Source organism: Megascapheus bottae, chromosome 16 (assembly GCF_031878675.1).
Source record: "Megascapheus bottae isolate mThoBot1 chromosome 16, mThoBot2.hap1, whole genome shotgun sequence".
NCBI classification, from domain to species: domain Eukaryota; kingdom Metazoa; phylum Chordata; class Mammalia; order Rodentia; family Geomyidae; genus Megascapheus; species Megascapheus bottae.
In genome coordinates, this window is record NC_143524.1 from 32780016 (window position 1) to 32990233 (window position 210218).

Genomic DNA, 210218 nt, shown 5'->3' on the forward strand with positions numbered 1-210218 from the left:
TTTTTTTAAAGGCAGGTGCAGTGGCTCACGCCTGTAATCCTAGCTACTCAATCTGAGGATCACAGTTCAAAGCAAGCCTGGGCACTAAAGACTGTAAGACTCTTACCTTCAATTAACCACTAGAAAATGGGAAGAGGGGCTGTGGATCCAGGGGTAGACAAGGTAGCCTTGAGCTGAAGAGCTCAGGGACAGCACCCAGGCCCAGAGTTCAAGCCCCATGACCTACAAAATAAGCTGAAATAAACCTATCTGGGTAGTTATAATTCCTACTCTATGATTCTTTTATTCAATAGGTCTATATCCATGAATCAGTTATGTTTTACACGTTGCCCAAAGTTTCTTACACCAGACAGTGAGTCACTACTGAGAAATGAAGTCCGTGTATTCTCGTTATGTTTTTGTGGTGAGATGTGCTCAGATTAATGTTTTAGAGAGATGAGGAAAAGTGAAGGCGTCTACATTAGTATTTGAGTAGACTGACTATCTGAAATGAAGGGGTCTGGTGCCACACATAGAGCCATGTTTGAAATGCCTATGCCACATCTAAGCTTAAAATGTAAATTCGATATCTTTGCTAGGGAAAACATTATGTTTTAAATTCTTAAAGTTTGGGACAGTTACTCATCACGCAGACATAGGTGGAAGCAGGTGGACATTTTAATATCTAACTTGTCAACAGTTTACCCACTTCAGAGCTGCTTTCTTCCCAGGGCCAAGCTTCCTTCTTATAGTTGTAGATAGCTACAGTGTCCCTTTAACAGTCTCCAGTTTGTCATCAAGGGTTCTAATCTGAGCCAAGCCTCTTGCTAACTCCCCCCCACACCCACACCCCTTCTCTGAATCTAATGCCAACTGCCATAGCCGAAATTACAGGCCACGCCCCCCTTATTTTACCCAGGTTGCAAGATGCCTTTTCTCACTTATGCTCTCGGTCTCCGCACTCTCCAATCTGCTTTCCCGCTCTCCAGCTCTCCCTTGGCGTGCAGCACGGGGGGGGGGGGGGGGGGAGGGTAAGGAGGGGACTGGGGGCTGCGGTCTACCCTGGGGACGAAGCCCCGTAGGCCCGGTTTCAAATCCGCAGTGACCTCACACCTGAGTTTAGATTAAGGATTTAGAACTACGTGGCAAAGCTGGCTGGTTGTCTGCCACTGCCATTACTTAGTACAGCACCCGTCCATACCATAGCACCGGCGGATTAAAGGCAAAGGGCGCACCGATCCCTACAACTTTCAGTACTTCCCACTCTTGGGTCCGCGATTCGACCCTGGACCAATTACGCTCAGGAAGAACTTCGTTCCAAAAGTGCCCGCACGCGAGGAACTCTTGTCTGCAAGTTGAAGACGGAGTCAACTCGCTACTTGTTTGTGGGGAGATCTTGGCCAGACGGAGACCGTATAGGAATAACGGCGGGCTCTTAGGCCGCTTCGAAATGCATCTTGGGATCTGTAGTTAAACGAACGTCGGTAGCTGCGCTGGCGTAGCTCCGCCCCCTGCGTGAGCGGAAGAGCGCACGTATGAGGTCACTTCCTGCCTGCGGGGTAGTTTCCTGCGGCGTTCTCATCCTCGCTCTCTTTGCTGCCAGACCGCCGCCATCATGGGTCGCATGCACGCTCCCGGGTGAGCTCGTGGCTCCGATCCGGACTGTTTGCTTGGGCTACCTGACGGGGGAGGGAGAGAGGGTGGCCCGCGTGTGGTGGGGGTCGTGTTGTGGGCTGGGTCGTGGGCCGCTGTTAGAGCTGTGCGCCTCTTTTCCCTAGGAAGGGCCTGTCCCAGTCGGCTCTGCCGTACCGCCGCAGCGTCCCCACCGTAAGTAGCGCGCTCGGTCGGGAGAGAAGGTGGTGAGATCCGGTCTCGGGGGGAGCCGCGCCTAGCGCGGGAACCTGTGTGTGCACATGGGGAGCGCGGCTTTGGTCGGGAAGGGAACCGCACCATCCCGGCTTCCCCGTCCTCAGGCCGATTTCTGTTCCATCAACAGTGGCTGAAGTTGACGTCTGAAGACGTGAAGGAACAGATTTACAAACTCGCCAAGAAAGGCCTGACTCCCTCACAGATCGGTGAGCACTCACCTCCACTGTCGATTTTCCGCCTCCCTTCATGTGACTTGTTGGGAAAGGCTGCAGGGCAAATTGCCAGTTCGGTGTCTTTTTAGAGTTATATACCTAATTAAATCTGGCTTCTTTGAGAACTGGGACCTAACTTTTAATTGCTGAAGTTTCGAGTTAATTATGGCAGCAGTATTTACAGAGGCTTGTCCATTTTACTCTGGAAACAGGTTAAAACCCCACACCCACATCACAACTGTTAAATGGAAGCAGTTAGGATTGGCTATTGCACACATTTTCTCGGATGGGGATGAATTAGTAGCTTATGACTTTGTTCAGGTAGGGAAATGATGCCCAGCATTAAGCTGAATATCCTTCTAATCTCTGGAGAATTAACTAGTCAAAGGAGAAATGGTAGCTGATTCTAGTTATAAAATAGATAATAGGACCTTCTGATAGCTGTAGTTAGTTACATTTTAGCAAACTCACTGTTGATAGCCTTGGGACATTTGCAGTTAGCACTAGAAGTGTTTCTTTTCCTAGCATTCTCATTGAAATATCCATTTTTGTGAGTATATAGAAATAGACCTATTTTGCAGAAGCTTTAGTGAGGAATAACTTACCTCCAGTTTTTGTGTTTGGTTTTTAAAGTTAATAGTATATTATTTCCTTTCCAGGTGTGATCCTGAGGGACTCGCACGGCGTTGCACAAGTACGTTTTGTGACAGGCAATAAAATTTTGAGAATCCTCAAGTCCAAAGGACTTGCTCCTGATCTTCCTGAGGATCTCTACCATTTAATTAAGAAAGCAGTTGCTGTCAGAAAGCATCTTGAGAGGAATAGAAAGGTAAGAGGGTAAATAAAAAGCCTTGATACTGAGAGTTTCTCATACCTACTTATTTCAGCACATAATGACATCTCTAATATGAAGTATCTGAAATACTGTTTAACAGGACAGTTGCTCTGGTTGGTTTTTGAGAGTTTTCCCTATGTACTCTTCTGCTGGACTGGTACTTGAAATTCTACCTCAGCTTCTCCCTAGTGTTTTGGATTTCAAGCTAATACCATAACAGCTTTTGCAACTGCTTTTGTTCACTGTAATTCTGGAAGCCTTAAATGGCTTGGGGGATTTTTCTGTAGCAAGGTAAACCCTAGCCTGTGATTCTATTAAGAATACAATAAGGGTAACAGGCAAAGTTCACAGTAACTTTTCAACATAATGTTTATTTTGGAGTTGTTTTTGTTGTTTGATTTTTAGGATAAAGATGCGAAATTCCGTCTGATTCTGATAGAGAGCCGAATTCACCGATTGGCTCGCTATTATAAGACCAAGCGGGTCCTCCCCCCTAATTGGAAATAGTAAGTATTTTAACAGTCAGCAGTACATGCAACAAAAAGCCCGGTGGTAAATATTTTAGCAGTTTAAGCCATGTAGTTAGTATTTTAACTCAGCTCTGCCATTGTAGTTGTGGGAACAATCATAGATATGATCTAAGTGCTTTTTTGTTGTTGTTCAACATTTCTGCTTTATTGTCTGGGTATAGAGAGGGGTTACAGTTCCATTCACCAGATAGTAGGTGCATTATTTCTGACACATTGATACCCCTTCTTAAGTTTTTGTCCCCGTTTCCCTCCTCCACCCAAATTTTAAGTTTTTACACTAAATTTCTCACTATGATGATTGGTATCCAAACATTCGCAGTTTCCACCAGAAGGGTCTTTACTTCCTCATGTTGGCCAGTTCTTCCTTGGATGTCTGAGTGAGAATTGTCATTCTTGAGCACAGTGAGCTGATTACTGGAACTCCATTTTATGCTTTTACTCTTTAGGAATGGTTCCTTTGGAAAGAAAATAGATTGCCAAAAATGGATAACAAGGACCAGTATTGATTCACATTTCTCTTTTTTTTCCTTTTCAGTGAATCATCCACAGCCTCTGCCCTAGTGGCATAAATTGTCTGTACTCAAGCAATAAAATAAAATCTTTGTTTCGATAAAGGCTTTTTCTGTGATTCTTTATTCCAAACTGAGGTATATTAGTGACAAACATTGATCCTTTTCTAACTTGTCTTCATTTAAAACAGTGTGTAGCTGGTGGTTATCAAGCCTTGTTTCTTTTTTTTTTTTTTTTTTTTTTTTTTTGGGCCCCCTTCTCTTTCTGGCCCCGCTCGCTCCGGTCAGGCTCGCTCCCGCACGCTCCTGGCCCCGCTCGCTCCGGCCACCACTCGGTTGGGCTCCGCTTGCTTGCTTTCGCTCTCTGTCGCTTGTTGCAGTCTCGTCTCTGCCACTTCCGGCTTGGTTGTGTATGTGGGATACCGAGGAATTGAACCCGGGTCTTTGTGCATGCTAGGCAAGCACTTTAACTGCTAGGCCAAACTCCCGGGCCCTCAAGCCTTGTTTCTAAAGACTTCGCATGTGTTCTTTTTTTTTTATGGTTTCAACTAAAAGAGTTAATGACTATTGTCACAGAAAATTATAAGTACCTTTATTATTTAGTGCTGAAGTGGATCTGTGGTGGGTGCATTAGAACGTAATATCAACATGAGGAAGGTCTGGTATAGACAAACCCTGGGGGCCGGGAGTTTGGCCTAGTAGTAGAGTGCTTGCCTAGCATGTGTGAAGGCCTGGATTTGATTCCTCAGTACCACATACATAGAAAAAAGCCAGAAGTGGTGCTGTGGCTCAAGTGGTAGAGCTCTAGCCTTGAGAAAGTCAAAGGACAGTGCTCAAGCCCAGGTCTGACAAAAAGAAAAAGAAAGCTGGGTAATCTTGGAGAAGCTTAAAGAGATTTGTTGCATTTGGGCGCAGGTCTTCCATCCTTGAAAATTGACTGGGTTCAGATAGAATGTAGTGGGGCACTGGTGGCTCACATTGTTATCCTAGCTACTCAGGAAGCTGATAACTAAGGATCACAGTTCAAAGCCAGCCCAGGCTGTTACCTTCAATTAACCACTAGAAAACTGGAAGTGGGTCTGTGGCTCCAGGAGTAGGGTGGGTCTGGGTGCTGTCCCTCAGTTTTTGCTCAAGGCAAGTGCCTTGAGCCACATACAACTCTACTTCTGGCATGTTAGTTGATTAGACAGAAGTCTCATGGAATTTTCTTTATTGTGATTAATAGAAGGGTTACATTATTATATTCACCAGGTAGAAGCTGCATTACTTCACATACATTCTCGTGTCTTAGTCCCCATTTCCCTCCCCCTCTCATGGAATTTTCTGCCCTTGCTGGCTTCAGTCCCCATATCAACTTCCCAAGCAGCTAGGATTACAGTATGAGCCATTGGTGCTCAGCTTCATAACTTATTTTCTTATATTCCATGAAATCACCTTAATTATATGAATGTAATGCTTAGATCAGTATTCTATTTTGATATTTCTATAGCTTAGCATACATTGATGTAATCGTTTATATACATTAAATATGTCAAATATTTTCCAAACTTCTCCACCTTTCAAACTAGTTCTAGTTTAGACAGATTCCTTTTTCCCCTTCAATATAGGGGATTGAGCCAGGGGCCTTAGCCATGCTTCAAGTGCAATACCACTCAGCGATAGGGTCTTGGTAATTGCTCAGGCTGGCCTCAACGCAATCCTGACTCTTAGATTATAGGTGTGTAACCTCTACACTTAGCATCTAGACACATTATTTTGCCTCAAGCTTGATTTCTTCCTCTTTCTCAGTTTACTACTGCCTTTTGGTGAAACAGCATGGATCTTGTTTTGTGTTGCTAAGCAAAGACTATTGCTAATCTATATCCTGCCATTCTTCAGACTTGCCTCCTATATAGATAGACCTTCCCTATGCCCCAGGCTTAGGTGTACTCTGCCTATTCTGCTTTAATGGTTTGATAAATATCTATGTCCCAAACTCAACTCTTGATTTTTTTTGTAGCAGCATCAGCCTGAGTTTTGTTTGTTTTTGTGGGTTATGGGGCTTGAACTCGGCCTGGGGACTGTCCCTGAGCTCTTCAGCTCAAGGCTACCACCCTATCCTTGAGCAAAGCCTCACTTCCCATTTTCTTGGGGTTAAATGGAAAGAATCTCAGGTCCTTTTGTGCCGGGGCTGGCATTGAACCTTGATCCTCAGATCTCAGCCTCCTGAATAGCTGGGATTATAGCTGTTAAGACACCACACCCAGCTTCAATCTGTTTTGCTTGCCTTATTTTTTCCCAACACTGCATCACTAGGTGATCACCAAACCTTGGTGCTACCTTCACAACATGCCCAAATTCTACCATCTTTACTACAACCTAGTCAAAGTTCCCCTCTGTCACTACCAGTATAAAAGCCTCAGTTTTCTCTTTCCACACCTGCCTTCATGAACCTCTTGCTTTTTGATAACCCAGTACTCAGAAACTAAACTCGGATCTAAAACATCATATGCTCAAAGCTCTCCAGTGGCTTGCTAGCTCTGACAATTTGAAATCTTTGAGATCTAGGTACAGTTTAGGGAAGCAAGTCTTAGCCTTTGATCTAGAGCTGATATCTTGGTCAGACTTGAGGCACTCTACTGATCTTGAGAACATGAAGTGTGTTATGTTGAAAGTTGGTGTATATGTGAAAGATGCTGTGGTCCTTGGTCTTTTGCTGGTGTCCTGCTGACCAAATCTCACAGGTTAAGGATCTAGAGGCTTAGTGATGTGGTCCATAATCCTCAGCTTCCCAGGAAGCATAGTTGAAGACCAAGCATGTTGCAGTGTGATCTAGAGGTACAAGTGGCAAGTATCCAGTACAAAAGGCTCCTGTGACCTGGCCAACTCCTACTGCTCTGCTTTTGTCTACACTCTTCTAGTAACATTAACCTTGCTACACTGATGTTCTTCCAGGCCCTGCTCTTGACTCTTCCCTCCACTGCATAGCTTGCTCCTCAGTGAAGTCTTTCTAATGTATCCTCACTAGAAATGTTCTCTATACTCATCCTAGGGCAGAAGAACGTTTAACCTGCAGGCCTTATGGCTTCTTTAAGCCCATACAGGTCATCTTTGTTTCCTGAATGTTTTAGTATAGAAATCTGTATTTCCAACCAAGCAGAGGTTGTAATTCCTGGCTACTTAGGTGACTTGAGATCTAAGCCCAGAAGTTCAAAACCAGCCCAGGCAAGTTCATGAAAATAAACTCCAGTGAACAAGAAGAAAGCTGAAAGTGGAAGTGAAAAAGCACTAAGCTTTGACTTCAAGCTCCAGTACTACCCATCCCCCATCCAGATAGGTTCTATTAATGTAATATCTAATCATTTGAAATACATTAGTAATGATATGAAGCTTTTCCTGCCTTCACAGTGTTTCCTTAGAGTTTATCCTCAAATGTAATCTTGTAAGGACCTGGTCAATTCAGTCAGTGATCCTGACTATTCATGGTAACTGTATTTTGAATTTTATCTAGATGCAGTTCCTCATCTCAACTACTAGGTGGCGTATATTACTGTTGGTGATGATGCTGTTGGCGGATATTAACCATGTACCTGTCCACAGCTGTTTGTAATTTGAAAAGTATGCTCTTATTTGATTCTTTTTTTCTTTTTTTTGCCAATCCTGGGCTTGAGCTCAGGGCCTGAGCACTATCCTTGGACTTTCTCAAGGCTAGAGCTCTACCACTTGAGCCTCAGCACCACTTCTGGCTTTTTTCTATGTATGTGGTACCAAGGAATTGAACCTGGGTCTTCATGCATGCTAGGCAAGCACTTTAACCACTAGGCCAAACTCCTGGCCCCCTCTTATTTGATTCTTATAACCTAAAAAGCTGACTCAGTATTTTGGAAAGAGGCTGGACCTAAATTCATTAATTGTAAAGACTGCCCATTTTAAAGATTAAATACATTTAAGATGTATTTAAATTCATAAAAGTTAAACAACAGAATGTGGCAGCTAAGCTTACCAGGTTATTACATTTTCTTACTTTTTTGTTTTTTGGGGGTGGAAGGGCTGTTGGGGATTGAACAATCAAGGTTACCTTTCCAGTGCCAATCCAGCATCCTACCTCACCCACAGGCACACTGCTCTTCACACCGTTGCCTGTTGCTTCAAACCCAAGGAAGTTGTCCTTCCTTCTGCCTGCCTGCTGAGGAGCACCAGCAGGGACAGGCCCTAAACTCAGGTAGCTGTGGGGCAGGAACACTCTTGTGGCCATCCCTTCCTGTTCCTGTTTCCTCTGCCTTGGCCTAGGGCTGCATAAAACTACCTTTGGTTCCCAGTACAGAGACCATGCTCCTGTCTCTTCATACACCCATCCACAAATAACTGCAAGATCAAGTATCAGGTGCTGTTGTAGGCTTACATAGTACTTGTCCCCATGGAGCCAAGAGAGTTTTGGAGGACTAGTCAAATAATCCTTAGGTTAATATAAAGACTTGAGTCTGGTGCTTTATGAGCCTATGATAGTTGGTGGAATTTCATCAAAGAGAACAGAGAAGCTCTTTGGCTGGGTCAGAGGTTAAGAGCAAATATCTCCAGGAAGACAGCAGTGAAATCTTGAGTTATCAAGGAGAAAATTACGAGTTGGAAAAGACAGTTTGCTTTAGGAGCACAGATCCCCAGGGCCAGACATGCCAAGGCCAGGGGGCAGAGGAAGGCCCTGGAGAATAGGTGTCCAGGCTCTTGAGCCCACAGTGAACCCCACCAGAGGGCAGTAGGAGCCAGGCACAAGACTCCTCTCCTCCAGACTGGCCTGCATAAAACCGAATGGGAGTACTAGGATGTAAGTTCTGTCAGGCAGAAACTAGGACTGCTTTGCGTGTGTCCACACATGAGAACGAGTATCTGCACACAGCATATCTTAAGACAGTATTTACTAACTGACCATATGAGTGGAAATACTGCTGATGAAGGAAGAAGTGAGAAAGGGAAAGACATGGAAGGGGTGTGAGTCAACTGGCAAAGAACATACCAAAAAAGGAAAAGCAAATATTTTTTATTGTACTGGGAGTTTTACTCAGGGCTTTATCACTTTAGCCACAACTCCAGATCTTTCTTTTGTTGGTTGTTTTTAGGGTAGGTCCCAAAAATTTTCCTGCCTTTGAACTGTGATCCTTCTACTCTTAGCATCTTGAGTAGCTAGAATTACAGGCATGAGTCACTAGCACCTATAAATTTTACATATTGAGCATTCAACACTTGTCAACCACTATGCAATAATAAGATCTTTAAATTATTTTCCTTTCATTGTGTGTGTGTGTGTGTGTGTGTGTGTGTGTGTGCGCGCGCGCACGCAACAATACTGAGGCTTGAACTCAGGGTCTTGCACTCTTTGTTTACCTTCTTTGTTCAAGGCTGGTGCTCCATCACTTGAGTCATACCTCCTTTTCCCATTATTTCTTTTCTTTTTCTTTCTTTTTTTTGTCAGTTGTGGGGCTTGAACTCGGTCCCTGAGCTCTTCAGCTCAATGCTACTGCCTACCCCTTGAGCCTTGAGCCACAGCGTCACTTCTGATTTTCTAGTCTTTAGCACCCGGTCTGGTTTTGAACTGCCATACTCAGATCTCAGCCTCCTGAATAACTAGGATTACAGATGTGAGCTGCCATGCCCCGCTCCCTGTTATATCTTAAAGATAGTTTTGATTTTAAAAACAACATGTGGGGGGGAGGGATGAAGTGGCTCACGCCTCTAATCCTAGCTACTCAGGAGGCTGAGATCTGAGGATCACAGCTCAAAGCCAGCCTGGGCACAAAAGGACCTGAGACTCTCATCTCCAATTAACCTCCAGAAAACAGGAAGTGGGGCTTGGCTCAAGGGTAGGGTGGTAGCCTTGAGCTAAACAAGGACAGTGCCCAGGCAGAGTTCATGCCCCATGACCCACCAAAAAAAATTTTTAAATACTTATCACCCACTACCTGATAAATGTAACTGTAACCCTCCTATACATTGTCCTGACAATAAAATATAATTTTAAAAATACATATCATCATATCAGTCTTATACCTTCAGTCTTCTTCTCAGTGGCTTGCAATGTTTTTCTCCTTTTCTTTTTTCTTTTCTTTTTTGCCAGTCCTGGAGCTTGAACTCAGGGCCTGGGCATCGTCCCTGAGCTTCTTTTGTTCAAGGCTAACAAAGCTAGCTACTCTACCACTTGAACCACAGCACCACTTTCAGCTTTTTCTGTCTATGCGGTACTGAGGAATGAAACCCAGGGCTTCATGGATGTTAGGCAAACACAAACACTCTACTACTAAGCCACATCCCCCCTCCTTTTTTTTTTTTAATGTTTGAACCTCATGCTTCTTCCAGGAGGCCCTTCCTTATTTTATTTATATAATACTTAAGGAATTGAACTCAGTGCATGCTAGGAAAGCACTCTACCACTAAGCCACATATCTGTTAGAAACATTACATGCACACACCTTGGTGACAGGCACCTGTCCCCTGTTGCTTCTCTCTGGATCTCCAAACTCTAGATATATTTTTTTTCTCTTCTAGAGTGGTCTGTGATCCCTTCCAGTAGAATCACCTAGTGGCATATAATTTATTATATTATAAAAAGTCAGACTCTTTGGTCTACATAGACAGGAGAAGGAATCTTCATTTTAACGGTGTGTCAGGAACCTGGATACTGGTGGCTCATGCCTGTAATCCTAGTTACTCAGAAGGCTGAGATCTGAGGATTATGGTTCAAAGCCAGCCTGGACACAGAAGTTCTTGAGTCTCATATCTCCAATTAACCAACAGAAAATGGAAAGTGATGCTGTGGCTCAAGTGGTAGAGTGATAGCCTTGAGCTGAAGAGCTCAGGGACATGCCCAAGCCTAGAGTTCAAGTCCCATGACTGACAAAAAAAACAAGATTTTTTTTTGTTTTTGTTTTTTACTGAGTTATAATTTACATATAACGAAATGCATGCTAAGCCGGGCAGGGTAGCTCATACCTGTAATCCTAGCTACTTGGGAGGCTAAGGTCTGAACATCGAGGTTCAAAGCCAGCCCAGGCACTCTAAAAAGGTAAGTGGGGCTGTGGCTCAAGAGGTAGGGTGGTAGCTTGAGCTGAAGAGCTCAAGGACAGTACCCAAGCCCAGAGTTCAAGCCCCATGATCCACAAAAAAAAAAAATGCATACTAAGTGTTCAGAGTCAGAAGTTTTTTTAAAAAATGTTTATTATAATTAATAAAAGGGTTACATGATATTTGCCAGATAGATGGTACATTAATTCACATACATTGATACCCTTTCACATGTCTTGGTACCCATTACCTTCCCCCTCCACCCCCCCAGAGTCAGAAGTTTTAACATTTGTACACATTGTGTCATCATCATACAAAACAAAGTAGCATTGTTTTGTGATGCTATAGCAAAATAGCTGAAATTAGATTGATTTGGTTCATGATTGTTGTTGCTAGAAATCAAAACAGCAATGGCACCTGGCATGGGCAGGTGCCATTGTCTATCTTATAAACTGGTGGATGGCACCATAGAGCAGTAAATCTTATGAGGAAGAGATTACAATGTAAGAGAAAGCAAGAAATCAAGGTCAGACTCACTGTTTTTTTCGTTTTTTTGTCATGGGACTTGAACTCAAGGCCTGAGTACTGTCCCTGACCTTTTCTGCTCAAGGCTAGTTAGTGTTCTAGTACTTTGAGCTTCAGCTCCACTTCTGGTTTTTTTGTTTTTTTGTTTTTTTTGCTTGTTTGTTTGTTTTGTTTTTTGGTAGTTATTTGGAGATGAGTTTCATGAACTTTTCTACCCAGATTGGCTTTGAGCCATGAACCTTAGATCTCAACTTCCTGAGTAGCTAGGATTATAGGCACAAGCTGCCCATGCCCAACTCAAGCTCACTTTGGTATGAAAACTCATTCTAAGACAGCTCAATCCTGTAATCATATCTATTCACGAGGCCCAAATCTAAGAATCCCAGCTTGAAGCCAGGCTGACAAACTCCTAAATCCCAATTAACCATCAAAAATCTAGACCTGGAGGTATGGTTCAAGCATAGAGCCAACTGGCTTTTGGTTAATTGGAGATAAGCATCCATGGACTTTTCTGCCCAGGCTGGCTTTGAACTTGAACCATGATCCTCAGATTTCAGCAAAGATTATAGGTGTGAGCCACCCAGCAACTGGCTGGGTGTAATTTTAGAAAGCATCAGTAGTATACAAGTGAACAAAAGATATCAGAAACTGTTACAGACTGAAGACCAAATAATTATGACAACTTAATGCATCTTCTGGCACTTGAATGGAATCATTTTTGCTGCAAACACATGGGATAAGCAGGAAAATTTGAATAGGTTTTGGAAATTAGGCAATGTTAAAATGGTGATAGTTATTTCTGATTTTGACTTGTCCTGGTTGTATTATGAGTATATATGAGAATTGTTTGTAGGATCCTTTTTTTTTCTTTAACTGCCAGTCCTGGGGCTGAACTCAGAAACTGGGCACTGTCCCTGAGCTTCTTTTGCTCAAGGCTAGAGTTCTACCACTTGAGCCACAGCATCACTTCTGACTTTTTCTGTTTATATGGTACTGAGGAATCAAACCCAGGGCTTCATGCATGCTAGGCAAGCACTCTACCCCTAAGCCACAGTTCTAGCCCAGGTTATACTTTCTGTGGGTGCCTTCCTAGGAGTTGAACTCAACTCCTGGATGTTATCTCTGTGCCCTACTATTTCTGTCAGATCTATTTCTGGCTTTTTGGTAATTTATGGGAGACAGAATCTCACAGACGTTCTTCCCAGGCTGACTTTGAACCTTAATCTTCAGATTTCAGCCTCCTAACTAGTGCCTGGCTTAGGAAATCCATCTTAAAGTGTTGTAGGATTAGCGTAATCCAATGGGTAATTATGTGTCAAACAGCCTTAAAATTGTTCATTACACCACTTGAAACTCTTCCAGATTGTACAATTTAAGAGACATTTAAATAAAGACAAAGTGTCATACAGATGTCTTCTTCATTGAACTGAAAGAGAAAAGTGCAGGCCCTGGGGCTCAGGAAATATAAAGAGAACATGTAATTTAATTAGTTTTGCTATATTGTCCAAGCAGTCTTTGAATTCCAGTAGGCTTAAAAATTCTCTTGTCTCAGCCTCTTGAGTAGCTAGGATTATGCATTCTGCCTCACCTGGTTCCTCATTTTAATTTGAAGACAGAAGGCTCACAGGAAATTGATTTCCATTTTTCTGGGGAAATCCTCTGTAGGTTGAGAGCTGCAGTGTCACTTACCTGGGTTTCTGCAAGATGTAGTTTTGCCAAAGCCGGGCATAGTAGCTCACGCTTGCAATCCTAGCTATTCAGGAAGCTGAGAACTGAGGATCAAGGTTCAAAGCCAGCCCAGGCACAAAAGAACCTATGACTCTTCTTCCCAATTAATCTTCAGAAAATGGAAAGTGGGACTTGGCTTAAGGGTAGGGCAATAGCCTTGAGCTGAAGAGCTCAGGGACAGTGCCCAGGCCAAGTTCAAGCCCCATGACCGCGCCCCCCCCCCAAAAAAAGATGTAGCTTTGCCTTATTGTTATGGCTAATTGAACCCAGTTGTCGTGCATGCTAGGCAAGCACTCTACCACTAGGCCAAACTCCAAACCCCGAGTCCTGTTTTTTGAAGTCTCTTATAAATAGATTGAATAAATGAACTGACCAATGGGATAAATACTTATAAACAAATAAAACAAAATCTTACAGTTGTTGTCTCTGCTACTGAGTTGAATATAATATTAAAATCTAAACACAAGCCAGACAATAGTGGCTCACATCTGTAGTCCTAGTTACTCAGGAGGCTGAAATCTAAGGATCACAGTTCAAAGACAGCCAGAAAAGTCCAGAAGATTCTTAGTCCTAATAAACTCAAAAAGTTAGAAATGAAGCCGTAGCTCAAGTGGTAGAACAAAATTAATAAATAAACAAACAATCTCAAGGACAGTGCACAGACCCTGAGTTCAAACCCCAGGACTGGCACATGCATTCTAAATATAATTGGGCTTAAAGAAATACACTGGTAAAAAGTATCAACTAAGAGTGACACTATCAACAACTGAATTGTGCTTTAAAGTTATGTTACAAAGTAAAAACTTATACACATAGATTTCTTTCCTAATTATAATGAAGAAAAAAATCTCAGGATACATACTCATGCTCATGTATGTGTATACACACATATATATTTCTGTTACCCATAAATCCATACCTCCTTCTCTTGATAGCTAGACATTCCCTACTCCCTCTTATAAACAAGACTTTTCTCCTCCTTCCATATTAAATCTATGTATCAAAATATACTGAGGGGCTGGGAACGTGGCTTAGTATTAAAGTGCTTGCCTAGCATGCAGTACCATACAAACAGAAAAAAATCAGAAGTGGTGTGGTTAAAGTGGTAAAGTACTAGTCTGGAGCAAAAGAAGCTCAGGGACAGTGCCCAGTCCCCCAGTTCAAGCCCCAGGTTTGGAAAAAAATTATACATATTCCTTATCCATCCACCTGTGTGGGTGCACTGCATTTCATAAGTGAAAAAAAATGAAGCTGTCCTGGGATGAAATATTCAAGAGCAGTGATGTAAGCTGGTCCATTCACCCAAGAGACTATGAGAAGACAGTCCTTTAGGTCTGCAACTGGGTTGCCTAAGCTCTGCTGATACGTAAATTTCTGAAGTAAATTGCTGATACGTAAATTGCCTTTAAGGAGGCTGAATCATTTTATAATTCCACCAACAATGAACTAGAATGCCTTTCTCTACAATGTGTATTTCCCAGCTTGATCTCTAAAAAAATAGCTAAAGAGGCATGAGTGTGGGGAGCTCACACCTGTAACCCTTGCTACTCAGGAGGCTAAGATCTGAGGATCTTAGTTCAAAGCCAGCCCAAGGAGGAAAATCTGTGAGACTCCAATAAACCACCAGAAAATTGGAAGTGGTGCTGTGGTAGAAGTGCTCAGGAACAGTGCCCAAGCCCCAAGTTCAAGCTCCATAACTACCACCACCACCAACACCACCACCACCAACAAATAAATCTAAAATTCGACCTTAATTTTAACATATTTTTCCTTTTCTGAGATGGTCAACTATCTTTCATTTGCTTAAAAGCTATTAGTATAACTTTTCCATGATCTGTGTGTTCAAATCCACCCATTTAATGCACTGTTTTAAATCAATGTTTAAGTGCAAAATTACCACTCTCCTTTTTTCATGTGTTCATACCTCCTCAGAGACAGAGACGCCCTTAGACAGACGCTCCTCCTCTTCATCAGTTGACATTTTAGCTTTAGGAAGATGAATTAATACACATCAAAGAAGACATTAAACCAACAAATGTCAGTTCAATGCAAACAAGTAATGGAATAATGAAGGGCATAGAAGGATCTCCTTTGTATAGAGGGGTCAGAAGAAGGCTCTTCCAGGGAGGTGCTGGGATGCCAACCAAGTCCTGAATATGAAAGCCACCAGCCACATTAAGAACCTTTCCGACCCCAGACTGGATGATGGCTCTTCCAAAAGAAGAGCTAATATCTTTGTCTTGGGTATTTCTTCTCTTGTCACCTGTCAGGAATGGCAGGTGGAAGCCTGTGATTTCAGCACCCACCTTTGCAGGCATAGGGGTGTGTGTGGGTGTGGGGGTGGTGGGGGGGTGGCTGCACCCTCTCCTCTGCTTCCGACCCTTGCAGGGAATTCAGGAACATGAAATTATGTATTCCAGGCACCCACAGAGCACCTACTATGGATCGAGTTCCAGCAGAGAGCAATTTGCACCATTGCTTCTCCCTTTCCTCTATACCACGTGCCTTGCAGATCTGGTTAGGAACTTTATGGCAGTAACCTGTTCCGCGTTACTTGGTTGAGAAAGTTCCCGGTGAGGCAAGTGTACCGATGGGACTTTACTGTGAGACCCGAGCGGGTCAGGTCCGGGGGACTCCTCCAGCATCCCCGCCCCGCGCGGGTCCCGGGGCTTTGGGGGCAAAGGGGCGCGCTAGGGCCGGCGGGCTGGGGGCGGGGAAGGCGCGGGGACAAAGGCCGCGCGGGCCTCGCGCTCAGGTCGGCCCGAGCGGCGACGCACTCACTCCGGAGCCTGGAGCGGGACCGGCCCCCGCCGCGCGGCCATGGAGCTTCCCGGTGCGCCGCGGGGCCCCACGCCCGCCGGGCCGCCGCCCGCGCCGCCCCCTCCCGCTCCTCCCCCTCCCCTCTCCCCACCCCTGCTCCCCCGCCCCGCCGCGGCCACGGAGGCTCCGCGCTCGGCGAACATGGCGGCGGCGGTCGGGCGGGACACTCTACCTGAGCACTGGTCCTACGGCGTGTGCCGGGACGGCCGCGTCTTCTTCATCAAGTGCGGCGCGGGACTGTGGGAACTTGGGCGGGTGGGGGCGCGGGGCTCGGCGGGCGGGAGGCGGGCGTCTCCTGGCCCCGGCTGGCGGCGCTAACAGGTGCACCTCTCTCCCCTCTCCCCCGCGCCCTGCAGTGACCAGCTCCGCCGCACCACCTGGCTGCACCCGCGCACGGGCGAGCCCGTCAACTCCGGCCACATGATCCGCTCAGGTGGGCGCCTGGCTGGCGCGCGGGGTGGGCCTTGGGGGGGGCGCGCCGCGGCGGTCCCAGGGTGACCCGACTTCTCTGGCCTTTCCACAGACCTGCCCCGCGGCTGGGAGGAGGGCTTCACGGAGGAGGGCGCCAGCTACTTCATCGAGTGAGTGAGTCGGGCGCCCAGCCGCATCCACACCGCACCTGTGCGGGGTCCGCGCGGGCTCCCCCCCCCCAATCCCTCCTTTCCTCCCTCCTCGGCGCGCGCGGGTCCCGGCGGAGTTGGCGCGCGCTGCGCCGCGGCGACCCTGTTTTGTGTGTCTTAACTAACGTGGCGGGCTTGGCGACCGAGGCGGACCGGGGCTAGCATCTCTTATCGGGGAACTTGGGGGACCCGGGCTGCAAACTCTGCCAGCGGGGTTGGGGAGTTGCTGGGCGGGCGGGCGCGCGGGCCACGCCTCCCCGCCAGGGGCCTGGCTGTGTGTGCGCGGGAGGGGCGGGGGCGGCAGGGGGGCGCGGGGAGGAGGCCCCGCTTTCCCGCCGTGCGCTCTCCCCCGGACGTCTTGGGATGGTCTCGGGTGGTGGAAACTGAACGCGGGCCCTCCTCCACCCTCGGTGCCAGGCTGCGGGGGAGCGGTGGGGGTGGGGCGGGACCCGGCCAGCCAATAATATTGCTCCAACACTGGGCTCGTGACCTGGTGGGTGCTGAACTCGGGCAATCCCTTGTGTCTTCGGCCTCAGTTAGTCAAGAGGTAGCTTTTCTGCACTCTGGAGCCGTCGCCCCATCCGTTTCTTTCTGTGTCTGTAGGATCTGCTGGAGTTGGATGGAGAGGAAGGCTCACTTCTTAACGAAGTGGAGCACATACTGTGTGTGGCAGAGTTTCTCACCTTGCCCGCTCTCTGAGAGTTCTAGGAAGTCAGAACAACAACAACAAAAAGTACTTACTGCCTTTGAGCCTTTGTCCCTGGCATACAGTAGGCACTTGGTAAATAAATGTTCATGGAATGAATGAACTAGTCAAAGGTCTAGCTGATGAGTTGACAGACTGAGTGTACTTTAGGGGCGTGAGAGTTAGGATTCCTTTGCTAGTCGTGTAGCAGCCTAGGTGGAGGAAATCCCCCGTTTGAGCTCTCACAGAATTGTCCGCCCCTGGGCCAGGAGTTTGGCCTAGTGGTAGAGTGCTTGCCTAGAATTGTCCGCCCCTAATTAGGCTGGCGCTCTTTTACTTGAGCCACAGCATCTCTTCTGGCTTTTTGTTGGTTAATTGGAGATGAGTTTCTTGGACCTTACTGCCCAAGCTGGCTTTGAACTGTGAGCCTCAGATCTCAGTGTCTTGAGTAGCTAGGATTACAGGTGTGAGCCACCGCACTGAGCTTCTAGAAGGTTTTGTTTCAAAGCTATCCTAAGCAGAAAAGTCCATGACACTGTCTCCAAAATAACCAATGAAGGGGCGGGAAGATTGACCTAGTGGTAAGAGTGCTTGCCTTAGCATTCATGAAGACCTGGGTTTTATTCCTCCGTACCACATCCATAGAAAAAAAAGCCAAAAGGGGTGCTGTGGCTCAAGTGGTTGGGTACTAACCTTGAGAAAAACCAAGGAGAGTATTCAAGCTCTGAGCTCAAGCCCAGGACTGGCAATATATATATATATATATATATATGTATATATATATATGCACACACACACATATATATATAATAAAATTAACCAGTGACATTTGAGATGTGAGAATATGGAATATATATGACTAAAGTTCAGGAGTGGGGAGGGGAGAGGACACTGAAGAGATCCATCTTTATAATAGATGTTGTTCAAGGCCATGAATTAGATGAAATCACGGAGGATAAGAGTGGAGACAGGAGCTGGGAGTTTAGCCTAGTGGTAGAGTACTTGCCTAACGTGCACGAAGACCTGGGTTTGATTCCTTGGTACCACATACATAGAAAAAGCTAGAAGTGGTGCTGTGGCTTAAGGGATAGAGCTCTAGCCTTGAAAAAGTCCAAGGACAGTGCTCAGGCTCTGAGTTCAAGTCCCAGGACTGGAAAAAAAACAAAAAACAACGAAAAAAATCCTTTATATTTAAAATATTTTTAAGTCTAAAATCTCAAGTTAACCAATCTAGGAAAATGCTAGGGATGATTATAATTTACCATTTCATTGAATGTTGGAGGGGGGGACCGGAGAAAAGGACTAAGCCATGAGACAACACAGTGTTTAGAGTATAGAGCAGAAGTCAGACCAGCCAATGAGACTGAAAAGACCTGAGCAGGAAGGAGAAAACCGAGGCTATTTTATGTATTTATTTTTAGTTTAGTTTAGTTTTTGCCAGTCATGGAGCTTAAACTCAGGGCCTAGGCACTGTCCTTGGACACTTTTTGCTCAAGGCTAGCATTCTGTCACTTGAGGTACAGCACCACTTCCAGCTTTTCCTGTGTATACAGCAATGAGGAATCAAACCCAAGGCTTTATGCATGCTAGGTGAGCACTCTTATCACTAAGCTACACTTCCAGCCTACCAATGAGATTTATAGTCACCTAAGTGAAGCTGATCTGGTGAACACTTTGAATTGGTACAAATGGGTACATTTTCCACATTGTTGTTGCAAAGTAGACTTCTTGGTTCTTGGCTGATAACTGGAGTAGGTGTGGATTTCAGGGAGTGTTTTTGTTTTTTGAGGGGTGGGAGATTGTAGAGCATCTTTCATTGGTTCTGTAGAAATAGTGCAAGAAAGGGGTGAAATAGTTATCATTGCAGTATTTCTGAGGAGGTAAATGAAGGGAGGTCCAGGGCTAATATAACGTGGTCTCACCCAGGAGCCTCCATCTGAGAGGAGTGAGTACTTTGGAATACTAGGCACTTGAGTTGGGGTACCTGAGGCATCTGTATGTGTCTAGAAGATTGTCACAGCCTCCTGCTGTCACTTTTCTGTAACTCCATTTGTTACCCTGCAGCAAGCCTTGGATTTCCACTCCTCAAGGCCTTGACTTAGTCCTCCAGCATCTTCAAGGTCCATCAAACAGTGACAGTGACAGTGAGCCCTATCCTCAAAGGCAGACCATCTTCAGTGGCTGGAATCCCATGGTGGCTGTATTTCTTATCTCCTTCTATGACAATTTCTTGAGCAATTTAGGATTTTTTGAGTGGTTAATCTCCTGTTCCCTCATATAAAAAATGTTTTATTTCAGTCTACTTTCTTAGCTATGCCATGAGCATTTCTGAGTATTTGACATGGGGAAGAGGGGACAGACAGGTCAGTACTTGAAGGAACTCCTGAGTTAGACTGTCCCAAGGTCCCAAGACTCCACAAAATCAGTCCCCCTGCCCTCCTGTGTTTTGCAGAAGGATAGTAAAGAGTGATTCATTAGAAGTACAAGGTAGAAGTACATCTTGAGGCTTGAGGTGAGTTGTTAAATAAGTCAGCTGCCTAACACAGACCATATATCTCAGTGAGTTAGTTGGATAATGGAGGCAGTTGGCTAAGGACTGACTATGTAGAAGTTGTTGTGGCTTGGGGTTTATCCAGTAAGGGTGAGCCTATGGAAAGACGTGAAACCAGGGTCTTCCCCTGTAGCTGTTGCCATGTGGTTAGAACTAGACTCTCTGCTTTGCTTTTGTTGGAAACAGGTTTATTGGGAGGGCAAGCGCCTTTGGTCTTTCATGTTGATTAGTGGTGGTATGTGTATCTGGTTAGAAAGAAGTAGGAGATGTTAATTATTACTTAGTAGTAAATATACTTTTGTAGACACAGTCTTTTCAGACATGAGACTCATAAGGGACACATTGTGAAGAGCCTTGGGAATCAGAGTAGTCTATGGGGTTGTTCTTCAGGGTTTCTGTAGGATCTTGTGAATTAGTTTTCCCTACAGCAGGCTTTGACCAGGTCATGGGTTGAGAAGAAGGTGAATGGCTTGGCTGGTGGCAGAAGTTTGCTCCTTGAAGTCAGGCACCTAGTGTTCTCCTTCTCTCTCCCCCCGCCCCTCTCTTTTTCTAGTTTTTTTTTTTTTTTTTTTTTTTTAACCAGTCCTGGGGACTGAACTCAGGGCCTGAGCACTGTCTTTGGGCTTTCCTCGAGGCTACAGTTCTACCACATGAGCCACAGCACCACTTCTGACTTTTCTATGTATGTGGTCCCAAGGAATCCAAACCAAGTCTTTGTGCATGCTAGGCAAGCACTCTACCACTAGGCCAAATTCCCGGTCCCTACTTGTAAGATTATTGACTCCAAGTCCAAGACTGGGCACTGTGGAGGCCCTTAATTTTTATTGAAGATACATTGAGTTTACTAAATAGTCCTACTCTCGGCAAACTCCTTGCTGGGAAGAAGCTCATTGTGTGGAAAAGATGGGCGAGGTGGAAAAAAGCAAGCATCCCTACTGGGAATGGGTTGGTCAGGCTGCTCTCAACTCTAGGCTTCTTGGATGGAGGTACTCATTGCCAAGAGCAGCACTCAGAGCAATGGAGGTGTATACAGCCTCTTTTGCCTACCTTATTTCATGACCCCGGCTCTGATTCTTTTTTGTTTTTGTTCTCTTTTCATGTCTGTACTAGGTCTTGAACACAAGACCTCTCGCACTTAGCTTTTTTGTTCAAAGCTGGCACTTGACCCACATTTCCACTTCTGGCTTTTTTTTTTTTTTGCTGGCTAGCCAGAGATAAGAATCTCAGTAATTTTCCTGAGTAGCTAGAATTACAGATATGAGTCTCCAGCACCTGGTTCCCATTTCTCCAGTGCTCTGATCTGGGGATTGGGAGGTTTGTTGGCTATTGGAGTAGGCCTGCTTTTTCCCTGGCTGTGGAGCCTGTCATGCTCCAAGGTCCTGGCAGGGACAGCGACTGCACAAAGGACTCCATCCTATCTTAGGGACATCTTGTGCAGGGGCCATTCTCCTAGGCCAATTCCTAGGCCAGGGCTGTAGGTCTTGGGAAAAACACATCTGAGGCTTAGGGGCAAGACTGACTTTCCCTTTTCCTGTGACTTTTCCTTCCCTGAGCCTTGTAGCTCAAGTAAGTCTTAGGGGGCAGGAGCAATTATGCAATTTGCAGATGCCCATTGCAAAATGAAAATGTAAGGTCTTTGATTCAAAGAAGGGAAAATGTACCATTAGAAGTATCATACCATGAAACTTTCCTTCTACAGTCTTTCCCTTGACTTGTCATGGTTTAAAAACATGTTATTCTGCTGGGGGTGGGGGTGGGGTGGGAGTGAGGGCTCTGGCCTCTAATCCTAGCTACTCAGGAAGCTAAGATCAAAGCTAGCCAGGACAGGAAAACTGAACTTGAGTTGTGGCTCAGGTGGTAGAGGTCTATCCTTGAGCAAAAAGAAGCTTAGAGATAGTGCCTGGGACCTGAGTTCAAGCTCCAGGATACACCCTCACCCCCCCATACACATACATTATTCTGAGAAAAAATGAGTTTTAAGTTAATAGTGTGTATTTTATAGGCCATCCCTATAATTACATGGACTATAAAGCATTAAGTGCAGCTATCAGTACTCTTACCTCTGATATGAATCCCTACTACCCTGTCCCATTGTGCAACACAGCACCAATGCCTTGGGCAGTTAAGACCCTGTTCCCCAGAGGCAGGAACTGGGGACCAGGTGTGCACCCAGGCTTCAAATCTCCTTTAGCATTACAGATAATTCCAAGTCTGGAATTAAAGGAGAGGGGAGGAGCCGGGGAGTGAAGTGTGAAGCAGGTGTGACTTGGCAGGTGGGGGTGGGGAACAGTCCTAGCTAGCTGTTGACACCAAGCCCAGAAGCCCCTTTAGGAAAGCCAGACAATATTCCATCATTCAGCAGCTCTGGAGACTATTTCAAAACAAATTGAAAATCTTGCTACAAATTATGGGGAAGTAACAGCTGACATGTATTTAGAATGTAAATCATGAAACCTCTTATTGTTGAAGGTTAAGAAAAGGTTCTCCCACTTTGGCATAATCCCATACTTTGCCTTTCACTTCCTGGTGGTTTTATAAAAAATGAAACCTGGCTCATGTATTTAAGTGTTAGGTTCTGTAATGAACTTACAGTAAATATTCTGTAGGAAGCTGAAGGAAGGATCTCAGCCTCCTGAGTAGCTAGGATTACAGGCCACTGTGCCCAGCTAAGGTCTCGGAGACTCTTCATCTCCAATTAAGTACCAAAGAAAAGTTGGAAGTAAAACTGTGGCTCAAGTGGTAGAATATTAGCCTTGAACAAAATGGCTCAGGGACAGTGGTGAGGCCCTGATTTCAAGTTCCAATAGCAGTGTGCACACACACACTCACTCAATCTTAGGCCTTGATGGCGCCCTTTCCAGTCTCTTCTCATATTTAGGGGAGTGAGTCTGGTGCTTCCTAAATTGAAAATTTTGGAAAAGTAGATGGTTGGAGAAAGCACATCAGGCCATGGAATAGCCTGACATTAGACTGTCTCCTGTCTCTTCAGAAGACACCATGGGTTTGACTCTTCCTTCCTGCTTAGGGTTAAGACTGCAGTGTTTTAGCAAACCAGCATGGTGTCTTAAATAAATATTGGCAGAGGGGAAAACCCGGAAGAATATGGTTTTATTTGCCTGTTTGTAAATGGCTGTCAAAACATTTGCCTTTTGATTTGCTGAAGTGAGAAGCATTTTCAGTTAACATTTTGTTTACAGAGTGTTCTATGAAGATTATCTGGTTCAAACTCCACTATTATTGCATTTTTTAATGCAGAAATTTGAAACATACACCCAAGGGAATGTCAATTGCTTTCCTAAGTCTTAGGTGACAGGGACTTGTGAAGAAATCATTCATTGGCTTTTTTTGTTGTTGTTGTTGTTGGTCTTGGGGCTTGAACTAAGCTTCTTTTGCTCAAGGCTAGCATAGCACTCTACCACTTGAGCCACAGTGCTACTTCCAACTTTTTCTGTTTATGTGGTTCTGAGTAATTGAATGCAGAGCTTCATGCATGCTAGGCAAGCACTCTTCCACTATGCCACATTTCCAGCTCCTGCCTATTTCCTTCCTTCCTTCCTTCCTTCCTTCCTTCCTTCCTTCCTTCCTTCCTTTCTTTCTTTCTTTGTTTTGTAGCCTTTATTATTTTGTAGCCTTTATTATTGCATATCATTAAAATTACCTTATTTTAATTTATTTTTACCTTTCTCATCCATTTCCTTTTTTTATTTCAGTGTATAGAGGGGTTACATTTACATTGTCCAGATAGAGGGTACATTGCTTCTCACATATTGATATCACTTCTTATGTTTTTGTCCCCATTTCCCTCCTCACCCCTCTCCTCATTTTTCCCCTCCTATTTCAAATGAACAGGTAAACATCTATATAATATACCAGGTGATCTTCCTTTCTTTTTTGGGGGTCATGGGGCTTGAACTTGGCCTGGGCACTGTCCCTGAGCTCTTCAGCTCAAGGCTACCACCCTACCCTTGAGCTGAGCCCCACCTCCTGTTTTCTAGAGGTTAATTGGAGATAAGAGTCTCAGGTCCTTTTGTGCCTGGGCTGGCTTTGAACCTTGATCCTCAGATCTCAGCCTTCTCAGTAGCTAGGATTACAGGTGTGAGCTACTGAGTGTGTCTGGCTCCTGCCTATTTTTTGAGCATTTAGAGACTGTACAGATGTCACTTCTTAATCTGGGCAGCTATCTGGTCATCGGATATGGCCCTTGTAGAATAGATGGATTGTCAGGTGTTTCGCAGGTCACATGAGCATCAATGTGGTGTTTTACAAATACATATCTTGTAGACGGAGATATTTTAATGTTCTTATTGTACAGATTGAGCACTGGAGCCTGGGAAGTGGGGAGAAGGGCTGCTAGAGCATCAGTGGGGGAACTGGGATTTGAATCATTTATGCAGTTGCTACCATGGATTGTGTACCTTTTGGCTCCCATCATCACCCCCCCTGTGCTTACTTCTCTGTATAGATTTTACTCACCCCAGACCGGTTCTCTAGACCTTCCCTGATGACCCCAAGGTAAAATCACCTTTGGTCTCTGTTGCAGAAAGACCCCACAAGGTAGAAAAGTGAGAGGTGGTATAGCTGGCTCTGTGGCAGGGTGGTGGTAAGATTTCTCGTCCTCTGGGAGAATGGACCTTATCATTTGGAGTGCCACCCCCTCTTTTCTCCCCTCATCAGGAGTCATCTGACCCCAGCTTAGGGACTGATGAGCCTCTTAAGCCTGCTTAGAGCCAGTCCATCTTATGTTCTGCCAGGAGAGCATTTCTATGTCACAGCTCATATTGTCAAAAACTCTTTTCAAAAAGCTACAAAACAACAACAAAAAGATTCCTCACCTTAGATGCCTCTTGTGGCTGTGACTGCCCAGAGAGAAAATGAACAAGCTGGGAGCTTACGGCTCCTGCCTGTAATCCTACTTACCCAGAAGACTCAAGTTTGGAAAATCACAGTTTTGAAGCTAGCCCCAAGCAGAAAAGCCCAAGATACGGTGTCTCCAATGAATCAGCAAATTGAGAGACTAGAGGCAGGATCAAGTAGTAGAGGATAGGGGCTATGAACAAGAAAGCCATGCAAAGGCATGAGACCCCTTTACTGGCAGACAAAAGAAATGAAAAGGAGCCAGATGTGGTGGCTCATGCCTGTACTCCTAGCTACTCAGGAGGCTGAGATCTGAGGACCCAGGTTCAAAGCCAGCCTGGGCACTAAAAACCGTGAGACTCTTGTCTCCAGTTAATCACTAGAAAATGGGAAGTGGCACTGTGGCTCCAGGGGTAGGGTGGTAGTCTTGAGCTGAAGACCTCAGGGACAATGCCCATCACACACACACACACACACACACACACACACACACAAAAAAAAAAAAAAAAAAAAAAAAAAAAAACAAGAGAAAGAAAGAAAGAAAAAGAAAAGGTATTCTCCGTCTTCTCCCCTCTACCCCCCCCCCAAAGAAAGAAAACCAGGGACTTGTGCTTATCTGGCTGTGCTACTGTCACATTGCTGTCAGGCCCATGGGGAGGTGGTCAATCTGACCTTGAGGGTGGAACCACTGAATGGAGATTGTGCCTTCCTGAGGCATAGTGACAGTTCCACATCTCAGAAGCCATAGCTACTTAGATACTCTCCAGGACAGAGGAGGGCCTGGTGGTGGGTAATTCTGAATGGTGATACAGATGGCCAGAGGAGGCAAGCAGTGGAGAAGTGGGGCTGTTGGTTCTGTGTGGACGAGTAAATTTTCTGAACGGACAGTGGTAGAGAAAAGTCATGAGATGTCTGCCATTGTTGTTTTCTCTGAGCTGGTCTAGAGAGATAGGGGACTCACCAGTTCCCTTGGATCACTGTCAACACAGGGTCAGCCCTCAGCCGGATAAGCTGACCTAGTCCTTGACCTGACCCTCCAGGAATTGACTAGCATATGAGGAGAAAAGGGTTAGAGTTGAGAGCAAATGTGAACTGAGGTGGGAGAATGAATGACACAAAGTCAGCAAGAACCAAAAGAGAAGATATGACAACCTATCCTGGCCAATGAGAGCATTTGGAAAGAGATTTTTTTTAGCACATTTTTGAACTGGGGATTTAAAAAATAATAGATAGACGAATGCTGTGCAGCGAAATATCTATAATCACTGTGCCCACTAATGCATTTCTAAATGGAATTGGTGGGACCTGAAATTACATCCGTTTACTGAGGCTTTGAATAATGACTTTTTTTTTTTAAAGCTTTGGCGAGTAGGTGGGAGCTAGAGAGAACTCAGTTGGCCTCTACCTGCTTTTTCCAGCCCTCTTCACCTGAGAACATGTACCCATGTTTCTGGATTTGGCACCAGATGGTTTCTGAAATTTAGAAGATATTCATTCTTTGGAGAAGAGAAAACTAGTTGGTGTCCTGTGAATAGATATTTAAATTAGAATCAATGAACACAGTTTTTATTCTAAAAACAGCATGAGTCTGAGGAGCCCAGTGACAGAACATGTGGTGCTTATGTTACAGGATGATCTGACGGCTTTTCAAGGCTGTGCCTGGCCAGGGGAGATCTTGACTTGTGCTGATTACTTCCTTGAGTCTGTGGGAAGATTTGAGAGTTTGTCCTTTCTGTTTTAAGACCTGTATTGGACTTTGCTTCTTTGTGGAGTGCTGAGCTGTGGGATGGGGCAATAGAACTGCCACACTGAGAAGCTGTTTGTCTTTTTGAGTCCTTACATATTTATTTTACAAATATTTTACCTAATTCTCACTCTGGTTTGTATACTAGTCTAAAGAGATATGGGCTCCATTAATTCTGACAAGGTAGGTATGTTGATGGATTTTATTTTGCAGAAGAGGAAAGGGAGGCAGGTAAACTGAGGGAGGTAAAGTGATCTAAGCAGAGCCATGGTTTCTCAACAATCCTCAGTCAGGATCATCACAATCTCCATGTCCCTTGCTTGGCTTGTTACCACCGTGCTCCCTGAGGATCTTTGCTACCGAGGTTGGCTCGATTTGTGTCAATGAAGCTTGGGCATCACAGAGGTGTTGCTTATGGTAAGTGAGGGATGGGTGAGGAGGAAAGGCTGGGAGAGAAGAGCACCAGGGCACTGCTACCTGGGCTTTTCAGTGAAACATGACTCAGGGGAATAGGTTCAATGGAAGCACACTGCTTGAGCTTTCTGTTGAGTCAGCTGCTGGACAGAGGAATTACCACTTTCTCTCCTGGCGTGCATGCTTAGAGCCCTCTGGACCTTGCCATGGGCCCTCAAGGGAGCTCAGTATAGTCTGTGCTGTATTCAGAGTTAGAGACTGGCCAAGGCCAGCCTGAGGTCTCAGCCAACTGGTCTTGCCTGTCTAGTGCTGGGAGAATCGAGGAAACTTCACAGCTGGTAAGGGTCACCTCTCCTGGAGCTGTTTTCCTCAGATCTTCTGCCAAGTGTTTCCAAGAGATGCATGGGGTCTGGGAGAGGAGACAGGCCTTTTGCTTGGGACTTATCCCTTTGTGTTTGTATTTAGAAATGGGACTTCTCTTTCTCCAGACCTACCCAGAGTGGAAAGAATAGTTTGAAACTAAACTCTTCTGCCAAGTGTAGTGGCTCACACCCGTAATCCTAGCTACTCAGCCTCCTGGCTGAGATTTGTGTGTGTGTATGTCGGGGGGTCATGTGGCTTGAACTTGGCCTGGGTGCTGTCCTGGAGCTCTTCAGCTCAAGACTACCACCCTACTGCTGGGCCTGAGCACTGTCCCTGAGGTCTTCAGCTCAAGGCTACCATCCTACCCTTGAGCCAAGCCCCACTTCCTGTTTTCTAGAGGTTAATTGGAGATAAAAGTCTCAGGTCCTTTTGTGCCTGGTCTGGCTTTGAACCTTGATCCTCAGAGCTCAGTCTCCTGAGTAGCTAGGATTATAGGCGTGAGCCACCTGTGACCAGTAGGAGGCTGAGATCTGAGGATCACGGTTCAAAGCCAAGCCAGGTACTAAAGAAAGTGTGAGACGTTTATCTTCAATTAACTACCAGCAAACTGGAAATAGTGCTGTGGCTGAAGGGGTAGTGCGGTAGCCTTGAGCTGAAGAGCTCCAGGACAGCACCTAGGCCAACTTCAAGCCACATGACCCCCCCCACACACACACACACACAGAGGCCTAGAGTTTAAACCCCACGACTGACAAAAAAAAAAAAAGAGAAATTACCTGGTTCCTCCCTGTCCCCGCCATCACATCTTAGGGAATTGGCTAAGCAAACTGACAGGATGGTTGTGGGATCATGAGTGGTCATTCAGGCTTCATGACTGTGAATCTTGGATGACTTATCTATTAACTTTTATAAAATGGGGCAAATGCTGGTGTCTGATTCATAGTATTTTTGTAGCAATTAAACAACATGCAGCTGGGTGTGGCTATGCATACCTATAATCTCAGTATTCAGGAGGAATAGACAGGAGGATTGAAAGTTTGATTCTAGCTTAGGTTACATAGTGAGCCTTGTTGTAGGAAACAGTCAAACAAAAAGGAAAATGACATGTAAAGTATTCTTAGAACAAAATATCATCCAACAAATTTTAGCATTTATTTCTCTGAGCATTAGATGAGGCAATTTGTCTTTTTTTGTAATGAACATACTTGAGTTCTTGGTTTTGATCAAGCAGAGACTTCTCATAGATGGGGGAACCTATATTCTAGCTAACTAGCTCAGGGTCTTTATTACAGGCATTTCCTCATATAGACCTTTGGATATACTGGTAGTCTTAAACAAGGGATTAAAATTATCCAGCTTGGGCTAGGCACAGTGGCTCACGACTATAATCCTAGTTACTCACGAGGCTGAGATCTGAGGATTACAGTTCAAAGCTAGCCCCGGTACTAAAGTCCAGGAGACTCTTATCTCCAGTTAATCACCAGAAAACCAGCAGTAGTGCTATAGCTCAAGGGTAGAGCAGTAGCCTTGAGCTGAAGAGCTTGGGAACAATGCCCAGGCCCAGAGTTCAAGCCCCACAGCCAACAAAAAAGAAAAGGGAGAGAGAGAGAAAGAAATTATTCAGCTTCCCACCCCCACCCTGCCCCCTATCATATCTGAGTGAATTGGTTAAGCTAAGCAAGGTGTCCTCACAGTTCAGATGAGGGGGTGGTATGTGATGATGATGTACCAGGATAAGCAGTGAAGATGCTCTGTGGAGAGAGGCACCCAGGAAGAAACAGTTTACAGGCTGTTCAAGTCAGGGAAAGCTTGGGGTCTTAGGAGCTGGATGGGCTAGAGGAGAGAAGTAGGGGTCACTGTAGGGGGGCCAGCCTTTATCATTTAGGGTCTCTTCATTTGAGACCCTAAGCATGTGACATGTGCTAGGCACTGGCCTGGGCTTTACACAATGAGTAAAGCAGAGTAAGTTAATGCTGGAGAGAAGAATGGATTAGATAGAGGTTAAGAGCAAGAGTTCAAATTGCCTTGTTTTGGATTGCAGCTCTATTACCTGCTGGCTGTGGAATTACCCTAAGCAAGCTGTCTCAGTCTCCATCTCCTTTTCTGTGAAATGGGGCTAATAGTAATTGTGATGGGGATTAAATGAGTTAATGTAAAGTATTTAGAATAGTTTTGAATGTAGAAAGTATGTTATGAATTGGCTCCTTAATAGCCAAATGTGAGCTCCATTACAGGCCTGCAGCACCTACTGCCTCCCGGGTAGTATCCGATAGACGCAGAGCAGCACTGATGTCCTCAGTGAATGTGGAGACTGTGCTCTGGAGGGGGCACACACATGCCAATAGCCGGAAGACAATGTGTAAATGGTTTGATAAGGAAAGCCTGGGATCTTAGGGCATAGTAAAGAGCTGGCTAGGGAAGGCTTGAGCTGGAGAGCCAGAACTGTATCTTGAAAAGCAAGCAAGAACTTGTTGAAGGTCTCGGGGGACGCCTCCCACAGAGCTCAGTGAGATCATGACATTTGGGGATCCCAGCCTTCCCATTTGGGGAAGACTTCAGAACGGTCCACACAGGAGAGCCAGAGCTTCATCTGACAGGGCTGTGGCCAGATGTGCCATGGCTGTAAGGGAGATAGATGAGGAGATGAAGATGTTTGAGATGGTGGCCAACTAGGGCTAGAGGAAGTAGGTTGGAACATGTGAAAGATCCCACCTGGCAGGGGCAGTTAGCCTCCAAGTGAGGAGACAGGTAATACACACCTCAGCCTGGCAGCAGTCCTGCCTTAAAATAGAAGGGACAGAGATAGAGTGGGTGGTGTGAGTGTCAGAGGGGTGGCCCAGTTAAAACCTGACCCCTAAGCCATGTGACCGCTGTCCTCACTTTCATCCAATGGCCAGGGCCTTCTAGGGGCTGCTTCTGAGGGCTGTGCCATATCACTTCCCTCATTCTTTCTCACAGTGCTCAGCCTTGTGCGGCAGGAGTTCTATAACCCGTCCATCCGGTCTGCTTTCCAAACCTGAGCCCTTGGTGCTTCTAGGGGAAGAGTGTGGGGACCAGAAGTGAGGGAAAAATACTGGACGCAAGCTAATGAAACATATTTTCATCCACTCCAATTGAAGAAGACTTTGAGGAAAACTCTTTATACTTAGGCTTTTATTCCTCACCATTTACCAGGTTTCCCCAAAGACATACTTCATTTTCTGACAGACTTAATTATAATTCTAACATCCTAATTCTATTCCCTATCCTTCCTTTCTTTGAATCTACCCAGAGCCACTAGAAAAGTAGCCCTATATTTCACTGCTCTATCCTGATTTCCCTGAGGCCTTTAGGACTTATTTCTCTGCATGATCATTTGTATGCAGGGTCTGCACAGAAATTTTAAACTCAAACTAAGGTTGTGGGTGTGATAGAAGCTGTGAAAATGACATTTAGAAGCATGCAAAATGGAATTATACCACACTGTTGGACCCGCTGCTGTTTTTTTTTTTTTGATTTATAAATGGATGTTAAGAAACATCAAAGACCCCAAGACAAGAAAGGAAACAGTGTCCTGGGCTGTTTTCTGTTTCTGTGCTCACTAACCATCATTTAAGTAGCACTGACTGTATGCTCCCTGGCTCTTAGCAAAGCCCGAGGAGGTGGGTGCTGCTAGCAAGGAGAGCCACAGTTACTGGCCACTTCTGGTGGACCCAGTGCTCAGTCTCTGCTTACAGTTGCCAAGACCTTTGGCTGAGGGAGGAGGAAGGAGATCATAACCCCACATCTTCCTCTCCCTCCTGCTGGGCAGATGAGACGGTGGGTACAATGGGCAGATAAGGTGCTGATGTGGAAGAAGATTCATTCAGATCATATCATATGTTATTTAAAGCCTAAAGGAAAAGTCACAGCCACTGGACACTTTATTGTGTGTAAGATTTTTACACAAGGGCCGGGAGTTTGGCCTAGTGGTTAAAGTGCTTGCCTAGCATGCATGAAGACCCGGGTTCGATTCCTCGGTACCACATACATAGAAAAAAGCCAGAAGTGGTGCTGAGGCTCAAGTGGTAGAGCGCTAGCCTTGAGAAAGTCCAAGGACAGTGCTCAGGCCCTGAGCTCAAGCCCAGGACTGGCAAAAAAAAAAAAAAAGATTTTTACACAATATTTACTTCAACCCTCATGATAGCTCTAAAATGTACCTGTTAGTCTCTCTCCTTTTAGAGATGAGGACACACAGGCACAGAGAGATCTGAGGTCACATGACTTGGAATGGTTGGTATATTCTAATTCCAAGTCTGTTGGCCAGCTTCTACATAGCATAGTACATACATTAATTTGTTTGAATCTTGTAAGAGTGCCACTGGTAATGTTATGGTTCTTATTTATGCTGAGTCTAGATCCAGAGTCTGTAACCAGGAAGTAATAGAGCAGGGACCCAGATCACCTAGCTGTCTCACTGGATTGTCTCATAAAGAAGTTCCTCTTTTATCTTGAAAAGGCAGGAGCAGTTTGCCTTGAGCCATGTTCTGAACCTTTGCAAGGTGTGTGTGTGTGTGAGAGGGGGGGGGGGAGAGGGGGAGAGGGGGAGGGAAAGGGAAGGAGGGAGAATGGTAGGGAAGTCTGGCTTAGAAGCCCCTTCCTGCTTATAGCCTTACAGTGATGTAGCCCATAGCCTGCACATCAGGAAAATGTTTTGGAGGTAAAGTTCATTTTGTCCTTTGGTCTTTCCAGTACAAGAATCTGGTGTTTGGAAGTTTCTGGCATTAGACATATCCCCTGGGAACTTTATCTTTTTAACACAGGATCTCACTAAGTAGCCCATGCTGGTCTTGAAGTCATGATCCTTCTGCTTATGCCTCCTGAATACTGGGATTACAACATTCAGGAAGCTTTGGTGTGTGTGTGGGGGGGGGGAAGGGAGTCGGGTGTGGGGCTTGAACTCTGGGCCTGGGCGCTATCTCTGAGCTCTTCAGCTCAAGGCTATGACCCTACCTTTGGAGCTATAACGCCACCTCCCATTTTCTGGTAGTTAATTGGAGATAAGAGTCTCTTGGGACTTTTTTGCCTAGAGTGGCTTTGAATGGAGATCTTCAGATCTCAGTCTCCTGAGTAGCTAGGTTTACGGTCGTGAGCCACTACTCCTGGATCTCAGGAAGCTTTTTAAAATTCCACTGGGGCTCTACTTTGAAATGTATCTAGAACCAGTTTCTTATGATCTGCACCGATACAGTCTTTGTCTAGGCCCTTATCCATTGCCTAGGACTATTATCCTCCTAAGGATAATAGTTTTCCCCTTCCTCTTAATGGAGTAGCGGGAGAGATTGTTCCATGTTGGGAGTTGGATCACATTTCTAAGCTCAAGCCATTTAAGGCTTTCTTCTTCAGTGTACAGTGGCCTTTGACCTCACTCCCACCTGATTATCTCTCCTATCTCCTTTCTTTCCAATGTTATTTCTGATACTTGCAAAGAACGATTAGCCTTAGGGCCTTTGCACTGGCTGTTTCCTTTCAGATAGTCTCCTAGCTGCTGCTCCTTCACCTCAGATCTCTGTTCTGTGGCATTTTTGATTCTAGCTGTGAGCACATTCTATTACCTTAGCTCTATTTTCTTTTCCTTTAGAATCTCAATTTGATTTGGATATATTTTATCTCTCCCCTAAATATAATCTCTGTGAACATAAGGAACTATGTGCCTTTGTTTTTGTGTGTGCTGGTACTGGGGCTTGAAATCAGGGCTGAAGCACTGTCTTTTAGCTTTTTTAAGACTGCTGCTTTATGGGCCAGGAGTTTGGCCTAGTGGTAGAGTGCTTGCCTAGGTTGCATGAAGACCCACATACATAGGAAAAAAAGCTGGAACTGGTGCTGAGGTTCAAGTGGGAGCTCTAGTCTTGAGAAAGTCCAAGGACAGTGCTCAGGCCCTGAGCTCAAGCCCAAGACTGCCCCCCCACCCCCAAAAAAAGACTACTGCTTTATCACTTAAACTATACCTCTAGTTCCAGTTTTTTTGTTGATTCATTGGAGATAAGATTATCAAACAATTTCCTATTGGGCTGGTTTTAACCATGATCCTCAGATCTCTGCTTTCTGAGTAGTAGGTTTGCAGGCATGAGCCTAGCTATGTACCCCAACCCCAACAACTTGTTTTTAGTTCTAAGGCTGCTATATCTAAAACAAGTATTGGACCAAATAAATGCTGAGAAAATAATGGCATCCATTTATTAAACAGATAGCTGCCTCTTGGTGGGGCTCTGCCCAAGAAGTTATACTGCCCTGTGTTAGAGGGAGTCTAAATTGGGGGTACCAGAAGCAGAGGGACTAGAAGTGAGTACTCTGGCTCAGGGGTCCCCACACACCTCTCCAATCTGGGGGCATGTGGCCCCCAGATTTTTTGTTACTTTTTTTTGTTACTTTTTTTTTGTTACTTTTTTTTCTCCTCAGTAAGGCTTCAACTCAGAGCCTGGACACTTTCTTCCTTTCTCTCCCTCCCTCCCTCCCTCCCTCCCTCTCTCTCTCTCTCTCTCTCTCTCTCTCTCTCTCTCTCTCTCTCTCTCTCTCTCTCTCTCTCTCTCTCTCTCTTCTGCCAGTTGTGGGAGTTGAACTCTGGTCCTTTCTTTTTGCCAGTTGTGGGACTTGAACTCTGAGCCTGGGTGTTGTCCCTGAGCTCTTCAGCTCAAGGCTGCCGCCCTACCCCTTGAGCCACAGTGCCACTTCCTGTTTTCTGGTGGTTAATTGGAGAGAAGAGTCTCACAGACTTTGAGCCTGGGCTGGCTTTGAACTTTAAACCTCAGATTTCGGCCTCCTGAGTAGCTAGGATTACAGGTGTGATTCACCGCACCCAGTTACTTCCAGTTTTCTGGTGGTTAATTGGGGGTGAGAGTCTCATGGATTTTCTTCCTTTTTTTTTTTTTTGCCAGTCCTAGGGCTTGAGCACTGTCCTTGGGCTTTCTCACCATTTCTGGCCTTTTCTGTGTCTGTGATACTGAGGAATTGAACCCAGGTCTTTGTGCATGTTAAACAAGCACTCTACCACTAGACCAAACTCCTGGCTCCGAAGTCTCATGGATTTTCTTGCCAGTGCTGGCTTTTAACTTCTTCTTTTGTTTGTTTTTTGCTAATCCTGGGCTTGGAACTCAGGGATTGGGCACTCTCCTTGGGCTTTCTCATGGCTTGCTCTCTACCACTTGAGCCACAGCACCACTTCCAACTTAATTTCTTTTTTTTTTTTTTTTTTTGGCCCCTTTCTCTTTCTGGCCCCGCTCGCTCCGGCCCTGCTCGCTCCGGCCCGGCTAGGCCCCCTTTCTAGCTCAGGCCCCGCTCGCTCCGGCCCCGCTCGCTCCGGCCCCGCTCGCTCCGGCCCCGCTCGCTCCGGCCCCGCTCGCTCCGGCCCCGCTCGCTCCGGCCCCGCTCGCTCCGGCCCCGCTCGCTCCGGCCCCGCTCGCTCCGGCCCGGCTAGGCCCCCTTTCTAGCTCAGGCCCCGCTCGCTCCGGCCCCGCTCGCTCCGGCCCGGCTAGGCCCCCTTTCTAGCTCCGGCCCCGCTCGCTCCGGCCCCGCTCGCTCCGGCCCAGCTTGCTTCCGCCCGGCTCGCTCCAGCTTGCTCTTGGCCCCGCTCGCTCCGGCCCGGCCAGCTCTCGCTTGCTCCTGGCTCTGCTCGCTCTGGCCCCTTCTCGCTCTGGCCCCGCTCGCTCCGGCCCTGCTCCTGGCTTGCTCTGGCCCCGCTCGCTCCGGCCCGCTCGCTCTGGCCCAGCTTGCTTCCGCCCGGCTCGCTCCAGCTTGCTCTTGGCCCCACTCGCTCCGGCCCGGCCCTGCTCCTGGCCCCGCTCGCTCCGGCCCGGCCAGCTCTCGCTCGCTCCTGGCTCTGCTCGCTCTGGCCCCTTCTCGCTCTGGCCCCGCTCGCTCCGGCCTCGCTGGCTCTGGCTCGGCTCGCTCCCGCACGCTCCGATCCTGCAAGCGCTCTATAACTAGGCCAAACTCCTGGCCCTTGGCTTTGAACTTCTATCTTCAGATATCAGCCCCTTGAGTGGTTGGGATTACAGGCATGAGCCACCAGAACTTGAATGAGGTCTTTGTTGCTCTTAGTGGTACCTTCCAGTCACGTCTTTTGAGAAATTACCTGAAGCATATATTTTTATATTTTTTTCTCACAAATGTCCACAAGGAAATAAAATGGATTGGCTTACCAGAGAATCATCAGGAGTATTCAATGAGTTCTAGGCGTATTCAGTGAGTTCTCGAGTTGTACATTAACTTGCTATGGCAGAAGGGGTACCACCATACTCTCACATGTGTCTTTATGAACAGGAGCTGGGCTTGTGATTCAGGGTTCTGAGATGTAATAAGAAAAGGAAGGGAGAAAATCTGCAGAGTGTACATGTGTATAGTATCTATATAGTACTTACATAGCCATAGTATTTACTTAGTTTTTTCATGTAACCATATTATAATTTAAGATAGATAATTGTGCATCCATTTGGTAGGTGGGGCTGTTCAGTCTCAGAATTGATGGAAATCGAGGTTCTCACAGACTGCAGTGCCACAGGAATAATGGCGAGATGCCCTAAGGAAGAATTCACAAGTGATGAATTAATAGTCTTTTGGTCATGGGAATAGTATGATTTCCACCAGTGGTATAGATGGGTGAGATATGTGTGCTTTGTGAAGTGTGGCTTAGGTGCATTTGGGTACCAACAGGTATGTCTTCTTTTTTCCTATTAGTACTTATTTGGGATCAGGGAAAAGGTTTTTGTTTTTTTTGGCGGTGGTGGTGGTTTTTTTTTTTTTTTTTTGCCACTCCTGGGCTTGAGCTCAAGGCCTGAGCACTATCCTTGGACTTTCTCAAGGCTAGCACTCTACCACTTGAGCCTCAGCACCACTTCTGGCTTTTTTTCTATGTATGAGGTACCGAGAAATCAAACTTGAGTCTTCATGCATGCTAGGCAAGCACTCTACCACTAGACCAAACTCCCTGCTCCAAGGAAAGGTTGTTTTTAATGAAGCACTCGGAAGGGAACTCTGGAGAAACTGTCATCACCTTTCCCCCAAATAACCTGTGGCCATCTTGGCGTCACCAGTGACCAGCTCAGTCAACACTCTTGTGAGGACATGAAGATTAGCTTGGACCTAGGAGCAGCTGAGAGCAAGGCTCACCAGTGTGGGAGGATTTGTATTGGGGGAGACAGAGAGTGCAATCTCTGGGGTGGGGGGAACAATGCCAGGGTACTGCATTATGCTCTATTACAGTCTTGTGAAATGTTTTCTACTGACCAGTCCTGCTGATGGGATTGGAACTGCTGAGAGGGCAAAGAGGAGCTTGTCTTCTTGAAGTCATTTAATTAAATTGTTCTTATACTCATTCATCCATCATCATTTAATTGCTTCTCCTCTGTGCCAGGTGGTACTATAACCAATTCTGAGGCTACAAAAAACAAGGAAATATTCAAGAAATGCACAGTTCAGGGCAGAAGACACACAAGAAATGATTTAATATGGTGAGAACTGTAGGACAAGAAAACTGGGCTGATATATCTCAGGTCACAAAGCTTTGGATTTGCAGCCCTGAGTTCAAATCTCAAAGCTAACTATGTACCCACATTTGCTTTGGGTAAGTTCTTGCTCTAGGCAGGATAATTATATACTTTATCTCATTTATTCCTCAGACTAGTCTGGTGATGTTAAAAGAAAAAACTCATTTTATAGCTCAGGAAGTTGAAACTTAGAGAAGTAGAATAATGTGTCCATGGTTTCAGTACATAAGGGCAAAATTAGCATTTCTACCCACTGCATAGTTTCTGTACTTCATGCTCCAACAGGCTGAAGCAGGTGAGTTTGGTCCATGCACCTGTACTTCCAGAGTCCTGTGGGATGAGACTCTGGGACACAGTTTATTGACATGGGCTCAGTAGAAGCCAACAGGATGATGTCACCAGATAAAATTTTGTCTTAGGTTTCACTTATGGAAATCAAGTTCTCATAGCAGAGTAGATAGTGATGTTTCTTGCTTCTGGGAGGTCACAGATGGGCTACTGGGATCACTGTGGATTACACTTTTGAAAAGGATATGGCCATTTTCACCTCTCCAAGGTGATTGTGCTAGGTAGTAAACACCTATCTCCTGAGGAACTGCTAAATGAACTATAGTATATTCTATACAGGAAAGAGGAGATTCAGAAGGACCAAGCCTATTTACAAAGATTTGAAAAGATTTCATACAGAAGAGTTCAGTCTATGGGGCCGGGAGTTTGGCCTAGTGGTTAAAGTGCTTGCCTAGCATGCATGAAGACCCGGGTTCGATTCCTCGGTACCACATACATAGAAAAAAGCCAGAAATGGTGCTGAGGCTCAAGTGGTAGAGCTCTAGCCTTGAGAAAGTCCAAGGACAGTGCTCAGGCCCTGAGCTCAAGCCCAAGACTGGCGAAAAAAAAAAAAAAAAAGAGTTCAGTCTCCCTGAAAGCTATGAAGAGAAAGGTTTTGGCTCCAGGTTTACAACAAGAACCTTCTAAAATAGTTTAGTTTATAGTGAGTTACTGTCACAAGAGGTAATCAGGCATGATATGAAGGTAGTGAAGAGTATGGAGGGGGAAGTGGTGCTGTGGCTCAAGGGGTAGGGTGGTAGCCTTAAGCTGAAGATCTCAGGGACAGTGCCCAGGTCCAGAGTTCAAGTCCCAAGACTGAAAAAATGATATGGAGGGAATGCCCTTTGCCCAGAGATCCCAGCTGTGGCTGTCTCTCTGTTATGATGCCCACAGGCTCCTTAAAAAAGGAATTAGATCATTTCTCCAAGTACAGATTTCTGGAATTCTATTTCCATGTGCTCTCAATTACACGAGGGAGAATGTAGGAGTAGAATCAGAAGACCTGGCTTTGTGTGTGTGGCATGTGTGTGCTAGTACTCGGGGCCTGGGCATTGTCCCTAAGCTTTTGTGATCAAGGCTAGCACTCTACCACTTTAGCCACAGCTTCATTTCTGTCTTTTTGGCGATTAATTGGGGATAAGAGTCTTATGGACTTTTGTGTCTGAGCTAGCTTAAACCTTGATCCTCGGGTGTCAGCCTCCATAGTAGTTAGGTTTAAGGCATGAGCCACCAGTGCCCAGTCTGAAGATCTGGTTTTGAGTTCTGCTTTTGCTCTTATAGCAGTATGACCTGGGGCAAGGTTTCCCCCCTCAATAAAATCCAAAGAGTAGCATATCAACCCCTTTGCAGAGGGAAAAAATAAAGTGGAAAGGCCTTTATTAAGAAGAGAAGGAATAACATTGGTTATTAACAGAAACAGTTCTGACCGGTAGGTAGGATTTCATTCTGGAATACCAGCATCTTTTACATGCTAGGTGTTTAGAGGATGAGTTGTAGGTTTTTGTTTGTATGTTCCTGTGTGTTTGTATAGGTTACAGGGTTTGAATTCAGTGTCTTGCACTCTCACTTAGATTGATGGCTCACAACTCTACCACTTACACCATGACTTCAGCCTGGCATTTTTCTAGTTAATTGGAGACATAGTCTTGTAGACTTTTATGTCTAGGCTGCCTTTGAACCTTGATTCTCCGTCTCTTAGCTTCCTGAGTAGCTAGGATTATTGGCATGAACCACTAGCATTGGGTTGAACTGTGTTGTGGCCTAGGCTTGGGCAGAGCTCTCTGGAGAGAAGTGACATTTGAGTTGGGCTTTAAAACTTGTCATAGAGGCGAGGCGGGTGGCACTTGCCTGTAATCCTAGCTACTCAGGAGGCTGAGATCTGAGGATCACTGTTCAAAGCCAGCCTAGGCACTAAAGAATGTGAAACTCTTATCTCCAATTAATCACTATAAAATGGGAAGTGGTGCTGTAGCTCAAGGGGTAGAGCAGTAACCTTGAGCTGAAGAGCTCTGGGACAGCATCTAGGCCCAGAGTTCAAGCCCTGTGACCCGTCAAAAACAAAACAAACAAAAACCTTGTCATACAGGAAAAGGGACAAAGGGTAGAGCAGAAGCAGAAGTCTGTAGAGGAAAGAGTGAGTGTGGGGTAAAAATAATAGGGAGGGAAAGAGTAATAAGATTGGAGTAGAATATGAGAAGGTGGGAGTGATGTCCTCCCAGGGAGAATTCCTTGGCCTTCATACTTGTATCTCTGGTGATTGAAAGAGATTGGTTTTACTATATGTAATGCTGGTGAAAGATGAGGGTCTGCTCCCCCCCCCAAAAAAAAAATAAAGGCAGGGCAACAAGTTCTAGGAGTTTGCTTCAAATTCCCTCCATTTCCTGGATAAAAGAAGCCCAGACATGGGAAAGCTGCTAGAATTAATGCCTGATACTTCATGCCTCAGTTACAACTGCTTTCACTGAGCCCACCTGTTGGTGAGCTGTGCCTAGACCTGACTGGCCCAGAAGTCACTTTTCTTAGTCTTCTTCCAGCCAGGCTGTTCTGTCATGAGGAGAAGGTGGATGGAAGCAAAGGTATTTGCCAAAAGGTCTGGTTGGGCAGGTCTCCCTTTACTAGGCCAGAGGTCAAGAGTGGAAGTCAGGATCAGCACAGTTTACTACAGGCCAATGGTGAGGTAGGTGGAATCAGACCTTCACCGGCCACCAGCAGGAGGGGTTTTGGTTGGGGAGACCACTACTAGGTTTGTCAAAGCTATGGCCCCTGAGAACAGCTGAGTTGTACAGATTAGGGCCCACACATTCTTTCTCAGGAGATTAGAGCAATGAGAGATTAGAGGACACACGGGAGGCTGTTGGAGGCCTGTAAATTCCCTATTTGGGGCAATTAATTTGATGGATTGTAAAACAGCTCCCCACTTCTCTTCTTCCCTGGGTTGGGCAATAGGACTTACTGAGAATGTACCCTAGAATGCCCTTCTCAAGTCCTGCATTACCTGTTTGGGTCTTTGTTAAGGGCTGCTGCCTTAGGCAGTGGCTCCATGACTCTGTCCCTTACCCCTCTAGATACAAGGAAGATCACATAGTAGGTGTTTTCTGAAACTTTGAGGAGCCAGCAGGTAGGCAACTGCCTGGGGTCTTACCAGGAAGCTATTGCCTGAGGCTAGGGTGGGGCTGTCACTCTAGTTTATACTCCCCAGTGAGGTCTCCTGCCTAAGGTTACTCAGGTCAGTGGTGACAGCTGGGACTCTAGCCAGGTTTCTCCACTTCTAGGCCAGACACATCCTCCCTGCTTCTGGTGAGCTCTAAGTGAAAGTAAACTAGTGACTTTTTTCTAATTGTCTTTCTTGACTTCTTCCTTGCCTTAGTCACCGGACTACTTTGGTCATTGTGCACAGAGCCTGTGGGTTGGAGATACTACTAACCTGTCTGAACACATCTTCCTGCCTCAGTTTACATCAATCTCTATCTCTCCCACCCAGTGAATTCTCCCCATTTGTTTTTTTGTTTGTTTATTTTTTTGCCTAGAACTTGTTATGAACCATACTGGCCTTGAACTCAATCCTTTTATTCTTTTTTTTTACTAGATTGTGGAGCCTGGGTGCTGTCCCTGAGCTCTTCAGCTCAAAGCTACTGCTGTACCCAGTGAGCCACAGCACCACTTCCATTTTTCTGGTGATTAATTGGAGATACGAGTCTTTAGGGCCCGGGCTGGCTTTGGACAGTGATCCTCAGATCTCAGGCTCCTGAGTAGGTAGGAGCCACCACACTCGGCTGAACTCAATCCTTTTGACTCAGGCACCCAGGTTTTTTGGTTTTTTATTCATATACCTCTCCTCAGCATATCTGGCAAAGGAAGCCTTTATAGTTAACTGTTAATTGAACAGATATGTAAGGGTTGCCGGAAAGGAAACATGACACATGGTTCAGGCAGAAAAGAGTTTATGGGGAGGAAAGCAAACTGCCAGACCATATGAGTTAGAGGCACATGGTGGAGAGAGAGGGGAGGAAAAAGAGAAAGAGAGTAGACTAGTGTTGAACCGGATTGGATTATATAGGGAAAGGTAGGAGGCGAGGCCACAGCAGATGTGGAAGTTCCCCTGCCTGGGGAACCCCTCGCTTTGGAGGGAGGTGTGACCACAATGATTAAGGAAATGACCTCAGGGGGTAAGGAAGTGACCCCCAGAGCCTGGGATCCTTTGCTGACTCTCAGTCAGGTGATCGACAGGTGACTGGTTTCAGGCCAGTGAAGAGGAAGCCAGGAAGGGCTATTCTCCCTGGCAGACCAAACATTATGGAGCAGGTTTCTGCCTTCCTCTTCCCTCTAGCCTCCGTGTAGGTAGGGAGTGGGTAGGGACTGACCATCTAGCCGCTTATGTGTACCATTATCCACTCCCCATCCCCACAGCTTTCTACTCTAGGTACAGTTGTCATTTGCTATTCATAAAACTGTCAATGTCATTGCCTCATAGTATACTTTTCTTTTGTTGGTTGTAGGGCTTGAACTCTGGGCCTGGGTACTGTCCCTGATTTCTTCAGCTCAAGACTAACACTCTATCACTTTGAGCCACAGTGCCACTTCTGGTTTTCAGTGGTTAATTGGAGATAAGAGTCTCCTGGATTTTCGTGCCTGGGCTGGCTTTGAATGATAGTCCTCAGATCTCAGTCTCCTGAGTAGCTAGGGTTACAGGTGCAAGCTACCAGCACCTGACTATTATACTGTCTTAGATTTGTGCCTTATCTCTCTCCTGGATTTGAACTTGTTCAAGACAGAATGCATTTCTGTCCCTCCACACAGTAGAATGAAGATCATACCTGAGGCCGTGTAGGAAGAAATCCAAGTATAAGAACAGACCCAGTGCCTATGCAGACTGCTCTTAGGCTCCTGCTGCATGCCATCCCAGGCCAGGGACTGGGCCTGCTTAGATGGATGAGGCTGAGACATCTGCTTTGAAGAGCCCAGAGAAAGAACATTCAGACAGGATGAGGATGTACCCAGCGGTCAGCTGCCCAGACACTTGAGTTGTATGATAGCGCCCAGATCTTTCCTTTTGTTCAAAGACAATGTCTCCATAGAATTCAAGAGGAGGTGTTAGATAGGCTTGGATTTGAATCGCCTTCTCTCTTCCTTGCCAGCGTGTCAGCTTACTTCTCTGAGCTTTGGTTTTCATCTGTGATCAGGAGCTAGAAAGAACAACTGCCTCATAGGGTCATTAACCAGCAGTCTAATAGAACTGGCTTCCTTCTCAGCATTGTTGGGGATTGTTGAAGTGAAAAGGCTTTGGCTCCCATGGAGCTTCTATTTTAGTGAGAAAATTTGCAAAGAAAATAGTTAAGCCAGGCACTGATGGCTCAGGCCTATAATCCTAGCTAGCTACTCAGGAGGCTGAGATCGGAGGATCACAGTTCAAAGCCAGCCTGGGCAGAAAAGTCCAAGAGACTCTTTTTTTTTTTTTTTTTTGGCCAGTTGTGGGGCTTGAACTCAGGGCCTGAGCACTGTCCTTGGACATTTCTCAAGGCTAGAGCTCTACCACTTGAGCCACAGCACCACTTCCAGCTTTTTTTCTATGTATGTGGTACCAAGGAATCGAACCTGGGTCTTCGTGCATGCTAGCACTCTACCACTAGGCCAAACTCCCGGCCCCCAAGAGACTCTTAAACTAGTGAACTGCTTAGAAAAAGCCAGAAGTGGTGCTGTGGCTCAAGTGATAAAAGTGCTAACTTTGAGCACAAAGAAGCTCAGAGATAGCACCTAGGCTCTGAGTTCAAGCCTCAGTACTAGCAAACAAAACAAAAGAAGAAAGAAAATATTTGAAATATATAGCAGAGGCCGGGCGCAGTGGCTCATACCTAGCTACTCAGGAGACTGAGATCCAAGGATCACGGTTCAAAGCCAGTCCCGGCACTAAAGTCTGTGAGACTCTTATCTCCAGTTAACTACTAGAAAACCAGAAGTGGGGCTGTGGTTCAGGGGTAGGGTGGTAGCCTTGATGTGAAGAGAATGGGGAATGGGGTGCTCAAAGAAGACTTCTGTGAGGAAGTTAACATTTGAATAGAGATCTGATCAAACCACACTGAGGGAATAGAAAAGTCAGATGCCCTGAGGCTGTAGTATGCTTTGTTTGTGGAAGAAACAGCAAGAAGGTTAGGGTGGCTGGAGTTCAGGAGTGGGGATTGGAAAAGTGGGGATTTGGAGGTGGTGTTGCATGCCTTTGACCCTTGCTGTGATCAGATGGGAAGCTATCTGAGGGCTCTGAACATGAGAGTAGCATTTGACTTAGATGAGTATTGCTGTTGTACATGGATAGAATAGATGGATCAAAGATGATGTAGGCAACTTGGTCAGTACAGTGCCTGGTGAGAAATAAGCCCATAATAAACAAGTTTTGTTCTTCATGATAATATTATTGAAGATTGACCTGGATTGGATGCCTGCTGTTCTTGTTCTGGGCTCTCATCCCATTTCCTCTCTGTCTTTCCAGGAGCTTTGGCATCTGGATTTTTTTTTTTCTGAGGAGAGCACTAGGGCTTGGAATTGGGAATGAAGAGGGAGGAGGTGGCTGAATATTTATTTGGTTGTTCCTTTCTCCATGCCTTCTTTTTTCCTTTTAATTCTTTTCCTCATTTTCCTTCCCTTCCTTTCCCTCCCCTCATTCCCTTCTTCTTTTTAATTAGCATATATTAGTTGTACAAGGAAGGTTTTCATCCTGATTTTCCATCCATCCATCCATCCATCCATCCATCCATACATACATACATACATACAACATGGCATTCAGTGTATACCCAACAAACATCCTCTCCATCTCTCTACCTCATCTCCCCCTCCTTAAAACAATTTCAACAGGTTTCATTGTTCTGTTTTCATATGTGCATATAATATTCATCCTCATGCACCTTCTCAGTTGGTTCTCTTTGCTCCTACTGCTGCTACTTATAGCCTATATAAGCCTCCCATACAGCCTGTTTTACATTTCATCTGATTCAAGAAAGACTATTCCTTTCTTAATCTTTTTGTAGTCCTGATGTTACAAGAATAGAGACAGATGAGTCAAAACCTCCACAAACCTAGGACTTCAGAAGCTACTTATTTATCCCATAGTTTGCTCAGATAATGTCAATTACCCATGACATTTTTCTCTTCTGTATCTCTGCTTCTACCTTTGCTTGGTTGCCTAGGGTTCCCAGGAGGGGAACCCCTAACTGGACCCCCTAGAGCCACTTTCCTTCTTTTAGGACTTTAAGTGAGCATTAAACCCTGCTGTAGTCTCTTACAATCTCAAGCCTTTACAGAAATGCCCTGAATCAGCTGGGTGGGATGGCTCATGCTTGTAATCCTAGCTACTCAGGAGGCTGAGATCTGAGGATCATTGTTCAAAGCCAGCCCGGGCACTAAAGTCCATAAGAACTAACCACCAGAAAGTGGGAAATGGTGCTGTGGCTCAAGGGGTAGGGCATAGCCTTGAGTTGAAGAGGTCAGGGACAACACTTAGGCACAGAGTTCAAGTCCCACAACTGACCAAAAAAAAAAAAAAAGAGGAAATAAAAAGAAATGCTCTGAGTCCCTTATGGGCTCCTGGTGCCACTTACCTGCTCATGAGCTACATATATACCTTTGGCAGAGAGCTGACAAACCACCTCTGTTTGATTGCTTTGGATGATAGGAAATGCTCACTACTAAACAAATCAGTCTCTCCTATCATTGCCTCATTCTTATTGGTAGGAAGTTCCATTTTAGGTTGAGGTGAACTTTTTGCTCTCACTACCTCCATTTCTTTTAGTGCTGAACAGAGAGAGTCATGTATAACTTTTCCATCCTCTAAGCCATATCTTTTAGGGAATAGTTTCCTAAGAACCTCTGTTAAGTTCTTACTCTTTCTTGGGGTGATCCCCTGGATAGGAGGTACAGGAAAAATTTTGTAGAGTACATGATGCATCAGTGGGATAAGGTTAGGCAGTGTCCTTAAATCCTGCAATTCTAGGCAGTTGACTGTGATTGGAACAGTCAGGGGTAGCAAGGTACACAATGAGGTGGGTGAGGCTGAGTGGTTACAGGGGTAGACAAGAGACAGAACAAATATTTTATTTGCCTATATTAGCTGTATGAAAGGGGTAGTATTGTGGATCTAAGGTTGGAGGGAGGGATGCATAGAAGAATGAATTTTAGAAGCTGCTATCAGGAGGTTTGTTTTGGTTCAGTCCTGGGGCTTAAACATCAGGGCCTGGATGCTGTCCCTGAGCTATTTTGCTCCAGACTAGCATTCTATCACTTGAGCCTCAGCTCTACTTTAGCTTTTGGCTGGTTAATTGGAGATAAGAGTCTTAGCAACTTTCTATTCTAGCTGGCTTTGAATGGTGATCCTCGGATCTCAGTCTCCTGAGTAGCTAGGATTATAGGAGAAAGCCACGAGTGCTCAGCTGAGTTTAATATTCAGATAGAAGTAATGAATGGGTTTCCAAGCACACTAACTCTCCTTCTTGGGGTTACTGATTAAACCTGTTCTTAGGACCTCTGTAGAGCTGGGACAAGTCAGCATGTTGAATGTGAGCATTCTGGACATTCTGTTTCTGAGCTCAGCATGGGTGATCAGGACCTTAGGTCCTGTTTCTGGAGCACCCTTTCCCCTTCCCCTGACCCTAGGTTGAGTGGGAGCCATAGTGCTGTGGCTGGATCTTACTGACTGCCCTCAGTTTGCTTCTGTCCCATAGTTGGCTAGATGCACAGGCCTGTCTCTGCCTTGCAGGGGTTTCAGTTGTTTCAAGTCTGCATGTAGGAGCCTGGACTGGAGCCCTTGGCCAAACATTGCAAATTCTTTGGGCATCAAAATTTTCTAAAGGGGCTTGGTACCCTTCCAAGACTTAACAGTTTCTGTTTATGCCCCCGTGCAGATATCTATTTGTATCTGATTTTTATGTATTTCCCAGAGTATTTTCCCAGCACTATGAGGGAGGCCTGTCTCTCCTGGTGTGCCCAGATCATTGGGACTCTTCTGTAAGATGGGCCTCACACTGCTGGCATATGGAGTGTCCTCCCACTGCCGTCTGTCCTTCCCTAGTGTCGTGTGTACTGGAGGGCTGAGGGTGGAGTGGGACTTTTTGTTTTGCCATTAAATAAGGGCAACGTGAGTAAACAGAGCGGCATTTCTGGTGCCATTGCTGAGGGCCAGGACCCCACATTCCGGCTCCATGACGACAGCTCTTTCCTTGCCGCTTGCTGGGTTATGGGCAGCAGCGGTTTACAGGAGACAATGGTGGCTCTGTTGAAATGCTGCGGCTGGGTTCTGGCAGAATGCATTTTAATCAAACATTTTCTACCCTGGATTTGTGGGGATCTGGTAGCCCATTCCTTATTTGTTCATCTTCTCTATGCAGCTCCAGAATCAAGTTACTGCAATTCTCTCTCTCTCCTGTTTACTATTAGCAACCTCTTGGGGAAAAAATGGTGCTTCCAGGATGGGGTGGTTTGCATTTGGATGACTGGTGATGGTGAGGGTTAAAGGAGGCAGGTGAGGTTCACTTAGTCTGGTCTGGTGAAGAGCAGCAGGTCTTCCAAGAAGGCCTACTCCCCTGTAGACCCTGTCATGTGGTTATGAGTATCAGCTCAGACAGACAGGCTAGTCAGAAAGACTAGTTGAAATCTTTGTGGCAAAACTTCCAAGTTGAATCCCATGCCTTAGTTTCCCTGCCAAGAATATTTTCTAGCTTAGAGGCTCATTACCAAGATTAAATGAGTTTCACATGAAGTGTTAAAATAATACCTGATGGGGACCAGGAGTTTGGCCTAGTGGTAAAGTGCTTGCCTAGCATGCAGAAAGACCGGGTTCGATTCCTTGGTGCCACGTATATGGAAAAAGCTGGAAGTGGTGCTAAGGCTCAAGTGGTAGAGCTCTAGCCTTAATAAAATCCAAGGACAGTGCTCAGGTCCTGAGCTCAAGCCCAGGACTGGCAAAATAATAATAATAATAATAATAATAATAATAATAATAATAATGCCTGATGTGTAGTAAACCCAGCAAATGTATTTATCATTACGTTGTATCCTTTAAATATTATGTTCTGATCTTAATCATATTCAGAATTGCAAGGCCTTATCTGAGCATTCAAGGCTGCAAGAAGAGCAGTGCTACTTTTATTTTATTATTTTATTTTTTAAGGTAGGATCTTGCTATGTAGCCCAGGTTAGCCTCCAACTCAGTGGGTAACACTGAGTGGCCTCTAATGCATGATCTTCTTACTTCATTCTTTCAGTTCTCCACAGCCTTCCAAATGCAAATTTAATTTAGTCCTTTCCTGGCTTAAAGGCTCAATGAGTCCCTATTGCCTGCTTGGCACAAGGAAAAAATAATTTATATTTCTTGGAAGCTAATTCTGTGCTAAGTATTTGGTTTACCTCTGCTAGTTAGATTAAGTCCAGAAACAAGACTCAGGTCTGAGACTCTTCATTTATTAGCTATTTATTCTCTTCCATTAACTGCCCCCTCCTTACTGCCCCCCCTTCAAATGTGTGTCTCAAAAAATAGCTTCTTCCATTCCTTTATGCATGCTGTGAATCTGTCAGGATTGTCTTGTACATAGTGACTGTGGGTTCTGGGAAACAGACTGGTTAAAGGCATGTTTGAAAATTTGATTTCCCTAACTACCACCTCCAGTGGACTCCGACTTTAAGAGCCTACTTTGTTAAATTTTGTTAGTGTCCTGCTCTACTCTATACTGTGCAATCCTACTTATGTCCTGATAATGGAAATCCTCTTAATATAGCCAAAGATGACACCCTTTGTGGCAGTATTTACTTAGGATATGGGATAGGTATGGGATAGTAACAAGTGGGTATAGGTATAACAAGAAGGTATAAATACCTATATGTACACAAGTAGGTTTGATACAAGTAGGCATGGAATAAGTGAAAAACTGCCAAAGAATGTTCTTGTTATACCCCAAATTTATTGACAACTTACTGGCCATCGGTTATGTATTGGCTAACTAAATGATGGAAACATGAAAGCTTTAAATGATGCTGCAGGCATGTTTTCTGAACAAATGGAAGAGTGGGGAGTGATAGGCAACATTTTACCCACTGTCTCTTCACTCTTATTCTGTAATTCTAAAATGCATCTGCTTGGGCTTTCTCTGGCCTGCAGCAGTTGTCTTTGTGTGTGACTTTCTTCTGCCTTTTGTTAATTGATACCTGTTTTGTGTCTGGCCTCTTATGTATAAGGAAAGTGCCCTAGTCCTGTTTCCCTTGTTTTACTCAAGCTCTGGAGTAGGTGGTTGCTAATTATGCAGAATTTAATTGGGGGAAAGAACAAAAGGCCTCTTATCAGCATTAGGTGATATTAAGCCTTAGGCTGATCTTCCCTCCTTCTTACAAACAGAAACAGTGTGTCTGGCCCATAAAGAGGCTTTTAAACTACTGCAGTGTTAACAAAGACCTCTTCTAGAGACCTCCTAGCTAGGGAAGCAGGAGTAAATTCAGGCTTTGTTTCCTTTGCTTTAGGGAGCCAACTGGAGGCTGGGGATGAGGTATGCCTGCCCAGCCGGTTTTCCATTTTTGTATACGTTGCTAAACATTGGGGTGGCAAAGGGAGAAAGAAGTGTTTTACCTCAGTTTCCTGAATGCTGGGCACTTTATCTTGATTCATCTCCACAGGTAGGAAGGTAGAGAAAATACTTTGTTTTATTTTATGGATAAGAACATAATAAAGGCTCAGATGGAGCTAAATAACTTGTTTAACCTAGCAAAGAATCAGTAGGGACGTGGTTTGCCTGTGGGCTAGTTGCCCTCAACTCACCCTATAATAGGAACTGAGCCATGGTGAAGATTGAGTGGGCACAGTTGTCCAGAGGGCTTGGTTTCAATGTGGTGTGGTGTGGTGGGCCGAGATAGGATTTAAACAGATCATTCCGTTTCCTTTCTGTTCTGTTCCATCCTTTCCCCTCACCCCTCCATTTTTTCTCTCCTTCTTGACAATTCTAGAGCTTGAACTCTGGGCCTGAACACTGTCCCTGAGGGTTTTGTTTTGTTTTTGTTTTCCCCCTGAAGGATAGCACCTTACCTGTTGAGCCACTGCTCCACTTCTGGCTTTTTGGTAATTGGTTGGAGATAAGAGCCTCACAGACTTTCCTGTGGACTGGCTTCAAACTACAATCCTCAGATCTCAGCATCCTGAGTAGCTAGGATTACAAGCATGAACCATCAACATGAACAGGGTTCTTTCATATATATTTATAGTATGAGGCTGAATGCTGAGGATATAAGAGAAGAGGTCAGGATGTTCTTGTCTTTTGCTATATATGTATTTGGTTGAAGTCATTTGCTCTTACTTGGAGAGATACACAGCCAGGGAAAGGACAAATAGGGACACTGAAAACCAAGGTGGAGAAGGTCAGAGCAGCTAGTACCCAAGGTAGACTGAGGAGGCTTCACGGAGATGGGAGGGTTGTGAGCAGTGTTGTGAAGGTGGAGAGTGTCGGCTCTTGGAAATGAGAAGTGAGAGGCTGTAGGTAGGCCTTACACAGTAAGTAGATTAAGGAGTTGACTTGATTCCTGGGTGATGAGAGCTGTTGCTTTTGAATAGAGCTGGCTTGGTGATAGGACCTTCCTAGTATGTTTACAAACTCTCAAGGTGAGAGGTGGGAAGGATAAGGACAGCCAAGCCCGGAAGGTTTCTTGGAGTGGCTAAACGGGAAAAGGAATCTTTACTTCAAGGCAATTGAGTGCTGGGCACCCCACTGAGGTAGTCTTGGGGGATGTCAGAGCTTGACTTGAATGATGTGGTCTTCTTGACAGTAGAAAGGAATAAACAGTTGTGTATAATGGTATACTGCTATGTGTTCTGCATAGTTGTTCTCTGTGTGTATGCATGTATGCATGTACTTGCATTCATCCAATGATTATTGTCTATCTTGACACTTGAGCTATATGTATGGTGGTAAAGAAGACAGAAAGGATTTCCATCCTGAGGATTAAAGACATCTATCCTGTGTGGTGACTCAGGTTGCTCACGCCTGTAATCCTAGCTACTCAGGAGGCTGAAATCTAAGGATCCCTGTTTAAAGCCAGCCTGGGCACTTAAGTCTGTGAGATTCTTATCACCAATTAATCACCAGAAGTGGCGATGTGGCTCAAGGGGTAGGGCAGTAGCCAGGGCTAAAGTTAAAGTCCCACAACCTACCAAAAAAAAAAAAAAAAAAGACATCTTATCTGATCTGCTCCAAGAATATTTTCTTTGGGACTGGGAGTTTGGCCTAGTGGTAGAGTGCTTGCCTAGCATGCACAAAGACCCGGGTTCGATTCCTCGGCACCACATACGTAGGAAAAAAAAGCCAGAAGTGGTTCTGAAGCCCAATTGGTAGAGCTCTTGCCTTGAGAAAGTCCAAGGACAGTGCTCAGGCCCTGAGCTCAAGCTCAGTAATGGCAAAAAAAAAAAATATTTTCTTCTTGATGAGATCCTATCAAAGAAATTTTTGGACTGACAAGCTTGCCTACAAAGGAGAGGGTTTTACATAGTTAGTCCAACCTCCTTAACTGCAAGGTGATTGAAGCAGGCCTCATAACAGCTGGAAATTCCTTTAAGATGTAAAACATATTCTGGAAGTTTGCTTCCCAGCACTCCTGCCCCACACCACTTTGACTTTGCTCTGTGGCCAAGCTAACCTTGCCTGACTGGTTGTTACCCTTGGGTAAGAGAGTGGTAGAAGAGAAAAGGAGGAAGGTGGATGATTAGAAATGGAACATGGAAGATATTTTAAACTAAGTAAGCCAGAGGAACATCCAGAAATTAGGGAGGGTTAAAGCAGCTTTGGCTGGCCTCAGATTTTCACCTGTCTTCCAAGTTTAGTAGCTTACTCTTCAAAATTATTTCTGAAGCTTCAGGTGGTGGATGCCAACCTAAGAAATTCTAGAGGTTTCCTTCTGAGTCTTGGCACTCAGGCCACATATCTCCTGGTATGGTTGTAGCCTCAAGTCCTCTGGTGAGTACTTAGGCCTAACAAGGACTGGGCCTTTAGTGCCTGGAGAGAGGCTGGCAGTGTGCAGAGCCCTTTCCTGGTTCGGATCAGCTGGCCCATGGACAGCTTTGGTGAACCTTGAATGAAATAACTGGTAACCCATTTACAATGCTTCACTAGCTGGGAGGGTAGGATTTGGGCTGGAATCTTTAAAGGTGGAAAAGTTGGGACTCCTAGTATTTTTGTTTCCTTTGAGATGGGGTCTCATTTTGCAGCCCAGCCTGGCCTTGAACTTACTAAGTAGTTTACTTTCTTCTTATATAATTTACTTTCTTTCTACATAAAGGTTATATGAGAAGGCTCATGGATTTGCTGGATTCCATTTCAATGATTCCAGTGCAGTAAACTTTTATATTATCACAAAATATGTAGTACTGGTGAAGAAGGTTTCTGGCTTTTTTGGGAATTTATAAAAAAATCCTGCTGTGAGTTCCAGCAATATGCCTGTTCTTTAGAATGTTTTGAAATAAAAACAAGGAAGAATGATTTTAAAATATACCTACCTTTGCTTTTTTTCAGTCTGATGATGTTTCAGATTTAGCCCTGACATCTTTCTTAGGTTCTCAGGAAACTTATTTTTTTTTGGTCATGGGGCTTGAACTCTGGACCTGGGCACTGTCCCTGAGCACTTTAGCTCAAGGCTACTGCTCTACCATGTTAGCCTAAGTGCTTCTTCCACTTTTTTGGTGGTTAATTGGAGATAAAAGTCTCAGGAACTTTCTGCCAAGGCTGGCTTTGAACCACAATCCTCAGATCTCAGCCTCTTGAGTAGCTAGGATTACAGGTATGAGCCACCAAGCCTGGCTTATTAGGAAACTTTTGTGTGTGTGTGTGTGGGGCGGGGGGGTCATGGAGCTTGAACTCTTGGCCTGGGTGCCATCCCTGAGCTCTTCAGCTCAAGGCTGCTGTCCTACCCCTTGAGCCACAACCTTACTTCCCATTTTCTTGTGGTTAATTGGAGATAAGTCTTTCATTTTTTAGTGCCCGCCTCAGTGGCTCAAACCTGTAATCCTAGCTACTCAGTAAGCTGAGATCTGAGGATCGAGGTTCAAAGCCAGCCTGGGCATATGAGACTTTTATCTCCAGTTAATCACTAGAAAAATGGGAAGTGGGGCTTTGACTCAGGGGTAGGGCGGTAGCCTTGATATGAAGAGCTCAGGGACAGTGCCCAGACCCAGAGTTCAAGCCCCATAACCCACAAATAAATAAATAAATAAATAAATAAATAAATAAATAAATAAGGACATGGAAATATTCCCTCCATCTTAATAGATAAAAGAAAATTATATTTTTGGAGACTCAGTGAATGTTTACATCCATGCCTTAATGAAGTGATGCTATTACCTCAATTTATAGGGAGGAAACTGGCATGTCTAAAGATCACACAGAATTTTAGATCTTGTTTTCATACTCACAACTCACTTGTTTCTAATAAAAATAAAAACAGGGCCGGGAGTTTGGCCTACTGGTAGAGTGCTTACCTAACATGCACAAAGACCTGGGTTCGATTCCTTGGTACCACAGACATAGAAAAAAGCTGGAAGTGGTACTAAAGTCAAGTAGTAGAGCTCTAGCCTTGAGAAAGTCCAAGGACAGTGCTTAGGCCCTGAGCTTAAGCCCGATACTGGCAAAAATAAATAAATAAAAAACAAAAAACATTAGGTCAGGAATTTGGCCTAGTGTTAGTTGTAGATAAGAACCAATTTCTATGTTCCAGCCAGAAAAGGCAGATGAGTTGGGGAGACCTATTTGACACCTGCCTATTTTCTTTATCAGTTGTGGTGCTTGAACTCAGGGCCTGGGGGCTGTCTCTGAGATCTTCTGCTTAAGGTTTCACTTTGAGCAACAGAGCCACTTTCAGTTTTGTGATGGTTAATTGGAGATAAGAATCTCAGGACTCTACTGCTCAGGTTTGCTTTGAACCACAATTCTTAGATCTCAGTGCCTGAATAGCTATGATTTCTAAGCATGAGCCACCAGTGCCTGGCTAAATACCTGCTTTTTGGCTTCTTTCTTTCTTTCTTTCTTTCTTTCTTTCTTTCTTTCTTTCTTTCTTTCTTTCTTTCTTTCTCTCTTTCTCTCTTTCTCTCTTTCTCTCTTTCTCTCTTTCTTTCTTTTTTTTTCTTTCCTTCTTTCTCTCTCTCTCTCTCTCTCTCTCTCTCTCTCTCTCTCTCTCTCTCTCTCTCTCTGTCTCTCTCTCTCTCTGTCTGTCTCTCTCTGTCTGTCTCTCTCTGTCTGTCTCTCTCTGTCTGTCTCTCTCTGTCTGTCTCTCTCTCTCTGTCTGTCTCTCTCTCTCTCTCTCTCTCTCTCTCTCTCTCTCTCTCTCTCTCTCTCTCTCTCTTTCTTTCTTTGCCAGTCCTGGGCCTTGAACTCAGGGCCTGCTGTCCTTGGGCTTTCTCAAAGCTAGAGCTTTACCACTTAAGCCACAGCACCATTTCTGGCTTTTTTTCTATGTATATGGTACTGAGGAATCGAACCCCAGTCTTCGTGCATGCTAGGCAAGCAGTCTACCACTAGGCCAAACTCCCACTCCCTTTGACATAATTCTTTTTTTTTTTTTTGCCAGTCCTGGGCTTGAGCTCAGGGCCTGAGCACTGTCCTTGGACTTTCTCAAGGCTAGAACTCTACCACTTGAGCCTCAGCACCACTTCTGGCTTTTTTCTATGTATGTGGTACCGAGGAATCGAACCCGGATCTTCATGCATGCTAGGCAAGCACTTTAACCAGTAGGCCAAACTCCCGGCCTTGACATAATTCTTTATGGTCAACAAAGCACTTTAAGGTGTATATTACTTTTTGTTGATTTTAAGAGAATACATAATTATGGCATAATAGAAAACAGATTAAAGCCCAATAAAAATATATATATTTCTTAATTCTATAGTAATAATCACTATTATCATTTTTTGTTTTTATTCCCTGTCTTCTCTCATTATACACACAAAAAAAGCGTTACAAATTTGGGATCATGTTCATAAAGCTTTTTTTTTTTTTTAAATTCTTGCTTCTTCAGTTCACTGTAGATATTTCCTCCTCCTCCCCCTCCTCCTCCTCCTCCTCCTCCTCCTCCTCCTCCTCCTCCTCCTTCTTTTTTGTGGGTCATGGGCCTGGGCGCTATCCCTGAGCTCTTCAGCTCAAGGCTACCACCCTACCCTGGAGCCAAGCCACTCTTCCCATTTTTCTAGAGGTTAATTAGAGATAAGAGTTTCAGGTCCTTTTGTGCCTGGGCTGGCTTTGAACCTTGATCCTCAGATCTCAGCCTCCTGAGTAGCTAGGATTACAGGTGTGAGCCACCATGCCTTGCTCCACTGTAGATATTTTCTAATACTATTAATTGTTCTCCTACAACATGATATCCATTGCCTGTAGAGTGACCAGTTTTGTTTTTTTTTTTAATAACCATTGTCATCAGGTATTGGAATTAGGTTATTTCCATTTTTTTGATATTATGAATGATACTGTCTTTGTGAATATTTCTAACAGTTTTCTTAGAATACTCAGTGATGTTCCTAGGATATAAACATCAGTTTTATATTTCCATTTCTGTTTTCTCCTTTGGTCCTTAAAGTAGCATCATAGAACTGGTAAGAGAAATTATACCTGATGACCAGGTTTAGAAGCTGAAGCATATACAAATTGCCATTTATGAAAAGAAACTACTTTGGAATGGGAAAGAGAATTGCTTTAATTCGTTGAGTGTGAGGGAACAGCATATCACCCGAGTTCAGATGTAGGTGTCTCATTGCCATTATTTAAAATTGCAAGATATTTCCCATTTGTAGCTTTTCTTATGTTTTGGATCTGCCCCCTAGCACCACACAAGACAAGTTTTCTTCCTTTCAGTATTTACAGAGGCTCCCCTGATACTGCACGTTCCCTTTTCTGAGTTAAATCCTGAAACACAGCTTCTAGTTTAGTGCTGTTTTCAGCACCATTTGGTATATTTAATTTGACCAGTAGTCCTCTTAAGTGTGTATGTTAGGCAGCAATTCATGTTGGAAACTTGAGTCAAACTGGCTTCAACAGAGAAGGAGATACATTGACCTCTTTAACTGGGAACCACAAGGTGAGTTCAGACCTGCCCTTGGCACTATTGGTCCCTAGTGCTCAAAAACACTTAGAAGGTGCTTTTCTCTCTTCCTCTCTCAACTTCCAGTTCTGCTAACCTCATGTCACTTTTTCAGCATCTGTCCATCATTTCTTAGATTTTGTATGGCCTTTTTTGGCTCATGGATCTCATGGGTTTGGGGCATGGTAGCCGATAGGAGGGGAGAGTGGATCCCTCCCCAAAGTGATTCTTATTATATTGTCAGAATTGAATACAGAGTATCAGGTTGTTACTGACCATCACCTCTCTTTTACATTATAATTATAATTATTATTGAGGTAAGGTTTGTTTATGTTGCTCAGGCTAGCCTTAAACTTCTGGGCTTCAGTGTTCTTGGGAATTGCAGATGTGTGCTACCATTCCTGATATTAAACTTGCTTGAATACAATCTAAACCAAAACAAGTCCCTATTAATATATGACTATATCTAATGCTTCATTCATCCTGTCTCTTCCCCCCTTGTTTTGCTTTTTGCAAGGATATTGTAGACTTGACTTCTGTCTCTGTTAGATCTCATGTAGCTATCCTGGGTAAAGAGAATCAGACTGCTGAGATGATTTTATTTCTAATACTGTCATTTGCTTTCTGCTACCCTTACCTAACTCAATGCATTTTGCAGTCCTATGATTGGTAACTGACATTGAGAGGATGGAGATGGGAGGTCAGGGAATGAGATAACTATAATGCAGTTAGCGGTATCAAAAGAGCCAATGTCTTCCCTCACCTCCTGCTGTCCAGACCCCAGACCCCTACAGTTTTCTTTCCAATGCCTCTAAGTTCAACTTCACAGGCAATGTACCTTTCTCTTCCTTTCCTTTCTCTCTACATAGCCTAGGTTGGCCTCAAGGGTTGTGATTACAGGTATATGCCATGATACCTGTCTGGTAGTCTATTTTTCTGCTAAGGCTCCAGATCCTTCCAAAAACTTTCTGGCCTATGGGGATGCATGAGGGATGTTAGAAAAAGCAGTAGCTGATCTATTTCCATGGGCTGTCAGACACTGTGTGTTCTTGGCTACAGATGTCAAGCAGGGAACTGGAAGTTTCTATGAGCCATGAGGTTGGATGTCTATCCTGCCAATGTTTGCATGTATGCACTCACGGTGCAGAAGGGATATGAGTGTGCCTAGTAGCTTTTGGCCTTCGTTACTCTATTAAAGACTCCAAATTCTTGTTATTCAGTTGCAAAAACAGTTTTATTCCTTTGTAAGCAAGAAACACAAAGCAGCCATTCAGAGCTGATGGGAAGGCATTTGTGGCAGTATGTTACATGAGTCCAATGCAGCACAAGGCAAACCATTCCAGATGGCCTGGCTGCAACAGTTGAACTGAAGCACGTGGAGGACTCCTGCAGGGCAGCAGGCGGTGAGAAGAGCCTCGCTTTGGAAGGCTGTGAATCTGAGGATGATGTTTAAGAGGTCTGATCTAGACACTGACTTGGACCTAGGAATGGGGTTGGAGAGCAAGCAGCCTTGTCTGTGCAGCCCAGTGGGCCTGACAGAACTTCGTATGTAGCGTGTGTGTGTGTGTGTGTGTGTGAAAATTTGAGTTGAGGAGCAGTTTCTAAGCTTCTTTTGTTCAAGGCTCACACTCTACCACTTGAGCCACAGCACTGCTTCCAGATTTTTCTTGTATATGGTCTTGAGGAATTGAACTCAGGGCTTAATGCATGCTAGGCAAGCAATCTACCATTAAGCTACAATGTCCAGGAATTTTGAAGGAGGTGACACATGTGCATTTCTTAGATTGACCCCAGGAATCGGAGGCCTATGCCATTCAGCAGAGTTGTTTTCTCCCTTCACCTTTCTTTCCTGGCCTGGCAGAGAGAGATTCGGGTTGACTAGCAGTGTCTAGGTCTTAATTATCAAGCTCATTTAGTTATTTTTAATCACCCAGATTTGTGCTTTGCTCTGTTATAGGAAAACAAAAGCTAGTCTGGGAAAAACCTAGAGTCACCTAGGGATGGGAGGATAGTTGAGATTTGCCCCAGTGGAATACTTCCTGTGCTGTTCTTGTGGGTTGCTAGAGAAATTATATTTTAATGAGAAATGTTCTTTTCTAAACTTTAACCAGCAAACCCACAAAAGTATTTGCCAGTTAATAATGTACCTAGTGAATTGCTGAGCTGAAATTTAATGGCCAATTTAAAAACAAGGTGGGGAATTTATAAAATAGGACATCCAGAGCACATGTGTCTTAGAATAATTTCCATATTTCTGATGGAATCTGGGAGTTTGTGCTGATAGGGAAATTTCAGCCACCCTATCTCATTGGTCTGCATTCTGGGAGGCCCTGATGCTCAGTTCTTTGTCCTTCAAAAGTAATCTAATGTATAACCAATATGTAGATGAGCTGTGAAGCCATTTTACAAGGTTATAAGGGGGAAATGGGACAGCTCTTCCCTCTCAGGGACAGCCCAATGGAAGGAGCCCACAGTAGGCAGGAACTGGGGATTTTATGGTGCAGGTGAATGCTCCAGTACTGAGTGCTTAGTGAAGGGGTGGGGCTGGCCTAAGGAATAAAGCAGGGAGTGGAGTTTCTGCTCTGATATCTGAGATGTCAAAGTCCTTCTGCAGGGTTTGCTTTGGAAAAGAGAAAAGGTTAAAAAAAAAAAAAAGCTGAATGGAAATGTTAAGGGAACTGAATCTAAGGCTCCTCTTGGATCCTGAATGTTTGTTACTTCAGGAGACTGGTACCATTTGTGAAAGGCCCTGGATCCCAGTCAAGTCCTTTCTAGCTTAAGGTCTTAGTCTCCCTTCACCCCTGACTAACAGCGCCAGATATCCATAGGCCTTGCCCACTTTTACCAGGACTTAGTGGGCTTGCAGGCCCCAATATGGCACAGGAAATGAGTTTCACCAGGCTGGCTGGTCTCTGCCTGACTCTTGTTTTTCTTTCAAGGTACCTGACACTTGTGATTGCTTAGTGGATGTTTGCAGAGTACATGGGATGGTGACTTCAAACTGTGTAATTTGAACACACACAGACACACTTACACTTTTATTCCTGCCTCTATCTCTCACTCCATCTAGAGTTTTTCTTATTTTTATGGTACTGGTTTTCCGATAAGAACTTCAGTTTTTTAAAAAAAAGATAAATTGAGCCAGGTTTGGTAGCTCACATCTGTAATCCTAGCTACTCAGGAGGCTGAGATCTCAGGATCACGGTTTAAAGGCATCCCGGGTACTAAAATCTGTGAGATTCTTATCTCCAGTTAACCATTAGAAAATGGGAAAGTAGTGCTGTGGCTCAAGGGGTAAGGAGGTTGCCTTGAGCTGAAGAACTCAGGGACTGCGCCCAGACCCAGAGTTCAAGCCTTATGACTAGCCAAAACAAAATAAATAAATAAACTGAGCCTCGCATTGGTGACTCACACCTGCAATCCTAGCTACTCAGGAAGCTGAGATCTGAGGGTTGATTTTTTTTTTTTTTTTTTTTTTTTTGGTGAGTTATAGGGTTTGAACTCTGGGCCTGGGGTACTGTCCCTGAGCTCAAGGCTACCACCCTACTCCTGAGCCACAGTCCCACTTCCCATTTTTCTAGTGATTAATTGGAGATAAGAGTCTCATGTTCTTCAGTGCCTGAACTGTATTTGAACCTTGATCCTCAGATCTCAGCCTCCTGAGTAGGTAGGATTACAGGCGTGAGCAACCTTGTCCTGCTTGAGCCACCATTTTCTTTTCTTTTCTTTTTTTTTTTTTTGGCCAGTCCTGGGCTTGAGCTCAGGCCTGAGCACTGTCCTTGGACTTTCTCAAGGCTAGACCTCTACCACTTGAGCCTCAGCACCACTTCTGGCTTTTTTTCTGTATATGTGGTATCGAGGAATCGAACCCAGGTCTTAGTACATGCTAGGTAAACATTCTACCACTAGGCCAAACTCCTGGCCCTGAGCCACCATTTTCTAAGCTACCCTTTTTCTGGGCTTTGATCAGAATGGGGTGAATTCCTCAGGTAGCTCCCTGCCTGTACCTCACATCTCTCCTCCAGGAGTGAGAACCCTAAAGATGAGCTGGAAAGTGAGCATTTTCACATGCTGAAAGATTAGTGTGGTAGGTTTTGTGAATTTATATCCCACTGTTGGAAGTATTAAGTGCAGTTGCTATGTTAAACAGTTTGGTGGTTCCTAAAAAACCTCAACAGAAAATTATCATATGATTCTGCTATCTATTCAATTTCTAGGTATAAGGGTTGAGAACAATGCCCAAATAGATTGCTATACACTGGTGTTGATTGCAGCATATTCACAATATCCAAAAGATGAAAAGAACCATTTGCCAACAGACAAAATGTGATATCTACATAAATTTGTGATGCTAAATGAAATAAGCCATTTACAAAGAGACACATATTGTATGATTCCACTTACATAAGTTAGTCATAGAGACAGAAAGTAGATTAGAAGTTTCTACAGGCTGAGGGGAGGTAGGAATGGGAGTTATTGCTAATAGTTTCAATATTTCTCTTTGGGCTAATGAAAATGTTTTAGACAGATAATAAAATGAGAGGAAAAAGACGGTATTGGGGTTGGGAAGGAACGGTCAGAAGAAGCTGGGGTAGAGCAACAGGTAGTTAATTCTTTTGCCTGAATGAGGTATTACTGATCTGATGTCAGGTTGTCCCTGTCCTTGTGAGCATCTTTCTGCCAGGCACCAAGGCTGCTAGAATGGGACATCTGTGGCCACACCCTGCTCATTCTGACTGACTGCACAAACAACTCTTTTGGCCCCCAGGGAAACTGGTCATCAAGATTTAGGCCACAAAGTAGGGCCATTTGTTCCCCTTCTTGTCCCCTTGCCCCAGTCAGCTGATGGCAGCCCTGGTGCTATGGCCCAGCCTCTGTGATTGTGGACACACTTCTTTGGTGCTCCATTGTCAGGGCTCTAATATTCCACCTCAGGTAGTAGTATATCTCTAGTCATGAAGTAGGGCAGACAGGTTTCTTTGGAGTTAAATTTAGGGCTCAAAATCCAGGTGTGGCCAAGAAAAGCTTTATTTAACTTCTACCCCACCATCCAAAAAAAAATAGTCCTAAATTGAGCAAGGTATAAGGAATCACAGATTCCTTACCAAATCAGAACACATATCTCTAAAAATAAAAGATGCTGAAATCTGGAAAATACCAAGTATGACTGTCAATCAGGTGCTTGCTTTCATAGTTTTCTGTTTTTGACCCCCCTGTCCCAGTCAGAGGTGCACAAGATGAGCCAGATGGGAGAGCCCCCTCCAGGGGGACTGCGTGTGGACAAGGCCTTGTCTTCTCATTACATGTAGGCCCTGGACATTGATGAGGAAGCCATCTGTGCTACAAACAGGAGAAGCCTGGCTGTGAAAGAGGCCTAAGTGGCTGTCCCCAGGCGTCACAGTGGCTTCTCTTGTTCCTTGTTATCCTCTTTTGTAGAGTCAGGATTCATTCATTTTGCTTGTCTTATGGAGGGAGAGCCAGTGTGCAACTGTTTTTCCTTAACATGGGAAGATCTGGGTTGCCTGCTCAGTTCCTAAGGCACTTGTGGCCAGGCCTCATTATCTTGGGTAGTATGATTTTTGTTTTTCATGTTATTCCTGTGTGTTGGGTAGTTAGAAGGCCAGAGAGATTCTCAGAAAGAAGTTCTGCCTGGTACTGGTGATCCTAGCTACTCAGGAGGCTAAGATCTGAGGATTGAAGCTGGAAGCAGCTTGGACAGACAAATCTGAGACTCCTAACTCCGATTAACCACCAAAGAGCCGGGAACAGAGCGGGGCCTGAAATGATATAGTACCAGCCTTGAGTAAGAAAGATCAGAGATCATTAGACACATACATTATCAAAAAGTAAATCTGTCAATATTGCAGTATGCAAAGTATTCTTTCTCTGGCACTTAGCAATACAGATAAAAGTGTATTTGGTTTAATGTAATTTTATTATTCTTGGATATTTTACTTGTTTTATATAGAAAAAACAAACAATACTGTTTAAAAACAAAACAACAACAAAAAAGAAAGATCAGAGAGTGTGAAACCCTGAATTTAAGTTGTAGTACTACACACACACACACACACACACACACACACACACACACACACACACACACACACACACACGAAACACAGGTTCTGAGGAGGCTACACAAGGTCCATATCAAGATGTCTGGACTCAGGGTAGTGTGGCCTAGTGGTAGAGTGTTTGCCTCGCATGCACGAAGCTGTGGGTTCAATTCCTTGGTACCACCTACTCAAAAAAAAAAAAAAAAGCCATTGCATGTAGTTCAAGTAGCAGCGGGCTTGAGCAAAAAGTGTCAAAGGACAGCATCCAGGCCCTGAGTTCAAGCCTCAGGACTGGCAAAAAAAAAAAAAGAAAAAAGAAAAAAAAATGTCGGAACTCACGGAACTCATAGGCGGACTTTAAGTTTTTTGTTTTAGGGAGTGAATTATATGTAAAAGATAATGATAATCACAGCTGAAAGGTAATCAGGACTTTACTGCACACTGGATAAGTAAGTCTTCAAGGTTGTCACAATAACCCTGTCAGGGAAGTCCTGATAGTAGGAAAACTTAGGCTAAGTATCTTACCTGGACACTTTTCCTCGGGTTACACAGCCAGCATGAGATAAAGATGAGATTTATACCTGCCATTTGTTTCCAAGGTCTGTACATTGAGTTATGTCATATCCATTGGTTGTGCCAAAGGTGTGGTGCAGTGTTCTCACCTAAGGGAGAGGGAGGCAGTGCCAGGGACTAAGGTCTTCTGATCCTCCTACTGCTTTTGGTTTGGGAAGAAGGCTAGGAAAAAAGTTGTCCTACTTCCTTCCCACCCCCACTATTGCCCTTTTGGAGTGGAGGTGATGTCGGCCTGATTTTATCCTGGCTTTTGCCTGATGCATTTTGGTCAGGCCATCCAAGGATGTATTGATCAGGTACCCGCTGTGTGCCAGCCCCTTCTGTGAGTGTTTCCCCATTATCTCTCAGAGCAGCAACAAGAAGGGATTATCATTCTCACAGTAAAGGAGAGAAAACTGAGGCTCAGAGAAATTGAATGACTAGGCCAGGTTAAGTAGCTAATCCATCCCAATTTGATGTCAGGACATCTGACTGAAAAACCCACGGCCTTCCTACCCTCTTCCAGGTGACTGAGGCAGATGGGTAGGGTACAACCTTCTGTTCTCTGCTGTGCCAGGACCCTGCCTTTCTATATGATGCCTGGAAGGGTCTGAGGACCAAGGCTGAAACAGGGAAGATGCTGCACCAGGGAGAAAAACAGCTTGCCAGTCCCTGACAGGTGTGGACAGGGATGGGTGCAGAGGTTCAGGGCCTCTTTTCTGGGCCACTTCTCAGGTTGCCTGCAGCCTGTAACTGTAAACTGCTGGGCTTTGGGCTGCCAGTTTGAAAGCTGAGGGGGAGGCTCAGTGCTTTGGAGGACAAGGGCAGGTGTGAGAAGCGGGCGTACTTACCTCTCTGAGACTTTCCCCAGAGCCTGGAGTCAGGGTGGCCTCAGGAAACTGAGGTGCTTTCTGCAAGTGCTGTCCTTTCTTCCAGAGCTGTGTCATCCTAAGTGAGTGGCAGAGGAATGAGCTGGGGATGGGAATGGTTTGGGGACCTCACTGAGAAAACTGTTGAATGACCTGATTTTTCTTAAACTTAGGGCTTTGTATTCAGAGTTAAAAAAAAATAAAAGAGCTGTAGCTAGTAAGAGGGGAAATGTTTTAGAGAATTATGTTCTTTAACCAGAGACCCAGAAGGCAGCAGGGGCAGTGACTTTGTGTATGTGTATGGGGGGGGGGGGGCGGAGATCCGCTGGCTGATTCTGTTCCTTTATCTTCAGGGATAAAGGACAGACCAGGGGGAGAGGGGCTGAGGTAAAAAGTAGCTAGTAGTTGGAGAATAGGTCTGTGTTCAAGGAGTTGAAAGGTAGCTCTGGTTTAAGAGCTGTTGACAGCCCCCCAGCTCACATTTGCATAGGCCTTAGTTCTCTTACCTGGATGTTGGGAGTTCTTGCCAGGAGGCACTGGGTGACCTCAGCCTTGGGTGTGGCTATTACATAATTGTTGTTGTTGTTATTTATCAATCACCTGTCTTGTCTGGAGCTGGAGTTATCACCTTGGGCCATGGATCCTCATTCTCCTCTGCACCCTGCCCTTGCCTGTGTTTTTTTTTTTTTTTTTTAAGTTGGTTGTGGTGCTTGGACTCTGGGCCTGGGTGTTGTCCCTGAGCTCTTCAGCTCAAGGCTACTGCCCTATCCTTTGAGCCTCAGCTGACACTTCTGGGTTTCTGGTGGTTAATTGGAGATCAGAGTCTTACATTTCTTCTTTAGTGCCCCGGCTGGCTTTGAACCTTAGCCTCAGTCGTCAGATCTCAGCCTCCTAAGTAGCTTGGATTACAGGTGTGAGCCACTGCGCCCAGCTTGGGCTGTCTTTGTTGAATCTTTCTATTCTTCCAGAGCAGTAAAAGTTTTGCATAGATGGGTTAAACTTCTTTAGATTGAATTGACAGGGCTTTCCAGATTTGCTTCCTGTCTTCTACCCAAGTGAAATAGTGCCAGAGGGAGGCTGGCTGTTAGGCACTGTGTAGACAGATTGGGGATTGGGACCACAGCCAGAAGAAGGCTTCAGGCCTCCCACAGAATCCAAGGATGGCAGCATTTCCCTTTTTCCATGTCAGATCTGGAATAGGTGTAATTAAAACAGAGCCACCTCTAACTTACTTTGGTATTATAAACCTGGATTGTTAGTGGCCAGCTGCTTCCTTAGCTCAGTTAGATGGGAGGGGGTCACAGAAATAGTAGTTGGAGGAATGTTGAACTGGGGTCCAGGCTTTGCTGGACATCTTTGTTTTTCGGGGGAGGGGGGTCATGGGACTTGAACTCAGCCTAGGTGCTATTCCTGAGCTCTTCAGCTCAAGGCTACCACCCCATCCCTGGGCCTAGGCATTGTCCATGAGCTCTTCAGCTCAAGGCTACCACCTTACCCTTGAGCCAAGCCCTACTTCTCATTTTAGTGGTTAATTGGAGATAAGAGTCTCAGGTCCTTTTGTGCCTGGGCTGGCTTTGAACCTTGATCCTTAGATCTCAGCCTCCTGAATAGCTAGGATTACAGGCATGAGCCACTGTGCTCAGCTGTCAAGACATCTTTTACCTTTTGGGAGTCTGGGATGCCACATTGTCAATGGGAGTTAACTTACCCTTGGTGACTACTGCCCTCTGCAGGATAGCATGTACTTGGTCATCATTGATGACTTTTCTCTCAGCCTAGCACCTTGCCTGGCACACTGAACATGCAACATGTGTGTACATGCCTCGCTGCTCTGTGATGGTAATTGAATAGGCCTGTTTACCTGGTTCCTAAGAACAAGAAAACCTTATTTCTATAAACTTGATTGCTGGGTGTAGACACTGACACACACACACCCATACTCACACACGAAATGGTGGTTTCTAGCTACTCCCTTTGTCTACGTGGCTGATTCTTTTTTTTTTTTTTTTTTTTTTTTTGCCAGTCCTGGCCTTGAACTCGGGGCCTGAGCACTGTCCTTGGTCTTTCTCAAGGTTAGAGCTCTACCACTTAAGCCTCAGCACCACTTCCGGCTTTTTTCTATGTATGTGGTACAGGGGAATCTAACCTGGGTATTTGTGCACACTAGACAAGCACTCTACCACTAGGCCAAACTCCTGGCCCCATAGGTGGCTGATTCTTTAACCATCTCTAGTCATTTTTGTTCTATTGTATGATCTCGAATTTAGCTCCTGCTCCCACCCCTTCTGTCCTTCCCTAGAGCTTCCTGGGGATATTCATTAATGTCCTTCTAGTATGGATTGAAAGCAAGTTTGGCACAGTCTGGATTACCCCTCCCTCAAACTTATAGTCTATCTCAATTATAAGGTTATTGTTTTTTGTTGTTGTTGTTTTGGCCAGTCCTGGGTCCTGGGGCTTAAACTCAGGGCCTAAGCATTGTCCTTGGGCTTTTTCCTCAAGGAAAGTGCTATACCACTTGAACCACAGCACCACTTTTGGCTTTTCTATGTATTGATACTGAGGAATTGAACCTGGGTCAGGTGAGCACTCTACCACTAGGCCAAACTCTCAGCCACAGTCTTTTTTCTTTCTTTTTTAAGGTATTGATTCTGAGCTTAAGCCTATATATTATTGCCTCTGTTACATGGAAAAGAATGGACTAACTTGACTAATTTAAACACTAATTGTAGCTCTTCTGGGTGTCAGGCTCAATTCCAGATGCTGAGGAATAGTGAATGAATAAATCTTGGTCTGAAATGGCCCTGGCCCAGTGGGGACAAGAAAATACCTGAATAGCTGTAAGGCAACAAGTATCCCCATGAACATTTGTGAAGAGAGTGGGATTAGGAGAATATGAAAGGGTATGGAAACAGGACAAGTCAATAGGAAGCAATATCTGAACTGCATCTTGAAGTATAGTTGCTATCTGGATGGATAGCAGAAGAGTATTCCAAAGAAAAGCCATTCATTCATTCATTCATTCATTTATTCATTCGGTGAGTCTCTCCTATTAGCCTGCTATAGTATGTTCCCCATTGGCCATTAGGAGTTTAGATTTTCTTTTTGTACAGTGCCTAGTGTGGGGACTTGTATTATAACACTAATGGAAAATATTTGAATAAATGAAAATATACATGCGTGTGATAATTAAGGGAAGCAGACACAGAAATGATGTCAAATGAAAAAGCTGCATATAGAAAATAAAGTATGAAACAATATATAACTTCTCAGTTACTTATTTTGATCTTTCTTTTGTGGGGTGGGAAGGGGTAGTCAGTCATGGGGCTTGAACTCTGGGCCTGATGCTGTCCCTGAGAACTTCAGTTCAAGGCTACCTCCCTATCCCTTGAGCCACAGTGACACTTCTGGTTTTCTGGTGGTTAACTGGCGATGGGAATCTCATGGACTTTCCTGCCTGCACTGCTTTGAACTGTGATCCTCAGATCACAGCCTCCTGAGTAGATAGGATTACAGGCACGAACTACTGGCACCTAGCCCTTATTTTGATCTTTTCCAAGTTTGCAGAGGAGTTCTGTGACCTTTCATATGATTTCAGCCTTCTATATTATTCTTTATTTTTTGCCTTAATTCTTTGCTGTGTAAAAGAACAGTCATGGCAGTATTTTCATTTAATGATTATTTTATTATTGTTTAATAAACAGTATAAGGTCAGAAACCTTACACACCCCACCGAACTTGCCATGTTCCTTCTATATCTGGGTTTCTTGTCCAGTGGAGCCCAGAACTTCTCATCTGACCCCTAGCTGGTGGGTCTGATGGGCCAGATTGTGAACATTGTAGAAGTTTTTGTTTGGTTAGTTATCTTACTAATCATGATGAAAGCCAAATCATTACCCTGTAACCTGATGCAATCTGCCTCAGTCCTGTCTCACCAGTTTCTTATGGAGTGGGGGAAGGGTAAGAAAGGACCTTCTAAATCTGCTCTGTATTTTCCTGCAAAGGACAGAATTAATATATTTGACTAGGTAAAGTAAAACAAACAAACAAACAAAAAATAAAAAAAAAACCCTGAAAACTAGGAAAACAAAGTCCTCTTCAACTAACTAGGTAAATTTACATTTACAGATAGCTTAAGTTGTGCTCTTAAACGCAGTACTACTAATCTAAACATGAAAATGTAATCAGGGACTGGCTGGTTTGTAAACTTGGTCAGTGTGAGTTCTTCTGTCTTTTACCGTGCAAAAAGTATTGTAGAGCATAAATCCAGACACTGGTGGTTCATGCTTGTAATCCTATCTAGAAGGTAGCCAGGACAAAAAAGTTCATGAGACTCTTAATGTCTTGCAAGTCTCCAAACTACTGTGCTCATGTGTACTCACACATATACACATGCATATAGGGAATGAAATGAAAGGTTACACATCAAACATGTGATCTTGGCTCTTAGGTTTATTACTGTTCTGAGAAACTCTGATTCTTAGTGATTGAGTCTTGCCTTATTTAGTCTTTGAAATGAGATAGGGTACATAATTGTTCTTATTGGTTCTTTGTTTTGGACAAAACTCCAGGCACTGTCCAGATTTTTTTAAAACTTTTATCTTTTGATAATAGCTATCCTAATAAGTAAAAAATGATAACTGTAGATGTGTTTTTAACTCATTAACTGAAAAACAAACAAAAAGAACAGGAGCTGGGGCTGGGAATTTGGCCTAGTGGTGGAGTGCTTGCCTAGCATGCATGAAGACCCAGGTTCGATTCCTCATTACCACATACATAGAAAAAATGTCAGAAGTGGTGCTGTGGCTCAAGTGGTAGAGCTCTAGCCTTGAGAAAACCCAAGGACAAAGCTCAGGCTCTGAGCCCAAGTCCAGGACTGGCAAAACAAACAAACAAACAAACAAACAACAACAACAAAAAACAGGAGCCAAGACATTGGCCGCCAAAGATGCTTAAAAATGCTCCAAGTTCCCAGGACAGTTGAGCCCAAGACCTTTCTTCTTTCCCTCCTGCCAGGGAATGTGATAGCTGTGTCTTGCAATGAGCAGCCCAGGTGACCTGATTGAGAGTTCGGGGGCCTGTGACCTCTTTAGCTGGGATTTTTTCCTTTTCTTTCTTTTTTCTTTATGTTTCTTCAGCTTTGATCAGTGGAGAGGAAAAGGCCCAGAGCCCTGCAGTTACTGAGGGAGTGTTTTCCCTGGGTCTTTCTGTGTGGTGGTTATGTGTTGCCACAGCTGTGTCTAACAGAAGGCTGATTACAACTCACTGCAAGTTGGGGCCTGTCAGTGATGAGTACTCTTATGGTGTTTTCTACAGAAATTTCACTTCAGACCCTGGAGCCTTCAAATATCCTGATTTGTCATTCTAATTAGGCAATGAAGGAGGGCTTTGTGGGCAGGTTTGCTGTGTTCTCTGCATCCTGATTCTGTAAACCACTTGGGAGACACTTAAAGTGAAATTCTTTTAACATATCATAAAAGGCAGCACAAATAATCCAAAATCCCTATGCTTCTCAAACCCTAAACATAGTTCATGTCCACTTTCAAAGTCATTTTATCATCCTGCCATATACAGGAAGTAAGGAATGGTATTGTACTTCAGAGGATGATTTGGAGGGGGTTGGGACACTCTGGCAGGTGGGGGTGGGATTTATTTTTCTGGCTGATGATCAGTGGCTGATTGTTTGGGAAAAGGCTCTGGGAAGACATGGAGAAGCCTCAACCTCAGGCTAGCTGAACACAGGCAGGCCTGGGAACCTCCTTTATGGCCAGTTTTGCCCACCTTTTGGTCTCCAGCAAGAAAAAGTAGAGGCCAGACATCCTGATGGGAAAGTAGGCGTGGCATCGCAGATGGGCCCTGCTGCCCCCATGAAGACAAGTTGAAAAAGTGAGAGATTTGCCTCAGTGGAGTCCCTGCCTTCTCTCCTGAGAGGGCAAAACTAGAGTGAAGGATCTTGGCTTTCTAAGGAGCAGGCTAGGATTACAATATTAGGAATGTATTCTTTTAGCTGATGCTCTTGGCTTGATCTCTATCTAAATGAGAAGGCAAAGTAGCAATGACCTTTGAGATCAGATAGAAAGTACCAGATTCTATATGATGTTTATTCTTAATCAGGTCTCCTTTTGAAAAAAAAAAAAAAAAGGTTTTTTTTTTTTGGTGGGTTATGTAGCTTGAACTCGGCCTGGGCCTGGGCACCATCCCTGAGCTCTTCAGCTCAAGGCCGCTGCCCTACTCTTGAGCCAAGCTGTACCAGTGCTTTTCAGCTCAAGGCTACCACCCTACCCTTGAGCCAAGCTCCACTTCCTGTTTTCTAGAGGTTAATTGGAGATAAGAGTCTTAGGTCTTTTTGTGCCTGGCTGGCTTTGAACCTTGATCATCAGATCTCAGCCTTCTGAGTAGCTAAGATTGAGCCACCAAGCCTGGCTGCTTTGAAACTTCTTTTTAATACAGTCCTGGCTACATTCCAGAGCTGTGTCTTCTCTGTAGCTCTGTTGTTCCAACATAATGATTGGAATATGTTCCCAGGTCTCCTTGTAGTCTTTCATGCCCAGAGGGTGCCATATGCTCCTAGATCAGAGTTTTCATCTTGTTCGAGTGGAAACTTTATGGAGCTTCCATTTACCCAGCTTATAGAGTCCTATGATATAGGTCTCCCTCTCACGTGTTCATGTACTGTTCAGGGTACATTGTTCTCCAAAATAGAAACAAGATCAGAATCACCTGGGAAATATCTTGAAAACCCATCCATTCATACATCCTAAAGTACTGAAAGGTATTTTGTGTCTCCTGGGTATAGAGACACAAATGGTAGAAGGCGATGTGCTATCTATCCTAAAACAACGCATAAGGTATGGGGAAAGGCAGATAACAATTGTTCACCTGGCAGTGGATAGCAGAAAGGGGCACTCGTGTAAATACTGAGCAGGATCTGTTAGGATTGTCCACAGTTATATGTAGGGACAGGATCCAGCAAATGATGGGCTGAAGCCAAGCAATTTTTAGTACTAGGCAAAATAATGGTAAAGCATTTGTGTAATATAAATCTAGTTCAAATTAAACTTGATTAAAATAATTAACTCTTATGGGCCTTACAGTCCTTATCTGTAAGTTGGACGGGGTGAAACAAAAGCATTAGTCTCACAGAATGAAGGATATAATGTAATTGTCAGGTTCCATTCCTCCGTATCATGTACATAGAAAAAGCCAGAAGTGGTGCTATGGCTCAAGCGGTAGCCTCGAGAAAGCCCAGTGCTCAGGCCCGGAGTACAAGCCCTGGGGCTGGGAAAAAGAAAAATAAAAAAAAGCTTTTGATTTCAAGTAGTGTATGCACTTACCTGTGACAGGTAGATGGCGTGACAGTGCCAAGCAATTATATCTGGCACTTGGAAGCTTCACATCTTTGCTGTCTAAAAAGGTAGCCATTAGATGTGGCCATCTTCACACCTGCAGTTCAGTTAGTGTAGATTAAGATGTTCTATGAATGTGAAATACACCACAGGTTTTAGACAGTAAAAGTGTAAATTGTCTTAGTAGTCTCAATGATTTTATAGCTATTTCGTGTTAAAAATGGTAATATTTTGAATATGTTGAATCATGTAAAATATATTAACATTAATTTTATTTTAGTTTTAATACTATGTCTACTAGAAGATTGCATTTGTATTTGTAACATTATATCTTACCAGATGCTGCTGAATTATATATATATATATATATATATATATATATATATATATAGAGAGAGAGAGAGAGAGAGAGAGAGAGAGAGAGAGAGAGCGAGAGAGAGAGAGAGAGAGAGAGAGAGAGAGTGTGTGTGTGTGTGTGTGTGTGTGTATACCATCACTGAGTCTTGAACTCAAGCCCTTATATTCTTTTTTGGCTTTTTTGCTCAAGGCTGAGCCATACAACCACTACTGGTTTTTTTTGTTGTTGTTTTTTGTTTTGTTTTGTTTGTTTGTTATTTTTTGCTGGTTAATTGGAGATAAGAGTCCCATAGACTTTTCTGTTTGGGCTGTCTTCAAACTATGGTCCTCAGATCTCACTCAGCCTCCTAAATGGCTAGGATTATAGGTGTGAGCCACTGACACCTAGCTGAGTTAGATTTTTTTTTCTTTTAGTCAGTCTTGGTGCCTGAACTCTGGGCCTGGGGGCCTGGGCATTGTCCCTGAGCTCTTCAGCTCAAGGCTACCGCCCTACCCCTGGAGCCTCAGCCCAACGTACAGTTTTCTAGTGGTTAATTGGAGAGTTTCACATTCTTTAGTGCCTCGAGTGGCTTTGAACTGCAATCCCCAGATCTCAGCCTCCCGAGTACTTAGGCCCTCTTACAGGAGTGAGCCACCGCACCTGGCTTTGAGTTAGATTTATAAGCCAGCAGTAGAGATCATTTCAAAAAGCTTATAACATTTGTTGTATTTGCAAATTAAAAAAATGAATTTGGACTGGACATCAAGAGCAGTTTAAGTTGTTCAACTTGACCTTGAACGTGAGTAGTGTTATTATCACTTGTGCTTTTTTCTTAAGTGGAATTTTACAAAATCAGATCTAAAGGGCATTTAGTGGTATATCTACTGTTTTAAAAAGACAGTCTTCTAGCATCTCCAGGGATGAGAAGAAAATTGCCTAAGTGGAGAAATTGCTGGGCTTAAATTGGAGCTTAATGCAGAGTTGCAGTGTTTGGAAGGCTCCTGTCTACAGGGCACACTGCAACTCTCTTTAAACATGGGCTTGGGCTCTGACTGCTGTAAGCACTGGAGAAGCACCTTTCTCCCTCTTTTCCCTTTCCCGTCCCCTCGTGATCTTCTTTTTGTCTTCTCTTGCTGCTGTTTTGAGTCTCAGCCTGCTCCTCACCCTGCAAGATTCAGAAGGGCAGATCCAGCTCCTAAGCAATGGTTTAGGAATAGATGTGGTCACAGAGTTTCTCTTCAATGGCAGCATGCATAGAATTCATGGGCAGTTCCTCAGCTCTAAAGTGGTGATGCTGAAAGCCCCCATGTCTGTTTCTTTTTTTTGGTGGGTCATGTGCTGAAGGCTACCACCCTACCACTGGGTCTGGGCCCTGTCCCTGAGCTCTTCAGCTCAAGACTACCACTCTACCCTTGAGCCAAGCCCCACTTCCCATTTTCTAGAGGTTAACTGGAGATAAGAGCCTCAGGTCCTTTTTTTGCCGTGGCTGGTTCTGAACCTTGATCCTTAGGTATCAGCCTCCTGAGTAGCTTGGATTGCCGTACTGGCTTCCACGTGTCTTTTTCTAAGAAGGATTGTGAAGAGCAAAGGAGAAATAAAAAGTGGAATGACCAGGGTGTAGAAACAGTTGACAATGGAAGACTAGCTATAAGGATCAGGTCTCCTGTGTTTAACTGTTTTAGTGTCTTTAAATGAGTAGGCTTCAAGTCTTTCTCCTAATACCATGTTCTAGTGAATAGATTGGTTCTACATGACCAGTGAAATAGGAAATGTGAATACTGGCCCCGTCCACCTCTAATTGGAATGTGTCACCTTAGGAGCACTCCAATCCTCATTTTCTTATTATCTATAGAATGGAGAGCATAGGGCCTGTTAGAGGACTAAATGAGCTACTATGTAGTAGATCCTCAGAACCTTCAGTTAAAACTGGAGTGTTTGAGCATTACTTTAGGGTCCTTTGCTCAAAGTATAGTACTTTTTATTTTTATTTTTTGCCAGTTCTGGTTTTGATCTCAGGGCCTGGGTACTGTCCTTGAGCTTTCTCAATGCTAACACTCTACCACTTGAGCTATAGCACCACTTCTGGTATTTCCTGTGTATGTAGTACTGAGGAATTGAACTCAGGGCTTTATGCATGCTAGGCAAGCACTCTATCGCTAAGCCATATTCCCAGCCAGATATGGGCTTTTGACATGGGTCACTTAAAGGTTCTATTGCTAAACAAAACAAAACAAAACAAATACAGACCCTTGAGTTTCATTTTTAGCTCACTTCCCTCTTCACTACATGACCTTGGGCAAATCATATAAATCTCTGAGCCTTCATTTTCTCATGTACAAGAAGATAATAGTATCTTGCTCAAGGAGAGTGTGGGAGTTCCACATTATATTAAAGGAGATGCTGCTGCAGTATTCTTGGCTACAGTTCCACATACTGTCAATGATAGCTACTGTTGTCATCACTTCTAGTTCTAGAGTCTGAGTCAAAAGTTCTCTAGGCTAACAGAGGGAAAATTGAATCAAATTCTCCTGTGATGCCTTTCACCATGGCCTTTTTTGTTTCTGAGTGTCTTGGAGACAATTTCCTGTTTAGGGTACCAATTTTCAGTAGGGTTGCCTACGAATGAAGTAGGTTACCTTAAATAATGAACAACCTGCCTCATCAGTGACCACAGAGGAGCAGTTAGCAGGGACGCTATAAACTGAGATAAGCCTTGGTCTTGTGGTTTTTATGACTGGTTCCAGCTCTGTGATTATGGAGTCTCAGTTTGACCATTAACATTTGGTCTAGCTGGACAAAGAAACCCTCTGGGAGTCCTTGTTTCTGAAGAGCAATTGGAGACCTCAGGGATGGCTTGCCTAGGCAGCTTACTTGGATGTGCCTAGAATACTTTTCTTCTCCTGAGTTATCCTCTACTGAGTACAGTTCTTCCTTGGAGACAGATATTTAGGAATGAGCTGGAGAGAACCATGCCATTGCTTCATCAAATTGCTTCTCCGAACAGCAGAGGGCACCCAGCTCTTGGTGTCACGCTTAGGCCTAAGCTTCCTTTTCGTACTATCACGTCTCTAGTTTTTTTTTACCATCCTGGACTTGCTTATGGGGAGTAAAAATGCAAAACAAAACTATGTTTTACTGATTGCCATTTAAAGTGATAATTACATTTATTTAATTTTAACTACTTACTGGCTATATCAGGCTGTTTATTTGCTTTTTAAAATTATTATTATTATCATAATTATTATTATTATGCTAGTCCTAAGGCTTGAACTCAGGGCAAGGCTAGTGCTGTACTACTTGAGCCATAGCACCACTTCTGGCATTTTCTGTGTATGTGGTACTGAAGAATTGAACCCAGGGCTTCATGTATGCTAGGCAAGCACTCTACCACTAGGCCATGCTCCTAGCTCTTGAAAAAAATATGCTCAGAAAATAATATATTTATATTATATATTATTTATATATTATACAATATATAATACATATGATTTATATATAATATATTATATATGATATAATATATTTTTTTCCTGAGCATTTACTGGTATAAAGAATCTCCTAGTCATAGGAAAGAAGAGAAATGACATGCTTCTCCTTTCCTGTCCCAAGGTAGAATTCTTCATTCCCTATAACTGCCTTCTGTGTGCCAGGCACTGGAGGCAGAAGATACTAGAAATAATCAACTTGGAAATCACAGCCGTGTGTGTGTGTGTGTGTGTGTGTGTGTGTGTGTGCATATGTGTGTGTGGGTGGTCAGCTCAGTTCCATTGAGTGAGACATTTTTCATTAGCATGTATTAGTTGTATAAAGGAGTTTTGTCAATTATTTCCACACTTGAATATAATGTACTTTGAGGGGCTGGGAATGTGGCTTAGGGGTAGAATGCTTGTCTAGAATGCATGAAGCCTTGAGTTCGATTCCTCAGCACCACATAAACAGAAAAAGCCAGAAGTGGGGCTATGGTTCAAGTGGTAGAATGCTACCTTGAGCAAAAGTAGCTCAGGGCCAGTGCCCAGGCCGTGAGTTCAAGCCCCAGGATTAGCAAAATAATAATAGTAATAATAATAATAAATGTACTTTGATCATATTCACACTTCTATTTGAACAGTTTAAAGTTTTATTTGTTTATGAAGAGATTGACAGAACTACACAAACTCTTTCATGGAGATCCTACCCTTCTCCTTTGTGTCCCAGTGGCTTTAGCATCAGCTTGGCAAACCCAGGACTATTTTGTGGTCTCTGGGGTTTGTAACTCATTTGCTGTGGTGATGTCTGGGTCTCAGCAGATCTGGTGTCAGTGAAATGCAGCTGGTCTTTGCCACTTCACCCAGTTATTACCTTTGTTTGGACAGCTACTTTCCTTTTCTTCATCCAGGTAGCATTAACCTTTCTTGGTCTTTGCTGCAAACTAGGGATCCTCTGGCTTGTAAGGGAAGGAAAAGCTGGTGGGTTAAGGGGGACATGGGAATAGGTGGGAGCAAGTTAGTTGGTAGGGAGAATAAGAGAAAAAGGAAAACAAAACAAAACAAAAACAAAAACAGTCACCATGAATGATTTGTTTCATGAATGACATTTAGACTGAATGTGCACAGATTTAAACCTGGGACATGAGAGTTGCTACAATCTCAAGCCTAAACTTCAGACCACCTTATTCTTCCTTGTATTTTTTAGTAGCATGTAGGGCTTTTGTTTTTTGATTCAATTTATAGCTGATTCACTAAAAAAAATAAAGTTAAAATATTTTGTGTTTCTATTAACTTCATAGCTTTTATACATCTTATATATGGCTATTACTCTTCCTTCCTTCCTTCCTTCCTTCCTTCCTTCCTTCCTTCCTTCCTTCCTTCCTTCCGTTCTTTCGTTCTTTCTTTTTCTTTGCCAGTCCTGGGGCTTGAACTCATGGCCTGGGCACTGTCCTTGGACACTTTGGCTAGCGCTCTGCTATTTGAGCCACAGCACCACTTCTGGCTTTTTCTGAGTATACGGTACTGAGGAATCGAATCCAAGGCCTTGTGCATGCTATATGAACACTCTACCACTAGGCTATGCTCCTGGCTCCATACTTTTTCTATTTTTCAAATGTTCTTGATTCACTGTTATCTTGGACATTATTAGCTCAATCTTTCTTTTTCTTTTTAAATTCACTTCATGATTCTAGAATCAGCAGTCTGGGTAAAAATAGTCCAGATTGTAATTTTCTCCTTCTTAGACTCTGCTCCCAAAGTGCAGGAACATTCTTTGGCTCTCCTACAAACTAAAACATATTTATGTTTTCTTATGAGAGATTATCCAAAGCTTTCATCAAGCGAGTTTTCTATGTGCTACTTGTTTTTGTTTTTGGTTTTTTTTTTTGCCAGTCCTGGGCTTGAGCTCAGCACCTGAACACTGTCCTTGGACTTTCTCAAGACTAGAGCTCTACCACCTGAGCCTCAGTACCACTTCCGGCTTCTTTTCTATGTATGTGGTACCAAGGAATCGAACCCAGGTCGTTGTGCATGCTAGGCAAGCACTCTACCACTAGGCCAAACTCCCGGCTCCTACTTTTTTTTTTTTTTGCCAGTCCTGGGCTTGAGCTCAGGGCCTGAGCAATGTCCTTGGACTTTCTCAAGGCTAGAGCTCTACCACTTGAGCCTCAGCACCACTTCCGGCTTTTTTTTCTATGTATGTGGTACCAAGAAATCGAACCCGGGTCTTCATGCGTGCTAGGCAAGCACTTTAACCACTAGGCCAAACTCCCGGCCCCTACTTTTCTTTTTTTAATGAGTTGTAGAAAAAACTGTAAAAAGAAATAGGGAACAACTACCCTAGTCTATCCAAAATGTAAGTTAATTGTAAATTAGCAAAAGGAGTTAGAACTAGGAAAGCTCTTCTGAGAGCAGAGACAGAGTGTGATTCAAAAGCTTGAGGAAAAAAAGTGCCATCATGCTAGGTCACACTGACCACAAGCACTGTAATGCTTGTATAGGAATAGACGAAGCCACCTGTCTTTTTCTGCCTTGGGGTGCTCTACCAGTGGGGACACAGGAGAGCAGCTGTTCATCCAACCTGTTAGTCTAAGAGAGAATATCATAGTTCTATTTGTACCTATTTCCTTCCACTTTGCATCTGTGGACACTGGATTCAATAAGATAGAAATAGGAATTTAAAATCAAAGCTAGGGAAAATTTAAGAGGAATAAAACAAGCCAAGGAGACTGGAAAGAATAGAAAGATACAATGACTGTGTTACTATTGAACTCCACATTTGACTTGGAACTTCCTGGCAGCCAAAAGACAAAAAAACAGCAATAGCAAAAAGAACCCAGCGTGGGGGGCAGATTATTTTCTATTTTGTTGTTGACTAAGAAAAATATCCTGAGGAGTAGCTAAGTGCTTCCTAATTTGCTCCTTTAAGTTAAATGTATTCCCACTCTTCCCTCCTTCCTTCTCTCCCTCCCTCTCTTTCATTTTTTTTTTTTTTTTTTTGCCTGTTCTGACAGCCTTGGGCTTTCCTCATGGCTAACACTCTACCACTTGAGCCACAGCACCACTTCTGGCATTTTCTGTGTCTGTGGTATCGAGGAATGGAACCTGGGTGTTTGTGCATGCTAGGCCTACCACTAGGCCATGGTCCTGGCCCCTCCTCTTTATCTTGTACAAGCCTTCTTGTACTGGAATTTGACTCAGCTCAGAGCTTTTTTGTTTTACTTGCATCACTGGTACTCTACCACTTAGCCATGCCTCTAGGCCTGCTTTTCACTGGCTGTTTTTGAAGATGGAGTCTTGTAGACTTTTCTGCCTAGGCATAAAAAAAGAACCTCTGTCCTGGATCTCAGCCTCCTAAGTAGTTATTTATAGGTGTGAAGTAACAGTGTTTAGCTCTTTGGTTTTTGAGGTAGGGTGCTGCCTCTAATTCACAACCTTCTGGCCTCAGCTTCTTTCTGTCTCTGTCTCTGTCTCTGTCTCTCTTTCTGGCGGGGGGGGGGGGGGTGGATTCAGTCATGAGGCTTGAACTCTGGGCCTGGGAGCTGTCCCTGAGCTTTGCAACTCAAGGCTAGTACTCTACGACTTTGAGCCATAGCATCACTTCCAGTTTTCTGGCGGTTAATTGGAGATAAGAGTTTCAAGGACTTTAGTACCTGGGCTGGCTTTGAAGTGTGATCCTTAGATCTCAGCTTCCTCAGATCTCAGTGCCCCACTTGCTTCAGCTTCTTGAGTTCTAGGATCACAAGTGGGTTCTGTAAGTTAAATTTCTTTTATTTTTATTATATAGGTGATGTACAGTTCCACAAGTCAGGTAAAGAGTACATTTCTTTTTTGACAATGTCACCCCTTCCCTCACTTTGTCCTAATTTTTCCTATCTCTGCCCACAAATTGTGTAGTTAATTTTCAACATGTTGTCCATTGTTGTATTTGTTTACCCTTTGTCTTCCAATTCTGTACCTCCCCTTATACTCCCAAGGACATATAAACAAACAAACAGAACAAAAAGAAAAAAACACAGTAGCAAAAAAAAATCATTTCCATTTTCTGGAGCTCATTTTGATAAAAATTATTTTGCATGCTCAAATGCACATAGGTATTGGGCCTTTCTGTTCCTCTCCTTAGAGTATCCTCCTTTTATCTCATTGTATGTGCCTGGAGAGTTGTATGATTTATTATGTCCTGGTGTATTTTAGATCTGGATTACACATGAGAGAAAACAGGCACCATTCATTTATCTGAGCTTGGCTTATCTCATTTTACATGATTTGTTCTAGGTCCATCCCATATTAAATTTCTTTTCTCTTTTGTAAGTTGTGTGACTTGTAATCAAAGCCTGGACACTATTCCTGAGCCCCTTTGTGCTCAAGGCTAGCACTCTACCACTTGAGCCATAGCACCCCTTACAGCTTTTGAGTATTTAGTTGGGTATCAGAGTCTTATGGAGACTTTCTGTCTGGGCTAGCTTTGAACCATGATTCTCAGATCTCACTCCCCTGAGTAGTAACTCTCTCTCTCTCTGTCTCTCTCTCTCTGTCTCTGTCTGTCTGTCTCTCCCCCCCCCTCTTTCTCTCTCTCTCTCTTTCGCCCCTTCACTTCCCTCCCCTTCCTCCCCCCATCTCTTTTCTTTTTTATTTTTTTGGTTGTGGGGCTTGAACTCTGGGCCTGGGTGCTGTCCCTGATCTCTTCAGCTCAAGGCTACAGCCCTACCCCTTGAGCCACTTCCAGTTTTTTCTAGTGGTTAATCGGAGATAAGAGTCTCAGGGTCTGGGATGGGAGTTTGGCCTAGTGGTAGAGTGCTTACCTAGCATGCACGAAGACCTGGATTCTGTTCCTTGGTACCATATACATAGGAAGTGATGCTGAGTCTCAAGTGGTAGAGCTCTAGCCTTGAGAAAGTCCCAGGGTAGTGCTCAGACCTTGAGCTGAAGCCCAGAACTGGTAAAAAAAAAAAAAAAAAAAAAAAAAGTCTCATGGTCTTTAGTGTATGGGATGGCTTTGAACCACAATCATCAGATCTCAGCCTCCTGAGTAGCTAGGATTACAGATGTGAGCCACCACATCCAACTCTCTTTCTCTTTTCTTTCTTTACTGTTCTTGAGCTTTCTCAAGGCTAGTACTCTACCACTTGAGCCACAGCACCGCTTCTGGTGTTTCCTATGTATGTGGTACTAAGGAATCCAACTCAAGGCTTCATGCATGCCAGGGAAGCACTCTACCACCAGGCCACACTCCTACCTGTAAATTTCTTATAAAAGAAGTCCTCTTGGGGGGCCGGGAGTTTGGCCTAGTGGTAGAGTGCTTGCCTAGCATGCACGAAGACCCGGGTTCGATTCCTTGGTACCACATACTTAGAAAAAGCCGGAAGTGGTGCAAAGGCTCAAGTGGTAGAGCTCTAGCTTTGAGAAAAATCCAAGGACAGTGCTCAGGCCCTGAGCTTAAGCCCAGGACTGGCAAAAAAAAAAAAAAAAGAAGGCCTCTTGGGACGGGAGTTTGGCCTAGTGGTTAAAGTGCTTGCCTAGCATGCAGGAAGACCCAGGTTCAATTCCTTGGTACCACATATAGAAAAAAGCCGGAAGTGGTGCTGAGGCTCAAGTGGTAGAGCTCCAGCCTTGAAAAAGTCCAAGGATAGTGCTCAGGCCCTGAGCTCAAGCCCAGGACTGGCAAAAAAAAAAAAAAAAAAAAAGAAGTCCTCTTCAATTTTTTTTCATGGTACTTGTGTTTGAATTTAGGGTTTTTTGTTTGTTAAGCAGGTTCTTGACTACTTGAGCCACATCCCTGGCTCTTTAGCTTTAGTTGTTTTTCAGGTAAGATCTTACTAGAGAACTGGAACTACATCCTCAAGCTGATTTTACTCACAATGCCCTTCAGAAACAGTTAATAACAACACCAGGGAATTATCAGGCATCTGCTGTTAAGTCTAATCCAGGAGTAGGCACTAGCACATTGCCAGGGATCCTTGTAGATGGGTAGACTGAGGAGCGGGAGATGCAAACATCTTGCCCAAGGTCACATCACTGTTAGAGTCACCAGATTCTGTCTGGACAGATCCTGTATTCTTTCCTTTCTGCCTGCTGTTTCTGAACCCAAGCCACAAGTGTCTGAATGAGTAATGGGCTCTTATCTGTTGGCAATTAGGGCAGTTCAGTGAGAGTATTTCTGGCATAGCCATGGCTGCTTTCTGATAGCTTTCTAGTCTCTCTTGAGTTTGGGGGAAAAGAGAGCCCTCACCTGGGGCCGGCAAAGTCAACCTCAGAACTCATTTTCCCTGGTCTCTGCACACAGTGAATGTGTTTATTGCTCTTGTCACACTATATCTTGAAATGTAGGCATATTAAAGTTGGATATTATTTTCATAAAAGCCAGTGGGGAAAAAGAGAGCGTAGAGGCACAGTTTGGTATCTAAAGGAGTAATTGGGTTTGCCCAGTGATTGTGGGAAATGACAGCATGCCAAGAAATATATTTGATGATGCTTTTGATTCCAGATTTGTCAGGCATATGTTTTTAATTACCTTGTCCCTGTCATCATTACCTTAGTAGAGACCTCATTTTTAGAGTGGGGTTCATTCGTTATTACATTAAATTTTCTCTATTCAACAAGGTTGGCAATGGGATCTTCTTGTGACTCAGTGGTGCCACCTACTGTGTACTGCATGGGAATCTTCAAAATATTGGAATAAAACTTTTTTTTTTTTTTTTTTTTTTGGTGCATCATGGGGCTTGAACTCTAGGCCTGGGCACTGAGTTCTTCAGTTCCGTGCTATCACCCTACCCCTGGGCCTGGGCACTGGCCCTGAGCTCTTCAGCTCAAGGCTACTGCCCTACCCCTTGAGCCACAGCCCCACTTCCTGTTTTCTAGAGATTAATTGAGGATAAGAGTCTCAGGGTCATTAGTGCCTGGATTGGCTTTGAACCTCAATTCTCAGATCTCAGCCTCCTAAGTAGCTAGAATTATGGGTCCCAGCATAAAACACATTTTCAACTGCAAGAAGGCATGATTTGATCAGTCTGTTCTTCCATACAATAGCACATCCTCAGGGTATGTAAAATAAGCAGCTGTCACTGCTGTGTGACTGCTATGGACTGCCAGGATACTGGCTCCAGTGACTTCTAGTGATTAAAAAATGCTAGAGGAAAACATTACTTTTCCTTTACTCCTTTGAGAGTGAACTTCCTCAAAGATAGATTGCGTACACTTGGGGATCTGAGTAATTGTCCCTTTTGGGTTTATGTTAGAGGAGAAGTGTCCCTGAAGGAGGGAGTTCTTGGATGTTTATAAAGGCCATGAGGCTTCTTGTTCTATCTTTGGCCTGCTAGTCTCAGTAAGGATTTTGGCTCGTGGTAGTGACTTAGAAAATCTAATAATTTTTATGTCTCCAAAGTTGTATGCCTGGCTGCTGGCTGTTACATATCCTAAATGTAGAAACAAGCTTGGGAATGTGAAAGGACACCAGAGGAGAGCAGTAGACTTTGGTAGGAAAGGGCTGATAGACTCCAGCGTCATTTGTGGGCTGATCTAGGTTGGGTCTTTATTCCTGTTTCCCTGCCATGACTTTGACGGGTCTTAATTGAAGATGAAGTCACATAGTTATTGAACAGATATCTGTAGTTCCTGATTTGAATGGAAATAGCCACCAGATCTCCATATGCATGTAGTACCTAAGTATTCAACCATCTTACCCATGGATTATTGTTTGGGCAATTGAGTGAAAAAAAAAGTGATCACTGCTGGTGCCAGTTTTAAATTTTTTATTTATTTATTTTATTTTATGGCAGTACTCATGGCCTCTCCCTTACCTTTTTCATTTTCCTACTTCAACCATACCTCCACTTCTGGCTTTTTGCTAGTTAATTAAAGATAAGCGTTGCTTGGATTTGTTTGCCTGGGTGGGCTTCAAACTGCTTGGGCCCTCATTTCTTAGTCTCTGAGTACCTAGGTTTACAGGCTGTGAGTGCTAATTATAACCAGACCTTTTTATTTTTTGCACAGAAAGATCAAATTATTAAAGTGATTTATGTATTAGAGATTTTAACTTGCAGTTGGTAGTTGGTATCTACATAAACAGATTTCTCCCCCCCCCCTTTATTTTATTTTTGAGGTACAAAGGTTTGAACTTAAGTCTTCTATGTGGTAGTCAGGTGTTCAGCCACTTCATCTATCCCCTTATACCTTTTTTTTTGGTGGATCATGGGGCTTGAACTCAGCCTGGGCACTGTCCCTGAGCTACTCAGCTCAAGGCCCTACTCCTGGGCCTTTTTACTAAAAGGAGCTGAAAGATGTTTTGTTTTTGAGTTTAGAACCACTAAAGGTCTCACACTTGGTGTCCTGCCATTTGAGCCATGCAGCCTCTGCATCTGAAAGTTTAATATTCAGGATTGTCAAGACCGTGGACTATTTACTTATTCATTTATTGCTTTATCCTATTCTAGGCAGCTTAGAGAAAGGGATAAAATAAGAATAAAAGAAAATAAAATAATCAGAGCCGCAAGAGTATAAATTATATTAGGAAATTACACTTGACATAAGGGAAATGAGAAAACTGGTACTATTTCTGTTATGCTAAAAAAGCTATCTCATTGCACTAGTTGGTGTGGCCATTTTTTTAAAGCTACATGGGAGCCAATATCAGTTTGGGAAAGCTCTGTGTAAACATGGGCTGCCTCTCTTTCTCCTGACATTTCAGCTGAACTTCAAAAATTGTCTTTTTTCTTTCCAAACCCTACTTGACCTCTAGCAGATTCCTGCTTCCTCTGAGCCAAGGAGGTGTCAGTATACTTAAGATTTTTTTCTGGAAAGACTATAACCTGTGTAGCAGTTGCATCTGGAAATCTTTTTGTTATGGTAGGCCTTGGAAGTAGCTCTAATTTCCAAATGGGCTAAATGATAGGACAAAAAAAAGGAGTATTAAAGTGGTGGAGGGATACAGAAATCCAGAAGTCCTCTTCTTAGAAGGTAGTAGGAGGCTAATAACCTTCCTTCTATAGCTAGTTTTTAACACACCTCCAGGATGAGAGTGCTTTGCCTTGCCTTCTGGAAGCATGTGCATGTCTTTGAGGTCATTTGGAAAGAATGTTGTGAGATAGGCTCACAGAAAGCTGATCCACTGTTGGAGGTAGGGTACAGACCTTCCGGGATGAGAGGGGGTGAGGATTTGGGGTGGGGGGTGGAGGCACATCATGCTTTTAGCCTCAGAGTGAGCCCTTTCCACATCCTCCTAACAAGGTGTCCCAAGTTAAAGAGATACCACTGATACCTTCAGCTAATGTGGTCACAGATTTGATTAATTTTAATGCCTCCTCGAACCTCCTCCCCAACCCCCCATTTGTTTTTCTCCTAGGCTTAATCATCTCAGGAAATAACACTGGCATCCATTCAGTTACTCAGACTAAAAGCCTGGAAGTCTTGTTTTTCTTTCCTTCACCCTGGTAAATTCTATCAGTAAGTCCCCTTGGCTCTATCACCAGGACTTATTCTTATTTGGGTCATTTTTGGGTTTTGATCACTGGAACAAATAGGCTTCTATCTATAAGGGTACTGACCCTTATTTCTCATATCCCAGATTCACATTGGCTAATATTCCATTTTTCCAGGATAGAGGATGCAGAGGCCTCATTTCTGACCCCATGTCAGCTGGCAAGGAGATTGGCCTTCTAGTACATTTAGTTTTGCTAAAGGTACTGTTAAAATTCAGTTATTTTAAAATTTTAATTTTTTTGTGGTACTGGAAATTTAACTCAGGGCCATATGATTGCAAGGCAGGCCTCTACCACATCTTCAGAATCTTTTTTTTTTTTTTTTGGTCAGTGGTGGGACTTGAACTCTGGTCTGGGCACTGTCCCTGAGTTCTTCAGCTCAAGGCTACCACCCTACCCCTTGAGCAATAGTACCACTTCTGGTTTTCTGGTGGTTAATTGGCGATAAGAGTCTCACGGACTTTAATGCCCTAGCTGACTTTGAACCGTGATCCTCAGATCTCAGCCTCTTGAGTAGCTAGGATTACAGGTGTGAGCTACCATGCCCAGCTCCAGTATCTTTTTTATACTGGTTGTTTTGCAAGGTATGTTTTTGCTTTTTATGCCCAGGAGGTGATCTTCCTACTTGTACTGCCCTGTATCACTAAAGAGAATGAGCACTCATTACTGTGCTCACACATTGTGCTTCCCCCAGGGTGGGAAGTTTGGCATAGTGGTAAGAGTGCTTGCCTAGCCTAGCATGCATGAAGACCCAGATTCCATTCCTGGGTACTGCATACATAGAAAAAGCTGGAGGTGGTACTGTGGCTCAAGTGGTAGAGCTCTGGTCTTGAGAAAACCCAAGGACTGTGCTCAGGTTCAAGCAAACAAAACCCCATTGTGCTTCCAGGTGAGATAAAAAGCTTGTGCCACTGTGGTTGAAATAGTTTCATAGGGGACTGGGAATGTGGCTTAATGATAGAATGCTTGCCTAGCATGCATTAAGCCCTGGGTTCAGTTTCTCACTACCACATACATAGATAAAGCTGGAAGTAGCACTATGGCTCAAGTAGTAGAGTGCTAGCCTTGAGCAAACAAAGCTCAAAAACAGCACTCAGTCCCTGAGTTCAAGTCCCAGGACCACCCCCTTCTCCAACACTAACAACAATGTTTCACAGGCTTCTTTTTGCTTGGGGTGGCCTAAACCATAATCCTCTCATCTCTAACCCTCAAGAAGCTAGGATTACAGGCTTGAGCTAATGCAGGTTTTTCTTACTTCCTTCCCAGAAACAATTTCCAGCTTTTAATGACTCTTTTTTCCTCTCCTCTGTTCACTCTCTAAACAAAGACTCTGTTTTAATAGAGATAGTAATAGTAAAATTAGCTTGATTAGACTCTAGGTGGACTTAAAATGTAACCTAATGGCAATTTTGCCTGGCTTGGAAGCCATGTGTTTTATTTTGAGCATAGACTGTGAGTGTTTTCAGTGCCTGGTAGGGGTTTAAATGATTATTGAATTAGAGTGATCAAATAATATGAGCCTTTCTCATCTTTAGATCCCACCCTGGTGGTTTTTTATATACTGTGTGATTTGAGAAATCGAGGCCCCCAGCTGAGTTTAACTCATCTGTTTTCTTCCCCCAACCCCACCTCAGTCGTGGGGCTTGAACTCTGCATCTGGGGCATTGTCCCTGAGCTCTTCAGCTCAAGGCTAGCACTCTACCACTTGACCCATAGCCCCACTTCCAGTTTTCTGGTGGTTATTTGGAGATAAGAGTCTCATGGACTTTTGTACCTGGGCTGGCTTTGCACCTTGATCCTCAGATCTCAGCCTCCTGAGTAGCTATGAATACAGGCGTGAGCCACCGACTACCCGGCCTGTCTTTTTTGAGTTTTAGTTATGCTATAAGAGAAAGCACCATTATCGTTCCTTCTGCTTATACTTCTGGTCTGTGAACCCTTGACGCTCTTGCCGTATGCAAAATGTGCAGTAAATTACAGTTTAATAGCCTTCCAAAGAACTCAAAACTAGACAGCTCCTTTCTCCCCTGGCAAAAGTCTCAGCATATACTTTTCTTGTTTTTCTTATGGTGCCAGTCCTGGGGTTTGAATGCAAGGCTTGAGAATGTCCCTGAGTCACAGCCCCACTTTCAGCTTTTTTGGTGGTTAATTGGACATGTGTCTCATGAGCCTTTTCTGTCTGGTCTGGCTTTGAACCACATTTCTCAGATCTCAGCATCCTGAGTAGCTGGAGTTATAGGTATGAGCTATCAACACCCAACACAGCATATCCATATTTTATTAATAGTGATACCCTGCACTAGACAGTGTTGTTCATTGTGCCCATGTGCTTTTACATCTTCTGTCCTACAAGGAAAATAGGGCCTCTATTAGGCTATTTACCAAGGGAAAACTGAGACATATGTCACCTATGTAGCTACTGGTTGAATCTAGTCTAATTAATGACTTGTGTCATTTACCTGGTCCTTGTTCACATGTTTGATGGCACCTGCAGGCATAGGGACGGCAGTGTTTGATTCTTTGAATCAAGCATATATACCTTATGTGCCTCAGCTTATTAAGAGCCCAGGGTATTTGGTAGGGAGTTTTGTGAGCAGGGGACAGAGTTGACAGCAAGTGGTCATGTCTGTTTCAATTTTGGAACCTTTAGGATTAGCTTCTGAGCATCATTGCAAGCACAACCCAGGAGGTAAATGTAAAAATAATTTCTTTACCATTTTTTCTGCTTCGTATCCTAGCGACAATGAACTGTCTGTCCTTGAGTATGGGGGTACCAGCTGGGGGCAGTGTGAGTGCTTGCAGAAAGGAGGGAGAAGAAAGGCATGGGCAGTTACCTTTAAACACTTTTCTTTCTGGTTTCTTTCGGGGAAGGATTTAATTGAGTTATTTTAGGCAGCATTTTATGTTCTGATCACTAAAACTAATGTATGTTTATTATTAGACTGCTTAACTAAACTGGAAAATACTAAGGAAGGAAATGAAAATCAGCCATAATTTCAACTTCGTTATCGTATTGGCACATATCCTTCTAGTTTTCTGTTTGGTTGAACTTGCATACAGAGATTATGTTTTTTTTTATTGTAATGTATAGAGGAGTCACAGTTACATTTTCCAGACAGAGGGTACATCACTTCTTACATTGACATTCCCTCTCATGTTTTTGTCTCCATTTCCCTCCCCCCATAGAAATTATGTTTTAGAGTCATAGTGTAAGGTCAGTGTCAGATTTTAAAAAAAATCTCATAAAGTCAAACACACCCCAAACTACCACAGACAGTAATTTATATGTACACTAAACCTTGAAAACTATTGATCTGAACCCAAGGAAAGATCAAGAAGATCTATATAAGATGAAAAGTCTAAGGGCAAAACTATTCTCTGTTTAACATTACTACCAAATTCCCAATGGTTAGCGGATGGTGGTGAAGAATTAACCTGTATTCCTACTTTCCTGCAAGGTTTGTTTTATTCTGTTTTAATGTTAAGGTTTTATAGCTTTAATGCCGGTTAGTAGATATACTTGTGAAGGTGGCATACATAATGGGAACACATTTTACTTTAGGGTATATGTCTGAGTTAACCAGTAAGAAAAATGAACATGGGCCCGGGAGTTTGGCCTAGCGGTTAAAGTGCTTGCCTAGCATGCACAAAGACCCGGGTTCGATTCCTCGGTATCCCACATACACAACCAAGCCGGAAGTGGCAGAGACGAGACTGCAACAAGCGACAGAGAGCGAAAGCAAGCAAGCGGAGCCCAACCGAGTGGTGGCCGGAGCGAGCGGGGCCGGAGCGAGCAGGGCCGGAGCGAGCGGGGCCGGAGCGAGCGGGGCCAGAAAGAGAAGGGGGCCAAAAAAAAAAAAAAAAAGAAAAATGAACATACTACGACTTCACAGAAGGGACTCCTGTAGCGCTGAACCTCAGACAACTCACACACGCAGCTTGGATCATTGTTTTAAATTTTTTTTGTTTCTACTATAAATTATATATGTATGTATATTATATGTATATACAAATTATATGTATACACACACACACACACATTTTTGTTTTGCTGTTGTTGGGATTTGTACTGACTTGGCTTGGCTGGCACTCTATCACTGAACCATATCTCCTGCCCAGTGTTTTGCTGGTTATTTGGAGATAGTCTTTTCTCCCCAGACTGACCTTGAACTGTAATCCTCCAGATATCATCCTCCTTAGAAGTTATGATTATGCGTCTGAGCTACCTGTGCCTGACATATATATATAATCTTGAAAGTTGCCTGTATTTCATTGTAAGGATATACTACAGTTTATTAACTAATCTTTTTATACAATCTTCTCAAAGAATTTTAAAGTCATTTGTAATATAGATACCAGGGCTCAGAAAACGAACACATAAGCTCACGTTAACAAATAGTCTCCAGGAATACTGTAGGCTTCCTTCAAGTGTCAATTTCTTAGTACTGGAAATTATTTTCTTTTCTATAGCATGTTATTTGAACATTTTTTGCATTTTTTGTTGTATGACTCATGGCTTCTGTTACTGCTTGGCAAATTTATTCTTTTTTTTTTTTTTTTCTTTTTTGGGGCTTGAACTCAGGGCCTGAGCACTGTCCTTGGACTTTTCTCAAGGCTAGAGCTCTACCACTTGAGCCACAGCACCACTTGCAGCTTTTTTCTATGTATGTGGTACTGAGGAATGGAACCTGGGTCTTCGTGCATGCTAGGCAAGCACTCTACCACTAGGCCAAACTCCTGGCCCCTTGGCAAGTTTATTCTGGGGGAAAAAAAGGCAAAATGAGATAAGTAGTGGTATAGTAGGGTTCATGTGAGAGGGTGAGACCGAAGGCTCGTTCTTAATATAGCTTCTGAGCTATCTTCAATAGATAGCTAAAGACAGAGTATTGCTTGATATTTAAAGGATATGTGTAGTTTTTAATTATTTTTTGCCAGTCCTGGGGACTGAACTCAGGGCCTAAGCACTGTCATGGGCTAGTGTTCTACCATTGCCACAGTACCATACTTCTCTATGTATGTGGTACCAAGGAATTGAACCTGGGTCTTGGTGTATGCTAGGCAAGCACTCTACTACTAGGCCAAACTCCCAACCCTTAAAGGGTATATATAGTTTTAAAAGTTATTGTTCTCAAGGCTAGCACTATATCACTTTAAGCTACAATGCCACTTCCAGTTTTTGAGTGATTAATTGGAGATAAAAGTCTCATGGGGACTGTTGTGCTCCAGCTGGCTTTGAACCTTGCTCCTCACATCTCAGCCTCCTGAGTAGCTAAGATTACAGGTTTGAGTCACCGAGGTTCAGGATAATTTTAGTTTGGAAAATAGTGTCTTACTGGGTGATGTCTCACACCTGAAATCCTAGCTACTCAGGAGGCTAAGATCTGAGGATTGTGGTCAAAGCCAGCCCAGGCACTAAAGTCCAAGAGACTCTTATCTCCAATTAACCACAAGAATACTGGAAGTGGCACTGTGGCTCAAGGGGTAAGGTGGTAGCCTTGAGCTAAGGAGCTCAGGGACAACTCCCAGGCCCAGGGGTAGGGCAGTAGCCTTGAGCTGAAGAGCTCAGGGACTCACCTAGGGCCTGAGTTCAAGTCTCATGATGGACGAAAAAAAAGTGTCTTGTCATCATAGAGGAAACAGAATGGGACTGACGTTTGTGTATTGGTTTTAAATATTGGTTTGAAAATTGTATGGAGTAACAAAGTCCTCTGAATCTAACCACTCGTTTTTAGATAGTCATGGAATGGAAGGGATTTCTGTAGGGACATGCTATAAATTGACAATTGGTTGTGAGGAGCTCTGACTCCTGCTCTTTCATTTGACAGCCATGAGTCAATGAAGATGAAAAAGCATGTACTAAGTCAGGACCTGGTGGTTCATGCTTGTAATCCTAGCTACTCAGGAGGCTGAGATCTGAGGATCACCGTTTAAAACCAGTCCAGACATAGAAGTCCAAAACTAGAAGTAGTGCTGTGGCTTAATGTGGTAGAGTGCTAGACTTGAGCTGAAGAACTCAGGGACAGTGCCTAGGCCCAGAGTTCAAGCTCTACAACCGGCAGGAAAAAAAAAAAGGCTTGTAAGACTCTCTGGACAGATAGCCAGATTATCTTTCAGGGCCTATGAGGTGCTGTGTGCCCTTCTTGGACAAAAGCCTGGGCTGTCTGGCATGTACATGTGCTTCTGCTTCAACACCACCCATGAATGGGAGCAAGCTTACTACTACACTTTGCCTTAACTTCCTCTTCACGCCTCAGTAACTCAAATGTCTCTTCTTCAGGGAAGCTTTCCTTGACTGCCAAAACAACTTGGGAATCCATTGTGCATTCTTCTCTAACTTGCCTTATATTTAATATTCTTGTAACATTGTGGCTACTTTGTTCTGTATTTAGTATCTAACTTTCCCTGACTAAACTGTGAGGGCTATGTGTGCAGGAAGCTTATCTTCTATAGATTGCTTCTGGCACATGCTGAGGCTTATTTTGATTTGACCATTTGAAATATTTGGATGGATACTAATGAATGAATTAGAAGAGTGTGTGGGTTGCTGGGAATCACTGTTTCTGATTGCCTGCAGAACCTGGAGAGCATTCCCTTATTGCCAAGGGCATTGGGAGAAGAGAGAAAGGAAACAGAGTTGGCTGCCAGTATGGAGATATGCCAGAGGGTCTGGTCTGCTTCATTGGTTGCTGATAGTGGTCTTCAGGGGCATATGGTCAGCCATGACATCCAATCAAGCAGTCTTTCCTGGATTTCAGAATGAGACTCAGCCATTTAGTAAGGGTTGTTACAGAGAGAAACTCCTTGAGTCTTTGTAGGGGAGAAAATTCAAGGTCAGGGCTTGGAGGGCTTCTTATCCGGATGAAGATAGCATACCCGGCCACTTACAGCTGGGTCTGAACAGTAGTTGGGTAGTTGCAGCAAGATCTGTTAGGTCTGCTGGTGGCTGGCCGGGCACGCGCCAGAGCGGCGCCGTGAGGAGGCCGCAGGTCCTGCCCCCTCCGCGGGTTTCCCTCCCTCCCCTCCCCCTCCCAGCCACCTTCTGTCTGCAGCATCCTCTACAAGGCAGGGAATGTGCCTCGCTGGGACGCGCCGTCCTGGCCCAGCCGCAGCACCTGCGGCGTCCTCTGGACTGCCCGGGTCTGCCGTCTGGCGCCGCGCCACGTGCTTTGGTCGGCGCTGATGTCAAGTGGGTGTGGGCTCTCGGGGAACACGCCCGCGAGGACGAGGAGGGCGCGCAATGTGCCGCGGGTGCGTTGAGGCCCCCGCGCGCTCCGTCGCCCATCGCCGCTGACCGGTGGCCGGCGCCCAGCTCGCAGGGCGGGGGCGCATGGAGCCGCTGCACGGTCCGCCCCGGGACGCATGCCCCGCCGCCCTGGGGGGCTGGCGGGAGCTTCCAAGGGGAGCCGGCAGGTGTGTGCACGCGCCATAACTTTCAGGGGTCTGCGGGCTGGAGGGCCGGCAGGACGCAGGGTTTACCCGGCTACGTTTGGGGGGCTTTGTGTCTGGGCGCGGCGTGACAGGAGCCGGTTGGTTCGCGGCCGGCCGTGGGCATGGGAACCGCAGCTTGTCCCTGGAGTTTTCAGAGAGAGAATTCATTGAGCCGGCGCCTGGGTTACTCATCGGGAAGGGCGCCGAGGGAGCTGCCTTGTTGTTTTAAGGATCGAGTCTCCAATTACTGCCTGCGTTCATGGTAACCGGATTATCTCTCAGCAGTCAGTGCAGCTTCCTGAAACCAGCTCTGGCTGGGGGTCCCCCACCCCCCGCTGGCCAGGAGTGGAGGGGGGTGGAGGCCGGGACGTGGGCAGAGGCGACCTAGCCAGGCGTTCTGCATGGCACTCTCGGGCACCTGCCCCACTTCCTCTTCCTCCAGAAGCCTCTCCATTCACACTTGCTGTGAGCCGGCCAGGCTGGAGGTAAGGGGTCAGCTTCCTGCCCGTGACAGCTCTGATTTCAGACACACCTTCCTGGAGGAATGCAAGGGCTTTGTTCCAGATGCCCGTCCCAGCCCGAGCTCGTGGGCATGGGGCCGGTGCTCTGGTACCATTACTCATCTGTTATGGCAATACTGGAGAGCTTCTGGATAGGCAAGTTAATTATTAATGTGTCTAGGCTGGAGGGAGGGAATCTGGAAATGAGATTGGCGGGTTGTAGGTCCCCCCCCCTTTTTTTCTTTTGGCTTGAGGTTTAAGGTATTGCAGTTCGATTCCCAAGAAGGAAGTGATCATTCCTGCGTGGAACTAATACTCCAGGGAAGGGATCCCCGTTCCTGATGGTGGGACAGCCCTTGCTCCCCAGGGAAGGCAGGAAGGGAACAGCTGTACCTTTCCTTCTATGTCTTCTGAGAGCAATCTCACTCCTTTCCTTGCGTCAAGGCTAGGTGTGTGAGAGTAGAGTGCTCTTGGGGGCAGAGTCCTAGCATCAATAAACGCCTCCATCTCATTCTTGATCCCCCACCCCCATGCCTGCAAACATCTGCACACACTCCACGAGTGCCTTTGTGATACCGTCAGCCCCCAGATCTGTAGGAGTGTGTGCCTGCAGGAAAAGGCTCTTGTCAGGTGGTCACCTGATCTGTCTCTCCCTAGACTTGCTGCAAAAAGGAATAAGGAGGTACAGGTGGGGAATGTGAGGGCTGCCTGAAGCTCCTCCCTCTGCCAGTTTCAGTTTCCTTTCCCATCTTGGCAGGGAGAGCCTAGATTTTACCAGAAGCATCAGGTGTGTGGTGTGTGCTGGAGTATTTGTGGATGGGCCCTAAGGAAGTGGAAGTGCCTAAACCTTAAATGGAAGGTATGGATAAGGCTGGGTTCTGGAGATGCGTGAAGGCTGGATGGAGGTAGGCAAGAATAGAGTTGTCAGACTCAGTCTTCCTGAAGGTATTGTGCCTTGGAGATCTAGGGACTGAAGAAAGCTTTTACTATTTGCTGATTTAGGATTGAGTACTTCATCTAGTAAACTGAAGGGCTTAAGGATTTGTAGATTGAGTATGATGAGAAGAAAAAAGGAACATGTTTTAGAAGCTGGCACTCTTGAGAGTTCCAGACAGGAAGCTTATAAAAAGGAGGGCTGGGAGATGGGGAGGACCCACTTGTGGGATACAAGTACAGAAAGGGAGATTTCAGGTCTGAATATGGGCTGTGTATAAGGTAAACAAGGTACTGTGAAGCCAGCTGTTGCACCTCCCTCCTTCTTCCCATTCTGAGGAGCTTGGCTACTGGGTTTACCTCCTCCCACTCTTGTCTCTATTGCCAGCCTGCTGTTGTTGCTGCTCAGTGATACCTAGTTTCCATCTCACCCCAGCCTTCCAGGAAGGAAATGAGTTAAGGGGGCCTGGACTTTTGAAAGGCTACTCATCTTGATGCCCAGGGCATTTGGGGATCCTAGCCACCTGTCCTTCCACCTGGGCACCCCTCCCCCAACACACAGCTCTAGCTTTTGGAATGCTGCCATCTCTGAATGAAAGGTTCTGGACCTTTCCACTTCCATTCCTTAGGTATTCTGACTGCCAGCATTGTGTGTTGGGGGCTTGGAAGTGGCTCTCATTTAGAATAAAGTTCTTATTTCTATTGTAAGAAGTTTATACCCACCTGTTATTTAATGTTTGTTCACCTTTTGACTTACTGGCTTTGGCTGACTCTTCATTGATAATGGCCGAGGCTAAAAGAGAGGAGCTCTGAAGGTTTGACCTTCTTAGCCCAGTAGCCCCTTCTCTCATAGCTTAGCATGTTCTTTCCCTAGGCAACACTAGGGCCAATTAATAAAAGTAGTAAATAATTAGTCACCACCCCTGTTGACCTTGATGGCACTACTTTGGGGCAGCTATAACCATATAAGGCAGAAAGATCTCCTAAACATGGATGCGTGCGTGGTTTTCTGTCAAAGTATAATTTACAGACCTGAATTAGAGGAGATCAGGAGAAGTAGATAAAGATCCTTGTGGCCTTTGCAGTCTTGTTCACAAAAGCACGAAGGTTCTCCTGATGAATTATATTGTCTTTGGTGAAAGAAAATACGAGTCCACTATTCTATGCCTATGTTCTGTGAGTACTCAGGAATGAAGTTGAGGCATTTAGTGTATGGCATTTGGGTCCGGATTCTATTTCTGATACTAGCTTTATGTCTTTGGGCCTTTTCAAGTCTGTGTCTTTGCCTGTTCAATAGGAATAAGAGTACCTGCCCCCATCCCAGGATAATGGGGAGGGTTACATGAAATGTTTATAAAGGTTTTACTATAGTGCTTACTGATTGTTAGCTGTATTATTATTATTAGTTGCTGCAACAAGAGCATCCTTGGATCATCTGCTGAGCAAGTTGTTTTATTATGTAAAAAAGATTTTGTGCTACCACCCAAGACCATATCCAGGATCCTAAAGTCAGAAAACTGTTACCTGACTTTCATGTCAAATGTGGCTTCCAGTTCCTGATATTCAAAGACCTCAGAAGCTAGTGGCTGCAAGTGCATGGCACAATTGAAGGGGATCAGTGGCACTCTCTTCACTCCCAATGCAGCTAAGGGTTAAGAATGACCCTAAGAGTGACCCAGCCATTTATCACTTGTCAGTTGCATGACCCTAGACAAGTATTCTTTGCTCTTTGTGAAAGTGTCCTAAGAGAATGATAAAACTTGCCTTAAACCATTATTCTTACCATCACACTGGATGATGTAAGCAAAATTATGATGCAGTAGGCATTACATACTATTGAGGGCTAACCTGAACTAACCTGAACCAGGTGTATATTACTATGTCCTGTATACCAGATATTATTCAAAGTGTTTAAGTGCCTTCATGTGTTATGTCATTAAATGCTGATACAGGTAATTACTGACCACATTTCATTGATAAGGAAGTTGAGCTGTTAGGAGTTATTGTTGTGTTGGGTAGCTGACACTCTGTTAGAAACCATGAATTTAAAGACCTCTAAGCTGAAGTCTCTGTAACAAATACATTGCACACATCCTTTCTTCCGTTTGATGTCCCAGACTAAATCTGGATATGTTTATAAAGACAAGAGGTCCTTATTCGTCAACTTATTCTTTTGGAGTTCTTCTCTGCCCTCTCTACTACAGGATCTATGGGCCTTATGAACACTGTGCTGTAACCTTTGAATGTCTTTCTTGGGACTGTAACCCTCTTACACTCACCCCAATTGATGATGCCTTTTTCTCTCTCTTTCTTTCTTTCTCTCTTTCTTTCTTTTTTTTGTGATACTAGTGTATGAACTCAGGACTTGGCTGGCTAGGCCAGTGCTCTTCTGCTGAACCATTCTTCCAGCCCCATTTTGCTTTTTTTTTTTTTTTTTGCCAGTCCTGGGGCTTGAATGTGCAGCCTGGGCACTGTCCTTGGACTTTCTCAAGGCTAGTGCTGTGCCACTTGAGCCATAGCACCACTTCTGGCTTTTTCTGTATATGGGATACCGAGAAATCAAACCTAGGGCTTTCTGACTGCTAGGCAAGCACCCTACCACCAGGCCAAACTCTTGGCCCCTCTCATTGGTTATTTTTGAGATTTCCTGGGTCTTGCTTTCTACCTGGTTGCACACTTGGACCAAGATACTCCTATTTTAGTTTTCTGGTTATCTTGGGGATGATGACAGGTGTATACCACCCCACTGAGCTTCTTTCTGTTGAGATGAAATCTTGAGGACTTCTCTTCTTCAGAGCACAGCCTCTCATTCAGCTGGGATGTTAGATATGCACCCTCATGTCCAACTATTGGTTGAGAAGATGTTTCTCATATATGCCCGGACTGATTGCAAACATTGATCTTGATCTCAGCTTCCCAAGTACTAGGATTATAGTTGTAACCCATTGTTCCCAGCTCTAGTGATTCATTTTTCCAGAAACATGTGTCTGGGCATTGGTGGTTTATACCTGTAATCCTAACTACTTGGGAAGCTGAAAATGGAAGGATCTTGGTTTGAGGCAGGAGAGACTTAGTTTCCATGGAGGGAAATTAGACACTGTGCTCCCAGTAATGATAGAAAGCCTAAACCAGGTAAATCATGGCTCAGACCCATTCATAAGAGGGAAATAAGACTAAAAAATAATGAGTGGAAAACAGGGATGAAGGAATGGTTCAAGTAGTAGAGTACAAGTCAGCAAGTCTGAGGCCCTAATTCAAACCTCAAGTAGTGCCAGGAGAGAGGGATGGAGGGAGAGAGAGAATGAATGCAGAAGAATGGGAGAAAGGTTGCTAGGCAGATGAAGTGTTTAGTTTAGAGCTCATCACGAGGTTTAGAGTTTTCAAGGTCCTATCTTTGTCTCTATACTCTGGTTGGCAGTTTGGCTTTCTTCACTGTTGCCAATGCATTGAAGTCTGAAGTTTCCAGTGTGTTAGGAAGAAACACTCTATGAAAATAAGGACTCACTGTGGCGTTTCAAATAAGTCTGGTACTCATTAATAAAGAGTTAGGATCATAGCCCAAAATTCATTCCCATTACTTTTCTAGAATGCTTTTAAGATAAGGAAAAGGGTGCAGCCTCTTGGGTTATTCCTTCTTTTAATGATAAAGGCAACATTTTTTAATGTTATTTATTTATTTTATTTATTTATTTTTGCCAGTCATGGGGCTTGAACTCAGGGCCTGAGCACTGTCCTTGGACTTTTCTCAAGGCTAGAGCTCTACCACTTGAGCCACAGCATCACTTCCAGCTTTTTTCTATGTATGTGGTACCAAAGAATCAAACCCAGGCCTTTGTGCATGCTGGACAAGCACTTTACCACTAGGCCAAACTCCCAGCCCCAAAGCAACATTTATGAAGGTGGGACACAAAAGCATAAAAGTCTGGTGTGTAATGAAAAGTAAAAGTAACTGGTGGAGCCTCAGGTGTGCTCGGAGCTTCTAGAGCTCTGGTTAGCACGCAGAGTTTCCACCTAGACTCTTTCTCTCCTATCCGAGCAGGCAGAGTTCCTATCCTGTGACACGAAAGTGAGAAGACTTGCCTGAGGTTGGGTAGCCAAGTTAATGGTGGTACTGGACTCCAGATCTTAGACCTTTCTTTCCTTTTCTTTTCTTTTCTTTTCTTTCTCTTTCTCTCTCTCTCTCTCTCTCTCTCTCTCTCTCTTTCTCTCTCTCTCTTTCTTTCTTTCTTTCTTTCTTTCACCTGGACACTATCCTTAAGCCTCTTTGTGCTCAAAGCTAATGCTCTCCACTTGAGCCACTTCTAGCTTTTTCTGAGTAGTGTATTGGAGATAAGAGTCTCACAGACTTTTCTTTTTTTATATTTAATTTTTTCATATATTTTTATTATAATTAATAGAAGGGTTGCATTATATTCACCAGATAGAAGGTACATTATTTCACAAACATTGATACCCTTTCTCATGTCTTGGTCCCCATTTCCCTCCCCCCACCCCTGCCCCTCATCTTGTTTTCCCCCTTCCCTATCTTATTTCAAATAACCAAATAGGCATATATACAATATATCAGATAACAAGGTAAAATACTGTAACCATATGAGATAACCAAGGGACAGCAAAAGAGATGAGAGTACATAGTACATTAAGGACAGCAATCACTCATTATATGGCTTTTGTCTCTATATCCTGGAGGTCCTTTCATTTAGCATCATACTATATGGCCTTATGTCTCACAGACTTTTCTACCCAGTCTGGCTTTGAACTATGACCCTCAGATCTCAGCCTTCTGAGTAGGTAGGATTACAAGCATGAGCCGCTGGTGCCCAGCTCAGATCTTTGGCTTGTGACTTAGGGGCTTTTCCTTTTTTCCTTTCTGTCTCCCTTCCTTCCTTCCTTCCTTCCTTCCTTCCTTCCTTCCTTCCTTTCTTTCTAGATGCAGATTTTGATAAGTTTTAAATAATATAAGAGAAAACAGATGGGGAGACTTGTAGATCAAGCTCCAAAGACAACTATTTATATTTTGACAGAGTTAGAAATGCTTCTTTTTTTTTTTTTTTAAGAAGTGGGGGTTTAGCCAGGTGCTGTGGCTCATGCCTTTATCCTAGCTATTCAAGAGGGTCTTGGTTCAAAGCCAGCCCTGGTACTGAAGTCCATGAGGCTCATCAAGTAACCATCAGAAAACCAGAAGTGGTGCTGTGGCTCAAGGGGTAGGGTGGTAGCTTTGAGTTGAAGAGCTCAGGGGCAATGCCCAGCAGAGTTCAAGTTGCACAACTGACCAAGAAAACAAAAAGAAGGTGGGTGTTTGCTTGTTATTTATACCTTGGATATTTCTAGTTTTGTGCCTTAAATAAAAAAAGAAAAACAAGCATTCTTTCTGTAAGCTTTGTCGCTCTACAAATACAGATCAAGCTCTTTATTTGTATGAAGAACTGGGCTTTGCACTGTGGACAAAGAGAAAGATGAACAAGACATTCGTGTTTTCAGAGTTTAGCACTAAGAGGGGAGACATATGCACATTCAGTCAATAAGTATAGTAAGTATAGGCATAATAGTAAGAGTAAGGATCTGTTAAATGTAGTTCTGTTTCAAGTCTCTCTCCCCCTCTCTCCTTCTCTCCCCCTCTCTCCTTCTCCCCCCCCCTCTCTCTCTTCTCTCTCTCTCTTCTCTCTCTCTCTTTCTCTCTCTCTCTTTCTCTCTCTCTCTTTCTCTCTCTCTTCTCTCTCTCTCCTCTCTCTCTTCTCTCTCTCTCTTCTCTCTCTCTCTCTCTCTCTCTCTCTCTCTCCCTCTCTCTCTCTCTCTCTCTCTCTCTCTCTCTCTCTCTCTCTCTCTCTCTCTCTCTCCCTCTCCCTCCCTCCCTCCCTCTCTCTCTGCCGGTCCTTAGGGCCTGAGCACTGTCACTGAGGTTCTTTTGCTCAAGGCTAGCACTCTACCACTTGAGCCACAGTACGACTTCCAGCTTTTTCTGCTCATGTGGTACTGAGGAATTGAACCCAGAGCTTCATGTATGCTAGGCAAGCACTCTGCCACTAAGCCAAGGCCCTGTTTCAAGTCACACTTAAACTCGTTAGCCTAGTAGAAAAGATAGAAACTGGCTAAATGCTTCACCTAAGGTGATGTAACTAACAACTACCCAAGCTGAGACTTGAGTCCAATTTATCCCATTATTAAACCAAGTGTCCTCTCTTATGAAAAACTATGGATATAATGAATCTTGAGGAAGGCATGGCAGCCATCTTTTTGTCAGTCTTCTTACCCATTTTCTCTTTCTGATACAATAATTACAGTTGGTCATGGGTTTTATTTTATGAACTCAAGCAACTGCTTTCATCTGTATTGAACAAGTACAGATTTTTATTGTCTTTAAGTATATAGCATAACAACTATGTGCATAGCATTTACATAGTTTGGATATTTTAAGTACTCTATAGATGATTAAAGTATATGGGTGAGGATATGTAGAGGCTGTATGAAAGTACTATGCCATTTCATATAAGGCTTGTGCTTATCTTCAGATGTTGGGACTTTTAAGAGAGACTAGAAGCAATCCCCCGGAGCTACTAAAGGATGACTGGCATTAATTGTTCTTTCAGAGGTTTTCTGCTGGATTATTTTGCTTATTTGGGCTATTTGATAATCTCAGAATATTGAAACTGGAAGGGAATTGAAAAGTTTAAATCATTGTCTTTTCTTATAGTGTCAAAAGAGAAGTGACCGGGCCATACAAAGTAATTTTTATTGAGGTTGGATTTGTGAAGTGATATAGATAATACAGGAGTACATATTTCTTCTTTAAATAGTTTTATTTTGCTGGGTGCAGTGGCTCATGCCTGTAATCCTAGCTAATCTGGAGGCTGAGATCTGGGAATCGTGGTTCAAAGCCAGCCCAGGCACTAAAGAACTTGAGACTCATTTGCAATTAACTACTAGAAAATGGGAAGTGGGGCTGTGGCTCAAAGGTAGGGCAGTAGCCTTGAGCTGAAGAGCTCAGGGACAGTGCCCAGGCCCAGAGTACAAGCTCCACCACTAAAAACAACAACAAAAAAAGTTTTATTTTTTCATATATATTTGAAGGAAATACAACTAGGAAGTAAGGAAGTAAGTCCATTATTTGACAGCTATTACTGCTTAAGATGTGGCAAGAGTTTGTAAGGTCTGTTTAAAGAAAAACGTAGAAGTACAGGTTGGATAGGAATGTGGCAAAATTTTAGAGGCAGTGTGTAGGTGCTGTGTGGTTAACTTTAGGGAAACAGGGTATTTATAGCAATTTGCATTCTCACCAAAAGCATGTATATGCCTAGCCAGCTTCATTATCTTAGGGGCAGGAAACTGACCCAACCCTTAATGAAAACATTCTCCTTGTTAGGCATAAGTGTGAGTCAGTGAAAATGGGCTTATTGGGTATGTATTGAAAAAGCTCAGAGAGGTCTGTTGGATTCACATCTCAGCCTGGGCTTCTTATAGTCCTGTCATATTTCATGAGTCCAAAGTCCAGAACTCAGCCTGCCTGCTTCCTTTGGGATCTAACTCTTTTTTTTTTTTTTTTTTTTTTTTTTTTTTTGCCAGTCCTGGGCTTGGGCTCAGGGCTTGAGCACTGTCCTTGGACTTTCTCAAGGCTAGCACTCTACCACTTGAGCCTCAGCACCACTTTCGGCCTTTTGCTATGTATGTGGGGTATGGAGGAATCGAACCCGGGTCGTTGTGTATGCTAGGCAAGCACTCTACCACTAGGCAAAACTCCCGGCCCCTAACTCTTATGGGGATCTAACACCTTGCTCAGGTACCAGTCTCAAATGGAAATGAATGTTGCTGGGTTGCTAGGTTGCCATCATAGCTTGCTAATTTAAGGCTTGGTTTTGATAGAATTTCAAAGAATGTGTGGTATTTATCAAATCTGACTCATACTGTTAAATGATAGAACTCTTATCCTCCTGCCATTTGGTTTCTGTTCACATTGTGATGACACCATGTGGGTCCAGGAAGACATAGGCTGTGCCTATCAGTCTCTTTAAAGGGCAATTGTGAATGAATTTAGGATTGTCACATATTTACCTAGAGCCATGTTATAGAGTTAGCTAAGTTAGCTGAAGAAACCTAGAGTTGCCATTTATAAGAGAAAAATGACCTTCAAGGTCCCCTTTGATAGATATTGGCTAGGACATACAATCTCAGCTTTTTTTTTTGGTGCCAGTCCTGGGGCTTAAACTCAGGACCTGGGCTCTGTCCCACTTATAAGTGATATATGTATATACAATACTCGTATATATGTTTGACTTTCAAATATGACTAAGGGAAGGACTTTGGGATGGAGAGATTATCCTCCATCCCAGGCAGGTCCAATATAACCAGAAAGGTGCTTATAAAATTTAAGTTACATAAATTCATCAAATTATATCGATGTCTCCCCATTTATATCCATTCACGCTATTTCCCTACTGTTGTTTTGTTTCGCCAATCCTGGGACTTGAACTCAGGGTCTGAATACTTTCCTTGAGCTTTCTCAAGGCTAGAGCTCTACCACTTGAGCCTCAGCATCATTTCCAGCTTTTTCTATATATGTGGTACCGAGGAATTGAACCCAGGTCTTTGTGCATACTAGGCAAACACTACCACTAGGCTAAACTCCCCACCCCTTTCCCTTCTGTTTTTACCAATGTAAACAAGCCGTATTCTTTTTTATTTGTTTGTTTTAGTCTTTCATGGGGCATGAACTCTGGGCCTGGGCGCTGTTCCTGAGATCTTCAGCTTAATGCTAGCACTACCACTTGAGCCACAGTGCCACTTTCTGGCTGAGGGGTGGTCAGGGGGCAGGGGGTAGTAATTGGAGATAAGAGTTTCATAGACTCTCATGCCAGGTTGTCTTTCAACCTGGTCCTTAGATCTCAGCCTCCTGAGTAGCTACGATTACAGGCCTGAGTCACTTGGCTAATAAGCCACATTCTTCTTCTTTTTCTTTTTCTTTTTTTTTTTTTTTTTTTCTGGTTAGACATGAGGCTTGAACTCTGGGCCTGGGCACTGTCTCTGAGCTCTTCAGCTCAAGGATAGCACTCTACCTTTTGAGCCACAACGCCACTTCCAGTCTTCTAGTAGTTTATTGGAGATAAGAGTCTCACTGTTCTTTAGTGCCTGGGCTGGCTTTGAAATGTGATCCTCAGATCTCAGCCTCCTGAATAGCCAGGATTACAGGCATGGGCCACTGACACCTGGCTACAAGCCATATTCTTTTTTTTTTTTTTTTTTTTTTTTTTGCCAGTCCTGGGTTTGAGCTCAGGGTCTGAGCACTGTCCTTGGACTTTCTCAAGGCTAGAGCTCTATCATTTGAGTCTCAGCACCACTTCTGGCTTTTTTTCTGTATATGTGTTACCCGGGTCTTCGTGCATGCTAGGCAAGCACTCTACCACGAGGCCAAACTCCTGCCCCTACAAGCCATATTCTTATAATAAACATCTGTCACCTTGATTTCAGTGTTCTGACAGATACGTATTTTACTCCTATATTGTAGACTCCCCATGACATCTAACCCAATTTATAACAAAATTTATTTATTTTACTTATTGTTTATTTGGCATATTTTATTTTCTTTTTCTGTCTACTCTTTTAGTAGCTACCATTTTCATTAGATTGGCCAGTTTGTGTTGTTTCAAGCCACTAAATATGTGGCAATTTGTGATGCATTATAATAGAAAATGCAATATAGACAGGTATGGAATTTAGCATAGTAAATATAGCAGAATCCCTGCCTTCCAGTAACTCTCAGACTAGTGGAAAGACAAGTGGATGGCCCTGTTATAGTGATAATGCTAGGATCCTGTGGGACCTAATCCATTCTGGCCTCAAATGCTATTGAAGGGTGGCTTAGATGAATGGGACAGAGAATATCCTGACCACTGAAGGAAGAACATGTACAAGGTCATCTCAGTGAGATCTGAAAACTAGATGGAATCTACTTATCAGGACTTATAGGAGAGAAAGCTGCTTCTACCTAAGTTGATGTAGAATTCTATAGCCTTCAGACTAGAACTTATTAGTCTACATGAATGAGAAAGAGCGTGGAAAGGCCTTGCTGCTACCCCTTTAGGGAGTGTTGTATATGGTGGGATTTAATGTGTTCTAGGCACTTCACTGTTTTTCTCTATTGATTAAATTGGGGCCAGTGCTACACAGCTTGTCAATAGTGAAGCTGGGAGTTGAATCTAGACCTTGAGGCCTCAGAATTTGAGTTTAAATCTGCTTATTAGACTTACACCATCTGTAAATGGGTCTAAGAGACTTGCCTGGATCTCACATGTTATATGAAGAGGATCCTCAAGGCCTGTTGTTTTTGTTCTCAGATATCTCCAGGAAGGGTAAAAAACATGCTTCCTGGTGCCTATTACTTTTTTTGTGTGCCAGTTAGGGGGCTTGAACTCAGGGCCTCAGTGCTGTCACTGAGCCTTTTTGCTTAAGGCTAATGCTCTACCAATTGAGTCACAGCTCCACTGCCACCTTTTTGATGGTTAACTGAAGATAAGCAACTCATGGGTTCACTTGCCTGGGTGGCTTTGAACCATAATCCTCAGATTTTAGCCTCTAAGAGTTAGATTTAAAGGAATGATCCACTGGCACTTGGTGGTACATGTTTTCCTCTTCTTTTTCTTGTTTTTGTTGCCAGTTCTGGGGCTTGAACTCAGGATCTGAGCACTGTCCTTGAGCTTTCTCAAGGCTAGCACTCTACCACTTGAGCCACAGCACCACTTCTGGCTTGTGTGTGTATGTGGTACCAAGGAATCGAACTAAGGGCTTCGTGCATTTTAGGGGAGCACTCTGCCACTAGGCCACACTTCAGGCCCCCTATTATCTTCAATGTAAGTCACTATACTGTGTTGGAGGATTTGGCCACAGTGGCTTACTGAGTTGTCCACATAATGTATTTGCACTCATGGATAGTGAAGATGGAGAAGTAGCCTACCTCAAGGATCCTGAGAAAGGAGTGAAAACCTTTTCTGACTTGGGATAAGGTGACCAGAGTTTATTCAATCTGTGGGATTAATGTTGGTCCTCCATTTCTTTACGTTTAGAAACATAACTCATTAGTTATGGCATGGAGGACATTCTGTAAATAGTTATTAACTTTAAATCTGGCAGTTCCCCCCCACCTTCTTAGAGATAATCTAATAAACTTCTGTTTTCTTTAGGATTTCCCATTTTTCCCTCACCTTTTAGACTCATGGAAGCACATTGGCACTGGATATAAAGTAAGGTCTGGCTAAGAATGGGTACCCTATGAATTCTGGAGGTGGAGATTCTATGCTTCCCAGGAAAGTGGTGATGAGTGTTTTTCAGGTGGCTGCAGTAGTATACTGGGCCATTTTGGAAGGGAGAATATGCTTGTCTTGCCAAGTACAAGCACAAGATTAAGTGTCACTGATTTGCTTTCTGGGAATAATGGCTGCACAGATAAGGCAGATTTATGTTGCTGAGGTACATCAGAGAACAGACTCTTGTTCCTGCTTTTTTTTTTTCCTTGAAAATATTTTCTGATTAATTTTTAGCCTATATCAAAAGTACTAAAAAAGAAGAAAACAAAAATGCTTACTTCCACACCCAGAGATGATTACTGCTAACATGTTGGTGTTGCCTTTTAGTCTTTTTTGAAATACACATGCATTTTGGGAAGCAGAAGACAGGTTAGTTCTCTTGCTCTTTGCCCTCTCAGATCATTATATATCTCTTAAAAACATTTTTATTTGCGGTACAACTTTCTGTGGTGTACACATGGCTCTTTATTAGTCTTCATTCATTAGTTTGGGATTTAGGTTGCTTCCACTTTCTGCTAAAATACATAAAAGTATTTATTATTTTAAAACTATTTTCTTTATAACTGGAATTCCCATACAAAAGATAAGCACATTAAAAGTGTATATTAGTGTACTGTCCGGTCTCCCTCCCATTGAAATGCCAACCAGGCATGGTGCTACAGGCAGCTATGGGTAGCTGAGTAGGGCCCTGCTTCTGACCATTGTGTACCACTGTGCCTCCCTCCTCCTGGCTTGCTTCCTGGTGGACAGTACAATCAGCCTCTTGTGGATCCCCAGTGAAATTTAAGTAATGGGTCAGCCTTTCCAGTGCTTCCCTCTGTCAGGAAGTTTGTCTGTGAATCTAACCTAAATCTTACTAACTGCATTTTAAGTCCTACTCACTGCTGGTTTCCCTCAGTGGAGCAGAGCAGAGCAGAGCTACACAGCATCTTAAGGCAGTCCTGCTCAGCTCCAACCACCAGCCTTATGTTACCCTGGAAGAAACTTGAGGGTCTCTGGCTACTGCTATCACAAGTGAGAGGCCCTCCCATTCGGTCTCCGCATCGAATTGCCACTGATAGCATCAGGTAGGGTTTCTGAATACGGGAGCCTGTGCTTTGGAGGTCCACATCCCATCCTCTCCTGTCTCCTCTGCAGAGCTCATGGCGCAATTAGCATTCAGTGTGGTGTTCTGTTGAAATTGCAGATCCATCAGATTCATTCTCTGTTGGAGCGCGCGTGTGTGTGTGTGTGTGTGTGTGTGTGTGTGTGTGTGTGTGTGTGTCTAGGACAAGGATTGTTTTCACCTCCAAGAACATTGGCAAAATGGTAAGTATGTGGTGCAACAAGGTAACCAGGTGTTTGAGAGCCTGCTGGCAACAGGACAGCTGGTTGTCTTTGTGTGCGGGTGGGGTTCCATCTGAGGCCACCTACCCTTGCTATTAAGCAGCAACTGTGCCTTTTGCCAGGAAGAGCCTTAGCTAGTCCTGTCCTTTGTTGGAGCTGACAGCTTTATTGCTGGGCAGTAGGATGTTAATTTGGAAGGGAAATTAAATGAATATAGCTGTAACTTCATGGGTAGTAAAAGGCCCCTTGCGTCCCTCTCTTAAGTACTTTAGAACTGACTGAGAGATTAAGATAGAGCAAGTCTCTCATGAAGGAGACCAGGTTGAATACTTGAGCACCTGTGAGGATATCTGCACTAGGGATGGGAGGAATCCCTCTCCAGACTTGGCCTTGATGACCTGCTCCTCCTATCAACACTGGGAGATCTTGCTGCAATGTTAATTCTTTACTCCAGTTTGACTTCTTTGGAAGTTGTGAACTTCCAAGAGTGAGGTGCCTTGTTTTATACTTTGCTGCACTCTTCTTTCAGTGCCTGGCACAGTGTGATTTTACATTGAACAAAACAGTATGATAGGCAAAAATCCTATGCATTTGGGCCAGAAGTTTGACCTAGTGGTAGAGAGTTTGCCTAGTATACATGAAGACCTGAGTTTGATTTTACGGTACCACATAGATGGAAAACACCAGAAGTGACGATGTGGCACCAGTGGTAGAGCTCTAGCCTTTAAAAGCACAAGGGTAGTGCTCAGGCTCTGAGTTCAAGCCCCAGGATTGGCAAAAAAAAAAAAAAAATCCTACAGGTTTGTGCATTCATTAAGAAGTGGCCTTCGGGCCAGGAGTTTGGCCTAGTGGTTAAAGTGCTTGCCTAGCATGCACGAAGACCTGGGTTCGATTCCTCAGTACCACATACCTAGAAAAAAGCCAGAAGTGGTGCTGAGGCTCAAGTAGTAGAGCTCTAGCCTTGAGAAAGTCCAAGGACAGTGCCCAGGCCCTGAGCTCAAGCCCAGGACTGGCAAAAAAAAAAAAAAAAAAAAAAAAAGAAGTGGCCCTCTACTGTTCAAATATCCATTTTATCTTGTTATTTCTCCTTCTGAAGACCAGAAGCTTCCTCCCTCCCAGAATTGTTCTCCCAGGTCCCTTTTGGTGCTGAATGTCAGTGGTATTAAATTGGTGTTGAAGCTTAGGGTCCCCACTGCAAGGCTGGAACCTTGGCTATACTTTGTTTTTAAACAGTGATGCTTGGGACCCAATAGCCAGAGATGTTCACGTATATGATCTGGATTAGGACTCTGACATCATTTAAAAAATATTTCATAGGTAATTCTAACATTCAGTGATTCACCAGAATGAAGAGTCAGATGTGTCTGACATAGCCTGCCAATAATTTCCTTTATGGGAAGATAGGTATAAGATGATTGAAATCTGCAACAGTTGATCTCAGATGTGTAACAGTAGATTTGCTCCACATTCTTTTGAGAAGCAGAAAGAGTAAAATGACAGACATTATGTCTGGCCTTTCAGTAGAGGGATTGGCTTGATGGGAAACTTCTGTATAGGTATCTCAAAACTATATATTTGTCATTCTGACTGGTAATTAAGCTGTTGACGTGGACAGGATGCAAGTCCTTTAGTTAAGGTTAAAGATAAAAACAAGGAAGCAGTATATGAGATTGCTTGCATCTGGCTCCTAGCCAAGGCCTAGATTCACATTTTTCTTAACATCTGAAGCATGGTGGGAATAGGGTTGTAAAAGAAAGGTTAAAGTATCACCTGCCTGTGGTGGATGTTCACTTCTGCGCAGTCATCCTTGGCTGTTCCTCCATGCTGAGATCCCTGATGCTCAGTTCTGCCCATTTCCTTGTGAAGACATATGTGCCTTTTCCCTAAGGAGTTAATGAGGGAGCAAGCCCTTGCCAAGAGAGATATATTTGGGCTTGCCTTTTCACAGTTTGGGAATGGTTATGCTCCCTATTGACGATACTTTTGGGGTTTAGTTCTAGGCCCTACCATTTCCCTCTCCCCTTTTGGAGTGTTTGTGGTTGGAGCTTGGCTTTATGAGTGGCCTCTCTGGTTGAGTACTTCTGTAATTTCAGCTGCTCCTTTATATCTGTCTATCAATCTTGGAGAAGTTAGAGCTCCCTTGAGAAAGCCCTTGTCATTTTTTCACCAGTGAGAAGGCTTCTAAGGGAATTGATGGTGCCATTCTCTAAACTTGTATGTCCTGCTTTGAAAAAGCTACATGTATTGCTTTGAGTTTGCTCATGTCATTTTAGACTGTAACTTGCTAACTACCCTTAACAGATTCCCTGGAGGTGCTTATTGTAAATACAGAATCTCCAAGATTGGACCCTAAGATTTGTGTTTTAGTAGGGATTCCAGGTCATTTGCAAGTAAAGCAATGCTTGAGAACCACTCTATTAAAAACAAGAACACACCTTTCTTTGTAATCTCACCTTTCCTTGTTTTTCAGTTGGTCATGGGGCCTGGGCACAGTTCCTGAGTTTTTCAGCTCAAGGCTACCACTCTACCACATGAGCCACAGTGCCACTTCCGGTTTTCTGGTGGTTCATTGGAAATAAGAATCTCATGGACTTTTGTGCCTGGTCTGGCTTTCAACCACAATCCTCAGATTTCAGCCTCCTTAGTGGCTAGGATTACAGCTGTAAGCCACCAATGCCCAGCTTCTCTCTTTGTTTTATGGTAGAGAAATATGACGGTCTTACATGTCCATTATTGAGCTAGAGCCAAGCTTGGAACAAATCCAGATAGTTCATGCAGCTCTGTTCTTTGCACAGCTTAGCTCATCTTTCCATTCTTCTAGTTCGCTAAAATGGAAAATGCCATGGTACATCTTGGTGTGGAGAGCTATCTATACATTGTGAATGGTGAAGCAGTATCTCTGGTTCCACTCCTTGGATTCCAGTAGCACCTCTGACTTGGAACTACCAAAAAGGTCTCCAGGAATTGTCAAATGCTCCCTGGAGCACAAAATGGCCCTAATTCAGGCTACTGCAGTAGTGCAAAAAGCTGCATTTCAATGATGTTCCCTAATGGCATCCTCTGACATTCCGTTTTTATGTTTTGGGATTTCACTTTTAAAATTCACATAGTTGGCTTCTTTTCAACTTGGCTAATGTGAAAGAGTATATACATAAATAGAATTCACACTGAATATAAGCTCTCTTCTCATCTGTGTTTTGGCCTACAGAGGGAAGGCATAAATCAATTTGGAAAGACCACTGACCTTGGATGCCATGCTCTGGTTTACCTGCCAAATTCTGTGCATCTAGCTGTGTGATCTTGGGCAAGTCACATAACCTTCTCAAGTGCCTTTCCTTATCTGATTATGACAGAAATATTTGTTGTGGGTAATAATTAAGTGACACCTGGGATGTGGAAATGTTTATAAAACACTACTCATCTATTAAGTGGCAATGATAAGATTCAGGTCTAATTACCAGTACTTGAGATTTTTCTCAGATTTCAAAGTGCAAAACTTAGCACAGCAATTCTAGGCTTGTATTTAGCCAAGTATATTACCCTTGTCATTTGCTGCCCATAAAGTTAATCTTCCCCTTTGTCACTTTAAATTTAATCTTCCACTTTGGTGATGATTGTAGTAGTTCTTTGGGGTTCATTGTCTCTGGAAGAGTAGTTGTGACTGCTTTTGACTAGAGAGAGCCAGTTTCTTTTTATGGTGGGTTTCTTTCTGAAGGGCTGCCAAACATTTTGTGAAGAGTAAAATCTTTTCCCTTGCTGCTGGCACTCTGAGAGATGGAGGGGTCCTAAATTCAGATGGTGAAGTATATACGTCTGCAGAGAGGTTTGTAGATGAACTTTGGAGAACCATGCAGCTAATGGAGTGTTTCCATTTGCAGGTGAAGAAACATCTCAGGGAGGGAGCATATGTATGGAGTCATAACAGCACAGTGAAAGAGGGCCCAGGCTGTCCAGATTTTAAGACTCTGGATGTAATATCTGTGCCTGTCTGACTGCTTAGACACTGGGATAGGGGGAGGTCCATGGCTGTATCTATGGTGGTGTGACTATTTCATTTTCTTTCAGATATTGCTTTGTAGACCATGTAAAATGACCCCTTTATGCTCAGTGGTTAAAGGGTAGAGTCCTACTAGTATATACAAAGCATGTGATTAGTTGTCACTGATTCATAGATTTTTAAGGGGAAAGGCAATGAATATAGAGGGCTTTCAGTTTCAGTCCACACATATTACAAAAGAAAACAGACTAAAACACTGAAGTGCTTTTTACTTGTCAGCCATACTGGACACAGAATCTTTGTGCAGTGCTTTGATAAACACTTATTACCAGTATTGGTAGTATTCTCATGCTTGCATTCATTGGACAGTTTATGTCAACGCATGTAAAATGTTCAGCAGGACACACATTTCATCCATCAAACATTCCACAAAGTTCTACAGTTAACTCTGTTTTTCAGATGAGGAAGCAGGTTAAATAATGCACTCAAGATCAGAATCAAATTTCTCGAAGTCTGAACTGTGGCTTATTCCTGCCCTGATGTTCCTTATATCTGTAGGGGGCAGTTAGTGTACCCTACCTACTGCCCCTTCCCCACCTGCCCTCAAAGTCATGTTTATTTCAGTGTTCCTATGCTTAGGTTGCCATTACAAATGGCTACAGACTGGGTGGTTTAACCAACAGAAATTATTTTTGCATTCTTCAGGCTACAAGTCTGAGATCAAAGTGTGTGTAAGTTTGATTTCTTCAGAGATATAGCTCGCTGGCTTGCAGGTAGTCACCTTCTTTCTCAACAGGTCTTCACATAGTACTTCCTTGTGTGTGAATTTCCTGCTCTTGAAAGAGCCCTAGTCATGCTGGATTGGGGTTTTCATTTTGTTCATTTTGAGATGGGTTTTACTGTGCTGTCTGGCCCGATATTTAATTCACAGGCCCAAGTAATCCTTCCTGAATAGTTGAATAGGCATGTATCAACAAACCTGATTTAGGGTCCTTATTTTATTTTAATCACTTTTAAAGATCTTATCCAAATGAGATTTCAGGGTTAGGATTTCAAGCCTGACTTTTTTGAAACCCATAGTTAAAGTCCTATTGCCTGGTGGCCAGTTTGAATCAGTAGGGCTGCCCTGACTGAATGACTGGCAGCAGTAAGCTGCTGCCACTTGACGCTAATCAGTGCCAAGATCCTGGAAGAAAAGCTGACTTTGATGCCAAAAACCTAGAAGCTTCCTGTCAGACAAATCCTACCTTTATTGGATAAGGCCTAGATTTGATTGGATTGATGGGTAATCTTTCATAGTTTTATATTTCTTATCATGACGTGGAGTGTTTCATATAAATAAAATATTTTGTATGGGAAGTGTTTGTAAGCCTGTGTTCTGATGCATCATTACTTGGGGTTTAATTTGTTCTGTCATGATTCTGGGGGCTGGAGAAAGGAACCTGAGAAAGAACCTTGGGGATACAATACAGAGACAGATCAAAAAGACCTTTGCACTCTCCCCTACCAGGTCTTCTCCCCGGCCTTTCTGAAAGCTCCCACTGCCTTTCACTGCGTGCCAGTGTATTGCTACTTCTTTGCCCCTTAGGAGAAATGGCCACAGCTACTGATGAGGACTCAGAGTTCCTGCTGTTCCCAGCCTGTAGATACTTACCATAGGGCTCTATCCTGCTAGTCCCTTAGTGAAAAACAAAAACATAGCCTGGAAATAGTGGGTAGATACAGGGCTCAGATTGCTTAAAGAGAAACTGACTAATTATGGCTTTGGTTGTGGTGACCTTGAAGAAAGCACAGACTTTTAAAATTTTATTATTATTTCTATCGTGAAGGAATGTAACGACAGCCAAAGTTAGATAATAAGGAAGGAAAGAAAAGGAATCCATGTCAATTTCACATTAATGTATCTTCTGGAGTTTTTGAAGAAGATAGAGAAGTCAGTTTTGTTTAATATGAATGAACATACATATAAAGACACAATCACATACATATATGTGTATCCATTCAGTATTTTTAATATCACACAAATTTGTTGATATAAAGTCTTTTTTTTTCTCTTTTTTTTTTTGCCAGTCCTGGGTTTTGAACTCAGGCCTGAGCACTGCCCTTGGGTTTTTTTCTCAAGGCTAGAGCTCTACCACTTGAGCCACAGCACCATTTCTGGCCTTTATATGTATGTGGTACTGAGGAATCGAACCTGGGTCATCGTGCGTGCTAGGCAAGCACTCTACCAGTAGGCCAAACTCCTGGCCCCGATGTAAAGTCTTTATAGTGCTTTTGTTTTAATTTTTGCACAAAAGGGTGAGATTAATATAACACATTAGTTTATTTGTTCAATGCATTATGCTGGGTATTTTGGAGAATGAGTCTCATGGATTTTTATGCTTGGACTGATGTTCTAGATTTCAGCTGACTCAGTAGCTAGAAGTACAAGTTTAGGCATCAAGACTTAAAAATAAGCTTTGATCACCTTATACACATGTCCTGTCTCAGTTATCACTACATTTTCTTCATTTGTCTTGCTATTTTTTTTTTTTTTTTTTTTGCCAGTCCTGGGCCTTGAGCTCAGGGCCTGAACACTGTCCTTAGGCTTTCTCAAGGCTAGAATTCTACCACTTGAACCACAGCAGCACTTCCAGCTTTTTTTTATGTATGTGGTACAGAGGAATCAAACCCGGGCCTTCATGCATGCCAGGCAAGCACTCTACCACTAGGCCAAACTCCCGGCCCCTGTCTTGCTTTTTAATAGCCTCGTCATCTTTTTCTTGTCTTTTCTTTTTTTTTTTGTCTGTTGTGGGGCTTCAACTCTGTGTCTAGGTGGTGTACCTGAGCTCTTCAGCTCAAGGCTACCACCCTACTTCTTGAGCCACAGCACCATTTCCCGCTTCTGGTTTTCTGGTGGTTAATTGGCAATAAGAGTCTCACTGACTTTAGTGCCTGAGCTGGCTTTGAACCTCGATCCTTAGATCTCAGCCTCCTGAGTAGCTAGGATTACAGGTATGAGCCACCATGCCTGGCAGCTTCTCCATCTTAATGGTATAAAATTATAAATAATATAAGCAATATATATTTGAGAATTTTTATTTGGGACAGTACTAGGATTTGAACTCAGATCTTTGCTCTTCCTAGGCAGGTGTTCTGCTGCTAATCAATGTTTCTAGGCCTTAAATTTTTATAAAAAATACCAATCTAGGGCCGGGAGTTTGGCCTAGTGGTTAAAGTGCTTGCCTAGCATTCATGAAGACCCGGGTTCGATTCCTCGGTACCACATACATAGAAAAAAGCCTGAAGTGGTGCTGAGGCTCAAGTGGTAGAGCTCTGACCTTGAGAAAGTCCAAGGACAGTGCTCAGGCCCTGAGCTCAAGCCCATGATGGGCAAAAAAAAAAATACCAATCTAATCTCATGTCAGAATGTACCTTGAAAATGTTAAACTAAAGAAGCCAATAACAAAAGATGAAATAGATGCAATTTATATGAAATGTTCTGAGTAGGAAAATCCATGGAGATAGAAAGTAGACTAATAGTCATATATGGCTGGAGTAAAGTGGACTAAAGCAGTCCAGGGTGCTTGCTTGCCTTTTTTTTTTTATTTAATTTTAATTTTAATTTATTTTTTTGCCAATCCTGGGGCTTGAACTCAGGGCTTGGACACTGTCCTTGAGCACTTTCTTTTGCTCAAGGCTAGTCCTCTGCCATTTGTGCCATAGCACCACTTCCAGCTTTTTCTGTGTATGTGGTACTGAGGAATTGAACCCAGGGTTTTGTGCATGCTAAGCATGTACTCTACCACTAGGCCAAATTCCTGACCTCTAGAAGGTTTTTGTTGTTGTTGTTGGTTGGCTGTGGGACTTCAATTCTGAATCTGGGACTGGGTGCTGTCCCTGAGCTCTTCAGCTCAAGGCTACCACCCTACCACCCTACCACTTGAGCCATAGCACCACTTTCCATTTTCTAGTGGTTATTTGGAATAAGACTCCACGGACTTGGTCATTAGTGTCCCAGATGGCTTTGAAATACAACCCTCAGATCTCAGCCCCCTGAGTAGCTAGGATTACAGGTGTGAGCCACCAGTGCCCAGTGGAGAAGGTTTTTTTTTTTTTTTTTTTTTTTGTGGGTCATGGGGTTTGAACTCAGCCTGGGCACTGTCCCTTGAGCCCTTCAGCTCAAGGCTACCACCCTACCCTTGAGCCAAGCCCCACTTTCCCTTTTTATTTTTTTGCCAGTCCTGGGGCTTGAACTCAGGGCCTGGGCACTGTCCTTGGACACATTTTGCTCAAGGTTAGCGCTCTGCCACTTGATCCATAACAACAATTCCAGCTTTTCCTGTGTATGTGGTACCAAAGAATCAAACCCAGAGCTTCGTGCATATTAGGCAAACACTCTACCACTAGACTACGCTCCTGGCCCCTATTTCCCCATGTTTTAGAGGTTAATTGGAGATAAGAGTCTCAGGTCCTTTTGTGACCGGGCTGGCTTTGAACCTTAATCCTCAGATCTCAACATCCTGAGTAGCTAGGATTACAGGCATGAGTCACTGTACCTGGCCAAGAAGGTTCTTTTCAAAGAGATAAAATGTTCTAAGATTGATTGAGATGATGGTGATATTCAGAGGAGTTACAGTTACATAAGTCAGGTAATGAGTACATTTCCTTTTGAATAGTGTCACTCCCTCCCTCATTTTCTCCCAGTTTCCCCTCCCCATTATACATTTTAAGTGGGTAAATTGTGTGAATCATGAATTGTTTCTTAGTAAAATTGCACTAGGTTTCTCACTTTACTGCCCCTTTACAATTACCCTCAAAAAATGAATTGTGAGGTTTAGAGAATAGAGGATTTACCCTATAGAATTTTCTTACATGCTTGGCTTAAATTATTAGTGCATCCATATTAGAATCCACAGGAAAAACAGATTCAGTTTAGTATAAAATTGAATATTTCCCAGTTGATTTTTCTGGTTGATAGACCTAAAGGTGACTTTTCTCTCTCAGCTTTTCTATGTCTACTCCCACCCTTCATTTTTTATAAGAAGTTTACATTGCTTCTTATAAGTTAGGAATGAAAAAATGAACAATTTCATACAAAAATGACATGTCTTTCACATGTTATGCCACTTGAACTAATTTAGCTAAATATTTTTTTTCTTTTTTTTAAGTGCTAGGTCTCATAAATGTTCATACACTAGAGTGGTGTAATGGCATTCCTCAGAGCTTCCTGTCTATCATACTGCTCTTCCATGCCTGCAAATACAACCATGTTTTCATGATCATAATGTTCTGAACACTTTTGTACAGCTTTGTTTACAAGAAATGATGGTGGTAGGGTGATACATAGTTAGGCCAAATGGAATAGAAATAAGTGAAAGAAATGTAACAGAATGTCTATGCTCTTAGGTGATTTATTGCATTTTTATTGTCAAGTATAATTGCTTCTATCAGCGTTTCATAGTCTACTTGTAGACTAGTAAAACACCTCATGAAAGTTATAAGGCCTTAACATAAGAAGAAGTCACTACGTCCCACCTGGTTTACCCTGGCAAGAAGCAGATTGGACTATATATGCTTAATTTTTTTAACAGGATTTATAGATCAACAAAGTGAAATTTATTGCAGTTCAACTGTATGTTTGAGGGCATAACTTGCTGTCAGTATAAAGCTGAGGATTTACAACCTGTAAGAGGCTTAAACATGGAGAGTTCTTTTCCCATTATGTAGTAAGTTTGCAACTTGGATTCTGCCTTGAATTTCTCTGGCTACAGAGTAGCATACCGTGGGGTTTCAAGGCCTTCCCATTTACTCTATGTGATTGTGTTTGTCTACATGTAAGATCCTTGCACCTCCCAGATAAAGAGGGAGGAGCAGCTCCACTAAGTTCTCATTGCCCACACCTCCCCCTGCTGAGCTGCCAACTCTTCCCTGCTTATCCTGGCACTAGAGTGCCACCTGAGATCACTAAAAGCAGGCCTAGAGTAGATCCCATGCATATAAGAAGAAGAAAAAAAAGCCCAAGAAAGGTTCAATTCTGCTTTTAATACTTACAAAGGCTCTTTGCCCCTGAACAAAAACTCTTTCCAAATATTTTCCTAATAAAAATAATGCTACCTACTTTACATATGGGGTGAATATTAGCTGCAAATCTTATCCTGATATGAAACATATCAGATCTTTGCAAAGAGTATTAACTCCTTCCTAGCCCACTTTTTTTCTTTGATTTCTCATTCCCTAGCCTGATCCCTACACTAGATTAGCAAAATTACCAAAATTTCTTTATTCTCAATCAGAAGTCACCTGGTGGTATTTTATTAAAATATTTTCTATCTGCCTACTATTCTTTTATTTTTTTTCCAGCCCTGGTGCTTGAACCCAGGGCTTGGGCACTGTCCTTGGGTTTTCTCAAGGCTAGCACTCTACCACTTGAGCCATACCACCATTTTTGCCTTTTTCTGTGTATGTGGTACCAAGGAGTCAAACCCAGGGCTTCATGCATGCTGGGAAAGCACTCTATCACTAGGGTACACTCCCAGCCCTACTTTTATATTTACTTACTTACTTATTTGTTGATTGTGAGGCTAGAACTCGGCCTGGGCGCTGTCCCTGAGCTCTTCAGCTCAAGGCTATTTGTGCCCAGCCACTGCGCCCCACTCCTATTTATTTATTTATGGCTCTGGGGCTTGAACTTGGTCTGGGCACTGTCCTTGTGCTCTTCGGTTCAAGGCTACCACTCTACCTTCAAGCCAGGCCCCACTTCCCATTTTCTAGAGGTTAATTGGAGTCTGAGGTGCTTTTGTGCCTGGGCTGGCTTTGAACCTTGATCCTCAGATCTCAGCCACCTGAGTAGCTAGGTTGACAGGTGTGAGCTACTGCGCCCAGCTCTATTTTTATTTTTAAATTTGATTTTATTGTTAAGGTGATGTACAGAGGGGTTAAAGTTACATACATAAGCCAGGCATGGTGGCCCACACCTGTAATCATTGCTACTCAGGAGGCTGAGATCTGAGGATCATGTTTCAAAGCCAGCCCGGAGACTAAAGTGTGAGAGACTCTTATCTCCAATCACTAGAAAACAGGAAGTGGGGCTGTGGCTCAAAGGGTAGGATGATAGCCTTGAGTTAAAGAGCTCAGTGATAGTGCCCAGGCCCAGAGTTCAAGCTCCATGACCCACAATTTTTTTTTTTCCAGTTCCTGGGGCTTGAACTCAGGGCTTTAGCACTGTCCTTGGGCTTTCCTCAAGGCTAGCGTTATACCACTTGAGGCATAGCATCACTTCGGCTTTTCTATGTACTGGGGAATTGAACTAGGGTCTTCGTGCATGCTTGGCAAGCACTCTACCACTAGGCCAAACTCCCAGCATGAGTACATTTTTGTTAAACTTTGTTACCCCCTCCCTCACTTCTCTCCCTCTTTCCCTTCTCCCCTGACTCCCCCTTCCTCAAGTTGGAAAGTTCATTTCTAGCATAATGTCTTGTGAGTATTCACTCTTTGTCATTTGTCTCACTATTTTGTTGTTCCCCTTCCCTTTCCCAGATCAGATAAATGAATGTACAAGACACAGGGAACCAACATCAAAAACAGTGACAAGACAGGGCAAACCCAAGGGGAGAAAAAACAAAAAAAGAAATGACAGGGCCGGGAGTTTGGCCTAGTGGTTAAAGTGCTTGCCTAGCATGCATGAAGACCCGGGTTCGATTCCTCTGTACCACATACATAGAAAAAAGCCGGAAGTGGTGCTGAGGCTCAAGTGGTAGAGCTCTAGCCTTGAGAAAAGTCCAAGGACAGTGCTCAGGCCCTGAGCTCAAGCCCAGGACTGGCAAAAAAAAAAAAAAAAAAAAAAAAGAAATGACTTCACACAGTAAATTAAAAACAACAACAAAGAAAAATCTAGTTTCCATATCTTAGAGTTCATTTTTATTATCTGCCTACTATTCTGAAGGTGATTTTTAATTGTGTTGAACATATTTCCCCTGAAGTAAAACTCACCAAAACAAAATTTGTTTACCCTAGAATGGTATTTTCCAGTAGGAGCTTCTGCTGTTGTTGTTCTTTTGCTCTGGCAGTTAGATTATGAAATCACTTTACAGGGATCCTTGAAAAAACCTTGTGAGATTATGATTGGGTTCCTTGGATTTATAGGTTAATTTAGGAATGAATCAATGTCTTTGCAACACTGATATTTTCATGTTTAGGCCTTTAGACAGATTTGTCCTATTCAGAGTCACATCTTATCATATACATGAAAAAATGAAAATCCTTATAAGAGCAGAATGGCTAGCATAGGTCTGGATGTTAGATTTGTAATGAGTAGGTGGGTGGTCATGGGCCCTGTGAGGTAGAGAGCAGACCAGTTACATAGAAGGCTGCATTGGAGGTTGTTTGGATAGTCAATGTTGGAGATGATAAGAGCCTGAGTTTAAGGACTGAGAAGGGGCAGGAACCAGCACATGAGAGGCATTTCCTAGGAGGGGTAGACAGATTTGTTCTTTTGCAATAAAATAAGGCAGAGTATAATACTTGCTGCTATTATTGATAGCTACCTTATAGTTTGGCTATGCATACTAATATATTATGTTGACCATTGCTTTTCCTCAAAAATGTTCCATATTAGGTATTACTACTTTTATCTTTCAGATAAGTAAACAAAATCTCGGTGCAGGTATGAAAATAAGAATCAGTTCCTGTTAAAGGCCACCAAACATTCAGGACTAATTTTGGACCAGCGCAGATTGATTGAAAGTACTCTATGAAAATATACGAGACCTTTTGAATTTTATGGCTGAAATAAAAATGATTAAAATCCTGTTTTCAATCATAGTCAGAAAAATTATATTGGAATGTTTACCTTGTTTTATAATGTTTTATAAAGGATCTAGACAAGTCTGAATTTATGAGATCTATAAAATGTGAGTTGTTGGCAGGGTGGAGGAATGGGCTTGGGGATGTGACTTCATGAAAAGCAGCAAAAAATTTTTTTTGAATTCTGAAAGTGTACCTAGTCATACATTTTTGAATTCTGCAAGTGTCCCTAGTTATACATTTCTGGTTAGCATTTCATGAATGTTTTCTTCCAATGGTCAGGGGAAAAAAAGGAATGGCCTTAATTAAAATTTGCATTGTCTTTGCCATAGAGGAAGGAAGCCTTTCTGTGGTTGTCATGGAGACGTCTGAATACATCGTGGATGTGGAAAGTGATTGCCACCCAGAGCCCTGAAATGAACATTTGTCATTTTGCTTACCCCCTGAGAGGTTACCATACCAAACTGCTATTTTCCTTAATAGCCTTTTAAATTCACATTTGAGCCAAATATATGTATGCTAGGGAATGTTCTCCACTGCAGCTACAGCTACAGTCATAAAGTCTGAAGCCCTATTTCTAATTGCTTTGTGTTCTTGAAGCAAAATGGCATATGTGAGGTGCTGGTGAAAACTCACAGAAAGTAATTAGGAATTATCAGCCTTTCACATGGCACAGTGGGACAGATCACAGTCACCCTCCCTCAATCCCTCCCCTGGCAGGCACTTAGAAGTCCTGCCTGGTACACCTTCTCTGTGGGGAGGCCCATTTAAAGCAGTGAGTACTTAATGCATAGCGAGTTTGAATGCTTCCACTTGTCACCAGGCCTCCATCCTTCCTCCCTGCACCCAGCCCCTGCACTAGAGCCATCATGCTGCATGCTGGCAGAGTGCGCTGTTTTAGACAGTAAAAGCAGACTCTGGCTGGCTTTGGGATTTCTGACAATATGATTGGAGTGTGAGAAAGGGAATGGAGGAAGAATGATGCTGTGCGTCTGATGACGTTTCCAGTGCTCTGTCTGAAGGTGGGATTTAAAGAAGATGTATATATACCATATTTTTTTGATCTGTTCATCTACTGAAGGGCAGGTAAGTTGGTTCCATATTTTAGCCACATTCATAAGGAAATGGAAAGACCCATAAAGACATATGCTCCATGATTTCCCTCTATTATAATAATTCATATATGTCTAGGATTTTCCTAGCAGCGGATCACAATAGCTCAATAGCTATGCACATATGACCATATAGGATGACGCTAAGTGAAATGAACTCCAAGATATGGAAATAAGGTTTTTCTCTGCTGTTGTTATTTTAATGTACTATGTGAAGTTATTTCTTTTTTCTTTTTTTTCTTTTTTGTGGGTCATGGAGCTTGAACTCTGGACTTGAGCACTGTCTCTGATCTCTTCAGCTCAAGGCTACTGCCCTACACCTGGGTCTGGGTGCTGTCTCTGAGCTCTTCAGCATGAGGCTACTGTCCTACCCTTGGAGCCACAGCTCCACTCCCCATTTTCTAGTGTTTAATTGGAGATAAGAGCCTCATGGTCTGGCTTTGAAATGTGATCCTCAGATCTCAGCCTCTGGAGTAGCTAGGATTACTGGAGTGAACCACGATGCCAGCTTGTGAAGTTCTCTCTTTTTTTTCTTTTGTTTCCCCCCCCCCCTTGTGGTTTATCCCCTGTTGCCACTGTATCTGATTTTGATACCTGGTATATTGTATATACATTTTTGAATTACAGAAAAGAAGGGAACAACAGGATCATGAGACAAAGGATAAAGGATGAACCAATGTGATAGTGATAATCACAAGACAATATGTTGGAAATGAACTTTACAATTGGGAAGGGAAAGTGGCAGAAAAATGTGGGAGGAGGCAACAATTGTCTACTTTATGTATATAAGTATAACTCTTCCGTATATGACTCTGACAATAAAATTAAATTAAAAAAATAGGATGGTGACATGTCCCGCCCCCACCTGGATATCTCTGTTCTGTAACCTTTTATGTAGAATGGTGTTGTGACAAAGAGCAAAGAATTTGTCATCTGTGAACCTAGTTTGGGTATTAACTCCTCTTAGCTAGTCAATTTTAAGTTGTGTGAGAATTAATCTCTTCTATAAAATAGTAATAGTGATAGAAACCACTTCTTCAGGTCATTGCTTAGTTAACTGTCAGTGCTTTAGAAGCCTTCTATTGATTAAGAGGTTCTAAACTAGCAGGCAGTGCAAGCAGGAGGATGACAGAATAGGACATAAATATTGGGATTTTTTTTTTTTGGTCAGTCATGGGACTTGAACTCTGTACCTGAGCAGAGCATTTTCCTTCAGCTCTTCAGCTCAAGGCTACCATCCTACCTCTTGAGCCACAGCCCCACTTCTGGTTTTCTAGTGGTTAATAGGAGATAAGAGTCTCAGGGACTTTGAGACTGGCTTTGAACTGAGATCCTCAGATTTCAGCCTCCTGTGTAGCTAGGATTACAGGTGTGAGCCACCGTGCATGCAGCAAATATTGGGATTTTGAAGCCAGGCACCTGTGGCTCACAAATATAATCCTAGCTGTTAAGGAGATTGAGACCTCTGAGAATCGTGTGTTCTGGTGGTTAATGAGTCTCATGGACTTTGGTGTCTGGGCAGGCTTTGAACCACAGTCCTCAGATCTCAGCCTCCTTAGTAGCTGGATTACAGATGTGAGCAACTGGCGCCCAGCTCCCATGAGACACTTATATCCAATTAACTACCAAAAACTGGAAATGGAGGTGTGGCTCAAAGTGGTAGAGTGATAGCCTTGAGCTCTTTAGCTCAGGGATAGCACCCAGGCCCGGAGTTCAAGCCCCACAACTGATAGATTGATATATCTCAATATGTGCAAGCATGCCTTGATTCATCTTGGTGTAAGGCAAGATTTCTAGGAGGAGATTCTTGTATTTGTCCTACAGGTCAAATAGAAATAACCAGAGAGCTAATAATGCAGCCTTCAAGAGAAAGAATCTGTATGAAATATACTCTGACCCTACTGGAGTCTTTCCCTGATTCAAGGAACAGGTGAAGAGTATTTGTAAAGCTGAGTTTACCTAGGAGGAGAAGGGAAGATTTTAAGGTAAACAATGACATTAGGTCTGTGGCTCTTTCAGGTAGCTGTGTGGAGGATCAGAGTTGTAGGAAATGAATTGAGAATGGGTAGATGCAGAAATAGGAGGATGACCCCCAGGACCAGTACAGTCATGGCATAGAATGAGGCTGTAGGGATGGAGAAGATGGGCTAGAGTGGGGATGCATGAGATAGAGCTGACCAGTCATCACTAATGAGAGAAGAAGAGAAAGAAGCAGGCTGACCAACCAGCATTTCTAGATTGTGATACTTTTTGGCAGATACTCCTGTGCAGATTGGTATTTATTGTTCTAGGCCTCCTGTTCACCAAATACTCCTTATCCCCCATGGTAATAACCAAAATTGAATGCCATTTTCCCAAGTGTCCCTGGTTGAAAACCCTAAATGGTGTTATCTTCACCTAGTTGGAGAATAGAAGATGAAGAGTGATTTAGGAAGGTTGCGGACATTTCCATACTGGAATATGTCAACATGATGATGCCTAATGCACATGCAGGTAAAGGTCTCTTGTAGGCAGTGTCCTGTAAAGTTAAGGGTCTGGAGCTTGAAGAGTAGACCACAGTGGAGAGGCAGCTTTGGGCAATCTAAGCACATCAAGTCATGAGCTTTCCAGGGGAGAAGGTTTAGCAGGAAAGAGCACATAGCAGAACCCGTGGAGTCATGTGACTTGCTTGATCTTGTGAGCTGGGAGGACCAAAAGTATTCTAGGGCTTTTTTACAGAGAAAAGAAGCAATCTTAACAAGAATACATGATTTTTTTTCCCGTATTTCTCTTTCATTTTATGTGTGTGTAATAGGATCTCGTGTTGTTTAGGCTGGCCTCAAACTCTTGGGCTCAAGCCATCCATCCTTCTGCTTCAGACTGCTTCCTAAGCAGTGAGGAGTACAGTGCACTATTAAACCTGGCCTAAGTTTCTTCTTTAAATGATTTGGCAAACCCTTTCTTTGGATTCAGGCAGAGTTGAAGTAAGTTTCCCTTGTGATACTGAAGGACTTTTTTTGTGGGGTGGGGAGGGGATTTGCTTTGTAGCCAGTGGGCTCAGTACTTCAATGACTGGGCTGTTATACTGTCACCACCTCCCCTTTGAGCATGAGCAAGATGGCTTTTCCTGATTTGCTTCTTTTTTTTTTTCCTCCTGAAATAGCAGATTTTTCCATGGTGCCCTCTGTGTTCTTGGTTCACTGATTAATAGGCACTTGAGGAATTATTTAACATGCATCAGATACCATCACTAGCAGAGAAAGCAATTCATAGCCGATTCTCTCTGCTGTCTGTATCTCTCCCAGATGACACAGTTTGATGCTGGGAGATTGAGTCTGGATCTAGAAAAGCAGTTTAAAAGTGTGATTCAGAGGCACTGGTGTACAAAGTAGGTGTACTGGAAAGGTGGATGGTGCAGTCAGTGATATTTTGGATTCCTATTTTCCTACATGATTTTCTTCAAAGTCATTGCTGCTTAAAGACCAAGTTCTGACCTGTTAACCTGCAAATTTCCAGTCAGTGTCTATGCTAGAGTGCTAGGACTGCTATCCAGGGATGCCAAGGGCTGGAGATACATTTTTCAGAAAGTGGAGAACTGGGGCTGGGAATTTGGCCTAGTGGTAGAGTGCTTGCCTAGCATTCACGAAGACCTGGGTTCGATTCCTTGGTACCACATACATAGAAAAAAAGCTGTAAGTGGTGCTGTGGCTCTAGTGGTAGAACACTAGCCTTGAAAAAGCCCAGTGACAGTATTCAGGCCTTGAGTTCAAGCCCCAGGAGTGGCAAAAAAAAAAAAAAAAGTGGAGAACCCAGTAAGGCTTGCTTCTATTAAGTTTGTTCTATTATCCTGTACCAGAGTTTTTGTTGTTGTTGTTGTTATTTTGTTATTTTTTTGACTTAGAAATGTAATTTACATATGTCATGTTTTCTTCACAGGGGATAGTGTACTCTTTGGCCCCTAACTCTGGAATCAAAGGACCTAGATTTCAATCCCAGCTCTGTCCCTTTCTAGCTACATAATCTTACACAATTTCTTAGTGACTCTGATCCTCACATTTCTTCATCTGTGAAAATGGAAATAATAACACCTACATCCTAGATATGAGATAATACCTGTGGAGTGCCTGGAATGTAATGTGACACAAAATATGCTATACTCACTGAAGTGACTGTTACAGATAACTTCTCTGATTTGGCTCCTTGTCTACCTCCACCCTGCAACTAAGGCAGTCTGTAGAAGTCTGACATACTGCCATGGTGGACCCTCTATTAGGGATGTGGAAAGATGGTAGGGAGAATGGACCTCAACAACAATATCTATCTATGGTTTACTTCCTTGATATACTAGACATCACTTAGAAAATGCTCTACAGAGTGTACACTGCTAGGTTAGAGCTGTGATTGGAACCCAGTTCTAGCTCTACCTCCATATACTCACTTATTTGACTGTGTGTGCACGCTTACGTATGTGTGTGTATGCAAGTACATACTCACACTGGGTAGTACGGGGGCTTGAATTCAGAACCTGGGCACCATCTTTAGCCTTTTCACTCAGGGCTGGTACTCTACCACTTGAGCCATAGCTTCACATTGTTGTTTTTTTTTTTTTTTGATGGTTAATTGAAGATAAAAGTTTCATGGACTTTTCTTACCAAGCTGGCTTTGAATTTGAACTATGATCTTCAGCTCTCAGGCTCCTGAGTTGCAAGGATTACAGATAGGAGCTTTTAGGCTTTATACTTGTCTCAATTTTCTTGTGTCTTTGCTCCTGGAAAAACCAAAATGGAAAAAAGAAGGAAATACTAGTTGACCCCAGAAAGGTTTGTCAGAATGTTCTCTTTGGCTCTTTCTGCACAGTGTTGTGGAAACTTACTGGAAACTCCTGGTTTATGGTGTCCTGTGGGTCAGGCATCTTCTTCCTGCCATGGTCTTCAAGTTGGGACTGCCTTCCTTAATGGGCACAACTAGGAAATTAAAGAGGAAACTGCTGTGGGTGGGGTGTTTCCGAAGTCATCCCATCATGCTCTTTTCTAAAGGCGAGATAGACAAGGAGAGCCCCACCCTGCATGGTTGTCCAGAGTCTTTCCTCTCAGCACTGAGAGAAGGTAGTCCTCTGTCCCTGTAGCATTGCCTGGCCAGGAGACAGTGAAGTGTTTCAGTCCCTTGGTAGCCAACCTCCTTCAGTTTTCAGTTGCTGGGCCTCTGGAGCCCCAAGATTCTGTTATTACTATTGCTGGAGGACCCTTAGAGGGGACAGGTGGCCACTTAGGAGGCTTTGCTGAGCCGAGTAGGCTGAAGTATGCTGGGTGACCTGATTAGGGACAGCAACACATAGAGAAAGAAGCCACTGCAGAGGCTCCTCCCCTTGGAATGTAGCTGAGCTACTTTACCTCTCCCTAGGGATGACTTTATCTTTCTGAAACAAAGACCCTGCACTTTAATTCTTTGTGGACATCCCCTGGTCTCTGGGCACAGCCTAGCCCTCAGATCTGTGTGCTGATACTTGACAGCTCAACCCCAGTTTGTGGAGTGAAGTGCGAAAGGTCAGGATTTATGTGGGTCACACCTTAAAGCACACCTGCAAGGGAGCTCATGCTGCTGACTTTGCACCCCTCTTGGTTTCCCTCTCCCATTATAGCTCAGACTGCAAAGCAGCATGGGAAAGGTTGCTGGCACTGTCCTTGCAGTGGGTTCAGGAGAGTTATCCTTAGTGTTGTGATGACACTGAGAACATGACTCTAGCTGCCCCAGGTTGTTAGAGCCAGAAGGACTCCTTGTGTCCATCATTTCCTACCTTTTCTCACTTTGCAGGTATGTTGAGGTTGACAGGGACCACTGCCACCTGCTTCCTTCACACTTGTCTGGCATTGTTTACCTTGAGCAAATTAAATGCCCACAGTGGGGCTCAGAAGAGGCAGCGTGATACAGCTAAAGAATTAGGTCTCTGGACTTGGCTTCTGATGGGAATCTTCCAAGGTGTGTAGCCCTGTGCAAATGATTTAACCTCTCTTATGCTTCATTCCCTAAACTGATAATGTAACTTAGCGTTAAAGTGACTGTTAGAGACAAGATATGCAAATATCAACCATAGGCATTCAGAAAATGATGACTAAATATTAGGGCTGGGAATGTGGCTTAGTGGTAGAGTGCTTGCCTAGCATGCATAAGGACCCTGGTTTGAAGAAGAAAATGATGCCTTACTGACAGTACCAGTGGCTAGTTAATGGATCCTGGCTACACTAAAATATTAAAACTAAAGTAAAGCTGACACTGCTGGCTCATACCTTCAATCTTAGCTACTCTAGGAGGTTGAGGTCTGAGGGTCAAAGTTCAAAGTCAGCATCCTGTGAGAGATACCTAAGAGCTGGCCATGAAGTCTCATCTGTTACTTGTATAGAGTCTTGGTTCTGCTTTCCCACCACAGGTATCTCTTTAAATCCAGAAGCCCTGAATCTTACCCATGCATTTTAGACTCTCATACCAAATTACTGAGTGGTATGTCTATAGAACTAGAGAGGAGTACATGGCTATCTTGACAGGTTTTGCAGGCCTGGTGTTTATTCTTCTTCACCAGCATCCTTTCTAAGTGGTATTTTTTTTAATTTGTTATTTTATATGTTTGTTTTCTTGTCCTGGATGTGGGCTTGTAAACTTGGACCAGTGGGAGGCATCTAACCAGTGGGATGATGAGAGGCCACATGAACATTGTTGACATGTAATTCCTTGAAAAGCATGCCTCTTAGTTACTCTTTTTTTTCACTGGTCTTTTTTTAAAAAAAATTATTCATTTTATTTTATTTTTTACTTTTTGCCAGTCCTGGGGCTTGAACTCAGTGCCTAAACACTGTCCTTGGACTTTCTCTACCACTTGAACCACAGCACCACTTAAGACTTTTTTTTCTATGTATGTGGTACCAAAGAATCAAACCCAGGGCTTCATCCATGCTAGGTAATCACTCCCTGGTCCTCATTGGTCCTTTATAACCATCTCTAGTCACTTCTCAAATGAAGATAGCAATCATATGGTCAGTCTGCCAACGTCTAAAATTCCAAAACCTTCAGGAACGTGCCTTTGATAGGTTTGAGCCTTTACACATTTTTGGCTGGTCTCTCTGGGCTTGCAAGTTTTCCCAGTCTGACTTATAGGTATGACACCTCAAAGTGGATACAGTATTTGGTTGGACTCTGATCAATTCAAATTTTAGAAATATTGTATCTCCTATTTTTTGGCACTTACCCCGGGGTTTAGTGGTCCTTGTAACAAAATTTCCAGGCTTTTCTCTATTTGGGATAGTAGTAAATTAAAATGATTCAACTAATATATGTTCTGTTTCTAGGGATGCCATAAGAAAATACCACCAACTTAGCTTAAAACAGCAGAAATTTATTCTCTTGCAATTCTAGAAGCCAAGATCCCAAATCCACATGTCAGTAGTGTTAGTTCTATCCTGTGTTCCTCTCTGCTGCTGTGGCCATTGCTATTTCTTGTCATTCTTTGGTTCTAGGGGCATCTCTCCAACCTCTTCCTCTGTTTTATGTACTTTTACCTCATATGTGGGCTTAAACGTCACTGGGTTCCAGAGCAACAATATCAAATTTCTCTCTGAGGTCTTTTGGTTGTACTGCAAGGAATTGGACATGGGAATTTCCAGGACTAAAATGTATTTTTCATTTTTACTAGGGGAAATTAGTCACTGGAAGCTCGATTTTGTTTAAAGAAGGAAGTTAATTTTAAAACAGTGCATAATTTTTCTCAACCCTTATTTTCAAGGACCTAGTATTCATTCATGTTTCAGTAATAACTGTGACCTCAAGCAAATTTCTTAGCCTTCCTAGGTTGTAGTTTCCATGTCTGTAGAACAAAGAGATTGGCTAAGCCAACCCTGAGTCATTTTCAGCTCTAAACACTTAATGGTTTGGTTTCTGAAAAACCAGGGTTGCCCGTGGTAGGAAAATAGGTCTCAAGTTGACTAAGACAAATTACCATTCAGAAATCTGAAAATCTGAAAAACTATCATATTGTTCCCTTAGGGCAAGACCTAGAGACTGAGTTATTGTGCATTACACACCCCTTCCCTCTTCTCTTAACATTTCAGACTTAAGACACCATGGCATTGGAAAACAATTGGCTTTCAAATATTTGTTAATGCCATACATGTCATCGTTGGGAGCAAATGTCTTTAGGTCTGATCAGGAGGCATGATGAGTCCTGTAAGATTCTTTCTGAACCCCAGGTGATGCAGTTATTTTTAAAAGATAGTGGCAACTTTTTGAAGCAGTTTTCTTATCTGTGGAAAGTGTGCTGAAAGCTGAATTCAGTCTAAATGCCACAGTAGCCTTTCACATCAGGGACTGGTCAGATGCTTTTCTATCCTAGGAGCCTCTGCCTGGTGTGTGAGGGCCCTTCCTATGACTATCAGGGCTGTGTTCACCACTACCTCTGCTTTGGAGTGTGTGTGTGTGTGTGTATCCATATGTGCACCAGTTCTGGAGCTTGAACTCAGGGCCAGGGCACTAGGCTTGTTTTTTATTTTTTCATTCAAAGCTGGTGTTCTGTCAGTTCCATTGAAGGTAAGAGTCTCATGGACTTTCCTGTCTGTAGTGGCTTCAAACTACAATCTTCAGATCTAAACCACCTGGGTATGAGCCACTGGCACTGGTTTACTTTGGATGTTTGTTTGTGCTGCTCCTGGGGCTTGAACCTACAGCCCAGGTATTTAGTTTGTTCAAACCAGCATTTTACCATTTGAACCACAGCTCACTTCTAGCTTTTGTGGTATTTAATTGGAGGATCTCGGTTCAAAGCCAGCCTGGGCACTAAAGACAGTGAGACTCTTATCTCCAGTTAACTACTAGAAAGCCAGAAATGGGGCTGTGGCTCTAGGGGTAGGGTGGTAACCCTGAGCTGAAGAGCTCATGGACAGCACCTAGGCCCAGAGTTCAAGCTCCATAACTGACAAAAGAAAAAAAAAAAAAAGAAAAAAAAAGAAGAAAAAAAGTGCCATGGACTTTCCTGCCCAAGCTGGATTCAAACTACTATCCTCAGATCTAGCCTCCTGAGCAGGTAGGATTATAGGTGTGAGCTACCTGTACCCAACTTGGATTAAAAAAAAATATGGACTATTTCCTGTTTTAAACTTCAGCTGAATTCAAAAATATAAGACTCAGCTGAAAATTTAACATTCTTTTAGTCAAAATTGACTGGTTTGCAGGTATCAGTTTGAACTCTCTGATGTGTGTTGGGCTTGGTTGGCCTGTGGGATATCTCTCTCTAAGGACTGTTCTGGTGTGTACATTCTTAGAGGAGACCATAATACATAAAGTAAAAATCAAGTTACAGAACCATTACAAGTTTATTCTATTTATGTGGGTTTTTTTCTATAAAAAGTATGTATAAAATTTTAAATGCTTAAAATTTTCTTAAGTGCAAAATAGCAAAAAGATTGACACAAGAGCAGGGAAAGGTAGTGACCTCTGGTATTAGAGATTGGACTGGATTTTAGAAAGGGAACTGCTTTTGGTGTTTCATTGTTTTATAAAATGTAGCACTTAAATAATTTTTGAAAAGTAAACTACAAAAAAAAAAAGAGTTACAGAGTATACTTGCTGCATGAGGATGGGAAGCCATGAGTGCTGAGAACTTTGAGGGAGAAGATGTTAGAGCAACCTGGAATGAGCAGGAAGTACCACTTGGAAACTCAGGGGCCTTATGGTTTGGGCAGAATTCCTTAGAGAAAAGACAACAGGAGTCACAGACTCCACTTTGCCAGTGAGAGGCAGGACAAACAGGGTGACCTGGAGACTAGTGGATAGCTACAGCTCAGCATGATTAATCCAACCACATTGCCAACAGGCCAGGGGAGTTTGGAGGCAGGACTACAGCCTCTCCCTTTCTCTTTCCCAAGTAGCTGTCACTGATCTCTACCAGGGTGTTGCCTGGTGAAACAGCATTGACCTAAGTGCCTGATAAGTAAGCTCCTGGCACTTCCTGTTCCTCCACTTCTCAGAGTGTGAGCCTTGGAAGCTTATGGTGCTGAGCTATTTCCTCTACCTCTGTAACTAGCATGACTCCTGGACATTTTCAGAAGTTTTGTCAAGCAAGAAGCCATTGATTCAAGAATGTAACCGGAACTCCCCACTTTGGACTGATCTGGACTTGCATTTTGGTTATGTGGTTTTGGAAAAGCTCTTGACTATTTTAGCTGTTGACTTCTTGATTTGTGAAAGGGAAATGACATAATGGTGGTTGTATCAAGTGGACTGATACCTAAGCAAATAAGTGTGCTTTACAGTCTCATTGTGGTACTCCAGTTTTTGCATGTGTGTGTGTGTGTGTGTGCATGCGTGTGTGTGTGCGTGTGTGTGTGTGCATGTCTCTGTGTGTGCTACATATGAAATTTGTGTCTACTCATGGTCCCTTGATCCTGTTGGGTTGTAAACCCCTGTGCAGTGAGGATGACTGTGCTATAATTGTTTTCCCATTAAGCACTCAGAGTGCTAAGCACATAATAAGGCTAACTGTGTGTTAGATATATATGTGGGGTTTGTGCTTTTAAGCCCAATTCAGTCTTTACAGTAATTGACTAGTGATCAATTAGTATTTATGAATAAGCAAGAATATAATCCTCTGTCAGGTGTTGGGGTAACATACAAGGATGGCTTACAAGTAATTCATTTTTTTTTTCATTCTACTGTGGCAGCTCAGTTTTGTGTGATTTGATGTTTTGTAGTTTGGAAGGTCTTCTTTGAAAATACTTATGTAAGTTTCATGAAGCATGTAAACATTATAGTACAGAGCTCTTTTGGGGGGTTGGAAGTGCTCTAAGGCTTGAGCTTCATTAGTGTCATCCCTTATAAAAGATTTATTCTAGGCACTATTGGCATTATAAAGGATAAAGAAATTTCTAATAGGGAGGAAATGGTGATAACAGATGCAAATTTGAGTCCAACTGTCATCCTATGTAGACAAAACAAAATATCCTTTTTTTTTCATTCAGTATACAGTTACAATGAAAAAAGCCACAATGTTGACCCATGATTTCAGTATCTTAATTTCTCTTTCTGTCCCCTATGTTGTCTTTCCAGACCTGTTTTGGGAGTGAGAGCCACATAGTTAAATTTGTCCTAAAGTAGATGTAGCCGTACCAAATGGGGATGAAAGAGTCATAGATTACTTTCAGGAGAAGTGGATAAGGTGGCTTGTGACTGCTTCCTTGCCTATCCTGACTGGTGCGAAACTGATAAAAGAGTCATCAGTTCTCCACTAAAGATAGGCTGTTCATTGGGGCTGACTTCAGAATGAGTAATTCATTCTGACAGCAGAGCAAGAAGTTGGGTTCTTTCTTATATCCTGGTTCTGGGAGGGCAGCTGACCCCACAGTGTCAAAGGAGAACAGCCTTGACTCCTACAGCCCTAAGTACCTGCCTTGCTGTTTACTGCAAGCCAGTGTTCCTCTTGGCCACAGTGGGGCGGTGACTCAGAGCGGGAACTGTGTTCCTGTCTGGTTTCCAGATTTTGTGTGGGGAGTGAAGAAGGAGAATGAATGAGCAGGAGTGAGTGGCTGCTGGATTATAATACCTGAGAACACAGCTACTCAAGAACTGAAATTGAGAGAGAACAGGCAGGCTGGGAGCCTCTTTCATTGTCTGACCTGAACCTGGATTTCGTAAGGCTGTAACTGCAGAAGAAACAAATTCTGAACCTAGAGCTCAAAGACAGAGTGAGTCTATCTGCTGCTTTTCCCAGCAAGAACAAGAGAGGAGGTTAGTCCTGTACTGGTCTCATGGGATTGAGTTTGCTGCCATATACTCCGATTCATGAAAGCCAGTTAATGATGGAGAGCAGGAGTTTTTGATGACTAGGAGTGACTGCAGTTCCATTTTTTTAATAGCATAATTTACTTGGGCATAAATAAGATGGAAGTTACTATTAACCCTCCCCCTTATGTTATTACAGGGAATATTCTTTTTGCAGGTGAGACCTGGGGGGATAGCTGTTCTGCCTCTCTTTCTTTGTGTTCAGTTAGGGGCAGTGATGTTGAATTTCAGTCTGAGGCTCCATGGATGGCAGTAGTTTGAGATCATCCTCAGCATTTTGAAATGTTGCAACTGTGTGGAATGGTTAGCCTTTTTGTGTTGCATTTGGTGAACTTGATGTATTTAAAGGCTAAACAGAAGTATGAAAGTGGGTGTTCTGAGATTGAAAATATTTCCCCTGAAATCTGAGACTTCTGTAGATCACCTGTCTTTGAGTCAGCCCTGCCTGCTCAAGAGAGATTTTTCTTGAACTGCACTTTCTGAACTATGAGGTTTGTTGATTCTATGATGGACAGAGTGTGGCTGAAGGAAGGTACCTGTTGATCTTAAACCACTTTGCCTGGCAGGCAAATACTTTAAATAGAAATTAAGCAGGAGGCTGGGGACTGTGCCTTATTAAAGGGTAAAAAGTGTATGCTTGAGCCTTTGTTCTCTTATAGGCTAATAATGCTGGAGTTACAACATGGAAAAAGGCAAAACAATGCTTGATGCAGTGGTAGAGCTAGCAAAAGAAAAAAGAAAATACAGCAGGTGCTGCAGATAGACATGTCTTTTGGAGAGTGAGTATGTTATCAGTATTCTTTCCTCATAGCCTTGCAGGGCTGGTATTCTCTCTCAATAAACTTTCTATACATAAACTTGGCGAAGTCTCCTAAGTCATCCAAGGTTATGCATTGCCGATACATATTAGAACCAGGAGTGAAAACCTAGTTTGTGTGGCATACCTGCCAGGCTATCATGGAACTTTCATGTGGCTTTCCAGTTGGAGAATCCAGCTGCCTCAATGTATAGACAAAGAAACAGGGACCCAACGAGGTTGAATAGTTGCTCAAATCATGGAGCTGCTTGGTCTAAACAAGTCAGATACTCTGCTCCTATTACTTTTCCTGCCAGCTTCCTTTAAAAAAAGAAAAGAAAAAGAAAGAAAGAAAGAAAGAAAGAAAGAAAGAAAGAAAGAAAAAGAAGTTAGGGGAGGACTCTTTGTTTGATTTCCTCATTCTATTGGAAGTTTGAATGTACTCTTTCATAGACATTGAGAGCCAAAATTAAAAACTTCCCTAAGTGGTAATCTTAAATGTGGGTATTTTGTGCCTGATATCAGAGGCAGACAAATTTCATCATGGGTTATTAGGTCAAAAGAAATATGTTACAAAATGAGTTGGCTGCTGAGTGCATCTGAAAACCTCTGGAGAACCCACAAACTTCCCAAAAAACACTGGAAGACTCCAATCCAGGGTGTGGGAATGACAGACTCCTCACGTTGCCTGGCATACTAGCACAGGAAAAGCAGGAGATTCTATGTGGGCACCTTTCAAGAAGGACAGTTTCTGACCACCCCTCAGATGGTGGTCCTGAGGTTTGACTGGATTTTCTAGTTGGGCATGTGGTATAAGCCAGATGTGGATAGTATAGGATATTCTTCATTGGTCTGGTCCCTGCTCTCCAGGGATGATGGAGGCTCCTCTATACAGCATAGGATTTTTCATCAAGACCTGTAGGTCCTGCTTCCACATTCTCTGGGGCTCTGAAGTGAGGAGCAGCTGGGATAGGCTATGCATTCTCTGAAAGTGACTTGTGCATGTGCTCAGACTGTTGAGGAAAATGAGCTTGGGTGTCTGCTGCAGTGGCATGCCTGCTCCTGTGGTACATGAGAAGGTACCTGAAGAAGGTACATGAGAAATACATGAGCAACCTAAGACTGGAAAAGAGAGAGGAGGGCAGGATAAACACATATGTGAACTGAGCAGAGAGCAGCACACCCAAATTGTAGGCTTCATTCTCAACATTCTCTAGTTCACAAAGCAAGGACAGTTTGTATTTGTGTGTTTTTAATCAGGCAATAATTTCCTCTAGGGACTTCATATGCCTTTCTGTGATTCTCTCTGTTGAGTATATTAACCTTTATTTGCAGGGATGGGGGAATTATAGGAGGGTTAATTTCTCCAAATTATGTGTAATACAGTTTAGGAGAGCTGAGGTTAGTGCCTCAGCAATTGTAGTTTGATGGCTGATGACTGCTAAGCCCCTGTTTATATTACATGTTCATATTTCTATAGAGTTATTAGCAAGCTCCTATAGAGTCTTGGCCTCATTTTAAGGTAGGTGTCTCTTAGTGTTTGCTCATTCATTCACTAATTTGCAATACTTTTGAGTTTTCCTAGAAATGGTACAGTGCCAGGTACTGTGTCAGGCTGATATAGTAACAAAAAAGACAGGCAAGGACCTTGCCGTAGTAGAATTCACATGCTAGTCAGGATGATCAACAGTAATGACATATACATATAAGTGAGAACAGCTGGTTACTAAAGTGGTTGATATGAAGTGACTGCTATCTGAGCAACGAGGACCCAATATACAGGCTGAGGATACCCTTAGTGCAAAGGATATGAAATATGAAAAAAAAAAAAAACCTTGGTATTCAAGGAACAGCAGTGAGACCCTGTGGCTGGGAGGACTGAGAAAGTGGAAGGATGGAACATGATAAAACTGGAACTACACAGCAGTAAAGTTACCTCAGACTTTGTAAGCCAAGCTAAGGAGCTTAGTTTCTCTCTGTGTCTCTCTCTGCAATGTTATAAAAGTTAATGGAGAGCAATGGCATGGTTTCCTTTATCTTTTAAAAAGCCTAAACAGCTGGGTGCTGGTAGCTCATACCTATAATCCTAACTGCTCAGGAGGCTCAGATCTGAGGATCATAGTTAAAAGCCAGCTGGGGTAAAAAAGTCCATGAGACTCTTATCTCCAAATAACCACCCCAAACAAAACAAAACAAAAACAACAAAAGTGGAGCTGTAGCTCAAATGGTAGAGCACTAGCCTTGAGTAGAAAAGTTCAGGGACAGTGCCAAGGCTCTGAGTGCAAGCTCATCATGTGTATATACACACATATCCACATCCACACAGCTCTACCAAGTTTCCAGAGGCCTGAGTAGAAGCAGAAGGAGCAGCTAGCAGCTGTTACAGAATCTAATCAGGAGAAAAGGTGCCAGGTATAGAAACAGAGAAGAGTAGATGAAGGAAGAGCAAATTTTGTTAAAACAAGCAATAAGACTTGCACACAGGTGTGGAGATTACAGTAAAGAAAGAGATAGTCCATCAAGGTGACTATTAGATTTGTGGGAAAGGAGGCTCATTCTGTTTGCCCTATTAAAACTTAGATGTCTTAAGATCCTTGCCATAGTTAAGACACAATCGGATTTCAAAAAACACTGTGTATCTTCTGTGTGTCAAGCATTGTACAAGCAACTTTCATGTATTATCTGATTAAACTTGCAATAATGGGCATATTATCTCATATTTACAAGGTGGAAGTTTGAAAGGTGAGGTGGCTTGCTTTTCTGTCTCCAGAGTTCTAGACTGATTTTTTTTGCTCCAGGCTGATGTTGGAAGCGACAGAGTAGAGCTTCCACTTGGGGAGAGGATGTGAATTGTACATTGGCTTAAGCCTCGTTCTCATGCTTTGGGAAGAAGACTTGTCAGAAGTGTGTGTGTGTGTAGCAACCTGTGGGGAAATCTTGACATTCTTTAAAGCGTGCACACTTGAAAGACAATTTCAGTAAGATTCTCAGCCTCTTTAGAAACATCACATTAACAATGGTGACACTTCATGCTAAATGAAAAACTTTGTAAAAGTGTTAAGTAAAATAAACCAAAAAGGTGCTTAAGAAATATTGAAGCAATGTTTCAATTCCTGATTGTTTCAACTTTCAATTTCCAGTTTTAAGCCCCAACCAAGAGCATTGTTAGGTTACCCAGAATCCTCAGTTTTGTTGGAACACTAGGATTTTAGAGCAAAAACAGTCTGTGCTTACTAAGTCTAGAGGCAGTGACTGAATGTGACTTCAGCCTTCAGGGTGACTCTTTTAGGGTCTTTTGGGGAGCCAAGAGGTTTAGAGGGGCATGTACTATTGAGCATGCTAATATAAGGATTCTTGATAGAGTCTGTCTTCAGACTTTCAGGTACTTTTCTTACATTTTAAATGGCTTCTTCTCTTTATAGCTTGGGTCAGATAACAGTTAGTGCTGACAGAGCAGATTTATTATACTCTCAGCATACCAATAACACCAATGACAGAAACCCACACATGTCAGGTTCTGTGATCTTCACTGCTGAGCAACATTCACATGGTTCTTTTTTTTTTTTTTTTTTTTTTTTTTTTTGCCATTCCTGGGCTTGAGCTCAGGGTCTGAGCACTGTCCTTGGACTTTCTCAAGGCTAGAGCTCTACCACTTGAGCCTCAGCACCACTTCCGGCTTTTTTCTATGTATGTGGCACTGAGGAATCGAACCCGGGTCTTCATGCATGCTAGGCAAGCACTTTAACCACTAGGCCAAACTCCCAGTCCCACATGGTTCTTTTACATACTAAGTAACAGGGACATTTATACTTATCCAGCCAGAGTCACTGGTCTCACTAGAGTTAGAATCGGTATGATTAAAAAGTTTGTTTATCTTACAGAGTTTTCTTTTTTTTAATCTTACCAAGTTTTGTGAGGCCCATTTGTATTTTGACTAGCAGTTTCTGTGATTGTAGGTGAGCTCATACGTTGAGCTTTTAAATTAGTATCCAGTTCTTCCTGGTCTACTTAGTGTCTTGTATTTGCTTACCTGACTTCAGTAGGGCCTAAGTGAATCCTTCTCAGCCCAGGGCTTGTAAAGGAGTGCTTATTTACCTGGTTGGTTACCCACGGCCTGCCTTGTGGGGACTATCTTTCATCCATGCTTCCTGGTATTCCTCCAGGTGAGATTGGCTGACATGTGTCTTTGAGAAGCTGCTTCTGGGAGAAAAGCAAGATTTGACAATGAAGGGGAGATTGTGTTTTGCTTTATTTGCCAAATTGCTTTCTCAGTAGCCTGAAGAGAAACAGAAGTTCTGTGTGGAAGAGAAAGAGTTTCTGTGCTCCCTTGAAACCACCTGGCTCTCAGCCAGGCCAGGCCTGTATTACCAAAAAGCAAGGTAGCAAGTCAGGTTTAAGAACAGGTATTTCAGGGCATGTGTCTGTGCCTGCAAGTGATTCTTGAGACAAGGTGCCAGGACGTAAGAATCTTCTTAGGTTTTAAAACTAGGAAATGTAAGCAAAAGAAGGGGTGACATTTTCACCCTTAAATAATAACAATAAAGCCTTAAAAACAGGAAATGAAGCCAGCTGGGGGCTTTTAGACAAAAGGGTCAGAAATAGCGAACCAGACAAGACAACTTGCAATTTCCTTCTTTCTTTTTTTCTCTTTCTTCCTTTCTTTTTTTTTTCTTTTTTTTGGTTGGTCGTGGGACTTGAACTCTGGGCCTGGGTGTTGGCCCTGAGCTCTGCAGCTCAAGGCTAGTACTCTAACCCTTGAGCCATAGAGGAACTTCCAGTTTTCTGGTGGATAATTGGAGATAAGAGTCTCATGGACTTTAGTGCCCAGGCTGGCTTTGAACTGCAGTCTTCAGATCTCAGCCTCTTGAGTAGCTGGGATTACAGCTGTGAGCCACTGGTGCATGGAACAACTTGCAATTTCTAAATGAATGTAATAACCTTCATTTGGCAAGGTTGAACTTGAAGGAATAGAAAGAAGTCAAAAGAGGGTGGTATGTAGGTAACATATGAGTTGACTGTGGCTTCAGACAAATTGTCTATGCCTTGTGGGCCTTACTTTGCTTACTTATGGCCTGGTGATGATATATAATAATAGTATTGAATGGAATAGCCCAGGGACCTACTTCATGTTCTTTTGCTCCTTGTACTGCACCAGAGGCTCTGATAATGTAGGTTTGGGTACATTTGATCAAAAATGATCAAATTCTGGGCTGGGAGTTAAGCCAAGTGGTAGAGTGCTTGCCTAGCATGCATGAAGACCCAAGTTCAATTCATTGGTACCACATACCTAGAAAAAGTCAGAAATAGTGCTGTGGCTCAAGTGGCAGAGGGCTATCCTTGAGGAAAAAAATCCCAAGGACAGTGCTCAGGCCTTGAGTTCACGGCCTAGGACTGGGGGGAAAAAAAGATCAAATTCTAAAGCTAAAAATACTCAAGAGGTATTATTATAGTTTATCTCTTTTTCTCAATATATGAGTTTTCATTCTTTTTCCTTTTGCTCCTCTTTCATCAGCTTTCTTTAAATTTAGTGTTCCAATAACCTCCTAAAGTTACGTTTTCTTCACATGTACCATAAAATTAAAGATATCTTTTCTGTCTACCTCAGTGGGTATTTGAGAGGGTCCAATAGGACGATGAATGAGTATGAAAGTATCATGTAAACTCAAGAGCTAGAAGTGGTGATGCTGTGCTGACAACATTTTGGCCAGAGGGCAACATCCATATTATGAAACAAAGTTTGGAGATCTAATGCAAAGGAACTGTTTTTTTGTTTTTGTTTTTGTTTTGTCAGCTTTAGAAGGTTACCTACCTTCTAATGTTAGAATATGTTTACTTAATGCCCACATTTTACAGCTCATAATTCCTATACCCAAGACTCTGTGCCTGTTTGCTTTGGTACAAGTTGGTGGTGGGGAGTCTAGTGGTTGCTCATTACTAGGGCTGCTCCAGTCACATTGAAAGCTTGCTTTGTGCACTTGTCTACCAGAGATTCACCAGCCGATCTCATGGTAGGTTTCAACAGCTAAGGACACAAAGAAAAAAGAAAATTAATGGGGTTGGGGGGAGAATAAGTGATGAATGGTGCTGTTTTTCTGATTCTTTGTCTTTAGGGCATGGTCAGAAAGCTGCTAGCCCCAAAGGTTCCAAAAGGAAAAGGACAGCAGGTCATTATGCAAACAATATAGGATTTGGAAATAGAAGATCTAGATTCATGTCCCAGTTTTATCATTTATCAAGAGTTATCTTATGTAACTCAACTTATCTGAGCCCAGGTTCTTCATTCATAAAATGGGGGTTGGGAATGTTTGTAGTTGAGATACGTGAGATACTGTAAAGTCCGTTAGAATTGTTACTTCGTTATTCCCATCAAAAGTCAGGTGAGGGCTGGGAGTTTGGCCTAGTGTTAGAGTGCTTGCCTAGCATGCACGAAGACCCGGGTTCGATTCCTCAGTACTACAGTCATAGCAAAAAGCCAGAAGTGATGCTGAGGCTCAAGTGGTAGAGCTCTAGCCTTGAGAAAGTCCAAGGACAGTGCTCAGGCCCTGAGCCCAAGCCCAGGACTGGCAAAAAAAAAAAAAAAAAGTCAGGTGAGCCCGGGAGTTTGGCCTAGTGATAGAGTGCTTGCCTAGCTTGCATGATGCTCTGGGTTCAATTCCTTGGTACTGCATACACTGAAAAAAGCCAGAAGTGGTGCTGTGGCTCAAGTGGTAGAGCTCTAGCTTTGAGAAAGCCCAAGGACAGTGCTCAGGCTCTGAGGTCAAGCCCCAGGACTGCCCCCCCCCAAAAAAAAAGTCAATTTATTTCTTTTGTTCTCCAGGTGGAAAGCAGGCTTTAGATGAGACTTTGCATTTTGCCCAATGAGTGACAATGACTCTGTAGAAGAAGTTGGATGCAAATAAAATCTAACCCTTGAATGAGATAGGTACAAGGATTTCTAAAGTAGATGTTGGGTGTGGTGATTATCCTTACCTCAGAACTTAGATGCTCACACTTCAGCTCTGCTTTTATTAGGGGGGAAGACCGAGCTACTGCTTGGCAGATGAGGTCATAGGATTCTGTGGGCTTGCCTGTGAACAGGTGGTGCCAGGAATGAAGAGTCCAGCAGTGGTTAGGATGGGTAAGAGCTGGGTAGGGGCAATTCACAGTGGTAGTGATAGGTCTTCGTATTTTATATTTGGCTTGATAGGGTCCAGGTTGTTTTAACCATCAGTCACCAACTTATCCCAGGCACCAGGGCAGAGCGAGGAAAACTTTGCTGGCCTCTAACTTTTCTTTTTTAACATACTAATCTCCATAGGGCACTGGTGGCTCAGGTCTGTAATCTTAGCTACTGAAGAGGCTGAGATCTGAGGATCCCTATTCAAAGTTAGCTCAATCTGGAGATGGGGCTGATATCTTAATGTTATTAAGCTGACATGATCTCTTGAGTCTTGATAGTGAAAAGAGTTTCAGGAAATGACTCTTAGGTTCAGTAATTTCACCTTTGAAACTTTTTTTTTTTTTTTTTTTTTTGTCAGTCATGGGACTAAAACTCTGGGCCTGGGCATTGTTTCTGAACTCTTCAGCTCAAGGCCACCACCCTACCTCTTAAGCCACAGTGCCACTTCCAATTTTCTGGTGCTTATTTGGAGATGAGTCTCATGGACTTTAGTGCTTGGACTGGCTTTGAACTGCAATCAGCAGATCTCAGCCTTCTGAGCAGCTCGGATTACAGGCATAATCCATGTGCCCAGCTAACACTTTTTGTTCCTTTGTTGTATCTCCAGCACTTAGCAATGCCTGGCACACATATGCACAGTGACATTTTTTGAACAGTTATGAAAAAAATTATAGTAAGACTACTATCCAGCAACACGTGAAAAACATATCAATGAAATGTGATACTTTCTATTAATAAATGTGAAAAGGAATATCACAATTTATTTTTGGGTGGGGGCTTTAATTCAGGGCCTGGACACTCTTAGCATTTTTTTTGCTCAAGACTGACATTCTGTCCCTTGAATTACAGCTCTACTTCTATATTTTTGTTGGCTAGTTGGAGATAATTTGTCTCTCTGGGCTGGCTTTGATTTTCAGATCTTAACTTCATGAGTAGTTAGGATTATAGGTGTAAGGCACCAACACTCAGACACAAACTTTTTTTTTTTCTGGTCATGGGGCTTGAACTCTGGGCCTGGGTACTCTGGGCACTGTCCCTGAGCTCTTCAGCTCAAGGCTACTTGCACTACCCCTTGAGCCACAGCCCCACTTTCTGTTTTCTTCTAGTGGTTAATTGAAGATAAGAATCTCACGGACTTTAGTGCATGGGCTGACTTTGAACTGCAATCCTCAGTTCTCAGCCTCTTGGAGTAGCTAGGATTACAGGCCTGAGCCACCTCACCCTGCTCAGCCACAATCTTTTTATTTATTTTTTTGCCAATCCTGGGGCTTGAACTCAGGGCCTGAGCACTGTCCTTGGGCTTTTCCTCAAGGCTAGGGCACTACCACTTGAACCACAGCACCACTTCCAGCTTTTTTCTATGTATGTGGTACCAAGGAATCAAACCCGGGTCTTTGTGTATGCTAGGCAAGCACTCTACTGCTAGGCCAAACTCCCAGCCCTCAGTCACAATCTTTTTAAAGAAGAAAAAATAAACTTACATGGAGATATCAACATAAATATTCAGATGGTGACATCATGGATGATCCTTTCAGATTTTGTAAAATTTAGAAAATGACTATGATACTGTGACAATTTCTTTTCAATCAACTATATTCTTTTTTTTTTTAAAGAGGTTATTTTAGAGGTAGACCAGCAGCCTGTAGAGCCAGCTCCTCCATCTTTCAGGCAGTCTTGGGCAACACACAACACCTACACTTTATGTCTGTCAGCTTGACATAGAGGCTGACCCCTCCTAACTTCAAAGGAGTGATAGAAACTGCACAGTGTTGAAATTGTGGGGGTCACATTGCAGAAACATGCCCATACATTTATTATCCCATCTTTGAACTGAAGACATTTTGTAATAATAGGAAGAAGAATTTTAAGAAGATAGAATTTGCTGGGTGGGTGGTTAATTCTTAGAATTCTTTCCCTGTTTCACAGTTTTGGGGAAGCTGTTGAAAGTGGTGTCTGCTTTCTTTCACTCTTGTTTTAGCTTGTGCTGTGTTAAAGTAATTTTTTGCTAAACATCTCAGGGTGTTTGGAGTAAGTATGTTATGAAATGTATGAGTTGCACTGTTTTGTAAAGCCCAAGTTTTTTTTGTTTTTGTTTTTGGTTGTGGGGCTTGAATTCTGAACTTGGGTGCTGTCCCTGAGCTCTTCAGCTCAAGGCTAGTATCCTACCCCTTGAACCACAGTGTCCTTTCCAGTTTTCTGGTAGTTAATTGAAGATAAGAGTTTCATAGACTTTTGTACCCAGTCTGACTTTGAACCACAATCCTCAGATCTCAGCCTCCTGAGTAGCTAGGATTACAGGTAAGAGCCACTGGTGCTCAGCTGATTTTTTTTTTTTAAGAATTAAAATTATCACCTTTCTGGTTTGGAAATCTTGGTTTTCTGACAGAACTGTGTTCTGATAAATTAAATGTGTTTTGGAGAAAATACCCACTTTTCTTACATGTGAGGATAACTAGGGGTCTCCAGATATTGTTAGCCTGTTTTGCTTATTATCTTTTTTATTCATAAAACTTCTCATTCATCATCTCTTTGTCTCTCTAGCCATAACCAGCAGACCACAGCGTTCAGGCATCCTGTGACCGGGCAGTTTTCTCCAGAAAATAGTGAATTTATTCTTCAAGAAGAGTAAGTATTTTTTAAAATTCTCATTATCCAGGGATGGATTAGCAGCTTAAAGGTATTTGAACAAAACAAAACTTGTTGGAATATTTTTTCTATTAGGTAGCGGGACTTCAAGGTGGATTGGTTGATTCAAAATGAAATGTGGGAATTTACTTGCTCAGGCTCCAGATTCTTTTTTTTTTTTCAGGGGGGGTGTCATGGGGCTTGGACTCTGGGCCTGGGTGCTGTCCCTGAGCTCTCAAGGCTACCACCCTACCCCTTGAGCCACAGTCCTACTTCCAGTTTTCTTGTGGTTAATTGGAGATAAGAATCTCACGGACTTTAGTGCCCGGGCTGGCTTTGAACCCAGGATCCTCAGTTCTCAGCTTCCTGAGTAGCTAGGATTACAGGTGTGAGCCACCACACCCGGATCTCCAGATTCTTCTCAATGAGAAGATGTGGGACAGGAGAGAGATGATACAGGGATGTGCTGTCGTTGGTACAGTTATAGCCTGGTGATTGTAACTGGAAGCTGGTGCTTCATAGGACATTACTTCCAGACTCTGAGACTGGGACTGGGACTTCACATTGAGTAACATTAATCGCTTATGCTCTAAAATATAAAACATTTTAAGTGCTATGTTGGTATTCAAAAAGTTTTCAGATTTGGGACTTTGGGATTAGTAATTTTCAATCAGGACAAATATTCCAAAATCTGAAAAAGTCTGAAATCTGAAAAGCTTCTGGTACTATGCACTTTAGGTAAGGGATACTCAGCCTGTAGTAGAAAAAAGTAGAAGATGAAGATTGTATTCTCTCGTAGGTTGAAAAAGAACTGTTGTGTCAAGATAAAAACCAATGTGAATTCCCCAAATTCCAGCCCAGAATGAGTTCCTTTATAGACTCTTAAAGGTCAAAAGCTCATTCAGTTCAGTCCCTTTCAAGACACAAGTGCCTGCTGTCCTAAGATCTGGATGGAGAGTCATTAATGTAGAAAACTACCAGCTTCAATAAAAGCTTCGAGAGGTTGGGGGTGAGTGGTAAGTGCTTGTGAAGCAAGCATGAGAGGTCCTGACTTCTATACCTAGCTTTGGGAGTGGGGACCAAAACTATTAGAGATGCACAGGCTTTATAAATAGTTCTGTCATACTTCCTTTTCCTCTCATTAACAGAAGACTACTTGTGAGAAGGTAATGTGGTGTTTTTTTTTTTTTTATTTTTCCTCCCACCCAGAATATTTCAGTAATTAATCTCAGTTCCATCCATCTTTCAAGGAAAAGATGTTCCTTCTTCAAGGTCATTTCCTAGATGTCTTAAAGGTACCTGCTTATCTCATTGTGGGTGGTACAGTGTAGTGAGACAGACCTTCTAACAGGTAGGACATGCTTTAGGCATCAAGAATAAGGGAATATACCTACGAACTGATATGAGTGCTTGCATATATCAGAGCAGCAAGACAAATGTAGTCCAGTTAATGAGGAGTTTACTGTTGAGTCCAACAGGCACATGATGAAATGAGATTACAAAAGTGATAAACGTTTGTAATAGAAGAAATACAGAGCTCACTGGGAACTGATCCAAGGGGAGTCCAAGAAACCCCTTTCTCATACAGGAGGCTGTATTTAAGTTGAGACTTCCCCCGTCAAGAAACACAATCTAGATAAAAACCAAGATGAAGCTCGAGGAGTTAAGCTAGACTGATAAATGAAGAGCACTGAGTGTATTTTGAAGATATTTGGGAGGTAAAATTGACTGACCTGGTGACTGACTTGAGGAAGAAGGAAAGGGCAATGTGTTTGCATATATCTATATCTATCTATCTATCTATCTATCTATCTATCTATCCATATATATATATCTGCGTGACCAACAGAAGTAGTGCTCTTTGAGCCTGTCACTAACAAGCTGGGTTTACTATATGACTAGAGTGCTTGTTTTCTTATTTTTTTTCCTTGCTAGTTCTGGGCTTGAGCAATGTCCTTGGTCTCTCTCAAGGCTAGAGCTCTACCACTTGAGCCGCAGCACCACTTCTGGCTTTTTTTTTCTACGTATGTGGTGCTGAGGAATTGAGCCTGGGTCTTCCTGCCTGCTAGGCAAGCACTCTACCACTAGGCCAAACTCCCAGCCCCTTCACCTTATTTTTTTTATGCCACTTAATTCAACCACTTGGACATCATTCAATAGGTCCTGTTGCTTTGTACACAGGTGGTAAGTGGAAGGCAGAATTTCATTCCATGGAAGCCTGGCCCTAAATGTGCTTCTAAACACTTCACTGCACTGCCTCTTACTTTAGTAGTCTTCAGGGAAAATGGCTCATCCTTAGGTGTATTTTGTAAACTGAGTGCTGAGTTTCCTTTAGTAATATAGTATGCAGTTACTGCTGTATAGTTTTTCATTGAAATTGCTGTTATGAAATTGAGCTGTGGCAACTTCATGCTTCTTAGTCATCTTTTCTCAGTGTTCTCCCCCTCACCCCCGTCTGTCTGTCTCTGTCTCTCACTGTCTTTTAATGGTGTCATTTGTAGTGATTGGATTCTTTTTTTAAAAAAAATTTTCTTTTTCTGCCTGTCCTGGGCTTGGGCTCAAGGCCTGAGCACTGTCCTTCAGTTTTCTCAAGGCTAGAGCTCTACCACTTGAGCCACAGTACCACTTCTGGCTTTTATCTATGTATGTGAACTGAGGAATTGAACCCAGGTCTTCATAAATACTAGGCAAGCACTCTACCACTAGGCCAGACTCCTAGCCTGTACTCTTCTTAAGCCCCTTTTCTGATTTTCAGTGACTATCTTGAATTGTGAGCTTGAGGTCATGTTTTTCATGGCTAAAAAGGGCTATACATAGTACTTCTCAAGTAGTCCTCCTTGTGTTGGGATGTGTAGGACTGCAGTTTGGGTGTTGAGTTTCCATGCAGATGGGAGTTTTCTCAGCAGCTTCTGACAGACACCTCTACAACTCTCAGAAAGGAAGAGCATTCCTCAGCAGTGACACTGGCAGCTGCTAGTAGCTGACTGACAGCAGGCTGTGTAGTACTGATCCCTAAGCTCTACCAAGTATTTCACGTTGAGGTGGGGCTTAGGAATGAGAGGGAGAGAACCTGTGCTAGCTTTGGAATTTTCGAAGCCTGGTGTTGGGCTAAGTGGCCAGCTGCAAACTATGCAGGATCGCCTTGGAGCTTCCTAACCAGGACAGTACCCTTGCCTGTCTGCCCTTACCAGTCACCCAGTGAGTTCAGCTTGTTTCTTCCATTGGGATCTGAGCAGTCCTTCATTTTCTCATCTGGGTTCTCTGGAAAACAAATACAGGCTGGAATTGCCCTGAAGGTTGTGAGTGGTGATTGGAGGCTAGTATTTGAAAATATTCCACGTTGCTGCTGGTAGGTATTATCTTTCTGATCTTCTGATCTCTGCTGAAGGGGATACATCTTCTGGGCAAAACTCTACTAAGGCTGATGTAGATTTGGGGCCTGCGAGTGGTGGGGAGTAGCTCCAGTTTCTAGGAGATGGCTATCTTTTGCTTCTCTAGGAGAAAATGAGCGCAGAAAAGGGGTACTCCTCTTCTTCCAAAGGAGTCCATCCTGCTGTAACCTGCTGATCTTTGAGCTGTAAGGCTGTTGTTTCATCATCATGGGCTGACAGAGCCAGCATCTTCTCTGTAGATGCTGCCCGTCTTGGTCTAGCTTTGCCTGTTGCATTTGGTTGCCATGGCAGCAGGAAAAAAAAAAACAAAAAAACGAAGAGGAATGGAAACACCTGGCAAGCAGATGCAGAAACTTGACTGTTCAGCTCTCCTTCCTGATATGGGAGACAGCATTTGTGACAATTACAGGTAGGGGAAGAGATGGTAATGAGCCCTTAGTTCTTTCAGATAACAAGTGATGGCTTTTGATGTGGATATTGTAGAGAGCATTGGGCCTTGGAATACAGTCACCGCTACATAGCAACCATGTCTTTGGTGTGTCTGCTGGGTGAAATGTTGCAGTGGTGGGTCTGCTAAATAGAAGGGAAGCTGTTCCTTGGGAGAGTGATTTTTATTTCTTCTTGTGACTTTCCCTCTTGGATCTTTTCTTGTACTTCCCCCTTATCTGGGAAGTGCTGTGAACTCTATTTAAAAATGCTCTTTTCTAGCTAGATGTGTGGCTTAAGTGGTAGAGTGCTTGCTTAGAAAATGACAATGAGCCAGGAGTTTGGCTTAGTAGTAGAGTGCTTGCCTAGCATGCATGAAGACCACATACATAGAAAAAAGCCAGAAGTGGTGCTGTGGCTCAAGTGGTAGAGCTCTAGCTTTGAGAAAACCCAAGGACAGTGCTCAGGCCCTGAGCCCAAGCCCAGGACTGGCAAAAAAAAAAAAAATAAATAAAGACAATGTCTAGGACAATGGCTGCGCTTGGTAGACCAGAGGAGCAGACAGTCTGGAAGGTTTGCCAAAGGGTCACATTAGAATTGGAGCACCTGAGATAGAGCGAGGCAGAGGTGGAAGAAGTGAGAGAGGTCCAGGTCTGCTTTTCCTACGGCACAAATAACACAGATCAGTACAAGACATGGGCTTAAGGCTAAACACAGACTGTAGGCTCAAGCCAGGTTCAGAGCAGTGCTCTGAATTGGAGGTGAAGGGAGTCACAATTCTTAAGAGTTTTTATGCCTGGAGAGGGGGTGCTGTTGGTGCTGTTTTCCAGCTCCTTGGGTGGGATGAGGAACTGGAGCCTGTGCTTAGGAAGAGTTGAGGGGGACGGGGAAGGAACACAATAAGTCATAGTTGAATAATGAGGCCACAGTTACTGAATGAAAACCCGTGTCAGACAGCCTCCCCCAGGGTGCTGGGAGTTTACAGTATGCGTTGGTGGTTTGTCTGTGTCTTTCTCTGGGAAGAGGGGTGTGGAGGTGTCTCTGCCTATTTGGGCCAAGAACATTCTTTCTTTCTCATTTACATTTTGTATTGCTTTTCCTAGACCCCTTAGTTGAGAGTATAAGCTCCTTAGCACATGCACAGGTGTTTGTGAGTATACCCCCTTCTCGTACACCCCTCCTCTAACATCAGTTCATTTAGCTGCCTTTCCATGTAGAATCATTGAGGGAAGTACATGAATTTGGGGACCCATTTTTTTTTTTCAGGAATCATTGTGATAAGGTGTCATTTAATGAGGCCTGTAAGAGATTCTTCTTGTCCACCACTTTCTAAATTCTTTACAGTTGTAACAACTCTTAGCATTATTTTAGAAGAGAAGTCTATGCCACAGAGTTTCAATCCTTTTTTTTTTTTTACCACTTCTAGCTTTTTGCTACATATGTGGTACCGAGGAATTGAACCCCGGTCTTCATGCATGCTAGGCAAGCACTTTACCACTAGGCCAAACTCTCAGCCCAAGTTTCAATCTTTGAACAAGAAAAAAAATCCTAGATTAGGCTTTCATAGATATGTTTATAGGAAGTGATTGTTGTTTAGAAACAAATTTTGGGCACTATGAGCATTCTGGAGAGAAGTGCCGTAGGAATTAAAAAAAAAATACTGTAGGTGGGACTTAAGTTCTGGAGTCTCTACTGGCAAATCAGGAATAATGCTTTTTATGGTATATAGTGCTTTGTGGTTTTCTAAGGTTTTTTTTTATTTTTATTTATTTATTTTGGATCCACAAGCTTCTTTGTGAGGTAAAGGGGTAATTTTCACCTGGAAATAAAGGCCCAGAGAAGTGAAAGAGTCTGCAAGCTTCAGAACTTGACTGAGATCAACTGACTTGGCTTTTACTCTTTCTGCTTCCCCAGCATCCCCCTTGGTTTAGGGACTGGCCTTGGGGGTGAGAAGAGCAAAAGCCTTATATCCTGGGTCCACCTTACTGTGCCAGAGCCCAGATTTAGAGTGTTATTTTATTGTTTTAGGCAACTTATTAATTTCTCTACGTTCAGTTCCTCATCTACAAAATGAGGGTAATAAAAACTACCTTTGTAGGATTGAGATCATGCACTTAACAACTGCAGACCAGTTCCTCTGCTTGCTTGGCCTTGAGTACCTGCACCTTAGGATTGGTGATGATTGGCTTGGTGACATGCCCTTTGGGAGACAAATTATGGAAAGTTTTTGCTGCAGTTTACTGCATTGATTGAAAGGCAGCTCAGGCTCCCATTATACAGATTCATTCAAGTTAGGACTCATAAGGAAAAACGGCTTCTGTGTTTGTAACTTCTCTCATCTGTGTACAATAGGCATTTGATCCTGCATATTCAGGATGCAGAAGCAACTCCTTTTGTGGACTTTTTTTTTTTTTTTTTGCCAGTCCTGGGCTTGAGCTCACGGCCTGAGCGCTGTCCTTGGACTTTCTCAAGGCTAGAGCTCTACCACTTGAGCCTCAGCACCACTTCCAGCTTTTTTCTATGTATGTGGTACCAAGGAATCGAACCCGGGTCTTCGTGCATGCTAGGCAAGCACTTTAACCACTAGGCCAAACTCCCGGCCCTTTTTGTGGACTTCTTATCCAACTCTCTGATATGTCCTTGACAAAGTTGGGAGTAGAATCCAATAATTATTTTAAACTGGGTTTCAGCAGTTTTTGTCTAGTCTTCATTTCTTTTGTTCATTTCTGATGCTTTCTGAATGGAAGCAGTTGAGCTAAAACTCTTGCTCACTGTTTTGAATTTCAGCCCACACCCCTCCAGCAAAACAGTCAGCATTCATGTAGCTTAAGCCAAGGAAAGGAAGATCTTTGTTCAAACTATTCCTGCTGTAGTTTGGGAATCCAGATAGCACAGAAACCCAGCAAGCAGGCTTTAAGTTAATAGGTTTTATTTAATGACATCACAAGTCTATATATGGAGGGGTTTCTTTTTGTTTTGTTTTTCCTTTTTATTTTGTCTCATCTCCCTGGGATCTATATAACTCAGTGTGCCCATAGTGGTGATAACCCTATGTCTTTGCTCAGGGACACAGGCTCTTCTCTGTGGAAGGGGATATTTCTCAGTAAGATTTAATATGTTAATATTAATGCATGCTAATATGTAATGTTGATGTATGTTAATTAAGTATGCTAATAGAGCATAGCAGACTGAGGACTTGAGACAAACCAGTGATTGCCCAGGCAGGCTCTTCAGTGGGCAACACTCCTGTAAGATGAACCTGGCTGGAATGAATATACCAGAATGTTCCCACTCAGCTGACTGATGTCCTGTTCATTGCTCTTTATGCAAGGGGTGTCACCTATGTCCAATGGATGTTCTCACTGCTCAGAACACTCGGGTAACAATCTCTAAAACTTTCCTAGAGAGCCAGGTTTTTCAACCACCTGAGAAAAATTACTTGGAGATATTTTTTGTTATTTTCATTTTGTTTTTTTTTTTTTTGCAAGTCCTGGGCCTTGAAGTCAGGCCTGAGCACTGTTCTTGGGCTTTCTCAAAGCTGGAGTTCTACCACTTGAGCAACAGCACCATTTCTGGCTTTTTTCTAGGTATGTGGTACTGAGGAATCGAACCCACCTAATATGCACCAAGGCCCGAATTTGATTCCTCAATACCACATACATAGAAAAGCTGGAAGTGGTGCTATGGCTTAAGTGGTAGAGCTGTAGCCTTGAGAAAGTCCAAGGACAGTGTTCAGGCCCTGAGTTCAATCCCCAGGATTGGCAAGAAATAAACAAATAAATACAATATGTGCATTGTAGAAAAAAATGTTACAGTGACCTTTCTTTTAGATTTGCGGGGCAAGTCACAGACCTACAGATTTTTTGTCCTACAGAGAAGTCATGAAGTGTCTATTGAAAAACGATGCAGGATTTGAAATTATGTGGATGATTATAATAAAATGTTAATATTACAAAGTTTTAAAAAGCAAGACGTAAGATCATGATTGCAATTATATAAAAACAAAACTAGCCCATGAAATTTTATAAAAAAAACAAACAACAAAATTAACCCACCCAACCCCAGACCCAAAGCAAGAATATTAAAAAGGAAAAAAAAGAATGGAAGTAAATCGAATATTGCAAATTAATTTGTTTTGGATAACAGGATGTTGGGTGTCATTTTCTTTTCTTTTCTGCTTTTCTTATAGTTCCCAAGTAGTCTATAATAAGCCTATACTATTTTTCAAACATTCTATTATTATTATAGAATGATAATAATAAATATTAGGATCTATTAATGAGAACAATATAAACTTCAAAAAATCCCAGGCAAACCTTTTCTGCTTTTGGACATCATGTCTTGTCATCTGAGAGACATAGGCATCTTAAGTGAGGAACCCAAGAGCTATTCTCCCTTTCCTCTTCCCCTCAGAAAATCTGATATGATCAAGGCTAGGTTCCTGTTTGGGACATAGTTCAGTTCAGAGGTAGACAGTGAACAGGGCAGCTTCTCAGATCCCCCTCTCAACTCTCAGCAGCAATTATCTCTTGCTGTGCAGAGTGCCTGCCAACAGGGAGTGGCTGAGCACAATGAATTCTCATTCTAAGTGGGGAGCAGTAACAACAGTCTGCTGGGATGGAGGTCGGGGGCGGGGAATCTGGAGTGAGTGCCTGCGCTGATAAGAAGCCAGTGATCTTTCTGCCTGGTGGTACACGTACCTCCAGCTGCCAAATATCCCACTGAGCCAATCCCTTGCTACTGGCACTATTCAGGAAGCATACTGGCTGCACAGCTTTTGCAGAGAACTTCCCTCCTGGCACAGGGTCATTGCTGTGTCTCAGGTCATATGAAGGATTGCTATCTTTGAGCAGCAGAGATCTTTGAAGGGTGCATTTACTGTGGAGATTAGAATTCCCCCTCTTGTGCCTCTCTGAAAGTGAGTCTGGTGAAGGACGACTCAAGTACTTTTTCTTCATCTGCATCCAGCCTGGATTCTTCCGCTCCATCTCCTCAGAGTCCTGGGCCAGTCTGCCAATGCAGGTTGTTTCTTCAGGCAGAGATCCTCTTCCCCTCGCCCCACTGTATTCTACCTGTTTCCAACTGCATGGATCCTGTTGCCCATTGGAATAGTGGACAAAACCCAGCCACAGAATGCTGAGAGAAAAAGCTTGCTGATTCTGGAGTTGGCAAGGTCTTGCAACAAGGTGTCAAGCTGTTTAAGGATCTTTTGGTGTTTGTGTGGGGATATTTGTCACTGTTGATTTGAAAGTCTGGCAGATGCAAGCGCTCTGGGGACGCAGGTGAGAAAGACCATCTTCAGTGTCTCTGTGGTATAATTCCAAGATGTTCCCAGACTGCTGGCCTTCCTGAGACAGTTTCTTAATGGGAAACTATTTCACTGTGATGTTTGGTGGGGAAGCCCCAGGATACTTACTGGAGGCTGAAGCATACTTCATTTCTTCTCACTCTCCAGGCATGGGACAAGGGGTTAATATCTCCAATGGCTCTATTTTGGGGGCAAATGGAGTGTTCCCAGAATAGGACTCTTTGTTGAGTAGTCTATTTTGGGAGGCAAGCCCCACTGGCGTTTATGTAAGCATTCTCTGTGTGTATCTGGGGGTGTGGATGTGTGCGCAAGTGGTTTCTTGTTACTAATTATAAGCAACTCCTTTTGGGAGTTAGGAGAATGGAGGTGTATGTGAGTAAGCTTACGGATTGCTCTTTCCTGCTGTGAAGAGTGGCTTGCACCTATTGGTAGGGTAGTCTTCACAAACACTTGCCTAGGAGAATAAGTGTGGGTACCTTAGGACAACAGGCAGGGGTAAGGATTTGAACCCATTGGGGAGTGTCTGGTAGTGGAGTTATGCCCACCTGTCATCCTCTTGGTTCTTGAAGCACCTGGGCAAGCTGCACATCGTAACCTTCTGGCTGTAGTCTAGAGTCAGATAATCTCCAATAGATATAGCCTAGGTTTGTTTAAGGCCAGGCAACCAGTCCCAACCTGGAATCAGTCTTTGAAAGCAGTTTTCAGTCAGCAGCTTGGCACTTACTCACTGGACTCTCCTATGCGTCTTGACAGGCCAAACTCACATATGTCGAAGCAGGAGAGAAACCAAAGACCATCCAGCATGGTCAGCGAAACATCCACAGCGGGGACCACATCCACCCTGGAGGCCAAGCCTGGACCCAAGGTGAGCTCTTGGTCACTGGTTCCTCCTCTTCCTTCTCTTTTCAAATTGACCAAAGCCCTTTCATTGTAATATAAGCCCATTTGATCATCACTATAGTTTTAGAAGGGAGACCCAAAAGATAGTGTTCTCCATAAATGACAAGGTCAGGAAATATTGGTTAAGATGAATTATGACCCTTGTGCAAGGCAACAGGAAGTTGCTGATAGACCAGGACTGATGCCCGATTCTTTTTTTTTTTTTTTTTTGTCCAGTCCTGTGGCTTGAACTCGGGGCCTGGATACTGTCCTTGGGCTTTCTCAAGGCTAGCTCTCTACCACTTGGGCCACAGTATCACTTCCAGCCTTTTTCTGTGTATATGGTACCGAGGAATCGAACCCAGGGCTTTGTGTATGCTAGCTGAGCACTCTACCACTAGGCTATGCTCCCAGCCTCTGATACCTGATTCTTGAATGCACTCTTCACTTTTCTTGATATGTGTTAAAAAGGCCACACCTCAGTTCTCATGTGTTAGAAAGAGGTTGGCTAGCTTTGGTGACAGGTAGACCTAAGAACGAGTGCCCTTGGGAAGAGTCTAGAAGTTTCTGTGTTTTACTTGTGGAAACACTAAGGAGCAGAGGAAAAGAACCTATATTGTGAGAAGTACATATTGGGAAATAGACAAAATCTAGGGCTAGAAAGTAGCTTTGTTTCAGGAAGCCATAGGGTATACTAGAGCCAACATCTGCTTTTAAGTTGATTGAAAAATCCCTTTATTTTTTTTTCTCTGTGATACAACTGGGAGGCTTGCCAGGTCTTGGGCTTTCTTTTTAATTAGAATGCCATGGCCATGACCATGCCTACTCCCTGCCTTGTTGCTATTCTGATCAAAGGGTGTTGCCACTTAAAGTAAGGCAGAGAGAACCAACAGCTCTCCTAACATACAAATTTGTGTGTGTGTGTGTGTGTGTGTGTGTGTGTGTATGTGTGAGTGTGTGTGTGTGTATGTGTGTTTGTGTATGTTTGTATGCCCCCTCCAAATCCCCTGCTACTAGAATTTAACTCTGCTTTTTCTTAGATCATCAAGTCCAGCAATAAAGTCCACAGCTTTGGGAAGAGGGACCAAGCCATTAGGAGGAACCTCAATGTTCCAGTGGTGGTGAGGGGCTGGCTGCATAAGCAGGTAAGGAGGCTGAGAAGGGAGAGAGGTGGAGGACTATCTCTAACTGGTTTCTTTCCATTTTCTGGTCCTAGGATGCTAGAAACAGGTATAGAAATGTACTGTTCCCGACTTTGGAGTGGATGGATTCTACCTACTGTACTATATGATTTTTTGTTTGCTTTTGTGAGTTGACAGTCTATTTAGAAGTTACAGCTTCTCTTCCAAAACCTACTTGACCACTTTGACCCCTGGTACTATTGGCTGTCCAGGTCATAGTGTGAATAGGTCAGTCTAAATCATCCAGCCTCACCACTCATTCTCTGTCAGCATCTGCTTGCCTGATACTAATATTTTTGTAATCATTTGGCTGGAAATTCCCTCTTTGCTTCTTCTTTTTGTCTGGCACACATATCTAACATTGCTGATTTGAGACTAGTTCATTGTCTTCTCATGCCTTAACGTCTACCTTTGTTCTATTCTAATTTTTCTGAATGTTAGTGATGTGGTTGCAACATTGTCTCCTGGTCATGGAGGTCGGAGATCTCAACACCATTTCTGCTCCTCCTTCTCCCACCTCCTTTCAATCATAGAACCCTGGCAGCTTTACTTCCCTAGGCCTTTCTATTTCCAATCCAACCCCAATTTGATCAGCATCTGGTCCTCTGGTCCTGGTGAGGCTGTAAGCAACCAGAGCCAGAGACCATGTCTCTTTTGTTCTCTTCCTTCTGTCATTGCCATTCACTCATTCATTGGCTTCCCAGGGCTTGCTATTTCTAAGTACTCTCACAGTAGGAAGATCTAACATGTGGTTTCTGCTCTTGAGAAACTGCTAAGGGAGACAGAAAGGGCATCTTTCAGGTCACTATGGTCATCTAGTCCAGTCTGTTACCTGTCATAGCATTACCAACAAGTAACCAGCAAACTCCAAGAATAGTGATGTCCACTCTGGGGATGACATCGTGGCTTCCCACAGAGAAGGATGTGACATTGCATACCACAAAGGAGAAGTCTCAAAAAGACCCCTTGACATCTCTCTCCCAAGTACTCTTTCCACAGGAAACTCCCAGAACACTCAGCCTATTTTATCAGGCAAGCCTGTGGTTCTACCTTCTTACTCTCCCCCTTGACTGCATTGGTCTCCTCTTTTTCCTTATCTGAGCAGATTGACCTAACTTTTTCCATGTGAAACAAAGATTGCAGTAATTGTAAATAATTCTCCCCACCTCCCACACCTTTGCCAGCCCATTGGCTGTGTTGTGGTACAATGGGTCTTTATAAAACACCATGGACACACAGCCTTTCTGAGATGTCCAGAAAGGCTTTCCAGGGAAAGTAAGGCCTGAACCAGGTGTGGAAACATGAGTAAGGGGTCTCCTGTCAATAGAGGTTGTATGTGCCATGTAACAAGATCTTCGAAATCATCTGATCTATTTATAGGAGATAAAATTGATCTTTAGCTGACATCAAGTTAAATTTGATTTGATAGTAGTTTATTCAGTGGTGAAGATGAAGAATTCATGTGTTGTTTAGAAACTATCACATTCTTGTTTTTGTTTTAATTCAAGCCTGTGAAAAACTTCTGCTAAACAAAGAGAAATTTTAAAAGCCATCTGTAGGCTAAAAGCAACTCTGAGATTTTCATAGGTTTCAGAGAAAGCTAATATATAACATTGCTATTTTCCTACTGGGGTCATGTTTTTGTGAATATTCACAAGTGTATAAAAGGTTCTTAATTAATGTAACTTTTTACATTTCAGATAAAGGCAGACACTTGTTATGAGAAAATTTGATAACAAATTCAAGTCTTTTTACATTGCATATAAAGAAAACAACAAAATCAGTGCCTTGTGGAAAAGAACCGAGCTACAATAAATGAGAACTTTAATTAGCTAACTTCAACTCTATCCAATACTATGTAAATTCAGTTTTCTAATCAATATAAGGTTAGCACCTTAAGCCAAACAAAACACAAAACTTTTTGTTGTTGTTGTTGTTGAGTGATTTCTGGGGGAAAAATTGATTTCTGTATTTTTTGGATTCACATTTTTCCTTTCTAAAAGAAAATAGATTATAATAATCTGTTTCTAGGAGACCAAAAACCCTATTTCTTGTAATGAAATATCTTTGAAACTAAGTTTAATTCCCTATTCAAAGAATAGCTATTCAATAAAACACTTATAAGTTTCTTGGAAAAGAAAAGAGTAAATATGGGTCTCAGTTCCAGAATCCTGTGTGCTTGATTAGAGGGGAGCCCTGTGCTCATGTGATGACTGATTTGCTTTGCTTTGCAGGACAGCTCTGGAATGAGGCTGTGGAAAAGAAGGTGGTTTGTGCTTGCTGATTACTGCTTGTTTTACTATAAAGGTGAGCTTGAGGCTCAGGGCCACCAAGCTCTCTTAATGCTAGAGAGGGTGTTAATGGTGGATCTCTCCTCTCCCGTTGTTGGACCCGTGGCCTGAGCTAGTTAGTATATTATTATCCTACAAGAGTGTTTGCTTGTAGGTATATATGTGAGTGGTTGGTGACTTCAGTTTTTTCAGTCCTGACTTGGAAATTAACATTGTGCATATGATCACATAAAACAATGTTTATCGAAATGAACTCTAAGAAATGTGATTTTTTTGTTTTGTTTTTTGTTTTTTTCCTTGTGTCAGTTTTTGAGTTGCGTACATTCTGTCTTTTATGTAAGTTTATCTGTTTTGGAGGGCAAGGGGAAGCATAGAAATAGTGGGACAAGGGGTAAACTAACTGCAGTGATGCTCACTAGGTTGAAAATGAATTATTCAACTGGGGGAAGGGGGTTCAAGAGGGAAAAATAAGGAGAAAACAAGGGAAGAGGTGACTGTTCAAAAAGAAAATGTACTCATTTCCTGACATATGTAACTATAACCCCTCCATCCATCATCTTTACAATAAAAATTTTAAAAAAGAAATTCAATTAACCCAAACCAGGTTGTTTACTGCTTAGTCTCAAGACCCAGAATTATCTTAGCTCTTTTCCAAATTGAGTTATATGTTTACCTTGGAAGTACTCTGCAGAGCTAGGAGTGTGAGGAAACTTTTGTAGTTGATAACCTGTCACCAAAGTTTGTCATTTGTGATACTTGACTGGCAACTAGTGAACTGAGCTCTTGTGGAGTACTGCATAAACCTAGGGCCTAGGTAGTGGTTAGAAGGAAGTCTCAAAATATAGAGGAAAAAAAAGACACTGACTTGGCCAAGACTTATTATGATCTGTCTTTTTTAGGGAATGACAAGTAAATTCCCTACTGGAGAATCTGAGAAAGCCTCTTAGAAGGGTTGGGGAGTGGGTGGAGAGAAGAAAACATGGGATGCTTGTGTGACAGGAGCATTGCAAAGAGAGATTACAATTGTGTAAAGCTTAGAAGCAGAAGAAAGTGGGATGGCAGATGGACTTACATGGTTGAATAAGTCTTGCATAGGAATATTCTAGGAGACAAAGCTGAGGGAGTGGGTAACAGTGGTCACTGTAAGAAAAGGGAATTGGGGACTTTCTTTTGTGTCCAATGACAAATCAACAAGTACCTTTGAGTTGGAGATCAGTGGGGGAAAGTCTATCACTGGAAAGGAAGAGACAACTGGTTATGAAGATGGTTTGAAAGAAAGGGAGAGTAGAAATAGAAGGCAGGAATTCTTGCACATCTTTATAACTTTGCCTGAGAGCTTTGCCCCTCTTAGAATTTCCTTCCTAATTCCTAAAAATGCTTCATACACTTAAAACCTTGAATGTTAGCAGGCTGATTTGAGTCTGTTTGCATGCCTCTATTTGCCCCTGGTGACAGGGCCCCAGCTGGTTCACTTGAGTGGTTCCAGCATTAAGACAAATGTTTCAAGGAGCACCTAGATTATCTGTGGAGAGGAGTTGATACAGGCCTGGGGAAACAGGAGCCCTGGATAGGTCACTCTGAAGGTTGTTCTGACATGTGTTTCCATTCAAAGACAGCCGAGAAGAAGCCGTCCTTGGGAGCATCCCTCTGCCCAGCTATGTGATCTCACCTGTGGCCCCTGAGGATCGTATAAGTCGCAAGTACTCCTTTAAGGTAGTTCTCCTGCTATAATACCCTCAGTACCATATATATAGAAAAGGCCAGAAGTGGTGCTGGGGCTCAAGTGATAAGAGTTCTAGCCTTGAAGAAACCCAAGGACAGTTCTCAGGCCCTGAGTTCAAGCCAGGACTGGCAAAAAAGAAAAAAAAAAAGTGTGCAGTGGCTCACCCTTGTAATCCCAGCTGCATGAGAGTCACAGATGGGAAGATCATGGTTTGAGGTTGTTCTCTTCTGATCTAATTACTTCTGGAAAAAGCCCACAGACCTACCCAGAGATGTACTCTCCTTTAATCCATTAGGTACTTTTATCCAACAAAGTTGACAAGCAAGATTTAAAATATATATGTATGCTCTATTACTAAAACCAAATACTTTCATACCTGTTATTTAATGCTTCTAGTAAGTCTGCGAGGTCAGTATTATTAATTTCATTTTATTCATTAGAGGTATGAGAATCTGCAAGTTTAAGATACTTGTCTAAAATTAAAAGCTAGAAGATGATGGAAGTCCAACTCGGCTCTGAATTCAATTGTATTACACGAAAGGGGGCAATTTCTTTCTCTTTGGTTGCTTTTTCTTCCATGTCTGTCTTGGCTACTTCCTACACATTGCAAGAGGTAGCAGGAGGTGATTTGAATGACCATTTATTTTCTCAATTAGGTGCTCAGTCTCTTATGTAGTTCAGAAGCCTTTCTGAAATTATTTTCAGATTTGTCTTTGCAACATGAAAGTCTTCCTCAGAAAAGCCCCCTTTTAGGCTGGGAGTGTGGCTTAGTGGTAAAGTGCTTGCCTAGCATGCGTAAAGCCCTGGGTTCAATTCCTTAGTACCACATAAACAGAAAAAGCTGGAAATGGTTCAGTGGCTCAAATAGCAGAATGCTAGCTTTGAAACAAAGAAGCTCAGGGACAGTATCCAGGCTCTGAGTTCAAGCCCCAGTACTAACAAAAGAAAGGGGATGGGGTGGGAATATGGCTTAGCGGTAAACTGCTTGCCTAACATGCATGAAGCCTTGGTTTATATTTCTCGGTACCACATAACCAGAAAAAATGGAAATGGTACCATGACTCAAGTAGTAGAGCACTAGCCTTGAGTGCAGAGAGATTGAGGGACATAGCCTAGGCCCTGAGTTCAGGCCCCAGGCCTTCTTCCCATCCCCCCAAAAGCTGCCTTTCTGGATTGAATATCACCATTGGACAGGTATTTGGAAAGACAATATTACATGTGTTTTGGGGGAGTATTTGGAATATCCTCACAGAAACTTGTAACTATTTATACATTTCATCTTAACACTTCATCAGGAGGTGTGAAAATAGATTCCAAGAAAACATCTTTATGTGTCCTAGGTTCTCTCCTTTCTCTAAGCTACCCTCACTCCTGCCCCCCTCTCTGCCCCTCTTTCTCTCCACCCCCTTCTCACTGCACCCACATACACTCAAAAAAATAACTTCACCAAGAAAATCTTGTCTGGAAAACAGAAGGCATCTTCAAAATCTGAGAGCAGAGAAAGCTACTGCAGTCAGATCTGGTGGTTTTCTGCTGATTTTATAAAATGACACTGGTGTTCTGAGTCTGAAAGAGAAATCATCCCCTTTGAGTTACAGTGTTATTCTTTTTTTTTTTTTTTTTTTTTTTGCCAGTCCTGGGCTTGAGCTCAGGGCCTGAGCACTGTCCTTGGACTTTCTCAAGGCTAGAGCTCTACCACTTGAGCCTCAGCACCACTTCCAGCTTTTTTCTATGTATGTGGTACTGAGGAATCGAACCTAAGTCTTCGTGCATGCTAGGCAAACACTCTACCACTAGGCCAAACTCCCGGCCCCAGTGTTATTCTTTTTTTAGGGGGCAGAGGACAGATTTTGGCTAGTGTTAAGGATCTGTGTTCTTGAGCATGGCATATACTGTTCTGGGCCTCACACCTGTCTCAGATGTTGGTTCTTCTTTCTGTGCCGAGTTCACATTTACCCACTGTTGCAGGGATCCTTTGCCTAAGATTATTCAGGATTTCCTCTTAGTCTTCTGTGGCATTCTGTCATTCTTTCCCAGCTGCTGTTACCAGGAAGACTGGTTGCTAGGTGGACCTAGAGCCTCAGCCAGGATTACAGAATCACCTTGCAGGGATCTCATGGTATCCTCTAGAGCCGTTCTGTCCTGACGAGCAGGGATTTCATGTTCTATTGGCTAACTAACCTGGAGAGCCTCCCCATACAGCCTCTCTAGAATACACAATCTTTTTACCCTGGTAGGTCATTGCTAAGCAAGTTTGGCCACTCAGATTCAGGATCTAGAGCTAAAAGCATCCTTACACAGCTACAGATCTTTGGTGGGAAAAGTCTTTACTGCTTCCACATGGTTAGTTTTCCTTTATCAAGATCCAAGGTTTGCAGTTGCACTATAAATGTTGGAGCTGGGAGTTTGGCCTTGTGGTAGAGTGCTTACTTAGCATGCACAAAGAGCCAGTTGGTTCCTCGGTACTACGTACATAGAGAAAAGGCAGAAGTGGTGCTGTGGCTCAAGTGATAGAACTCTAGCCTTGAGAAAAACCCAAGGATAGTGCTCAGGCCCTGAGGCCAAGCCCAGGACTGGCAGGAAAAAAAATACTATAAATGTCCATGGATATGTTACATCTTGTTTCTGTAACACCTAAGTGAAATGGAACCTTTCTTCCAATTAAGAAAGTACAGGGCCGGGAGTTTGTACAATTAAGAAAGTACAGGGCCGGGCCTTGTAGACATTATAGATAGTTTCATAATTTTTGGTAATATTTCAGAATATCCATCTTGGCTCACAAAACCTTAGCCTCTCTGTCTTTGGCCACATCTTAATACCTTCTAGTCAGTCATATACAGTGGCTGAAATCCCCAGAACATAGGCTTGTTTTGGTTTGCTTTACTTTGTTTTTAATGTAGTTGAGATTGAATCAAGAATCTCACATTCTTTTTGCCACTGAGCCATATCCCTTGTCCCACTCCTAGACCTTTGAGCTTCAGCCATAGCCTGGAATGTTACTTGTGTTCTGTTCAGTGTTACCTCCTCAAGAAACTTTCCTTGGCCCTCTGAGCAATTTAGGTACCCTTCTGCATCTCCTCAACTCTTGTTCACTGAAATAAAAATATTTGATTTACTTATCCTGAGTAGTCACCAGGAAAACTAATCTGCAGTTATCTGGATAGCTGTGGCTAGTCTCCCCCTCAGACATGAGTCACACAGAACACTTTGTAATAGAAATTATGTTCAATAACAGTGAGTATATAGTGAGGGTGGCCTCAGACTTGCTTATATTTTATATGAAGTCCACTGTAAATTAGTGATGGAAAGGAGAAAAGCTTGAAAAACTGGTGGCTCACGCCTGTAATTCTAGCTACTCAATAATCTGAGATCTGAAGGTTGTGATTCGAAACCAGCCTGGGCAGACAAATTCAACAGATTTTTTTTTTTAAATCTCCTATTAATTAGCAAAAATCTGTAAGTAAAGGTATGGCTCAGTAAAGCACCAGCAATGAGTCAAAAAGCCAAACAAAGCTGGGCGTGGTAGCTCATGCCTGTCAACCTAGCTACTCTGGTGGCTGAGATCTGAGGATTAAGGTTCAAAGCCAGCCCTGGCACAAAAGGACCTTAGATTCTTATCTCAAATTAACCTCTAGAAAATGACAAGTAGGGCTTGGCTCAAGGGTAGGGCGGTAGCCTTGAGCTGAAGAGCTCAGGGACAGTGCCCAGCTCAGGGGTAGGGAGGTAGCCTTGAGCTGAAGAGCTCAGGGACAGCGCCCAGGCCGAGTTCAAACTCCATGACCCACCAAAAAAAAAAAAAAATTAGTCAAATGAGAGTATGAAGGCCCTGAATTCAAGCCCCAATACCAGCTTACACACACACACACACACACACACACACACACACACACACACACACACACACACACACACACACACACACACACACACACAAATAGATTCCAGAAAGCTCATTCATCCATCCCCTCCTTAGGTTGCTCAGATAGATGACTGCTTCTGTCCTAACCTCAAATACTATCTTGTGAGTATAATGAACCACAGACTGTGCAGTAAGCACCGTGTGTGATTTATGTAGCCCTGCAGTGTAGAGACTACTAATGCCCATGGTCTCATTTTAAAGGTGAGGAAACAGAGGCACAGAGGAGACAGAGAAATTTGCACCGGCTTACCTCAGTAGAGGGTAAGGAACAGAGCCCATCTTGGACATTAAGCTTCCTCTAGCAGTCTGAATTCCTGCTCTGTTCTCTGGGCTGATCTTAGTCATCCAAAGGGTGACGATGAGAAGTTCTTTTGCTTACTCTCCATGAATGGAAACTGTTCATGAGCCCAAGACCACCCCTCCCCCCCAAAATAAACAAAATAACCTTTATGCTGTCTGAGCATTGGCATCTTCCTCAGGCTCAGGGCACTTGGAACTTGGGTCTCTGGACCAGACAAGAGGGAAGCTTGTGTTCTTTTTGCCTTTATAGTGCATACAACAGTCACTCAGGAAATCTCCCTGTATCATCTTCCTGTGAAGACTGGGTTCTGATTTTTACTTAAAAATATAAGACAAGTCCCTTACCAGAGCAGTGAGGAATGTGTGGTGTTGCCTGTGGGTGCAGAGTATCTCATGTGCTTTCTAGTAACTCTTCCCAGATTGTTTCAAGAAGACACACAAAAGCACCCCACAGAAGCACATAGTAAGTACACCCAAGTTTTCAATCAGGCTTGGTCAACTCTATGGTGTCTTTTATAAAGAGATTAAAAACAGCAGCTTCTTTGGGTACATGGTGCATTTTATGCCAAGCAGTTGAAGCACAGAGACATCATCATGAGTACTAAGCTACCTGGGGTGATAGCTGATTTTGACTTAATTTTTGTCTGGTTATAAGCCGGAAGTGTGTGCTTCAGAGGAATTCAAACAAGGATTCTTCAGCGTGCTTCCACAGAATGAGGATTATAGAAAAGTTTACTTCTGGGGCAGAGATTAGCTCAGTAATAGAGTGATTAGGGGGTAGTTGCAAGGCCCTAGGTTTGGTCTTCAGCACACAACATCCTCTGCCAAATCAGCTTCTAATGTACATTTTACCTTCACGTGCCTCTCCTTGGCAAGAGTGAGATAAATAGGAAGGACATAGATTAAGCAGCAAGGATTTTCTTATGAGGACAGACACAGCTAACAATGGGCCTGGCTGCCTGAGGAAAGTAGCATCCAGCTCTAGATGTGGAAACAAGTTAACTGATACTGGGCCTTTGCTCTGCAAGTGGAAGAACATAGCAGGGCACCTCCTTGTTCTTGCTCCTAGAGGAAACATGCTAACCTCTCTTTGTCCTGGTATCTGTCTCGTGCTTACAGGCTGTGCATACAGGGATGCGGGCACTTATCTACAACAGCTCCACAGTGGGCTCCCAGGCAGAGCAGTCAGGCATGAGGACCTACTACTTCAGTGCCGACACCCTGGAGGACATGAACGCGTGGGTCAGGGCCATGAACCAGGCTGCACAGGTGCTCTCTCGATCATCACTAAAGAGGTCAGTCCTGGGGGCGGGCCCTCCTGACCATTCCCTACTCTAGGATGAAAGCCTCTGCTACCCTGACCCACTTATCTAGTTGCTTTCTTTCACCAAACGAAGAGAAATGCTGGGTTCTAGAGGGGTGGCTTTCTTGCCCAGGTTTCACAGCCGTGGGACCTAGTGTGTTTTGTTTCTCAGTTTTTTTCTTCTTAAGTGTAGTAAAAGGGGTCACAGAAAATCCACATCACTTTTGCAGGCTGATCTCCATTGTCGGGTTAATTGATAACCCTTTTAATTATGTTTGTATGTGTGAATACCTACATTTACAGAAATATCTAAGTTTATTTTCTGACTTTTTAAAACATGAATGATAACACAGAAGATCATCTAATATCAGTATATATATGCAGATCACTGTCTTAGTCTGTTTTCCATTGCTCTAAGGCTAGATAATTATACAAAGCAAAATGATATATTTAGCTCACAGTTTTAGAAATAGAGAGGTACTGAATCTGGCTAGAGCCATCTGGCTACATCCCATTATAGAAGTGGCATGATAGTGCCATCATGTAAGAGAGATCACAGCCTGATGCTGGTGGCTCACACCTGTAATCCTAGCTACTCAGGAGGCTGAGATCTGGGAATCACAGTTCAAAGCCAGGTTAGGCAAGAAAGTCCGTGAGACTCTTATCTCCAGTTAACTATCAGAAAACCAGAAAGTGGCTCTGAGGCTCAGAGTGGTAGAGCACTGGCCTTGAGTAAAAGAGCTCAATGACAACGCCCAGGCTACCAATTAAAGCCCCATCACACACACACACACACACACACACACACAGAGAGAGAGAGAGAGAGAGAGAGAGAGAGAGAGAGAGAGAGAGAGAGAGAGAGAGAGAGAGAGATATCACAGTCAAATCAGAAGTCAAAGAGCTATTCAAGGGTCAAACTTGTTATTCTAAAACATCTTATAAGAACCCTCCCTTTTTTTATTCTTAGAAAACAGAAATTTTCTGTTTTCAGTTCCTCTAGACTTTATCTTTTGGCCATCTTTCATCTGTGCTTGATTTTGTGAGCTACCTTCCATTTATTTCTTTAAATTTTTTTATTGTTAGGGTCTTTTAAATTAATTTTGGGCATATATTGTAAAAAATGGATTTCAGTACTTTGATATTGTTTATTCCTGCATTGCCCTCTTAGTCCTCTAGTTGCCCCTCAGTCTGGTCCTTTTCCTCTTCCCAAATAGCTGCTTTTCTATCTTATCCCTCCACTTCTAAACCAAATTCTGCATGTGAGAGAGAACATTAGTTTCTTGACTTTCTGAATCTGGCTTTTTTCACTTTTCAGCTTACATGGTAACCCTCAATTGAAGATCATTTGTCCATTTCTTTCAAATTATGTGTTTTTGTTCTTCTTAATGGTTACATAATGCTCATTGTTGTGTGTGCCAATTATACACTCATCCTCTCACTTTCATATCTTATATAGTCCTTATATAGTTTGTGCAGCCAAATGGAAAATGGACTGTTAGGGTTTTTTTGTTTGTTTTGTTTTGTTTTTGAGTCCTGGGAACTGAACTTAGGGCCTGATCACTGTCCTTGGGGTTTCCTCAAGGCTAGCGCTCTACCACTTGAGCCACAGCACCACTTCCAGCTTTTCTATATGTGTGGTACGGAGGAATCAAACCAAAGTCTTTGTGCATGCTAGACAAGTACTCTATTACTAGGCCAAACTCCTGGACCAATGGACTGATTTTTTATGTACTAGCTTTGTAGAATTTATTGTGACTGACTGGGGTACTGGGTAAAGGAGAATTTGAGATTGATATTGGCCTTACTGAGCAAAAAAATGTTGTAAATTAATACATGATATCTGCTTAGACCTATGTCACCTGTCAATTATAATATTTAAGATTTGAATTTTTTTCCTTTTATTCTTACCTGAAAATAATTATATTAGGTTTGGGTTTGGGAAGAGACAATTCATTTTAAAGTCTATGGCCATTATATTCTCTCTAAGCATTCTCTAAACTTTTTGAAATGTATTACTGTTTTTTCTTTCTTAATGAACTACTAAACATCCCATGATTATGTTTGTCCTAAGTTCCTTGCCTTAAAACAAACACGTAGTCCGGGAGTTTGGCCTAGTGATAGAGTGCTTGCCTAGCATGCATGAAGCCTGGGTTCGATTCCTTGGTACCACATACATAGAAAAAAGCTGGAAGTGGTGCTGTGGCTCAGGTGGTAGAACTCTAGCCTTGAGAAAGCCCAAGGACAGTGCTCAAGCCCTAAGTTCAAGCCCCAGGACTAGCAAAAAGAAAAGAAAAACACTGGGTGCAATGTCTTACACCTGTAACCCTAGCTACTCAGAAGGCTGAGATTTGAGGATCACAGTTCAAGGCCAGCCTGGTCACTAAAATCCATGAGGGTCTTATCTCCAGTTAGCCATCAGAAAACCAAGAGTGGCGCTGTAGCTCAAGGGGTAGAGTGGTAGCCTTGAGCTGAAGAGCTCAGGGACAATGTCCAGGCCCAGAGTTCTAGTTCCACAACTGACCACATATACCACACACACACACCCCTCATACTGGAGTCAAAATAAAGACCCTGAAAGGTGAACTCATCAGCCAAGCAAATACAGTCTTATTAACACTTCCATTTTTTACAGAATAAGATGTTCAGACATTTGATTAGTTAAAATGATTTATGAGGCAGGACTAAATTTTGCATCTCCTCCTGTCTGGTAATGTGTTTTTGAAAATCTCCCTCTCGGTAAGTGAGTGCCCTTACAGTGCCTGAGTTTCTCACCCAGATCTTCTGACTGCATTCATAAGTAGATGCTTTCTTTATGGTGTGAGTATGTGTACATATTAGCACTCATGATCACAGGTAACAGAAATGTAATAGACTTTACCTTAAAAGGGAGGAATGTGTTGCTTTGTGTCACTGAAGAGTTCCAGATAGATCTGGCTTTATAATAGCTGGATTCAGGCCTCCACCATTATCATCCTTAGTTCCTCTCAGGCTCTGGGGGCTGTTTACCTCTTTGCTAGATTCAGTCTTGAGCTCCATGGGGAGATCCCAATATATCAGATCTGGTGGTGAGGCTGCTGCAGTAGCCCTAGGTCTAAAGTTCAGCAAGGTATAAACCGTAAATCAATGACCATTTTTAGAATCATGGGAGAGGACAAGAGAGAGTAACTATGCTCAATGAGCCAGGGAAGAAGAAAGTGTAAGTAAGGATGATAATACAAGTCTATCTCATGAGGCACTAGGATCCCTCTGCAACCCTACCTCTCTCATCCTTAATAGTCCTACTCCAATGTGTCATTTAGGCCTTAGCCTATATCACATAATTTCCTCCTCTGACTCTTAAGTGTGTTGCCTAACCTTGCTTGTAGTACTTTCTTTCTTAATCATAGATCTTCCATAATCATTGTTAATCATTAGCCTACATTCTCATTGGTTCCCTTACCAAACTTTTAGCTCCTTGAAAACAATAAACTCATTTATCAATGCCAGGCATATAGTAAGTTCTCAGTTCATAGTGGCTGGTGCTTGGTTAGTTGGGCAGGTAGGTGGATGAATGGATAGACTAAACAGCTGTGAAACATTTACCTATAAAATGCTGGAATAAAGGTTTGAGATAGCTTGAGACCAATCTGAACTCTTTGGGGATTTATGTATAGAAAAATCCGCTTTCTCAGAAATGGCTCACACATGTTGATCTATCTTTGGAGAATTAAATCTTTGACATTCAGATTTTGATTACCTTGAGTAAAGTCTTAGCTAGATACACCTAAGGCTGGACAAGTCTCTTTGACCCCAGCAGAAGTTGTTAATAGATACATTTTCAATTCTGCAGGGCTTTGGAGTCATAGCAGACTAGGCTTGGGTCCTTGAGGTGCATGATCCAGGGTGAGCCGGTTAAGCATTTTGAGTCTCACTTTCATTACTTGTAATGAAGGGATGATAGTACCCACAGCCTGGCTTTGTGCATTTATTGAGTGCTTAGTCATTGGTGGCTGCTGCTGGTGCCATTGTCCCCTCCTTCATTGGAGACAATTTATTGTAAGTGATATGGCCCTCATATACAAGTGTTCTCAGCCTCTCTGGACTTGACAGAGTTGACCTTGCAAGATTATAGAAGGGTTTAGAAATGGTTTCTGTCAAATTCCAGACACATAATACGAGTCAGCATATGGTAACAATAACCAAGCATTGATTTTATCAAAATGCCATCTGTTTTTTTAGATCTAGTTCTATTTTAACCTGATCCATGGAATTTATTTATTTGCCAGTCCCAGGATTTGCACTCAGAGCTTCATACATTCTCTTGTCTGCTTCTAATTCTGCTGGTGCTCTACCACTTGAGCCACACCTCCAGCCTTCTTCTTGATGCTTATTTTTTTATTAAAGAATTTATTAACATTGATTTTTACATCATCTTTCAAATGACTTGTTTAACAAACAAGTATTCAAGAAGGGAATCTCTACATACAATCACTGGCTCTTAGATTTTAGAACATAATCAAAATTAGGCTAAGGGTTTGTATGTCATAGATACTTATTAATCTATGTAATAAAACATTATGTCTATAGAGTCACAGATTTTTATGTCTATGTAGTTGTGTTTATATTTCCAATACCATGTCCATAGCATTAGGTATACAAATATTGAGTCCTTGCTCTTGTACTGTGTGGATCTAATAGGTACATATTAAGGATACCATGTGCCTTTTGTTCCTTTGGTCTTGACTTGTCTCACTCAACACGATTCACTCTAGATTCATCCACTTCCCTGCAAATGCCATTATTTTTATCTTGTCTGTTGGCTATGTAAAATTCCATTGTGTGTGTATATATATATATATATCACATTTTCTGTATCCATTCATCTGCAGTAGGGCATCTGGATTGTTTCCATCACCTGGCTATTGTGAATAATTGATGCTTATTTTGGATATAGTTTTTCCACACATTTTTTTCTGCCTATGCTGACTCTGAATTTTGATTAGGCGTTAAGTACTGTCACCCAGCTAAGACCAAAACCTTTTACAAGGAGTATAGCTAGATTGGCTGCCCCATCTAAATGGGGCCACCCAGCCTACCAGGCTGGGTTGGAGTATGTTCTTCTGACTCCAGTGGGGCCACTGTTGTGCCTCTAGTACCAAGTGATTGACATATAACTGAACTGCCTCAAGACCATGGGAGAGACATAGTGGAGACAGGCATTGAAAGAAGAAACTCTACTGTGTCTCCTCTAGTCTTTCACAACCTGTGCTATCACCTGAATTCCTTCTTTCCAGTCACCAGGTTTGCATGGTCTTGTGAAGATCATTGGCCTCCTCTGTATCTCCCAATTCCTTGACTCTAAAATTTTACTCCCAGTACTCATAAGATTCTTGTTTGAGTCAGTATCATTGGGTTCCTATTTGTGCTGTTCCCCGATAAAACAGACGAGTGATTTTATGGAATGGTGCCTATTCTTTAGTTACCATCTTTGGAGATTAAGCAGCTGATTGTACTTTGGACTGACTAGACACTAACTATTAAGCTCCCAAGTTCAAGAGCCTCCTGCCCAAGTTGGAATGCTCTGGCAAGCAGAGGTATAGGTCGGATTGCACAGACATGAGTTTCATGAGATTGTCACATGTGTCATTGTTCTTTATGGAATGCTCTAACTAAGTCATTGTGCAGAATTTCTGGACATACAGAATTTCTGGATAGGCCTGCTGGACAGGCCTGTAGTCTGAAGGAAACTCTATTCTATTTGGGAGCTGGATAAGTAAACATATAGTTATAGGTCCAGTATAATTGGTATGACAATGTCAGCCTAAAGTCTTAGTATACACTGAGGGGTGGCATCTTGGAGGAGATGTTAAAGCTAGACTTCTAAAGGAGTAGAAAGTAGACAGGTAGATGAGAAATGTATACAGTGAGTGTTCCAGCAGAGGGACCAGCTCAGGCAACAGTGCAGAGGTGAGTGAGTATAAGTGTGTTCACTAGGGATCTTGGCTGTGGGGTGGACTGAACGTATTGCCTTTTGAGGGGGGGGAGGTCATGGGGCTTGAACTTGGCCTGGGCACTGTCCCTGAGCTCTTCAGCTCAAGGCTACCGCCTAACCCTTAAGCCAAGCCCTACTTCCCATTTTCTAGAGGTTAATTGGAGATAAGAGTCTCAGGTTCTTTAGTTCTTTTGTGCCCAGGCTGGCTTTGAATCTTGGTCCTCAGATCTTAGCCTTCTGAGTAGCTAGGATTACAGAAGTGAGCCACGGAGCCCAGCTTGTATTGCTTGTTTTTGCAGGGATGCCGAGAAACCAGAACGGCAGGCGGTGCCCCAGGCCAACCACACAGAGTCCTGTAGAGAATGTGGTCGTGTAGGACCCGGACACTCCAGAGAATGTCCTCATCGCAGCTATGATGACTCCTTTGGCTTTGAGAGGCGGGAGCAGGAAGAAGAGCGGTACCGTTCTCAGAGAGACCTGCTGGAAGGCAAGCGGGACAGGAGCAAGGCCAGATCCCCATACTCGCCCACAGAGGAGGATGCCTTGTTCGTGGATTTACCCGGTGGCCCAAGAGGCCAACAGGCTCAGCCCCAGAGGATAGAGAAAAATGGTGTGCTGCCTCCTTCCTACGGCCCAGGAGAGCAGAATGGGACTGGTGGATTCCAGCGGGCCTTTCCTCCCAAAGGCAACCCAGAGAAGCACAGCCAGAGGAAGACCAGTCTGGCCCAGGGAGAGCACTGGGCAAGGACCCAAAAGGGGGACGGCAGGAGGTCAGTGAGAGCATCAGGTTCTTGCTAATAATGGACATAAAAATACCATAAAAAGAGCTATCATTCTCCCAGCATTTGCTGACTAAATGCCAGCTTTAGACTCTTTACCTCGATTATCTCCATAAATACTTATAACAGCCCTACAATGAGGCATGATGACTCTAGTTTCAAGTCAAAGAGACAAGATCTTGGAGAGGCACTTGAGGCAGCCTCATTTTCACCCAGATGGTTGCTAGGCCAGAGTTCAAACCCAGGTCTGTGCGCCTCCACAGCCCACAGAAATTATACTAGCAGTGTCTCTGCTATGCAGAAAGGATGCCTAAGACACTCAGCACAGAGATAGTAACTGATGTTCTTCTCTTACGCAATTACTTCTTTGGAGCCAAGAAATATTTGTAGAAGCTAGAGTTCAGGCCCATGTTTTAATTCCAGGCACACATCAAAGCACATCAAAGCACATCAGGCACTGTTGATACTGGGCTTTATCAAATCTGTTCCTCCAGAAGCAATTTTTAATTGCAAAGTATGATCTATATTTTATTGTAATTTTAGATTAACTGGACACACTTATGAACACAGAGAATTCAGGGTTACTCACAGAAGCCACTGTGCTTTGTTATCATTATGAAGATTTTACCATCCTCAGCACTCTAAAACAAGTATATGGAAAAGAGGAACTGGCAGAGATACTGTGCATTTAGGATCCACTGGAGTGGTCATCATGAATGGACCACAGCTCAGGCGTGTTTGCCACAGGCCTGATAACATGTTCTAAAATACACACTTCCTTCTTCTGGCAGAAAACTCAGACTGTCTCCCTGTGGCTTTGGAGCAGAAGTGTTCCTATGGGAAGAGCCTTAGTCCATTGTCAGATGTGGATGTGGTCTATAAGTGTGGGTTGCTGTGACCCACTAGTCTAGTCCAGTTGTGAGGGTGAATGGTAGAAGAAATCACAATGGAAAGCCTCTAAGCCACTGGGAAACAGAACTACAGAACAGACTGGGGAAAAAAGACCTCTTGTGTTGTGGCCAAGACACCTTCCCATTTATACTGGGAGTGGCCAGGTGTCAATTCTGTTTGCTCAAATTGTATGTCTTATTAAAAACAGAAAACTACTGTCTCAGGACACAGGGGAGTGACACTCTATGGCTTTTGGTGCTCCCAGGTAGTTGTAAGATGATCTGCTGAGGTAGGTGGAGTACCTTGTAGGCCCTTGTAGTCCATAGTTAAGACATGCGAATTTTACTTGAAAAAGCAATGAGAATCAGTGGAAGGTTTTCAGCTTATAATGTGATTTGATGAATATTTCACAAAGGGCCTAAGAATACAGCTATTATAATCATCTAAGACCATGACAATGGAAATAGAAAAAAACAGATACGAAAGGTTACATGTCAGAGGTTGAAATAGTGATCTTTGTCCATGCTCTAGATGTGCAGGATGAAGAAAAGATGGGGGAGAGAGAGAAATAAGGATATTCCTAGAATCTTGATGCAGGTAACTCAGTGGCCACTGAAATGGGGAAGGCTTCTTTGTCTATTGTAGACATTGTAGTGAGGTGAGGGGTTCACAGATGGATTTGGAGTTTTATTCAGGTCTGGATCGGTTAATAAGTAGATGAAGTTTCTTGTATGAGATATAAACATAGCTGGGAGAGATGAGTTTCCTAAGAAGTATGGGACTTGTGAGGATTCCAGGAGGAGATGACCAATAAATTATGGACATTGTGGGCTTAGGCCATACATAAATTTGAGAGTTACTGCCCTGGTATGGTATTTGATACTTGGCAGTAGTAGTTTAACCAGGATGGACTTGCTTGGAGCCCTAGTTCTTAATCCTAATCCTAGCTGTATAGTTGGATCATTAAGATCATGGCCAAATGATTTGAATTTAATTGGTGTGGGGTGAGGTCAGGCATCACATGTTTTAAAGGCTCTCCGGGTGATCCCACCAGTGGGTGGCCACAGTTGAGAAACTGCTGCTTGGTTACCTATTGAAATCACCCAGAGGAAGGTTTAGCATTGACATCTCAGCCCCATGCTCAGATATCTCTTGTTTGGTCTAGGTTGTAGCTTGCACATGAGGATTGTGTGTGTTTGTGTATATACATGCATATGTGTGTTTGTGGTACTGGGGTTTGGACTCAGGGCCCTATGCTCTGTCCCTTAGCCTTTTCATTGAATGGTGACACTCTACCACATAAGTAATACCTCCACTTTAAGCATTTTCATGGTTAATTAGAAATAAGAGTCCCATAGACTTTACCCAATCTGGCTTTAAAATATCAGCCTCATGAGTAACAAGTATAATAGGCATGAACCACCAATGCCTAGCAGAACATCAGGATTTTTAATAAGCATATCTTCCCTCTGCCTCCTCCCCTATGATTTTCATATGTAGCAGAGTTGAGAATCCCTGGCTCAGAATAAGCAACAGCAGACAAAGGACAGAATCCTAGAAATCTCCAGCCCAAGCATTGGGCAGGTGCAAAACCTCCTTGGGGGAGACTGAGCAAAATAGGAGAGAGGGGAGGTAAAGGAAAATGGAGAGTTCTTGTGGGAAGAGTTTCTGTTAAAAATTGAGTTGGCAGTGCAAATTTCTGCAGATGAGGACTTCTCTTCCCCTTAGTAGGGTAACTTCCAGGAAAGGCACCACTGAAGAAAACTCTGGAGCCTCGAGGTCTCTACTAGCCTTTTTCTCATGGTGGAGGTTAGCCTTTTACTTTAATGGAGCATCTAGATTGAGCTAGAGTTTTCAGGTTAAGTCAGGAGGCAGTCACAGAGAGGGAAAGAAGCCAGTGAGATGCATGGCTAGTGAAAAACCTTTTCTGGCAGGAAAGACTTCCAACAACAGAGCAGCTGTTAGTTGTGAAACGTCTCTACAAACCATTTCTGAAAATAAACAAGCCTCCATTATTCTGTTTCCCACAACGACCTACACTGTGTGGAGAAATGGGGTATGCTGCAGGGAGGTGACAAAGTCATCAAAGGATTAGATGTGGCCAAGATGGCTCTGGACTTTCCCTGGAATGGAGGGTGGGGCTAGTTGCAGGTGGCTCATGATTGTAATCCTAACTGCTCAGGAAGCTGAGATCTGAAGATCTCAGTTCACAGCCAGCCTGAGCAGGAAAGTCTAGGAGGCTCTTATGTCTATGCACAAAAAGACCAGAAATGGAGCTGTGATGGAGTACTAGCCTTGAGCCCAAAAATAAAAAATAAAAACAAATAGCTCAAGCATAGCAGTCAGGTCCTGACTGTCCAGAAAAGAGAGTGAGTGAATGTAAGGAGAGAGAGAGAAAGTGAGTCAATGAATAATGAATCATTCTTACCTATGTCAGGCTTTGAACATTATTGCATACACTGGGGAATTTCAATTTAATTATGAAGTAGATGTTGAATTCAAAGTGAAGAACTGAAGGCAAAGTGTAGAGAAGAAAATGCTGAAAATTATTATTCCTTCCTTCCTTCCTTCCTTCCTTCCTTCCTTCCTTCCTTCCTTCCTTCCTTCCCAGTCGTGGGGCTTGAACTCTGGGGCCTGGGTGTTGTCCCAGGACTCTTCAGCTCAAAGCTAGCACCCTACCACTTGAGCCACAGCACCACTTCCAGTTTTCTGGTGGTTAATTGGAGATAAGATCTCACAGACTTTTTGTGCCTGGGCTGGCTTTGAACCAAGATCCTCAGATCTCACCCTCCTGAGTAGCTAGGATCACAGGTGTGAGCCACTAGCACCCAGTTCACTTCTTTAAGAGGTCTGCATTTTGCATTCCCTAATTTTTTTTTCTTCATGTATTTGTGACTGGGCACTAGTGGATCATGCCTTTAATCCTAGCTGCTCAGACTGAGATCTGATCATCTTTGTTTAAAGCCAGTTCAGGCAGGAAAGTCTGAAAGGCTTTTATCTCTAAGTACCAAAAAGACAAAAGTGGAGCTGTGGCTCAAGTGGTGGAATGATAGCCCTGATTAAATACAACAACAACAACAACAAAAAGTTTAGAGACAGCACTCAGTCTCTGAGTTCAAGCCCCAGAAGCAACACACAAACACACACACACTGATGTATTTATAATTTCCTAAATAAGTGATGAGAAAGATCAGGTTGCTTAATAAAGAAACCTTCATTTTCCATTTGAAAATATGGAAGACTGATATGTCTACTTTGTGTATAATTAAGACAGTGCCAAGCTTATTATCATTTGACTGAGCAAATTAAGGCCTAGAAGGAGGACTATTTGAACTGTAATACAATCCTATATACTAGGCTTTAGATTGTACAGGGAATTATTTCTATCTAATTCTTCTAGTACTTGGAGGTATATAGTATATTTCATGTTATTATTACTCCTTTAGAATATGGTTTGGGGGAACATGACATATTCTTAGAATTGGAGCACGTTCTAAGCTTGTTTGGAAATTCTGGCCTTCCATTTTTACCCCCCCATATTTAAAATAATTCATACTTGTAAAATAAAAAGACAGGGGAGGAAGTGGGGCAGGGTACCCAAACAATAAGGAACAGATAGAATATGGGAGTTCTGAGTGAGTGATATTAATGTGAGGAATTTCTACCATATAAACAGTTCCTTACAAAAACTGGTTTTGCCCAGTGCAGTGGCTCATGCCTATAATCCTAGCTACTCAGGAGGCTGAGATCTGCCCCAGCACAAAAGGACCTGAGACTCTTATCTCCAGTTAACTCCTAGAAAATAGGAAGTGGGGCTTGGCTCAAGGGTAGGGCTGTAGCCTTGAGCTGAAGAGCTCAGGGACAATGCCCAGGCTGAGTTCAAGCCACATGACCCACAAAAACCAAACAAACAAAAAGGGGGGGGGGTTACATTTTAATATGACCATGTCTGTAGTGGCTGTCAGAATATGTTATTTAGTGCCTTTTGCAACCAGAAGTTCAGATAACCTCACAGCAGGGTGTGAGCACAAGACTTACTAATCACTTTTAGAGGTAAGGCTTAGTTAGGGAGTCAAAAAATAGTTCTACTTTCAGGGCGGAGCTGCTCAGGGGCAGAGTTCTGTTTTCAAGGCAGAGCTCCCAACTTTTGCTGGGGAGTTCATCTTCTGGGAGGATCGCTTATGCCTCTCTGCTATTCGTTAGTTGCTATAGTTGGGGTTGTTAGACACCAGGACCTATCATGGTACAGATTATGTTAGGATCACCCCAAAATGGCAAAGTGTAACATGGTGAACCGAGGCTAGAAGATGAGCCCAAGATCTTGGGCACTTCCTGACTGTCCAGGCATGGAAAGCAAGGGCCAAGAGTGGGCTGCAGAGCCAGATGGATGGGTTGGAGGGTAGGAGTATATCTGAGACGTGCTTTGATACTTTGCAGTTTGCATCAAGCAAGATAAACAATGGTTGGTAAAGTTCTGATCTTTCACAGGAAGCCCCTCCCACGGTTTCTGCCCAGGCACCCACCCACCACCTCTGAGCCTTCAGGCACTGCCTGGGCTTCAGAGACATGCCCTTCCCACCTTGGAGAATCGTATGCAAACACTGCCGCCTAGTGGCAAGTTTTAATAGTCACACTTGGCATATAGCATAGGTCTAGGTTGGAGGAATCTTGCAATTTCTTCCTGTAATTTTTAACTTCAAAGTAACCATCAAAGGGGGAGTGGAAAAAAAGCTATTGCCTATTAAATGGTTCTTATCCTCATTTTACAACAGGGAAAGTGAGACTCAGAAATGACCCTGCCCTGAGGTTAGTCAGAGAGAAGTGATTAAATGTAGTAGACATACAATTGAAATGCCCTTTTCAAACTTATAAGAATGTCAGAATCATCTGGAGGTCTGTTTGAACACAAGTGGTTGGGCCCTACCCAGATATGCTGGTTCATAGGTCTGTATTACAATGGACTATCTACATTAAAATATATAGTTTATTGTAATTGACAAGTAAGAATCATATAGATGGGATAAATGTGATATTTTGATATATTTTGTAGAACATTTAAATCAAGTTAATTAATACCCATCCTTACCTAATTATTGTATGTGTCTGTGTGTATTTAGAGCACTTCAAATCTTGTTCAAGTGATTTTGAAGTATACAGTATATTATTAACTACCTTTGTGTTGTGTGGTGTTCCTCTAATCTAATCAAGTTTGCTTGTTTTGACCAGCATTGCCTCTTTCCTTTCTAAATTGGTAATCAGAATTTTGCTCTTTGCTTCTATAAATCGCACTTTTTTTAGATTTCACATGTAAATCATGCAGGATCTACCTTTTCATACCTGACTTTATTTCCATAAACTGGCATTTTTAAAAATGAGTGCCAGGCATGATTGATACTGCTGGTGTGGACCACACATTGAGTGGTATTGGCAGAAAAACAAAGTGTGGCACAGAGTAAGCACTGTTTAAAAGTTTATAGTTTTTATCAGAATAAAAGCAGAATTTGAACGTAGGCTGTCTGTCACCAAAACATGTTCTCATTTATATAGGACTGTCGGGTTAGATGTGTAAGCAGAATTTGTCCCTACTGGATCTTTCTCCTGTCTCAGAAAATTGAGTGGCTAGGTGGTAGTAGTTTTCCAAGTCACAAAAGGTTTTAGAGGGCGTGTTGGAGACCTGGTTATGTGGCTTTCAGACCTCAGATGATACTGTGGAGTATGAGAAGTATCTTCTGTTCTTTTAGGAATTTTCAGCTTGGCCAGGGAAGAGATGTCTTCTAGGTATGAAATGTCACATTAGTACAGGACCTTGGAAAAGTCACAGACAGTGGGACAGCCGGCTTAAACAGCAACAACACATGGCTGTGGCATCGTGAAAGGTCCCCATGGGGGTGGTATGGACAATTATCCTGAAGAACGAAGAAGGTTTGGGTAATTAGAGCCAGGGGAGCCCATGCAGACAGGGAGTAAAGGGATGAGTGGAGTTGTGAGAATGAGAGGGGGTCACTGCTATGTACCAGACAAGGAGAGTTTTGCATTTTCTCTTTCTTATCTCATTTACTTCCCAGAACAGTAGGTAGGGAAAAGGAGATGAAGTAGTCAGAGTAGTCAGTAATCAGCCTATAGCCACACAGCCAGCCAGTGGTAGAGGTCAGATTCAAACCTAAGTCACACTACTGAAAACCTTTGTTTAGCCCACTGTGAAAACTTGCTCAGTTCGGGGAAGATGGCCTAGGGCTAGGAGGGCAAGCTCACCCAGGCCCAGCAGATGCGGGTGTACCTGGGATGTGAGTACACTCTTCAGGTCTGGGCTCCAGCCTAGTCCAGGCCCTCGGAGGAGAAGCAGTGAGAAAGCAGCCTTGAGTTCAAGTGCTAGAATTTTGAGGACCTAACCTTGGAATTTAGGTTTTATTTCTTTTAACAGAAGGTAGCCACGAAAGCTTTTGGATAAGGGGAGCCATTGGATGAGAAGAGGTGATTGTGATTAAGTACAGGACAGAAACAGGTTAGTACAGGACAGAAACAGGTTAGGAAGGTCTCAAAGTTGTCTAGGAGAAGTGGTTAATAAGATGTCAATAATAGAGTAGGAAAAAGGAAGGAACGGATGCCAGCCTTTTCTCTTAAGAACCTCCAGAAGTTGGTACTAGGCTTCCAGGCAGAGGCAAAGTATTAACAATCTAGTAGCCACTGTCACCGTAGCAAGAGGCAGATGATGATACATGTGTGTATGTGGGGGGGAGGGTGAAGAGGCCCCCAGGTGGGCCAGTGTTGACAGAGAAAACGAGTTTTGGAGTCTTCCTCAAAGAGTTGTGATTGTAGCCCTGGATATCTACCTTGACTATTATTTCTGGGTTCTCACGGGGCCCCCTCCTCCATCCCCCACCCCATACATGCCAGCTTGTGAGTTTGCTTGGCTGTGCTCCCTGGCTTGGTGTCCTAACCTGTCTTTCCCTTTCTTCTCAGCCTTCCCTTGGACCAGACACTCCCTCGCCAGGGTCCTAGCCAGTCTCTGACCTTCTCAGAAAACTACCAGACTCTTCCCAGGAGCACACGACACCCTTCGGGGAGCTCTTCACCCCCTCCCCGAAATCTGCCAAGTGATTACAAGTATGCCCAGGACCGAGCTAGCCACCTGAAGATGTCCAGCGAGGAGCGCCGGGCACACCGTGATGGCACTGTGTGGCAGCTGTACGAGTGGCAGCAGCGTCAGCAGTTCCGGCATGGCAGTCCCACAGCACCCATCTGTGCAGGCTCCCCAGAATTTACTGACCAGGGCCGGAGCAGAAGCATGCTGGAGGTGCCCCGAGCCATCTCTGTTCCTCCCTCTCCCTCTGACATCCCTCCCACAGGGCCGCCAAGGGTCTTTCCACCTCGGCGCCCACACACACCAGCAGAGAGAGTCACAGTGAAACCCCCAGACCAGAGGAGAAGTGTGGACATCTCGCTGGGGGGTTCTCCCAGGAAGCCACGTGGCCACACCCTCAAGGTGAGAAGTGGAACTTTTGCCAGCAGCCGGATTCTGGTTTGAACCACCGGGACCAATGATGATGGCAAATATTCATGCAGTATTTTTAGATGTCAATGTTGTTCTAAGGGTTTTTATTCTTATTTTTATTTTTGCCTGTCCTAGGGCTAGAACTCAGGGCCTAGCCACTGCCCTTGGGCTTTCTCAAGGCTAGTACTCTACCACTTGAGCCACAGCACTACTTCCAGCTTTTTTCTGTGTATGTGGGTGGTACTAAGAAATTGAACCTAGGGCTCTGTGCGTGCTAGGCAAGCACTCCACCACTAGGCCACATTCCCGCCCTTATTTAATTCTTGCTACAGCCCATTGATGTGTGTACTGTGATTAGATCCTGGTCACAGATGAGAAGTTGAAAACATTGAAACAGAGAGAAGCTTGCAGATCATTCAACTAGAAGTCTACTTGCCAGAGGTTGGGCAAGAAAAGATGGCTGTGTTTGCTCAGTTCAATTATTTAGAATAACTTCAAGTTTCTCTCCAAGAGGCTTTCACAGTTGTAAAAACCTTCTCTGTGCTGTAGAGTGAGGATGATGAATAGCCCATTTGATAGATGAATCTAAGACTCAGTCTTAGACTCCTTGCCTGGCCCAGGTGTGATTTTTCTCACCTTCATTGCCCTCACCAACAGAACTCATCTCACACGGACCGGCGCTCCATGCCCTCCATGGGCTATATGACGCACACGGTCAGCGCTCCCAGTTTACACGGCAAGTCGGTAAGCAGCCCCTTACCTTCCCTTGTGAGTGAACGACATGAAGCAACCTCCACAGCCCTGTCTCATGGGACATGCTTCCTTCCTCTGAGTAAACGCTGGCTAAAGGGCAGCTGTCAACCCATTTTAGAGAGGAGGATACAGAAGTCCAGTGACTTTCTTAGGGTCATGTAGCTAGACCTCTAAACACTGGGGAAAATAAAAGGAGAATGTTGGCTTGTGTTCTTTGTTGAATAGGATTCCCCCCCACACTCCCCCCAGAGCAATATTCCAGCTACTCACTCTCCTGTTAGCTCTTCTTTCTTTCCTAGTCTTCACTCTAAACAGTTAATTTGGTCTTTCCCTCTTGAGTCTGTGTGAGGTTGCACTGGTAGTTGCAAATTTCCTGCAAAAATGACTTCCTGGAGCCCTATGCTGCTAGTGCCTTTATTTGCTCGAATGACAGGATTCATGCAATCTCTCCTTAGCAGTATGACACCAGGGCTGTGCTGGCACTGGGGTGAGGAGTGTAATTGCAGTGGTGTGCCCTGCAGTGGCTAATTCCCTCCTGATGTGTCTACACCTCTGCAGCTGGAGGAGCTCTCACTGCTTCTCACCCATTTGCGGCGGCACCAGGCCAAGTTGGCCAGTGTGCGAAATCTTGCTGTCGGCCAGTTACTGCAGCATCACCTAACCTTTCCTGCCTGCCAGGTTAGCGTCAGTGTGCTCTCCCAGGCTGGGGCTAGGAAGTAGCCTGCTGGCCCGTGTCCCTTTGTGCCATGCTCCAATATGTCTTTGCTGTCTGGCTCTGTCCCTCATTCCTTGCCCGTTTGCTTCTAGATGCTACCACCAGGCCAGGTGTGGCAGTGGGGAGCCCGTTGTATAGCAGTGGGGAGCTTGCCCCTCTGGTGCTGGGGAGGGGCTGCATGTGGCAGAAGGGACTGGAATTGTGGCTGTATATGGTGACTGCAAGGCTGATGTGTGGTGTTGTCTAAAGAGCTATGCAGCTGTTGGCCTGTTAAACACCTGTGGGGTGGGGCACTCTTTAGGCTTCTGGAAGGCCTATGGATCGGGCCTGGGGAGAGAATGCAGGGTGCGCTGTCTTTTCTGGACAGGGCCTGCTGACTCCCAAGCAGTTTATATCTCCTATCCTGCTGAGCCCTGCACTAACCTAGGACAGGGTGGATTGTACAGGATTATTGCCAACAAGGGCAAGAGGATCCAGAAGGGGAAGTGACCTGTCCAGGATTCCTTGCTAGAAACAGGCAGGCTGGAGCCAAACTCCAGATCCTGTCTGGCACACTGTTATGAACAAGGTCCAGGAAGGACATTGGGCTTTGCAAGGTTTCTCAAGACCCGGCCAGGGATTTTCTCTCCTAGACATCCCATCTTGAGAGATTGATTCTTGCCTGGAGTTGTACCCAGGTAGAAACAGGTTCTGCCATTTACAGGGACAGATAAGATGATGAAACTGTCACATCATCCCCTGTCCTGGTTTATAAGACCTAAGGGACTCAGGAAATGTATTTAGAAAAATCATATGTGAGAATATATGTAAAAAAACAATGCGTAAGTTATGAATCTGGGTGAGCTTTTTAGTAACATTCTCCAGCTCTTGCTTGACTACTTCTAGTACAAGTAAATAGGGAGCTGGTGAATTGGGGAAGTAGGAATGCCCAAGGGGACAGTGAAGTGTAGACTGAAATAAGAGATTGCAATCCACACGCATCCCAGGCCTTCCCAAGAATACATGCTATGTGACCTCCTCAACACTGTGAATTTCTCACATAGTTCCTTTGTCTGACTACCTTATACCTGAGCTTATACATGAGTACCAGTTACCTCAACCCTAGCTTGCGCATCTACCCTAGAAGTCTGCTGAGAACATGGCATCAGGCCATTCTTAAACTCTCGTTCCTCTGCCTTACTGTAAGCTTCTGTGCTCTCCCACATAGGAGAGCATGAGTTCTGGAAAGAGTCTTTCAAATGTTCACTGTTACCACTAATTACTCTGATGAGCTAGAAAGACTCAAGCAGACAAGCACCTCAGTGCTTAAGCATTGGCTCCATAGCTAGCCAAGAAGCATAAAACATTCAGGAAACGTCTTATGATTCTGGGTTCAAAGGTCACATTGGACATGCTGGATCACTCAAGTCATCTCCCTGCCTCCTCCAGGTCTCTAGCTATAACCACTCTGGGACATCTTCATGCATATGAAGTGACCCAGTCCAAAGGTTTGGTGATGAAAATTGGAGCAGTCATGGTTGATGGGATCCTAGTTCAGGTGTGGCATGTGCTTTTCCAGGTAGACATTCTGGTTCTGCGTTAAGCCAGCATCCACCTCAGCTGCTCTGCTGTGCTAACCTGCTGGTAGTATCTCCCCCACCAAGTTGTTAATGGAGGGACAAGCTGGCTTTCCCCCACAGTGATGAGCAGATTCTGTCATGCCAAGAGTGGGCTATAGCTGCAAGGCATCTGTGCTTCCTCCATGGCCCTGGATGTGTTGTTCTGCTGTGGTCCCTTGTGCCCAAAGATGTGCAATGTAAATGATATCACTTGTGAAACTCCAAATTATGAAATTCTCTTGGCTCTTATAACTATTGGTCTTGTTTCTTCCCTCCCTGTGCTTCCTTTGAAGGTTGATGATACCTACCTCCAGCTGAAGAAAGACTTGGAGTACCTGGATCTAAAGGTGAGTGGCCTCAGGGTCCTGGCTTCCTTGGATTCTCGCCTTCCTGGACCTTGTTCAAGCCCAGAGTCAAAGGCCATCTAGTTTAGGTAATCTGGATCCCAAGTATCAAATCCTCCCATTTGAATCAAAGGAGTTTTAGTTCTTAAACTCTGCAGTTGCTGTAAGGTCAGCTGTCTCTGGCTTATTGAACAAGGGGAAAGCCTTTGATCTCCCTCTAAAAATAACCATTTACTTCTTCAAAGGCACTGATGGGGTCAAGGATGTGTGTTCATTTCAGAAGGTGTTACTGATGTGTATTTTCAGTCACAAGTGGCTCAGTGGATTCTTTCCTTTAGTCGCTGAGGGAGCAAGTTCTACATGGCATTTTGTGGGTTTGAGGCTCAATGGTAGCCCTCCCTTCTCCATTTAAAGGTGAACACTGGGCTTCTGTAGGGGACAATGCTCTAGGCCCTAACTCAGCTTTCACAGCACAGAGAACCCAAGAAGGCTCCTGTGGAAGAGAGATATTCTGTGAAAGAGAGCCACTATTATGCCTTCCCACAGCTCCGAAAGCTCCCACTGTGAACAGCCCTTCTTATTCCTGAACCATAGAACAGACTGTAGGAATGCGACCTTTAATCATCTGAGGATGGAGATGGCCTGTGTGGCTCCATGGTGGTATGCAAACCTCCAGCATACCTGGCTTGAGTTGTTTTTTACACAGGAATCTTTATCCAGCTGGCAGATCAGGGACGTGAATGTTAGGCCCTAAAGCGGCAGGCAGGTCAGAGGGGTTTCTCGAGTTGAGGCACCTCCAAGTCCTGTGGTTATTGAACACTGTGTGCCCAGCTGTACAGGAAACGGGGAAATGCAAGAGAAGAATTGAGGCTCTGATCTGAAGAAACTTCTAAAGAATCTAGGTTGAGGAAAGAAAATATCCCAAAGTAATGAACTATATACACAATGACAGATCTGTTTGGCCCAGTCCTCAGCTGAACTCATGAGATTCCCTGGCTTCCCCGGAAGGCTTCTGAGAGAAGGTAGTATGTGTGTGCAGAGCTTTGAAGAAGCAGGGGTTGGGGGATGGTTGTGATTAAAGGGGAAGGAATGGAAGGAACCAAAGTGAGATATGGTATAGTGGAGTGGATAGGACCACAGAAGGGTCCTGATGGCTCTTGATGGTATCCTAGGCCTTAGAAAGAGGCTCAGTGAGCACAAAGGGATTAGAGAAGGAGAAACTGAAGCATAGAACACAGCATAGTATTTCCTTACTCCAACGGAAATCCTATGTGTGCCAATCACTATGTTTTATTTCTCTTAAGTTATATAACTTTCACAGAAACCCTGTTTTTTAAAAAAATGTCATAGTGTCATCTTTGACTGAGGCTGTCGTCTTTGACAGGGATAATTCTGGGAGAAAGGGACTAACATTTGGATATAACTCTAAAACTTGGGCTATTAATAGCTTCTCTCAGAACATTGCTTCTACCGCTGTGATTCAAAGCCTACAGTTTTGGTGGGATCCATGCGTAGGCATTTATATCAAGAAAAGTATTTGATGAAATATAGAGGCAAGCATGGGGTGGGTGTGGGGCTGCTTTACTAGATAGGAGCTATATAGAAGCTATTGGTTTTTTTAATTTTGTTATTGTTTGTCGTGAAAACAGCTGTGTTGATATAAAAATTTCTGAGGTCTCCTAAACTCTTCTCAGAGAACCAGTTCACACCAGCAACTGGGAGAGCTGAGGCTTGCCAGTAACCCATTTGAGAGATGTGTATATGCACTATGTACGAATCAGAAGACAGAGGCCTGTGCGATTCTGCTTAGACTCAGATGAGAAATAGGGTTCCCACTTGAGGGAAGAGCTAAGTCATGGCCAAAGGCCTGCACAGGCTAAGAGTTAGCTCACATTATCACTCCTCTACTTCCCTTGGTGCACTAACTCCTTCCCACCCTGCAGAACAAGTGCTGCTTCTACCTGCAAATCCAGGTTCACTTCCTGCCCAACATCCTTGCAGAATAAGGGAGGAGCTTTTCCATATGCTGGAAAAGCATGTGGAGCTAAGGAGAAACACACCAGCAGCTAACACAGCTGAGTGCAGAGGGACCGAAGGCGTTAAGGATGCTCTAGCAGAGATGCAAACAGTCTGTAAAACTCTGGTATATTACCCTGTGTTTTCTATGGCCTTAAAGGAGAATTTTTTTTTTTGCCAGTTGTGGGGCTTGAACTCAGGGCCTGAGCACTGTCCTTGGACATTTCTCAAGGCTAGAGCTCTACCACTTGAGCCACAGCACCACTTCCAGCTTTTTTTCTATGTACCAAGGAATCGAACCAGGGTCTTCATGCATGCTAGGCAAGCACTCTACCACTAGGCAAAACTCCCGGTCCTTAAGGGAGAATTTTTAGACAGAGTTTAATTTAGTAGAAGGAAGGCTTTTCTATAAAGGCCACCTCTTACAGTGGTAAACTCGTTGTCATTGGGGTGCACCTGAGGCTGTGCGAGTCTGACTAGCACGAGTGGTTGGATTAGGAAAACCCCAAGGCCCATTGGCCTTTTGATTCTAAAGACATACTAAACAAATATCCCTAAAAGATTAGACACAAATGAATGTGCTCTGAAATAGATACAAACATGACTCATCTGGGACTAGCTTTTTATGAGACTAGCTCTTTTTCCTGGGTCCTTGAGGAGCAAGGGAAGGAGATAAGCCTCTCTAGAAAAGGAGAGTTTTCCTGCCTGAAATCTTATCGGCTGATCCCCTCTCTCCACCATGTTGGCTTAGGGGCCTCCAAGTTGCTGGTCATGAGTCCATCTCCCTCTGATCAGCCAATGCACAGCTTCCAGTTAGCAGTATTTGCTTTCACACTAGAGCATTCTTGCTGGGGGACCAATAGTCAAACAAGAGTGCTTTCCCAGAAGGCACCCTGTGCTGAAATAGTTGGGGAAGAACTTGCTTTTCTGACAGTTCACTTTGTGGTAGCAGGGTGAGAGGGAGTCTACACTGCTTGTCTGTTTTCTGCCTTGGCAGTGTTTGTGTGCTTGGTGATCATTAATGTGTTTAACCTCAGCCACCATGAGCAACAGGAATTATTCTCCCTGTCTTACTAACTAGAAACTCAAGTCTCAGAGAAATCTGTTTCCTGTCTTCAAAAAGTTTCCATTAGTTATACAGGGAGGAATTCATTTTTACATTTCCATACATGTATATAATATATTCTAATCTTATTCCCTCTTCCTGCCCCCCCCACCCCTTCCTGGGGCTTAAACTCAGGGCCTGGGCTTTTGTCCCTGAGCCTCTCTGTGCTCAAGGCTAGCACTCTACCACTTGAGCCACAGCATGACTCTCAGCTTTTCCCATTTATGTAGTACTGAGGCATGGAACCCAGGACTTCATACATGCTTGGCAAGCACTCTACCACTAAGCCACATTCTCGGCCCACAAAAATTGCCTTGTATAATGTTCCTCGTTAGCTTCTGTGGCAGAACCAGGAAGGAATGGGTGTTGATATACCTGCACACAATCACTCCAGTCAGATCACATTAAATCTGTCTTCCAGAGGAGGGAACCCTAATGTGGCACAGTTCTCTTTAGTTGTACCACACGTATCCGCCTCAAGCTTCGCCCCCTTGCCAGTTCCTCAGAGTCTACCTGCTTCAAGTGTTGTTTGATGCCTCACCTGTTACGTTTTGTTGTATCTGCCTTTTTGTTTGGAACAGATTAAAAATAATGAACCTTTGATCAACGTGCTTTACAAAGTGCTGAAGAAGTCAGCACAGGGCTGTCGGCCCAGGAGAAGCGTAAGATGATCTGATCCGTCTCCAAGCGGGGCCATTCCATTGCTTCTAGCTCAGTGCCGGCTCCATCACTTGCTTAACCAGTTGCTCTCCTGATCGCCCCACGCTTCCTGCAAGTCATTTTGATTTATTTTCATTAAACTGAAGTTCTCTTCAGCATAGTGGCTGATGCACAGGTTGACCCACTCATCTGTGGTGTTCTGCAACTCCATTTTTTTTGTGCTGCCAAGGGGTGGGGAGCTTGCCTGGCTTGCCAATAGCTTGTGTGTGTTTCCATTTTCACTCGTCTGCCTCCATGGCAAGGGCTCACCTAAGCAGGATCAAGCAGGAGTTTCTTGGGAGGGAGCAGAAGTTACTGGTCCCCTTAGAGGAGCCAGCATGTTCTGAAATACTCTGAAGACCCTGGCCTCTTGATTGGGGTAGCAATCTGGAGTCAGATTATAACCAAACAGTCATCCCCTATCCTCTTGGTCTAACTCTGAAATAGTGACTCTTGGAGCAAAGGAGACTACAAGATGGAGAACAGAATCCTGTGGGAATCCTGAAAACAATGTGCTGGGATGTGGAAGAGGGGAGATCCAATGGCTAGGGGTCTTTGATTTCCATTTAATACAGAGACTTTCCAAATGCACGACTGAGGAGGTACTTTTAGGACCTTTGCTATCACACAGCACAATTTTGAAATGAAACTTATCTGTGATATTTACTTTGTGGTTATAGTATTTCTTATTAGGTATGGCTTTCTGGAACAGAGTTAAATTCAGATGCTTGATGGATCCCTGAGCTGTGTAAATAGTGATCAAGAAGCACATGCCACAGGAAGCAATACAAACCTACCTGACTATCATATAGTCATGAACTCCTCAAGCAAACATTTCCCAAGCATCCTCAATATGCTCAGCCTGGGCTAAGCTTTAAGACAGGAACAAATATGCACCGTAGTCCCCATAGTCACCACGAATGAGGTTACTGTCTAGTGAGGAGACAGATGAGTACACAGAGCATTGTAATTTGATGTGCTACATACCACAGTAGTGACAGACACTGAGTGTGGGAGGGATGCCCTAATGGTAGCAAACCCAGTGGACGGGAGGAGAGAGATGAAGCATTTGGCCTCTGTTGAGCTTTTAAGTCCTTTGCATTTGTAGCTTACAGCACCTTATAAGTAACACATTAAAAGAGGACAAGAGAAACCTATTTCTTTGAAAAGAGGAAGACCTAATATCCCGAGAGAAAAATGTTGAAAGTAGATTCGGTATTCTAGAGAGGCAGTGAAGAGCATACTGTTAGAAAGCTTTCCATCAAAAGTTTAATGGAGAAGATTCTGCTTTCTCAAAATGCCCTTTTTGTGTAAAGTATCTCATTTCTTCCTGGTGGTGTGGATAAATGAAGCATTGCTCAATTACATTCTCTGCCTTGTTATTTAAGTATCAAAAAGATATTCTCAATAAAAAGCTTCAGTGAAATAGGAGGATGAGTTTTATTGGAGGGGTCCCCAATTTCCTTAGCTAGGAAATGAGCCAAGAAAAGTCAGTCCCTTTGGGGAGGAAATAAACTCATGGTCCTCTGTTTTGATAGAAGGCCTGCTCACCACTTTCACCTGCTTTTTCTTCCAAGTCCTTCTTGGAAAGTCTAGCTGTTTGAGGCCACACTGGAACTAATCCCATGCCCTGCTTTCTACTCCCTCATCTGTCCCCCATTTCAGAGCACTATTTGTAGATGGCTATTGAAGTTCATGTGGTCTACAACTATGTGTATACATGTGTATACATCACTATGTGAATACAGAATCTGTTGACTTAAGAAGCAGATTTTAGGTGGAGTTTCACTCTCACCAGGAATTCCTACTGACTTACATGTCATTAAGCATTTGCTGAAGGCCTTCTGTCTGCCAGGCCATTTGTTCAGGGATTTAACATAAAAAAAACATCAGTCCCTGCTTTCTGCTGTGTGACCAAAAGCATGGTGGGAATGGATCATAGTGGTTCTGTAGTTCAGAATCAATCCTCAGGCCAAAGCAAGAGATTATTTGACTGAAACCTTTGTACTTGCTGCTGATGCTTTCACAAAGGAAGACTCTAAGACAGTTGGTCCCATGGGTACCTTGAGTTCTGAAGGGAATGACTGCATATATATTTTGGTTCCTGATTCATAGGACTAGATTTTCCAGGTAATATGGGGAGAAAGTGAAGGCCATCTTTCTGGGACCTTCTGTGTATATCATGTAATTCTACCGGTCTCTGCTATGTTTACCTTACCTCCTGCTTCCCCTCATCACAGCTGCAAAATAAAGGACAGAGAGATGGTCTCCCTTATGTGAGACATGAGACACATTAGACTTAGCTGTACCTGACTTTGTGTAGATCATGGAAGTACATTTATGGGAAAATTATACATTACCCTGAACAGATTTTGGCAGAAAGGAGATTTGGAGGAAATGAAAGTGTGCAATACAGAGGTAGATTTGTAATCCAAGCTACTCAGGCAGCTAATATTTGAGGATCACAGTTCAGAGCCAGCTAGCCAGAAAAGCCTGTGAGACTTATCTCTACTAATCTACTAAAAAAAAAAAATGGAGCAGGGAGTTTAGCCTAGTGGTAGAATGCTTGCCTAAGCATGAGACCTGGGTTCAATTCCTTGGTACCATGTAAATAGAAAAAGCTGTAAGTGGTGCTGTGGCTCAAGTGGTAGAGCTATAGCCTTGAGAAAGCCCAAGGACAGTGCTCAGGCTCTGAGTTCAAGCCCCAAGATTGGCCAAAAACAAAAATGAAGGTGGATCTGTAGCTCCGGTGCTAGAATACTAGCCTTGAACAAAAGAAGCTCATGGATAGTCCTAGGTCCTGAATTCAAGCCGCATGACCTCCAGTAGAGAAAGACAGAGAGAGACAGAGAGTTGGAATTAGCTTCTTAGGGGTTAGTGGGGGATAAGAGGAACACTGCCCACCTTTGGTTGGGAAAGTTAAAATCCCATTGACCCACAAGTATGAGGATGTTTATTGCTTTATGATTTCCTTTCTGGAGATAACCAGGTTGTAACCCATACAAATACAACCTAGTCTCAGTTATTCAAGTAACAATTTAAAGCTCTAGTTGGGAGTTTCTTAGGTTTCTTCTTCCTTTGGCTCAAGTCTTCTTCTAATAGTATAGATGAGGAGGCAGGCCTAATTCCTGGGGAAGGGAACTGCTTGCTCATAGATCTCCTTAAACTGAAGTTAGATGAGCTCAACAGGATTTGCTTATTCCTTCCACCTGTCTACACCACTGCCCTAGGCAGCATGTGATAGACTTCTGTGTTTGCCCTGTGTTTTCCTTTGTCTTTGCATAACAAATCTTAGATTCATACTCAGCTGTCACATTCATTGTAGATAAATAAATGCTTTATAAGAATGATGATCCTGCACTGACAGGAAGAAGATTTGGGAAAATAAAAGTATGCAATAATGAGTTTGTTTCACATCTGGATTCATTCTAATTTGAGAAATATATAAGTGCTACTAGGATCACAAAGAGGCTTTTAGTTTTACTCAAAAAAGAAATCAAGCAGATTTTACTCAAGTCTTTTGCCCCTTTCATACCATAATCCACCGCAAGACTTCAACACCATTCACTATAAAGCTAACTTCCCGAGCATCATGATTCTAAGCATCATGGTAAAATCTTTAAATTATTTACCCTCCAGATGACAGGCCGAGACCTTCTCAAGGATCGAAGTCTGAAGCCTGTGAAGATCGCTGAGAGTGACATTGATGTGAGTGAGCAGTGGTGACAGGCTGACCCCTCTGCTGCCTCGTGACCCAGACCCAGTGTGGGTAGCTTTGGCAGGGTTTGGATGTAGCCAAAAGCTTTCTACACATACCCTTGAGGTCAGGCTTGTTCTCAACATCCCAGGCCCTCTTCAACCTGTTCTTGCTTGTAGGTCAAACTGAGCATCTTCTGTGAACAAGACAGAATCCTCCAGGACTTAGAAGACAAGATTCGAGCTCTCAAGGAGAACAAAGTATGCCGTGGTTTTGCATGGGGTTGGAGGGGTGTTTTGCCATCCTGAGATATTAATTAGACTTTTAACACTGTTTAAAATGTGCTTCTTGGGACTTTTATCTGGTCCTGAAGAAGCTCTAATGGGGAGACCCCAAATTACTCGTTCTAGCTACCCTCATCTCATTCTGCTCTGGGCCATTTTCCTGGAATCCCTGAATTGAGTCTGGGAGAGGCTGTTGGCTTGTTGTTGATTTGAGTGCTTGAGGCCTGAGGGAGGAGCTGCCTCTTTGAAACTGGCTATTGCCTCAACAGAGCAGAGTCCCTCAGTTCCTAAACTCCTTTCTTCTAGGATCAGGGCTATGAAGACAGCATGTCTGGACAGGAGGACTAGAATGCTTGGACTATTGTAGGGAATTTTTTCTTATTGTATTTTAATAAGACATATTTGTTATGCTAAAGATTTATAATAACATATTTTTCACTCCAGAACTTCCAAACTTTTCTATTAACTTACTTTTCTTTATAGTATATTGTATAAGGAGTTAGATGGCTTTATGTCCACTTTGTAGATGAGGAAGCTGAGGTACTAAGCTGATAGTACATTGACACCAGAACCCTGCCTCTCAGCTGTTAGCTCAACTCTTTGGGCTCCCAGCAGCTTTGTTTGCTTTCTGGTGTTATATTAGGGGACCTCTTGGACTGAACTCCTATCCTGTTGTTCTTTGGTCCTTCCTGGTACAGGACCAGTTGGAATCCATACTAGAGGTGTTACACAGACAGATGGAGCAGTACCGAGACCAGCCCCAGCACCTGGAGAAGATTGCATACCAGCAGAAACTGCTCCAGGAAGATCTTGTCCACATCCGAGCTGAGCTCTCCAGGGAGTCCACTGTGCGTGCAGGGTGTGGTAGTGGCCGATATTTCCTAGGAGGGTCTGGCCACCATGTGCCCGTCTTCCCAGCTTCAGCTGAGTTGATGATCAGAGTGTGAGAATCTTGAAATAGAAGAACTCTCATAGACAATGCCTCCTGACAACAGCTTGTCCAGGAATGACATTACTCTATCTAGCTGTGCCTTAGGCTATTCCCAGATGGCTGAGAATGCTCAGTGGATGGATTTCTCAAAGCAGTTAGTAGGCCAGCCTAAGATATCAGACTTTCTACTTTTGTTAGTCTGTTGGGTCTAGACCTTTCTGCCAGGGCGGGAAATTAAAGCATTTCTGCATGGAAAAAGGGACAGAGCAGGTGACCAGGGTAAGATCCCTTCTGCTTCTCTGTCTCCTTCCCATTAGTCTGTCTCCTTCCCTTTTCTTCTGTCTGGTCAGCAGAGATTAGGAGCATAGGTGCTCTCAAACTGCTAGGGAGAAAGGAGACAGTAAAGGACCAGCTTTTCCTTGGTCAACAGGAGATGGAAAATGCCTGGAACGAGTATCTGAAGTTGGAGAGGGACGTGGAACAGCTGAAGCAGACCCTGCAGGAGCAACACAGAAGATCCTTTTTCTTCCAGGTGACCAAGGGCTGGCTGTTCATCCCTCCAAGCTCTGATTGTTTCTTAGAGCTTAGCCTAAGGGGCTGTCAGCACTACTTAGGGGCCTTTTCTTCCCTGGCCCCATAAAACAACCACCCCTTTCCTTTGTGGATCACTACCTCTACCAGGCTTTGATGAGACGCTTCACCCCAGCTCTCTGTGCCTCTCTGCTCTTAAAGATAAGCCCTTTTTAGTATGTTTTTGGAAGCTTTTGTTCTGATCACTTAGAAAGCAGCCATAAGAAGTGACCTAGATCACTTTATGGAGAAGTAAGAAGTGATGTGTGTTCACCTCTTTGAGCCTCTTGGGCTCAGCAGCAGGGAGCCTCACCTCCTTCCTGACTGATTCCTGAAGACCGATGCTATCATACCACTACTACCTAAGAAAGAAGTGTGAATTCAGTGCATTGAGGTGCTTCTAGTCTCTAGATACTCATTTGCATTTCTGGAGATTAGATTAGGTGATACCCATCTCTGGTCCCTACTCCACTTGTGAAAGGTGATGTTAGAGCCCTTAAAAACCAGGCCATTCCATGGTCAGCAGCCTCTGTCCCTTAAAGTCTGTCACTGTGACAGGCATTGTGTGGTTTCTCCTCTAGTTTGGGTCCCCAAGCTACTCCACAGTTCCCTCTCCTCCCAACCCCCACGCCAATTACGATGCCACCAGGCTTCTACCTCATGTTCAGAATTTTTTAAATGGAAAATGACCTACTTTCCAATTCTACTTCAGATCTGTATCTCCTTTCAGAGCCCTGACACAAATTCTGTTTCTTTGAATTCAGCAAGTGTTCCTGGAGGCTTCTTATATGAGACACCACACACAAGAGTGTGGTGATGGGCTTGTAATCGATGACCTAATTCTAGCCCAAGTTCCTCATTCAGGTGATTTAGTGAATATGAGGATCTCTGGACTTAGCCTTGCCCTAGAAACGTGAAGGACATTCTGGAGGGTGTTTAGGTTTATGTGCACTGAAGCCTTTCTGGGTAATGCTAGCCCCCATTCACTCAGATAGTTCCCAAAGGATTCAGCCTCTGGCTCAAAATTTTGCCTCTAGCTCAGGCTGACCTATGAAATTCCACAGAACTTGTCTGTCTCCTGCTGTTGTTTTTATACCCATAATTTCCCTTCATCTAAGTTAATGCTTTCCTATTCTGTTTTGTATCCCCAGCACTTAATATAATGGCTTGAAAGTGCTAGGTGAATATATTGTCAAAGTCTTTGCAACAGTCATTTCTAGTCATTAGCTCCTGAAACTATCACCTTTTTTTTCTTGGGCTACAAAGATCCATGATTACTTTTAGCAGCAATACTTTCAGCTCTTCTGCCTTTATTTTCTTTATTTGTTTAAGAAATATACACAGCTTTTGAAAAGCCTAAAAAATGAGAAGCAAGAGCCTCCAAATGATACAGATGCTTTTTTTCCTCCCTCTGCCCCATTCCTATCATCTTTTCTTTGTCACCTGCTGTCAGCCTGCTGCCTTGCCTTTCTTATTATTTCTGTGCATTTTCAAATGTGAACTGTGAGGAACTGGATCATTTATTTGAACTTTGGAGCAGATAGCAGGTTTGCTTAGGAAGTGGTGCTGTGACTGAAGTGGTAGAGCACCATCCTTCAGCTGAAGAGCTCAAGGACAGCCCCCAGGTCCAGAGTTCAAGCCCCATGACAGACCAAAATAAAAAGGTTTGCTTAAAGAGGGTCACTCTTACTCATTGTTTGGCAACTTACTTTTTGTTCTTCATGTTGTAGAAGCATTTCTTTTACAGAAACAGATACTATACATCCCAAAAATCTAGAAGAAATTATTTTGAATGTTTCCCATAAAGAAATAATAAATGATGGCAAACAGACCTATAATCCCAGCATTAAGGGACAAAGTCAGGAGAATTGCTGAAATTGAAGTTAGCCTGGGGCACACTGAGGTCTAGGGAGAATCAGGGAGGGAGGCAAATGGGAGGAAGGGAAAGAAGAGAAAAGGAAAAAAGATGATATTTAGTTATGCTTACTATATCATTGTTGAATGTACACAGATATTGAAACATAACACGGTATGTCATACATACATATATACAATTTTTATATTTTTTTGTATATCAGTTAAAAATATTTTTATTTAAAAAAAAAGGTTGACAAATATGGCCAAATTGCCCTTTGAAAGACTGAACTGATCTAGCTTCTCAGAGAGTGAGTGTTGGGCCTTTTTGCCCACATCTCACCTCACCAGCACTTGATGTTATTAGTCTTTTTGTTTTAATCTAACGAGTAGTAGCTTCAACATTTTTTCATTCCTATTATGGTTTTATTTCATAGTGGTTTAATAGATAGCAAACTCAACATCCTTTTTCCCCTTTCCGAAACAGAAATTGATAACAGTATGCCTGATTTGGTCACATATTTCCTGGAAAATTTCCCCCTGAAAGTTTCTAGTAGATAGTCTAGCCTGAAGCCTGAAACTGGATTTTTACCTAGCCCTGTGGTATTGTTTATGCTTTCTCTACACGTTGGAATGACCAGAAAGCCAAAAAATTCTACTCTCATCAGATTCTGTGCTGCTTTTGATTTAATCCTAGGCCAGGCAAGTTGTTTAGAGTTCTATATAAATTGTTAACACTTAAGCTGTGCTCAAAGCCCATATGTAAACTGTCAACCATAGGCTTGGAAATTCACCTCCCAGTAGCCAGTTTTGCTATGGGAATAGTCATAGCATTTTTAGTTAAGGGAGAGAGACTTGATTTATTAAGGTCATCACAGCCACCTGAGCATAGAACATCCAGGAAATACCATGAGGTAGTGATAGGTGAGTCTGCCTGTAGGTGGGTCCAACCTGACTCCTGAACAGTGATTCCAAGTCTCTGCTGAAAGTAGTCCATGGGATCCATCTTACCTAGTGTGGTGTGAGGACACGGGAGTAAAACTTCTGCCTTGCCTTCCAGAGGCTTCCTTCACTGCATCATGAAGTTGCAAAAGTTGGAGAAAGATAGGGTCTCTGGTGTTTTCTCCTTTCTGCTCCTCTTTTACCTGAGGGGGTATCAGAAAGGCAGAATGGGGTAGAGAATTTCTGAATATGGAGATAGGAAGAAGTTTCAAGGACTGAGCTTCAGTACGTCAGCCCTATAGTTCCACTACTTATTCACTCTGGATTCCATAGTATACTGGGTGGTGATAGGATCAGGCTGTAAGGTGGAGCTGAATATCAAACCCATTATTTGCTTGTCAGTCCCGAGACTTTGTTTTTGTCCATTGTGGAACTTGAACTCGGGGCCTGGACACTGTGCCTGAGCTGTTTTGCTGAGGCTAGTGCTTTACCACTTTGAGCCATGTTTCTACTCCTGGCTTTCTGGTGGTTAATTGGAGATGAGTCTCTTGTCTGGGCAGGCTCTAAACTGTAACCTTCAGATCTCAACCTCCTGAATAGCTAGGTTTATAGGCATGAGCCACCAGCACCCGGCCAGGAGACTTTTTAAACTCGCCCTCTCTCACACCTTTACTGGGGACTTATTGATCCCAGAACCTCATTTTGTAAAAGTGAAAGTCTGTATCTGTTAAGTAGCATCAATCTCCACCCCTTTTGGGCAATCACTGTCTTACATCTTGTCTCTGTGAAACTGACTACTCTAGATACTTCATACAGCATGTAGGTAGAATCCTATACTATTTAAGGGACTGCTCTATTAAATTAGGTAGGCATAGACCAGCCCAATTGAGAAAAGCCTGCTCCCCAATTTTTCTCTGGACCTTAGGCAGTTTTCATGGTGCTAGCCAAAGTATGGTTTGCAAAGAGGTGCTGCCCCTAAGGGAAGGGGTCCTGTCTGGAATGGTGGGACAAATCCCCGGAAGAAAATGCTAGTTAGAAGCTGAGAGGCACTGAATTGCCACCTTGTCTTCCCCAGGAGAAATCACAGATCCAGAAGGATCTGTGGAGGATCGAAGATGTCCTTGCAGGCCTGAGTGCAAATAAAGAGAACTACCGAGTCCTGGTGGAATCCGTCAAAAACCCGGGTGAGGAACATTTCACAAGTGGAATGGTGGCATGGACCTGGGGTAGCTGTCTCCATGGGGCTGCACCTCATTTGTCATTCAAGGAAGAGGGCCTTTATTCCATCCTGTTCTTGCTTCTTTCCTTGTCCTCAGAGAGAAAAACGGTGCCTTTGCTTCCTCACTCACCTGTGCCTTCAGTCTCCACGTCCGAAAGCAAGCTGCCCCCGCAGCCCAGCCCTCCCACCAGCCCTGTGAGGACCCCTCTGGAGGTTCGACTCTTCCCGCAGCTGCAGACCTATGTGCCATACCGACCTCATCCACCACAGCTGAGAAAAGTGATGTCCCCACTTCAGTCACCAACTAAGGCAAAGCCCCAGGAGGTAAGTTGTGGTGACTAGGAGCTAAGAGCCTTTGTTTCCTGTCTAGCTGATGGTTGTCCTTTTTTTTTTTTTTTTTCAACTCATCCTGGGGCTTGAACTCAGCATGTGGGTGCTACCCCTAAACTTCTTTGCTCAAGACTCATGCTCTACCACTTGAACAACAGCTCTACTTGCAGCTTTTTGCTGATTAATTGGAGATAAGAGTCTCATGGACTTTCCTGCTCAGGTTGGTTTCAAACAGGAAATCTCAGATCTCAGCCTCCAGAGTAGGTAGGATTATAGGTTAGGAGCCAGCAATGCCCGGCTAACTGTCCCTTTTTGTCCTTAGGTAAGCCTCTCTTAGGAGAGGAGCTCTCAGGGAAAACATGAGATATAGAACAAGCCGGAAGCCCTCAAGAGTCTTAAATCTGGAGCAGCTCATGGCATTTCCCTGCCATGAGCCTTGGTCTCTGGATCAGTAGGATTCTGAGAGATAATCTAACCCCATCCTCCCATATTGCAGTTGGGAAAATTGAAGTCTAGCAAGAGGATGTGACTGTGATGATGAGGGTGGAACTTGTGATCTGTTCCATGCAGAGAAGGCTCCTGTTACATAGCCTGGAAGGGGCAGGAAGCTCCTTACCTGCCCCTGTTCTTGAGCACTGTGCTGTGCTCTGAGGATGCTTTAATCTTTCCAGGTGCACTATGGGCAAGAAGGTTAAGTGTCCCTGTCCCAGAGTATTAAAAAATCTAAAACAATATAATGAAACATCTCTCACCTTTCTCCAGATACTTTTTCCCCCTCTGATCTTACTCTTTCCTGAATTCTGCAAAATTGTGAAAGAAAAACAAACAAACAACAAAAAAAAACAAAGCTAAACTAAGAAACTTAAATGTATAAGAGCAAGCAAGAGGGCCGCCAGTGTTTAATAGTCAGGCCCTGTCCGCTGACTAGAAGAGGAGCCATGGTCCTCAGAGAGCACTATGGACAGAATGCCCAGAAAACAGTCACATTAATTGCCTTCTAGGCAATGGGCTGACACCCTTTCTGTCCATTCAGGAGGCACTTCTATTTTTTTTTCCTTTTTCTTTTTGCTAGTCCTGGGCTTAAACTCAAGGCCTGGGCATTGTCCCTGAGCTTCTTTTGCTCAAGGTCAGCACTCTACCACATGAGCCACTGTGCCACTTCCAGCTTTTTCTGTTTATGTAGTACTGAAAAATCGAACCTAGGGCTTCCTGCATGCTAGGCAAGCACTCTACCATTAACCCACATTCCCAGCCAGGAGATACTTTGCAACCATGTACACTTTGGCGAGAAGGGGCAGGAGAATATACTGTCCTCACTCTGTGACAGGATTTTGAGTGCAGGGCCATGAATCCAGGCTTAGGCTGAGCACTGTAAAGTATGGTGTCCATTGCCTGTTTTCTAGGGTGGGTGCTGACATCAACTCAGACAAAACAGAGTTAGAAACCTGCCAAGGAAGTGGACTGGCACTGTAGCACCATGCCAAGAGCATGGACCCTGGAGGTCCCTAGTCCTGGAGTTGGAGACAGGGTATCTACAAGTAGCACTGTGTAGTAATACATACAGGAATCAAGAGGAAGAAAAGAGCTGAAACAGAGACATCTCACCTTTGTACAGCCTCTCCAAGAGCAATGCTCAGTCCTGGCTGAGTTCTGTGGCTCCACAGTGGCCTACCCCGCCCCCTGTCATGACCACGCCCTTCAGCAGTAATCCCATTGGGCACTTATTCTGCTTCTCTTTCTGAATAGGAAGATGAGGCACCTCCCAGGCCCCCACTCCCCGAGCTCTACAGTCCAGAGGACCAGCCTCCAGCTGTGCCACCTCTGCCCAGGGAGTCTACCATCATCCGCCACACTTCTGTGAGAGGGCTCAAGCGGCAATCAGATGAGAGGAAGAGAGACCGCGAGCTGGGACAGTGTGTGAATGGGGACTCAAAGGTGAGCCAGAGGGACACCCTGAGTTGCCAGCCGAATGAAAGGACCACTCAGTAGGTGTGGTGACGCCAAGCAATTGTGACAGCCTCAGACTCTGCCCACAGGTGGAACTCCGGTCATACGTTAGTGAGCCTGAGTTGGCCACTCTCAGTGGGGATGTGTCTCAGCCCTCCCTGGGACTCGTGGGCCCAGAGAGCAGGTACCAGACGCTGCCGGGCAGAGGTAAGGCAACACCCTTCATGCAGTGTTTTGAAAAACCCACCACTCCATCACACTGTTCCCAAATGTGGCCATGTTCTCTGTCTCAGACCCCCTTCTTGATTCTTTCTCTCCATCTCTTCCTCAAGAGCAATATTTAAAAGCTCTTACTACTATCAAGCTCAACACTACTTAAGCACCATATCTATATCTATTCCTCATCATCAAGAATGTTATGAAGGACCTGCTACCATTATTTCATTTTAGAGATCAGGAAACTCACATCTCAGAAAAATTAAATGAGAGCCAATTAGCTGATCTGTGAAGGATCTTGAAAATAATCCTGGCTCTGAACCAGTGAATCCTGGAGTTCTGGAAAATACTACCATCAAGCATGTCTCAGGCCTTCCAGAAGGTTTTTTCCCTATCATGTCACCCCAGAATGAGTCCTTTCTTAAACACAGATTCTTATCAGTTGGGCCCCTTTGTTCTGTCCGTCTTTATCCCTGCTCAGCTGTGCAGAATGTATGAGTACGCCAGGACACAAGCAGTGAAGGGCACTTGTATCCTCCAGCCTAGGGTGTCTGCATAAAAGGGAAGCCAACAATATCATTCACAGACCAGCAGGGCTGCTGTCACCCCTCTGGGGACAGGGGGAACCCTTGTACTGAACCCTACCTAGGGCCTGGCTCTTCTAGACCCAAGGAGAAAGACCAACGGGTTATTGGTTGTCTTGGTCCCTCTTGAGAGTCGGCTTCAATAGAGAGGGGTAGAAATATGCTGAAACTGACATTCTTTCTTTCCTAAGGGCTCTCGGGGTCCACCTCAAGGCTCCAGCAATCATCCACCATTGCTCCCTATGTCACGCTCCGGAGGGGTCTAAATCCAGAAAACAGCAAGGTAACCTTCCCAGTGAGTGGCCTTGAGCTGGGGAGGAGCTCTGAGCTAGGTAGTGACTAAAGATCTGAAGGGTACTAAGGATGGCCTCCAGAGAGACCTTGGCCCCTTGTGAGCTCAGGGTCCCTATCACCTACTGCCCAACAACATGGCCATCACACTTCCCTCTCAATTTTCTGAGCACCTCATCTTTCTGTCTCCACCCTGATGGTCACAGGAGGTGACCCCCAAGAAGGTCGCATGCTGGGTTCACCACAATCTACTGAATGTATCTGTAGCTGGGCAGGCCTGGCCTTCACTGTTGGCATCTGCAGAATCGGGTGCTGGGCAGATGGCTTGTGAAGGCCAGGGGCATCATGGTATTCAGAGAAGTGATTCTCTAAAGTAGAGTGTGTGACACCACTCAACTTCTGTGTGACAGAGTGAGCGCCCAAGAACAAGATGAAGCTCCAGGGCACTGCCCTCTGTTCCTGGCCCAGCTGCTCTATGTGCCTCCATCTCTTCCTCCTCCTCAGAGACCCAAGAGTGCCTTGGAGCGCCTGTATTCAGGGGACCACCAGCGGGGCAAGATGAGCGCAGAGGAGCAGCTTGAGCGCATGAAGCGGCATCAGAAGGCCCTAGTCCGGGAACGCAAGAAGACATTGAGTCAAGGAGAGAGGACAGGCCCGCCCTCATCCCGCTACCTCAGCCAGATGTTGCCTGGAGATCTTGGCTCAGTATGTTAGGCAGGCGGGAATGGGACAGGGAGCACCATCGTTCCTCAGGCCAAGTAGAGCTTCCCCAAGCCCTTCCAGTGCAGGCAGACCACAGCCCCCAGATGGTTGAGAGCACATTCCACAGGGTGTTTGTCCACAGCCCAGGGTGCATGTGTGAGCTGGTCAGAGGGTGACCCAAAAGCAGAGCAGGAGTAGGATCTCACAGGAGAGGCTTAGGACATTAGCAAATACCCAATCATTTCCTCCAGCCAAGTGTGTGAGAGACCTCTGTAGACATTTGGGATTTCTTGGCTGAATTGAGGACTTGGGAATAGAAGGGAGACAATGTGAAGGAGAAAGATGGTAACAGGATTTGATAACTACAAACCAAACAACCAGCCTCCCAAACTTCCAATCAAGTGATGGAGGAGCAGAAGGCAACTGAGCAAGGGTGATGTCCCACAACCCTAAAGGTGGGTGGTCTCCCCAGCCTGTGGTGCTGAGGCCTCAGGTGCCCAGGAGAGTTGGGGGAGGGGGGGTCCAGTGCTGCTCCCTAGTGGCACTCTCTGGAGCTGCACCTGTCTACCATTGCCTTAAGTCCCTTTTTGGAAACATGCCATTTGACTTTGAGTATAGAATGGCATGTTACCCTAGCCCTCTAGCCTGACTGTTCTTTCCCTAATTCATTGCACAAGCTCTTTTGCTTTTAGTATTGCTGCTCATTGCCTCTCTAATCCTGCCTGATTGTGTTTACAGACGCATCTGATTTGCATTGAACAGTCTCTAACTGGCCTGTGCTGTTTGTTACCAGGCTTGTAATTATCAGCTCTTATTTCCCTAGCCTAGTAACCCCCCTCCCTCCACCCCATGTGACTCACCTTTTCCCCTGAACTCCTTCATATAGGCCTACTGACTCATAATTTACTCCTCCCCAAAGTTGTAGCACAGTCCCTGAGCCAACTCTCTATGTGGATCATAGTCCCTGGCAGAGATCAGGGTATTAGGAATTGATGAAAATTCATACCTTACACCTAGATAGTAGACACAGACTTCAGAGAGGATACATTGGAACAAGTTCCACCAAGTCTAAGGTTATATGGTTTTAATTCCTTTCATCCATTATGCAATTTCTTATGGAAAACTTTTGTGTTGCTGATTAAACTATGTATGCAGAGGGACTCTCAGCAGCTTTTAGCCCAGACACCAAAGGATTAGATCCAGGAAAGTCATATCTTTAAAAGCTGCATACCTGGTAACTTTTAAACTTTATAAGCAAATGTCATAATGGGATAACACTGACCTTTGACAATATGGTCTCAAATGTAGAGATTATCCAAAAAACATAACATGAATAGTTTGTAATTTTTCTCTGGAAAAAAAAAAAGGACATGTAAGTCTCTGCATCGACGCCAATAAACGTGTTGCTTAACAATGACGGATTGGCGTGGTTCTTCCCCTGGGTTACTTTGTAGAGTCCAATGTACTTGTTTGTAGAAACAATCAGGCTGGGTATAAATGAGGGCTTGTCTTTATTTGAAGCACTTGTGAGCTCTAAAAAAATGTGTGGTTTTTTTTTTGTGTGTGTGAATCATTAAATTTAATTCACCTTCAATTTTCCAAGTGCCTCATCCTTTCAGACTATATTTGGAAAACTATCATCCCAGATTTACGACATTGTTTCGGAGTCATTACTGAGAGCTTGTGCATGGATGGGTGAAATGTGCTGATATGGCTTTGAGTTTGGGGTTCAGAGGGACTCACTGGGTAACGAGTGAGTTGGGACTTGGTAAAATGGAAGAGGTGGGAGAGAAGAAGTGATCTGGGATGAGTGTTTCCTGATTGAGAGCACAGGCCTTGAGATGTCCCATTCTTAGCCTCCTTGATTAGTACTCAAAGGCCTGAGTGAGTAGAATCCACTTCAGAGCTGGACAGTCAGTCATGCTTAGATTTTTAAATGATTGCATTAAATTTTGCTTCATGCAAAAAAGATGCTGGTTACAAAGTTGATACTATCAAGCAACCTTGGAACCACTGCATTTGATAGAGCATTTCAATTTTTTTTTTTGCCAGTCCTGGGGCTTGAACTCGGGGCCTGAGCCCTGTCCTTGGGCTTTCTAAGGGTAGCACTCTACTACTTGAGCCACAGCACTACTTCTGGCTTTTTCAATGTTTGTGATACCGAGGAATCAAACCTGGGTCTTTGTGCATGCTAAGCAAGCACTCTACCACTAGGCCAAACTCCCAGCCTGGCATTTCAGTTTTTATACTATTTAGTTTTTCTTTAATTTAAGAAGAACATTTGACCCAAATTAGATAGATAAGGTCTTACACAGTAGTTTGTCTCCCTCTTTGGCTCCAGCCTGCCCCATCTTGACCTGGGGCCTGCTGTGGATGCAGTTTTACCTATCGTGAGAGAGTCCTGTTGGGCATTCCCAATAGAGAGACTATTAAAGGGCTTAAATCTACCCCCCACACACTATTATTTCTGGACCTGGAGCATATAATTCCTGAACCAGAAAGGCTTCCATGAATTAAGGATCAGCAGAAAGAGCAAAACCATTTTCTAGAGTTCTTTCCCAGATTCTCTTTGGGACTCATGTTCTCAGACCTGGGAATATTCTGGATCCCTGCAAATCATTGTGAGCCAGAAAACATGTACATCTTTAACCTGTATCCTAACGGTGTACGTTCGAGCTTTCTTGGGCCCCAGATCAGAGAGCAAATACAAACAGATCGTATAGAGGGGACAGAGGCCTTGTTTACCCTTACATGTAAAGTTATAGAACACAGCTCTTCCAGGGCAGGTCAGAGGTCCATCTACCTAAGGACCCCTGGCCCACAAAGCCTCTGCAATTAGGAAGCGACTGCATTAATCCTCTTACCCTTCTGTTGCCAGTGGAAGCGAGAGCAGGACTTTGATCTGCAGTTGCTGGAACGGGCCGTGCAAGGGGAAAGGAAAGACGAGGAGAATGGCTGGTTGAAAGTGCAGGCTGTGCCGGTCACAGAGTTGGACCTGGAACCTCAAGACTATGACTTGGACATCAGCAGAGAGGTGAGGGCAGGGGTTTCCTTCATGACCTTCAGAAGTTATGTTCCTTATGTCTCCCAGTTAAGTCAGCTGTCGCACAGACGTCTAGTCTTGATTTCACTTTGTACCAAGAGAATGAATAGATAGCATTGTGAAACAATAAAAGGAGCCGGGGTGTTTTGATTAGTATTCAAATTTGTCTCTGTCATTTGGAGAAAATTATAATTGTAAGTTCTCTGAGTCCTCAGTTTCCTCAACAGTGTGGTGAGGACTGGGTGACTCAGCATGTCCTTAGGAGGGATGCTGATGCTATTCATGTAGTTTCTGTTTGAAAATGTTCCTGAAGCACCAAGGTTTGACCATATAACTTATCAGTCAGTCAGGCTGACCTGGGTTATCCGACTCGAATAACAGGCTTGGAAATCACAGGTAAAATTTCCAGCAGTGACAGAGGCCACGCAAGATGGTGCACTTTTTCCAGTCTGAATTCCTTAAGCGCCCTCTGCTGGTGTGCATATATCATGGCAGGTCAGGCCCAGGAAAGCAAAGGAAGACTTAACTGGGGTATAAGACTCGGGCTCTTCTAGACATCCATAACCTCTGGTGGCCTTCATTGTGTCATTTGTGTCCTTTACAGAGCATTGTCTAATTGCTGCATGGCACACTCTGTATCTAAATATAGCTCTGGGATGGCCCACAGTAGATGCCATAATAGATACTAACCTGTGTTAGATACCTGTGGAGTTGCTGAGTTCTCAGGTCTCCTGAGTTTCTATATGCTTATGAGGCCAGGCCCCTGCAAGTATCTGTTGAAGGAAAACTGAGTGAATCACACAGTGACCCACAAATGCCCTGAAAACATGTGCAAAAACCACATAAGAACAATGTTGTCACCACAAAGTATAGATTTTGGTGATTCCTTGATATAACTTCACTATGAGGCTGTCTGATAAGGGAAAGAAAACGTAACTGATAAACACTCAGTGCCTTTTTGATTGGCTTGTTATTTGTTGCTTTTGTTTGTTTGGTTTGTTTTAAGCTAATTTGGGGTGTGGGATTATTTGTGGTGCTGGAAATTCAACCCAAGGTCCTCATAGGTACTGTGAGGCCTAGGCTGTATTAGTAAGGTACATCTTCATCCCTCTTCTCCTATCTTTAAAGGATCCTCCAGTTACTGCTAGTAGTAGCTTTTGAGAATTAAGAGTTACTGTGTGGATAATAGATACCTGGGAAGTTGCTGAGTTCTCAGTTCTTCAGTCTCTCTCTGCTAATGAGGCTAGTCCCTTGCCCACAAGCCTTTTCTCTGTCTAAAAATGGCCAAAAGTCTATAGTTTCTCAGTAACAAAGAATCCTTCTCCCACCTTGGCAAGTACAAGAGTGCACCATACTGTCCTATTTGGCCAACTTGCCCAGGGAAAGAGTCCTTCCTTATCTCTAACCTAAATCCTTCCTGATACAATGTACTCTACTTCCTCTAGATCTGCCCTTATTGGAAACAACAGAGAAGCTTACTACTTGCCATCTTTCAGCAAAGTACAGGCTGCATGGAGTTAAGTAATAGGCAGAGAATAGAGCCTAGTTGAGAACAGAAAATGGCTTTGATTAGAATTGCAGTCTCAGAAAAAAATGTAAATTGAACCGGGAGTTTGGCCTAGTGGTAGAATGCTTGTCTAGCATGCACAAAGACCCAGGTTCGATTCCTCGGTACCACATACATAGGAAAAATAAAAAGCCGGAAGTGGTGCTGAGGCTCAAGTGGTAGAGCTCTAGCCTTGACAAAGCCCAAGGACAGTGCTCAGGCCCTGAGCTCAAGTCTAGGACTGGCAAAAAAAAAAAAAAAAAAGTAAATTCATGCAGTACTGAAAGTGGGCTTCAAAGTTTTACAAAATAACAGATGTTTATATAGCTTTTGAATTTGAGGGGTTTGGTCAGGAATTATGATTGGTGCTGGCAAAAATTAAGCTGTCTTACAAGAAAGGGATGTGGTATACCTTGAGTCTCTAAACTGTTTGTGGGGAGGGATCTGTTGTACACAAAACAAGCTGGGGTTAACCTTTCCAGGGCCAGATTGCATTATGCATCTTATTCAAAGTATGGGCTGCAGTATGTCTGATGCCTGTTTAACAGTGCCCCGCTGACTCCATTTCATGTCACCTAAACCAGTTAGTTTTTTTTCCTTGACAAATCTAAGACCAAATTTCCCCCAGAATTGAATATGGCTTATTTTTAGAATCTCTAACCAATCCTATTTTAATATAAACATGCCAAGAATTGACTTTAGCAGCAGTTTTTCACTCTGAACAAGATTTCACCCAGCTGTTTGCCACCGTGACAGTAAGATGCTGGAGTGGGAAGGAGTTCAAGGCCATTTGCTCTAGAAAGCAGTAGATACAGTAGAGCTGCCTCCTGTCTAGATTAGAAGAATTTTTTTGTTGGACAGATGGTACTGTCACTTCCTTTCATCCTTCCATTTCTTTATTTGTCATCCATTCATGAAGGGCTAAAGGGCTACTAAGTGCCAGGTCCCTGCATTAGACAGTAGGAGACAGTGAATAGAAAATGAGAATGGGGGTAGGGAGAAGAATCAGAGAAAGCTTCCCAGGGTGAGGTTGAGAGGATATGTCATTGCAGCAAAAGGAGAGCACACCAGGCAAGGAACAGGAGCAAGAAAGGCCTTGTAATGGGAGGGACGCTGGGCAAATTGCTAGGTTGGTGAGCCTGGGGAGGTTACAGGGGTTACTGTCAGTAGGACTTCTAGCCTGCTTTAAGGATTACAGTTTTCTCCTGAATGCTTCAGTGCACTTGTTTGCACTCCTTTTCCCTTCCTTATCCTATAGGAGGTTGTCTTGTACAGTGGGAATAACCCAGGTTCAAATCCCAACTCTATATCTGATCAATCTTTGGCTAATTAGCCAGTTATTCCTGGGGAAGGGGTAGGGACATGGGTCCCAAACAAGAATATCTGAGCCATCCCATCCCTCCCCTTACTTCCCAAACCTCTCCCAGCTCTCCAAACCTGAGAAGGTCTCCATCCCTGAGCGGTATGTAGAGCTGGATCCTGAAGAGCCACCCAGCCTGGAGGAGCTGCAGGCACGGTATCGAAAAGCCGAGAAGATCCGCAATATCCTTGCCCGGTCAAGGTCAGCCCTTACTTGCTCCTGTCTAGGAAGCCCTGGCCATGGGTAGCATGTCATCCAAGGAGGGTGTGGGGAAGGTTGGCTGAGCATATGCTTTGTTTCAGGTGGGCTACACTCATTAGACAAGGCAACTCAGATTGGTGAGAAAGCTTGCCAAGTCCTGAAAACCCAAGGAAAGCACCAGTTCTTGCCCCTCACCCCCAAATCTGACTGTAATGACTCAGGGAGAACCAAGTGTGGCAGTGAAGATCTAGATGGGTGTCAGCTCCAGTGACAGTCCCCCTAGCATTTGGTCCTGTGGCTTTTCACACCTACCCAAAGATGAGAGCAAGGCCGCCAGTCTTGTCCTGAGGGAACCACAGCCTTTGCTACTTCCCTGAATATAGAACTAGGATCTACAGAGATAGCTTTTCTGTCCCATGAGCCATGAAGAGCTAGGTTAGCTCTGTGTGTGTGTGTGTGTGTGTGTGTGTGTGTGTGTGTGTGTGTGTGTGTATACACTTGCACATGCACCGCTTCTGGGATTTGAACATGTGGCCTAAGCACTGTCGTTGAGCTTCTTGTTTTGTTTTGTTTTGTTTTTCTGTCATGGGACTTGAATTCAGGAGCTGTCCCTGAGCTCTTCAGCTCAAGGCTACTGCTCTACATCTTGAGCCACAACACTACTTCCTCCTTGAGCTTCTTTGCTCAGGGCTAGCATTCTATCACAGCCACAGCTCCACCTATGGCTTTTATGGTAGTTAATTGGAGATAAGAATCTCAAGGTCCTTCCTGCTGAGGCCGGCTTTGAACCATGATTCTCAGCCTCCTGAGTAGTTAGGAATTCAGTTGTGAGCTACTGGCACCTGCTTAACAGGTTAACTGTTTAGTGTCTCAATTAGTCAGGCATCTCCAACTAGAACCCTTAACATAAGGCCTGTGTCCCTCCTGAAACAGAAGCAAAACTGTGGCTTTTGAGGTGTTTGAGAAGAAGAAGCATGTACCTCATTATCTCCAGTAAAAGTGCTGCTTGTACCTAATACCCCACCAAAGAGTTGAGAACCTCTTAGCTCCTGAGGCTCATGCCCAGGGCAAGTGAGGGCCAATGCCTGTTGTCTGGGTCTTGCAGCATGTGCAACCTGCAGCCATCATCAGGTCAGGATCGCAACAGCCTGGCTGACCTGGACTCACAGCTTCAGGAGCAGGAACGTATCATCAACATCTCCTACGCCCTGGCCTCTGAGGCCTCCCAGCGCAGCAAGCAGGTGGCAGGTAAGGCTGGGGGTGCCAACTCCCAGGGCTCTGTACCTACTCTCTGTTCCTTGGTGGTTATCCTAGCATGGCCCATCCTAAAGCCAGGAAGTCAATAAAAGTTGTCAGTTAAAGCCAGCCATGTGTTCTTCTGCCTAGAGGGGATCTTGGTTCCGGAGGAAGGAATGTTGCTATTTGGCTTTAGGTTTTTCAGGAAATTGAGTCAAAGGGCCAGGGCTAAAGTACTTGTCCTTATGAAGAAGGGGGAAGAAAAGCCCTTAGTGTTGTGGCTTCTTGCTGAAGACTAGACAGAAGGGGGCCCCTCTGGCATCAGAGTCTCTGGTGCCAGACTACAGGACTCGGGGAATGTGGCTTTGTTGGCCCAGTTGGAAAGAATATCACCATGCAGTAGGAGTTTGTGTGTGCATGCATATGCCTGTATGTTTGTAAAGAGACTGCTTTCTCTCAGCCAAGAAAGGGACTTCAGGCTCCCTCTCTGCCTATACTTCCCCTAGGTAGGTGCCTTTCCACCTAGTGCTATTTCTCACAATGCACACTGACTACTGTAACCAGGGTGTGCCCTTGACTGTCATGTTCTTCAGGAATGGGAACAGTCATAGAGTTTGAAGTGGAGTCACAGTCTCCTCCAGTGCTCCAGGCCTGGCCACAGAATCTAAAAGTGGCTAAAGATGGGGCCATGGGTCTCTACAATCATTGGCCCTTGGAAGTCCCTGGTATGGGAGGAGAGTTTCGCATGTAGCAGGCCATGGGAATGACCAGCGACAAGGGGAAGGGCCTGAGTTTTGTCAAATGTATCATAATCCAGCAGAATCCCTGAAATCCCAACCATCTCCATTCCTTTCGAGGATATGCTGGGTGAGCTGAGCGGTGGTCAGTCATCCAGACCCTTCTTCCTAACCGTCCTGGAGCTCATCCCAGCAGCCTCTGAGCTCCTTCCTGAGGAGGAGCCCTCTACTGTGCTGTGCTTGCTCTAACTCTGGATCTACTCCCAACCCCGGCCCCAGCCTCTTGCCCCAGCAGACCAGCACTTCTGCCCTTACTCCCTTTATACAGCGGCCAGCCTTTCTCACTTCCCATTCCTTGATGATCTTCTGCACCTTGCCTCTCCTTGCTCCCTCCCCATCTCAGGACATAATCAAGAACTACAGGCAATCCGGTCACAGGTTATTAGTGGGTGGCAGTGGAGCCTAGGTTGGGGCCCAGGCCTCCCTGTCTTGGCAAGTGGGGCGTCTGGTTCTGTGGGAGCAGATAAGTCTAACACATCACTTGATTCCTGTGTGCTCCGTCTAGTGCAGCAGCTGGCCCTCCTCCCGCCTAAAGGCCCCCTGTCCTCCCGGACGGTGCCACCTTACCCCCCCTTAAGCAACGGACTCCACTACACCTTTGTCTAACACCTTCCAAGTAAGAGCTCGCCTGGCTTCCCACGCTGATCACTGCTGTGCCTAGTGTGAGCATGCCCCCTTTTCCCTCCTGCTGCTGTGAGCTAACTGCAGTGCTGCCTGCTGATGCTTCCTCCATTGGTACTGTGGCCTGGCCGTTGGGGATTGGAGTGGGTGGTTCCCAAGTGGTAGGCAGGTGGAAGAGCTAGAGCTTTTTAGAAATGCAGTCTTCAAAGGGCCCCAACATAACAGTCTACTGTCCAGGCCTTTGCATCACTCACCAAGTCCCCAGGTTTCAGTGCGTCCCATCCATTCAGCTCTGTTCCAAGGGCATGAGACCTCCTGGGTCAGCACAGCTCACACTGCCAGCCTCCAGGGAGAAAAAGGGCGTTGGGGGAGGCAATTAAGGAACTTGCAGATGGGAAAAAGTCCAGGTCTATGGATGAGGAAGCTGAGGCCCGGGTGGTATCACTGAAACTGTTCTTTCAATCACTGAAGGAAAGAAGGAGAGGAAGGGAAACTCAGGGCCATGCGACCTTGGCCCTAGTGAGGTGGGATGTTCCAGCACTTTCTACTCCCATGAGCCTCAGGTGATGAGGTATAGAGAAGGCAGGAGCCCTGAGCAGGAGCCCTCAGACCAGCTGTCTAGCTGGGGTGTGCTGCTCCCACCAAGCCCACTGCCTCACTTTGATGATGGAAGGTCAGACTAGAGGTCCCGGCAGGCCTTTTCCTGATAGCTGAACTTGTCACTTGTAAAGCATTCTCCTCTCAGCCCTTCATTTATGCTTCTGGTTAACCTTCTTGAGTGCCTGCTATGTGCCACGCATCATGCTGAGCATAGTTTGATCCACACAACAACCCTGGGAAGATATTCACCCCCATTTTACACATGAGGAAAAGGAACTCAGAGACCTGAGGGACTTGTCCAAGGAGTCACCACTTATAAGTGTGAGGGTACAAAGCCCTTTCTTAGGTGTGAGCCCAGGGCCTCTGTTCTCCATCACCACTCTCAGACTTGTCTGAGGGACAGTATTTGCATTGTTGGGGGTGAGGACTGGATTTTTGGTAGGTGTCCCCAGTCCAGGTGTTTCCTCAGCTTTGAAGTAGTCAGTGGGCCTCAGCCAGCCTGAAAGTAGAAGGAGGATATCAACCTTATTGGGCTCAGCCCTCAGGAAGTGGGAGCAGAAGCCAATAACTGAAAGACCTCAGAGAAATGTGAGAGCTGGTCTCAGGAGCCTGTATGTGGTTTCCTCTAATATCTAAGCAGGGTGACACTGGTGCAGGAACAGACAGCCAGGAGAGCTTCTTCTCCTTAGTGCTCTTGACTGCCACATACCCCCCACCCCCATTGCTTTGCATTTCAGAGCCTGTCTAGGACAGTTTTCTTTCAGCAGCTTCATTAAGGGTAGTATTTGACCACTCTATTTGTAGATGACAGAAATGAGATCCAAACAGTCATTCAGTAAATGAGGGGTGGAGACATGATGACTCCAGGTCTTTCCCAGGGCCTTTGTCCTATTGCACAGGGAACCAATTTAAGGTCAGCATGTGTCAAGTTAGAGAGGGAGTAAGACCCAGTACTGAGAGCGACTCCTAGAAGCTCAGGGTCCCTTGGCCAGCAGCCTCAATGCCTAAGCTCCCTGCTCTGCTGCTTTGTCTGCCATCCTGTCATGTGTGCACAGACATGCCCACTGCCAGCTTTCTGGACACAAACTAGACATCTCCAGCTTCTCATTGTCTCCTGTGCTTTTTCCCAGCCCAGGCAGTGACTGATCCATGACCGGCCCAGTGCGCAGAGGAGGCTAGAACCAGGGACCCAGTGGAATCAGCTTCTTCCCAGGAGATCAGCCGTTCTCCTTGGAAACCCTTCCAGCTGAGCAGGGGTTCTGGCTGGCAGAAGAAACAGCCCACCATGGGCATTGCTCATAGGGCTCAGTCCAACACACCCCCACTTGTTTTAGTTCAGACTCCTTTTTACATGTGACAAAGGCACTTTTGATACAGGCTGTAAAATACTGACACTGTATTTTAGAATCAGAATGTATTTTGTGATGTCCTCTCAAGGGCAGAGTGGCTGGAAAGGTGAGGCTGCAGGGTTTTAAAGCTGTGCATACAGATTCAGATATTCCTGGGATAGTAGATACGAGTTGGAGGGCAAGCAGGTGCCAGTCCAATTGCTAATGAACTCAGGTGAAAATTGGGCTTGAAAATACGTGAGATTTGTTGGCATGTTGTGCAGGAGAATTGGGGGCCATGACTGTAGAGCTCAGCATCTCTGACAGGACAGCCAGCTCTGGATGCATCTACCAAGATAACAACGCATGGAGCTATTATATGCCTTGGTTTTGGTTTAGGACCACACTGTGTTCAAGAGCTGTTGTTGGACTCTGTAACTTGAACAAAGTTACCCTCAGAAGGCAATCTTCTCAACAGCAGCAGCAGCAGCAACAACAATAAAACATTTAGCTTCGTTAGAAAACATACACTGGAAATACAGAAACGATAAGAAGAAGCAATTCTATTGTATCAGAGCAATAAACTCCACACTGGGTAGTGTCTACTTAAAGGTCCCTGACTGAATGACGTCCTTCCAGACATTGTGCTGGAGAAATTCAGGTGGGAGGAGAACAGGCAATGCGCTTGGCATCAGGAGGGCCAAGATAGCAGGACTTGACTTTCAGCCCCAAATAAGGCGGCCACCAAGCCAGGCTCACTCAGTGTTTGTGGTCCTTTATTTAAATTGTCTCATGATATTCTTTGTTTAAGAAATGATGTTTAAAAAAATACCTCCGTTGGGTGGAGCCACACTTTAAATGAAAATTTGTCTTTGACTAAACTCAGAAAAAAAATCTTGAATATATTTAGAAGTTACTATTTTTAACTAACTCCATATGCTGCCAGTATCAACTTCATGACATTTGCCAAAATAAAATTTTATTTTTTGCCTTTATAAGATTTTGTTGGAAAAAGGAAATGAATATTTTGCGAGAAAAAGCTAATTTAAATAAAAGTGTAATGGTTTGCAAAAAAATGTGATACACTGATTAAAGTATTAACCCAATGTGTTTCCTGTTTCTTGTTGTCTAAATTTTCTCACGATGGTTTATATGCTTTTTCATTCCTTGGGAAAATCCTTGGTATCACCTCTTCCAGCTGCTTGGTTGTTCTTCAACACTGGTATTCTTCTTTCTGATTATAATTCCTTGACACTTGAGTGACTATGGAGGCCTGGAAAAAGAAGAGTAGGCTTTGGCAAAGGGACAGGGTGGCCCTGGCCCCTCCCTAGTCAAGGAGTCACCAGACTCTGGACTCCTATGTGGGGCCAATCTGGCAGGCAGACTGTAATTCAACCCAAGACAGCACTAGGGATGCCCGGGACCCTGTCCAACCCACACACCACGGGCTCATCCCAGTGAAGCGAGTTAGTGACGGACCATTGCAAACTGGATTTGCATTTAATTCATTTTGACTTGTGATGTATGCTAAAAACAGAAGGCAGGAGGCCAGTTTGGTTTAGGGCTGTGTATATTTCAAAGCTTGTTGTTATGACCATAGTTCTTTACTGCCAAAAAGAGCATCCGAGGTTTGGAGTAATTCTCCAAGTATTTAAACTGGAGAAAGTACATTCCAAGACATTCTGTCTACTTTTATAGACACTGATCTTAATTTTAAAGTTAGAAAAAAAAAACACCTCTCCAGTTTTAAATATTAGTTGGAAATATCTCCATAACAGAAGAAAGGGGTGAGGTGATGATTCTAAGACTAAGTGCAAT

The 210218-nt window shown here is 43.7% G+C and overlaps 2 protein-coding genes and 1 non-coding gene across 6 annotated transcripts; all 3 read left to right on the forward strand.

Annotated features, from left to right (window-relative positions):
* The first annotated feature begins 1583 nt into the window (after positions 1 to 1583).
* Rps13 (ribosomal protein S13) lies at positions 1584 to 4039 on the forward strand. The gene is made up of 6 exons (XM_090348065.1): positions 1584 to 1617; positions 1758 to 1806; positions 1976 to 2054; positions 2720 to 2889; positions 3301 to 3401; positions 3961 to 4039. The coding sequence occupies exons 1-6, from the start codon at positions 1595 to 1597 to the stop codon at positions 3992 to 3994; spliced, it is 456 nt and encodes a 151-aa protein (XP_090204191.1). The 5' UTR covers positions 1584 to 1594; the 3' UTR covers positions 3995 to 4039.
* Positions 3712 to 3806, forward strand: LOC150053132 (small nucleolar RNA SNORD14). Its single transcript, XR_016538167.1, has one exon. It is a non-coding gene; the product is annotated as a small nucleolar RNA SNORD14 (small nucleolar RNA).
* A 12141-nt stretch (positions 4040 to 16180) lies between the features above and the next one.
* Positions 16181 to 208782, forward strand: Plekha7 (pleckstrin homology domain containing A7). 4 transcript variants are annotated; one of them, XM_090348066.1, is made up of 28 exons: positions 16181 to 16263; positions 16396 to 16472; positions 16563 to 16620; positions 140933 to 141016; positions 150896 to 151007; positions 152062 to 152166; positions 154437 to 154509; positions 156106 to 156206; positions 161555 to 161730; positions 168009 to 168479; positions 176340 to 176862; positions 177529 to 177615; positions 180231 to 180284; positions 187741 to 187809; positions 187978 to 188058; positions 188781 to 188930; positions 189444 to 189545; positions 193455 to 193563; positions 193696 to 193922; positions 195675 to 195863; positions 195965 to 196082; positions 196867 to 196958; positions 197471 to 197671; positions 200547 to 200702; positions 203685 to 203818; positions 204924 to 205066; positions 206357 to 206467; positions 208203 to 208782. In XM_090348066.1, exons 1-27 carry the CDS (start codon positions 16181 to 16183, stop codon positions 206455 to 206457), a joined length of 3876 nt encoding a protein of 1291 aa, XP_090204192.1. In that variant the 3' UTR covers positions 206458 to 206467; positions 208203 to 208782. The 4 variants fall into 4 exon arrangements, 3 of the variants coding, with proteins under 3 accessions (XP_090204192.1, XP_090204193.1, XP_090204194.1); XM_090348067.1 differs by lacking the exon at positions 206357 to 206467; XM_090348068.1 differs by lacking the exons at positions 16181 to 16263; positions 16396 to 16472; positions 16563 to 16620 and adding an exon at positions 127599 to 127683.
* Positions 208783 to 210218: the final 1436 nt, after the last annotated feature.

Bases quoted from the DNA above. Each gene is read 5' to 3' on its own strand.
- Rps13 (XM_090348065.1), top strand. From the start codon at position 1,595: ATGGGTCGCATGCACGCTCCCGG. The intron at 1,618-1,757 runs GTGAGCTCGTGG...TCTTTTCCCTAG, and splicing joins GGTCGCATGCACGCTCCCGG to GAAGGGCCTGTCCCAGTCGG. The intron at 3,402-3,960 runs GTAAGTATTTTA...TTTCCTTTTCAG, and splicing joins CTCCCCCCTAATTGGAAATA to TGAATCATCCACAGCCTCTG.
- Plekha7 (XM_090348066.1), top strand. From the start codon at position 16,181: ATGGCGGCGGCGGTCGGGCGGGACACTCTACCTGAGCACTGGTCCTAC. The intron at 193,564-193,695 runs GTGAGGAACATT...CCTTGTCCTCAG, and splicing joins GGAATCCGTCAAAAACCCGG to AGAGAAAAACGGTGCCTTTG. The intron at 196,083-196,866 runs GTAAGGCAACAC...TTCTTTCCTAAG, and splicing joins CCAGACGCTGCCGGGCAGAG to GGCTCTCGGGGTCCACCTCA.